Source organism: Podarcis liolepis (genome assembly GCF_965112155.1).
Source record: "Podarcis liolepis genome assembly, chromosome: 8".
Classification (NCBI taxonomy): domain Eukaryota; kingdom Metazoa; phylum Chordata; class Lepidosauria; order Squamata; family Lacertidae; genus Podarcis; species Podarcis liolepis.
In genome coordinates this window covers 86,029,896-86,318,253 of record NC_139560.1, presented here as the reverse complement: position 1 = coordinate 86,318,253, position 288,358 = coordinate 86,029,896, and the positions used below count along the sequence as shown (strand labels likewise).

General features: G+C 44.3%; 2 protein-coding genes and 2 long non-coding RNA genes across 9 annotated transcripts; 2 read left to right on the top strand and 2 right to left on the bottom strand.

Moving 5' to 3' along the window:
* Positions 1-86,101: 86,101 nt before the first annotated feature.
* PSD2 (pleckstrin and Sec7 domain containing 2) lies at positions 86,102-145,297 on the top strand. Its single transcript, XM_083519184.1, has 15 exons — positions 86,102-86,557; positions 102,300-102,879; positions 103,803-104,282; positions 108,286-108,480; positions 114,400-114,480; positions 117,724-117,836; positions 118,514-118,572; positions 122,453-122,542; positions 123,471-123,514; positions 130,042-130,232; positions 131,717-131,787; positions 137,280-137,437; positions 138,693-138,837; positions 141,747-141,890; positions 143,679-145,297. Exons 2-15 carry the CDS (start codon positions 102,341-102,343, stop codon positions 143,898-143,900), a joined length of 2,532 nt encoding a protein of 843 aa, XP_083375310.1. The 5' UTR covers positions 86,102-86,557; positions 102,300-102,340; the 3' UTR covers positions 143,901-145,297.
* LOC310714465 lies at positions 135,036-137,273 on the top strand. Its single transcript, XR_014529803.1, has 3 exons — positions 135,036-135,673; positions 135,765-135,841; positions 135,993-137,273. It is a non-coding gene; the product is annotated as an uncharacterized lncRNA (long non-coding RNA).
* Positions 145,298-150,805: 5,508 nt separating the features above from the next.
* On the bottom strand, positions 150,806-288,156 carry NRG2 (neuregulin 2). Of its 6 annotated transcripts, none has more exons than XM_083519312.1 (11): positions 287,701-288,156; positions 208,319-208,490; positions 200,907-201,025; positions 193,806-193,926; positions 182,740-182,798; positions 173,899-173,922; positions 159,757-159,859; positions 158,104-158,227; positions 156,440-156,567; positions 155,560-155,784; positions 150,806-153,157 (listed from the first exon to the last, which is right to left on the bottom strand). In XM_083519312.1, exons 1-11 carry the CDS (start codon positions 288,152-288,154, stop codon positions 152,506-152,508), a joined length of 2,181 nt encoding a protein of 726 aa, XP_083375438.1. In that variant the 5' UTR covers positions 288,155-288,156; the 3' UTR covers positions 150,806-152,505. The 6 variants fall into 6 exon arrangements, with proteins under 6 accessions (XP_083375438.1, XP_083375441.1, XP_083375443.1 ...); XM_083519315.1 differs by lacking the exon at positions 287,701-288,156 and adding an exon at positions 235,771-235,961; XM_083519317.1 differs by lacking the exon at positions 287,701-288,156 and adding an exon at positions 209,002-209,100.
* Positions 256,902-259,571, bottom strand: LOC310714464. Its single transcript, XR_014529802.1, has 3 exons — positions 258,333-259,571; positions 258,056-258,172; positions 256,902-257,965 (listed from the first exon to the last, which is right to left on the bottom strand). It is a non-coding gene; the product is annotated as an uncharacterized lncRNA (long non-coding RNA).
* Positions 288,157-288,358: the final 202 nt, after the last annotated feature.

Genomic DNA, 288,358 nt, shown 5'->3' with positions numbered 1-288,358 from the left:
TATCTTTATCTTTCATTTACTTGTTTCATCGACCTCCTCACACCTCCCTTTTTGTATTCTAATTTAATTAATTATTTCAGCAAATTCTTTCCATCTTTCTCAATTTTTGTTATATAATTTATCTTCTATATTCTGTCATTCAATTTACCTTAATTTATTTAACCTTATCTTACCATAAAAAAACATTAAAACTTAAAACTTAATACTTATTTGTACATGAATCCTTATATCATTTCTACTAAAGCCAAATAGTTTCATTCCAACATTTTCCCTAATACTCATTAATTTTAGGCTAATTCCCTAGAGGAAAAAAAATTCTTTATAAATTTCCAACATTTTTCCTAATACTCATTAATTTTACACTAATTCTCAAAATAAATTTTAAAAAACTTTCTTCCAATCTTCATCCAACGTCTCTTCTTCCTGGTCTCGGGTTTTGTCAGTTCTTCTTGTCCATTCCATCTAGTCCATCAGCCTGGTGATCTTATGTCCGAGGCTCTTAAGTCTTTTTTTTAAATAAAATATTTATTAAAGTTTCACAAATTATATAAACAAACACAACAATACAAACAAACACACATACGAGAAAAAACAAGTATAATTTCAAATCCTTATTTTCTTAAAGCTTACTTCCCCGACCTCCTCATACCTTCCCTTTCTGCATTCCAATTTCAAGAGGCTCTTAAGTCTTTTCCATGTCCCTTCTGCAGATCTTCTTCCTGTTTATACCTGCACTTTACTTTGTCTTTTGTTGATCTTTTTCTTGATTTCTTTCCTTTCTCATTGGGGGGTAGGTCTCGAGAGGACTCCAATCCAAAAATATCTCCATCTCCCCTCTGCAGATCAGCCCATTCCCCACAGTCCCATTCCCCACAGTCAACACTGTAATCCAGAAAGTATTTAAAAGCATGTTTCAAAGTCCTTCTAAAATTAAGAGCCCTCACAACTCCAGACCCCCCCTGGTCCACTCCAGATTCAAACTTCAAGAACAGCGGCTTATGCTCCTGCAAGGCCTCGAGTCTCTCCATTTGTGTAACTTGAGGTTCAACAGCAACCTCCTCCATTATCTTCTGCACTTGCACTTGCCCTGTCAAAACAGGTTCCTGGGTTGGTTCCTGAATGGTTTCTATATGGGTATTTGCCGTTTGTCCAAAGTTTTTAACTGCAACAGTCATCAAATCCAACTTCTTCTAAACACATTTTTATTCAAGGTCAGAGTCTGGTCTCACGATCCTAATCTTCACAGCTGTAAAATCCCCAGATCGACTCCAGCAACAATTTAACAAGCTCCCTCTAGAGGAGACAATTTCTATTTGTATCCATCTTTTGAAAGCAGGACCAACAAAAGAAAATTGCTTTCATTTTTCAAATATTTTGTTTCTTTTGAATGCAAAAGGCAACATTGGAATCATTTTGTTTCTCTTTTTTAACTATCTGTCAAAAGACATTCCATTCACAGTCAATGAACTTCCCCAAAAATTTCTGTCTCTGACACCCTGTTCCCAGGTTTGAGAAGGTGGAAATTTATCTTTCTTTACTCTCTCTCCTGCAGGCTTGAACAGTCAAAAATTCCCCCCCCCCCTTTCTCCTGCTTCCAAGAGGGGTTTTGGTGGTAATAACTGAAGGAAATTTAGACCTTTATATACGACTTTCCAGACTTTAGCTTGCAAAGTTTTTGCTTCAATCTATTTACAAAAACGGGAGGCGGACTTCCTGTTTAGAACCTTCCCGCTTCAGTGCCAAATTAAAATGTTTCTTAATCCAATTTTCCGTTCTACTCACGGGTACTTGTTTAGAGTCCAATTATCCACAGGAAAAAGTCAGCGCTCTCCGGCAACGGCTGTGTGGCTTCACTCCGTAAAAGTAGCGGTTGATTCAAAACACCGCGCCACTCACCCCACGTCGCTTCGGATCCCCGAAAAAGGGTTTCCCTGCGAGTAGGGGAGGCGCTCCTGGTGTCAGCCAAACCCCACATTCCCAGGCTTCCTCCGCCTGGGATTTTTAAAGGCTCTCCGCCTTTGCCGCGGCGGCAAGACCCGATTTTCACGGAGCGGGTTCCTCCCGGTCAGAGGAACTCCGCCATTGCCGATGGCGCTAACCCGGAAGTAGGCATGGAGTTTTGTTATGGCTGAGGGAGGACAGGTGATTTGTGTTTGATGGTTATCTGCACTGAGGTAAGGTTGTGGGGTATACAGCCAAATCAATCAATGTGCCCATCACTGTCTAGCTGTGCCATGACAGGCACCCGTAGACTTGCTGGGATGTGTAAAAATTGATAGTTGGAGCATCCTAATTTGTCTCCTCCAACGGATCACCAAGTGATCATTGCTGCAAAAGGCTGGAAATAATGCAGTTCCCAAAGTGGCGGCCATCTTGCAGCAAAACCAACAAAGAGTCATGTGGCTCTCTAAAGCTCACCAAATTTATGATGGCATGGATTTTTGGTGAGTCAGCATGGAGATGGTCCTGCAACATAGCATTTCTCCACTCCAAACACTAAAGAAGAAAGGAATGAGATATGTGTTGATGGAAGGTGCTATATAGGAATATGCACATAACTGGTATTTTTATTAATTTTTCCACGGAAGGAAGGCTCCTTTGGTGGAGTAATGCTTGGGATGGAGGACATGCTTGGCAAAGAAAACAGCCAGACAGCAGGAACGATTAATACTCGCTTCATGAGATGCTGCTCATTTTACCCTAAGACACTCAGAAGCAGAAGTCCAGCTGAACCCAGGCCACAGCCCACTCTGTGGCATTCATGGAGGCAACGCACCCTTACTTCTCCACTACCATTTAAGGCAATGTCACTCGGCAGAGTTTTTTCTGGTCAACAGAGGGCTTTATTCATTCAGTGGCCCATCATTTTTAAAAAATATTTATATTTTATTAAAACGTTTTCAGTGAAAAAAAGAATATGAAAGAAATATGAATAATGTGAATACAGTGGTACCTCAGGTTAAGAATTTAATTCTTTCTGGAGGTCTGTTCTTAACCTGAAACTGTTCTTAACCTGAAGCACCACTTTAGCTAATAGGGCCTCCTGCTGCTGCTGCGCCACCGCTGTTCTCATCCTGAAGGAAAGTTCTTAACCCGAGGTACTATTTCTGGGTTAGCGGAGTCTGTAACCTGAAGCGTCTGTAACCCGAGGTACCACTGTAATGTGAAAGGGGGGGGATAATAAAAAACCCCCACAATGCAATAGAGTATACAATAGCCTATAAGTACATCAGTGATACAATTAATCCAATAAATTAAAATTATTATTAAGAAGACATTTTGCTCTTTATGAATGGATTCCAAATATTGTTTATTTACCCATACACAATATGCGTCTAAAAGCAATTCATTCATCTGTTGCTAGAGTTGTCATATCTTCTATCCACTGATCGAAGGGAGCCATGGTATTATCTTCCCAATGAATTAATTGTAGTGGAATCCTCACTGCTGAGATCCCAGTGCCTACACTTGGGTGCAAGAGGCCCTTAGCCTTCGTCGCCCTGGGAGACAACCTTTCGCTGGAGGCAAAAAGTGGAATTATGGTTCCTTCCTGTTGATTCTCTTGTACCTTTCAGCAGCTATCAGCCCTGGAATACTTCTGTTCCACCTGCCAGATCTGGAGACTAAGAGAGTGGTTTTGGAATGAAAGAAAAAAAGGGGGAAAGAAAAGTGCAAGGTATCACGTTATAAAGAAATAAGCAGTCCCATTCTTTCCTGACCAAAAGATGGAATTGGGAAAGTTCTGCTCCCCTCCATTCCCCCCCCTTTATATCATATTTTTATTGCTTTTTCCATTTAAACATAATCTTAGAATTCACTTCACACACACACACACACACACACATATATATCTTTTCTTGTTCTCTTTCGATTTTTCCGCCTTTTCTTGTCTTTTCGATTATATTTGTTCTAGATATTATTTTATAATATTGTGCAAATTTAATAAAAACCCATTTGGGGAAAATATACATATGAAGTTGTCCTGTGGGATGTCATAGGTTCCCACCTGCTTCTCTGGGATGCGCTGGGATTATGGGAGAATTGACTGAGAGTAGCAGCAGCAACTACATTAAGAGCATCATTTGCAGCAATTGTACAGTTCCCCAAGATCCACAGATACCTTGCAGCGTGCATATGTGTGTGCGTGTGTGTGCGTGTGTGTGTGCGCGCACACACCCACACCCACACATTGCTTACATCCACACTATATGTTTAAAACAGAGCCAGTGTGGTGTAGTGGTTAAGAGCGGTAGTCTCGTAATCTGGTGAACCGGGTTCGCTTCCCCGCTCCTCCACCTGCAGCTGCTGAGTGACCTTGGGCCAGTCACACTTCTCTGAAGTCTCTCAGCCCCACTCACCTCACAGAGTGTTTGTTGTGGGGGAGGAAGGGAAAGGAGATTGTTAGCCGCTTTGAGACTCCTTAAAGGGAGTGAAAGGCGGGATATCAAATCCAAACTCTTCTTCTTCTTCTTCTTCTTGTACCACATTAACAGTCAAGGCTTCCCTAGAACCCCACAACAGTCACACTTTACGGACACTCTTGGGTCCCTGCGCTGCCTTAGTTTGGACATTTGGAACTAGCAATGTTGAATCTATACATATGTTGAGCTCAGTCTATGTGTGCATCTCTGTTGATCAGAGACAATCCTAATAAAAGGGAAGGGCTGCATGAGTTTGAGAAGGAAACGGCCTCATTTCTGTGCCTCCCAGCACCATTTTGCTGCTCTTCTTGTCAGTTCCTTGGCTCTGGAGCTTCGCCACTAAGCTGCCGAGTGGCTTCCTCCTCCTCCTCTTTCTCGCCTCAGATTCCAGGGACTCTCCAGGGTCACATGGTCAGCCGATTCTTCCAGCCCAGGAGTCTTGCGTCTGCCAAGAGAAGCTGAAGTGTCTGATGCAGTATGGCCTGCGGACAAAATCGCAGGCCTCTGGTTAACCCTTCTCTAGTCCTCGCTCTCTGCCTCACACAGAAACGGAAGGCTTTTGCGCACACCTTGGCAGGCTAATATCGCCTTGCTTTGGCAAGGCTAGGAAGGAATCTAAGCAAGTCCCTGAAAGCCCCACTGTTTCTGCCGCTCCTGGGGATCATTCGCACGAGCATCTCCTCTGAGATTTAAGCACTCATAGCAACCAAGAGGGCAGAAAGAGAGGGGTGGGTTGGTGGGTAGGTGGGATGGTTTGAGGACAGGATTTGTGCAAGAACATTTGGTGCTCTGTAAGGTTGGATTTTCGTTTCAAACGTGCTCTTCACCAGCCCCTTCCAGCCTCAGGCCCTGTTTTGATTTGATTCAAAGTGGGCTGCCGCTTAATTTCAAAGCCTCTTATTTGCATGGTGTAATCGTTAGAAAGGGAAAAAGGAAAAAGGACCTGGAAGCCACAGAGCAAGCTTTTCTGCTCACGGACTCCACAGGGGATAGAACGGCAGACAGCCTCGCTCTCTGTGAGGCTGCGTGCAAATGTGAAATGGTCTGTAAAGATTCCAGGATGCTGTGAGGTTGGTTGGAGAGCTAGTGGGGGATCTTTGGGTGATTGCCTAGCCTTGTACAGATAGGAGGAGTGTGTGCTTAGAAGGCTGCATTGTGACTAACCATCTTCAAGTGCCTCTACTTACCGTATTTTTCGCTCTATAACACGCACCAGACCATAACACGCACGTAGTTTTTAGAGGAGGAAAACAAGAAAAAAAACATTCTAAACGAAATAGTGGATATATGATTTTTGTGGTTCATGCTGTGGCCACAGACATGTGATCTGACAGTGAGTTTGGAGTAGCCCAATGCAAAAATCCTGAGGATCCATGTGGATCCATGCTTTGGAACCACGGAGGAGGGAAGGAAGGGGAACCATGGATCCTCTGCTCACGACTGCAGCAGATCCCCCCCGCCACCCGCAGGCATTTGCTCCATAACACACACAGACATTTCCCCTTACTTTCTAGGAGGAAAAAAGTGAGTGTTATGGTGCAAAAAATACAGTACCTAGCTGGAACTTACTGCAGATGCATCAGACTTCACGCAGCACCAAAAGAAGTTCCACAGACTGCAGCAAGTTCCCCTGTTGCCTCTTTTGTGTGTGTTTTTCTATATATGAGCAAGTGGGGGGGGTGGTGGTGGAAGGGGCTATTGTGTACACTGAGCCAAGTCCCTAGGAGGCTCTCCTTTGCCAGAGGTGCCACTTTCCATAGGGTTAGAAAAACTCAGGTCCTCCTGCCCCCTTGTGGTACTTCGATACCTTGCAACCTTTTTGTGGGCAAAGACCTGCTTTTTCATTACTGTATCTAGCTGAGCAAAACTCAGGTAGCTGCAACAGTAAACAAACATTGCATACTTTGCCTGTAGGTTCTCAAAATGATATTCCTGGTCAGAACGGGATGGAAGGTTGGGAATGATGAGGTGAAAATCTGTGCAGATGCAACTCTTCCCCACAGCAGCCTAAATCTATGGACTCAAGGCTGTGAGGTAGAAAGTGAGGTAGCAGTCATCACTATCAATGGATAGTCTGGCACTTTGTAGATAAGTGTATTTCCTTGTATTGTTAAAATATGCCGCTCTTTGATATATTCCCTTCTGCATTTCTCAGTCCGAAAACTGTAGAAAACTGTAGAAAACACAATTTTCTTGTAAAAAATGAACACTGTTCATTGATCTAGTGTGTAGTACATTTACAACTGTCTGTCTATTCCTTTAACTGGATTTATATCCCACCTCTCCTTCAAGGAGCCCAAGGGGGCAGACGTACCTTCTCTTCTTCTCCGTTATTTCCCCACAACAACCCTGAGAGGGAGGCTAGCCTGAGAGGCAGTGCTTGGCCCAAGGTCACCCAGTCAGCTTCATGGCTGAGTGGGGATTTGAACCCAGGTCTTCCAGGGTCTAGTCCAGCACTCTAACCACTGCACAACACTGCCCACATGTCTCTTTTTCCTATGTGCAGCTCAGATGACCCCTGCTCCCCACTTCTTGACTGCTATTGAATTCTGCTTGGCACCTATAGCTCGTGAACTTGCCATCCTAGTGGGACCGTAGACCTCTCCTAGTTTTTTAAGTGACGCATGTAACTCTGTGTGCATAATACGCAAAATGCATTTTAAAGATCTGAAATCCACTGCGACCTCTTGAATCACAGATTTGGAAGGGATCTCAGTCCACTGAGTGAGTCCAGCCTCATGTCAATGCAGGTGGTCCACTGCTGTGGCATCTCTGAGAGGAGGTGGCAGCCCAGTCTCTGCTTAAAACCATCTAACAAAAAGGAGGCCATTCCCTTACAATGCACCTGCTGCCTAATGTTCAGTAAAGATCCCCTGCAGTTTGACCCCGGTGGTTCCAGTTCCGCCCTCAGGAGCAACAGAAAAGATACAGGATTTTATTCTGGTGAGAGAGATTTGCTTTTTAAAATCACATTTCATCAAATAACTTGTCAGTTTCCTCCTTGCCTGCCTCAGTCTGGCTCAATGTCCTTTGCAGTCACTTGATTTCTGCCATCTGCTGATTTGACGTTATCAATTGCCTCTTTCTGAGAACCTGACAAAATAGCCTTGATCTCATCCTAAAACTGCTACCTGCTTTTTCCACCAAATGCTTCTACCAAACCCCTACAAAACCATGTTTTCTCCCCTGGTCTGGCAAGCCCTGAGATACTTGAGTCACTGGCGGATGAAGGTGGGGTGGACATTGCGGCCGCCCCTAGCATGTTCAGTGCTCGCTGCGCACCCCCAGGACACTCGCCGCTCACGCCATGGGATGCGCACCACTTGCCGTGCACTGCTCGACACAAGCCACGCCCCCTGGAACGTGCGCCAGCCACGCCCCCGGATGTACGTCACTCCCGCTGCTGGAGCAGGTGGCTTCACCACTGACTTGTGTGACTTGTGTACAGAACTTCTCTGCTTCCTGAAGTTCCTCAATGTTCTGTGAAGTGATAGGACAAAAAAACCAACAACAACTCTATGGTCACCCCTCCCATCTAAAAGACATTGCCCTTTAACCCTTTCAGCTTTCAGTGCTTTTTTTGTCGTACCAACACCTTTATTTCAAATGTTAAAAGTGTGGCACTTACTGTAACAACTTCATTGTGAGTACAAGAAAAAAAAAAAAAGCACTGCATCTGTGTCACATCTTTCTTTTTTCTCCTATTCCACACATCTTCTAGAATTGGACTATTTAATTCTAAAATAATGATGATCAAGTCTTGCTTCCCTGCATCCTTTGGCGGATCCCTTCTATGAAGCAAAGGGAGAGAGCTCATTAAGACAGGACCACAAGGAAAGTACTGAGGTTGCGATAAAGGCCATGATAGGAAACTGGTATACATGAAATCCAATACTCGCTAAGAATGAGTCATAAACACACACCCTCCCCTGGCTGCTACTTGGCAGTGACAGCCCCCTCTCTGCACCAAGAGCGGCATGCGTGCTCTAGCAGGCAGCCCCTGGCAATGCCCTACTTTCCAGGTGGCATTCAGTATTTAATGAAAGATCAGGCACAGAAGGCAGGCGCATGAGGATGCCACAATGTTCACACAGTAAGAAGAAACGCAGGAGAAAAGGGGAAGAGATACTGAGCGCATACAACAAAGAGTCTTATGGTAAAGACTAACAAATTTATGATTGCATAAGTTTTTGTGGGCCACTTCGTTGGATACCCTAATAAAAAATGTGCCAGTCTTTGAGGTCACAAGAATCTTTGTCGTTCTTGCTGCAACAACCTGTGCTCTTCTTTGTCTACCAGTGCTCTCCACATCCTACCTGAAGGCAGAGCACTGCTATTGTGCTGGGGGCGTTACATGGTATCTCCAAGCTCAGGGACCCAAAGGTCTGTTGAGAGGGCTGATCGATCTTTCCCAGCCAAACATTTCTCTGACTGGCTTGCAATGTCCGGCTACCTATCTCAACTCAACCCAATTCACCTCAGCAGTACAGTGGTACCTCGAGTTAAGTACTTAATTCGTTCCAGAGGTCCGTTCTTAACCTGAAATTGTTCTTAACCTGAAGCACCACTTTAGCTAATGGGGCCTCCCGCTGCTGCCGCGCCGCCGGAGCACGATTTCTGTTCTCATCCTGAAGCAAAGTTCTTAACCCAAGGTAATATTTCTGGGTTGGCGGAGTCTGTAACCTGAAGCATATGTAACATGAAGCGTATGTAATCTGAAGCGTTTGTAACCCGAAGTACCACTGTACATGGCTCCAAGTTACAAGATAGGAGATTTCGACTCAACATCAGGAAAAACTATCTGACAGTAAGTGCTGCTCGACAGTGGAAGGGACTCCCTCAGGACTCTTCTTCCGTGGAGGTTTTAAATCAGAGGTTGGATGGCCATCTGCCATGGATGCTTTAGCTGAGATTCCTGCACTGCAGGGGGGTGGGACTAGATGACCCTTGGGGTCCCTTCCAACTCTGATTCTAAGAGCCCTGCTGGATCTGACCAAATGCTTATCACGTCAGGCATTCTGTTCTCATGAGAGCAGACCACATGTCCATGGGAGGCCTACAAGGAGCATGTAAACCCTACAGCCTACTCACAATCTCCAGCAAGCGGTATCAGAGGTGTCTTGATGTCCTGATGTGACAGTTTTTGTGGCTGCATCAAGATATTTGTTGTGGGACATTGCACAGAAGCATACGTGAACACTGGTAAAACAATGTATAAACTGTCAAGACTGCTTATTTGCAATGAGGAGAGGAAAAGGATAGATGGAACTGAATGGATGGAACTCAAAGGTGCAGCAGCAAACTACACATGCTCAAGCACCAGAATTTTTAAAAAAGAAATTGCCTTGTTCAGTCAGAATTCAGGAAGAACAAAGGGCACTCCTTCCAATCCCAGCACCGATAAGAGGACTGGAGGTTCCTGCTACAAGCCCCTCTCACTTTTACTCCCATTGACTGGCCAGCGTCTGAGTGTCACTGGTGGCCAGAAGGCCCAGATCCTCTCGCACTCTCACACATGCCGTGCCCACAGAGTTTAGATCGTTTCAAAGGGATGATTTACCTACAAAAACCCACATGTTTATGGTCCTTGGAAAAAGGACCCTTTGATGTCACTCCTTCTCCTACCTATTAGCCTTCCACAGCAATGGCTGTGGCCTCTGTCCAACATGGTTGTCCCTCCAGCCCCAAGCTTCCTGCTGTACTGCGGCCACCCTTTGTCGAGTGGGGAGGAGTCTTGCAGGAGCCACTCTTTCTGAGGTGAAAATCCGAAAATCCTTCAAAACTAGGGTGTGGGCATTATCAAGACAACGCGTCAGGGAAGGAGGTCTGGACACATCAGACTCCAGATGAGAACAACTGCTGAGGGGAGGGAGACTTCAGATTGTAGCTTTGGGGATAAGAAACAAGAACCGCTGCTAAAGTGTTTGTAAATAAAATGTTCCAAAAATACATGGAACACCACCGGCATTATTAAATCCAGTGGCGTAGCGTGTGGGGTGCAGGGGGGCCGGCCGCACCGGGTGCAACATCTGGGGGGGCACGCTCGCACTCGCAGCTCTCTGCCCCTACCTGGCTCACCCACGGGTTAGGGGGCGCAAATTACTTGCCTTGCCCCGGGTGCTGACAACCCACGCTACGCCACTGATTAAATCATCCCATTTCAGTGCAGTTCTGAAATATTTCCTGAAGTGATCAAACGTTGCTGCAGGGAGGGGCAGCGCAGCAGCAGTCGCTTTGCTTCCTTGGAAAGGGCTGCTGGGCTTCCCTGCCTCTCGGTTTTCTGCAGGGTCTCTCCAGGCTCCCCCCCCCCCGCATTGTCACTTGACATGTTTTGCTTCTGCTGCAAGGAACACTTTGCACTTTCCCTTTGGATGGGGTTTCTCTGCGTGTTTTCAAAGACAGAGTCAGATCCTACCGGAATTCTTTTGGGCTTTCCTCAAATAGCCCATGAACGCTGAGCAGGGAAGGAAAGCTGGTTTCAAGCTGCACTTCAGGCAAAGTGCAGTGGCGACGGCAAGATGCGTTGTGAGCTGGTGTGGCGCTCAGAGTGTCAGACTAGGCCCTGGCCTAACCTACCTCACAGGGTTCTTGTGGAGATTAAATGAGGAAGGGAAAAGCCATGTAGACCCCTTGAGCTGCTTGGAGAAAAAAATGGGGTATAAATGCAACAAACAAACAAACAAACAAACAAACAAACAAACAAACAAACAAACAGTACATCATTTGTCATGACAGAAAGGGCTCACGCAGTCCAGGCATTCTCCTGCAGGATCTGAACCTTCACTGAATTAGCTCCCCATGAAGATGCCTACCCACTGTCTTTACATGGGGAATGATGTGGCTGAAGTGTCTTCTGAATCTCAGGTAGTAAAACACGGCAGACGCTGCAGGTTTGCCACTCTGGTTGCTAAATGGTTCACAAGTATCATGAGGAAAACTTTGGGCTCTCTCTCCCCCATTCGCTTTTTAAAAAAACTTCTTGACTTTTTGTTAATATTTCCTTTTTCAGGATGATGCACTTTCATAGCGGGGGGGGGGGGGACGGACGGACACCAAACCATGTTTGGAAAGTTCAAAATCCACCATTTGGCATGTTTCCCCCCCTAAGTTGTCCCTGTGTTGTTTTAGTATGGAAATGTATCTGTCAGTGTCATTATATATTATATGCAGAATAAAAGGCAGGGGTCTTAAATTGGTTTTGGTCAACCTAACTATTGAAGAGTTTCCATCCATCCATCTGTCCATCTGTCTGTCTTGTCTGTCTACTTACTTAGCTATCTATCCATCTCTTTAGAATGTTATAATTCCATTTTCAGTTCAATTAAAAACTCTCAGGGCAGTTTGTAATTGGGGGGAAAACAACGAAACAATAAACTACGATCAAATCACAATGCAGTCTAAAAGCAGTAGTAGAGTTTAAAAGGAGGGAGGGGAATGGCAACTACATTAAAAAGTTTTTTAAAACCCAGGTAAATAAAACATTTGCTGGATGCCAAAAAGGTCAAAGACTGAGTGCCAGGTGTCGCAATGGGTCATCAGTGTGTCTGAAAGTTGGTGGTTCGAACCCACCCAGGAATGGCTGTGGCAGGATTCCTGCACTGCAGGGGGTTGGACTAGATGACCCTCGAGGTCCCTTCCAACTCTACAATTCTGTGACTCAGAGGCAGCCCCACATGCAACCTATTGCAGTACTCTAGTCTGGAGGCCATGAGAACATGGCTAGCAAAGTACTGCCTGTCTCAGTTCAGGAGCGGGTGCACCAGTTACACCTGGTAGAAGGTACTTGGTGCCACTTGGCATCTAGCAATAAAATGAGATCTAACTGCGCCCAGATAAAGAATGGATTATTTAAGGTGTGTGCAAGTTCAACCCACTGAGGACTGAACACAGAAGAAGCACCTAGCATCAATATATTTGTCTTGCCTAGATGGAGCTTCAGTTCATTATCTCTCATTCCACTTAACTATGTTGACTGTTTCACCTCCAGAAGGACATTTCTCATATTTTGAGCCCCTCTTTTCCTGGCAAAGAGACAGCTTCTGTTTGGTGAAATGGGATCTGTATTTGTGGTGGGAGGTGAATAAAAACTGAATGCAAAGCACCTGGAAGTAAACTGTGGAAGAATTTACTGGGAATGCCTGCCTCACTCCAGCTTTCTCCAGTTCAAGATGTTCAGTTAAATTTCACATGGAATTCGCATGGCATATGAACCAGTCACTGCGACCCTGTGGATCAGTTCGTGTCAGTTTTATAACAGAAGAGAAACTACTAAACAAACACCATGATTAAAAAAAACACAGTTGAAGGGAGCATGAGGTAGCAGACGCGACAGTTAAACTTGGACCTCCACGTATTTACTCAGCGCTGTTCTCTCTGGGGCCAGTGGAAAGAATTCTCTTCGTTTTAAGGTCTCAGAGGAGATTTATGAGCAAAAATTAAAGGTTCATGGTTGTGGGGAACTGTTTGCAAGGAACTGAGAATCCACTTTCTTCCATGGCTGCCTGCCACTGTGAAACCATAATTCCCCAAGCAGGGTGAGACGGACGCCTAGCTACCATGACCTCCTCAGTTGGTTTCCATGGATACCGTGCACTATAAATAAAAAAAAGAGAGGAATTTCAAACCACTTTTCAGTCCCGCTTAGTGACAACAAGGAAACCTCTTTGAATTTAGTTTCCTATTTCACCTTTCAGGGGTTGTTTTGAAGACAAATAATTACCTCTTCAGCCAGGAAATTACCACCAGTCATACCTATTTACTTCTGTGCTGTGCACTAATTAGCAGGTTGAGGGGGGCTCCTTGTCTGAGATGTGAGCTTGAGCTCTGTGTTTGGGAAGACAGCGTGGCGGGCGGGTGGGGTGGGGTGGGTGGGTGGCTGGGCTGCAGACCTCTAAACACTGAAGGTGTGGCATGAATTTGAGGGCAGGAAGTCCAGCAAGAACCACAGAAGAGGAAGGGAAAAAGGCGGGGGATATTACATCTGCATCCTTTTGCAATGAATCAGATTCACACTGCAGATTTTGTCTGGCATCCTGGGTCTCTGGAGGATTGAAAATAATTTGGTTGCAGCAGTGGGAGGTGTGCGTGTGTGGAGAGAGGGGACTCGCTTTCTAACAGCCTGCTGGGGCGAGAACATGCCTGACACTTCATTCCTTTCCAGTTAATGCAGCGAGACCGGGGAAAACTTAACCCTCTAATTGCTAAATTGGGGAACTCTTTTTCATCCAAAATCCTGAAAGAATCCTTTCCCCCTGATCACAATTGAGCTGGTGCAAAGAAAGCTGGGTCTTGTTGATCTGGAACATGGAGAGGGAGGCCAGGTGATTTAAAACTTGGCTCATTCGGAAGTGTGCAGCGACACCCCGAGAAGAGGATGTGTGGGGAGCTAGGGGTCAGAGAAGGGGGGGGAAATTATTTCATTTACTGACCTAAAGAAATTAAGGTAAGGCTGGCAGTATCCGAGACCAGGGAGAAGAGTCGGTGAAAGAGGACTGGAAGAAATTTAAAGATTACTTAAAGAAATATTGTAAAATTAATGAATGCTAGAAAGATGTTGGATAGAAATTAAGTGGTTTCCAGCTGTAATGCTTTAGGAGATATGAAAAAAGGATTATAAATGGGTAAAAGTTCTATGGTAAGGATTTGCTGAACCAACAAACTGAACTGGAATACAAAGAAGGGAAGTATGAGGAGGTCGGAGGAAATAAGGATATGGAAGAGGTCGGAGGAAATAAGGATATGGAAGTTATGTTACTGAAAATTAATGTGTGTTTTTAACTGTTTATTATTTTGTATGTTTATTTTTCATTTTTTCTTATATTCAAATTTTTTTCCAATACATATCTTAAAAAAAAAGAAATTAAGGTAAGGCCAGACAAACAGAATCAGCTTCTGTTTCTAATGATCAGCTTTAGCACCCCACAGCATGAACACGGCCAAGATGGAGCTTCCACCCAGGGATTCAGTTCCTGCCAGTCATTATCTCCAAGGTGTCGCCAATCAATCCCTTTTCTTCCAAATTCACTCATCTCTTGACAGTGGCAGCCAAATAGTTATTTTATAACCCTCTGCCTGCACAAACACTAGAACCATATAAGCATAGTCCTCTTTCTCATGCACCTATGGTGTGTAGCAAATTCAAGCTTACTTGTGAGAAGAACCTTATTGGATCATGCCAAAGGCCCACCACATCCTGTACGTTTTTCTCAGAGTGGCAAAGACTTGTGGGAAGCCCACAAACAGGACATGAGGGCAATGGCCATCTCCCTACTTGTGATGCTCAGGAACGGGTTCATGCTGCCTCCAACTAGGGGGCTAAGCGCAGCTATCAGGGCAAGTAGCCATTGCTGGCCATCTCTGCCATGAACTTAGAGTAATCCAGGTAGGTAGGCACCACTGCTTCCTGAGATGCTGAATTCCACAGTTTAACCAAATGCAGTGTAGAAGTATATCCTATTGTGTTCCCTGAATCTTCCAACATGGAGCGTCAATGGATGGACCCAAGTGCTAGTATTATGAGAGAGGGAGAAAAGCTTCTCTCTGTCCCCCTTTGCCACAGCAGATATAATTTCATGCACCTCTAGCATTTTAGCCCTTACTCATTTCCGCCCCCCCAAACTAAAAATTCCCAAATGTTGTAATCTTTCCACAGAGGGGAGTTGCTCCAACCCTTTAATAATTTTAGTTGACGGTTTCTGAGACTTATCCTCCTTGCTGGTGACCAGAACTATACACAATATTGCAAGTGTGGTCGTGCCAGGAGAAGGTCAGTAATAACTCTCACAGTGTTAGTGAAGTTGACTCTTTATTCAAAGAAACAGGCAGCTCAGGAGATCAGGTCTAGTGAGCACAGCAACTCTTCCCAGTAGATCTTGCTTCAATGAGGCAGTTGTGTGGACAGAAAGTCCCCACCTTCCCACAGTTGCCTAAGTCTCCTCCTCCCCTGGTTCCTTCCCAAGCCATGCAATCTGAGACTCAGTTGACGCATCTGTCTCTGCTCCACCCTCTTCATACGCCTTCTGGTCCTGGGAGACTAGGGGAGAGGGGGGCTGGTTGCAGCAGGAGGGGGAGCCTCCACGGGGTCTTCAGCCACCTGTTTGATCTCTGCATCTTGCCCCCCTCCTTTCCAGCCTCTGCCTCTGCTTCTGGACTGTTCTCTGTCACAGTCTCCTGCTCACTAAACCCTTTTACCTCTTCATCTCCCGACACCTCCTCCTCCCAGTCTGCTCCCTCTTCTCCCTCTGACCACTCATTGTCATCCCACCACCACTCCCCAGGCTCTGAGCCTTTGTCCCTTGGGGGTAGCCCGGCTGGTGCCTCCCACCACTCTTCTGCGTCCAGCTAGTCCACAACACAGATTGGTATAATGGTATTATATGAACAGTTTATATTCAATCTTTTCCCCAACAACCCCTAACATGGAATCCACCCTTTTCACAGCTGCTGCACACTAAGTCTACATTTTCATTGACCCACAACCCCAAGATCTCTTTTCTGCTCAATCACTGCCGCTTCAGGGCACATCTCAAGTGGCCATTTTTTTGCACCGGTCTGCATTGCTGTATAGTTAAGAGATTAAAATTCCAACCATAGAAGTTCATGCAACTGCCACTCTTTATGCAAATACCTCCAACCTGTGGATGTGAGAAGAGCAAACTGTTGAGGGAAAACACGTGAGTTGTCTGTTAATTTACAAAGGGAATTACATGCTCAAACACCGAAAGAAAAAACTACTCCCAATTATGCTTTAGGCCTCAAATAGGAAGTTTGATTCCAATTCCTCTATTATATCTAATAGCCATGGTTAGACCTATCCTCTATGTAGCTGTTTAACATGTTTTTAAAGTCATCTATGATTGACGCGGGTGGCGCTGTGGGTTAAACCACAGAGCCTAGGACTTGCCGATCAGAAGGTCGGCGGTTCGAATCCCCGCGACGGGGTGAGCTCCCATTGCTCGGTCCCAGTTCCTGCCAACCTAGCAGTTCGAAAGCACACAGTACAAGTACATAAATAGGTAAAGGTAAGGTACCTTCTGGTGGGAAGGTAAGTGGCATTTCCGTGAGCTGCTCTGGTTCGCCAGAAGCGGCTTAGTCATGCTGGCCACATGACCCGGAAGCTGTATGCCGGCTCCCTCGGCCAATAAAGCGAGATGAGCACCGCAACCCCAGAGTTGGTCACGATTGGACCTAATGGTCAGGGGTCCCTTTACCTTTACTTTATGATTGTGGTCGGAGGGACACGGGTGGAGCTGTAGTCTAAACCACTGAGTTTAGAGCTTGCCGATTGGAAGGTCAGTGGTTTGAATCCCCGCGACGGGGAGAGCTCCCGTTGCTTGGTCCCTGCTCCTGCCCACCTAGCAGTTCGAAAGCACGTCAAAGTGCAAGTAGATAAATAGGTACCACTCTGGCGGGAAGGTAACGACGTTTCCGTGTGCTGCTCTGGTTTCGCCAGAAGCGGCTTAGTCATGCTGGCCACATGACCCGGAAAAACTGTCTGTGGAGAAATGCCAGCTCTCTTGGCCTGTAAAGCGAGATGAGTGCTGCAACCCCAGAGTCATTCACGACTGGACTTAACTGTCAGGGGTCCTTTACCTTTTATGATTGCGGTCACCTCAGTAGTATGTGCCAATTAATTCCATAAATGAGTTCCTCCTTACATATTCTTCCTGTTTCTCCTGAACAAGTGCAAGCTTCACTGGGTAACCCCAAATTATAGTGTTTGTAGAGCTAACGTTCCCCTTACCTACAGTGGATCTCACCTGTCATTCTGTTACCCATTCACCTAGTTTGGAGAGATCCTGTCTCTGTTCCATTTGGGATTTAACTATCCTGAATAATTCAGTGACATCTTCCAATCTGCTTCATTCTTCATCCCAGACTCCAGACGATTTATGAATAAGTCAAATAGCACCACTCCCAATACAGGAACCATGGACTTCCTTACATTTGTGAAGTTGTACATTTATTCCTAACCCCCAATCCCTACTTTTAAGTAGCACCAGAATTTCCTGTGCTCTATCTGGAATATATGAATATATATATGCAAAAATATTTAAACAAAATTGGTAGAAATTCCAAATGAACTTTCAAATGTCAGGATTCACATTTTGAATTTAACATTTTAATTCCACTTTTAAAAACTTTCCCATTTCAGCAATGTTCAAACACTAGAACAAAAAATGCTTTAAAAATATGTCAGAAAAACAGCTGAAGATTTGACCATCTCTTTTGACCCATTGAAATCCTTGTCTTATGCAGTCGTTTCACTCTGTGAAACTTCTCAAGAAATAAATTGCAATCTTCAAAGCGATTCACCCGCTTCATAATCACAATGGAAGTTAGATACATGTAAACATGTGTAAGACGGAGGTCATTTTAAGGGAGGAAATTCTGCTTAAGGGCAGAGAAAGTGCTTATGCGGGATGGGATTCCAGCAACAGGGTTCAGGATTTCTTGTGGCCATTTGCCACTGAGAAAATGCTTAGGTGGTCAAAGTCAGGAAGACATGCCTCCGTCCATGGTGCAAATCCGTGTTTTTACCATCTATAAACCACCAGCCCATTATATTATTTTCTTTGAACGCATTTCGCAGAGGCCATTGCCAGAAGCAGGATGTCAGCCTACATTGGACATTACTTTGTTCCACGACGACAATTCCTTTGTTCCTAGCAAGGGTAAAATTCTCTCCTGCTGAGAAAGACCAGTCGAAAACCAGGCACTGTGTCAATTCTACTAAAATCCGGATTGTTGAGAAGAGAATTTCACTCTGCAGATTCATCCTCAGCAAGGCTTGCCCTGTGTTTGTTTTCCCTTTTTAGCTTTAGAAATGTTTTGCATCCATTTTCCTGGGAGGGAAGTTAGAACAGAGTCCTCCTGGGTCCCTCAAATTAAATGGCGAGGAGACAAATTTTAATGACACAGCATATCTTTGATAACAGATCAGCAATTTCAGGTCTAAGACCTCTTGGGTGAATGACATCTGATTAATGATGGTGAGAACTCTCCCAAGCAAGCTCAGGATAAGGTGCAGGAAAATAAAACTAATCCCACAAAACAAGCTTGGCTTGTTTCAGTTGGCTGGTCTCCTTTTAAGTTTCCATGGTGCTACAGCAGTGGCTTTAGTTCTATTCTCTGTTATCTGCTGATCTCCCTAGGCCAGGCATAGGCAAACTCAGCCCTCCAGATGTTTTGGGACTACAACTCCCATCATCCCTGACCACTGGTCTGTTAGCTAGGGATGATGGGAGTTGTAGTTCCAAAACATCTGGAGGGCCGATTTTGCCTATGCCCGCCTTAGGCAAGTCACTAGCCTCTATTTTTGAGCTCATTCTCTGCAAAATGGGAACAAAGTGTTAGCAATCATTGATGTAGATAAGTACGTGCCTATGATGAGGAAAATTCTGGGGTTTTCAATAGCCCAGTTCATGGGGGTACAAGTCCCCCACGGGTCCATGCGGTCAGTAAAAGAAGGAAATTCCAGCCAAGTAATTTGGAGCAAAAACAGCGCTCAGTAGACCATGATCTTTATTGTTGTGCAACAGGTCCCCACAGGAGTAAGGAACCCTGAGCATGCGGTGACATTGGCTTTTAAAACAATATCCCAGAATAGTTCGTACAGCATCACTGATACATCATCTTTACATCACGGACATGTCACAAAAGGGGAGGGGTAGAGAGGGGTTACGCTAGTTCAACCTTGGCAAACATCTCCAGACAAGTCCTTGGTACAAGATTAGCATAGGCATAACATGTCCAGGCACCTCTCAAGTACCCACCATCAGAGGACAATAGAGCTCCCTTTGCATGTCCACATACTGGGGCAAGTCCGGTGATGGGCTTTGGGAAACTAACTGCTCAGCAATTGTCACCCCTGGGCACTTCCCCTGATGGGGTGGGTGTAAATGTCCTCAGGCTTGAGTGATTATGGCAGGGGGTGGCAGGGAAAAGAGTCAGTTTTCCAAGGGCAAAATGGCGTTGGAATGGAGGAAATTGGCAAAGGGGTTGATTTTATATGATTTATAAAGCTAGGTATCTTCCCTGAGCTGTCAAGTTGAAAGGATACATTCAGGCATAATATTTGTAACATTTAACAACTTTAGAGATGTGCCCTCCCCCCGTAATTTTCATAACACCTAAAATGCAACTTAACCTCTTTCAACCTGATATTTGGAATCTGAAATCACCCTTTCTGCAGACATACAGAAAGATAAGCTGTTGCACACAAGAGCCGTCCCACCCTGAAAGGATCTTTGTGTAGTAAAAATATGCGTACAGCATCATTTGTTTGACAATCTGTATATCCCCTTTCGCCAGAAGCGCATGTGCACACAAAATGCAGGAATGAGCAAGTTCCAAAGACATGTAATTACAGTTACATATTCTCATGTAATACCATTATCCTTGCTTATTTACCTGTGGAAAACTCAAAGCCAACAAAAGTGGATAACTGGCTGCAACAACTAAAAGCAATTTGGAAATCCCCATCTACTCCGCTTTTCCTTAGGATGTTTCTATTTACACTGGAGAAATGTTGGAGGGGACGCCTCTATTTTCATCAGGCAAATGTTAAAGGGTATGGAAAAGGAGGTCCCTATTTTCATCAGAGAAATGGTGAAGGGTATGCTAGCTTTTGCACAGTGAAAGAGTACAATTAATTTTAGCTGTCCCTTAAGTATTTTTCTTGGAGCATAAATTGTGGGTTGCATCTGGGGTTGTTAGAAACCCTGAAAGCATTGTTGTCCACAAACCATGTGGGCATGGGAGTAGGACCCTGAAGGTCGTCTCAAAATACTCTCTTCATCTTCTCCAACTCAGTCACTTTGTCCTGTTCTTTGAGAACCAGCTGTTAAGTGTCCAGAAGAAATGCTAACAAAATAATAAATTGCATGGAGAATCTCCCGCCCTGGCCAGGTCTGTTCAACAGGCAGATAAATGAATGGAGAGATGCAGAAAGTGGAGACCCCCAAGATTGGTGTTTGGTCCTGTGCTTTTTATTGTGCTCATCAGTGATCTAGTTAGAAGTAAGCCATGAAGGGGGCAAGTTTGCTGATGATACTAAGTTGTTCAGGGTCACTAGAACAACAACAACGGGCTCAAAACTGAGTGAACGGACACTGAAATTACAAATGCAATTCAATGTAAAGAAGTGTAAAACAATGGCGTAAAGTAAAGGTGGAATGGATATAAACACAATACTGATAAATTAAATTACTTTATGTTTTGCGTTTCTATCCTACCTTTTTCTCCAAGGAGCTCCCCCCTCCACACTTAATCCCCACAACAACCCTCTGAAGTAGGTTAGGCCGAGAGGCAGTGAGTGGCCCAGGTGAGCTTCATGGCTGAGTGAACCCCGAGCAACCTGGTCGCAGTGCAACACTCTAACCAGGATATGGCACTGGAACAAACAAAATAAAAAGTCTCTCTCCAGCCTGCCTGCTTCTCCTCCCCTCCCCCATTTTGAATAGGGAGAGTGGGGCAGGTCTGGAATCATGAAAAAAGGTACCATAAATACTCCTTTTTAGTTCCTGGAGAAGGCAATCTACTAGGGTGATCAAGAGGATTTCTCTCCCCCAAACAGGCTCAAAGCCCCACTGAAATGGGTCCTGATAATCAGTTGCTTCCAGGAATTCTTGAAGCTGGTTTACTGCTGTATCCTGCATCCTCAAGCACCTTCCTCTCAGGAGGTGAGAGGATTCATTGCAGCAAAAGTCGGAACTGGGAAGCAGGGATTTCTATAGCAGTGTAAAAACATGGCACCATGGAGGCTTTTCGAAGAATATCTGCTCCATCTGGCCTTTTGGTAGGCTGGCCATTGCCAAGGAAAAGAAAAGAAAAAGAGGGTTAGCGTCACTACAAAAGAGGATACAAAATTGCCTTTCACTTGCATATGGCAATTTTTCTGTATAGACACACACCCAGAAATTATTATTATAATGTGAATGGAACTACAATCCACCTCTCCACCCAGTGGGGCAGAGAGCAGGTGACTTGTGTGCTAACTATTGATGAGCCCTGCTTTTCCGTTTTAGAGTTTTCACCTTTAAACCAAATTTCAGCTGGATAGTCTTCCAACAGAGGAGACCTCCAAACAGAGGACTGTCCTCAGACCAGGGGTCTGCAACCCGCGGCTCCAGAGCTGCATGTGGCTCTTTTACACCTTTGTCGCGGCTCCGGGGCAGATAATAGCGAGGGGAGGAGGCGCATTGTGCGCCCCGACACTCCCCACTGTGGCGGGCGCAGTACTGGCTGTGACGTCGCATGGGGGCGGTGCGCGTGTTAGTCACGCACCGTCCCGACATCACCTTCCCGCCCGCTGTCAGATCGCGGCTCCGGAGATATATTTGTTTTAAATGTCGCAATGGTTTTGCGGCTCCCAGTTTTTTTCCCTTCGGAAACAGGTCCAAGTGGCTCTTTTTGTCTTAAAGGTTGCAGACCCCTGCCTCAGACAGACCTACAAAACAGAGAATTGCCCTCTGAAAAGTAGGATGTCTGGCAGCACTAGCTTTGGAGCTGATCTGGTTAAAGTAGAATTGCTACCTCTATTATTCCTCCACCCCTTAAAAAAAGGTAAGGTTTAAATCCAAGTCTTTTGGTTTGGGCATTTATTTCGAACAATATTGTTGAAGTTTACCAAAATGTCCTGATGGTAAATAGAGTCTGCTGCAATAGTAGCTCCCTTGGACCAGGACAGACCACTCACCCATTGAGTATGACTGCTCTCAATGAAAGGCCTGGGGCTGTGCTGTTTTTATGGACATTACCTGTACATTTTTAATAGATATTTATATATAGTTTTAATTCTATGAATGTTTAATTGGTTTTTAATGATTTGTTAAAAATGTTTTTAGCTCTTCCTGTTTTATCTGTAAGCTGCCTTGAGTCCCTGCCAGGAAAACAGGCAGAGTACAAATAAATATATTATAACAATAACCTATTGTCACCTCTGACCGGCCCCCAGCACATGCCTTTCCCATTGATCCTTTTAACGAGATGGAACCAGGGACATTTTGTACGCATAGCACATGTGCTGCCACTGAGCCATGAGGGAAACATTTTTAAAATGGGTTGTGGTCCTGATATGAGGTGCGTTTCCCTGCACAGGTAATCACCCTGCAGGGAGCAGACACTGGTTCCCTATTCTAAACTTTTCAACATTAAACCCAGCTAGAAATTTAATCCAGGAACTAGGATCTGGGTGTTCTGTGTGATGAGGGGAGCCAGCCAGCCCTCAGGCTCCAAAAGCAATGCTGCCCCCCCCCCCCGCATCTACCTGCACCTCCTTAGACTGAGCTAGTTTTGTGAGGAAGTTGCCTGGTTGCAATCCATATTCTTTGGCTGCTGCATTTTCCTGACCCTCGAGACCCCTTTTCACATCTACCCGACTTGGGGACTACGTACTTGGTTCTGACTTATTGCCTGTCTCTCGTACTCTGCCCCTGTGCTGCCTGCCAGACATCCTCTAGCGACCACTGACACTGCGAGAAGGAAGGCCCCGTGGAGCCTTGCAGTGAGATAAAGGGCAGGCACAGTCAGGGATACATGCAGCAGCCATAGACAAACCCATTATTTCTTATAGTACTCTGGTCATTGCTCACTGTAGTGATCTGCTGGGATTCTGGCAGCCATTTTATAGCTTGGCAGCCACTGTGACTTAAAACAAAGAGTTGTCGATGACACCAAATTGTTCCAGATCTTAACATCCTAAGCAGATGGCCAAGGATTTATCCAAAAGTAAAGGATAACCAACTGGCAGATGAATTCACTGTAATTTAGGAAATGATGTACTTTGCAACAAAAACATCTTAGTTTCACAATCATACCCCCAAATGACTTCTGAACCGGCTGTAAGGAGTGTTATCTTTCTAGAAAAAGAGGTACTAGAACTCGCCATGACCACCTCCCTCGTTCTCTTAGAATGGCAATGTTGCCTGCCTAAGAGGGGCCAGAAATGATTTCTGGTGAGTTCCGACTGAAAAAAAGCCCTAGCTATAATTACCATGGGAAGAGAACTGGAGGTCATAGTCCCCTGCAACGTGGGCTACCTCATGGTTCTCCCTCGACAGCACACCATTTGAGGGTCAGAGATGGCACAAGGAAACGTGCTTGGATGCATTTATGTTTGGGTGGAATTTTCAGATCTTCCAGTGGCTTCTGACACAGCGGGACTTTTAAGGTGAGTGTGTGAAGGGCCCGAGTGACTAAAAGATCTGCCTCTACCTGGTCCTGGTTGCCTGGAGCCCACTTCTGCAGCACCACCTGAAGCCTGGGTGAACTGCTGTTCCACATAATTGTCCCCCTGGAGCCTTCACCAATCGCTTCTCCCAGAGGGAAGAGTCAGGAGCTATAGGACGTCCAGCTCCCTAGAGGCCGAAATATCTGCACATTTCTTGAAGGGATACAGAAGGCGGGGAGAGGGGTTGTCTTCTGTGATCACTCTGGAACATTGGAAGGCCTTCACTTGAAACCGCCGTCATGGCAGCAACCACAACATCTGAGGCCAGGAGAGCGGACACCATGCTCACCACCACGGACATAAGTCTTCAGCAGTCACCACCACTTTTTAAATGGTCTTGTATTTATTATGAATTTTGTTTATTGTCAGTTGTGTTCTCAGGCAGAAATGACCACTCTAGGAGATGCCAGCTCAGCGCCTTGGCAGCTTGGATATGGGATTTCACAGAGATATGTTGTATCTCTGGTTATCTATTAGAGTTTCAACAGAAATTCCATGTAAAATGAAATTTGAAGCAAATTTGGGGACCCCACCTTAGGAAATACTTTGGGGTTTTTGTGAAGGAAAGCAACAGTTTCAATAAGGAAAACCAAATACAACAAAGGGTGGGTGACATGTTATTATTTGCCCTCTATATGCTCCTCCACTCTCACTTTCCACAGGTCTTCTTCGGCTTCAGGAGTGGCTGTCCTGCAGATTGATCCAATCTCAGAGAGGCTCTCTTGGACTGTTTTGAAGGCATGTAGGCTATTATCTGTTATGGGGAAAGGTCTCAGACCACATCAGGGCGAGTGGTTTGGGTTGTTGCAGATTTATTTGCCCTTTTATCACCCGGCCATTGTACCTGGCCAGCTGCCCACCAGGCATTGGTGACATTGGCATGGCCCTGAACTGCCACCTTGGCACAGGAATGAGAGCTACAGGAAGAGGCATTTTCCATATTTCTTTTATGACTATCACCATCTGGTCCTGCAGCTGGTCTATTGGCAAACGGGACACCACCTTCTTCCAGGCTGCTCTGGAAGCGAATCTGTGGCATCCAACCATCTAGAGAGCCCCAAGATTTTGGTTGTGGGAACTGTCTCCTTCCTATCCCAATGCTGCGTCTTTGCTGCTCATTCGGGTGGGTCACCAGCAGGTGGGTTCTCAAGCACTCAAATGTGGGGGTCCTGGGAGAAGCAGCTTCAGTATCACTATTGGAGCAGGAAAATTTGCTTCCACCTTCCCACACCGGTTGTTCTCCTGAAGGTCTCTTCCCAGAAATCTCTGCTCCTACTCACCCACCCTACTAACTGGGTTCCAGTCCTGTGTTTTCTTCATAGGTCTGGAGCCTGTAGTGGGGGGGGGGGGAGAAAAGTGTCTTTGGTGTAGTTTCAGAAGAAAAATGACTGTCAAGGGAAGGATGAAGGACACACCAGCCCTGCACTTGCCCTGTCCTAGGAGCATATTGCAGGAGGGGAGAAGCCACCAGGGTGAGAACTGCCTGCAACCACAGGGTAACATTTAGTTGAAGAAACGGGAGCATAAACACATTTGCTCCACTCTGACTTCACGGTCTCCGCTTGGTGCTGTAGCTCCATCAATCTGCCTTAGAGGAACACTGCCAAATTGCTCTTCCTCCTTCAATTAAAGAGGCTAAAATATGAATTATATCTAATCTGTCCATGGCTATAAAGCGAGGCAAGTAGATGGAGGAACACCAACCCCCCTGCCCGCCCGCCCCCACCCCCCTGCCGCTGCCTGCTTACACCCACAGTGAGAAAACAAGGAAGTGCTGGAGGACAGACAATGGCAACTTGAATTAAACGAGACACTCATCCAAAAAGGCACAATGGTCAGTCGCTCACTCCTCCTTTGTTCAAAGCAAAGGGGCAGAGAGAGAGAGAGAGAGAGAGAGAGAGAGAGAGAGAGAGAGAGAGAGAGAGAGAGAGAGAGACCACTTTGGGGAAGGGAAGGGCAAAACTGCTGTCTGGAAAATAGATTGTGCATCTATTTTTTTTTTTTTGGGGGGGGGCTTGTTTCCATCCCCAACCCCAGAGATACGATCATTCAAAAATCTACAAAATCTCCTTCCTTCCTTCCTTCCTTCCCTCCCTCCTGCCTGCCTTTCTTTGTTTCTGCTTCCTCTTCAGCTGCGCATCCAGCCTTCCAAGAGTTAAAACTTTCCAGCCTGTGCTGCAGATCCCTTGCCTGCAGCCCTGCTGCCCTGAGTCAAATTAATCATGTACTGGGAAGCACAGCAGGCATGTACTAGCTCTGGGCATGGTGTATCACGTACTTTCTGGAATCTGTCACATGGGGAGCTTTCTCCTCTAGGCTCAATTGATCCTTTCTCAGTTTGATGCTGTGCTTAATTGTGAGACGGGACTGCATTTTTGTTCTTCCGCTGAACTTAAAGGGCTACTCTTGCCAGCTTCATTGGAAGAAGTCTAGCACAACAGAATGGCCAAACAAAAAGGGCTTTCTGCCCCTGCCATCGTGTCCTTTCTGAGCTGTCGCTAGAGCAGCATGGAGATAAATAAATGTTTAGGTTCCCCTTCTTTCGTGTCCAACAGGGGAAGCTTCCCTGACCAAAACACAGCGCAGTCCCCTCTTCTGGCAGCGCATGTGAGAATCACCAGGAGCGGAAGAGGCAAGCAGGCGGTGGACAGGCTCAGCCACCCCTCATTCACACTGCGCACAACTCCAGCACAGACTGCTCCTCCTTGCGCTATCTGTGTTTAGCTGCACACGAGGCCCACATCCAATGTGTGTCAACATGCAAAATTGTATCAAGCTGTTGGTTGAAACGAATCACTTTTGAGGGACCTTTAAATCCTGAGTTTTGTTTCTTAAGTATGTTTCTTATGACAGCAGGGAAAGGTGACGTTCAGCCCCTCTCAGCATGGGTTTAATTTCATATTTATGTATTTGAAAGTATGGCATCTCCAGACCTGCTGCTCACCTGGGCTCCCCAATAATTCCAGGAGCCCAAGTTCGCCATCCAGGCCGGGCCAAGGCTCCCTCCCCATGCGCTGCCACTGGGAGGAGAAAGTCTTGGAACTCACCCACACTTACCAGGGAAAACCACTTTTTAACACTGAATTGGAACAAATGGCAATTTGGGTTTGCTGTGGAATTGTTTTACACAGTAAAGAGAGGGTTTTATGGGGGAAATGCTGGGGCAAAGTGCTCAGACACAGAGCTTTAAAGCATGGGCCTGGGCTTAGAAACGCGGCACAAAAAAAGTCTGAATGAGCGTTTGCTCTCCCTCAGGGGCAGCTCATGGTGGCAGTTGTAGGCCCCCGCCCCGGGAAATGCCCATGGGAAGGAGGCCTCCCATGCCAATACGCAGATGCGCCACTCGGTGGCGGTGGAGGCAGGAGGCAGCATCCTGCAGGCGCATGGCTGTGGGATGGCCAGAAGGAGGCCCTGTGCCGTCCTGGCTGAGATGTCTTGTGCAGCTGTGGCTTCTCACAACATAGAGCTGCAATTTCTCAGCTGCAGACTATAGCGCACACAAGTCCTGGGGAAACGTGATTTACTTTCAGCAGCACAGCCTCGAGGGAGGATGGCTGGGCTCTGTGTAATAAATGTGCCCAAACCTGAATTTGTTTTCTAAAAGCCGCAAAAGTTCAGTGTGAAAGACTCAGACATTCAATAGTGGTTTTTCGGCTTTGTTGTTACAACAGCTTTGAAAATTCCTTTAATTTGAGGGTCTTGTTTTGTGTAAACTGGATGCGGTACACATTGACAGCAAATGGTTTCTTAGTTTTACTTGCATATAAATGTACAAGATGAGAAAGATGTCCATTTATTTTAGTTAGAAATATTTATAGACTGCATAACCACAAAACTCTCTGAACAGTCAACATAATAAAATTATTGATGAAACACAGCTGAACCGCACAAAACTGTTAAAAAGCAAGCATGCATAAGATAATTATCAATAAACTACTGATAAGTAAAACTTTTAAAACAAGCGTAGGTTACTAAATGATACATCGGGTTGAGCTTGCTGAAATAAAAAGCTTTTTAACAAGTGTCTGAAACAATTTGTCAATAGGCATGGAGTTCCAGAGCACAGATGCTTCTCTCACTGGAAGAGGTTCACGAGGAAACTGAACTTCCACATTCCAGCAATTGTGACAGAATGTACTCCCTGCCTCCACAGCTAGAGTGAGCACAGGCCCTTGCACAGAACGACCTACTCCTTATTGCAGAAGTGGTCATGATATGTCTGCTCCAGGTTTGGCTCTTGACCCCATGTGGCTTTTAGCATGATCTCATCCTTGCCCTGCCATGAGCATGTTATCGTCCACTCCCCCCAAAAGGTCCCTCTGCATTGGGCCACTGGGCATGCTACAAAAAGCAAATTTGAAAGGCTTCTCTTAGGAAGTTTGCAGTTTTTACTGCCTCCTTGTGGTTATTCTTTGCACTGTATCTCCTCAGTGACATTGTTTTTACCACCACAGTAAATGGATTCTAGAGTATTTTTAGTATTTAGCCTATTCTGTCCATTTTGCAGTGTGGCTATTCTTTTTTCACAGATTTTGTCACACAAAAAAATTGTCTTTTGCAATAGTGCCTCTTGAAAACATCTACTTTCGCTTGTATTTTTCTCTGATGTTTTGATGCAACATCAAGGGGCTGTTAGGGTTGCCATATTTCAAAAAGTAAAATTCCTGACACCCGCAAAGTTGTTGATCTTGTTGATTTTAAGCTTTTGGAGCTGTTTCCACTGCTTTTTCCATCGCGTTGCCATATATCCAGGTTTTCCATGACAAAATTCCCCTGACACCATTTTTACACCTAAAAACAAGGGCATGCCAGGAATTTCCCTGACATATGGCAAGTCTAAGGCAGGCCAACACTTTCAAAGGAATCTTGGGCCATTGACTTGTTGGGACAAAACACTTTGGAATGCAGGCGAATGTTTACCTCTTGTCAAGCCCCCCCCCCCCCACATGAAAGGCTGGCCAAAAGAGGCAAGGCTAGGCTTCTTCTACTGCTACTCAGAAACGAGAAGAACCACCAGGCAGGAGACAGTTGGGCCCACCTTATCTCCAGAATGACCCTGCCTGGAAAAACCGCACACCATAGCAAGCTGTCAGTGTGGCTTAGAGAAGAAAATAAACAGTACATTTCACACACAAGCACACATGGCTGAGGGGATATTGGTTTTGTGGGAAAGGGATGTGGAGGGTGAACAAGTTTTTTTTCTTCTTATCCCCCCCCCTTTCCTTTCCTGCCTCCTGCACCTGCTGATTCATTTTCATATTTAATGCAGCACAAGCAACTTCAAACCCACATTAAACTCCCCTGTAGATGAGCCCAGAATTACTGAAGACTAAAGATTGGTTGTGCTTAAGATGACCCCACCTGGGAAGAAGTTCCTAATCTGAAACTCATCGGGGCTGATAAAGGACACTTCTGTACATCTAGAATGTCCTCCACACCACTGACGTAGCGCAGTGCCGTCGTGGAAAGAGACCTATGTGGACCTTTCTATATTACATTTGGAGCAGGATGGTATCCACCACCATGAAGTGGCTTCCACATCAGCTCCAGAAACATCTGAATGAGCCCTGAGTGTGAAGAACAGAACCAGATCAGTCCCTATGTCCATGTGCAGAACATCAGACACCTCCTCAGATAGCTTTGGGAGAGCTGTCCAGAAAACCTATTCCCCCACCACAGTGCTCAGTGCAAGTTCTTTTTAAAGATTGCTTCCTTTTAGCAACCTTAGTACCGGATCCTGTGTCACGGGGTTTGTTTTTAAAGTCAAGAAAAAGGATCCCGCCTCTTCCTTCCAGGCTTGATCATGACACATGCAGTTTCAAAAGCCCCACAGAAACCAGGAAAGCAGCTCCAAAGACAAAATGTCTGAAAAATGAAACATTTGCAAGCACAAAAAACATAAGCACACAGTTCCTGTTTGGTGAAGCTGGTGTAATGATTGCCAGGTTTTCTCTGTACAAAGATAGATAGATAGATAGATAGATAGATAGATAGATAGATAGACAGACAGACAGACAGATAGACAGATAGATGATAGATAGATAGATAGAAGATAGATAGATAGATAGATAGATAGATAGATATAGATAGATATAGATAGATGATAGATAGTTTAGGGTTGCCATAGTTCAAAAGTTATTGAGGTTTTTTTTTGCAATGTTGTTGACCTTTTTTTTAAAAAAAAAAAGTTTTGCCCATAACTAAAAAGGAAAGAAAAGAGTTTTTGAGCTATTTCGATTGAAATTCGCCAACATTTCCGTCATGGGTTGCCATAATTCATGACATGGCATGGTGAAGACTGGAGCACCAAAGAACCAAGGCAGGATCAGGAAATAAGCAGGGATCCTGTGGGAATGTCCCCCAGCTGGATGATATGGCCTTTTCTAGGGCTGTCATATTTTGAAGAGCAAAAAGGAAGACACCCAAGAGAAAAACTAAAAGCACGGGGGGCGTGGGGGGGTCAGGTGCAGAGGAGGGGTATCTTATAGAAACTCTTTCACACAGAACGATGGCAGGGAATAATATAGGAGTTCCGGATCACGTAAACTGGGCGATGGGGTGGAAAATAGGTTTATATATCTGAGGGGGGAGGAAGGAAAAGAAGGAAGGAGGGAGCAGGAGGGGGGAAATTGAGGGGGAGGGAGCCACTGCCTTAGTCCCGGGCCTCGCCTTGCTCCCCTCCCCTCCCCTTCCGGGTCTGCCCCTAGCACAGCACAGCCTAGGCCCGGCCACCACAGCCACCACCAGCCCCTCACTGCCCAGCAGGCAGCTCCTGCAGAGGGGGAATGTGATGGGAAGGAGGAGCCAGAAAGAGAGGCAAGGCTGGCAGGCCAGGCAAAGCGGGAAAAAATCCACCTAGACAGAATTTTTAAGCCTGAAAAAGAGGACATCACTGGGGAAATCTGGATGTATCTTTTCCCCACCTTCAGAATTGAAGGACAAACCCTTAACTGCACGTAAAAGCTTAAGAATGCAAAATCAGGCAAGGGGCCAGTCTGAGGAGTGAAGCGAACTCTCCCCAGAGGAGGGGGCTGACTTCAGGGCAGGCTGTGTAAGCCTTCTCAGGTGTGCTCACACCTACCCCATTTTCCTTAATAATGGAAGATGCCTAGCCTCACTCTCTGAGGTGCTCTGGTGGTATTTTGGAAATATTGTATGGCCCACTTCTTCAACTGGACAAACAATTGGACTGAAATTCTTGCAACCTGGATGTACCCCCATCCCTCGCTTATAATCCTAACAGCATTTAAGACTTAAAGATGGCACCATCACTCCTCTCCTCTCCTCCAGAAGTTTGGGGCAGATCTAGCAGAAGCAAATACAACAGAAAATTCTGCAGCAACTGCACTGTGAATTTTTTGGAGCTAATTTGCTGCTATCTGCCTTTATTTTACCAAACTTCCCAGTTAGGCAAGATGAAAGAACCCCAAAGATCAAAACCAAGGGGATCTGAGCTACCAGAGAAGACGAGTGAGGCTACTTTGGTGTTTCAAGCTGTGAAAAACACGACCCCACATCTGTTAGCAATTTGTGAGATGGTTCAACAGGGGCCAGAGCAATAGGGGACTAGGCTTCCTGCCCTCTCCCTGATATAACCATGGAAGATAGCTATGCAGTGTTAGACATCATCATATGGTGTACTGTCCCCATTTGAAGAAACCAAAATCAAAAGAAAAATGGCACCACAGCAGCAAAAAAATAGGGTGGTTTTTTGTTTAAAACAATATTTGCTTGTGGACATTTGCCATGCTCAAACTTATTATATTTCCTTCTTTTTCTTCTTCAAGTCCCTGTCCCCTTCTTGACCATGCGTCTCACTTCTTTGCTTTCCCAAGCTGGGAAGTTCAGAACAGCACCTTTCGGTTGCACATGGAAGAATTTTACCTGTAGCTCCTACTGTGAGTGAAATTACTAGGACCACCTGGCTTTAGCCAATTTCATTCACAGGAGGTGTCCAGAATAAAGAGCTTCAGTAGTAGGTCAAAAGCACTCCTCTCAATTCTCTGAGAAGATGGTGCTGAAATCAGTGGATGTTGCCCATCAAGGAATGACTTGAGGGAAGAAGATGGATGGTTTGTTAATGTCCCCCAGTGGTGCATCCCTGACTCCCACAATGGGTCTCCAAGCTCGTTTAAAAAGTTCCTCAGCCTTCTGGGAGAAAAACATGACCCTAAGAATAGCTGGGTTGGTTTTTTTTAAGTGCTTCTGAATCATTTGGTTTCATCTACTCTGGAAGGAGGTGGAACCCAGATGGCACAAGAAAGAAGTCAATCCACTACAGGCTCAAAAAGTAACCACTGCTATGTACAGAGACCGCTTTGTCAAGTTTCATTGTAGGCACCTTCTTGTCTGCCTTCGGATACTTTATGTACTTAGCACCAGTATTATGTATTTTAGGAGCAAAAGTAGGACCAGACCTGCTTTGTGCCTATGGCTATAGGCTGCTGAACAAGTGAGCCAGTCAGAACATCTGATTAGCTAAAGTACATCTACTCTGTTCGTCTTTACACAAGGCCTGATCTCCTTGGTAGAAGCAACAAACGTTAGAAACATTAAAATCACAGATCATGCCCCAGTAGAAGCTACCCTCAAAATAGAAAAGGAAACACAAACCACCCCCATCATGGTCCTTTAGCCCCCATCTTAACCACAAACCAATTAACTAGAAAGAGTCTCTTGAAAACTCTCCAAAATTACTTTAAGGACAATGGCGTGAGCAACATAAAAACCCCTTTCCTCTGGGACACAATGAAAACGATCTCCAGAGGAGCTTGCATAAAGGAGAGAGCATCCCTTAAAAAAAAATACTCTGTTCGTCTTGCTTAATCATATATATATATGAAAATTCATCTCACAAAAACCAGCCATCTTTGCAAGTACACCTGCATCCCTAAAACATGCTTCCACAGTCTGGAGCACTCTAGATGTTTTGGGTTAGCACCCTTGGCCATTGGCTGTGCTGGCCGCCGGGGCAGATGGGAGTTGTAGTCCAAAAGATATGTAGGGCAGCAGGCTGAGGAAGCCTAGCTACAGATTAAAGATGAAGGGTGATACCCAACACTGCATGAGCAGACATCTGCTCATACGACAGACCTTCCAAGGTCCTTTCCTCCCTTCCGGTCTGGAGTATTAACAAGAACTATACAAAAATTTATTTGTATGCTTCTTGTGTATGGACTTAGTCCTAGCAAATGCTGACTTTGCAGATGGTCAATAATATACCCAGTGCTTTTTTTCTGGGGGGACGCATTTTGTGAATCTAAGTTTGGCCTCATTGAGGGGCAACATTTCAATATAAGTAGGAATATGAGAGTACCCCTAAACATTTTTTTTTAAAGAAAACCTCCCACTGAATATAGCATTCCTTTTCAACTGGTTGAGAATCCTGCTGGACCACAGACTGCACTCTTTCCCTTAAAAAATAAAAGTTTGTCCAGTCTCTTGCTTTAGGATCCACTTGGTACCAGACTTTAACCTGCTTCTCAACCCAGTACACTGTGGAATCATTTCTTCAGATTTCCAAAATCCAGAAGGAAAACACCTTTGCAGTGTTCCCTTCAGTCAGACAAAGTCCTAGCATTTTTAAAGACCCTCACAAGTATATAAATTTTAGCTGGCATCTTCTGACCAATCTGCAGCTTCTGTCTATACAAGTCTCTCATCGAGCATGTAGCTGCAACTACAAGAGCATTCTGCATGTAGTGAGATGCAAGAAGGACCCTACCATTGTGTTTAAACAAGATCTCTTCTCATTCACACATCGCACAGTGAACCCATTTGTTCAGTCTGTACATATGCACAAAGTACAACTCATATATTCAGAACAAGTATAGCCTCCCCACCCTGTGTAGACTGTTGGGCAGAAAACCTTGTGCACGCACGGCATCGAGCTCTTTTCCCATCATGCAAGCATTTCTTCTTTTTCGTTCAGTCCCATAAAGCAAACAAATGCACGGAGCTGAAAAGCATTTCAAGGGCCTCGGATAGTAAACATTGGGAGGCTGCTTCATCAAATGAGGAAAGCAGAGCCCTCATTCAGAGATCGAGAGCTGCCTGCACGCACGACCACAGCCGTGGCTCAAGCAAGTGGCATTAATATGCCAGGAACGTAGTCCACACAGTCAGGACATTTATTCAAATGCTGCATCCTGTCAGCCCCTGGTTTGGTCCAATACCACTTTTTCTTTCTTTCTTTTTGCAACTAGCAATGATGCCTCCTTCTGTAATGACATGTTCACATGAGTGCTTTTTGCACAGGCCATTTCAACATCAGCTGCACACTGGTGCATATCTGAGCCACACAATGCCAATGATTTCTGGAATGGTTTTGGTGCTGAAGTGTCTATGCAGCCCAGTCCCCAGATTTCAAGACAAGAAGCCTTCTTCCTGCAGTGCTCCACTTGGGAGCACTGGCCAAACTTTCCAGCCCTAGGTCATTTCAGAGAAAGCAGGTGGAGAAGAAGAGGCACCACAGTTCAGGAACGCATCTGAGAACAATGGCAGGAATGACTCACCAAGGAGAAATGTTGCAGGAATGTTTTCAGGTGGGGAAGAAGGAGAGCCTTGTGTGAAAGCCAGAGAAAATATGTAAATGGTTAAAAATAGCAAGAAGCCATCGGAGGTGAAAGGGAGGGCAGGGAATAAATGGAATAAACCTTGAAGGAAAAGAAAGGGTTTCTGGAAAGGAGAGAACCTCCAGCCACTTGAGCTTCTCTTGATGGGCATTGCCATTCAAATGGTGTGCGTGCACTGCACAATGTGACTGATTATGGGGTGTGGGGCTTACCTCCCCCCACCCCCAATATTTTATTCAAGTTGGCACCAATGTCTTGGAGATTTATTATGAATTAGCAGAGGCAGACTTAGGGCTCCCTGTGCTCCTGGCAAGAAGCTGTACTGGCACCCCCCCTTGAAAAAAATCACTTTACTGCAACAGCCACATTATTTATCTAAAAATTACTGCTAAATTGCAATTAATTACTGTCGACTTGGTTGTGAATGCTTTAATTTCATGGATTAAATGTTCCATGTAATTTAATGGTCTAAATAATAAATAATATTAATATTAAGAATAAACAAATAATAAACAAACAAATAAACAAATTTGATGTCCCTGCTAGAATTCGTTGTTTAGGGACATGGGGTGGGGCCTCCTCTGTGGTGGCACCCTGACTACAGAACCCCTTCCCTTGAAAAACCATTTGTGGTTTTCAACACTCAGGCACCATTTGAAGGCCTATTTGTTTACTGAAGCTTTTGTGGGATGATGGTGTTTAGTGCCCAACAGAAAGGTTGATTCTGACACGGCATTATAGCTGGTTGGGGATTTTAAAAAATGCATTCTTATGTATGTATTTTAGTTGCCTGAGTGTATATTTTTCCTATGGGATGCCATACCTAAACTATAGGTAAAGGTAAAGGACCCCTGACGGTTCAGTCGTGAATAGCTCTAGGGTTGCGGCGCTCATTTCGCTTTATTGGCCGAGGGAGCCGGCGTACAGCTTCCGGGTCATGTGGCCAGCATGACTAAGCCACCTCTGGTGAACCAGAGCAGCGCATGGAAACGCCATTGACATTCCCATCGGAGTGGTACCTATTTATCTACTTGCACTTTGACATGCTTTCGAACGGCTAGGTTGGCAGGAGGTGGGACTGAACAACGGAAGCTCACCCTGTCGCGGGGATTTGAACCACCAACCTTCTGATCAGCAAGTCCTAGGCTCTGTGGTTCAGACCACTGTGCCACTGAGTACCAGAGATGCCTTCAGGATGAAGAGGTTCAGTGAAACAAACCAAATGAGACAGAGAAATGCCTTCTACCCCTCACTCCACTCACCAACTTATCTAACCTGAGAGAAGAGAGAGTAAAATCTACCAGTAATTTACCCTGAGAGTGCAGAGAAGGATCTTACTGTCTCATGCCTGACATACCCAATTTGACCATATCAGACAACCATATTAGTTTAATTCCTCTCAGATTTTCCCCAAATTGGGCTCAATTGTATTCACACTTACTTGGGAGTAAGCTTCATTGAAAACAACAAGACTTACTTCTGATTAGACATGTATATGGGATTCATCAAGTTTGCAAACATCATTCGCCATGCATGCCGTGCAATCATAGTGTTCAAAGCATTTCATAGCCGTTATTTTTAGCAATTCTAACAACACTCCTGTAAGGCCGGCCAGTGTTATGATCCTCAACTGCAGATGGCTGAGATGAGATTTGCGCCATGAGCTTCTCATTGTTCACAGTCTCAGCAACTCCACTACAACAGCCTCTGCGCACATCATATTTGTAGAGTATGTGTCTGTTTATGTGGATATGTGGAGAGAGAGAGAGTGCAAACTGCCAGCCTATGCATGCTTACTTGCAAGTAGGCCGCCCTGCGTCCAGTGGTGCTTCTTTACTCTTAGGTCAGGACATCCTTAGCTCTTCTGCATCAGAAGAAGAAGAGACAGAGAGAGGTTGATGAAGCTGGGGAGGGGGACCCTGAGAGAAAAATCTCAAGGAAGTGAACTACTAGGAGAGGCCATATAGCACAGTGGGCAGGGCATTGGTTTAGAAGGTCCCACGATCTCCCAGCAAAAGGATCTCTGCAGGGCTGGGAAGAGACCTCTGCTAATCAAAGCTGGCATGCAGGGCTGGAAGGACCAATGGTCTGACTCAGAAGAACACAGTGTCACAGGTTCAGAGAAAAAGAAAAGGGAGGGAGTTTCAAATCATGCAATCCAGAAAAGGGGCGCAGCAGAACTCACCAGTTTCAGCTTCAACGCCTTGATCTTCTCTTCCGGGCTGTGGCCCCCAGAGCTCCAGAGCAGATGAGCAGCAGGGTCTGCCATAGCTACCAGAATGGCTGGTGGCAGGTAAAGCACACACCGCCCCTCCTTCGACTCCTCCAATGAAAAGCCTCCAGCCCACGTGCAAGAGAGGCTGAGACTCTTCCGCCTCTGTTTCGCTTCATCCCAGAAAAACCCTTTCTGCCCAGGAACCAGCCCAAGGGGAGCCAAGAAGATACCCTCCGACATTTCTCTGGTGAAAATAGGGGTGTGTTGTTGTCGTCATTGTCGTCATCATCATCATCATCATCATCATCATCATCATCATCATCATCTGAATGTGTTATCACAGCCACTGTGGGTAGCTTCCAGCATATATAAAAACATATTAAAACGTTAAACTTTAAAAAAAGTTCCCTATTACAGGGCTGCCTTCAGAGATCTTCAAAAGTTTGTCTAGCTACTTATCTCCTTGGCTCAGACATTGCATAATTCCACGCTCTCCAATATTTCTCTGATGATAATAGGGACATCCTAAAGGAAAGTGGGATATTCCAGGATGAAATCAGAAACCAGGATGGCTTCTGTGACTCAGTCCAGAACTGCCCCTTGAAAACAGGGACACTTGAAGGCTCTGCAAGAAGCAGCGTGATTTTTGCACCCTGCTGGGCATGTGTCCTTGGAGGGAACCAACCTGTCCGACCCCCCAGGTACGCCCCTGTGAATTAGGCCAAGGCGTCTGTGGGTTCAGATGTGGAGTCCCTGGGACCTTTGGTTGCCTGAGGGCCACCTGCCCAGCAGGAGAAAGTGCTGAGTCTGGGTAGATACGCCTTCCCCCTTCAAATAAACAAACAAGCACTGCTTTGACTAGGAATGGCTGTCTGGTGACATAATATTAGGGCTTTCATATTAGCATTTTGAAAGGCCAAGCGTTTTTCACCAGCTGCTTGAAAAGTATATAAGTGGTTGCCATGAATCATTGTTTCCATGCTCTAATGACATTGCAATCTCCCCCCCCCCCACCATTATGAACATGTCTTACTCTTTTCTGCAATGCTGGTGTGTGTGTGTGTGGGGGGACACTCTTCCTTCTTGGTGATGAAACCACCTTGTGACCCCGTAGCAGACAGCTGGTGACTAATTCCCTCCTGTCGTTCTTCACAGTACTTGGGGAACAATTTTGTTCTTACTGCCATACTTTAGCTTTCCGTATTTGACTTCCTCATACTTCTTCCCCTTTGAACATCCAGTTGCCCTGTTCCTCTGAGCAATTTGTCAGTCTGGGGCGTCTGACAATGTTGGACAGAGAGAGATGCATTATCAACATTTTAAGGCTGGTCTTGGCAATAAAGAGACGTGTCTGTGTGGTAACACTCAGTAGCCACAGGGACTTAGCCAGTCACACGAGAGTTTCCTCATGTTTGTGAGGGCTTCTCTATCATTGTATAGAAACTCCCCACTTGATGGTAATATTCCTGGGGTAAGCCATATAGACTGGGGCTGGGTACACATTACCAGTGAAAAATTCTGCAAGGCTGTTATTTTCCTGAATTTAGATAGAAGCTGCTTTGGGAGGGAAAACACATCAAAACAAAGCATTGCATAAGAGACAACAGGATAGATATGAATTGTGATTCATGTCGTGTGTATACCACTTCTTTCCAAACTGGCTGTGGGAGCACGCCAGATGCAATGCAATTCAGCAGGGCAACAGTCAACACACAGCTAATTTGCAGTGGAGACAAGGGCATAAACACCACCCTTTATCAGAAATGGCAAGCATCTAGCTTGTGGGTGAGGACTACTCTGGTGTAAATAGCACTCAGATATGGACAAACCCTGAGTTGTCTCAAGACTTATTCCTTATTGCATGGAGAAAGAGAAACTCACTTGCTATTTGTGTAAAATGGCATGGCTGGTTCTTACACCTATATACAATTGCATCATGGTCATAATCCTGCAACTTGGTGCCTCCGGAGGAGCAGGGCTGTGCTATAGATCAACACAAGTACAGGAGGCACCAACTTCCCCTCTCATCTTAGGCATCGTGACAGGACTATTTGTGAGAGTGCATCATTCCCTTCCTCCAAATTGCCTCCAAGAACACCTTTCCAGCTTTAAAAATCTGGATGCAATGCTATCTGGCTGTTTCCAATGGCTCCTTTGTCATAGTTGCACAAGGAATCCTGCTCTCATTTCAAACCGTGCTTTTACTGCTCCCGTCCTCACCAGGCTTTTACCTCCAGGGATATCTGGAGAGCTGAGACAGCAGCGGAGCCTGGCGTTGCGGAAACCTCTGTCCTCTAATGAGATGATGTGTCAGTCTGTGGTTAATGGCTGCTTTTGCTGGCTGTTTGTGCAGAGTGATTGCAGTTGTTTTTCCTGCAGCCCAGAGAGGAAAGCTTTTCAGGTAGGCACTCCAGCTGCTGATGCTGCTGATGGTGGGGCCTTATTCTTTCGGCATCTCAGGGCCCAGTCGCCCTGCATTTTCTGTCCCATGTCCATTAGCTGCTTCAGCAGGGCCTGGGTTCTCCAGCAGTGGTTCCTGGTAGGTAAAGGTGGGGAGAGACAGGATCAAAACCTCTGATGAAGAGCATTGACTTTTAAGTTGGAAAGACGGGCCAACTTATTTCATAAGCACGGCTTTGGAAGATAATTGCTTTGGGGTTTCATATTCAAGCAGCACAGCCCGACAATCTCCAGATGTGAAAAGATAACCGCTCAACCTTTTAAGGAAATGTTCTCTGTTGTCCCTATCTAAAATCCAGTGGTGTAGCATGGGCAGAGTAACAGGGGCAGCTGCCCTGGGCACAAAATTATTAGGGGCACAAATTTTAAAAGTAAAAAAAAGAAAGTAGCAGTGTTGTTTTTTTCTAGAAAAAGAGGTGCCAAAACTCACCATGAACGCCTCCCTTGTTCTCTTATAATTGCAATGGCACCCACCTGAGAGGTGCCAGAACTGAGTTCTGGTGAGTTTTGCCTGGGAAAAAGCCCAACAAAGTAATAATAATAGTGCGCCCTTCCCCTCACACAGAAAATCTCCCCAAACGCATGAGTGGACTGAGGATCAGATTTGGGTGACGGGTGTTTGCTGGAGCACCTTCTGCATGCACTTCAGAAATATACCCAGTCCTGACCAATCCCCTGACCCAATCTCCATCGTGCTCAAAGCACGTGGGACACCACTCAGGTAGGTCGCCAAGCTATTGTCCCTTTGTTCCAGCCTATAAGTGGGTGGTTCCAAGGATATTTGCCTTGCCCCGGGCACTGGCAATCCACGGTACGCCACTGTTAAAACCAGAGGCTATGCTTCAGCCACTGCCCTGTTCACTAGTCTCTTAGATTAAAATGCAAAAATAGGTCTCCAGTGATGGGGGTGCTCACCACATCACTGACAATTTATAAATACTGAGATTGTTTCCTGCTGAAATTTCACACAAATACCTAGCAAGAACAGTGGGAATCTTGCAAGCAGGGTGGAGGGACAAGAGTCCTCTCTCACGGTGGCTTCCCAGTGATTGGCAATCAGAGGCCTCAGATCCTGCAGGCATTTTATAGCCATCATTGTCATGACTAAAGGCCTCTAATAGTTGCATCAACTGTTATTTTTCAAATGTCCTTTTAAAGCCATCTAAGTTGATGGTCATCACCACACCTTGTGGCAGCCATGCCTGTTCTTCAATTATGTACCTTGTGAAATGGTACCTGCTTTTCTCTATCCTGAATCTCTTATCATTCCGCTTTCCTGTATGACTCCGTTGGTTCCAACACCGTAGGGAGAAAAGCTCTCTGCCTGCTTTCTCCTCCCCATGCATATTTTACACACGACTCCCTTCACCTTTTGCCCCTAAACAAAATGGCCTCAGAGGTCACATAAAGGTGCAGAGACCAGAACTGGACCAGGATTCCAAAGGTTGTTGCAGTATAGATTTTTATAACAGCCTTATTGTATTGGCATTTTATTTTAAAACTATTTCCTAATGATCCTTAACATAGAACCTGCCTTTTTCACCCTACCCACCACAATCTGGTCACCTCACATGCGGATTACTGCTGTGCATGCTATGTGGAACTGCTCTTAATGAGGGTCAGGAAGCCACAGCCAGTGCAGAATGCTGCAACCTGGTGGGAGCCATAGAACACTGATGCTTTAGGAGCTGCTAATATGCCACTGAGCCAGATTTAGGCTGTATTTGTTGCTTTTAATTGGTGGTTTGAGAATTTATGTCCTCATAACTGCAATGCATTCTGTGTGGGGCTGTCCTTGACAACCTTTGGGAAGCTTCAGCTGATAACATAACTTTTTGCACACCTCTTTATGTGTGCAAGAAGACACAAACATGCTCGTCATGTGCCTAGAAACGTAACTACACAGGCTGCCAGTTAGCTTCCAGGCACAATTCATGGTGCTGCATTTAATCAGAGCTGAATCTGCCCTCAAACATTCTCTTCCAAATTTTCTACAGCACATTTTGATGTTGAATTTTTCAAGATATTCTCTGAATCTGCCTTTCCCCAATCTGGTGGCATTAGATGTTTTGGACTGAAGCTCTTCACAGCCCCAGCCAGCATTGCCAATGGGAATGAAGAGAACCATTGGTCCAAAACATCTGGGGGGGGGGGGGAGCGACTGTAAATACTCATTTAGTTTCTTTGCTCCACTACCGTATTTTTTTGCTCTTTAAGACTCACTTTTTCCCTCCTAAAAAGTATGGGGAAATATGTGTGCGTCTTATGGAGCGAATGCAGGCTGCGCAGCTATCACAGAAGCCGGAACAGCAAGAGGGATTGCTGCTTTCACTGCGCAGCGATCCCTCTTGCTGTTCTGGCTTCTGAGATTCAGAATATTCCTTTTTCTTGTTTTCCTCCTCCAAAAACTAGGTGCGTCTTGTGATCTGGTGCGTCTTATAGAGCAAAAAATACTGTACTTTGTTTTAGCAGAAGTTCATATTAGAGACCAATCACTTGCAAATCCCATCTCAAGATCCCCCACCCCCATTTCAGCCACCTTTTCCAAGTAAACTCATAAACATTTATCAAAAGCTGCAAGTGTGCATGGGTGACATTGTGCAAAATTAGCACCCCCCCCAAGTTTATGGAAGGGGAAAGTATGCATGCACAGAAAGACCTGTGAGGAGCAGAGCCGAAATGACAGACACGCTGGCCAGGAGTTGAACACAGCCAAAGGTTCCTCATCATTTTGGCTTTCAGTAGCTCACAGTGAAAGAAAAATCTCAGCATATTAGTTAGTAGCCCATGGTTATTTTGTGACTGACTGTGATGTAGTTGCAAGCAGGCACATTGCAGAATACAAATCTCGGTCAGGATGGCTATAATATGTAACACAATAGTAAACATGTGGATCAGCTGTAGCTATTATGCCTTGCCAAAGTTTGGTCCCGTGTTTCTTCTTCTCCCTCAAATGAATGTGGTTTTAACATTCAAAAATGCAAATGAACACAGCTTAAACTCTGTCTCATTAGCAACCCTGCAGTGAAGATGTTTCAAAGCTTGACTCTTTCTTGGTGGAGGCAGTAGCCGTGCTTCCCTGATCAACTGCTTAAAATTCAAGGTCAGGTTGCGCTGGAGTCAGCAGACTTCCCTGGGCAGGGTAGCGAGAGTGGGCTGCTTTTCTGTGTGGAAATAGCAATGCTGTTGTACTGAAGGGAGAAAACATCCACCTGCCCTCAGAGGAAGACTGCAGGGAATAGATACTGGAAGCTGTTCCACCTGAGCAGATGGCTGAACAACTTTGGCTGCAGAATAAATTGGCTATGACGGTCCAAGGGCCAATCACAGATGGCTGAAATTCTAGCAGTGTCCCAAATCTCCTGAAGAGAGAAGATTTTCTGCTTTCCCTCGTTTGTGCTAAAACATGACCGGATTTTACATAGTGAAATCTTAAGGAAATAAGAAGCAGAGCATTTCTTCCCAGCCTTTTCACTAAGTTTAAAGTTGGTTGCACATTTGTTCTGTTTCCTCCACAAGGAGACCAAGGTGATGTAAAAGGGGACTTATTCCTGTTTTACCTTCACAACAATCCTTGATGGTTTGGCAAGAATCCAAGATGGCCCCGTGACATGTGTGGCTGATCAGGCTTTGAAATCTGAAGACCAGGACTTCATGAAACCACCAGGGCCTCAGTAGCCACAGTGGGTAGTTGAATCTATGGGATACATACCCTGCAAGTGTCCTGGAAAAAACAGGGACATCCTGTTTTTTTCTTGCAAGAAAATGACGGCCATTTTGGATGCCATGATCTCACATGATTCTGTACCACAATTCCCCCCAAAAGTGCTTGTTTTAGGGCCATGATCTTGCATGGCACCCAAAACTTGCATTTTTTGGCACCATGCCCAGAAAAAGCATTTTTCGGGGGGAATTGCAGCACAAAATCATGCAAGATCATGGCTTCAAAAATGGCTGCCATTGTTCTCACAAGAAAAAATGGGAAGATGGTGTCTGAAAAAATTGTGTCCCAAATTGTGTTGATGTGTTGGAGAATTTGGAAATATGGAGCCAGGGGGCCCCTGTATGAAAGCTCACTGAAGCCCAGAATCAGCAGACACCTTCACTGCAGTCATTCAAAGTCAAATACATGGACAGAAAAGCAGTATCCACCAGGAGCGTCCTCTCAAGCTGAGCTGGCTAGTAGACACACACTCCAGATGTATTTCACAACCCCTTGGGTCTATTTTCACAGTGTCATATATGAATCCCACCCTTATACTCTGAATTAAGTAGGTCAGGCAGAAAAGAAAGAGGAATGGAAGCAGGAGCACAAAAGAATCACACAGGACGTTAACAGGCAGAAAAGGAATAAACTGGGCAGAGGTTATTGGGGTCCACCTGGCTTAACTGAGTCAAGGACCAGTTTTTCCAGCAATGAGCAGAGAGCTCAACTACTGAGTATTCACCACCACATTTCACAAATCCGTGACTCAAGGGAAGGGCCTCCAGAGGCATCACTTCAGTGGAGCTTTGGACTCACAATCTCTTTCCCTCTCTCGTTCTAGAGTCCTGGTAGCAGCAAAAGAGCCACAGAGGGGTGTTAAAATTAGGTACTCAAGGCAATCTTGTTTCTACATCAAGAAAAGCTGGATATGCATACCTTGCATAAATTACACAGAGTCAAGAAATGAAATTTACATAATTTCTCTGATTTTGCATGAAGTATTTTTCAGTGGTTACTGTTTTGCATAATAGTTCATTGAAGCCTCACTCTTCAAACCACTGGAAATCTTAACCAGCTACCCCCCCCCCCCCGCTTTCAGAGGGTTCTGCCTTCCCCCCAGTGGGGCTGTGCCTGCAATGCTTTCATTCTACTGGCATCCAGCTGTGAAGCCAAAGTCATGCTGCAAGAAGCAGCTCAGCCAACACCTCATTCTTTGTGCCTTCTGCTTTTGCTACAACACTCTGCAACGGTTTCCACACCAACCCACCCCTCCTAGCACTGCAAATGAACTGCAGAAATGCAGCATTCTCCAGATCACAGTTTCTTCAGTGCCGTTCTCCTCCAAGGCTTGTCAAGGCTGTCTATACGTTTCTGACAATTTATGGGCCGGCATCATTCTAAGATGGTTCGCTTGCCAAATACTATTTGCAGCACAGTAGAAGAACTGGAGTTATTATTTGAGCAGCTTTTTCTCAACACAGGTCAGGTGCCATTTTTAATGTTGCCATTGCACTGTGAGGGTCTTCCCATTTCTGTCTTCCAAGAGAGGCCAAGCGCTTGCCTTATTGTGCCATGAAGTCCACCTTCAAAAGCAAGCAGTGTCTTTGAATTTGCAAATGTTTACAGAATGTTTCTGGTCAAAGTTATGTCAATAAATTGTATTCTGCAGGACAAAGATCTAGTGCACTCCCCATTCTGGATAGCAGATGGAGAAGAATTTAATCTCTCCTCTCTCGTCCATCCCCAACTCTTTCCATTGACTGCAGTCTTACACATGCCCATTTGCTGTCTTCGGACTGAACACCAGACACCACAACTCCCTAGTTCTGACAGTTTCACACACACACCCCTTCCAATAGCACTATGGCACTTATACACACAACAGAGAATTCTCGGGCATGAATAATTCACACAGAGAAGAAGGCCATGGGTGACTCCTAGAAAATAGCCCACATTTTCCAGATTGGCAGGACTAGATTGGCGAGTGCAAGCCAGATGTCTTTCAAGAAATTGTATGCCCAAGATCAATGATATTTTCATTGAGGAACCTCAGATAAGACACTAGGGAACCCCAGGATGTGATGTCTTTTCCATCCTGCTCACCTATCTAAGCTTCATATGTTATGTATTTTTGTGTTTTTATATCTAATTGTCATCCTCTAGACCAATAATTATGGTGGCTCTCGATCTCTCTGTGGAGCCATCTAGGAGGAGGGACAGAACTGCACACCCTTAGATTTTACATGGAGAGTATTTTCAAAAACAGCACCTCCAGCTGCAATCTGAAGCAGTGCGGTCCACTCCACCTCTTCTGCATTCTGCCATAACACTGTGTGTCTTGTACACTTAGGATCTGACTGCACCTGATCCTGGTGATGCACCTGATTTGTGGTGGAATTTTTGTTTGTTTGTGTGCTTGTTTTAGTCTGGGATTTTTAGAGGTAGTGCAGCAGCCAGTCCCCGTTATTTTTGATGTGGGAGAAACGAGGATGGTGTTCCTAGGGTGTGTTTTATTTACTTGCCTGCTCTTCATGGCCGTTAACAAACTCTGTTAGAGCAAAGGAGAGGGAAGAGGTGGAGGAAGAGGGAGAGAGGGGGCTCGTCCACACTTCTGCTTGTGCCTAGCAAGCAGTTTGCCCCACCACAAACCCACTCTTTACTGCGGAATCAGAGCAAATGTCAATCTGTAGAAAACCCCATCGACATTTAAAAGTGGCAGGACAACAGAAGTGTGGATGAGCGAGAGAGAAAGAGAGAAAGAGAGAAAGAGAGAAAGAGAGAAAGAGAGAAAGAGAGAGAGAGAGAGAGAGAGAGAGAGAGAAGAAATTGCAATTCCTTAGTTGGAATTGTAATGGGCTCAATGGGCCTTTGAAGAGAAGACAAGTATTTCATGTATTAAATAGAGAACAACTGGACTTGATATGCCTACAAGAAACTCACATAACCAGAGCCCACAGGAGATTACTTATAAATAAAAGGTTAGGACAAGAATTTATCTCATCAGACAAAGTTAAGAAGAGAGGAGTTGTAATATATGTGAAGGAGAAATGGGCTCCAAAAATGATATTCAAGGACGAACAAGGGAGATATCTGGCAGTGGAGATACAAATACAAGGAGAAAAATTTCTAGTGGTTGGAATTTATGCACCAAATGAAGGCAAATCTGACTTCTTTAAGAGACTCCATGAAACCCTCACTGACTATCTGGACTATAATATGATAATCATGGGAGACATGAATGGCGTGGTCTCCACTAATATGGACAAGGCACAAAGACTAACAGTTAGCAAGGAAGGGAGACTCCCTAAGACTTTTTTTGAAATGACAGAAAATATGGATCTGATAGACATATGGAGAACAAGGAACCCTCTGGAGAGAGAGGGAACTTTCTTCTCCCAAGCAATGATGACCTGGACCAGAATCGATCAAATCTGGGTTACTAGTGGAATGGCTCCAAAGATTAAGAAAGTGGAAATCTGCCCAAAAACTTGCTCCGACCATAACGCCGTGAAGATGGAGATGAAACTCACAATAACTGGTCAATTTAGATGGAAAATGAATGACACCCTCTTTCGAGACAAGGAGATTCTCACGAAGGCCCAAAAGACCCTAAAAGACTATTTTGAAATAAATCTGAGGACCGACGTGGAGAAAAGAGTGATCTGGGACGCAAGTAAAGCGGTTATGAGAGGATTTTTGATTCAACAAAATTCAATAAAGAGGAAAAAACAAAATGAGAAAAAAGAGAGGATTTTGGAAATGATAAAGGAAGGAGAGAGAAAATTAAGAACAAAACCAAAATCTCAGGACATTTTAAGAGAGATCAAGTTATATCAAACACAATACATGGAATTGATGAACCAAGAGATTGAATGGAAGATAAAGCAAATGAAGCAAAAGACTTTTGAATCAGCAAATAAATGTGGCAAACTTTTGGCATGGCAACTGAAGAAAAGACAGAAACTAAATACAGTTACAAGCCTAGAGGTGGATGGAAAGAATATATCTAAACCTAATGAAATTAGAAATTGCTTTTTAAGTTATTTTAAAAAACTCTATACTCAAGGCCCGCAAAATGAAGAAGATATAGACAAATTCCTTGGAAAATATGGATTACAAAATATCTCTCATCAAAGTAAGATGGACTTGAACCAGAGAATCTCAGAACAAGAGATAGAGGCTGCCATTCAGAATATGCAACTGGGCAAATCTCCGGGACCAGATGGACTGACTTCCAGATACTACAAATCGCTGAAGGAATGGTTGACTCAACCACTAAGAGAAGTTTGCAATGAGATCCTTGAGGGAAAAAGGGCACCTGAATCGTGGAAAGAGGCATATATTTCACTCATACCAAAGTCAGAGACTGAAAAGACCCAACTTAAGAACTACCGCCCAATATCACTCCTTAATGTGGATTACAAAATTTTTGCAGACATTTTGGCAAAAAGATTTAAAAGAGTTTTGATGGAGAAGATTCATAAGGACCAGGCAGGTTTTCTCCCTAAAAGACACCTGGCAGACAATGTAAGGAATGTAATAGACATTCTGGAAAAGCTAGAGGTGAATATAAACACTAAAGCAGTATTGATTTTTGTGGACGCGGAGAAAGCCTTTGACAATATTTCTTGGAGTTTTATGAGGAAGAATCTTCATGGGATGGGGGTAGGCCAGGGTTTTGAGAATGGTATGGCTGCTATATATTCTGAACAAAAAGCTAAACTGATTGTAAACAACGTTGTGACTGAGGAACTTAAGATAGAAAAAGGAACACGACAGGGGTGCCCGATTTCCCCATTACTTTTTATTTCAGTTCTGGAGGTGTTGCTGAACATGATAAGAAATGACCAGCAGGTCAAGGGTGTGCAGGTCGGAGCCAAACATTATAAGTTAAGAGCGTTTGCAGATGACCTAGTATTGACTTTGCAAGAGCCAAACACTAGTACGAAAAAGGTTTTAGAAATAATACAACAGTTTGGCCAGGTAGCTGGATTTAAGTTGAACAAGCAAAAAACCAAAGTTTTAGGGAAAAACTTAACAGATAGGGAAAAGGAGAAATTTCAAGAGGAAACAGGTTTGACTGTGGTAAAGAAGGTGAAGTACCTAGGGGTTTATTTAACATCTAAGAATCTGAATTTGTACAAGGACAACTATGAAAAATGTTGGTCAGAAATTAAAAAAGATCTAGAAATATGGTCAAATTTGAAATTGTCAATGTTAGGCCGAATTGCAGTAATCAAAATGAATGTATTGCCTAGAATGTTATTTTTGTTTCAGACCTTGCAGATTCTTGACAAGATGGAATGTTTTAAGAGGTGGCACAAAGACATTTCGAAATTTGTCTGGCAGGGCAAAAAGCCCCGAATTAAATTTAAGATATTGACAGATGCTAAAGAAAGAGGGGGTTTTGCCCTGCCGGACCTAAAATTGTACTATGAGGCAGCAGCTTTTTGCTGGCTGAAAGAATGGATGCTCCTCGAGAACACGGACATCTTGGATCTGGAAGGTTTTAATAATGCTTTTGGTTGGCATGCATATCTTTGGTATGATAAAGTTAACAGTGCCTTTAAAAATCACATTGTTAGAAAAGCATTGTTTAATGTTTGGATAAGATATAAAGATCTATTGGAAAACAAAACCCCTAGATGGGTCTCACCAGTGGAGGCGAAAGCAGTGAAGAAACTCAATATGGAGGTCGGATGGCCGAAGTATTGGGAAATTTTAGAACAAGATGGAGATAAGTTCAAACTACAAAGTCAGGAGAAATTGAAGCACAAAGTAGAAAATTGGTTCCAATATCGTCAAATAATGGAATTTTTTAAACAGGACAGGAAAATCGGTTTCCAGGTGGAAAAATCAAAATTAGAAACCGAACTGTTAGAACCCAATACTAAGAATTTATCTAGAATGTACAACTTGCTGTTGAAATGGAACACACAGGATGAAACAGTTAAATCGGCTATGATTAAGTGGGCTCAGGATGTTGGACACAACATTATGTCAGCTGACTGGGAATGGTTATGGAACACCGGTATTAAATTTACGGCATGTAATGCCTTAAAGGAAAACATTATGAAAATGGTATACAGGTGGTACATGACCCCAGTCAAGCTGGCAAAAATCTATCATTTGCCCGATAATAAATGTTGGAAGTGTAAAGAGACTGAAGGTTCCTTTTATCACCTTTGGTGGACATGCCCGAAGATTAAGGCCTTCTGGGAAATGATCTACAATGAAATGAAAAAGGTACTTAAATGTACCTTTCCTAAAAAACCAGAGGCCTTTCTCTTGGGCATTGTCGGCCAATTGGTGACAAAGAAAGATAGAATCTTTTTTATGTATGCCACAACAGCAGCAAGAATACTCATCGCAAAGTATTGGAAGACACAAGATTTACCCACTGTGGAAGAATGGCAGATGAAAGTGATGGACTATATGACACTGGCCGAGATGACAGGCAGAATCCGTGATCAACGAAAAGAGACGGTGGAAGAAGAATGGAGAAAATTTAAAAGCTATCTTAAGGACTACTATAAACTTAATGAATGCTAAAATGTTGTGGTTTCCAGAAGCAAAAGGGTACAGGGATACAAGGCTAGACTATAAAAGAGGACTAAGATGATAGAGATTGGAAAGTAACAATTGGGAGTTGCTAGTTGAATTATGGACATTGGGATGCAGAGAGGGGGGGTATGGGGAAGTCCAAGAAAAGAGGTTTATGAAAATATGTTTGAAACTATACGTGTATGTTTGTCATTTTTTGTGTTTGTTTGTTTTTTTTTAAAAAAAAAATGTTGTAAAATCAATAAAAATTTTATAAAAAAAAAAAAGAGAGAGAGAGAGAGAAGAGGACAGCAGCAGATAAAAACAGGAACAGCAGGAGCAACAGGAAGAACAGCAAGAACAGTACCCTATAGATCAATAAATAAGTATGCAGAGGGAGGTAATTCCACAGTTGGGTGCAATCACTGAGATAGCCCTCAACAGGGCCACCAGAAATCAGGTGAAGGTGCCAGAGACCTACCTACCTGTAGGTCACAGGTTAGTCACCCATTTTCCAGCAGCAAGGTGCTCTGAAGCAGACCTGAGTCTGGTGTAAACGAGAGACAGAAGTGGTGTTATCAGCATATGGGTGGACCCAACTCCCGACATGTCCTGCATGTTGAACAGCAGGGAGGACAATATAGATTCAGAATCTTTTGGGACATCCTAACATAGCTGACAGGGTGTCGAACTACAGTGTCCCTGCACCATGTTATTGTTCCACCTAGTAGGAGTGGAATTACTGTAAAAACCCAGAAGCGGGCAGGGGATCCAGAAAGACCTCGTGGCCCAATGGAATCAGATGCTACATAAATGTGCAGAAGGAGCAACTTGATGTGTGTCACCCCGTCACTCTCTCAACCCAAGCTGCTCTGTGACCAACATTCATTTCATCCCCAGACGGAAACATTGGCAAGAAACCCATTGGCTTGGAGCTGGGCAGCCTTGCCCTGAAAGAGGAGAGTAGCCACCAGCCAGATCACCAGCACCCAGTGGGTTGGGGTGGTTGCAGTGCCCCCAGCACCATGGGCGGGGCCAGCATTTATGTTGGGGGGGGGGCAGAACCGAGCTATCTGTGATGTGAATGGTCAGTTAGCTAAGTATTTTTTATTTATTTACTTGATGGGGGCAGCTGCCCCCCTGTCCCCTGTCTGCGCCCATGTGAAGCACCACTTTGGCAAGGATAAAAAATGCATGAGATCTTCTCAGCAGGAGCAGGAGCAAGCTGTGGTGGGAGTGCGCAAGTCCTCAGGTTTCAGAGAAGTGTTCGTCAGGCAGAAATGGGATCACCATGAAACCAGATTGTGTTACTTCAGAGCAAGGCTGTGGGCGCTGGAGAGAGGCTGGCTTGGCTGTTCTCCCAGCGGTGCGCCTGCTTGCTGCGCTCCAGCTGTCAGCCTCCGTCCTCCTTGCTTTATGGTCTCCCTCTGGAGATTTTCCTAAAGCCTAATCAGCCTTTGAAGATGCAGTCCAAGTTTCTAATATTCCTTCTTATGCAGCCAAGCTTCTAAAACACCAAGCTTCTCAGGATGCTAAATATTCAGAAACCAAGAGGGGAAATTAAGTCCCATTGATTTCAATGGGAGAGAATTAAGGTGCAATCCTATACCCACTTGCCTTGAAGTAAGCCCCATTGAATTTAGTGGGACTTAAATTCTGAGTAGGTGCATATCAGATTGCATTGCTAAATGCAGGCTTGCTTCTGCCATTGAAATCAATGGGACTCAAGATTTGTGTGACTCTAATTGTTTCATAAATGGGAATTGGCAGCATTTGTCTCATGAGACATTTGACACCCCTTTGACTGCCTTTTACCTTTTGATTGGCAGGTAGGTTGTGGCTGAGAAGTTCAGAGTTATTTGGAAAACCTTAAAGGTAAAGGTACCCCTGCCCGTACGGGCCAGTCGTGTCCGACTCTAGGGTTGTGTGCCCATCTCACTTAAGAGGCCGGGGGCCAGCACTGTCCGGAGACACTTCCGGGTCACATGGCCAGCGTGACGAAGCTGCTCTGGCGAGCCAGCACCAGCGCAGCACACAGAAACGCCGTTTACCTTCCCGCTATAAAGCGGTACCTATTTATCTACTTGCACTTAAGGGGGCTTTCGAACTGCTAGGTGGGCAGGAGCTGGGACCGAACGACGGGAGCTCACCCCGCCGCGGGGATTCGAACTGCCGACCATGCGATCGGCAAGTCCTAGGCACTGAGGTTTTACCCACAGCGCCACCCGCGTCCCTTGGAAAACCTTAGAGAAGTCTAAATGTTACATGATAGCAGGCATGGATTGGCATGAAAGCTACAGCACCAAAACCAGAAGCTCAAATTCTGGCTCCTAGTGGCTTCCAGACAGCCACCACAGAGAGCCAGACTCCACATAACATCCCTCCCCCAGCCCCCCCCCCAATAGGAGATGGGGCATAAGACTCAGGTCCCTGGTGCACAAGGATGGGGTCAAACTGTGAGAGCTTCTCTCCTGGTGGAGGGAGATTTTCACCAGGACTGTGGTGTGCAAGGAAATGGTTAAAGCTTTAAGCCCCCAGAGGCTGCAATGTGCAATGTTTCTTTTATTTACTGTAATAATAATGCTTGATGCCAGTGCAAAGAGTCTGACCCTTGAGAGCAGTTTCTGCGCACACTAGTAGGAGAGTTTGCAGGGCTGCACCATTTCAGATTGCAGGTGGGTGTGGGGCATACCATGCTTGAAGGCTGCATCTTCAATTCCTGGTCCCTACTCTGGTTCACCAGAAGCGGCTTAGTCCTGCTGGCCACATGACCTGGAAGCTGTACGCCGGCTCCCTCGGCCAATAAAGCGAGATGAGCGCCGCAACCCCAGAGTCGGTCACGACTGGACCTAATGGTCAGGGGTCCCTTTACCTTTACCGTTAGGGCTGCTGGGAAAGTCTCCCTGCCTGAAACCTTGGAGGACCTTTGCCAGTCGATGTAGACAAGACTGAGCTTGATGGTCCAGGATCAGAGGGGAACAAGTCAGCACCCGATATTTCTAATGCTTCTGCTTTAAAGCAAAGTTTTCACACAAAACAAAAACTGCCCAGGGAAAGAGGTTCTTCTGAACAGGTAACTTAGCCTTCTCCCCGATATGTCTGGAGAGTTTTCATGTGATTCAAGCATACGATTGTCTACTTCCAGCCCATCAAAAACTGTACCACACAACTGCCCCATAAGGGTTTCAGTAAGTAGCATTTGTCGGAGTCTTTATATGACCTCAGTGTATTCTGGGTTGCGATGTTTCTTCACCTTGAATTATCTTCAAAGGTGCATTTTGAAGAATTCTTGACTACTTGACTGTTCCTGTGATTAGCTATTAAAATGGAAAGTAATCACAACAAATGCTCTGCAACTGATAGCTTCCCCTTATACTTATCTTCAAGGAATCCAAGAGGTGGCTGCTGGCATTTCATTAAAAGGAAAACAGCACCTTTGCTCTGCTCTTTATTTCAGGGTACAATAAACAGTGGTTTTAACGAGTCAAGCGACCATTGCATGTTGTTCTCGTTACCAGAAGGATTATTCCTTCAGCATCAGCCTTTTAAATTTGATATGCTTTAGCATGTCTTAAAATTGCCTTAGATAGATATGCATACATAAACTAGTTTGCTAAGGACTGCACTGTGCATGCTGGGGCACTTTGTACTTAGCCTGCCCTCTTGCCAGCTGTTTTCCTCTCCAAACTCTCTCCCAGCTGCTTTTGCCCCTGCCAGGGGGCTCCATATTCTTGCTTATGAGGCTGCTCTATGGAAAATCGGCACAGTAGCAAAAGCCTCCCGCATCTCTGCCCCTTTCCAGGCAGCTTGTGCTGGATATGTGGGTGGCAAGGGAGCAGGGCTGAGGAGTTCTGGCAGAGAGGCAGCTACATGAACTGGAAGGCAACAGCTGTACTCCAACTTGACCACAGGCCACCCACCCTTTGGTACCCAAGACGCACTGGTGTCGGAAAACAGTGCATTTGGGCACCTGATAGTAGAAGCAAGGGGCATTAAATTTCCATTATAGGGATCAGCATCCCAGGACCAAGCCACACATAGGAGCCCAACCTGGGAGTTGGATTTGGCAAAAAGGGAGGGGCTTTCCAGTAGCAGCCAGGAACATGCATCTGCGCATGGAGAATGCAAGCTTCACGTGATTGAACTTGTGTGTATAACTCTTCTGAGTGTTACAGATAGGTAGCCGTGTTGGTCTGCCATAGTCAAAATAAAAAATTCCTTCCAGTAGCACCTTAAAGACCAACTAAGTTAGTTCTTGGTATGAGCTTTCGTGTGCACGAGGTATCTGAAGAAGTGTGCATGCACACGAAAGCTCATACCAAGAACTAACTTAGTTGGTCTTTAAGGTGCTACTGGAAGGAATTTTTTCTTTTGTGTGTGTGTGTGTGTGTGTGTGTGTGTGTGTGTGTGTGTGTGTGTGTATACCCCCCCCTCTCTCTCTGGCCTTGGTTCTAGCCCTCAGCATTTCGTATGTATGGGGACAAAGAGAGGGAAAGAAAAGCGAAAGCCTCATTTCTCCTGCTGCTGAAGACGAGGCATGGAAACAAAGAAGGGTGATTCCAGGCTGACAGGAGGCAGCAGTTGCTGCTGGGAGAACCCTCCTGCTGCCCAGGAGGAGAAGGGCCTGCGAACCTGTTGCCTTTCAGAAGCGCAGAGCGGGGAACCATCTGCTGGTGGGAGAGCTCAGGGGAGGTGGGGCGGGTGGGGGAGAGGTTATCAGGAGAGAAAAGTTCCTGGCAGGGAAGACTGAGCAGGCAGAGGGAGGCTGCTGTGGCAGAGTGCTGACTGTGGGACTTCTGGAGTGTTAGAGCATCAATTAACCTTTGTGGAGCCGGTGGCAGTGCCAATCAGGCGGAGCAGCTTTTCCCCAGGAAGGGCTGTGATAGGCTGCAAAGTGCCGCATGGCCAGCTGCAGAGTTGGGAGAGAGGCGGAGAGGAGGAAGAAGCAGGCACCTGAGCCAGAGGCACGGATGTCCCACGCTCAGGGCTTTCGTCTCCTCTGCTCATTAAGTTTATGAAGGCGACGCTTCTCTGCTGCGTCACACGGCAGCTGTTAGAATACTAATAGGGGAGAGATATTAGTTCCAGCCTTCGCCCAGAGCTGCTGTCAGGCGGTTTCATCAGCCCCGCAGTGACCTCTCTATTTTTAACTTTCCTCGGGTCAGGCCAAGCAGAGCAGCAGCCGGTGTCAGGCAGACACCGGTTTCAGCCCTGCTTCTTTGCCAGACTGCAGAGGCCGGAGCCGTTTCCCCAGCCAGCATTTCCGTGGCCCAAGCCCCCTGTTGGGCATGGAGGTGTTGGGTGGGGCCTTGCTCCAGAAGGGATCACAGGAGGAAATCCAGGGTGATGCTGTCCTGCAGAAAGCAAATTTGCGGTCCATCGTTGTGTGGCACTGCAAGGAAAAAAGAACCGTGCATTCTCCATTTTGTTTCATGATGAAAACAAAGAGCTCATTCTCTCTTCCGCTCTCAAAAAAATCCACAGCAACCCAGTAGCCTCATCAATAAATTGGTGGGCAACATGCTGAGTTTAAAAGACACTTTTTGGCAATTGTAATGGTGCAAAATATGCGAGGCATTGCTGGGTTTGTGGTGGTGTATTGAAACACAGTATTAATGAAAGCATCATTAAATACAAAGTAAAATAATTTCTGTTTAAGGTAAGGCTATCCAGACATGTAGATGCTGACATGTTTTGATTCCTTTTCAGTTTATTGCTGATTTACCTGTTTATATTGATATCTTTACTGTTTCATGCAAATAGCACAGAGGTTATGTTACAATGAAGCAGTATATAAACTTTATTTTTTTTAGCTTAGTGAAATAAAGCACTCTCGAGGCATGACAATGCATTGAAATATCTTGTCTTCCAGATCCCATTTGCCCTGCCTAACCTTGTTCTTGGATTTCCTAACTTTTCTGAGCCTGCCCTTAAAGCTGCTTCTGGTGGCACAGAGATATAAGGACCCATTGGTCAATTGGGCAAGGTGAAGAGTGTGAGAGGCTGTGCTTTGTTTCAGTTCTGCTGCACCCAACATTTGGGTTTCCGGGTGGTGTTTAAGGGTTACCTTTCCACCTTTCCCCATAACCTGGTAAACTCATGCAACAATAGTGGGAGGAACATTGGCTGCCCCAGCTCCCATGTTTCCAGTCCTATACTCCAGGATCCAGGAGGAGGATTAAAACTGTGCAGCCGAAAGGCACTTCAGGCAGCCAGTGGACAAATGAAGGGACACCTACCAATGTAAAAGTTTGATTAATTGCCTTAATTATGTCCCAAGGTATGGCTCATAAAAAAAGAGAACCACCGCTGCCATTTGGGCTAGGGAATTGATTATGTGACATGGATGAGACTGCAGTCTGAATGAGGGTGCTGTTTGATCTAGGACAGCTTGAAGAAATGGTACGTGAACGGATGCAAATTTAAGCAGGGAAGCTTCAGATCATAAGCAAGAGACCTGCCACCAGCAGCTTGCAGCCCTAGGAGGAAGGTGGAAAAGCTGCTGTCAGAAAAGGCTGCAGATTTAGTAGCAAAAGGTCCTGGCATCTTTGAAGCCCTGTGAAGAACCAGTATTATACCCAGGATATTCAAGAAAGGAAGTATTACCATGGTACATATGAAGAAGAATGGTACACAATGAAGAAGAGCTACCAATCACCTACAGTTTAAGGTGTGTGTGGGTGTGTGGGTGTGGGTGTGTGTGTGTGTGTGTGTGTGAGAGAGAGAGAGAGAGAGAGAGAGAGAGAGAGAGAGAGCAATTGTCACCAATGGGGGGAGCATTCCTTGGGGGGGGGGCTAATTTTTATATATTTCTTTAAGGTGTGTGTTTTTACCCTGCTCTTTAGCCAAAACCTCATTAGCAAGATCAATAAAATGGCTCATTTCTGCCCAAAGGCTTGCAGTCTAAAAGATGCCACACAGCAGGAAAGAGAGGCGAGGAAGGAAGAGGAAAACAAGGAAACTCTGGAGCCAATTCTGAAAGATCCATAGTACAGTGGTACCTCGGGTTATAGACACTTCAGGTTACAGACTCCACTAACCCAGAAATATTACCTCGAGTTAAGAACTTTGCTTCAGGATGAGAACAGAAATTGCACTGCCACACCGCGGCAACAGTGGGAGGCCCCATTAGCTAAAGTGGTGCTTCAGGTTAAGAACAGTTTCAGGTTAAGAACGGACCTCCGGAATGAATTAAGTTCTTAACCTGAGGTACCACTGTAGTGCTTATAATGAACAGTTGGGGGAAGGTTGCCTGATGGAACGGGTCTCTCAGTGCAGGTGATGGGGGGGGGCTGGAAGTGCTAGAGAAGCTCCCCCCCCCTAAAAATGGAGGCGTTTGTCACTGCTGCTCTTCCCCCAGGAACTCTCGCCATCCCGTTGGAAGTCTCCTAATTCTTTCCCCACCCCCTTGCCCTCCTCTTGTTCCTCCCCAGACCCTTTGAAATTCCACTAATCAGTTCACAGTGGAAACTTTAGCCCAGCTTTGGAGATATCAGGAAAATCTGCAGAATGTGACAGCCTGAACTTGTTGAGGAAGGCACAGAACAAATGTAGTAAACAGGTCCTACTATGCGACCTCCAAAGTATGGCAGGCAGGGTACAACTTTCCCCTCCCTCTGCTCTTTCCTCATGGGACAACTTCAAGTAGCGTTGCATACTTGGCAGCGTTGCATACTTGGCAGCAGTAGTTGAGTGGATGGGAGTTTGCAAAGTCAAAATTCAAGAATCCTAGCTTTTCCAGAAACTGAATGGCTGCCACTTAATTATTTAACTTAGAAAAATGTATAAACTGTTTAATACTCTACCCCAATGTGTGCTTTAAACAATATATGACAGTGATCCATGATGTAGAGATATAATCAGCAAATATTAAAAACAAGTATATTTAACCGCATAATGTGCCTGGGCAAGACTTGCTGGGAAAAACATTATTTTAGCAGCGGCCTAAGTATAGACGCTGCCACATGGAAAGAAACAGATGCAGAACAAACATTATGTGGCCCTTGGAGAAGTGCAAGTTCCACACATCCAAGCAGTCCAGTGTGGCCAGGGCGATCCTGCAAGCAAGCTGCTCCCAAACTGCTCAGAGCTTTCTGTATTAGTAAGTCCACAGTCAGGGACAAGGGCAGCTCCTGCAATCACAGGTTGCAGGCAGCAGCAGTGGCGTAGCGTGGGTTGTCAGCACCCGGGGCAAGGCAAGTAATTTGTGCCTCCTAACCCATGGATTTGCGCCCCCTAACCCGTGGCTTTGCGCCTCCTAACCCTAACCCCCAGATGTTGCGCCCGGTGCGGCCGGCCCCCCCTGCACCCCCCACGCTACGCCACTGGGCAGCAGTACCAAAAGGATAAAGAAGGACAGAAGCAGGAATGCACAGAGGCAGCCCCCCCCAGAGCAGGGCTGAGGGCAGCCATATTGGCTTCTCTTCTTTGGCAGATCTGACTTTCTGACAGCCAGAATGAAGAAGGCACAGTGCCAGGGGTGACTGGGTGGGAGAGGGTGGCAGGCCACAGACAGTTTTCACCGTGGTTTCCTTCAAGGATGTACTTAACAGAAAATGTGATGACCATGGGATAACTCAGTCCATAGAGCATGAAACTCTTCATCTCAGGGTTGTGGGTTCAAGGAAAAGGATTCCTGCATTGCAGAGAGTTGGACTAGATGACACTTCTGGGGCCTCCAAACTCTACAGTTCTGTGATTCTAATAGAGAATGATCTGGAGCACGGTGGACAATGACTCCATCTCACAGTGGCGTAGCGTGGGGGTGCAGGGGGGGCCGGCCGCACCGGGCGCAACATCTGGGGGTTAGGGTTAGGGGGCGCAAATCCATGGGTTAGGGGGCGCAAATTACTTGCCTTGCCCCGGGTGCTGACAACCCACACTACGCCACTGCCAGCTCATGTGTATTGAATTTTGCATATCACATTCAAATATGGGATTCTGAAATCCCAAACATGCTGTGTAGATCTCCAAGACTATATCTCCAGACCGGGTGGCAACAGAACTTTGGTGAGGTTGGCTTTACATATCCAGGACTATAACCAAACCCTGGATCATGGGGTTCTGGTGGGAAAGATCATTTGAATGTAGTGCAATAGTTGAAACAATCTGAACGTTAAAGCCAGTGTTAGGGATTATAAGGAAAGAACAAAACTGACAGTTTCATTATTTCTTTATCCAAATATATAACCTTGACAGACTTAGAGCACACTGAAGCTCCCTTTGAAAGAGCATATTGAAAGGCCAGACAAGAGCATGTGAAGAGGGAAACAGGGATCTATGTTTCCCCTACTAGAACAGCGTCACCCAACAAAACTGAGCCATCAGATATTTTATTATAAGTCCTTCCTCATACAATGAATTATTTTGTTCCTAAAATACAGCTGGAAACGCCGGTAGCCTAGCCAAGCTACTAGACCTTGTTACCAACGCAATTGCTCATCCGACCACAGCAGCTTTCAGTGGAATTGGTGATGAGAAGATTTCTGCAAATCCAGTGGTATTCCAGAGAACCGCTTTGGCAGAGAAATGATCAGTTGAAACAAAGCGCTGAGTTTTATTTTTCAGAGTAAAAGCAAGAAAAAGAATGTGAGCTACAGTAGCGATGGCATCACCACAAAGGGCCACATGATGGCAGCATATGACTCTGTAATGTTGTTTAGTCGTTTAGTCGTGTCCGACTCTTCGTGACCCCATGGACCAGAGCACGCCAGGCACTTCTGTCCTCCACTGCCTCCCGCAGTTTGATCAAACTCATGCTGGTAGCTTCAAGAACACCATCCAACCATCTCATTCTCTGTCGTCCCCTTCTCCTTGTGCCCTCCATCTTTCCCAACATCAGGGTCTTTTCCAGGGAGTCTTCTCTTCTCATGAGGTGGCCAAAGTATTGGAGCCTCAGCTTCACGATCTGTCCTTCCAGTGAGCGCTCAGGGCTGATTTCCTTCAGAATGGAGAGGTTTGATCTTCTTGCAGTCCATGGAACTCTCAAGAGTCTCCTCCAGCACCATAATTCAAAAGCATCAATTCTTCGGCGATCAGCCTTCTTTATGGTCCAGCTCTCACTTCCATACATCACTACTGGGAAAACCATGGCTTTTACTATACGGACCTTTGTTGGCAAGGTGATGTCTCTGCTTTTTAAGATGTTGTCTAGGTTTGCCATCGCCTTTCTCCCAAGGAGCAGGCGTCTTTTAATTTCGTGACTGCTGTCACCATCTGCACTGATCATGGAGCCCAAGAAAGTAAAATCTCTCACTGCCTCCATTTCTTCCCCTTCTATTTGCCAGGAGGTGATGGGCCCAGTGGCCATGATCTTCGTTTTTTTGATGTTGAGCTTCAGACCATATTTTGCGCTCTCCTCTTTCACCCTCATTAAAAGGTTCTTTAATTCCTCTTCACTTTCTGCCATCAAGGTTGTGTCATCTGCATATCTGAGGTTGTTGATATTTCTTCCGGCAATCTTAATTCCGGCTTGGGATTCATCCATCCCAGCCTTTCGCATGATGAGTTCTGCATATAAGTTAAATAAGCAGGGAGACAATATACAGCCTTGCCGTACTCCTTTCCCAATTTGGAACCAATCAGTTGTTCCATATCCAGTTCTAACTGTAGCTTCTTGTCCCACATAGAGATTTCGCAGGAGACAGATGAGGTGATCAGGCACTCCCATTTCTTTAAGAACTTGCCATAGTTTGCTGTGGTCAACACAGTCAAAGGCTTTTGCATAGTCAATGAAGCAGAAGTAGATGTCTTTCTGGAACTCTCTAGCTTTCTCCATAATCCAGCGCATGTTTGCAATTTGGTCTCTGGTTCCTCTGCCTCTTCTAAATCCAGCTTGCACTTCTGGGAGTTCTCGGTCCACATACTGCTTGAGCCTTCCTTGTAGAATTTTAAGCATAACCTTGCTAGCGTGTGAAATGAGTGCAATTGTGCGGTAGTTGGAGCATTCTTTGGCACTGCCTTTCTTTGGGATTGGGATGTAGACTGATCTTCTCCAATCCTCTGGCCACTGCTGAGTTTTCCAAACTTGCTGGCATATTGAGTGTAGCACCTTAACAGCATCATCTTTTAAAATTTTAAACAGTTCAGCTGGAATACCATCACTTCCACTGGCCTTGTTATTTGCAGTGCTTTCTAAGGCCCATTTGACTTCACTCTCCAGGATGTCTGGCTCAAGGTCAGCAACCACACTACCTGGGGTGTACGAGACATCCATATCTTTCTGGTATAATTCCTCTGTGTATTCTTGCCACCTCTTCTTGATGTCTTCTGCTTCAGTTAGGTCTTTACCACTTTTGTCCTTTATTATGGTAATCTTTGTACGAAATGTTCCTTTCATATTTCCGATTTTCTTGAACAGATCTCTGGTTCTTCCCATTCTGTTGCTTTCCTCTATTTCTTTGCATTGCTCGTTTAAGAAGGCCTTCTTGTCTCTCCTTGCTATTCTTTGGAAATCTGCATTCAATTTCTTGTATCTTTCATTATCTCCCTCGCATTTTGCTTGCCTTCTCTCCCCCGCTATTTGTAAGGCCTCGTTGGACAGCCACTTTGCTTTCTTGCATTTCTTTTTCATTGGGATGGTTTTAGTTGCTGCCTCCTGTATAATGTTGCGAGCCTCCACCCATAGTTCTTCAGGCACTCTGTCCAGCAAATCTAAATCCTTAAACCTGTTCCTCACTTCCACTGTGTATTCATAAGGGATTTGGTTTAGATTGTATCTTACCTGTCCAGTGGTTTTTCCTACTTTCTTCAGTTTAAGCTTGAATTTTGCTATAAGAAGCTGATGATCTGAGCCACAGTCAGCTCCAGGTCTTGTTTTTGCTGACTGTATAGAGCTTCTCCATCTTTGGCTGCAGAGAATATAATCAATCTGATTTCGATGTTGCCCATCTGGGGATGTCCATGTGTAGAGTCGTCTCTTGTGTTGTTGGAAAAGCGTGTTTGTGATGACCAACTTGTTCTCTTGGCAGAACTCTATTAGCCTTTGCCCTGCTTCATTTTGATCTCCAAGGCCAAACTTGCCAGTTGTTCCTTTTATCTCTTGACTCCCTACTTTAGCATTCCAATCACCTATAATGAGCAGAACATCCTTCTTTGGTGTCACTTCTATAAGGTCTTGTAAGTCTTCATAGAATTGGTCAATTTCAGTTTCTTCAGCACCGGTAGTTGGTGCATACACTTGGATTACTGTGATGTTAAAAGGTCTGCCTTGGATTCGTATCGAGATCATTCTATCATTTTTGAGACTGCATCCCAGTACAGCTTTCGCCACTCTTTTGTTGACTATGAGGGCCACTCCATTTCTTTTACGGGTTTCTTGCCCACAGTAGTAGATATGATAGTCATCCGAACTGAATTCGCCCATTCCCGTCCATTTTAGCTCACTGATGCCCAGGATGTCAATATTTATTCTCGCCATCTCATTTTTGACCACATCCAACTTACCCAGGTTCATGGTTCTTACATTCCAGGTTCCTATGCAATATTTTTCTTTACAGCATTGGACTTTCCTTTCGCTTCCATGCATATCTGCAACTGAGCGTCCTTTCGGCTTTGGCCCAGCCGCTTCATCAGCTCTGGATCTACTTGTACTTGTCCTCCGCTCTTCCCCAGTAGCATGTTGGACACCTTCCGACCTGAGGGGCTCATCTTCCAGTGTCATAACTTTTATATGCCTGTTGTCTTTGTCCATGGAGTTTTCTTGGCAGGGATACTGGAGTGGCTTGCCGGTTCCTACTCCAGGTGGATCACGTTTGGTCCAAACTCTCCACTATGACCTGTTCATCTTGGGTGCCCTGCTCGGCATCGTTCATAGCTTCTCTGAGTTCTTCAAGCCCCTTCGCCACGGCAAGGCAGTGATCCATGAAGGGGTGACTCTGTAATACCTGGATGTAAAGAGTAAAACCAAGTCTTCTACAATTCCACCTCAATGCCCCCCTCCAAGGCTCAGGTGCCCCCAGGTTGACTGCAGGTTCTACAAGGGCCCCACAAGACAAAGCATTCCACTTTGAAACCTAACAAGAATATTCCCTGTTAAACTGATTCTTGGTGACTTCAGTACTGCCTGCCTCCTGTTCAGGCCGCCCCCTAATGTTTCCATAGAAGCATAGAATTGTGGAGTTAGAAGGGACCCTACGGGTCATCTAGTCCAACCCCGCTGCAAGAATCTCAGCTAGATAATGATCCAGAGGTGGGCAGGTTGTCCCTGATCCGGGTGACGGGAGGTCATGCACATTTCCATTTGCACTACATATGGTCAATATTAATTAGATCCGCAAACCCGATTCAGCTCTCCTGCAGGCACGGCAGGGCAACGGAGACACAGCACTGGGTTTGTTGAAGACTGTGGACACCTCACTCAGTGCTGGGCTCTAGCATTACCTAAATCAGGGGTCAGCAAAAAAAATTAACCGCGGGCTGATCCATTGTCCCTCAGACCTTGTGGTGGGCCGGAGAAGCGGCACGGGGAGGGGGGGAGCTGGAAGAAGAGGCAAGGGGGGCAAGTAGTCCTCCCCTAGCCCCCAGCCCCAGCCGCTGCGCTTACCTTCCATGGGGCTGCCGCCACCACCGCTGCTGCCACTGCTGCTTCTCGTAGGTAGGCAGAGGGAGCTTGTCTGCTCCGCTCTCTGGCCCACAGGAGCACCAGGGCAGCAGCGGCGGTGGGAAGATGAGTGGCGCGAAAGGGCTGGCTCCGGAGAGGGGCTGCTTAAAATAGCGCTCAGCCAGCTCAGCCCAGCCCCCTTCCTCCTCTAGGCAGGGCGGGGAGAAGCCAAGAGGGAGGGAGGAGGCGCCGCCACAGTGTGTGTGTGTGTGTGGGGGGGATGGAATGGTGCAGGGGAAAAAATGGTGCAGCCCAAATGAGCAGAATCCCCACACCGATCCACAGACAGTCCGCAGGCCGGACCCTGAAGGCAACTGGGCCAGATTTGGCCCTGGGCCTTAGTTTGCCGACCCTTGACATAAATCCTCCCCCTCATTTTCCTGGGCACTCTCGTGGAAAGGATTCTTTGTGCTGGAATGGGAGCTGCTTAGAAATGGCCAAGAGATCCCTGTTGCTGCTGTGTCTTGCAGCCTGAGTGAGATCACCCTTTGCCTGCATCACAGTTGTATATATGCTGTGTGTCAATGCAAATTCCAGTCTCTGAGCGAATTAGATGCTGAGAGGTTGGTGTCTCACTTTGCTCCTGCATCTTGAAGCATCCTCAGCAACACAGAACAAAATGCAAAGGAAGAGGGGCAAAGGAGCAAGAGATCTGGGGCCCAGTGCAAAAGATAGGGAGCAGAACCCCCTGGCCACCCCCTAAGAACACATCACTTTCATGGGATGCGCAAGAACCCCCTGCTGAGTGCTGGACTGCTCAGTGCAATGTAAACTTTTCTGCAGAGGAGGGAGCTGGTAGGACTGGTGTCCAAGGGATCAAAGTCGAAATGAGTAGATCTAAGCCTAAGATGAAGACAGGAGTGCCTGGCGTGCTCTGGTCCATGGGGTCACAAAGAGTTGGACACGACTAAACAACAACAAACCTAAGATGTCTGTCTCGCTGAAGATGGCACTGTGCAGCCGCACAGCCTAAGCCAAGGGAAAGGGATATTTGTGAGTGGCCAGAGCCAAGGGGGGTTTTCTTCGGAGTGGCCTATACTGTATTATGCTGGGTGAGACTCCTTAGGTAGTTCCATACTACCTCTGCATAGAACCCCTCTGCAGCGCCACAAATCCAACTCAGTGGTGTAACGTTGGAAAATGTTGATCACTTCTCCTACCTGAGCAGTTATCTTTCCACAAGGGGCTACATGGATGCCGAAATCCAGCATCGCCTGAGCTGTGCAAGTGCGGCTTTCTCCCGATTGAAGTGCAGAGTGTTTGAGGACTGGGACATTTGCAGGGAAAACAAAATGCTTGTTTACAAAGCTATTGTACTACCAACCTTACTATATGCTTGTGAAACATGGACCACTTACAAACGCCATCTCCAACTCCTCAAAAGATTCTATCAACGCTGTCTCTAAAATTTTTTACCCATCACTTGGGAAGATAGGCGAACTAATACCAGTGTACTGGAAGAAGCAAAGATCACCAGTGTTGAAGTAATGATTCTTCAACATCAACTTCGTTGGACTGGTCATGTTGTGCGGATGCCTGATGATTGTCTTCCAAAGCAGCTACTCTATTCCGAACTTACAAATGGAAAGTGTAATGCTGGTGGTCAACAAAAGAGGTTTAAAGACGAATCTTAAAAAATGTTGTATAAACACTGACAACTGGGAAGCACTGGCCTGCGAGCGCTCCAGTTGGAGAACAGCCTTTACCAAAGGTGTCATGGGCTTTGAAGACTCTCGAACTCAGGACGCAAGGGAGAAACGTGATGAGAGGAAGGCTCACTTGTCAGATCCACACCATGTTCAAGTCCTGCCTGGGAACCAATGTCCCCACTGTGGAAGGACATATGGATCCAGAATTGGCCTCCACAGTCACTTACGGACTCATTGTTAAAACCATGTTTATGGAAGACAATCTTCCTCGGCTATGAGGGATCTCCAAAGAAGAAGAAGAAGTTGTTCCATACCCGAAGTGGAGACTTAAGTAGCTTCTTGGACCCAGCTGGCCATCCCTCTCCTCCTGGATCTCATGAGGCAAGGTGTGCAAAGGTCAAGGAAAGAAGTGGCAGACTGCTTTCCTCTGAGCACCTTCTCCAAAGGTTGCAGCAAGAGCAAATAGCAATATAAAAAGGAGAGGGGCGGGGAAAGGAGAGAGGAACTTGGTAATTACAGCCCCTTTCTTCTTTGTGGGATCACATTAAGGAGAATGAGGAAAGCCTGTTCTGCTATGACCTGTTTGCAAAAAGGAAAGGAAAAAGAAAAGAAAACCACTTGACTCCTTCCCAGCTTGGATGTCACAGTAATAGCAGAATCGGAGACAGATGCAGCTATAGCTCTGTCTGGTCAGGTTGCTATGGTTACCTTTCCGTTTGATCAGCCTGTGGACACGGACAGATTAGATGGAGGACTGAAATCTACTTAGGGTTCCAGATTTGGCTCTGGAACTAAATCACACTTGTTGCTCTAGTGGATGACCCACGGATGGGGTGGTTGGGGAGGGGCAGATGAGTCTCCTGATTCTGCTGACCTTCTCAGCAGATTTTGATATAATCAGTCATAGAATCCCCCTTGGTGGGATGAAGGCCTCTTTTTCAGGGGCTGTGCTCCGTTCTGGAGAGCTGCTCCCAGAAAGTGGTGCTCTCCCCTGTGGCAAGCCGTCTGCCATGAGGAAGCATCTTGCTTTCTGTGCTTTTTAACATGGACAAGAAACTGCTAGGAGAATTGCTCAGGAGGTCTCAGCTGAAGAGCCAGCAGGATTGCAGATGACACTCTGCATTGTATTTCTATCAAGGCAGCAGGTTGGGACTCAGCTTTGATAGACTGGGTGACAAAAACTGAAACTCAGTCGAGACAAGATGGAAAGACTGTTGGTTAGAGGTTCTGGCAATCCAGTCTAGATGGGTTTGCCCCCCTCCCGCCCCCCCCAAGGACCAAGACCACAGTTTGCTCTTTCTGTGGAGCTACTTTTAAAGACACCGTAATTCAGAAACTACAGCCGGTACAAACTGCAGAGGTTAGAAAGTTGTTTGCTGTGTGGCGATCAGAGAATACGTTGGTGATCCTCTATCAACTGCATTGGTTTTCTGTTTGTTTTGGGATTCACTTTAAATTTCTGGTGTTAACCTGTAAAACTTTAAGGGCTTGAAACCTGGTCACCTTGACAACCACTTTCACCCATATGAAGCAATCTGCTTCTGGGTGGGACTTTATAGTGGAATCGGCGCTGCTCAGGCATACATATTTTTTTTTGCATTCTCCACATGACACAGCAATCAAAATGCAGGTCCACATTTCTGCTACATTTAATGCAGGTTTTCCTCTACTGCAAAAGTAATCCATTATACAGTGGTGCCTCGCAAGACGAAAAGAATCCGTTCTGTGATTCTCTTCGTCTAGCGGTTTTTTTGTCTTGCGAAGCAAGCCCATTGAAGGATTTGCGGATTAGCGCTATTAGCGGCTTTTAGCGGCTTATCTGCTGATCGGATCAGCTGATAAACGGCTTAGCGGCTTAGAAAAAGGTGGGGAAAGGAAAAAAAACCCTGCAGGAACTCGCAAGGCATTGTCGTCTTGCGAAGCAAGCCCATAGGAAATTCGTTTTGCGAAGCACCTCCAAAACGGAAAACCCTTTCGTCTAGCGGGTTTTCCGTCTTGTGAGGCATTCGTCTTGCGGGGCACCACTGTACTTCCACACATCATGTGATATCACAAAGTCTTCCAACACTGTATTTGCCTGCGCGATGTCAGGAGACGCTACGCAGCCAGTGTGAGTAGGACATGCCAGTCCCTGCAGTGTCTCCTTCCGCTGATGCTGCCCTGCTCTGCTCAGCTCCTCTGCCCCCTCAATATTTGGGGGGCCGAGCCCCCTGCTAAGGAATATTGAGGGGGCTGACAACACCTCCACCCCCTATAGCTGCAGACCCTCCAAGTTTTCAGGGACAGTCCCGGATTTACAAAAGCCATCTTGGTTTCTGATTTGATCCAGGAGTGTCCTGCTTTTCCTTAGGACGTCCCTATTTTCATCAGAGAAATATTGGAGGCTGCAACATGGCCATCTGGGCAGTGGCATCCTGCATGGCTACACGGTCTGGCCGCAGACGCAGATATGTCTTGCCCCTCTCAATATCCTGCTTGGCAGGATCGTCTAAGTGGCCATATACAATCTTCTCTGACAGGGTAAGGGGACGGTCCAATCTTTTCCGGACAATGTTGATGTTTTTCTCAAGCTTTTCATAGTTCACAAATTCACTGGGTTCAAACTGACTCATGGCCACTTTGGCCCTCTGGCACAGGACACGAGAGGCATGGTACCTCCGAACACCTTTACTCAAGGCTTGCTGTAACCGACTGACTAGGACACAGTACGGCGCCATTTTGTTCACTGACAAAGATGAATATTGGAGGCTATGGAGTTATGTAAACCCCAAACCAAGGAGATAAGTAGCTATACAACCTTTAGAAGGCATCTAAAGGCAGCCTATTTTATATATGTTTGAAGCTGCCCAGAGTAACCTAGTCGGATGGGCGGGGTATAAATAATAAAATTGTTGTTGTTGTTGAGTCGGATATCCCTATTTTCATCAGAGAAATGCTGGAGGGTATGGAGTTGGCATGCTTGGTGTGGAAACTCACTAGCACATTTTTGGGTGGGGAGTCTGTCATGTGCCTGGTGATGTTTCCATGAGTGTTCACTGTTGCCGCGACAGCCCCTACTTCTGCTTCCCCCTCAGCTAGAAATGGAGGAGCAATTTGATTCAGTTCACACTCCAGATCAAAACCTCATTTTGCCGTTATGTGATTGAATCCCACCCCAAATTAGTGACAGCCTGGAAGTGCTCGAGACTGCAGTATTAAAAATATGGAAGGTTGGTGCGTGTACCAGCTCCCTCCCATGAAGAAGGGCAGCTGATCTTTGATCTATTGTCAAAATAAATGTCCATGCAAACAAATTGTCATGAACTGGCAGGACTTCAGGGAGGAGGAAGAGGAGGAAGAGGATCCTAGTGAGGGGTGCAACTGGGGGTCACATGGGACCAAGCTGGGGATGGGGAAGGAGAGGTTGGTGTACTCACGGGGTGACAGAGGATGATGGCTGAGCAGTGGGACCCCCTCACCAGCACTAAAGAGGCCCCCATCCCCACAAACACGGCGGGTCCCGAGACGAAGGGAACAGCGTGTGGGGCACTTCAAGAAGAAGAGGCAGGCCAGGGCCTGCAGCCTAGTTCACTAGCTGGACGGCTGGGGAAGGAGGCATGTAATTCCTCAGCTGGGGCAAGCTGAGAGCAGGTGAAGGTCATATGGCCCAGATTTTGCAGTCAGCAGACCCAGTGCCAGAAGGCAGCAGAGCTGAGGTGCTGTGTTTGATCAGCTGCCCACACTGAGGGACCTCACCTGGGATTCTCCTTAGACCTTCGTGGGTCTGTACTTCGGGATTGACTCTGGCCTGTATCCTGACTGCTGAGCTCCTATTTTGGCTTACTTGGACTGACCCTGGATTGCATTTCCTGCTCTCTGGACTTTGCTTGTGTGAATTGGCCTCTGGGCTTGGAACTTCATCTTGGCACATTGTCCGCCTGCCAGGTAGGTCAGGGGATCAGGACACAAATGAAACAACACACAGTGTGGAATGGGCGGTGTGGGCCAGGGGTGACTTCTTTAGCAGGAGCTCAAATGGAGGAGATTGTTTTGATGGAGGTTTGCAAAGGAGGAGGTGCAGGCAAGCAAGTAGGCTGTTTCCACAATTAGGGTATTCCTGCATATCTGGCTTGCTGTTTCGGTGAGTGCATTTCTGCACCTTTGTCCACAGATGAGTGCTTTCAATTTTATGCCTCCAAAATATCCCTTGATGTTTCCTGTCCACAGTAGTGGGTGGTGGTTGATGGGCCATATTCACCCTGCACGCTGTTGTCCCCTCAAGCATTACTTCCCTGCTCACCATATGTTCTGGAAAACTGAAGTCCATTGTGGGCAGCCATTTGTTTATCTGTGGTTGTGGCCATAAAAAAAAAAAGCACCTTTCCAGTATACTAGAGTTGCAAAACTGTGGGTTTGGCTGTGTGCCTGATCAGCCTGACCAGCATCCAGGGATGAGCATCTTCCCAACAGGAAGATGAGGTGATAAATGGCACCCAGCCAAAGGTCACCACGCACATTGAGAAAGCCCACCCTCACAATGTTCTTTGGCATGTTCACAGTTGGACCACATGGATTTGATGATGAATTGGGTTTGTGTGTGGATGAACTTGTACATAAGTATGCAAAGAAAAAATGGACCTGTGTGACCCACATGCACATTAACAACAACAAAAACGGAAAACTCAGATGTGGTCAAGAGGAAGCAATAAAAGGTCAGAATATGTAAGCAATGGCAGTCATGTGACCAGGCAAGCATTGCTGCACTCCTACAGGCAAAGAGCAACCTGGAGTTATGGCAAATGGTGAGGCTTGCCTGGTGACATTGCTGATGGAGCAGATAAATAGCTCCACATGGTCTTGCAGTTGCCCCATGGCGCAAATGAGACACAATATTGCAAGTCGTGTCCTGGCACAGTCCGCTTTTTGTAACAATGCAGCCTGTTCTTATCTGTATTGAGTGACTCCTGCCCACAGCCCACACATATGTCATTCATCTCTTTCTTTATTAAATTTATATCCACCTTTCCTCATGGAGGGACACTGGTGGCGCTGTGGGTTAAACCACAGAGCCTAGGACTTGCCGATCAGAAGGTCGGTGGTTCGAATCCCCGTGACGAGGTGAGCTCCCGTTGCTCTGTCCCTGCTCCTGCCAACCTAGCAGTTCAAAAGCACGTCAAAGTGCAAGTAGATAAATAGGTACCTCTCCAGTGGGAAGGTAAACAGTGTTTCCATGCGCTGCTCTGGTTTGCCAGAAGCGGCTCAGTCATGCTGGCCACATAACCCGGAAGCTGTATGCCGGCTCCCTCGGCCAATAAAGCGAGATGAGCGCCGCAACCCCAGAGTCAGTCACAACTGGACCTAATGGTCAGGGGTCCCTCTACCTTTTCCTCATGGAGCTCGAGGTGGTTTACATAGGTCCCTTCCTCCTCCTCACTGAATCTCCACAACAGCCTTGTGAGGTAGGCTAGACCAGGCACCCCCAACCTGTGGGCCTCCAGATGTTTTGGCCTACAACTCCCATGATCCCTAGCTAGCAGGACCAGTGGCCAGGGGTGATGGGAATTGTAGTCCAAAACATCTGGGGAGCCCGAAGGTTGGGGATGCCTGGGTTAGACCGAGAGTGTCAACCAGTGAGCTTCATGGCTGAGTGGGGATTTGAACCCAAGTCTCCCAGGTTCTAGTCAGACATTCTAACCACTTGTGTGTACTTACACACATGCGCTTTGCATTGCATGTGTGCATGCATGCTCTGTGCATTGCATTGCATTGCTATTGCTTCCTGGACATTATGGTGGGTTGTGTGGCTCTTGACTTTATTTGCACACAGTTGCTGTTGATCCTTTCTACTCAATGGTCTTGTGGGTGGGTCTTAGTCCATTCCTCCCTCCATCTCCTCACAAGACTCATTTGATTCCTCGTCCTCTTTCAGATCAGGGAAGCAGGGACCCCACAAGGCACTCCGAAGGATGGTCTTTGTCTCAGCACTGTGCCTCATGGCCCAAGCTGCTTCCCCTCCTCTCTGTCATCCTCCCTGGCATCTCTACCTAAAGCTGCAGGGTGGTTTTATCCCCTCTTGCTGACATAATGGGATCAGCACGCTGGCACCACCGACTCCCAAGGGATGCTGTCGCTTAGCAACTGCTCTTACCCAAAAGGAAAAGGCTAAGAATGTGTCTTGCCTATCAGATGTTTGCACTGCGCAGGAGGATCACAGTTGCCTGTTGGTGAGAGGAAAAACATCCTGTGGTGCTCTGTGCACAGATACCTACCCCCTTCATTTCCATCTCCAGAAAGAGGATCTCAGAAGAGGCCTTTGTAGCCCTGGACTAATAGGAATGTGAAGATCTTTGTTTAGCAACATCCTCCCAGCCCCAGCCATTAGCAAAATCGGAAGGTCGCCTGTCTGCTCAAGCAAGCAAGCAAAGACGAAAAAGAGGTGGAGCGAAAAACGCAGAGACTCAGGATACATCACAATCTGATTTTTTACATGATGCAAAATATCAATCCTGTAGTCAGATTTTATGACTGATTATTTTTCTATGATTTCCACATCACCTGATATTAACTGATTTGCTTATTTGTGCAGTATTCATTTTCATGCTAAATACATTTACAAGGCCCCTCTTCCCAGCTGATTCACGCAGAGGAGGGGGCTACTTCCTCTTCCCCATTCATCAAATGATCAGTCTGTTTAACAGGAAGGGGCAATCTGCAACCCCATCAGCAATGGTGCTGACTTGAGCCCCAGACTGTGGCTGCCCAGCTTGCACACTGTGACGTCGTGACGTCATGTGATATCGTGATGTTATGACTGCATGAGGTGGGGCATGTACTGTGGTGCCGCAGCACTGAATGGGCCAGGCCTGCACCTCCATTGCGCGTCTTCTGTTGGGTCCTGCTGTGGCCACAGATGCCCAGAAGAAGCATGTCCTTGGCCTCAGTGGGGCCCAACAGAGGCCCCATGGTGGAGGCCCATTCTGTGGCCCAGTTGCCAGCATGGTGCCAGAGTACCAGAGGTAAGGTGGCGGTGGGTGGCCTGCGATGGTGGGCCCCTGGGCCCTGTTGGGTTCAGTGCCAGTGTCCATCAGGGCCCTGGGCTGAGTGGAGAGGTTTTAACCGCTCTGCCCACCACAGGACAGTGGCTACTTTATTTATGCCATTTTAGCAGTCATTGCTTCATCATCATCATCATCATCATCATCATCATCATCATCATCCCTCAAATGAACCCTGGGAACTGTAGTTTACCCCTCACAGGGATACAATTACCAGCAGCCTTAACAAACTACATTTCCCAGGATTCTTTGGGGGAAGCCAAGAAGTAGCCCAAGTATGCTTTAAGGGTATCATGTGGATATGACCATGTCCTCTCTGATGTGCACCACCTACAGCATACCTGCGAAAAGTTCATAGATAGGACAGGATCTCTCTAGTTCTCTCCATTCCATCAGAGACTCAGCTAAACAGCTGCAAATAAATCCGTTAAGTGTGTTTTAAGTGCAACATACAATGTGACACTAGATGGTGAGCCATGGAAAAGTAAATGTATTTTTAAAAATGCTTTTAAAAAAAGCATTTTCAGAACATTTTTTATATGTGTGTAGATTCCACCCAGGTTTCTATTATGCCCACGGAGAGCTCATCCAGACTTCCTTTTGTGCCTTCCTTTTCTAGTCACAAGTTCAGGCTTTAAAGTGCCGTGTCCAAATCTCTTGTTGTTGTTGCCCTGGCACTTTCCCCGTGAAGATCTGCTTTTTGCTGTTGAACTGGAGTGACCATCAATCTACGGGAAACCTGAACTGCTGTTCCGATTCAGGGTTAAAGAGTGGGTTTTCTTGGGGAAAGAGGTGGGCAGGGCAAGGAGCGCTCACCTGTTTTGGTTTATTCATTAGCATATAAACAGACATATCCATCCTCTGTCTAAATGTTTTTGGTGCTTGTATCTTAACTCATGGTGCTTTGGTCTCTCTGAGTTGCTATCCTGCACTCTCAATGCCTCGTTCTACCTCTCCCCCATTTAAATGCTCATAATTTGTTCACCTTCACCTTTATTTTAGGGACAAGGTTTGTCCCAAACTCAACCCTCCTCAGTTCTCCCCAGCACAATCAACAGGCTACCTAGACAGCAGTCAACATCTGCAACCCTTGTGTCAGGCGGGCAATTCATAGAATCATAGAATCCTAGAGTTGGAAGAGACCACAAGGGCCATCGAGTCCAACCCCCTGCCAAGCAGGAAACACTATCAGAGCACTCCTGACATGGTTGTCAAGCCTCTGCTTAAAGACCTCCAAAGAAGGAGACTCCACCACACTCCTTGGCAGCAATTCACCCCAAGGCGAATTCACTCAGCCCTTCCCTTTGCCCAGGACAAAACGGTGAATGGTCTTCCCACTTTTCTGGACTATTCACAAGCTACCAATTGAGTTGATAACCATCCATTAACTCAGGCACTAGCACGGTTCTTGCCAATCCAGTTCCTATACTACTTTTAAAGCTGGGGGGGGGGCTATAAAAAGACACTGCAAGGTCATTCAGACCCACCCCCAAAACTTGCAGAGGATTTGTCCCGATAGAAGAATTTAGAAAGACTCAGGGTGGGAATCATTAGAAGCCCCCAAGCCTACGAAGACTGCTTGACCCGAGGCGACACTGAGATGCAGGTGGGGGAAGCATATGCATTTGTGGGCAACAAAAACACCAGTACTAAACAAACGACTCTAGACTGATCCCTGTTGCTGTCTCTTCTCCTAACTCCGCCACCTGTCGTGAAGATACGTGGATTTACACGGGGAATGATGTTTGGTCACCCTAGTTTCCCCATGCATGACCTTACTGCAGATGTGAGAAACCTGAAGATGGCATGCACATAGTTTCTTGTTTGTGGAAAGCAACCAGATCCCATTTGCCAAGCTAAGCAGGGTCTGGTCTGGATGGGGGGCAGTGTGTTAAGATTCTGCATCGAAGGGGTTGGACTAGATGACCCTCAGGGTTCCTTCCAACTCTACAGTTAGTTCTGAGTCGAAGCCGTGTTTCCATCCTGCCACACAGACAACCTGATGTGCCATGTTGTTGTGGTTCCTACTAGCCAGGCCCTCCCCAATATCAGTTACTCCTCCCCAATATTGTTCTGCCTGCTGTGCCTTGGAAGCGGAAGCTTCCTTGCTGTGAAATCAGGATCCTGTGGAAGTGCAGGAATAGTATTCCGAACCCCCAGCGTAGCCTGTGGTTTCCTTCAGGGAAAGACTTGCCTCAGATTTCCACAGGCCCCTGTTAGCTGCAGCGTGAGACAGCAGAAAGGTGTGAGATGCACCAGTTCGGAGTGTGGACACTAGATGGGGCCAAAGACCCTTCAAAGGACTAAAAGGGTCTAATCCACAAAGAACAGGCGAGAAAACAGCACCTTGCATCTGATGAAGCGAACTGTAATCCATGAAAACATATGCCATAATAGTATATACAGCCCTTAACAACCTGCGAGATCGCCTGTTTTGTTTCTTAATATGTTACGTATTTTTGTGTTTTTAAATTGTAAACGGCCCTGTAATCCTCTGATGAAGGATGGTACAGAAATTTAATAATACAATAGTAAATAAATATGCCCCTTTGACCACTTCAAACTGTGGAACTGGCATTGTTACACAGGTCACATGATAGCCATTCCACATTTGTAGGAAGCCTGGCTTTTAGTGTGGCAACAGCTGCCCTCTGGAACTCCCTGCCTGTTGACACCAGGCAGCTGCCTTCACCCTTCTCTTTTCAGTGCCTGCTAAAAGCATTTTTGTTTAGGCAAGCCTATCTAGACATGCAGAAAGTTGTCATGTTTTTAGTTTATCTTTGATTTTACTTATTCCCTGGATGTTTTAAGTAGCTGTTTGAAACTGCTCTAATTGATTATTTTATTCTTCTCTTTGTGACATTCAATAGATGTAATACAGGCTTCCTCAACCTTGGCCCTCCAGATGTTTTTGGCCTACAATTCCCATAATCCCTAGCTAGCAGGACCAGTGGTCAGGGATGATGGGAGTTGTAATCTCGAAACATCTGGAGGGCCAAGGTTGAGGAAGCATCATGAGCTGTAGGAATCCATATACATTCCAAACCAGCTGTTAACTGTAGCAATGCCACTTCTGTGATGAGTCTCATGACCTTTGTTGTTGTTGTTGTTGTTGTTGTTGTTGTTGTTGTTGTTGTTGTTGTTGTTGTTGTTTTTATTAAAGATTTTCTTGTTATACAGAAGTACCGTATGTGTAATGTCTCTCGTATTTTTTCCATGTAACATTTTTGCAAATCAGTTTCATTTGTTGAGACATTAGGAAGAAAAGGGGTGGAGGGGGGAAGATGGGTGGGGTCGGGTGGCGATATTTCTATTTTGCTTAATATATGTAGGGGTTTGGTGTCAGCGTTGCTTGTGCAGGTTCTCTGCCGTTCACTTGTGTTCCTTTGGTGGTGAGAGAGGTTGGGGTTGGCCTAGGGTGTGGTTGTTTGTGGTTGGCTGTGGTGGTCTTTGTTTTCATGTGTGAGTGGGGTGGGTGGGTGTTTTGGATCAGGTTAGCCATATTGATTTATATGCTGTTGGTGGGTTATTGTCATTGTCTTGTTGGGCTGTGTATGTGATAACGGTCTCATGAGCTTCTGAGACCTGCCTCTGCCTCTTTCAGTGAATGCTGGGAATCCTCACGTCCACATTGGCCTTTGCCACTACATTCTATACCAGCTGAGGGGAAAGTTCTTCTTCTGGCTATAAAAGACACTGGAGCTGAGGGCACCAGACAAAGCTTCTTGAAAGCTTCCTTGAAAGTAAGGCCTCATCTTCCTTTTTTGCCACATTTTAAGGCACAGCTTTGCTCTTTAAAGCTCCATGTTTGAGCACTTGTCTTGCCCTGGCTCTTTCCCCATTAAAACCTGCTCCTTGCTGCTGATTCAGAGCAAGCAACAATCCACAGAAAACCTAGATTACCATTTGTGGATTTTTCTGGGGGAAGTAGGTGGGGTGGGGGTGAGGAGCACTTGGACATTGAGCTTTTGGGCCTAGAAAAGTGGCACAAAAGGAAGTCTGGATGAGCCCTAGGCCTCTCTGGTCTCAGGTACTGGAGTTATCATCTTTCTTATGTCACACCTGGTGGTAGAGACTGGAGGCTGGGAAACGGTAAAGCTCTCTGCAATCCACTACAGTACATTATTTCCAATTGCTTAATTGAAAGGCCAAAGCTTAAATAGGAGTCTACATGAGTCCAAACTTGATGGCATTTAACATAAGGAATTCTGTGTCTGAACCAGAGAACTGAACCATTTTAATTCCTGGTTGAAATCCAGTTCTGATTCATCAGTATTTTTAACTCTCCCTGGAAGTCAGCAACTTTGAACTGGTTTTTAGCTAGTTTTGACAAGTGCATTTCATACAAGTAGGAGCACTGACTCCTAGGGGCTGAACCCTTTTGAGCCGCCCTCCAATATTTGTTGAGGGGCTGGGCCCCCTCAATATTCATCTGGGCATCGTGCGACACCTGGACATGAGGTTGCACATGGCACCCAAGCATTGCACAGTCGCTCTTTCGCTTCCTCCTTCTCCTGCCACGGAATCAGCCAGTCACATGAGAGCTACTGCTAAAGGAAAAACCCCATGTTAAAAGTGTATAACCTGAAAAAAATAGACAAGCCTTATTGATTAAAGAATCCAGGTAGGAACCGATATATCTGTAACAGTGGCATAGCATGGGTTGCCAGCACCGGGGGTCGTGTGGAGGGGCTGAGTGAGAGGGAAACGGATGGAGTACGCATGCGCATTCAACTGCCTAATGGTGTCCACGTCACCTAGGAGATTGCAGCCACAGAGAAAATGCGAGTTGTTCCATTGTCTGGAGAGGTCACTTCCTAGTCTGCATGGGAAAGCATTTTTCAACGGAACCCAGCAACAGAAGCTTGCAGCTGTATCTTGTGCCCCTAAAATTTTGCACCTGGTGCAAAAACCCCTGTACCCCACTGCCACAGTACTACGCCATTGACCTGTAGTCTTTTCATTGATCTCATGTTTCTTGCTTCTGAACATGGTGAGGAATAGCTCAAGGTCATCATCCGGACCACACAGACATTTTTGACTGGGAAAAAAGCAGACACCCTTCAAACAAATGGAGCAAGTATTTGAAATTGATGGAGTAGGGTAAAAGTGTGGCGGGGGGGGGGGCGGACATGACCAGTTAAGCCTATTTTGAGTTTGGTCCAGCTCTCCCTCAAGCTGAACCAAGCTGAAAATGGGACTTGTGCTCCCATCCTCCACACCTACCGTTCCCTCTCCATCCAACTCAAAATTTCCTATCTTTGGGAAAGGAGAGAAGGTGCCAGGCATAGGAAGCACAGGAGATGCCACATCTTCCCATTGGCCAACGGAGCCCTCTGTGCATAATTTCCTGTCAAGGACCCTGGCATTCTTGGTTCCGTTTTCTTTTATAGTGGAACGGAACCATGTTTGTGTGAAAAGAGGGAAGAAACCCAGACACCCACCACCACCCGTGGGAACTGGCATTTTGGAGAGGATTTTTCAGTGGGCAAAAGTGGGGCAATTCATCACATCAACTGCTATCAACAGGAAGCAATAACGTTTTAAAATTTTTATTTAACTTTATAGCAAAACTATTTACATAAAACAATACAAACAAACAAGAACAGTACCTCAACAACAACTACACATTAACTAACAACACATCATCTAACTCCACACATACTTTTGATTTCTGATTCACCTTTTTGTGCTTTCTATATATTCTTAGCCTATATGCACTTTCTGTTGTATCTGTTACATAGCAAGAAAGATATTTACATTTATAGTTTCCTTAATATTCAAACAATAACCTGAGCAGGACCTGCAAGCAGGAAATGTTTCATTAAAGACACAGGAGCCCTAAAAAGCTTCAACAGTTCTTTGCCTGTGCATACTAGACAGGTTGGTGTTCCTTTTCCCCGCTCTCCCCCAAAAGTCAAGACAAATTAGATCTGGGAAAACACAGGACAACAAAACAGAAAACACTGGACTGCAACAATTTCACAATCAAGTTTTGTTGGGGGTTTTGGGGGGCAGGGGCTGGACTCTCAGAATGTGGGTGAGCAAAGGGCAGCAATTCCAGAAGAAAGGGCTAGTGTGGAAGCAGCCTTAGATGCAAATTGAGTTGTGCATATTCTTCATTCTCTCTCCTACAAAGGGGACCTAAGGATAATGAATGCAGCCCATCTCCCATCATTAAACCATTCAGCTTGTCTTCTCAAATTAAAGGCCTGTGTGATCTGTTTGCTCCCTCAAGCCAACACTGTTTGCTCCACCTGAATAATTGTGCTTGTCATTCTCTGTCATGGAGAAGTTTCCAATGAGAAACACAAACATTATGGCAGTAGGGTAATCATCTGGCATTCAGAAACTGTGTCTTGATTCATTGCAAAAAGTGCATGCACTTTTTATTTCTAATAAACAGCACAGTAGGATATGGATTTCTAAAATAGATTTGATTGATTTTTTAATTCTAAATAATATAAATACATTTGCATAGACTTACATATTTGGTTGCATATGAACATATAACAATTAAATAAGATAAAAGAATGTAATATCATTTTAAACTTGCAGACAGAGTTATGAGAATGAATGCCAGAGCAATTATAATTATTGTACGGTGTACAATACCACATGATGTTTAGGTTGGTGAACACAGGCAAATAATACCAGTAAGAATTCAAAATTCTGTGCTTCAATGGCCATTATATTTTCATTGGTTACATATATAAAAATTAAACAGAGAAATAATAGGGAGCAAAGGAGGAGGGATAACCTATGTGCGCCAGACTATAAGGATCTGGATTTTACCTACATGGCCTTTAAGCAATGCTGTTTCTGTTTCTGCTGCTCTGTTCTCATATACTACCTTAACAGTGCAGTCCTAACCTTGTCTATTAAGGAGTAAGTGCTACTGAATTACTCCCAAGTAAGTGTGGTTAGGATTGCAGTCTAAGTGTACTGTCCAGGGGACATATTTCTAGCTAATATAAGCTGTGGGAACATCCTACTGAAAAAAACAGAACATATGCATCCCACCTAAATTAAGCCTCATTGCTTTCAGTGGAATTGAGTCCATCAGTCTACTTCTGAGTAAACCTGTTAGAGACTACTAGAGACAAGGGAGAAAATTGATTTGATTTGCATTTATAGTCAAAACTATCAAATTTCCCGAAACAGCGTGAGAAACACAGCTATTCTATGAAATTCACACTTTTCAAATTTTGCAGTGAGGTTCTCCAACCAACCAATGTTTACAAAAATGCATACATTAGGGAAAAGTTTGCATTAAAATGTACATGTTAGTGGAAATAAATAGTGCATTAGTCAAAACCGCATTCCAAAATGTCTTTATTAGGTGCACTAAAATGTTGAGGACTTGAAAATAAATAAATCACAAATTGCTGCAGAAATATGGAGAACTGCGTTTAAGACTGGGGGAAATGAGAAACTGAGAGCACCAAACTCGGCACATCCTTCCATCCCTAGTTACAACAGCAATACATGTTCAGTTGGAATGCGTGGCATGTTTTGCCCTCCCTTGCACTGACTTTGGAGCTTATTTGACCCCCTCAATCTTTTGAGTTCCCTGGAGTTTCTTCTTCTCCTTGAAAGTCCTTGGTACTGCAGACACCATATTTGCATGCACTATTATAGACTTGCTTATTATTTTAGGATTCATCTGAATCATTAATTATAGCTATTCTATACTCTCGGCATACCAAAGTCATTGGCCAACCAATCATGCTTATTTGTGGAAACCAGATCCTGTTGTGCACAAACCATTGATAATGCTGAACAGTTTTTTGTGACTGTTTCTCTCCAGGAGGTTTTCCCAGGCCCATCAGTCTGAGGTTAATTTTCTCACTCCTTCTTCTAAGTCACTTATACTGATCCTGCATTTAGAGGCTGTGGATAACAACCATAAAGTCATTCTTGTCATTATCTATTATCATCACACCAGTGGAATAAAACTAGAGACAGTAGTTCCTGAATATACATATATACGAAGGCATGGAGAGGGAATTGGACCCACTGGTCCCCTTTTCAATCTCTTCACATTTTCTGTTTCCATAGGCTTGTGCCTGCCTAGGCTCTTTTCACCTGATCAATACTCTTGTTTTGCAGAGCGGGAGCTTAACACCACCTGAATATACACATGTAAATGAGATAATGTATGAGTGAGATCAGGTGTGAAGCACAACCTTGCTGTTCCCCATTTGTTCATTTCTACTTTCAGAAAATTTGTATGCATCTACATCCTGAACCATACTGAAGTCCCATGTCAGGTATTCTAGTGATATGCTGCCTGCCTGGTGGTCACAACAGCTAAAAATGGAAAGAGTAAATGGGTGCTTTGAAACTGCTTTATTGGGCTACTGATAACCCCAAGAGATTGGTTCTGAAAGCAATATTTATGAAGGAGGTTAAAAATTACATATTTAAAATGAAACAAAGAAACCAGACCACTGGAGCAAAATTATAACAGATTTTTTGAAGAATTAATTTATTCAAGTTGAACTTCAACCGTTTACCCAAAGCCTGCTCCCCATTTCCCTTTCTGCGCAAACTCCTTTCAGTGTCTAGGCTGTTGTTCCCACAGAGGCCTCATATTCAGGACTTTATTTGTCATATTCTTTTAGTACAATGGCTTGACTTCAGCTGTGAACCCAGTTTAAGATGCAGCAATGAAGAGTCTTGTGTCATCTTAAAGACCAACTCATTTATTAGGGCATAAACTTTTGTTGACTGCAGCCCGCTTCATCAGACGCATGAAGTGTTATCGTCAGTTTACAGGAATATATGCACACACACACATAGGTCTAAAGAAAGCATTGTAAGCTGTGGGGTGAAATGGTAATGGAATGGAAAAGCAAGAGTATGTGACAATTCAATTAAAGTACAGTATAAAAGAAATATACAGGGCGATACATAATGAAGTATACAGTTTCCAGATGCTGTAAGACAGTAACAAGCGATAACTGCGAACTGTGAGGTAGGTGTACTTATAAAGTTTGTGTTCTGCTCAGCAGTGGGCAGGGCAAGCCACCCATAGGGGCAGGGCGCACTGCGGGGCCTCTGAGGAGTCCGCCTGCCTCCTCCCACTCAGCCGCCCTACAGCTGGGGGGAGGCAGCGGGTGGACCGTTTGGGCAGCGCGGAGCCTGTGAGCGCCCAAGCCACTGCGTCACTCCCAGGAGTGAGTGCCGCCCAGCATTTTGTCACTCCCCTCAGTGGTGACACCCAGGGTGAACTGCCCCCACTGCACCCCCTTCCTCCACCCCTGGTTCCTTTACTGAGGGAAGTGATATAATAATAATAATAATAATAATAATAATAATAATAATAATAATAATAATAATAATTTATTATTTGTACCCCTCCCATCTGGCTGGATTTCCCCAGCCACTCTGGGCGGCTTCCAACAAAGACCAAAAATACACTAAGATGTCACACATTAAAAACTTCCCTGAGATGTATTCAGGTAGTTGTTTATCTCTTTGACATTGGTGGGAGGGCGTTCCACAGGGCGGGTGCCACCACCGAGAAGGCCCTCTGCCTGGTTCCTTGTAGCTTTCCTTCTCGCAGGGAGGGAACTGCCAGAAGGCCCTTGGAGCTGGACCTCAGTGTCTGGGGGTGGGGATGGGGGTGGAGATGCTCCTTCAGATATACTGGACCAAGACCGTTTAGGGCTTTAAAGGTCAGCACCAACACTTTGAATTGTGCTCAGAAACGTTCTGGGAGCCAGTGTAGGTCTTTCAAGACTGGTGTTATGTGGTCTCGGCGGCCGCTCCCAGTCACCAGTCTAGCTGCTGCGTTATGGATTAGTTGTAGTTTCCGGGCGTAGGCGATAGCGCGCGTCATGTGACTAATCAGGCAAAATGGCTGCGTTCGCAGTGGAGAAGGAGTTTTGTGTTTTTGAATTGAGCAAAACGGAATCTGTAACTGTTGTGTGACGGCATTTTTGATCGTGATTCGGAAAAAAACATCCAAGCAGAAAATGTATCTACAATTGGCATCTGTGGCTGTTAAATTATATATATATATTAAATTATGTATGTGTGTGTAAATTTAATTTATATATATTATTTAATTTCTACACCACCTTTCATCCGAGGGTTGCAGGGCAATTTACAATAAAAATAAGCATAGTGATTATTCACAACATTAGTAAATGGTGAGAAGACATGTGCATTAATGCTTACAGTGGAGCAGGTGGTGTTGAGAGTGAGACACCAGCTTCATTCTCTGGCCTCAGCGTAAAGGGGCAGACAAGCCTAATTTCTACTCTACTCTCTTGAGAATATTTTATTCAAGAGAAAGACAACAACTTTATTATTTATACCTCACCCATCTGGCTGGGTTGCCCTAAAAAATATAAAAACACATATAAAAACATAATATAACATCAAACATTATAAAACTTCCCAATACAGGGCTGCATTCAGATGCCTTCTAAAAGCTGTATAATCCTTTATCTCCTTGTCATCTGATGGGAAGGCTTTCCACAGGGAGGGTGCCACTGCTGAGAAGGCCCCCTGCCTGGTTCCTGTAACTTCACTTCTTGCAGTGAGGGAACCACCAGAAGGCCCTTGGAACTGGACTTCATTGTTTAGGCAGAACAATGCGGGTGGAGACACTTATGTACAGGGCTTTAAAGGTTAGCAACAACACTTTGAATTGTGCTGGAAAACATACTGGGAGCCAGTGAAGATCCTTTAGGATTGGTGTTATATGGTCCCCGTGGCTGCTCCCAGTCACCAGCCTAGCTGCCACATTCTGGCTTAGTTGTAGTTTTTTGTTTTTGTTTAATGATATTTATTAAGGTTTCAAAGAAAAGAATTACATGAATTAAAAAAAGAGAAAAAGAAAGACAAAAGTAAAAATAAAAGAAAAATACAAATACAAAAAAAGATAAAAAACACTTAAAAAAATACATCAGTCTTTCCATACCTTACATTCATTTCCTTGTTTCCCTGACCTCCTCACGCCTCCCTTTTTTGTATTCCAATTCAGTTAGTTAATTCAGCAACTTCTTTCCCTCTTTGTTTTTATCTTAGTCCTTTAACATAATATATTATAACTTTGGATTCTCACCTGTTAACAATCCATTTTTACATACACCTTTATAACATTGCTGCTTAAACCACTTAACTTCATTCTGACATCATTCTAACATTCATTAATTTTGCAATATTTCTGTAAATAGTCTTTAAATTTCTTCCAGTCTTCTTCCACCGACTCTTCTCCCTGGTCTCGGATTCTGCCAGTCATTTCCGCCAATTCCATGTAGTCCATCACCTTCATCTGCCATTCTTCCAGAGTGGGTAGATCTTGTGTCTTCCAATACTTTGCAATGAGTATTCTTGCTGCTGTTGTGGCATACATAAAAAAAGTTCTGTCCTTGTTTGGCACCATTTGGCCGACCATGCCCAGGAGAAAGGCCTCTGGTTTCTTCAGAAAGGTATATTTAAATACCCTTTTCATTTCATTATAAATCATCTCCCAGAAAGCCTTAATCCTTGGGCACGTCCACCAAAGGTGAAAGAATGTACCTTCAGTTTCTTTACATTTCCAACATTTATTATCGGGCAAATGATAGATTTTTGCAAGCTTGACTGGGGTCATGTACCACCTGTATATCATTTTCATAATATTCTCTCTTAAGCCATTGCATGCCGTAAACTTCATACCTGTGGTCCATAACTGTTCCCAGTCAGCCATCATTATGTTATGTCCAACATCTTGTGCCCATTTAATCATAGCAGATTTCACCGTTTCATCCTGTGTATTCCATTTCAACAGCAAGTTATACATCTTTGACAAAATCTTAGTTTTGGGTTCTAACAGTTCTGTTTCTAATTTTGATTTTTCCACCTGGAAGCCAATTTTCTTGTCCAAATTGTATGCCTCCATTATCTGATAATAATGAAGCCACTCGCACTTTGTTTTTTAATTTCTCAAAACTCTGCAATTTCAGTCTATCTCCCTCTTGTTCCACAATTTCCCAATATTTCGGCCATTTGAACTCCATATTGAGCTTTTTCTGAGCCTTCGCTTCCATTGGTGACAGCCACCTTGGGGTTTTATTTTCCAATAGGTCCTTATATCTTATCCAAACATTAAACAATGCTTTCCTGACAATATGGTTTTTAAATGCTTTATGTGCTTTGACCTTATCGTACCACAAGTATGCATGCCATCCAAATACATTATTAAAACCTTCTAAATCCAAAATGTCTGCGTTTTCCAGAAGTAGCCATTCTTTCAACCAGCAAAAAGCTGCTGATTCATAATAGAGTTTAAGGTCTGGCAGGGCAAATCCACCTCTTTCTTTTACATCTTTTAGTATTTTAAATTTTATTCTATGCTTCTTGCCCTGCCAGAGAAATCTAGAGATATCTCTTTGCCACTTCTTAAAACAGTCCATTTTGTCCAAAATTTGCAATGTTTGAAACAAAAACAACATTCTAGGCAATACATTCATTTTTATTGCAGAAATACGGCCTAGCAGTGAAAGCTTTAAATTTGACCAGATTTCTAAGTCTTTTTTCACTTCAGTCCAACATTTTTCATAATTGTCTTTAAATAAATACCCATTTTTAGCTGTCATGTTAATCCCCAGGTATTTCAGTTTCTTAACCACTATTAAACCTGTCTCATTCTGAAACCTCTCTTTCTCCATCACAGTTAAATTTTTCTCTAAAACCTTTGTTTTTAACTTATTCAGTTTAAATCCTGCGACCTGACCAAAGATTAGTTGTAGTTTTTGAGTCACCATCCAAGGTAGCCCTGCACAGAGTACATTGCAGTAGTCCAAACAGGAGATAACCAGAGCATGCACCACTCTGGTAAGACTGTCTGCAGGCAGGTATGGTAGACAGCTGCCCTGGACACAGAACTGACCTGTGCCTCCATGAACAGCTGTCCAAAATGACTAACCAGGCTGCACACCTGGTTCTTCAGGGGCACGGTTACCTTGTTCAGGACCAGGGAGTCCCCCACACCCACCTGCCCCCTGTCCCCCCAAAGCATGACTCAGTTACTGACTGACTGACTGAATAAACAAACAAACAAACAAACAAACAAACAAACAAATAGTATTCTAGGGACAATGTTATGGATTTTATTATGAATGAATGAATGAATGAATGAATGAATGAATGAATAGATAAATGAATGAATGAATGAATGAATAAATAAGAGGATTTCCAAACTGATTCTTCAAAATTGGTTCTTGATAGCATCTCTTCACTGATCAGGTTTCTGGGTGTGAAATAAAGCCCATACAGACAATCTTTGACATGCCAATACTTCACATATGTATGCCATTCCCAATTCTTGGCCCCTGCCTCAGTGGTTTCCACAATGGGCCTTGGATAGATGTGCTGCCACATGATGCATTCGAGGTGCCCGCTGCCATCTGAGACCAAGGTTCTCTAGTGAGAAAAAAATATCCATTGAGCAGTTGTTATGCATTCTTTCCTCAAATATATGAGAATGATTTTAATATAAACAGAATGCATGCTGCAACTTGGAAACGAGGAAATGAGGAAGAGAAAGTGGCAAGGCTGGAAAGGAGGGCCAAAGGATGGGGGTGGGGTAGCTCACTGGGATGGATATAGGGAGGGTGACTCTCACTTCATGAAGTGGAAGGGGTTATTCATGCCTCCATTTGCCCCAAGAAAACCTGCAGTTAAGCACTGAATGGCTGTTGGGTTTTCTGCAGATTGCTGTTTGTTCCGATTAGCACTAAAGAGCAGGTGTTCTGGGGGAAAGTGGTGGGGCAAAGGCAAAGCCACTCATGCCTAGAAAGTGCATGACAAGTGGAAAACCACTCGGACCCATGCTTTTTAGGCATGGGACAAGCAGCAGTTTGCACAAGCCCAAAGTCCTGGGAGGTACAGATAGGGTGACTTGGAAGCCTCTAAGACCTCTGATAACTCAAAGGTCACTTCAGATGAAGAAGAAGAAGAAGAAGAAGAAGAAGAAGAAGAAGAAGAAGAAGAAGAAGAAGAAGAAGAAGAAACCATCTAAATGTTTTCACACATAACAAAATCTGCCCAAATTGACCCTATTCCTTAATATCACATCCAGCTGAGCCAATTGACTTTGAGGTGGAGATAAGACAAAATGGAGCCATTGATAAAGAAATACTTTGAAGAAGCAAAACTGTTCTGAAGTGTTTTGCTCCTCTGCTGTGCTCATGTTCAGGACTCTGTTCCTTTCTACCTCTTGGAAAAAGTCTTCTCCAGTCCAGTGTCACTCTCAGTGTGCACATTTCATGCATACTACAATGAACACACAATTCACACAGTCTGGATGCTTCTTGTGACCACCTTTTCTCTTCCCTGTACGCAAGGTGAGGCAAAATATTAGCATGCACAGCATCTTGTGCAGATGAAAATGCACCGGACATGAATGTTCTGTATTCAAAAACAGGTGAAAAGGTTCGCAGTTCAGCTCACAAAGACAACCTAACAGGAAACAGCAACACAAAGGGAAAACAAAGCCTTAAAAGCTAAATGAAAGCTTTCTTTTGTGGTTAGGGTGGGTAGGAAAGAGGATGGAAAGGCCATCTAAAGATATTCTTGGGAGTTTTATTGAGGTTGTTGGTTTGTATGCATCCCATTTTCTTAAAGACAGCCTGCCTGTTTGGCAGGGATTTCCAAGGTCCAGTTTCAATGTATCTGATTGGCTAGCAGAAGCAGAGCCAGCTCTCAGATCTTTGAGGAAAATGTTAAATATGCTTAGCAATTTGCTCACAGTGGCTGGAGCATCTTCTTTCTAAAGTGTTAGCTGGCCTTTCGGCACACATTCATCCAACGGCTTGAGCATCAGGTCTCTCCCCTGCTCTTTCGCTGAAGGCAGGCTCCATCATTCCTGCTCAGGCTCCTCTCTCGACCCCCTCCTCTTTCTCCCCTCCCTTCTTCCCTGCAACCTGCTTCCTAGCAATCTTTTGACACCTGAAGGAAAGCTGGGGAGGCGTAACCCATTGCAAGTGGCGAGGGGGGAGACAATAAAGGGAAGTCTGGGAAGGCATGGGGCTGGAATGTCTCCTTATATGTAGCTGCTGGCGATTTTGCATGGATTGTTGAGGGGAAAACAGGCTGCACTTGTGAGGGAAACCTTTTAGCTCTGGTAAGTAGAATCACAGTGTGTTCATTTTCATCCTATATCCATGCATCTCTGTGTCATCCTATGCAATATTGTTCTTGGAATGGCATTTTGTTAGTGTTATGGTCATTCATATGTGATGTATTAGCTTAAAGCTGCAATCACTAGGATTTGATTTATCTCTTGATGGATGTCTCTAGTGTGCATCCTTGGGTCCCGGAGGTAAGCATTTCCTGAGTGTGTTCCTAGAGAGAGAATGTGGAATGTGAAGATTATTGTCCTAATCAAGCACAATTGTATTTCATTCTAATTGATTTCACAATCCTTGAATCATCCAGGGATGAGATTAATTATTATTTATATATCTGAATTCTGGGAAGGAAGCCTGGAAATTATGTTCATGTAATTATGTGGCTGCTTAGCGCACTCTGTCCTCAAAGGCTCTGGGTGGGTAACAATTAGAAACACACAATCAAATCACTTTACCAGCTTTGTTTTTTTTTAAACACCCACACCCAATAAATCTTAAGTTACCAGCCATCATGAATAGGGCTGTCTTCCTTCACAAGAACTCTGATGCATTCTGTATTTTATAGCACAACTGTATTTCAGCATCAGTTCAGTAGTATAGCATCCAAATTACATGGTTGTCATGGAGATGTGCAGGGAAGGTGAAGCAATATGACTGCAGCTGGACCATGGAAGATTCTGATGCTGCGCCCTGATCTGTGGTAGTGGGGTGTGTGCGTGTGTGTGTGTGTGTGTGTGTGTGTGTGTTGTTTTAGTCTAGTGCATTAAAAAAGGCTCTGCTAAGTTACAGGTTCCCCCCACTTTAGAAAGATCCAGTGCAATTTTACAGGATTTAAAGGGTTATGACCTTAAATGGATGTGGCTGCTTTGACATCACATCATAATTTTAATTGCTACATTAACATTTACATCTGGCTGTTATTTTTTTGTCAGACTGGAAATGGAGATAACACAGGAAGGGCAGTTCTGCAGCTATAGGACTGGCATTCAAATACATCTTAAAGAGATGTCTCTACAAGCAGCAATGCAGATGTATTATTTTGTAACAAAAGAATATTTTAATTGCTTTAGCCATACTTGAGTCCAATTCCACCCATCCACCCACCCTTCTCTGAATTTTAACAGTACAGATTCAGTATCTGCTCGTTTCACCTTTACAAACCAGACGGTGACATTTTGCAAGTGGTAAAAGGAAATGTGTCAGCTACTGAAGGAAATGAATAATGTATACGGCAGAATTTCTCCTGCCTAAGGCAAAATACGCTACAAAGGATTTTTCCTGAAAACTGTATTCATGTTGTTCAAGAAATGCATTCAGTTTCATGTCACAGACATGTTATGCTTCTGTTGTAGCTGGAACTCCACCAGACTCCTCTTTATATAGGCACACAAATTTTGCCTATGATTTAATCTGGTCTCATTATGTGCTCATACAATGAATGTGTAATTTGAAGGCATCTGAGAAATGCAGTAGGAAGGCATCTCCATTGTCTCTGTAAAATACAATTTCAACCTTTATTTTTAATGTTCCTATCCTGTCAGCAGCATGTCAAATACAATGGAATGGCAAAAGGATTGTGTTAGGAAGGACATTTTAATGTAAGTAATATCTGCAAGACTAGGAAAAATAATTTGCTAGCAGACCCCTGAGTTGTGGCCAAGCAATCCACCTAAGATGGTGTTTTATGTTTTCATGATAGGTCAGGTGCCAATCTGCACTCTAGCTGGATACTAGTTGAGTATGTGAACAGGATTCATTCAGAGATGAGGCTGATCAGGTGTGTGCTTGACCCTTGTCCCTCCAAATTAATAAATTAAGATAACCTGGTTGGGCCTGTCTACATGGACAGCAATACCTTCAACTGTACTGAAACCAGCAGCAGTACACACTCTGTGGAAAAATTACCTTGGACCTTTCCATCTAGATCTCTTTCCGTGGTTTCTGGCCCAGTTGTGGGTCAACATTAGCCTTGGGGACAATTGCATCAGGAGACAGAGAGAGTGAGTGTGACTCCGCTCAGCCTTTTTTCAAATCATCCAGACAAAACCACTGAGTGAAATTACTCAGATATTTGGACTGATCAGCATGCAGCAACGCCAGCTTGCCCTCATGACCCTGGGTGCCCAGGGCCACACCCTGTGGGGACAAGTGTGGTGATGTCAGCACACCCGGCGGTGTGCAGGAGTGACGTCAGCACCCACCCACCCCATGCCACCAGGTGTGCTCATGTCAGACACGTGTGCCCTGGGCATCTACCGCCATAATTTGTGGGTGCCCAGCTCCCTCAGCAGGAATTTTGTGGGGTCTAGAACACCCAGGGCCCTTCGGGATCTGGCACTTATGTCAGCATGTTAGTGATAGTCAACTGTACCTCATATTTATAAGATTATAGGGAAGTGGTAGAAACTTGGAACAGTGAGGGACTGGATATGGGTGATCAAAGTGAAACTTAATCCAGTTAAGATAGAAACACTCTTGTTACGAGTTGGTCCAGGGATAGGTCTATAGCCTGCACTGTCCCTGAAGACGCAGGTTTGTAGCTTGGGTACTCTTGGATCTGACACTGCTTTTGGTTGATCAGCTTCAGCTAGCTGTATTATATTCTGGAGAAAACAGACCTGCCTATATCCATCTAAGTTTAAGTAACCTCTAGCCTGGAATACTGTAAAATATTCTCCCTAGTGTTGCGCTTGAGAAGTGTCTGGAAACTTCAACTGGTGCACAATGCCACTGGTAGATTTTCTGGTGTTGGCTAGATGGAGCGTATTACTCTGAGTATCTTTGATCAACATTGACTGCCCATCTGTTTCTGGCCTCAATTAAAGGTGCCAGTTCTTACCTTTGAAACCCTAAATAGCTTGGGATTTAGGTATCTGAAGGACTGCTTCTTCCCTAAGGCCCACCCTCCACTCCATGCACTCTGAGCAACAGAAGAGAGCCTGCTCCAGCTTCCACCATTGATTCAGGCGCAGTAGATGTGCAGAAGGAGCAGGGCCTTTTCAGTTATGGCCTTATCTCCAGTTTAATTTCTCTGCCAAGTCAAGACATTGCATTTTCAGACACTGACTGGTCTACATTTTCCACTTGCACCACTATGCTCACTATGTTGTTGATGCAATGGTTGTTTTGATTATTTAGGGCTGCCATATGTCTTGATTTTCCTGGACATTGCCAGGATTTCAAAGGCGGAATTGACGTCTTAAAAAAAGGTCAACAACGTTCACAGTGTCCTGGTTAATACTTTTAGAAATATGGCAACCATATTGTCATTTTATTGTTAGCTGTTTTTTATTTTAAAAAAGGAAAGAAAGTCGAGAAACATTTAAATGGATGTATAAATAAATGAGAAACAAAAGAATTAGGGCTACCATTGTGCCCCATCCTGTAGGGGCTGCCAGTAGCCCAGAAACAGAAAGAGAGGTGAAGGGAGACCTCAGCAGAGCCAGAGCTTTTCCTCTCACCTTGCCAGCATCCTTTTGCCCTGGTGCCCCTCGTTTCGCTCAAGGGGTGGAGGTGCCACTAACAGAGTGGGCGAGGCACAAAGACTCAGGGCCACCAGCTACAGCTCAGCTGCTCACATTCTGCAGTGAGAGGGAGTCTCCCTAGAGAGAATCTGGCTCAACGTGGTCCAGGGCTTGTTCCATCTTTCCCTCCTTCGTAGAGGATTTGGTTTTCATCTCTCCTAGGAATGGATTTGTTTCATTTCCCCTCTCACTGATCATATCAGGGCTTCTACCTCCAGACCCTAAATTGTAAAAATCCCATGGAAAGGGAGGCGTCACCGAAAGCACCCCTCCACCCTTATACTGTTGCATTGGTTGAAGGCTGGATTTCCCCCTCCTATGTGTCTTTAAAAGCAGGAGTGGCTAACCTTTTTTGGCTGAAGGCCACTGTTACCAATCCCCTGGGAGCCCTTAAGATTTAAAGGCACAGGAGCCCTCTCTGGGCATCTCTTCCGTGTCCATGGCATTCCTGCCCGAACCCTCCTCCTGCTTCCAGGCGTCATATGAAGTTTGCTGCCAGAGCAACCATTCTTTAACTTCCTGACATGACCCATCCCTTTCAGTGGATAATTATACTTGGAACTGCATTCCAAATTACATTTAATTTAGAAGAGCTCCACAAAGCTCAGTCATTTCCAGCCACTTTGTTTCTTGGCTTGGAATTAAGAGCCTCCATTGCTGGGAAGCCTTGACCACAAAATGCAACTTTGTTCATTCATCACCTTGCATAAATGGACATGTGACTTAGCTTGGCTTTGTGATTCCATGTAAGAATGATGTTCAATAAACTGCACCTCTCCTTTCTCTTTCTTAATTTTATCTCTATTCACACATCTCAGCTATTCACAACTAGACTTCCCGCATAACAAAGCTGCATAATAGCTAAGAATAGGCCTGAGCTTTTTCAGATATGTTGCATGAGGTGGGGCCAGCGCTGGCCCACTGGGGTCTTGTGGGCTCTGCACCCCCCCAGCAACATTCAGAGCAGGCCCCTCCCCAACTTCACAACAGCCTTTGATTCCCATTTCAACTGTTGAGTAAGGTTGATTTGATTCCCCACCTTGTTCCCAGTGTAGAGCTTCCCTTCTCCCTTGTTCCTGATGCAAAACTTTATCCCCTCCTTATTCCTATGTAGAGCTTCACTCATCACTTCTTCCTGTGGGGAGGGGCATCATTTTGTGGTTCACCTTTGTGGGCCAGTCCTGGATGGGGCACCCCTGCTGTGGTGAACCAGTGTTGGATATAACCCTGTCCCCATCTAACAGCATTCAGTCCAGCCTTACTTAAGAGTACAAGGTATGACCTGGAAAGTCTTGGGTTCAAACGTCACCTCAGCTGCAGTCCCGCCATAGGCGCCAACTCCATAGAGCTGAGGTGTCTTCACCCAACCCCCCCAATCTTGAGGGGCTGGGGTTGTACACATGGTGCCCCCCCAATGTTGGGTGGAACATGGTACCTCTGAGGCCTGCTAGGTAGCCATAGCCAAGCCATGACTCACTGACCTGTAGAAACGCCCTTCCTTACTTCAAATACTCTCATCATTGTATCTCTGCAGTCACAAGCCATTGCTTGCCTTTAAAGTTGTGCAGGAGACTATGGGCTTCTCTACATTTGAACATCATTTAGCTGTTAATCCACTTTCCCTCCATTTGAATTAGACCCAAGAAGTGTGCAAAAGATTTGCTTGTGCTGTTTTCTGGTTTTGTGCAAATCTGAGAGATTAAAGAAAACAGAAAAGCTTCAGCATTCTAGAGTGCACTGAAAATAGTTACAACCTGGAAAAGAAATGCAATCATTGAGGAAGTAGTGGGCATGGAAAGGGGACAATTGAGCCACCTGCCCAAAAACGTCAAAATGCCGTGTCTGCAACTCCATATGGAGCAGTTTGGAGCCTGATTTCCCCCAACTTATTTTATTTGGGACCCCTGCCTGAAACCCTGGAAAGCTTTTTGCTAGTCAGTGTAGATAAATAATACTGAGCTAAATGAGCCAATGGCCCAATTCAGTAGAAGTCAATACCTTTTATGAATGTGTTTCTAGAGCAGGGATGGGGAATTGTTGATCTCCTATATGTTGTTGGACTCCCAACTTCCATTGGCCCCCGCCAGTGTGTACAATGGTCAGGATGATGGGAGTTGCAGTCCAACATCTGGAAGGTCACAAGCTCCCCATCTTTGCTCTAAGGAGTATTTTGCAAAGGAGCCATGAGTGGTTTCTCTGCAACAGCAGTTCTTGAATGCTACAACTAACTGCACACTTTGCAGTGATAGCATGTTGATTAACAGTGCAGGTCCTGTAAAGGAACTGAAAATAGGGTTGCTGTATTTCAAACAGTGAAAAGTTGTTGAGCAGTGTTCCTTTTTTATTTTTAAAGATATTTATTAAAGTTTTACACATTATATCAAACAAAACAATACACACAAACACAAACAAAAAAAGAACAAGTATAATTTCATAACCTTATCTTCTTAAAACATATTTCACTGACCTTCTCATACCTCCCCTTTCTGCGTTCCCCTTTCAAAAATTTAGTTCAGCAAATCCTCTCCCTTAATTTTATCTAATTATCATCCTTACTTTCCTTTCACTTAATCTTTACAGCTGTACTCCATTTGAATTTAAAAGCCACATTGAATTTAAAAGCCACATTATTCTAAAGTTCATAAATTTTACAATATTTCTTAAGGTAGTTCTTAAATTTCTTCCAATCTTCTTCCGCTGTCTCTTTTCCCTGGTCTCGGATTCTGCCAGTCATTTCTGCTAGTCCCATATAGTCTATCACCTTCATCTGCCATTCTTCCAAGGTAGGTAAATCCTGTGTCTTCCAATACTTTGCAATGAGTATTCTTGCCGCTGTTGTAGCATACATAAAAAATATTCTATCTTTCTTTTGCACCGGCTGGCCGACAATGCCCAGGAGAAAGGCCTCTGGTTTTTTCAAGAAGGTATACTTAAATACCATTTTCAGTTCATTATATATCATTTCCCAGAAAGCCTTAATCTTTGGGCACGTCCACCAAAGGTGAAAGAATGTACCTTCCATTTCTTTACATTTCCAACATTTGTTATCGGGCAAATGATAGATTTTTGCAAGCTTGATTGGGGTCATGTACCACCTATATATCATTTTCATAATATTTTCCTTTAGGGCATTACATGCCGTAAATTTCATACCGGTGTTCCACAACTGTTCCCAGTCAGCAAACATAATGTTATGACCAATATCTTGTGCCCACTTTATCATGGCCGATTTCACTATTTCATCTTGTGTATTCCATTTCAACAGCAAGTTATACATTCTTGACAAATTCTTAGTATTGGGTTCTAACAGTTCTGTTTCTAATTTTGATTTTTCCACCTGGAAGCCAATTTTCCTGTCCAACCTGAAAACCTCCATTATTTGATAATAGTGGAGCCAATCTCGCACTTTGTCCTTTAACTTTTCAAAGAGCAGTGTTCCTGATATGTCCGGGAAATTCCAGATGTATGGCAACCCTAAACTGAAAAGTCTTTTTCTGATGGAAGTAGGCGTCTCAAACCAGGAAAATTTAGTTTTAAGTTACTAAGCACCACTGAATATCTTAGCTGTATGTGATCTAAGGGATGGAAGAGAAGAAGAGAAGAAGAAGAGTTTGGATTTGATATCCTGGTTTATCACTACCTGAAGGAGTCTCAAAGCGGCTAACATTCTCCTTTCCCTTCCTCCCCTACAACAAACACTCTGTGAGGTGAGTGGGGCTGAGAGACTTCAAAGAAGTGTGACTAGCCCAAGGTCACCCAGCAGCTGCATGTGGAGGAGCAGGGAATCGAACCCGGTTCACCAGATTACGAGTCCACCGCTCTTAACCACTACACCACACTGGCTCTCTCAGTAATAGGATCTGGGGGATAGGTAGTCACTGAATCCATGGAGTATGTACCCCTGGAACAGAGTGGTGGAAGAGTAGCTAGAAGACAACAAAACAAGGGAAGCAGACAGGGATTTGAAGATAGAAAGGGCTAAAGAGGAAGGATTCAAGAAGAGGAACCTCACAGAGCAACACAAAAAATGAAGGTGGATAAAAAGCTATGAATATCTCTGTAAGGCATGGCATGGAAGACTGTGAATATCTCACACCGCTTCTTCCTTTTACATCTGGGCCTACAAAGAGGGACGGGAAACAGCCCAATCTGTCTTAATAATTGCCTCTGATTGACAGAATGCAACAACTCAGCTAGCAAGTACAAAAAAAATCTCTTCGACATAGATGGGAAGACGAAGGACAGTCAGATGTCCAAGGTCAGACATAGCAATTTTATGACAAGAAATTGTTCTGAAACTGATGGCCTCTCCCCCCACCCTATAGGCATTGACTGGATTTTAAAATAAATATTTTGCCAATAGGGATCTTTGAAAATTGTAAGTTGGTATGTGTGAAAGTAGCTATCACACATAGCTTAACCTTCACCCACTTGCCTCTTCCAGACGTCCATGACTTATTAGTTAGCTCCATGGACCAGCAGGTGGGAATATTTACAGCAGGACAGCAGACCCTCCAAGTGTCCTATTTTCCAGGGACAGTCCTGGAATTACGAAAATCATCCCAGCTTCTGATTTGATCCTGGAATGTCCCCATTTCTCCCACCAGCACCACTGAGCTCAGGGAGGAGGAGAAGCTGGAGCTGGTCCTGAGTAGTGGCAGCAGTGGCAGCTGCGAGAGAGCATCCCATGGCCACCACTGCCAGCCTCCTCCCTTGGGCAGCTTGTAGCAGCGCTGGAGAATGGACAAGGAGATTGAGAGATATTGGAATTGGGGGCCACTAGGGGGCGCATCGGAAGATGGCTGACAATAACATCTCTCCGACCCACACGAGGTAATTTGGAGGCTATGATGGGGGTAATTAGCCTCCTTACCCCCCCCCAGGATGGTGGGGGGGACTGCCCTTGCCTGCTGTGCCCTACACCACCCCCGAATTTGTGGGGGTGGGGGCACTAGGCACAAAGCCCTTCTGTGGGATTTCGGCACTCCTCGACGCAGTCCCTGATCCGCACCACTAGCTGCAAGAACTTCAAAAGAAACAATTTGGATGAAGCTAATTGCACATATTTCAAGGAAGGAGGGGGAGTAAAGACTGCTAACAGAAGAGATCTCTGATAAAACAAGACAAGAATAAATCATGAGAAGATATGCCAAGATACAGTATGGCAAATGAGTGATGGGGGAGGGGAAAAAAACTTTCCTTTCTTTCCTTATGTGATTAAACAAGAATCCCCTCCCCTCACGAGTCAGAAATGTCGTTTTAAGGACTTAAGCTGTGGATTTAAGACTGTGTGGAGATAAACTTTTGAACCAAGGTATGTTTTGAGAAGAGCGTGGAATGTACAAGAGCTCTGGAATGACGCAGTTAAAAATGCCGTCGCCATATTGGGAAGTTCTGTCGGAGGTCTTGAGTCTGGGAGGAGAAATAGAGAAATAGAGCTGCTTTTATATTGTGGGTGAAACTCCTCAGAGGGACTTAAGAGCGACAGTTTTACGAGATAATGATGGAAAGAGCGATGTTATCTATGAAGGTGATGATATATGGAAACCATCTCGATTTGAGGATTGGAAGAACGGAGAAATTCACACAGGATTAATATTGGTGTTTATTGGCTTAAGGAGACTATCAGAAGAGATCATAAAGAAAAAAGAGAAAATATATGAACAAGATGTGATGTGGAAACAGCAAGATAAGACTGGATAGAATTATGAACTCTGTTTGGACTGATTTGGTCTGATTTGGACATTAATGCAGTAGCAAGAAGATGATCAGAATCCCCCTTCGGCTCTTGAAATATGAGTCCCCCCAACAAATTTAAAATTCGGCTTTGTAATTCGGAACTTATGTGATGTGATTTAATTTGATTTGATTGGCCGGTTAATATAAATTATTTTTTTTAAAAAAAGAGAGATATTGGAATTACGTGGTGAGGAGGAGGAAGAAGAAACTAAACAGGAGACCCAAGAGATAAGGCAAAAAATAGAACAAGTGGACTGTGAGATCATGAACTGGGAGTGGTTGTGGATGACTCGATGGAGGTGGCAGAAAGTTCTGTTGGGGGTGTGTGGGAACTTCCAGCAGAGAGGAATGGGCGGCCAACATGAGCAATGGAGCAAGAGAGAAATAGCTCTGTGGAAATGCTCAGTTTGGCTAAACTGGTGTGGGAGATCTTGGCATGGAAGAGTTTCCTGAAACTGTTGACGACACAAGTTATGTTTCCCTAGGAGGGTAACTTTGAGAAAAGTGAACTAAGGTGCCTCCCGCCCCGCCACAGTGGATTAAAGTGTTCAAATATTTTAGGGGGAAAGGAAAAAAAAAGGAGAAGGAGAAGGAGGAGGAGGAGGAGGAGGAGGAGGAGGAGGAGGAGGAGAAGAAGAAGAAGAAGAAGAAGAAGAAGAAGAAGAAGAAGAAGAAGAAGAAGAAGAAGCAGCAGCAGCAGCAGCAGCAGCAGCAGCAGCAGCAGCATGATTGGATGAACATTAAAATAGACAATAATTTTGGATCATGACTTGGCTGAGATTTGTTGGAACTGTTTTAAAGAGGCTTTATAAGAAATTAGATATAGAAACTGGAGGAATGCTAATTTGGATTATTAGAAAATTATTATAAGGGTCATATTGTGCTGTCTGAGTGGTTAAAATTTTAGGGCTCAACTTGGGAATCTAGGAAATTGGCAACTTGCTGAAGGGGAAACTGGCTGGATTTTATTCTGGAGTGCATATGTTTAATATTCAGAATAGTTGTTATAGATGACTGTCAGACAGCGAGGCGGGAATTCCTTTTTCTTTTTATATCTTTTGGTATCTTTTATATCAAGATTCCTTTATTACGAATCAAGAGGGCACACACAGGAAGGGGACATGTGGAGGTGGGAGGTACCTGCAAGAAAGACAGGGCAGGAAGGATCTCTCAGAGGGGGCGAAGAGGGAGGCACCCAGGTGAGAACTGGGGGATCTGCCTTGCTATATGTGGATACATGTATATGCACAACATGCATGTGATCAATTGTCTTTTAATTTAGTCTTTCTCTATTCTTTTTTCTTTTTCTTTCCCCTATACAATTGTGTTTCATATTTTCTTATAAATGACTTTTAGTTTTATTGTTTAATGTTTTTAAAAAACTTTCAATAAAATTGTTATTAAAAATAGCAAGTGTGTCATAGGGGAGCCAGCAGTGCATGTGGATGTTTAATTGTTTTTAAGTTATTGTTTTTCCCTAAGTTTTTAGCTTGTTGTTTAGTCGTTTAGTCGTGTCCGACTCTTCGTGACCCCATGGACCAGAGCACGCCAGGCACTTCTGTCTTCCACTGCCTCCCGCAGTTTGGTCAGACTCATGTTTGTAGCTTCGAGAACACTGTCCAACCATCTCATCCTCTGTCGTCCCCTTCTCCTTGTGCCCTCCATCTTTCCCAACATCAGGGTCTTTTCCAGGGAGTCTTCTCTTCTCATGAGGTGGCCAAAGTACTGGAGCCTCAGCTTCACGATCTGTCCTTCCAGTGAGCACCCAGGGCTTATTTCCTTAAGAATGGATATGTTTGATTTCTTGCAGTCCATGGGACTCTCAAGAGTCTCCTCCAGCACCAGAATTCAAAAGCATCAATTCTTCGGCGATCAGCCTTCTTTATGGTCCAGCTCTCGCTTCCATACATCACTACTGGGAAAACCAGAGCTTTAACTTTAAGCTTTAAGTTTTTAGCTACTCTTATTTTATCTGTAAGCTACCTTGAGTCCTGTCAGGGAAGGAAGGAAGGAAGGAATGTAATAGTAGTAGTAGTAGTAGTAGTAGTAGTAGTAATGATGATGATGATGATGATGATGATGATAATAAATCATCCCAAATTCAACTTGTAATCTTCAATAGGTAATTCTGTTCTCTGAGTAATCCCTATTGATTTTGTACCTATGGATTCTACTTTGCTGCTGTTGATGATGTTGTTCTTTCCAGCAAGGAACAAATGATATTCCATTGCCAGAAGAAGGAGAATTTAAGGGCTTGATGCAGAAGTCTTTGAAAGAAAGGCTTTTACTGTCCTTGCAGCCTCCTCCCATTTCACTGCTAACAAAATCAGAACCAGTTGCAGTGGCAATTCAAAGTCATCCCTGCCCCCTGCTCTAGTGCAACGTCCAGACCAGCAGTGGGAATCCTTCCAATAGCACAGCAATAAAATTACCAAGTAAATCCTTTTTGCTGCCTATTCAGTTTTAATGAAAAACTGGTCTGGTACCAAATCAGGCTCCTAAAGCAACTACAGTCTTGTTTCCAATTACAAGCAAAGCAAGGCCAAATTCGTGCTTCTTTGGTGGACGTTCTTGCCATGTCCTGATCACAATAATGAAAAAGTAGCAGAGCTGACCCAATTTGACCACAAGGCAAAATGGGGATGGGAAGAACTGGTAGAAATGTTCTGGAATACTTTCCTGTGGGAGGAGTTGCCATGTTATTGATGTGCAGCAATCTTTTACACAGGAGAAAAATAAGATACAGCAAAGAACATAGCAGCTAATAGATATAGATCAGCAGGTGATTTGTTGTGGATGAAGTGTATGCTAGACAAAAGTTGTGTTGGGCCAGTAAAGAAGAAAATGCAAGACCTTTTACTAGGGTTAACAAAAATACACAAATTAGTGAAAACGATTTATAATATTGTTCTTGAGAACTCTTGTTTAGATGTTCAAGTGTCTCTGTGTTTGAAAACTGGAGAGAAAGAAAAAGACCAAACTCTGTATTTTTTAACAGCACTGATAGAAAACCAATATATCATGTTCAGGTGACAAAATGTATGACAATCTTAGAAGATTTGGAGCATAATCAAAGTGAGGAAGACTTTGATGAAACACGAACAGTTCAGTTTCCAGCATGTTGAGGTTGAAATTCCTGCATTGGGCTAGATGACCCTCAGGGTCCCTTCCAACTCTACAATTATAGGGTTCTATGAGATGGGATGCTGGTGGCGCTGTGGGTTGAACCACAGAGCCTAGGACTTGCCAATCAGAAGGTCGGTGGTTCAAATCCCCACAACGGGGTGAGCTCCCGTTGCTCGGTCCCTGCTCCTGCCCACCTAGCAGTTCGAAAGCACGGCAAAGTGCAAGTAGATCAATAGGTACCGCTTTATAGCGGGAAGGTAAACGGCATTTCTATGCACTGCTCTGGTTTGCCAGAAGCGGCTTAGTCATGCTGGCCACATGACCCGGAAGCTGTACACCAGCTCCCTTGGCCAGTAAAGCGAGATGAGCGCCGCAACCCCAGGGTCGTCCGCGACTGGACCTAATGGTCAGGGGTACCTTTACCTTTACCTTATGAGATGGTGATAAACCCATCCTTCTCTTGAGGCAAGCTGAAAGTGAGGACATGAGGAGCAACTGTGTTCCATAAATTTGTAGGAAGAGATGTTGCTTTAAAATGAATGAATAGGTCTAACTACTGAACTAAACTACTCACTCCATTTCCATTTCCATCTCCTTGATGACATTGCCATCACCTATGACAGCCAGGCATAAAAGTAGGGATGTTATGTTCATTCAAACAGGGCACTCAAAAAAACCAGGGTCAAGGCAAGCACAGCTCTGTTCATGTAAATCTTGCCTCTACAGCTGCCACCCTCTTCACTGACCCCCAAACTCAAAATCTGGAGTGGTGGCAGATGTTTGCAAGCCCCAGCAGAGCATCTTTAGTCCTCTAAGCCCATCCCAGGGTCCTTGAAGTGCCCACTGCTACCTCTGCTGCCATCGCCCCTGCCCCAAAGGTAAGTTGTTAGATTGGGGGGGATGATTGGAAGAGAAGGTAAGAAAGGTGTCAGGTAAGTTGTAGCAGCTCAAACTGAGCACCTTCAAAAGATCAGCTTCTTTTGGAGCAAACTACAGAGTACTCATGAACCCCCAACATAAAGTCTTGGCTTTACCTCTTATTTCTCAGTTTGTGTTGTGCCCCATATTCTCTCTATGGTTGTCACACCAGTTCTTTCTTACAGGTAGTTCATATTCTTCAATTCCAACAGAAATCAGGCCTCACTCTGGCTGGATCTAGACACAGCAAAAATAACATGATTCTGTTAAACGTGTTGTAAACTTCTTAAAGGGAAATCCCATTGGCAAACGACGGGACTCCGCAGTGCCCTCTGGTGTCACAGTGTTGTAACTCATATAAAGCGCTTTTTCTTTTCTAGGGTAGCCGAGTCCTCTCTCTCTCAGCTGCCCAGCCTGCTTCCTGCTTCTAGTTCACACATCTCTACTCTAGCTTTGACAGTTGGGGGGGGGCTCCCCCATTTGTCCTCTGGCAGAGAGCCATTTCTTTTGGTATCTAATGACCCATGCTTAGGGGCCATTAGCAAGAAACTTGTATGCCTATTCCAGCAATTGGATCCTTGTTGGATATAAGACTCAGGCATACAGCCTACCCCCACCTCACCCCACCCCCCAAACACCTCAAAACAGTATGTATACCAAAGGTATGGTCCGTCTTTTGGTTCCAGCCAGTAAAAGCCCTCCTTGAATCTAAATGGAATTTCCTCATTACACACCAGTAAATTCACATTTCCAATCACCCTACTGGTGTGATACATCTCAGCAGTATTCATGGGAAGCAAAAGGTGTTACTCTTGCACTGAGAAAGATATTTATAACTAACTTGTCAGCAGGAACAAAACTGCAAATTTGCACATTTTTGCTGTAGTTTAAGGTGTTACGGAAATTACAAATATTCTCTCATATGCCAAGACTATAAACGCTGCCAGAGTGAAATTGCCATAATCTGCCTTGAGTCTTTAGGGCAGGAGGTGCTGTAAATAAAGAATTCCACTTTTAACTGCAAGGGAAGAAGAAGAGTTTGGATTTTGCCACATGTGATAGTAGTCCAGCAGAACGTAACAGTCTGCATGCTCTCTAGTTGTCAGCATTTCCCAGTTCATGGTTAAGAAGAGCCCACACAGCTCAGTTCAAAGCATAAGGTGTGGAGCAGCCTCCCATCAGATGTCAAGGAGATAAAAAACTTTTAGAAGACACCTGAAGTTGGGAAGTTTTTAATGTTTGACATTTTACTATGTTTTTATATGTGCTGTAAGCTGTCCAGAGTGGCTGGGGGAACCCAGCCAAAAGGGCGAGTATAAACACACTAACATAAGAGATGCTAGTGCATTATGAACAATTCTACTAAGTACAATTCTCTGGTCATAGAAGTAAAGCTGTTGTGATCCAAATATACAGAGTGATCCACTAGCACTTTAACATGCTAGCTCACCATGCTTTACCAACATCACATAAAGTGATACTTTCAGCTGAATTATTTATGTAGGACCACCAATGGACAAGGCACTTTACACAGTATGATGCTTTTGTTTAAAGGCTTAGGAGTTAGGGGAGCAATGGAATCAGGGGCAGGAAGGGAGAAAAAGGTGGACATGTGCCAACGCAGTGCTTGGTGCCTGGGTTTTCTTTTGGCTGGAGATGCCAGGTTTTAATAAGCCTTATCATCATTTAACTGTCATTTAATTTTAAAGATTAATCAGTTGAGATTCTGATGTTCTCTCTTTTTTTATAAATATTTATTAAAGTTTTCACAATATTACATAATGAAAAAGAAAAAAGAAAAAATAGGAAATAAAAAACAGTTAAAAATAATTCCATCTTTACATCACTTATCTTTCATTTACTTGTTTCCCGGACCTCCTCATACCTCCCTTTTTTGTGTTCCAGTTCAGTTTATTAGTTCAGCAATTCCTTTCCCTCCTTATTATCCTGATGTTTAATCTTAATATATTATAACATTAAATTTTTACCTATTAAAAATCCAGTTTTTCCATATTCTTTTAAACCATTACAGCTAGAAACCACTTAACTTCAATCCAACATCATTCTAACATTCCTTAATTTTGCAATATTTCTGTAAATAGTCTTTAAATTTCCTCCAATCTTCTTCCACCGACTCTTCTCCCTGGTCTCGGATTCTGCCAGTCATTTCCGCCAATTCCATGTAGTCCATCACTTTCATCTGCCATTCTTCCAGAGTGGGTAGTTCTTGTGTCTTCCAATACTTTGCAATAAGTATCCTTGCTGCTGTTGTTGCATACATAAAAAAAGTTCTATCCTTCTTTGGCACCGATTGGCCGACTATGCCCAGGAGAAAGGCCTCTGGTTTCTTCAGGAAGGTATATTTAAATACCTTTTTCAATTCATTTTGAGATTCTGATGTTCTCTCTCTCTCTCTTTCTCTTTGTAGGCAATATTCAAATCAACGAGTCAAGCAAGAACCAACAGAACATGAATGGAAATATTCCATTTTCACAATCACCGGCAGCATATAATGAGCCACATACCTCAAGCATGCAGCTAGCCACAGTCCTCTCGAAGGAGAGCAAGTGGCCGACAGAGCCAGCAGAAACCCCTGGCATCACATCCAGCATCCGGAACAATGCTGACGAGCCACCCAGATCAATGTACAAAGGCACAGATCAGGGTTCCTGTGCGGAAAATGCAATCCAACATCAGGGAGCAGCAGCAGACACAGGGAGGGAGAAGGCTCTGCAGCAGGGAAGGGGACAGTCAGGAAGTGCCAGGGACAGTATCAGCAGCCTGGTGCTGACAAATGGGTTACACACAGAGTCTGAGTCTGGAGAACAGAGAGATTTTGACAGCAAGGGGGAAGCTCTGACACAGACTCAAACCACTCCGAGGACTGGTGCTGCTGCTTTGGAAAAGAACACGGTGCTATTCAACGAGACACTCAGCAATGCAGGGTTGCATCTCCAGCAGGATGTTGCAGAGCTGTTTGATCCGGAGGATGGAGAAGAACAGATAAGGTAACAGAAATGTAGTCCATTCATTTGATACTCAGATTAGTGTGTATGCCTTTGAGTTTCTCCTGAAAGCTGCCTTAAGCTGGGACCTGGGTTTGGGAATGCCACTACCAAATAAACATTTTCAAGGCTGCCGCTGGCTCAGAGGTTGCCCTCCTTTGCTGCCCCTTTTGTTCCTCCTTTCCCCAGTGTGTCAGCTTTTTATTTAAAGGGCTGGTACTCCAACTTGGAGCCATCCCCTGGGGTTGTTCCCTCTGCCTTCTCCAACAGGAATTCCTAGGCAAGTAAACTTCCTTGGGTGGTGGGTGGGCTGATTCAGATTTCTCACCTGAATGGGCTGATTCAGATTTCTCACCTGAATAGCCTGAGCCAGCCCCGGGATTCTGTGACTGTGTTACCTCTTTGACACAAAATCCAGACACAAAGGAATTAATTATCAGAGGAGTTGTGCAGTATGTCTTGTATGTCAGAAGCTTCTTGCAGCCTTGCTCAAATGTTTCCCATTTTGGAGCCAGATTCTGTCTTCTTGGTTCTATTTATTATCCTTCTACATATCAAAGAATTTCTCATTCTTTGAAGTTCTCATTCCACCCCTTTCTCTGCTAAAGAAGCAAACTGCTTTTCTTGTTTTAAAAATTAACGCAAAAACATTTTGCCTCTTCAGCATGTCATGGAGGTGTCTAAGAAAAAACCAGGCTGTTAGATATTTTATGGTCTTAGAGAGTATCTTGTGCTACAGCAGTTGACTAGATTATTGCAAAAGTTATATTGTAGGATCAGGTATGTTTCACCGCAAAAGCTTTCCTATATTCTGTGATTTTCATCTCTACTCTTGAAAGCGAGTTCACAAATTATACTATCTCTGAAAAAAATGACATTCAGTGAGTGCAACTTCTTTATTGTTGAGTGGTATGATTTCATTTCAGCTTCACTGGTGCAGAATGCAAGCTAAGTTGCAGTGATGATGACAGGGAAGATTTTGCATTCAAAGACATCAGGGACGGATTCAGTTCTACCTTTGAAAAAATTGTTGAATCTGACCTCATGAAGGGTACATACTATAGCAGTCTGGATTCCTTGGATGTGCTCTCACTGACAGATGAGACAGACAGCTGTGTTAGCTTTGAAGCTCCACTCACACCTCTTATTCAGCAAAGAACTAAGGAAAGCTCTGAACTTTTAGAACAGAAACTCCTTGCTCACGGGAAGGAAGTCCTGGAGCCCACAAGAACAGACAAGCAGGAAGACACAATGGCCGGGGCGATAGATGGGAGCCCCCTGAAGCATTCCATCACCAGCAGCCGGTCCGAAAATGTGCTGAGCAGGGTATCTCTGAAAAACATCCCAAATGGGTACCACATGGAGAGACCAGAAGAAGATGCCACAAGGCTTATTAATTCAATCAGGTAAAATGATCCTCTTATACTAACAGCTGTCAATAAGTTGGATATTTGCAGTTGATTAACTGTGCTGTTTTAACCAATTATTCACTAATGTATCACTTGAAAACTCAGCTTTATTTCATATTCTTGATGTGGTTGCGATATTTATAGAGCTGCAGGCTTTATTAATTGTTGGATGCTAAATTTGATTGAAGATGCATAGATTTTGTTTATTCAATTGTTATCACATTTTCATAAGTATCTTCAGAAGGCACTTGTACTGAGATTCTGATGACATGCAGATATATTCCTAATTAATATAACCCTAGTTAATATATTAATTGGTTAAAGACTGATTATTAATTGTATTATTAATAATTAATTAATTAATTGCATTATTAATAAACTGAAGTGGCAATCCTATACCCACATACCTGGGAGCAAAGCCCACCCATTAAACTTAATGGTACTTATTTCTGAATATAGGTTTGCACTTTAAATTGCATTAATTGGTCAACAACCCTAATTATTTATATATTGCCTCAGTGCTTAAGAAAGCAGGGTCGGGAGGAAAAGGCAGCATGCAACTAAAGGAGTTTACAGTCTTGGTTTTTACTATAGGAGAGAGAAGGAGGGAAGAGATAAATGATGAAAATATATTATCAGCGTTTCTTTCTATAGACTCCACTTCTTGTTCATTTACCTTTAGAAAATGCTCTCTGCCTTCAGGAATTCTGCTAGATGTGATATCAAATGCCTTAATTTGCACCTGGTGTGCAAGTTTTTAGGGAGTTAATAATTATCTAGTTTACTGTGGGCACTGATAGTTGCCAAGATCGCTACAAGCAGGGAAGACAATTGTCATCGTTTTCTCCACTGTGAGATGAGCGCCGCACCCCATAATCGCCTTTGACTGGACTTAACCCTCCAGGGGTCCTTTCCCTTTTTACCTTACAGTGCTCAGGGAAGCGCCTTTTCTGAAGCTGCTTGTTTGCATTGGGAGGAAATCCCTCATCAGCCCCAGCCCACTTTGGCCAGGGGCTCCCTTTACGCCCCACAGAGGGCCTGTCTTCTTTCTGCCCTCCAGAAGCAAGGAAGTCCCCACAGTCTCCCACCAACCAATCCCCCCATTAGCACAATATCATTCCCTAGGTCAGTGTTTTTCAACCACTGTTCAGCGGCACACTAGTGTGCCGCGAGATGTTGCCTGGTGTGCCGTGGGAAAAATTAAAAAATTCGAAATATATATATATTTTTTTTAAAGTCAAATTTTCGATTGGGGCGCCGTCCCTGGAGGGAGGCGGGTGAGTCGGGTGGCGAGAGGCGGGGCGGCGGCGGCGAGGAGAGGCCGCCCAGCGCGGGGCTCTCGCCGTCTGCCTGCCTGGCTGCCTGCGAGCTCGGCGGGCAGCGCCTCCGTCCGCAGCGCCCGCCTCGCGGCTCTCATTCCCTGCCCCTGCCAAAGCTCACCCAGCCAAGCCGCGCTCTCCTTCCTGCCTCGCTTTGCTGCCTCCTCCCCCCCACCCCCAAAGCTTGGAGGTTCCCCGGCGCCGACCCGCAGGTTTGACCCCCTTCTCACACCTGTTCCCGCTCCTTGCACGGAATGGGGCGGATGGGGAGGAATGGGGCTCGCCGCTGCCTCCACTCGCCCTCCCCCCCTCCGCCGGCAGTCCCGCGATTCTTGGCTTTTTGGCGGTTGGCACAGAAGGAAGGCAAGGGGGAGGGGAAAAAATTGAAACTTACACTTTCGTGCGTCCCTCCCGGCGTGACGCTGCGCGCTGACGTCACGGGGCTGTAATGGTGGTGTGCCTCGATATTTTTTTCATGAAACAAGTGTGCCTTTGCCCAAAAAAGGTTGGGAAACACTGCCCTAGGTAATGTCGGGCTTGCTTTTATTAAGCCCTACTCCTTGATGCACTATGTACAAAAGAATTTTTTTAAGAGGCTTTCTTCTTGGTGACATAGGGACACCACTTCAGAATCAGGGACTATGGCATGGTATGGCCGATATATGTTTGGTCACGTAGCTCCTTGGCCAGTTCTATATAGAGGTGAGAAAGCTTGATGGGTGTGAAGTATATTGCAGATCTGGTGGGGTGGGAAGAGCAGGTCATGTCATGTTCCGTACAATTCATAGTCTAAAGTTGAAGAAATTACAACTGTAGCAGTGCTGAGAGGGCAGGTGGCTTGCAGTGGCAGAAATCAGATTTTTACACCCTGCGCTTCCATGATTTGATATTTGGGGTATTTGTAGCATTTGGGGGTCTTCGTATGATTCTGTTCAGGCACACCATTGGTTTTGAAGCCAGAGGAGTTGCATATTGTGTGGGGTTTGGGCTAAAGAATGGGTGCCTAAAATCAACATACGATGGCTATGATTCTAGTATTAAATGATAGTAGCTATTGAATGGCACCAAAAGTGTTAACTGCAAACATTTGTAACAACAGTTTGATTCCACTGGAAAAAAAGGAATATAAAATAAATTATATAAAATAGATAAAATATGGAATATTACCGTTCTATATAAGCTTATGAATTTATATAATGTAATCAAAATTACACAAGGAAAGAGAATTCTGGATACATCTTAAAAGGAAAGGTGTAGTTTTATTGCTACTGCAATAAGATATATTTTTTAAAATATAAGTTGTTATGGGATTTCATGTTTTTCTGCATTTTCTATTTAAAATGTTAATTGAAAATGTTAGTTTTCAGTAAACGATCATAAAAAGGCTACATCTTTATCTTATAGTAAAGTTATATTGAAGTTCTTTGGGATAGGTACATTTTTTTTATTTTTTCATTTGCAAAATGCCATATATTCTAAAGGTGCTATAAGGCCAGTGCACGGTCCCAAGACAGAAACCAGGTTAAATCCCAGATGTATGGAATAAATAAGATGTAAGGAAAGGAGGACATATCTATAAATGTGTCAAGATCAGAGCACAGGTTTCTAATCATGACAGCCTAAAAGGGCCTTAAACATTCGGGTCTAAAGGCTGCTTCTGAACATTGTCACACTAGAATCTGTGCTCAGGTAGACAAATGCAACATGTTGAGACGGTTGTGTTTCTGCTCTGCATGGAAGCGACAGCTCAGCCCATTGCTTCTCATCTCTTTCCATGTATTTTAAGCGATCGTTTATAAAAAATATACTTGAGTGTTCCATACTCATAGTGCGTATGTTTTGTACCTGAAGGCAACCTGTTATGAGGCCAAAGTAGTATGAATCCTAACATATGTTAACTCTCGACAGCTGTCTTCATAATAAAACTATCCTATCAACTCATTAATCTGGAAGTCTTAATTGATGATCTTTGGCTTCTTGAGAGACCACAGAAACAATGGTTACATATCATTTGAATTGTTTTGTACAGACTGAAGCTGTGCTCCTCACTTACCCCAAATCCTGGTATATTGTGAAGTGTGACCCCTGTATTCCAAACATCCTATATGTGGAATGCTGAGGTCCTCGTCAGACATTTTAAGACAGGGGTAGGCAGCCTAAGTCCTGGGGGCCGGATGCGGCCCATTCGCCTTCTCAATCTGGCCCATGGACGGTCCAGGAATCAGCGTGTTTTTACATGAGTAAAACGTGTCTTTTTATTTAAAATGCATCTCTGGGTTATTTGTGGGGCATAGGAATTCGTTCACACACACCCCAAATATAGTCTGGCCCCCCACATGGTCTGAGGGGGGTGTGGACCGGCCCATGGCTGAATAAGGTTGCTGACCCATGTTTTAAGATAAGGCAGAAAAATCCTGTTTTGATGATCCGAACATATAACATGTAAGAAATGTAAGAAAAAATACATTTAAACCAGTGTCTGCCAATGTGGTATCCGCTTGTGGAAAACTACTCTCATATCTATTTGAACAACTTATCAATGTAGATTTGGGGCAAAAATATAGTACTTTGTAAAAACAACATGGTTTAATTGATGGGGGTATTGTTATGCCTGATAGCTTCACTACCCTGTTAAACTTTTGCTTATTTAGCTGTGTGTTGTTGTTGTTTTGTCCTTGCAGTGATGCCAGCATAAAAGATGCCCTTTCTGACTCAGACTCTGATATGGGCAGCACAGAACAACTTGACCAGGGAAGCACAGACACCCTTGTCAATGGCTGCAAGGCAGACAACGCGGCCGCCAAGAGACTGGCCAAACGCCTGTATCACCTTGAAGGTTTCAAGCACTGTGACGTAGCCCGCCAGCTGGGAAAGAAGTAAGTGCCATCATCAAAAAACCAGGATAAGTGCAGAGCCAAAGGGGGAGGGGTGTTTTCTTTTCATGAAAGGGGTGCCCCCCCCTTTACCGTAATTTGCCACAGAATATGAAAACGTTTGCAAAGGTCTGGAAGTGAGGAGGAAGAGAGAAGATGCCCCTGCTTTTGTAGCAATTGGAGCAACTCTCAATTCCCTTACCCTGATCCAGTTGCACATAAAATGTGGATGGAGATGCTCACTGAAGGAAATGCAACAGGGGTAAAAAAGATCCCCATTTGATTGATCTGAATGTGCCTCCTTACCCACTTTGTCCCAACTAGTCATGCCTACTAAATAGCCAATGCAGTGTGGCCAGAGTGGGAGAGAGACAGTATACTCAGAGCAGACCCACTGAAATTAATGGACTTAACCGAGTCATGTTAGGAGAGCCAGTGTGGTGGGATGGTTAGAGTACTGGACGAGGATCTTGGAGAGCAGGGTTTGAATCTTGGAGAGCAGGGTTTGAATCTGCACTCAACCATGAAGTGCAGTAGGTGAGCTTGGGCCAGTCACCACCTCCTGTCCTAACCCACCTCACAGGGCTGTTGTGAGGATGAAATGGGGAGGAGAAGAAGCATGCAAACCACCTTGAGATCCTTGGAATATGAAGGTAGAAGAAGAAGAAGAGTTTGGATTTGATATCCCGCCTTTCACTCCCCTTCAGGAGTCTCAAAGCGGCTAACAATCTCCTTTCCCTTCCTCCCCCACAACAAACACTCTGTGAGGTAAGTGGGGCTGAGAGACTTCAAAGAAGTGTGACTGGCCCAAGGTCACCCAGCAGCTGCAGGTGGAGGAGCGGAGAGGCGAACCCGGTTCCCCAGATTACGAGACTACCGCTCTTAACCACTACACCACACTGGCTCACCAGTATACACAGGTAGTGTATACATGCAATAAATTAACTAAATAAATAAATAAATAAATAAATGTTCATTAGTTTCAGTGGATCTACTCTGTCGAAAAACATAGCCACCTCTGGTTGCAATGTGACATTGCCATGCTCTCTATGTGATTTCTGAGTGGCTTTAGAAAAACTTTTAAAAAAAAATCACCCAAGCAGCAGCAGATTGGAGAAACAGTGGTTGAAAAAGATATGGAGAAACTTTGTTGAATTTATAACATAAAAGGTTTCCCGCTAACATTTCTCCACCACCATTATTATCTAGACAATCTCCACAGTAAAAAAAAAAGTTTAAGTTTCCCCAAATTCAGTTCCTCCATGGAAAGCTTCACCCCTTTGCATAGGGTTTAATTGTGTCAGGGCTCATGCAAGGCTTTATCTTGGAATCTTTTCCATTTGAGGTCTTAGCCCTGGGACACATGCGTATGCACCTTTTCCCTGAGCACCTATAGAGTCAACTTCCACCAACAGTACACTGCGGTCAGAGATTAGAGACAGAGTGTGTCTTTCAGGGCTTGCTTCAAATCAGCACCACTCCCTCCCTCTCTCCCTCCCTCTCTCTAATATTTTATTATGTGGGGAAACTGAGCCCATGTTTCTTGTTGTACTTCTGCTCTTAAGGCTTGCTGTATGGCAAATCTCAATAGTTCTTGTCCCCATCCCACAATATTAGCATTCACATTTAAACATATTTTGCACTCAAATGTTATGTCTTGAAACTAAATGGGGCAGTTTCCCATCAGAACACTGAGAGAAGGGGCACCTACTAATTTTCTGAGAGAAAGGGGCACCTACTAATTTAAAGTCCCAAACAGCATGAAAATAGCTTTATTACAATGTCTCCCGAAGGGCACATTGACCTCATTTGCTGAAAAAAGAGGAACCTGATTTTCTAAGCGACAGCTTCTCCTGACATTGTGTTCCTGCTTTCCATTTTTGTTTCTAATTTAAAGTTTAAAGAGAGAAAGGAGAGAGATGATGGGGAAGAGGGCTGGAGAAGCATTCCCCAGAGACAAGCAAAGGATTGATGCTTAAAAAGGAATAGGCATATGGTAGAGATTTCAAATCTACTAGGGCCAGTTCAAGTCTTCAAATATAAACTCCACCTTTCCTTACAGCCCTTCTTCTGAGGCTCACAGGGTGGTTTACCATATAAAAATGCAAAAATACACAACAGAGCAACAGGCAAACCCAATAACCCCGATAGTTTAATAGATTGTTTAAAACCAGCAGTGTCTCTTGGGCCCAGACTTGGCAGCCCATACAGTTGCAGCAGAAGCAGTCTTCCCTGATGAGCACCCTGGCTGCTGATTCCTATACCCGCTGAAGTTTCTGAACCAGCGTCAGAGCCAGTCCCACATATAACGTGTTGCAGTCATTTAATCTAGAGAGGCTACCAGAGCACAGCCAACAGAAGTTAGGGTGTCCCTGTCCAGATAGGGGTGCAGCAAGGCCACCAGCTGAGGCTGATGGAAGGCAATCAGTGCCATGGAGACCACCTGAGGCTCAAGCAACAGCAAAGGATCCTGAAGGACCCCCCAAGCTGCATTCCCACTCCTTCAGGTCTAGGCAACTGCCCACTGATAGTGCCATAGTCTTATTTGGATTCAGCTTCGGTTTGTTGGCTCTCTTCCAGTCCATTACCAAAGCAAGGCAACAGTCTAGCTCATCCACTGACTCACCTGCAGATGTAAAGGAGAAGTATCATCACCAAGCCCAATACCCTGCAATGCAGGAATCTCATCTAAAGCATCCATGATAGATGGCCATCCAACCTCTCCTTAAACACCTCCCAGGAAGGAGAGCCCACCACCTCCCAAGGGAGACACTATCCACTGTCAAACAGCTCTTGCTGTCAGAAAGCTCTTCTTGATGTTTCATCAGAATCTCCTTTCTTGTAACTTGGAGCTGTTAGTTTGGCTTGCTCCTTTTTGATGTGACAGCCCTTGGTATATTAGAAGATGGCTACCTTATATCCTCTTGGTCTCCACTTCTCCAGGCTAAACATACCCAATTCCCTCAACCATTCCTCATAAGGCTTAGTTTCCAGACCCTTTATTATCTTGGTCACCCTCCTCAACACACTTTTCAACTTGCCAATATCCATCTTAAATTGTGGGGCCCGAACTGGACACAGCACTCCAGGTGTGGTATGATCAAGGCAGGATAAAGGTAAAGGGACCCCTGACTGTTAGGGCCAGTCGTGGCCGACTCTGGAGTTGCAGCGCTCATCTCGCTTTATTGGCCGAGGGAGCCGGCGTACATCTTCCGGGTCATGTGGCCAGCATGACTAAGCCGCTTCTGGCAAACCAGAACAGTGCACAGAAACGCCATTTACCTTCCCCTCCGGAGCGGTACCTATTTATCTACTTGCACTTTGACATGCTTTAGAACTGCTAGGTTGGCAGGATCAGGGACTGAGCAACAGGAGCTCGCCCCGTCGTGGGGATTCGAACTGCCGACCTTCTGATTGCCAAGCCCTAGGCTCTGTGGTTTAGACCACAGCACCACCCGCGTCCCTTAAGGCAGGATAGAGCAGTACTATACTTCTGTTGATGCAGCCTAGAATAGCATTATCTTTTTTGCAGTTGCACTAAAAAAAAAAAATCAATTAAATTTTCCTCATGGGTGTCCCCACCCACTGGGCCACCTGAGGTGAAACAGGAAGGTTCTGCCTCCTCACCCCAGCCTCGCTTACTGGGGTCACACAGATCTCAACAGAAGAAGCTGCAGCCACACAACCCCAGTAGACCCCAGAGCCAGTGTGGTGTAGTGGTTAAGAGCGGTGGACCTGTAATTTGGTGAACTGGGTTCATGTCTCCTCTCCTCCACATGCAGCTGCTGGGTGACCTTGGGCCAGTCACACTTCTCTGAAGTCTCTCAGCCCCACTCACCTCACAGAGTGTTTGTTGTGGGGGAGGAAGGGAAAGGAGAATGTTAGCCGCTTTGAGACTTCTTCAGGTAGTGATAAACCGGGATATCAAATCCAAACTCTTCTTCTTCCCAGTGGCAGCAGGGGCAGGTGGGGCACTCGTGGGGGCACTACCCTGTAGGATTCTGCCACCCAAGGTGGCTGTTTCAGCCTGCCTCAGGGGTTGGCCGGTCCTGATTTCCCTGCAGACATCGGTTCCCATCATGACTTTCTCTAGTTGCTCTCTGGAAAGGGAAATATAGCAACTGAGCTGCTCACGAGATGACCAAAAGATGCCAAATGACTAGATCAAGGAGAAAAGGATATCGCCTTGCTCTGCAGCGGAGACATCTCTGCTGTGCTTGTGCTTTCTGAGCCTAATTTCTTTCTGCTTTTACTGCTTGTCTTTAAACACTTCACAATATGACTGGTAAATGAGATGGCTTGATCCAGGGTTGGCTAATTCTGGCCCAAGAGCCTTCATCTGAGGGTCTCAGAAGAGCTGTGTGTCATCAGAATATTGCTGACGATACACTCCAAAACTCTGGCTGACCCCACTCAGCAGTTTGATGTAGAGAGAGAACCAGTGGGGTGCTTATGTCTGGAAACAAACTCTTTAGGAAGGACAGGCAAGGGTGTCACTCTGAACATCTAGGAGGTTGGGCAGACTGTTCCACGGGAAAAAGTACTGTGGCTGGAGATACCCGCCCCACCCTGCCTAGGAATGTACTGTTGTCCTCCTGACCATAATCCCCATGGCGGTCTTGAGAGAGCTGGCCTGGATAACCCATTATGCTATATGAATAAATATCCTAGGAGAATTATTGTTCCAGCATTTATGCTGTTTCAGAAAGGCAATATGAAAATTTAATAACTCAAAGGAATGGAAATGTTTTTTCTTTGGGAAGGTATGTTTTTTAAAAGACTTTTAGTTACTTTTATTCTTACTCCTTTTGGAATACTAGAGTTAACAAACATGATTTCAAGTATACATAACATGTGAATTGGAGTTTCATGTAAAAACACACTCCCATCAATCACAATGTTTTCTTTTTGTTCTTCTTGTTTGCTTGGCATAGCCTGGGGAACAGTGGTCAAGATGCTTTGATTATTCACAGGCATTTAGCATGGCAACAAATGACTCACTTTTACTCTCATCTCTATCACTTACTGGTAAATCCCACATTCACCAGCAATGCTGGGAAGTTGTGGAAATTAATGTGCTTTTGTTACATATATTGCTTCTCCATATGAATTGAATATATACTAATAAATGCATTTGTTAAAAGCAACAGTGATGGGACACCTTAAAAACTAAAACGTAAGCTTTCATAAGCTGTCATAGACGACAGTCTACCAGGTAGACAGAAAGACAACAGTCTATCAGGTGCCATAAGACTCTGTTCTTTTTGCTGCAAGACCTACCCATCTGAAAATTCATTTATTGCAACAAATCAGTGCCGGTAGATATGTGCAAAGAGCAATCTGGATGTGGCAGATTTCAACCTGCACCAGTGAGTGGCACCAGAAATGAGAACAAAATCTGGTAATTTACCCAGGCAAGCTTGTTGTGAGAGTTACCATTACTGCAACAAAATATTCCATATCCTTGCTTACCACATCAGCTCTGGTTCTTTGGTCTGTATAAAGCCTTCATTGCTAGCAGTTCTCCTGGCTAGCTCCCAAGTCCTGACAGTTCGTTTAATAACTGCTATTCACTGGTCATTGAGAATTCTAGTGTCTGCTTCATTAATGCAATAATGAAGCAAACATTAAAAGGGGGAAGGACGTCCAAGTCACACAATGAGTCAAAAATACATACATTTACATAGTGAACTTGGAGCATGGATATTTTTCAGTCCAGTGGGGTGGCTTGGCTCTACCGTTGAAAACCAATGGGGCTGGAAAGAGCTCATATTTGGCTGGATCCATTTCACTACAGATGGAGGATGTGCTGGGACAAGTATCTAATGTAGGAACACAAACCCATGTTCAGTGGATTGTGGAATTAGATTCTCTGGTGAAGAGTATGCAGAAGTACACTGACCGTGGCCTCTTTAATTACAGTAATGAATTTAGCAAACTGGTAGCAGAAGAATATCTCCGTTTCTTTGACTTCACTGGACTGACCTTGGATAAAGCACTCAGGTGAGCTGCAAGGGCAGGGATCTCGAATGCGTGAGTTAGAGGTAAGGCCCCACACTATCCATTTCTGTTGCCATCATTTAATTTCAGACATCTCAGGAGTCTAACAAAAATTAAGCACTTTCAACTCAACTGCATGTCTCTTATGTCTGGATTCCTCTTTGTTTACAAATATTGCCTTTAAATAGGTTAGTTTTATCAGCCGCATTTTGGGTCATCAGGTAAAGGGCAGGCGACTGTGTGGCAGGCCGAGTGCAGCAATAACCCAGTTTCATATTGTGATGCTTTCACTTCCCATCTACAGGCAGGGTGCTTTGAGTTTTGTATGAAGGCTGGGAAGTGGGAAAGGGCTGTTGGATCAACAAAAGTCCCAGCGCTGGCTCATATGTTGCCTCACTGAAATAACGATCAAAGCTGAAGAGTAGCATTTCCTTTTTGTTACCTTTCTGTTCCCTTTGAAAATCCTTAGGGCTTTATGAAACATTATGGGCAAATATGTGTGATGATAGCCTGATAGCTCTTTCAAAAGAGAAGTCACTTAAGGGTGATTTTTCACGGAAGTTCCAAATGTTTGTTTGCCAGTAGAGGGTAGTTCCAGCAGGAGAAGAGGGGTAGGAATACATTTCTCCATTGGGAAAAGCCCTTCACAAAGCAGCTCTCCCCCCCCCCTGCAAAAAGACATCTGGTTTCAGTATACATGATTCTCCACAACATTTAGTCAGACTCCATTTCAGACTTTGAGTCCTTTCATTTAGGACACCCAGCCTGTTTAGCCAGAGTACATTTCTTCTCAGTCTCTATTCCCATCTGTTTCTCTCTGCTGTGCTTCTCCCTTCCTCCTCCTGCTAGGTGCTGGGCTTGGTCCAAATGGTTACTTTCTGTATATTTGGATGTCATCTAATACAAGCATACATTTCCCCACTGAAATAGCAGGTCAGACTGTTTCTATATCTGGGAGAGCATTTCCCTGCTTAGCGTCTAAATATTTTCAAAATTGCTGTGTTGAACTGCCAAATGAGACTGCCTGGAAGCTTCAGCTACACTCAGTACAACCTCACTCCATCTGATGAATGAAAGCTGCTGGGAGCACATCACGCCTGTACTAGGATGTCCGCATTGGCTCCTTGTTCTCTTCCAGATACAGTTCCAGAAGGTGGCTTTAAACTACATGGCTCTGAAGAGCTTCAATGTACTTTGGAGACATCTCCACTCTCACATCCCTTTGCAACATCTGAGATTAGGAGCTTGTTTTTACAGTTTGTGCAACAGATGAAGACAGCAAGAACATGAGGAGAGACTTTCTCTCACTAGAGAGTCACATTTGGGAGTATAAACCTAACCATCTTCCAGATGTGTTGTAAGACTTTTTGGGTCATAGGGACATACGAAGCTGCCTTTTACCAGGTTGTTTGCCCATTTAGACCGTTCTCGTCCTGAGACCTGTGGGTATAGGGTGGGGGTACAAATTTAATAAATAATAATAAAAATAGTAAAACTCTGAGTGCTTGTCCACACTTCTGCTTGTTCAGCACCTCCCCCCATCCCCCCCCCAGAGAAACCCACACTTTCCAGCCGAATTGAGGCAAATGTCAATCAGGTTTTCCACAGATGGACGTTTGTTACAATTCAGCGTTAAAAGAGGGTTTTCCTGGGGAAAGCAGTGGGGCAAACAGAAGACCGCTTGGACAGAAAGCACAGGACAAGTGGAAAACCTCTTGGACCCGTGCTTTCTAGGCATGCAATAAGCAAGGTGTGGGCGAGCACTGACTGGCAGCCATAGTTCACCAAATCCTCAGCCTATGGTCTTTTCCATCATGTGCAGTCAGATCCTTTAAACTGTAGGTGCAGATTGAACTGGGCCTTCGGCACACAAAGCATGTGCTGTGGCCCCTCCCTGGGACTCAGGCTGGCAAAGACAGAAGGAATTTTAATTATATTCTTATAACATAGAAACATTTTTCCCTTGTTTTGCTGGAAACAAAGGCAGGAGCCTTTGGTGTCCATCTCAACTCCTCAGGGTTACACAGGCTATAAAACTAATTATTTAAGATTACGAAGGCACACAAAATGGGAAGCAGTGCGAAGAGTTTTGCTAGTTGTTATAAGAGGCATTCCAGGTTTAATCTGACAAGTATCCATGGCACTCACATAGCCAGAGCCCACAGTCCTTCTGGATTGCAATAGAAATGTTTAGGCAGAGGCAGAGATGGACAGACGGGTCTGGGTCTGGTTCTTCTCAATTTCACATTTGCTCATTCATAAATTTATTCTATTTCTGGATTAATCTGCATTTTAAAAATAAAATCTGCATAACATTTTGTACTTAAGTAATATTTTATTTATCAATGTACACATTTCTAAATTTATTTTATCTGAATATATGCATTTGTAATGCATTCTGTAAGGCATTCTTTAAAGGAACTGTATATTCAACTGTAAATATGAAGTTTCCCCCTTTCACATGTTAGTCCAGGAGTTGTGAATCAAGTCAGATTCATTCATTCATTCATTCCTTCACCTAACAAGATTTATATACTGTTTGATTGTAATAAAACCACCAGGTAGTCAACAAAAAGAATGAAACTTTTAAGGCATCAATAAAGGACCACTAAAAACATTCAAAAGATAATTCAAATCACTGGAAAGCTAAAACAAGATCAACGCATGTGAACTTTCTCCACGTCTGAGTAGTCAGACGCAGTCCCTAGGTGGGGGCAGACCCACTGTCGCCCTGTGCCCCAAATCCCCCTTGTGCAGAGCTGCTCCCAGAGGTCACCATGGTTAATGACGCCGAAAGCCTCAGTCCTGTGCCTTTTTCCATCCCAAACCAGGTATGGTGTTGGCATGCTCAGCTACATGGAGATTTAACATTTATAATGAATAGTATAATAATAAATACAATGGTACCTCGGGTTAAGTATTTAATTTGTTCTGGAGGTCTGTTCTTAACCTGAAACTATTCTTAACCTGAAGCACCACTTTAGCTAATGGGGCCTCCTGCTGCCACCGCGCCGCCAGAGCACAATTTCTGTTCTCATCCTGAAACAAAGTTCTTAACTCGAGGTACTATTTCTGGGTTAGCAGAGTCTGTAACCTGAAGCGTCTGTAACCCGAGGTACCACTGAAGTAAACTGTGACTTTGGAAGTCCCAGAGCCACATCCATTTTAGGTATCTCACGGCCTATGATCAGCAACTTTTGTCTCCTTTCAATTTATTTGCTAACTTTCTTACCTTTCCATGTCTAGAACATTCCTAAAAGCCTTCCCCTTGATGGGAGAGACACAGGAACGGGAACGGGTCCTCATCCATTTCTCACACCGATATTGCCAGTGCAATCCAGAAGAGAGCACATCAGAAGGTAACACCACCTTATGGTTCAGAAATGGGCCTTTTTGCCCCCACATAGCACCTTGCCATAACTAGCTTTTTGAGAGGCTTGCCAGTGAAATCTTCTTTAAAAGTTAACAGAAAACATGCAGAGTTTGGCAGAATGAGCAGAAGGGCTCCCAGAAACAGAATAACTTGGCTCCCCGCATTTTGAAATAACGCAGTGCATTAAATGCACATTACTATCTGAAGAGGAGTCGCCCCTCCATCAATAAGAGCCTAAAATTATCTAACTGCACCACAGGAGAATATTAATACTGGACTGGCCTATTTAGGATCTTTGTACATATTCCTGAGAGCAGCACTTTGAACCCTTGAAATGAGCTTTATAATGGTAAGTTTTGCTTTTTAAGCAAACTGAAAGGAAAGACTAGACGGTTTCCTGGAATAATGCCACCTGCTTAATAACCACATTTAGTTCAAATAGCTAAATAGTTATTAGGATTAAAAGTAAGTGGGAGTGAGGCTGTTGCGGAAGTAGAACAATATCTTAATTTGGAGCCAAATGAAGCTGGCCTTCTCAAATTTTGTTCTTGGCTTTTTGAATGTTCCCCTGCCTTGTGAGGGCAAGGACCACAATATGCTGAATATATCTAGTTGTTAGTGCAATTTAGAAAGAGGCTAAATTACCGTACTTGCTTCTTCCAGATGGAATCCACACACTCACTTGTGCCCTGATGCTGCTCAACACAGATCTGCATGGCCATGTAAGTATTTTCAGAAGAAGACATACCGTATTTTTTGCACCATAACACTCACTTTTTTCCTCCTAAAAAGTAAGGGGAAATGTCTGTGCGTGTTAGAGCGAATGCCTGTGGGTGGTGGTGGGGATCTGCTGCAGTCGTGAGCAGAGGATCCATGGTTCCCCTTCCTTCCCTCCTCCGTGGTTACAAAGCATGGATCCACATGGATCCTCAGGATTTTTGCATTGGGCTACTCCAAACTCACTGTCAGATCACATGTCTGTGGCCACAGCATGAACCACAAAAATCATATATCCACTATTTTGTTTAGAATATTTTTTTTCTTGTTTTCCTCCTCTAAAAACTATGTGTGTGTTATGGTCTGGTGCGTGTTATAGAGCGAAAAATACGGTACATTGTGCTCTTGCTCTCCAGGTAGCTTTGTTGCTATCTGGAAAATGCCTTTGAAAACTGATGTCATGGCAGTAGTAGACAATGGCAGGGAAGGGCATTCAATTCCGTGCTCTATATGCAGCAAAATTGCTGCCTCCAGCAACATACCCCTCAACTGTCCCACATCCCAGAATTACAGAAGCCATCCCTGCTTCTGACTGGATCCTGGGATGTCCCATTTTGGCTCCCCACAAGAAGGCGGACCCAACAGACAGTCATCCCGATTTTCCTCTGCGATATGTTGGAGAGTATGTAGCAATGGAAGCCTCTTCCTTCAAGTCTCATCTATCTGGGATTGTGTAGGGCAAACTAAGATAAGCGTGTATAAGAGTTTATTTTCAGAAGAAGTATTTATGTTTGTGATTTGCGTAATTAGATCAGTGTTTCCCAAACGTTTTTGGGCAACGGCACACCTGTTTACCGGGAAAAAATCTCGCGGCACACCACCATTAAAGCCCTGCCCCGTGACGTCAGCGCGCAGCGTCACGCCGGGAGGGACGCACAAAAGTTAAAGTTTTTTCCCTTCCCCTTGCCGGGGTGGGAGGAGGCAGCAGAGCGAGGGATTGAGGGACGGCGGCAGCGGCTGTTGTGGTGGTGGCGGCGATAGCGGGCGGAGGAGGAGCCGTCGCCGGGAGTTGCTGCTGCTGCTGCTGCTGCCCGGACATGCCGGCCTCCTCCTCCTCCGCTGTCTCGCGCGCATCCCTTTTGCGCGCGCTGCCCCGCCGCTCGGCACCAGCACCGCGGAGCCGCCCCCGGCTCGACGCGGATCCTCGCCGCCGCCCCGCCTCTCGCCGCCCGACTCGCCCGCCTCCCTCCCACGGCACACCAGCCGGTGTCTCACGGCACACTAGTGTGCCGCCGAACACCGGTTGGGAAACACTGAATTAGATAAATGTGCACCCCGCTGCTTTGTTCTGATTGCTGCATTGCTGATTGCTTAGAAAATAACACTGCAACTTACATTGATTCGGACAGTAGCCCTCATCCTTTTAGGTTGAAGTCCTGTAGCTCCATGGTAGACCACAAGCTTCGTTTGTCCAAGGTACAATCCCTAACAACTACTGAGAAAGACACTTGTCTGCAGCTGTGGAAAGGAGCTGCCAGTCTGCATAGTGAGTTAGGTACGCCAGTTAAGCATATTTAAAGTTAAAAAGATAAAGATAAAGGACCCCTGACAGTTAAGTCCAGTCGCAGACGACTCTGGGGTTGCAGTGCTCATCTCACTTTACAGGCTGAGGGAGCCGGTGTTTGTCCGCAGACAGTTTTTCTGGGTCATGTGCGCAATGCTTCTGGTGCAACGGAAACCCAGAACCAGAGCAGCGCACGGAAATGCCGTTTACCTTCCCGCCGGAACGGTACCTATTTATCTACTTGCACTGGCGTGCTTTTGAACTGCTAGGTTGGCAGGAGCTGGGACCAAGCAACGGGAGCTCACCCCGTCACGGGGATTCGAACCGCCAACCTTCTGATGGGCAAACCCAAGAGGCTCTGTGGTTTAGAGCACAGTGCCACCCACGTCCCCTTATTTAAAGTTAAGCACATTTAAAGGGAAAATTTACAGTGTTGTTTGACAAGACGAATAGGCTCCGGTTAACCCAAACCCAGTTGCATGCTTGTCTCTGTTTTCTGTCTCTAAGGCCCACTTTTTACAAGCAGCAGAGGCCTTTTGACACATCTTTCCATGAATACACTCACTGCATGGAGGAGAGTGAGGGGGGATTGTACCAAAGGAATGTATGAAAAGGACCTGGGTGGCATGGGGAACTGATTTCCCCCCCTGTTCCACTTCAGAAGTGAGCAAGGGGCTCAAGTAACAACATGCTTCCCTGCGCAACAATTTACCTGCAAATAGAAATGTCATGAAGAGCTGCTTCGTGGAACTTTCTTCTCTCTGACATGCCCATTTCCTGTGTGCAGATTTTATTTTCTGTCTGTGGAGGAACATTCAGCCGTGTAAATCTGCTACTCCAGTCAGAACTAAAATGGTTTAGTAGCCAAAGAGGTTTACCTGCTGCTTGTGAGAACCAGGCCTAAGTTACCACTGAGAAAGGAGGAGGAGAATTGGGCAGGAAATTAAATTTCAAAGTCCCAAATTCTTCTGTAGGTGAAATGGTGTGGTAAATACAGCAAGTTCAGTGAGGAGAAGTATTTGGAAGGCAGCATCTCAGAGCTGTAAACTCTCAATGGCTATGGTGACATTAATTTCTTCTTTCCTCTCTCCTCCTTTCTCTTTCTCTTCTGCTCCGGGATCCTCTTATTATTGCTCTTTAACCCTTTCTCAGGTGGTAAGTGCAGTCGTTACAATTTGCACCACATTTCTGTACATTTGGGGCACTTGGAATTGTAAAATATATGTGTTAATAAGGAAATCAACACCTACCAAAGTGGTGCACTTTTTAAAAAGAAAATGTGTGTAATGTGCATGTCTTCCCAACTTTGTGAAGAAAAAAATTGACTTGCTCTCTTGATGGTTCGGAGAAACAATCCACAAGCTCTAGTTTGCACATAAACCTAAGTCAGTCTTTCCTTTCCCCCCTTCCGGCTTGGAAAGGGAGGAGCCAGGTGGGCGCAATGGGAGCAGCATGTGCCAACACGCCCTCTCTTCCACAGCGGACCATAGTTTGGCTTACTGTGATGTGCGAACTGGGTCTCCAGGTCTCATGATTGTTCCCATGTCAGCAACACCCACTTCTTTGAATCCATTGATTAGGAAGTATTGCATCTTAATAGGCTAATTTTTTCATAACGATGCCCCTGCCCTAGCAAGAGGTGTGATATTAGTATTGTAGATAAATCGCACAACCATGCTCAACCAAAAAGCTATGGGACCAGGCACCGTGCAGGAGCAGCCATTGTGTCAGATGTGGCAAGGAGAGGAGAATCTGGCTTTGACAACCATTCATAATTCAGAATTGATAGGCTGAACCTGCGCAAGGCACCCTTTGACTCAGTGTGTGTGTATATATATATATATATATATATATATATATATATATATATATATATATATTCTGTTTTTCTTATCAGGTGCCCCACAATACAACTCCAGTGTCACACATTAACACACACATTTCAAACAGGTTTCCTGGAAAGAAAAAGCCAATGAGATGACAATGGGGAAACAATTCCCCAGCCCCCCCCCCGCAAAAAAAAGCCCTGCAGCAAGACTGGAGGCCATAGCCCGGCCTGGGTGTCCACAGCGGAGTGCCTTATTCATTTCATTTCACATTCCTAGGCAAACACTGATAACCTGGTTCAGTCAAAGCCTGGCAGTTTATGCAAGAAAAACATTCCATCTTCTTTCTTTGGCGCTGCTCTACTTTGGGCTACAAAGAAAGAGTACATTTGACATATGTTTACTTCATTTATCTCAATATGTATATATATATATATTGCCTGTAGCATTAAAAACTTATGGGGAAAATAAAGTATCTGTTCTTCTGCATTGCAGAATATTGGGAAAAAGATGTCCTGCCAACAGTTTACAGCAAATCTGGACAGGCTGAATGATGGGAAGGATTTTGCAAAGGATCTGTTGAAGGTAATCCTATATCTAGTAAAGGAAAGTGGGGGAGAAATAGAGTGTATTGTTATTGCAGGAAATTCCAAGTGTCTGTGGCTGAAGTTCCATTATGCTAAGGTGCTGAACATGCATGCAATAAGAATGAATGGGGGGGGGGGACGGACCCTAGCCACTGCTCCACTATCTATGCTGTGATTATTTTCACTTTCATTCTTAGAGCTGCTCTTCTATATGTCATGATCAGAAAATAAATACACGTGGTTCCACCTCCTTGAGGCCGCCCCACTTCAGATTGCAGCTGTGGAATGGCACAACTGAATGCCAAAACTCTCTGCCTTTGGAAAGCTAACATGAAAGGGGGAAAGATTAAAGCGCAGGCTTCTGCGTCTGATGCACTAATCGTCTTCAAAGATGAAGCGTTGCTTATATGAGAGAATTTGAACAGGCAGTTCCCTGGCCCTTCCAGATATTGCTGCACTCCAAATCCCATCATCCCTGACCACTAGCCATGCTGGCTGAGGCAGACAGGGCGGAAGGTAGCCCCAAAGCGGATGTACCCCTAGGGCTGTGAAAGGTTCCCTTGTTCTGTGATGGGTCCTGTTTGCAGGAGTCTGGCTGGCCAGTGCGGGAAGAGGATTCTGGACTAGCTTGGCCTTTGGTCTAATCCAGAAGCACTCTCTATTGCTATTACTTACAAGTTTTGCAAATGCCTCCAGGTGTGACCAAGCCAAGAAGAAACAACAACTATTCCTTTATTGTTCAAATAATTTGATTAAAAATGAAGATGGACAAGCTCATTTCCTATGATCAGTCAGGGATAGAATATAGCTATGACAACATTTCACCATTATACGCAGATTTAATCATGGTTGATGTGGGCACCGTCCACAGATGGGAATCATTTTATGAGAACCAACTAAGATCTGACATTGTGTTCTTGTTGCAGGCACTGTATAACTCAATAAAAAATGAAAAGCTAGAATGGGCTATGTAAGTATGTTTTTAAGTGTTTTATAATATGCCTTTGTAAAAATGATTAATGTATCTTAGAATTTGTCCAAGACAGAAAACAGTTTCAGTAATCGACATCTTGAACGGTATGAGGTAGACAGTAGGAGAGGTTGTCAGAGGCACTGCCACCTACTGGGAAAGTATACTAGAGCAAAGAGCTCATTTTTGGAGCAGCTTCCTTTGTTCTCTGCTGAATGGGAAGGACAGGGGGGTCCAAGAAGCAGGCTACTTTGGAAGGGGAGCTGAATCAGTTGGTTGAATCCAGTTTGCCTACAGAAGGACACCCTTGACTAAGGTTACCAGATTTTTTCAAAGAATCCAGGGACAATTTTTTTAAAAAGAGGGGGAAAAAGTTAATTATTTTTTTTAAAAAAAGAATTAATATATTCTCTTCTGTGGTCTCCTCTGTCGCGCTGCCTTAATCTGGGCACCGGCCTGTTCTCTTGGAGCGCTAGCTGCCATGCAGTAGGCTCGGATTGGGCCTGGGCTTGGCCACGTGCCCTTGCCCTCCTGGTACTCTCCTACCTCTCCTCTTCAGTGGCGTTTCCCAGGCCCCGGAGCACCGCCGGGCAGTTGGCTGGGTGGCCAGGCATTCTTGTGCCCGACTCAATTTGGGTGACGGGCTGTGTGTGTCAGCGGTTCCCCCAGTTGACACACTGGGTGTCCCTGGTTCCCCCTCGGCAGTGGTGGCATCAGCGGCAGCCTCAGCAGCCCGGAGCCAGCCTGGTAGCGCAGTTGTCTCTGGCTGGCTTCAGGAGCTGCTCGCTGCCATGGAGCCTGCCATTTTGCCACACTGGAAGTCCCCATGTGATGTGTCTTGTGCCATTGAACCAATCACGCGACATTCATTCCCTACTAATAAATCTACAACTCTTAAAATATAGGCCCGGGGACATTAAATGAAATCCAGGAACATTCCAGGGACGGATTTTGTCCGGGGACAGATTTGTAAATCCGGAGACTGTCCCCTTGACCATTTGTGACACGAGGAGCTTCAGGGCAAAGAGGAAGTTGGCCTTTCCATTGGCAGAACTGACACCCTGGATCCAGCCCCTTGTATTTTGGGCCACAGAAATCCACCCCACATGTCGGCTGTTAGCACAATGCAGATGCAAGGAACTGTACTTTTTAAAAATTCACTCACATAGAATATCATTTTAACCTGCTCTGATCTGCTATTATATTTAGTTACTTATTGCTTCATTTGTTGACATTTTTAATGATTCCGTGTCCCATTGGTCTTTCTGCAATGGGTTGCTGCTTGCTCTACACCAGCTGTTTTGGGTTCTGCATCCTCTTTACATCTCCCCACTAAAATCAGTTCACACTGTATTGTGCAGAAATTAAAGGGAGCATCTGAAGAAGCAGCTCATCTTATTTCTGAAACATTGCAGTGGAAGCCTAGCCATCACTTGCACAAGGGTAGCCAATGTGACGCCCTTCAGAGGTTGTGTACTACAGCTCCCATGATCCATGACCATTGACCATGCTGACTGGGGCTGATGGAGATTAGAGTCCAAAATATTTGAAGGGCACCATGTTAGCACCCCGCACTAGCAGAACTGAGTTGTTGTTTTTCGGGGGGGGGGGTTTTGCTAGCAATTTCCTCCCTGCACTCCTATTGACCTTTTCAGCTATGTTTTCAATGACGGTATCTCCAAGGACCACCCAAAGTGTCCTGCAGAGAGTCTACACTATGGGTACCACCATCTTCGATCACATGTAACTCTGTACTGAATGAAGAGTCGCAGGCCCACAAGCACGTAAGATGGTGGCTTCCATCGTGTGAGCATTCTAGGGAACAACGTGAATCTCCCTCCGGTTGTCCTTCTGCTATGGCAGCTGCTCTTGATGCCGTGCTGCAAAGGCAAGCAGTGGTTTTTTCCTGTATGCAAACTGCTGATCTCTCCGGGACAGCATCCTTTATAAGCACTCTTCTGGAGGTCATTGCTGAGGACAAAAGTCAAATGGAGTATTTGGGAAACGTTTGCACAAAACTAATAGAAAAACTTGTTTTGAGTAATCCGAGTACAATTTACTTAATCATTCTCCCTCAACCAAAATGAGTATTTCAAAACCAAAATAAAATTCCTGACTATTCAGTTCACATTCTCTGTTTGATGAGATTTAAATGCAAGGGTGAATTAATAGCGTCAGGCATGTAGAATGTATTTTTAAAACCTTAAAAGCCCACTTAAGAGCTGGATTTCCCCCTCCTGTCCAGCAATGCAATACATGGGATTGCGCCTTCCCTGCCTCAGAATCATTTCTATGCTGTGAGATGATTTGCTTCGCAGGCTGGCTATAGCTGCCCCCCCCCCCACATGGCACTATCACCACTTGAACCCCATTCTGTAGATGTACTGCAAAAATCAGGCAAATGTTGGGGAGAGAAGTCTTGCTGCAGGAATTTCAGCTTTGCATGCTGGGAACAAAAAGCAGGAGATGGGGGTTATTGTTTATGTTTGAGATGGGGTGGGGGGCAGAGAAAGGGGAGCAAATAATGAACAACATGTTGAAGAAATGCAGGTTGTTGGAACAATCTTGCTTGGTCACTATCCCACCCCCCACCCCCATCCCCGCCACCTCATTTTAAAGGACTACTTGAGTACAGTTGTGGAGAAGGATACTGTGAAGTGTTTTTTATTTCCTTCTGAAAGTGCCAAATATCGGGAAGATATGGCACTCACATTGTTTTGGAGGGGGAAGCACTGCATATCATATTTAGTTAGATGACAGTCATTATCTAATCGGCTGGTTGTAACAGCCACTCAAACGGCAGCAGGGACATTTGCCATAGGAAGAAAATGGGTCAATCAGCAATCTGACTAGAAAAAAGTCATCTATATATAGCCTTATTATTACATCACAGGGATTTGTGTGTGGCTTTTACATAATGATCTTTTAAGGCAAAATCAAGTTCTAGTCATTTTAATAGCATCGAAAGCAGGCCTGCACAATTTAGGACTAGGGTTGCCAACGCTTAAAATGAAACTATTCTGACAGATTGGTGGGGCCAGCAGTTGAGGGAATTTAGCACAACAACCTGAATTCACCAACTGTAAAAAAAGAAACATCAGCTGGCAGGGTGCATGGCTTTGCTCCTTGGTTTTAATGAGGCTGTCCCAAATTTCCGAACAAACTGGGCCACACCCCAACCCAATGGCCAGCATCCGTATTTCTGACCCATCAAACGAACAGCCATCCACCAGCCAGGTATGGCAGCCCACCAGGAGTTTAATAAACACATTATTGCCTGCGACTGTAAAATGGGGTATATGATCATTCTCCTTGCCAGCCTAATAGATGGCTCGGTAGGTCACAACAATTTGTACAGATTGCGTCTAAAAAAAGCTTAAATTTGCTTGTTGCCTGGTTTTCTGAGGAAATACATGACATTTTTCAGGAAGGTTTTGCAGGTTTTTGTAGTTTCAAGTATTCAGAGCACTAGAGAAAGGTGTTGTGTTTTTTTGGTGGGATCGTCAAAATATAGTCTTTTGCTAAAGTCAGTTTTACTGAGAGAGTGGCAGTACACATCTCACTGAAACATTAATTTAAAAGATCCACTGGAGGGAGCTAGCTGTCTATCTCCATTTGGCTGTGTGGAAAACCCTAGCATTTGGGGGGAAGTGTTATATAAGTGAGTTCAAAGAAAGTGCATCTGAGCATCTGGTTAAATAAATAAATGCATGCAGGAAGGAAGGAGGAGGAGGAGAAACACCATTCAAAAATACCCAAGGCAGGTGACGAAGTCATTAGCCTTGAAAGACAGGTATATGATTTCCAGAACTGACACCCTTTGGTGTAAACTGATGATAAAATAGGACACTATCTAGGACATTTCAACATCTAAGCAGAGAGATTTCCCAGCAGATGGTAGCGCTACCTTCATGCTCTGGTTATCTCTCTGCTGTCAGATATGCTTTTCTGCCAGATAGTACACAATATGTGCATTAGCCATAAGATATACTTCTGTTGCAGCGCTTTCTCTTGAGGAGGCTGCTGCTGTTCGTCTCAGCAGCTAAGGAGCACAGACATGGAAGAGGCCAGCAAACCCTCCTCCACACAACCTTAGTGTTCCTGCATCTTTGTAGAACTATAGTGTGAATGCACTTCCCACTTCTCCGAGTGATAAAAAGTTGCAGAGAGGAATTGAGTCAGACTGAGCACGACATTTTTAAATAGAGCTGTGCAAGCCCCCTCCAACTTACCTTGAAAATTAATTGGGATTTTTCAAAATCTTTCCTGTTTGCTTTATAATCCTTGTTAGATTTCTGTTTTGTTTTTAGTTTTGGATAGAAACACTCAAAATTACTCTCCCTTTCCCACCAGTCCCTCTGTCCCAAGGGCAAAAAAACCCCTCCCTCTCAAGGTAGGGGTGGGGGAGGGGGAGGATTAAGGAATGATGATAATAATAATAATAATAATAATAATAATAATAATAATAATAATAATAATAATGTTTTACAAAGCATTTCTTTATCTGACAAGACACCTGAAATGAGCTTTGATTGTTTTGCTCATCCTTTTAATTGAAACCCAAGTGAAACCCATGTTTGTCTAAAGAGAACCTGCACCTGTAGATCAAAGACACAGTCTAAGTATTTAGTAATCTTTTGATGGCTTCTTCTTCTTCTTCTTCTTATTATTATTATTATTATTATTATTATTATTATTACTACAGTTCGGTCTCCCTAGTGATTCCTGGTCACATCGGCTCAACAAGAAATGTGAAATTCGATAGAAACCACAGTTTCACTGAGAGATAGCTACTTTGAATACAACCCCCTGGTCATGTCCACACTGACATAGTGAGGGCTTACCAAGGGCTGCTTTCTGAGGTTGTGCCCAGAAAAGCAAAGCCATTGTTGGGGAGCAAAACCCCACCACCATGGGGCAGATTCTTGCCTCAAGGGACCCATGGAGATGGTTGGCTTTTGCCCCCTAGCAGTACTTTTTCTGGAGGGACGTGGGTGGCGCTGTGGGTTAAACCACAGAGCCTAGGGCTTGCCGATCAGAAGGTCGGCGGTTCGAATCCCCGCGGCAGGGTGAGCTCCCGTTGCTCGGTCCCTGCTCCTGCCAACCTAGCAGTTCAAAAGCACATCAAAGTGCAAGTAGATAAATAGGTACCGCTCCAGCGGGAAGGTAAACGCCGTTTCCGTGTGCTGCTCTGGTTCGCCAGAAGCGGCTTAGTCATGCTGGCCACATGACCAGGAAGCTGTACGCCGGCTCCCTTGGCCAATAAAGCAAGATGAGCGCCGCAACCCCAGAGTCAGTCACAACTGGACCTAATGGTCAGGGGTCTCTTTACCTTTACTAATACTTTTTCTGGGTGTAGTTTTGGATTGCAGCTGATGTGCAAACAGATGGAGAACATTTGTCCTGTCTCTTAAGAGACAGGAGTCATTTCCCAAGTTGTTGTTGTTGTTAATTTCCTGCCCATCTTAGGGTGCCCCAGCCACTCTGGGCAGCTTCCAACAAATTACAACAACAACAACAACAACTTATTTATAGCCCACCCATCTGGCTGGGTTTCCCCAGCCACTCTCGGTGGCTCGCAACAGAATATTAAAAATACCATATTGGCCCGAATATAAGACGCACCCACAAATAAGCCACACCTTTAAAATTCAAGGCTTATTCGCGGGTGCGGCCCCCTCCTGGCACTACTGCCCTGAACAGGGTGCAGGGGCGGGGTGGCTGGCGCTCGGTTCTGAGCACACTGTGCACCCGCCTCCCAACACTACTGCCTCCCGGCACTCCTGGCACTACCACCCCAAGCTGGCACCTGGGGATGACTGGGAGCGGCAGGCAGGCTGTGTGCCATTGCCCCGCACTCCTGGGCTGTTTTGCTGATGGCCTTCCCCCCTTCCCCCTTCCTTACGGCGGCTTGGGGGAGGGTTGGAGATGCGGTTGGGACAGGTGCCGTTGTCCCGCACCCCCAACAGCCCTCGTGGGCAGCTGTTTCAGCAGCCATACCATAAGGTTGCAAATATAAGCCGCACTTTAACTTTTCACAATTGGAATTTGGGGGGAAAGTGTGGCTTATATCCAGGCCAATATTGTACGATAAAAACATCAAACATTAAAAACTTCTCTAAACAGGGAACAACCGTAACACACCATGCTTCCCTCTCCACGGCTGCCTTCAGATGTCTTCTAAATGTCAAGATAGTTGATATTATTCCTTGACTTCTGATAGGAGGGTGTTCCACAGGGTCCTCTGCCTGGTTCCCTGTAACCTCACTTCTCACAATGAGGGAACCGCCAGAAGGCCATCAAATCTGGACCTCTGTGTCTGGGCTGAATGATGGGGGTAGAGACACTCCTTTAGACATAAGTGATGACTTCAGAGCAACAGCCATTAATGCCAATAGAGACTTCTCCCCCCCCCTTCCAAACACACACTGCTTCCTGCTCACCCACCCACCCATTTTCAAAGGGAACCCCCCCCCCACATCTCAGTCTTAGTTTGCTTAACTTCTCTATTTCGCTTTATTTCCAAGTGATGAAGATGAGCTCAGAAAGTCTTTGTCAGAACTGGTGGATGATAAATTTGGTGCCAGCACAAAGAAAATGGCAAGGATAGTTGATGGCAGCAATCCATTCCTGGATGTCCCCCAGGCCCAGAACGCTGTAACCTACAAGCATGGCATCCTCACTCGGAAAACCCATGCGGACATGGATGGGAAGAGAAGTACGTATTGAAGGGGGTCCAGCGACAGGGGCAAGAGATGCGCAGTAGAGTGGCAGAGACACTTGTTGAAATGGTTGTGCTCAAGGAGAGAGTCTGGCTTTTCACTGATGCACGCATGGGCTACAACAAGGAAGCATGGGATGCATCACCCTTCATATTTCCCAGGGCTGTTTTAGCTACTTGTGATAGCATGGGAGTCCCTTCTTCGTGGCTTCTCCTTACACCACACTGGTAACTTTGGAATTTGTTTGTATGGTTCCTTGCAATGTAAGTGCTGCTCTCTCTGGATGAGACAATGCTTTGGTGGAAGCAGTTACTGGAATTCCTCACCACCATTCCTGGAGTAGCATGAGAAGAAGCCATAGGAAAGTGACTCTCACACCATTGCTGGGTGTGAAATAAACAGGTCCTTATGCGCATAAACAGGCCACAAATGAACTAATGGGAAGACCTTTGCCAAGGCTGATGATGGCAGTTTTCCTTAAAATGCCTCATGTTTCTGCAGCGATTTGTGTGTGTGGGGTTTTTTTTTAAAAATCATGATATTTCTTCAGCATTTTAGCATGGATTTTTACTTTAACCAATGTATTTTTATGCAGTTTGACATTTTTGCAAGCAATTTCTCCTAATATAATGCATTTTTATGTTATTTACACTATGTTTGCTTTTATGCATACTTTTGCCTAATTTTCATTTTCCTTTTTTAAAAATAATATTTATTATTTTTCCAAAAACTTAAACACTAAAAAGAAAAAAAAACCAATACAATACAACACATCAAATCAACAAAACAAGACAAAGACAATAAGATAAATCAAACAATTTCATTATCCCATCTTTCATTTACTTATTTCCACGACCTCCTCACACCTCCCTTTTTGTATTCCACTTCTGTTAATTATTTCAGCAATTCCTTTCCATCTTCCTCTGTTTTCTATCCTACAATTATCTTAACTCATTCTAACCTTATTTTTTCCTTTAATGCTCTATTAACCTATCTGTACTTAATTCCTTATAATATTTCTACTAAAGCCATATAACTTCATTCCAACATTTTTCTAGCATTCATTAATTTTACAATATTTCTGTAGATAGTCTTTAAACTTTTTCCAATCTTCTTCCACCGACTCTTCTCCCTGGTCTCGGATTCTGCCAGTCATTTCTGCCAGTTCCATGTAGTCCATCAACTTCATCTGCCATAATTTTCATTTTCCTCAACACTGGTGGTTGGGAGAACTGCACCACAAAAGTCAGCTAAGTGTGTTTTGTTCTCTCACGTTGTTTCAGAAAGTGCAAATATATTAAAATCCGTTTTAAATGTGAACTAGATTAAGTTTCTCTCCCATTTCTATTGATAATCACTTCACTGTATTACCCCCCTACCCCATCATAATGGCAGTCTTTTGTGGATTAGTTCAAAAATTGTATTTCTGTGGATCTGCTGTGATGTCTCGTATTAACGCTGTAATCAATATGTTTTTCAGCTCCCAGAGGAAGAAGAGGGTGGAAGAAGTTTTATGCTGTTCTTAAAGGAACCATCTTGTATTTGCAAAAGGTATGTTTAACACTCTGAGAGTTCTGTAAGATCCCACCAAGTTAACTCTCTACAGAGCAAGGATTTTCACTTAAAACAAACACCATAAATAATGAATTCAGCATATATTGGAGTAGACTGAAGGCCCCGTCTAGTCCAGCATCCTGTTTCGCAAGATTATGAGCCAGATACTTGTGACAATAAAGGGTGGGTAATCACAGGTGGGCTGTGGCAAAAAACAAAGTGGGCACAGCTTGCTGTGAAGGGCTCCTCCACCTCAGTTCTGCTCATATTCCTGAGCTCTCTGATGCCTTCTGTTCCATTCCAAGAGAAAAAGTCTCCTTGGTGAAGGGGGAGACAGGCCAGGTCATGGGGAAGCCTCTGAGAAGATGGAGTAGCTTGCCAGGTCTGTCTTCCTTTCCAGAAGAAAGTTAAGCAAGTGGCGCTACCAGGCAGCAGCACTGGCAATATCTCTTGCCGTTGGGGATCCTGGGGAATTTGCATGGAGAGCGTCGCTCACTTCTCAAATGGAGGGGGGGCAGTAGGCCATTCCATCTTTGATGGGGCCCTATGGCACTTGCTACCTTGACCCTATTTTCTAAGGTAAGCCTTTTTCCCTTTGTGGGGGGATGAGATAGCAGATGTCATAGGAAAATGGACCCTTCCAAAAGTGTTTCTTTTGAATGTTTTTGTGCACTTAAAATGAAGAATTAAAGGACGCAACTGATTTTCAGGGAGGGCACCAGGCTGATCACTCATCTTCAGCAGAGCAGCCATTCTTTCTCTCCTTCTTTGCTCTCTACCACTTCCTTCCAGCAACCCGGCGGTTGCTGCTGTTTGCAAGCCTTCTCAGCCCCCTGTATCCCCCTGCCTGAGTGCTGCGAGGTATCTTTTCTGAAGGTTAGGCTGGAACCTTGCAAAACTGGTGCTTCATCACTGAAGAGGGAAAGCCCACATCCTTCAGAGAACTGAAAGTAATGTAAAGGAAAGCTCCCCCAAATGGGGAGAGGCTGTTGTCATTCATGTGTGTCGTGCTTGGTTTAAAAGATTAGACATATGCTTTCAGTCTTAAGTGTCACAATATTTAATTTAAACTCCCATCACAGCAGAGGAGAGACGACTTTTAAAAGAGATTAAAATAATCATTAGCAAAAAAGTTTTAATTGATGCAGGCATTTTGGGAAAACGACACTACTATTGATGCCTTCGGCACCATACAGTAGGTCCCCGTGAGACTTACACAATTATATTCCTCAGTTAGCAAATGCTGGCAAAATGCAACATTCCTGCAACAAAGTACTTCCTGAAGGAAAAATATCTGCCCTCCACACAACACGTCTAATTCCCATGAATCATGGGATTTGGATGATGAGTCGGACATGCTTTGCATGGTACACACAAAGAGGATGACTGCTGCCATAGGTGTATGAGGCAGCCTCTCCCCCCCCTGTACTGTGCAAGTCAGCACATCATTCCCCCATCTCACGATGACTCAGAGGCTCTTGGGACCAGAGTTTGAACATGGCTATCATATCACCCCTTAACCTCCTCTTCTCCAGGCTAAACATGCCCAGCTCCCTTAGCCGTTCCTCATAAGGCATCGTTTCCAGGCCTTTGACCATTTTGGTTGCCCTCCGCTGGACACGTTCCAGTTTGTCTGGAATGTGTCCAGAGGAGGGCAACCAAAATGGTCAAAGGCCTGGAAACGTTGCCTTATGAGGAACGGCTAAGGGAGCTGGGCATGTTTAGCCTGGAGAAGAGGAGGTTAAGGGGTGATATGATAGCCATGTTCAAATATATAAAAGGATGTCACATAGAGGAGGGAGAAAGGTTGTTTTCTGCTGCTCCAGACAAGCGGACACGGAGCAATGGATCCAAACTACAAGAAAGAAGATTCCACCTAAACATTAGGAAGAACTTCCTGACAGTAAGAGCTGTTCGACAGTGGAATTTGCTGCCAAGGAGTGTGGTGGAGTCTCCTCCTTTGGAGGTCTTTAAGCAGAGGCTTGACAACCATATGTCAGGAGTGCTCTGGACTCGATGGCCCTTGTGGTCTATTCCAACTCTATGATTCTATGAGTTTTCAAAGTGCACACATGCAATTCACACTTAGATGCTTCAAGGAGCTTTTATCTCTTTAAAGGATATTGGGGAGCAGGGGATAAAAGCACCACAGTTGTTGCTAATACACACACACACACACACACACACACACACAATTGCAGAAATGGGAGAGAACAAATTTCATCAGAGGCATTAAGAGGGAGACTATCCCCTGCTATCCCCCATTATCTCCAATTTGAGGGGGGCTTTGGAGAGCCCAGGGGAACGACTCTACAAGTTCACAGCTGGAAATGGAAACCCCAATATGTAAAATTAAAGGCTGTACAATTTCACAACAGCACATTTATGAACAACCTGAAAACAAAGATAGCTGGAAAAAAAACCAACTGAACACTTTTCACATATGTGTTAAATATGTTTTACAAATAGTACTGCAGATAAAAAGTAGATCCACTCTTTTAGAGGTTCGCATAAACATTAATCACTCATGGTAGATGGGATTTCTTTTAAAAACAGCCCAAATTGATATTACATTTATAGTTAATAAGAATTCTCTGCAGAAGCCAGCATACCTATTATATCTTAAGCTACATTATTAGCTATTGTAAATAATTACCGTATTTTTCGTCCCATAGGACGCACCTAGTTTTTTGGGGGAAAAATAAAGGTAGATTTTTTTCTCTTTATTTCCCCCCCAAAAGCAGGTCGGGGAAACCGAACCAGGTCGAGGAACAGCGGGATGGCGGCGCTGCGCCTCCCTGCTGTCCCCTGAGCTTGTGGGGCTGGCCGATGTCTGCCCCGCGTGAGGGGCCCTCTGCATCAGGGGCGGCAGGCTGCTATCCGCAGCGTGGGGAGCCCTGCGGAGAACTCCTGCAAGGCTCCCCACACTGTGGATGTCTGCCCGGCGCGGGGGGCGCTCTGCTTCAGGGTGCCCCGCCTGCCGGGCGGCAGGCTGCTATCTGCAGCATGGGGAGCCCTGCGGGGAACTCCTGCAAGGCTCCCCACGCTGCAGATGTCTTCCTGAAGCCTGGAGAGCGAGAGGGGTCGGTGTGCACCGACCCCTCTCGCTCTCCAAGCTTCAGCAAAAGCCTGCATTGGCCCCATAGGACGCACCCAGATTTCCCCTTCATTTTTGGAGGGGAAAAAGTGCATCCTATAGGGCGAAAAATACAGTATTATTAGAACATCGCAAAAACCATAACTCATATTTGCTATTAACCCATCTTTCATTATATTTAATAAATTTATTTGCAATCTAATCGAGCTATTGTCTTGTCTTTCTTCTCCTTCCCAAAATCCAAGGAAATGTGTTAACTTAGCCATTGCTGCAAAGTCCAACAATTTATCAACCTATTCTTTAATTTCAGGTGGTACTGATTATCTCTACGTTTTTGCAAGCATATAAAGGACTAAAATATAAGAGTCTAGTACTTTATTATTCTGCCCTACAGAATTTCATAGAATAGCTTAGAATCCTTATCAAGTGATTTAAAAAATCCTCCATTATTTCTTTGACACCATTACACATTTCCACCATGTGGAAAACATCACTTATGATTGGGAAATGCTTTCAAATGTTTCTGCTTTAATTTTGTCTGGACTCACGTTTTTCTCCCCATTTCTCAGAGATTACTGTGAAAGGGATCCTCTGGCTGGCCTTCAGAGAGGTCAGGTGTCAGTTTTCTCTAGCAATGCTTAACTACCATCTATTAATATGACAGTGTTTATTTCTACAAGTAATTCCATACTCTGTGCATGTACTACACTTTCTTTCCAGAAGCCTGGCAAAAACTTTGCAGTGGGAGTTCCTCTTAATGGCATAATGACAATTATTCATCTGATGGTTGGTTGGCTTTAATTGTTTTCTATTTAGCATAATTTCCTTGATCTATGTACTGAGTATTACAGATATATTTCTGTCATTCAATGCACAGATAAGACACCTCAAACTTTAGGCGTGACCACAAAGACTTCAAGGACTTCTCTGAAAGGACAGCCTGTTTGATGAAATGTAAGTTATCAGCACATTGTACCTGAGAATCACCATATAAGTGGGCTGTTTGTGTAGATGAATTTTGTAAGTGTATATGTATTTCAGAAAATGTATGGATGCCAGCTGGCTGTGTCATGTTTGATCTTTTCTATTATTCTTTCTGCCTTAGGTGTAATCACCAATAATAGGAGGACAAGAAATGTCTATGTGTCATCACCACCAGAAGCATCCCTTGCCATCCCTTGAGGCATACAGCATGCGCTGCCCACCTGCTGAAAGATGCCCAACACCACCCACATATCATTATGGATGTGTGGGCCCAGAAAAAGGCAGATTGAGAAGAACATTAGCATGATGAGGTCCATCTGCCAGGAGTTCACCAACTGCATCAAACAACCATACAAGTGCACAAGGCTATGTGGACTGGACTTCTGAATATTAGTGGATCTATGCACAATTGAGGACAGGAGCTGAGGGGTCTAAGGAAAACACCAGTTAACTTTTGTGGGGGAGAACCCATGTAAGAAACTGCCACATCCACCACGAGGGAAATGGCTGGCGTTGACGAAGAGTCCATGCAGAGTGAGAGAGGGTCATGGATCAGTGCACCAGGGGCTGGTACAGAACCTCCTGGACCGCCATGTGTCAGGGCCAGGCGAGAGTCCCCTGGAACACGAAAGAGGAGGAGAAGAGCAAGTGTGTGCGTGGACACAGGCACTGATGTCAATGGCACTAGGGGGGGTCAAACAGGAGAGCTGTGTCACAAAAGCTACTTCCACTTGTATAGAGCACAATTGTTCACTGGCCTGTAACAATAAAGTTTATTGAAGGAAAAGGATTTGTCCTGTGTGGTGCACATTTCAGTGAAGTCATACTCTAACTCTTGGCTAACAGAGAATTTGTGTATTTCTGGCACTGATGCAACTGGCTGCTCATGTGTCGGGCAAAACGTTGATCATCGTGTCTACTAAATCCGCAGTACACAGCCACCCGCGTTTTCTCTCTGCAACACCACATTGATTTTATATAACAACATGGGTCCCGATCCCAGCGCACTTCACTTGCCTAAATACACCACACCCTTAAACACTACAACCTGTATCATGATTCATGTTTCTAATAATATGATGCAACTCAAGATGCAACATAGCACAAACGTTATTCTAGAGCAATAATTCACAGAGCAGTGCTAACAAACTCATGCCCCTCATGGTTCTTTGAATCAAAGCCACTGTTCCTTCTACCCTTTCCTGTGAGACTAATATTGCCAACTAGTAGGTGTCATTTGATTAATCTCTTCTGTCTATTATTTTCTTCATTTGAGATGTGTATGTGTGTGTGTTTAAGGAGACACTGGATAAACACCTGCCTGGAACCATTTTGGAAAGCTAGTAAGTCCCTTCCAGCATGATTCTATCTGAGTTGCTATTACGGTTATCTCTCTTCTCCTTCACAGGATGAATACAAACCTGACAAAGATCTTTCTGAAGTAGATCTAAAGAATGCCATCCGCATTCACCATGCCTTAGCCACAAAAGCCTCCGATTATAGCAAAAAATCCAATGTGCTGAAGCTGAAGACTGCAGACTGGAGAGTGTTCCTCTTCCAAGCGCCGTAAGTGTTCCAACAGAACCCATGTCCTTTCACCTGGCCAAGTGGAGATTGCCCAGCCATTCTCCACATCATGGGGGACATTACGAAAGTCCTCATCTCAAGCGGGCTCATTCATAAGTACCTTGTCTCATTGTGTTTCTTATTAAAGACAGAATTAGAAAACAGGACATCACTGCTTAGTTGGCATTATAGCTCCTTATTACCTGAAGGAACATGTCTCTGTTTTACTGCAGAAGCTAAGCAGGTATGGCCTTGTAAGCTTCTGGGGAAACTGTGTAAGGTACTGAGTTCTTTGGAATAATAAGATATGGGTGTGATCTATCTCTTTCTCTTCCTTTCTCAAATATGTGTCTCCCACCTCACCCTCCAATAGTGAAAGATCTGACCACCTCCAAATAAGCCCCCCCCCCCCATGTACTATTGGCTGTGGAAGGGCTCTCTTGGTTTTGCCTCTGTATTCTAAGACCCATGGCCAACTATTTTGCATACAGCTATGGCAATTGCCTTCAGAAGACGCAAGCAGTCTATATCCCTATTCTGAGGCCTCCTGCAGATGTGGCTACTTAACTGGCACTAGCAACTGTCCACCAAGCATTCCACTAGCCACGTAAACCAAGAGATGATTGATTCTGGATGAAGGTTCTTGTCTGGTTTACATCTCTATGACATGGTTAGATGAAACGGGAAGGTTTAACCTAACCCCTTGGTGCAAAAACAGGGGTGACCAAGGGGAAAGCTTATGCCACTGTAAACATGTTAATCTTTAAGATACCACAAGACTTTTGTATGGCACCTTATTTCATGCTTTCCTTCTGGGGAGAAGGGGGGTCCCTATTTTGGAAACTGCACCTGAGCTTCCAACCCCCTTAATTTACCTTAAATTCACAAAGTGGATGCAGAGAAGACCCTCTTCCTGGTGGTCATGTAATGGATTCCCACAGGAAGCGGGATGACCAGAGAACCTCCCCTGCTACAATTAAAGTGGGTAGGCAGGTCTGTATTGAATCAGGCATTCTTTCAGATAATCTGGTCCCAGACTGTTTGGATCGCAAGTCATTAGCAAAGGCTTCAATACACACCCAGCAGTTCAGAAAGGCTGCTTAGCGGGAAGAAAAATGTATTGAGTCTCCCTTCACTTTTATCATATTGGCATGTGTGTTCTCTGTCTCTCTCCCTCCCCACTTCTGACACATCCTGCCTCTCCTGCTCTTGTGTGTAATGGTCCTCTTCCTTCAACCCTGCCTGGTCTCCACAGAAGCAAAGGAGAAATGCTGTCCTGGATTCTGAGAATAAACTTGGTGGCTGCCATTTTTTCTGCCCCTGCATTTCCAGCTGCTATTTGCTCCATGAAAAAATTCTGCCGTCCTCTCTTGCCATCTTCAACAACCAAGTTGTGTCAGGTAAAATGAAAAAGGAAAAAGTGTGTGTATGTACATATATGGCAGAAAGCCATGCAACTGAGTGCTGAATGTATGCATAAGTCTTCATCTTGGCCCATTTTTTCTTAATTTCTTCACGACATTAGCACAGTCATTGAGGATCACACACACTAATAGTGGTAGAATGAAGCAAGATTGCAATCTGGGATAAAACAAACTGCCTGCCCTCTGTCCTCACCCTTCCTGACCTGTCTGCCACATTTGTCCACTCTTGTTAAAGGGAAGAGGCATGTGGTGTCATTCTTGCTTCCTCTCCAAGTCCTCCAAAACGGCTCCCCCACAAGAGGGAGACGGGATCTTCCCACAGCTACTCTTTCACCCTTAGAATGATGCCCTTGTGGCAACTTTGACATTAGGGTCACCTTGCTAGTGGTGATAGACCACCCATTACATTCCACCATGTTTGTTTATGTTATTTCTTTATTTAAATATTCATTCTAAATCCATATCTAATATTTCCAAAAATATTTCTGCAGCATTAAGGTGGCATACAATCAACACAATTAAAAATACAACACAACACAATCTAAAACGAGCAGAAGAAAGAATCCAGTTTGAGAGATCACCCAGAAACCAGCTAAGCCCATGGGCTTTGTTGAAATAAAAGTTCTTGCCTCACAGAGCAGGCCAGGTAGAACCCCTGGGGCAGGGAGTCCAGAAACCACTGCAGAGAGGTCCATCTGATATGTACTCACTAATTGAACCCTTGCTGGTGGCAGGATATAGAAAAGCCTGAGGACCTGGGTGGGCGGGGAGCCTACAATGATCCCAAACCATTCAGGGCTTCAAAGGTAACAACGGTCACTTTGAATTGTGCTGGAAACGGACATATGAAGTCAATGTAATGATGTGGTCACATGATCCACTCAGTAGCACAGTAAAAGAATTCAGCTGGAGCAGTTTGCATCTGGTCACTCTTCAAAGACAGTTGAAGAGAGAATCCAATTGTAACTTTTTAACAAAGGCATGTGTGGCTCTGGCCAGGTCTGTTCCAACTATATGTACCCAGAAAAAGTGCAAAGTCTGAATCATAGAATCATAGAGTTGGAATAGACCACAAGGGCCATCGAGTCCAACCAAGCAGGAAACACGATCAGAGCACTCCTGACCAGTGGCGTAGCGTGGGTTCTCAGCACCCGGGGCAAGGCAACTAATTTGCGCCCCCTAACCCGGGGCAAGGCAAGTAATTTGCGCCCCCTAACCCGTGGATTTTAGCACTCGAGTCTTTTCCGCGCCCCCCCAGATGCTGTGCCAGGTGCAGCAGGCCCCCCTGCACCCCCCACGCTACGCCACTGCTCCCACCACAAGTCTTCAGGACAGCCATCCGAAGGCTGGCGCGGGGAGAAGGTCTCTCCGCCCCACCGCCAGGCTTCGGAGGAGGTCCGAGGACAGTGGGGTTCCTGCTTCCTCGAGGAGGGCCGGCCAAACGCGCCCCCCCAAATGTTGCGCCCGGTGCGGCCGGCACCCCTGGCACCCCCCACGCTACGCCACTGCTCCTGACATATGGTTGTCAAGCCTCTGCTTAAAGACCTCCAAAGAAGGAGACTCCACCACACTCCTTGGCAGCAAATTCCACTGTCAAACAGCTCTTACTGTCAGGAAGGTCTTCCTAATGTTTAGGTGGAATCTTCTTTCTTGTAGTTTGGATCCATTGCTCCGTGTCCACTTCTCTGGAGCAGCAGAAAACAACCTTTCTCCCTCCTCCATATGACATCCTTTTATATATTTGAACATGGCTATCATATCACCCCTTAACCTCCTCTTCTCCAGGCTAAACATGCCCAGCTCCCTTAGCCATTCCTCATAAGGCATCGTTTCCAGGCCTTTGACCATTTTGGTTGCCCTCCTCTGGACACGTTCCAGTTTGTCAGTGTCCTTCTTGAACTGTGGTGCCCAGAACTGGACACAGTACTCCAGGTGAGGTCTGACCAGAGCAGAATACAGTGGCACTATTACTTCCCTTGATCTAGATGCTATACTCCTATTGATGCAGCCCAGAATTGCATTGGCTTTTTTAGCTACCGCGTCACACTGTTGGCTCATGTCAAGTTCGTGGTCAACCAAGACTCCTAGATCCTTTTCACATTTACTGCTCTCAAGCCAGGTGTCACCCATCTTGTATTTGTGCCTCTCATTTTTTTTTTGCCCAAGTGCAATACTTTACATTTATCCCTGTTAAAGTTCATCTTGTTTGTTTTGGCCCAGTTCTCTAATCTGTCAAGGTCGTTTTGAAGTGTGATCCTGTCCTCTGGGGTGTTAGCCACCCCTCCCAGTTTGGTGTCATCTGCAAATTTGATCAGGATGCCCTTGAGTCCATCATCCAAGTCGTTGATAAAGATGTTGAATAAGACCGGGCCCAAGACAGAACCCTGTGGCACCCCACTAGTCACTCTTCTCCAGGATGAAGAGGAACCATTGATGAGCACCCTTTGGGTTCGGTCAGTCAGCCAGTTACAAATCCACTGAGTGGTAGCATAGTCAAGACCACATTTTACCAGCTTATTTACAATAATATCATGGGGCACCTTGTCAAATGCTTTGCTGAAATCAAGGTAGGCTACATCCACTGTGTTCCCTTCATCTACCAGGCTTGTAATTCTGTCAAAAAACGAGATCAGGTTAGTCTGACATGACTTATTTTCCTGAAATCCATGCTGACTATTGGTTTTCACAGCATTCCTTTCTAGGTGCTCACAGACTGTTTGCTTAATGATCTGCTCCAGAATCTTCCCTGGTATTGATGTCAGACTGACTGGGCGATAATTATTTGGGTCCTCTCTTTTCCCCTTTTTGAATTCTGAATTCTGGTAAATCCCTTTGTATTTGTATACAAGAACTTGACTCAGTCTCTCTTCCTCCTTGCCTTCCAGGAGGAGCAGCTGCAGTCTCATGAGAATAAAATGAGGCAAGTTGCAGATGAGTTAACGGAGCATAAACTACACCCGGTAGTGAAAGGCCTCAAGTCCAAAGAGGCTGAAGAATATCGCCTGAAAGAGCATTACTTAATATTTGAGGTGAGGCTTTCCAGGTGACAAATAATCTGTGGGACAAAGATAGGGTAAACCTGGAGAGAATGACTGGGGAAGCATGGGTGAGCTCATAATCTCTTTCTGTTTAAAGACTTTTAGGGAGCAGTCCAACCAGACAGCAGGAGGGAGAACTGGAGGCAAATGAGTCACCAGTTCCAGTGTCCTACAGGGCTCATGACACCAGGGCTGAAGTAGAATTGCAGGGTCACATATACATTCCTAGGGACTTTCCATCATTCTACCCACTGGAAACAATGGGTGAGAAATGCACCCTGTCGGCTTGCATAGTCTCCCCGCTGGTTTGGGGGCGTGTTGGAGGACTAGACAGGTCCCTGCCACACCCTTGTCAGGCTCTAAAAATGTCTGAGCTCCAGCATCAGTGAAGCAATGGGAACAGAAGGTTTTGCAGTGGTGGTGGTGGGGAACCCACTTGGGCCAGATCTTCCTCTCTAAGGTCTGACTTCCTCTTTCCGCCCTCAGATGGGGCATGAGCAATACCTGATGGTGCCTGGGATGCTCTCCCAGGGAACATATTTTTGTAGGGCCTTAAACATGGTTTCCTAGTGCAGAAATGTAGCACACAAAGCAAACCTCTAAGCATCTCTCTCTCTCTCTCTCAGGGCCTACAATATCTTCCCGGCAGTCAAAAGACTCAGTTCCCTGTGTAATTATCCTGATTAGACTTAATTGCACGTCTCCCAAGTAGCTTTATACCTGTAAAACACTATAAATAAGGTTCTTTGTTGATATGAGTATAGGATGTTTAGGAAGGTCCTCAAACTGTTGAGATAAACAAAGTTATTATCCACCTGAAGTGAGGCATTCAGGGCATAGCGCCTGGCCATGTGATTTCTGCACAATGCATGAGCTCAAGGTGTTATCCATTCTCAGTAGGTCTTCTGCTGAAGTTGTATTTTATTGGGTTTTCTGAACTTCTGCCATTCTTTGTTTTTGGCTTGTCCAAAAGAGGTACACCTTCTCTGTCCTCACAGAATTCATTGGCCAGGAGCCCAAGTGCATGTAATGATGCTTGAGGAATTAAGTATTTGTGCGTTCCAAGATGAAGGGATCTGATCCACCCTTCCTGGACTAATCCTGGCATGGATCCAGACTTTAAAAAGCTCAGTTCAAAAATGTACCAAAATGTATTTCAAAATGCATATTTTGATAGAAAATATGCACATAAGAGTAAGTCCACTTCTAAAGTACACTAATGGAAGCTCAAGCTGGAAGCCATTCCCCCCATCACTAGTCCTTCCATACCATCGAAGAAGCTTGCATGCTGCTCCTGCTGCAGCATGTGTTGGAAAACGCACTGCAATTCCTCCTGCGCATGATGGGACATGCTGTGCCCTTGCTCTCAGGGAGTTGCTGTGGCAGAAACCAGGGCTGGTAGGTGTAAAAAGGAAGAAGAAAGGGGAACATGGAAGAGAGAGAACTCTTAAACCACCTCCTTTAACTTTATGTGGATTTATGTGGATTTTTAAAGAATTTATGTGGATTTTTAAATTTATGTGGATTTTTAAAGAAGTTTCCCAAAAATTATTCAGATAAATGTGGGATGGAGCAGATTTATATGCCAATTCATGTGATGTGATGAACCAGATTAGGGTCCTGTAGTCGCTCCCTTACTGACAGCTTACCCATCCTTCAGGCAAACACATCCTCCTGGTCACAAACAGAAATCCCCAGCACTTGTCTCTCTATCTATTGTTCTGGTCCTTCCTGACTTTCTCTCTCAGGTTTTTTGGTCTGTTTCATTGTCCTTCACAGAAAAGCCGCTATGAGACATATATCAATCTTCTGTGTGCGAAGATAAAGGCCGGGACAGATGATCTGGAAAAAATAGAAGCCAACCTCTTCACAATGGAAGCTGAAGACATCTCCTTGAGGAAGACTTACTCCAGCCCTTCCATTAGCCAAGGGCAGTTGCCTGTGGTAAACAGCAAAGCAGAGAAAGACATGACAGACCAGAACACGTCAGGTAACCAATAGGTTAAAGTAACCAGAAAGTGGTATCTTGTCCTCCTCAACTGAAACTTATGAGCACAGTAGTTTCTTGGGTGTGCATTAAGTACATAATGCAAATACTACAGCAGAAAGAATTCAAAGAAGCTTCTCTTCTGGTGCTTACGTATTCCAGGATCATAGACTGTCTGCACTGGTTATCACTGTTGACATTTCCCTTTACTGTGCATGCAATAAATGGACAAGTTTTCCATACAAGGATTGGGATGTTCTTTTGCCAGCTGTGTTTCCTTGTAAACAGCTGGATTTTCCACTGAGCAACTGCTGCAGTGCTGTAGCAACATGGAGACACGACCAAATCTGTTCCTTTAACTACTTTAACTACTACCAGTGGTGCTGCAGCGCCACAGTCCTTACAATGTACAAGTCAATAAATACTAGGACAGCAGATAAACAGAATCAATGGGCAGCATTTCTACAGGTAACTGGGTGAACAGTGTACATGTAAAATCAAATGCTATCACCAGAACTCAATGAGTGGCCCATGTATTGCAATAACTACATTATCTGCTCTACTGCCAAAATGTACGTACAGTTTTAAAACTTGGTGTCCAATATATAACCTTGTAAAGGTAAGAGTGCCCAAAACACGGACAGGAAGAAAATAACTTTGCTATACAGGGATCTTAGCAGTGCTAAGTAACGTTTTGAACATTTAGTAGCTTAATGGACATTTCTTTTTCTCTTCTGTAACTGAATCCCAGCTGGCTGTGCTGCAGTGCAGGCTCTGCTCTTGCCGTGCTCTCAGCCACCCTAAATAGGGAATTCTCTCCTGCTTTTTCTCCTCTGCCCCTTCCCTTCTGCTTCTTCTTCATGGGCATCCAGGCAACTGCAAGCTAGGCGACATGCGTGGGGAGGGTGGGGGGCCGAGCTGCTCATCTCAGATAGCTGTACATACTCCATTTTGCTGTAAGCATAAATATACTCGCTCAATGGGATGTTGTGCTTCTCTTCCTTTCTTGCTGTGGTAGAAGTGACTCCGCTTCGTTTTCAAGGCCTTCAGCACTTTATTTACTGATTGACTCATTTTCATCTTCTTTTCTAGACATGCTCACAGTTAATCAAGTTCCAGTTTTAAAGGATCTTGTGGCTGCTAATTACAGTAATTTACAGTTTCTATTTTTGCAGCTTTTTAAGATGAAGATAATAAAGAGATTTGTTTGGATTCTCACAGCTTTTGAGAATTTATAAATTATTGAGTTTCCATGTTTCGTACCACTGGGGAAGCCACCATCCTGTTTTGCCACCCCCTTTTTAAATCTCTTTGTTTTTGTACAGTTTGATAGTTTTATTTGAAATGATGAACTAAGAATCATGTACAAATGATGATGAACCTGTTAATAAAATGGATTAATCCAAAGCTCTACCTGGTCCTCTTTCTGATGACTTTCAACAACTCAGCAGAAACGATACCCACACACACACAGAGAGAGAGATTATCCACAGTGGAGGAAACTGCACATTTCTTTCTTTCGGGTGGGCTGAGGAACCCCAGCCCAGAAAGAGTCACCTGGATCGTTCCTTTCCATTTAGCCTGCAAAGAGATGTGGATTGTTGAAACAGTTTTCCGGGTATTTCATCTCTACTTCAGAGTTTAGAAAGAACAACAGGCTGGTGCAAGTTACAAATATGTACAAGAACACTATCATATACCCTCCTCCCATAGCGGGTAATAAATGATTATTACTAATATTACTTAGGTTTAGGGTTGGGAAGACCCTCCAACTTTAGTTTTCTTACCCAAATTCTCAGGCTCCCAAGATAGCACAAACTCAGATTCCATGTGGTCATGACCTTGACCACTGAATTCCCACTGAATTCCCACTTTTCCCTGACTACCATCACATGAACATTTCTTCCTTCTTAGATTCTTTATTATTGTTGTTGTTGTTTAGTTGTTTAGTCATGTCTGACTCTTCGTGACCCCATGGACCAGAGCATGCCAGACACTCCTGTCCTCCACTGCCTTCCGCAGTTTGGTTGTAGTAGTAGTAGTAGTAATTATTAATTATTATTATTTATTTATACCCCGCCCATCTGGCTGGGCTTCCCCAGCCACTCTGGGCGGCTTCTAACAAAATATTAAAATACAGTAATGCATCAAGCATTAAAAGCTTCCCTAAACAGGGCTGCCTTCAGATGTCTTCTAAAAGTCTGGTAGTTGTTGTTCTCTTTGACATCTGGTGGGAGGGCGTTCCACAGGGCAGGTGCCACCACCGAGAAGGCCCTCTGCCTGGTTCCCTGTAACTTGGCTTCTCACAGTGAGGGAACCGCCAGAAGGCCCTCGGTGCTGGACCTCAGTGTCAGGGTAGAACGATGGGGGTGGAGATGCTCCTTCAGGTATACTGGGCCGAGGCCATTTAGGGCTTTAAAGGTCAGCACCAACACTTTGAATTGTGCTCAGATACGTACTGGGAGCCAATGTAGGTCTTTCAAGACTGGTGTTATGTGGTCTCGGCGGCCGCTCTCAGTCACCAGTCTAGCTGCCACATTCTGGATTAGCTGTAGTTTCCGGGTCACCTTCAAAGGTAGCCCCACATAGAGCGCATTGCAGTAGTCCAAGCGAGAGATAACCAGAGCATGTACCACTCTGGCAAGACAGTCCGCGGGCAGGGAGGGTCTCAGCCTGCGTACCAGGTGGAGCTGGTAAACAGCTGCCCTGGACACAGAATTGACCTGCGCCTCCATGGACAGCTGCGAGTCCAAAATGCACCCACTTTTCCTACCCTCTCTTCCATCCTGGGAAAAAGGTGTGCTTTCTTGGTCTTGGCTAGCTGCAGGGCCCTGGAAAGTCATCTTACTGCAAGCCCTTTTCCCCAGACTTCCTGGCACCAAGGAAACTGGAGCTCCTTACACACCCAGCTAGGCACCCACAAGTGTACACCGGCTGAGCCAGTGGGACAAGCCAATTACATTGCTCCCCCAGAGCACCCAAAGGGGAAAAACCCACAATTGCAGGAACAAACAATTATCTGGGCATCTCACACATCATGTCAGAGATGTGAAAAGAGATAGAATGAAAATGTCTGTTAGCCATTTAGGGGCTGTCTGGCTGAAACTACAACCATGTACAAGTTTGCCCAAGAACTCTGCTAAGCTATTCACCCCCTTCCCTTCCCTTTGTTCTGACGGAGGCTCTAGGCTTCCTGAGAAATGTGAGGATGGAGGGAGAGTGGCGGAGGAAAAACAAGGAGTGTGTGGGGGGGATTAACTGAATTGCCCACCCCCTCATTGCTCATGAGACTTGGTGAGCTGTTAGTTGTGTTCTCTCTATAAAAGGCAACTGCCATATCTAATGTGACTCCAAGAAACTCAGAATGGATGATGAGACTGAAAAGCTGGGACTATTCAGGCCTTCCTCCCACAATGGCTAATGTCACAAGTAACAACAACAACAAAACTTGGCAAACATTCATAAACTGCCCCCCCACAGGAAATACCGTATTTTTCTGTGTATAAGATGCCCCCATGTGTAAGACAGCCTCTTTTTTTGAGTCCCAAATTAAGAAATAAATATTTTAAACACCAAACAGAACAACTTTAATATTTTATTAAATATTCAAAACACCTGTATATTTAGTACCATATATTTAAACAGTGAGGCAAGCTGTGTAATGGCGGCTGCCCCTGTCAGTTCAGTGTAACTCCACATTAGCTGCAGCTCCATCTCTCCTGCCTGTGTGTTGCACTTTTGTCCCAGTATTTACGGTAAGTACCGTATTTATTCCACGAGCGCGGCAGATGCAAACGCTGATCAAGGAGCTATGACTGCCAGAGCTGCCTGAGTGAGTGCGCTTGGGGAATGGGGGGGTCTGGGTAGCCAGGGGGCGGCTGAGGGAACCGGGTGGAAGGAACAATGTCTGGAGTGGGGGCTGCTGGGGGGGGGAAGTACCAGACCAGGGTTTGTCGTGAGGCCAATAGTGAGGGGAGTCTGGGGAGGGGGGAGGATATGGATGATGGCATGTATTTATTTGTATATTTAATTGCAACATTCCGTGTATAAGACGACCCCCAATTTTAAACTTAAAAAATTTGGGGGAAAATATTTTCTTATACATGGAAAAATATGGTAGCTTACATAGTGTAAAGGGACCCCTGACCGTTAGGTCCAGTCGTGGCCGACTCTGGGGTTGCGGCGCTCATCTCGCTTTACATGTGGCCAGCATGACTAAACCGCTTCTGGCGATCCAGAGCAGCGCACGGAAATGCTGTTTACCTTCCCACCGGAGTGGTACCTATTTATCTGCTTGCACTTTGACGTGCTTTCAAACTGCTAGGTGGGCAGGAGCAGGGACCGAGCAACAGGAGCTCACCCCGTCGCAGGGATTCGAACCACCGACCTTCTGATCGGCAAGCCCTAGGCTCTGTGGTTTAACCCACAGCGCCATCCGTCTCCTAAATTCAGACTCCATTGCGTTCCATGTTCATACTGGAGACTGAGTCTCCTCTGCAGCCTGCAAATACTCAACTTCATCCCCCGCTAGCCACTGAAGTAATAGAATGTGTCCCAAACCCAGGTTCAAGGAGTCACATGTGACATCAGCAAAGGTTGCACTGCCTATTGGCAACTGCTCTCTGCCTCTCACCCACCCACCCTGTGAAAGCCCATGGAGTGAGATGGTGTTGTTGTGCAGCTCTTGGTAGACACGTAATCTCAGAGCCTTGACTTCAAGCTCTGTGTTGGCCAAGAGAGCCGGCACCTGGTCCAACTCTCTCTCCAACTCTGCAATTCTCTGACTCCATGAAATCCAAGCAGGTTTTTGGAGCAGCCTTCTTTCCTTCCAGGCTTCCCTTCGCCCTGTGCCGCAATGTAGCCTTCTTCTAAGGCTGTTTTAGGAGCCATGCTCACCTGCGCCATTTCCCCTCAGGAGTGTGAGAGAGATTACCGGAGCCTGGCTAGACTCTGTATGCAATCATTTTTATTTCTGTATGTAATAATTGCTGGCTTCTTATTGTTGTGGGCATTCCTAAGTGTTTATTTGGTTTAATTGCACAAGCCATCTGCAAGTGCTTGTTGTATCACAGCAAAGAAAAATGCTTACAAAGCTTTTGTGAAAACTAGACTCTTGGCAGTTATATAAAAAAAATAAGGCAATATGTTAAAGAAATCAGGCAGATGCAGATATGAAATCTGTTTTATTAGGTAGGTGTAATAAAACCTATGTAGAAATGCATGAAAACATTAAAATAACTTTATGGGCTCTTTGGTGAATGAATCTGCATATGATGTTTCACGCAAAGGAAAGCAGAAGTCACATAAAATCTCAATAAATCTAGAATAAACCCCAGTGTACCTCTCCATCTTTTTACAAAATGTCAAAAGGGGAATGGGATACAAAAAATGGCTATTAGGGCTGCACCTGCTGCTAAAGGCTGCACCACTTCCATGCTGTCCAACATTTCACAGATTTAAAAAAAGGCACTTTGTGCTCAGAGCAAGGAAGAGCAGACGCAAACAGACATTTTGCTGCTGGCGTATGCAGCACTAGTAAGCTACTCAAAACAAAACTCAACTTTCAAACGTTTAATTTCATGATGGATCTGGTTGTAGTTATGACAAAATAGCTGCCATTTCAACACACTCAGCAGTTTACTGTCTGGATAGGTATCACCCACTTCTACCCATTAGGTCCCGAGCCTTGTACTCCAACCTGCAAAACGCATGATTTTCAGCACAGCATCATCTGAGGTCAGTGCCGGCTCCTGTGTCTTTTACCCAGTGTGAGCAACAAGGCTCCCTGTTGATGAAACTCAATGGAGCTTCAATACCTTATTGGAGTCTAGACAGAACTGCATTTTATTGCAAAATCAGGATTCAGGGTGTGATTTGAGAATAGATTTTTGTAAGTTTTCTCCTGTTCAAAGGCTGAACCTACACCAGAAAAGGAAATATGGACTTCCTGAGGCTCATGACATCTCAGCTATCCAGACATCAATATACTTACCTGTGTGACGTGGGCATTTGAACAATGACTTTCCATGTTTGAAGGTTGGAGGGAGTAGGGGTACTTATTTTCTTTTGTAGTTTAAGCTTATTATTTGTAAAATATACAAAGTGAGGCTATTCATTTTGCAAAACCCATTTTTTTTAAAAAAGAACTGGCTGAACAAACAATAAAATGGCAGGTGCATTCAAATCCTATTCTATTTTTTTCAGAGGAAATTTGCACAGGATTGCAGCATTAATGCAATTGCAACTTTATGCCAATTTGGGACAAATTATTGGTGTGTCAGAACCAGGAGTGGAGGGGAGATTCAATTTGGAACATGTCGGAAGCCTAAACCCTCAAATTCACACTTTCTGGAACAATATGTGAACTGAAATCCTTTGAAATTTGCACTTATCTGAATTTTGCAATGCAATTCTCCAACCAACTAATTTTTTTTATGATATATTACAGGAAAGTGTACACAGAATTACTATTGTTGTTGTTAACATTAATGTTTTCACTAACAAAATGCATTTTATTAAGGGGAATTGCTTGCAAAAATGTGTACAACAGTCAAAATTGTGTATAAAATGTGTTTATTAGGAGAAATTCTCACTAAAATGAAAATGTGTTTTTTTAAAAAAAAAATTCACACATTCCTGCAAATTGTGGAGAACTGAATTCAGGATTGGAAACATGAAAAACTGAGAGATCTGAAATTGATAGATCCTTCCATCCCTAGTCAGAATTGGCTTTGACAGCCCAGGTCAGAGCAATTTCACTGAAGGAACGGAATGGTGATTAGGCCAGGTCTGCTATTGCAAATCAGAGAACTTTAGTCTAGATCCAATTGAGACCTCCTATAATGGCTCCCAGTCTTTCATTTTCTCTCTCACCACTGACTGTGAAATTGATTTTAGAATCTTGGTAGTCATTTCTTACTTTTATTTATAATATTAAAAAAGTTCAAGTGTTAAACAGTCAAGAGTTCTGACATTCAGACAATCCAGAGCAATTTTTTTGTTTTGTTTTTTACAATCATCTTTATGACAAATTAGCAGCGTTTCTATTGGACCCTGTTGTGGATGAGGAACAAAGGGTTTAAAGTACTTTATTGCTAAAAGTTAAAAGAAATACACTGGCAATTGTATTTTAATCTTCTCAGTCACAGCTTCTCCATGCATCCAATCTACAGTATCTGAAATGCAAAGGACATGCAGAAGTCAAAAGAGAAAAAGAAAAGAGGCAGGCTAGGATGTAAACCGGAGGGCCCCACGAGGAACGGAAAGGAAAGAAGGGATCTCTCTCTGTCATGGGAGTTTTCTTGCCAGCTGTACAAAGAAGTTGTCCCAGAGCTGCTAGTGACACGATGGGATGCCGTGCGGCTTGCTAAAATATATAGATAGATAGATATTTTTAAGAAAGTCATTATGAAACGCTAGAACGTTACAATAACAACTGTCTTTACAAAACAGGGCACACTGATAGTGGCATTTATTGTGTTTCTTTCTGGGGGGTGGGGGGGATGTAGCGGCAAGAGCCAGCATGCTGGTGACGCTACTTGTGACAAGGAGGAGGAGGAGACAGCTAGTGCTCGGGCAATGAACTTCAAGAGATTCTTAGCTTTTAAAATAGGTGTGCACACATCATCAACAGCCCCTTCCTCGTTTGTTTTATGACCAAGCTAGCATCAGAATCTGGGCTGCACCTTTTTGGCTCTGAAGAACAGGCAGCAGATGGTCAGAGTCACCGATGAAGAGCTAGCGCTTGTGCTCAGTAGCAGGGCTGAAGCAGATCTCAGAATCAGCATTTCTTGAAGTAGTCCTATTTAACCACACTGCTTTGAAGTATTTAATTTGTTTGATTATCTGGTTTCCCCTTGCTCATGGATCTGTTTAGACTAAGTGATATATTGTAAGGGCTGTTGCTACTGTGTGCTTTATTCACTTCCTACTTATCTTGTATTAAAAAACGTAATTACCAGTACATATTATTTCCCCTGAAAGGGAAAGGGACTTATGGAAACATTGACACATATGGTGTGTGTGTGTGTGTGTGTGTGTGTGTGTGTGCGCGCGCGCGCGTGTATGTGTGTGTGTGAGAGAGAGAGAGAGCACAAAAGAGAAAGTGTATGTGTGCGCAACACTTTAAAAGCACTAGATTACCAACATCCAGATATCAAGCAATTTAAAAGGGTGTTTGTGTTCAAATGGAAAAGTGCTTATTAAAATATTCCATAACAAGTTGTCCTAAACATAAAGCTTATGATCTCAAGAATGCTTAAACGTAATTTTCATTGTGGACTCTGGCATTAGCGTACAGCAAAAGGCACCACGAATTTTGTTTTTTTTAATGATTTGTAAGTAGTCAAAAATTGGCCCATCTCTTTAATTTTTTTTTGTTGATTTCTTCTTTTCTCAGAAGCTGTAAATCAAGATGTTACGTATAAATAGAGATTCCTTATAAAAAGGTCTTTGCCATTAGCTATTATAAGACATCATTGCTAAAATGAAAATAAAACATTTCATATTTTTTTCTTTTTTATATATAAAATAAAAATTTGTCTTTTCTGTTATTCCTCCCCGCTTCCCCAGTCCTGGTGTGTTCATGGGAGTGGGCATGAGGGAGAGTCGGAGTGGCCTCTAAGGTGGTGCTGAATCTTGGCGGGATCTGCTGTTATGTGTCACTTGGTTCCCTCCCTGCGTGTTGCATCTGTCGAAGGAATAGTAAGTCCTGCTATCGGCCAGGCGATAGAGAGGGGGTGAATCGGGGTCCATTGCCTCCGTGTTTCTCATACTTAGGAAAGGCGTGCTCTCGGCCACCAGCTCCTCATCAGATTCACTGTACGAGGCGCTGCTCACTGAAAAGGAGTCTCTCAGCATTTTGCCCCTGTGTGACAGGTGCCCATTCAGTTTCGATTTTCTCCACCGCCTGTTGTTGCTGCCCGCTCTCTTTGGCTGATCTAGCACAGAGATGTACTCGTGTGTCGTCTCATATTCGTCGTCCTCCGTGATGCGGAAGGGGCTGGAGGGCAAGCTCCCCGTGCTCTCGTTCAGGTAGCTCCTTCTTTGGTAGTAACTCTCATACCTTTGCATATCTTGAGAAGGGATCTGGTACCTGCGGAGCAATGGCTGCTCTTCCTCCACCTGGAAGCTAATGGATGCTGCAGGAGGCAGAGAGACTGCATGAGCTGAATTAGGAGAAGTGATCTCAAAGGTGGGCATGTGGGCGGATACGGAGCAATGGAAGTCAACCGGCGACAGGCGTGCTGGGGTGGTCAAGGCAGATACGTACCTGGAAGAAGAAACAACGGCATTGGGATCAAGCCGAAGGGTCACAATGAAGAGCTCCCCCCCCCCTTTAGCACACAACTTTAAATCCAGGCTGAGTTAATGCTTTCTAATAGCCCAACTTGCACAGAAATATTTTTTTCTGTTTGTGTGTTTTGTTTACAATGAGATAGAAAGAGGTGGCAAGGAGACAGTCATCGTCCCGGGGCCTGGGAAGAATTACCACACCCACAGGAGCAAGGTGGGAATTGTCATGGGGTTCAGAACAATAAGGGGTGCATTTTTTCAGTTAGAGGCTCAGACCTTAACTTAGGAGCACAGATAAAACCCACAGGAAACAAATGGGATCACTTCTTTACATGTGAAAAGAACAATTATGAGCAAAACAGTTCAGTGAATTTTAAATTTTACAGTGGGAGGCAGATTAAGGTTGAAAACCTAACCCCACTTGTGTATGCAAGGTAAAATCCAAAGTCAAGGTGAACAAGCAACAAGTAACAATCGTATAATTCAGTGGTTTTTTCCCTGAGGGGACACAGGGGTATGCATACCCCTAAACATTTTGTGAATCTTTGTACTTTTGTCCATTTATTGTATTTATTTCCCCCAATTTGAACTATAAAATGGTGGTTTTCTTGAGTTAAAATGAGAGTACTCCTAAACATGTATCTGAAACAATGCAAGATGACCCTCCTAACAAGGAACATTTCAAAATCATGAGGACAAAACACTACATAACAAGCTCTGGGGGGAAATGATAGTAAAATTATGTTATTTATTTCCTCGAAGCATCTGCTGCCGCCTATTGTCGGAGATCAGACCCTTGCGATAACTTTTCCCAAGCAACTTGTACTTATGCTCAGACCAAGAAAATCAACCATTTCTACTTTCTCAGGTGAATTGTGTTATTCTGCTGACCACTCTCTGGTGCATTTAAAGCCCGAACATGCCTCTCTCCTCTACTTAAATGTCCTTCCTATTATCGTAGCCTCTTTATCCCATGGGGTGGGTTGCTATGCATGTTTATTGAAAGTACAGTAGGTTCTCTAGGTTTTACTCAAGTGTGCACATCACTGCAGTTTAATCCTCAACATTGTTTCTGTCGGATGTGGATTAACCACAACGTAGTTCGTTACAGCAGTATGTTCTCTAGCATTTTCGAGGACACAGCTGAAGAAAGTAATGGTGCCTGGCTGTTGCTGTCATTTGAAGAAGAAGAAGAAGAGTTTGGATTTGATATCCCGCCTTTCACTCCCTTTAAGGAGTCTCAAAGCGGCTCACATTCTTCTTTCCCTTCCTCCCTCACAACAAACACTCTGTGAGGTGAGTGGGGCTGAGAGACTTCAGAGAAGTGGGACTAGCCCAAGGTCACCCAGCAGCTGCATGTGGAGGAGCAGGGAAGCGAACCCGGTTCCCCAGATTACGAGACTACCGCTCTTAACCACTACACCACATTGGCTCACACTGTTCAGTTTCCAGTTCTGTGTGAGCCTAAGATGGAAGTCGCATGGCAGCACTGGAGGAAATGGGAAAGAGATCAGTGAGGAAGATTTGTTAAGAGTCAAAGAACTAAGCACATGGCAAGCTCCTGGCTTGGGGCAAGCTTTGATCACAGTGGTGCTTTACAGCATGCAAACCACTCCACCTAGATTATATTGTTGTGATTCTGCAACAGCAGCAGACCTGCAGAGCAAGTCAGTGCTGTTTCCCCCAGGTTGCATATGGTGAGGCTGGAACAGATTACAGCTATCAAGTGGATTTATGGCAAATTTTAACCCTGGGCCTCCTAATCCAGACTCTTGGGGCTCATTCACATTTACCTTTTGCGCCACACTTTCTAGGCACAGGTCTTCACTTTCCCGGTCTATGTCCAAGTGTAGTTGTCCTTGTCATCCCACTGCTTTTCCCAGGAAAACCTGCTCTTTATTGCTGAATCAGAGCAAATGGCAATTCAAGTTTTCCGCAGAATGCCATTTACTCCAATTCAGCATTAAGAAGCAAGGTTTTTGCAGGGAAAGCAGTGGGGCAAACAAACAAAACTGTCGGACACAGACCTGGAAAGCCCAGACCTAGAAATGCAGAGCAAAAGTAAGTGTGGACGAGCCCTTAGCCATTATGCCACATGGCCTTTTAGTGTGTGTGTGTGTGTGTGTGTGTGTGTGTGTGTGTGTGTGTGTGTGTTGCAAAACAAAAACAGAAAAACCCTTTAACTCAGCTTATTCATCTTGACTCTGGAATTGATGCTCAAAGCTCTCACCATCCCCCTCCTTCTCGCTCACTGTTTCATGAGGGAGACTGGACATTGTGTGAGGGGGGACTTTTCTCTGCTTTTCAGGTCTGTGAAACACCATCCATACTGACAAGCAAGTGGGAACAGCAAGCGAGAATAACAGCAGAAAACGAGACCTCTCACTATGTGGCGAGTCTCGAAGGGAATCCACGGAGTCTCTGTATTGCATCATGGGCCTCCTTTGCTCCTCGCTGGCATAGGCAGCCTCCCTCCGAGCGCGAGCCTCCACGCAGGCAGGGCTGTTGCATTTGCTGGTCCCCACTGAAGACAGCAGAATCCCAGACTGACAGTCCGAAGACAGGCTTTCTGTCTGCTCCAAGCTCCAAGTGTGGCTTCCATGTCTGCGGATCAAACAGAGCAAGTGACTTTGGATCCCTCCCAGCAGCCTCATACTGCATGGATCCACACAAATTACTTAGCAGGCTTGACTTGTGAGAGAATAAAATGGTCTAACCCCAGGTATGCAGCTCTAAGCTTCTTGGAGAAAGAGGATGGGCTAGAAAGGAGGCTGGTAATGAATGCAGCCGCAGCTGTTCCCTGTGTTTCTACTTATACCTGGGCATGCAGGGGTTAAGAGCACAGAGTTCCATGTGGAGCATTTTCTTTGGGACCCATCTCACCCCTTTCACCACTCCTTCTTACTGCTCAAACCCACTCAGAGCTGGACAGAAACACTCAAAGGGGCACAACTGATTTTGAGAGAGAGAGCCAGGCTGCTCACCCCTTTCTTTCTTCCTTCCTGACTGACTCTAGAAAGATAAGAGGACCCTGCTAGCATGAGGGAGGTGAGATCTGAAAGCAAAATGTCAGAGGCACAAGCAAAAGTCAATTACTGAAACTAAACTGTTGCAAATGAGGCCACAGGCCCGCAAGGAACATTTCCATCATGCCATTAACTGAAGGGCTTTTCTGCACTCCCAGATGTCTGCAGATGCACAGATCACTATGCAGGTAAGTTGAGGCAAAACTGAGTTTTGAAGCTGGGGTGTGAAGTACCTTTGCCTTGAATTCGGAGTCCCTGTGGAGCACGGGTGGGATGGTGAGCAGGAATGGCTCCCTGAAAAAGTGGTCTCCGTTTCCCTTCGTATGACATGCTCAGTAGCAGGAACGTTTTTCGACATATACTGGGCGGAAAGTCACAAATTATCTGTCATCAATTTTAAGCTGAAAACATTGTTTTATTTATAGGCTTGTTATAAACCATACTACATTATGCTTCCATTTACAGAGGGTAAGAATTAGGCCAGCCAATTCAGACCGCCCTAAATATGCTTGACTTTTGTTCTTCAATTTCAGAACCTCCAAAACAATTAGCCTGCCTGGAAGTGCTGCTTATGATTGCTTTTAAAAGCTTATGACCTTGTGATGCTAATCTCTGGGCTGGCATCTCCCCAGCAGCAAAGCACAGAACACGAAAGATGCAGAGCAACACATACCACCGGAGGAGACAACCTGCATATAACAGCAATAGTTGCATCACCCGAGCAGAAAAACAATCTCTTTAGAGACGTTTAAGTCTTGCCAAAATACTAAGCCAGTGAGGAATGAAACCCCTTTCCACACACCAAATAGCACCAGCTGAAATGCTCATCTCAGACTACCCAAATGAAGCTAACACTTATTATCATGTTTAATTCCTACCCAGCCTTTAAGCCCAGGACAGGGCTGCATATGACAAAATGCAGTAAGATTAACTTGCAATCTTTAAAAGAAACAACTATAATAGCAAACCGGAATCCTCCAATTAATTGAGCCGAAGGGTGGGGGCTGCTTCATGACGAAGGCCCTCCCCCGTTATCCTTACTGGAAGGCATTGCAAGGCAGCGGTGGGGGCAGCCGGAAGCCACACCGTGGCTGTCAAAGTGGGCAGCACAAAGGATGGAAGGATCTGCAAATTTCAGTGATCTCCGTATCTCATTTTTCCAATCTTAAATTCAGTTCTCCACATTTCCACAGCAATGAAAATTATTCGGCATTTTTGGGTGAGTTTCTCCAAACCGACTTTTAAAAATGCGGTTTTACATAATGCGCACACTTTTGCAAGCGCTTTGTCCTAATACGATGCATTTTTATGTTATTTCCACTAACAGACTCCTTTTTAATGCAAACCTTACTGTGAATATATGCATATTTGTAAACACTGTTTGATTGGAGACATACATCACAACACTCAGTTAATTGCCAATTTTGAAGGAAGGTTCTGTGTTTTGGTTCTCAGATTGTTCTAGAAAGTGTGAATTTGATGGATCCGCCTCTAAATGCAATGAAAGTTCTCCCCCATCCCTGGGAAAGACACCAGGTGTGTTCGTAGAGGTATGAGGAGGTCGGTGAAATAAGTTTTAAGAAAATAAGGTTTTGAAATTATACTTGTTCTTTTTCGTTTGTGTTTGTGTGTATTGTTTTGTCTGATATAATTTGTAAAATTTCAATAAATATTTTTTTTAAAAAAAATAAGCTACTACATGAACTGCCTCTGGAAAAGCCAAGGGAGGGAAAAGAGGGAGAAAGTGAAGAAGGGAAATAGAAATAGAATGGGGGGGGGGAGCAGCAGCAGGAGGAAATGACCATTTCCCTCTCTGTCCTTGATCTATCCCCTCCCCCCATTGCCATTTCAGAGGTTCCCACACCCTGATTTTTTTTTAAAAAAAAACGCTACTTACATCAGCCATCTGAATTTCCTCAGGGTCCAGCCGGGGGTGACTAGGGCCATTTGCAAGGTTTCTGTTCTGATGGGCTGGACACATATTTTGCCGCAAATGGTTATGCATTTGATTTCTCTGTTTTCTAAAGAGTTAAACAGATTAATACATTTTACTGATGCTTGCACTCATCCTGAAAAGATATTCAGTTACGAATGGGGGAATAAAATGACGAAATGTTCTTTGAGGATTGGAAACCTTTTGTAGAATATCAAAAGGACTATTGTAATTGCATGAAAATGCCAGTAGGATTTGAAATATGAGCAACAGTAGAAAGACATTAATGCCAGTAACTTAGGATGTATATATGGAGTGTCATAAGTTAAACGATACAGCATTAAAAGATAAACATAGAACATCATGGTAGGAGAGATGGGAAGTCAATGGAAAAATTAAACGTATTGTTGATGGCAAAGTATGTAAACCTTTGAAAATGAAATCAACATTAAAAATAAATAAATAGGGAAATACAAAGCTTGACAATGGTCAGCTCTTTTTACTGCATCCTCGTGCCAAGGAAGGCAGGGTCCCCCTTTGGACAAAAGGATGGAATGAGAGAATTTTGGCTTGTGTTCAATCTTTGCAGTTTGCACATGGGAACTTTATCAGGTTAGATAAGACACTGGAGATGCATGAAGAGAACAGTAGTACAATTACTTCAGCTGGGAATTGTTCTTAGCACTACTCTCCTGCCTTGTTGTTCTCGTTAGACTAAGGCATGGTTTTCAGTGTGTGCATTGATGTATTGAGAGAGGGAGCCTATTGGCTTACATATGGTTTCAATGTCAGTCTGTGGGGTTTTTTGTTTGGTTGTAAATGACTTTGGGTTGCCTTGAGCGAGATAAAGCAGCTGAAAAAATAGTAATAATTAGTAAATTAATAATAATAATAATAATAATAATAATAATAATAATAATAATAATATCTACACTTCAGTAAACTTTCACTATTACTGTTCTGGTTTGCACCACTTTATCAGTTTTTGTGTTTTGTTTTCTTTAAAGATTTTCTAATTCACACTTCAACAGCTTTTTGCCTATATTTCTAAAATTGTGAACAATGTAAATTACCATGGGCTCCTGAGGGTATCAGGTAGCAGCACTGGTGTTGATCCCTGAGGAATGGAAGTGGGGCAAGGTGGCCATGAGGTGGGGAGAGCTCCCAGAGGGTGGAAGCATTCACCCACTTGTGGGACCAACAAGAACCCAGAGCTCCCATGACCTCACTTCTGCCTCACTCGGCCCCATGCCTTTCCTGGCGAGTGGACACTGCTCTAGCCTCCTCCCATGTAGCTATGCTGCAGGGTGACACTAGCAGCTGTCCGTCTGAAGGCACTCTGGAACTGCATGTTACATCAGTTGCTGAAAACAGTAGACCCACTCCCTTCCTTTTCCTCCCTAAAGCTTAGTAAGGTTGCATATAGGTGTAAATAAAACCCTATGTGTCCAGTGAAACTGACCCTTGGGTAAGTGCTGGAATCCCTGCAGTGACGCCACTCAGAGCTCAGGTTACACACAACAGTATTTTAGGCTGGTAACAATTGGAACTTTAAGAACGGCATAAACTGCCCATGCATTATAAAAGCTCTCTTCACTATTAAGAAATGTCACTCACTTGGTTTTACAGTAGGCTACCACACACACTATTCCCACAACAAGCAATGCAACACAAATCCCAGTTATGGTCAGAACTCTCTTCTGATATAGCTCCTCAGCTTCTGCAAATGACATAAAAACAATGAGCAGTTAAAAACATATCAGTTTAAAAATGTGAATTCTGAATATACCAACCCTCTCACTAGGAGATTGGAACCCAATGGGCTCTTTTCCTGATTTATACACTAAAATCTGTACTCCTAACCCAACATTAGGTGTAGATATTCTACTTCTCTCCAAACCTTTGCTTTTACTATTTCCTGTCTATGTGAATCAAATCCAATAAAAAACAATTCACACTGGGTTCCTTTTTCTTTCCAAGACATCTCTTCCATGTTTTCTAATAATCCCACAAACCTACGGTACTTCATTTTTGAACAACTATTTGTAGAATACCCAATGTATGACAGCATTCAAGCAAGAACATGGCAGTTCTTCCATCTCACAGAGGTCTCATGTGTCCTACTTTACAGAGAGCGGTCTTGCATTTGAAGAACCTCTCTATTTGAAGGGCTATCTGGTCCAAGTCTGGTTTAAAGATAAACAACCCTGAGAAGAGAAAGGAGGGGCCTTGAAGTTGCCCATCAATGCTTAGCACCTGAACAGCGCAGTAAGCCGGCATTCAGATCACACGGTCATCCTTCCCCACTGATGAAATGTATTGCAGTTGTTTAAATTATGTAATTATGTCTACATAAAATAATAAATATAACACATAAAACAATATGCACATTGTATATATATTGATCTACTTTGTTTCTTTTCTCTTTTTTGGCACTATGTCAGTGGTGTCTTTTCATACTCACAAATGTCCTTCAATACTGCAGAAAATTCATGTTGACCCACAGTGGAAACACTTGCTGAGTTTCATTTTTTGTTGGTAAAGTGGCCAAAGGAAATATATATCTACATACACTTCGCTCTGAGCCCCGTATTATAGTCCATCATCTCTTAACTCTGGTAGCATTTAGAACAGTGTTTCCCAACCGGTGTTCCGCGGCACACTAGTGTGCCGTGAGACACCGGCTGGTGTGCCGTGGGAGGGAGGCGGGCGAGTCGGGCGGCGAGAGGCGGCGGCGGCGGCGAGGATCCGCGTCGAGCCGGGGGCGGCTCCGCGGTGCTGGTGCCGAGCGGCGGGGCAGCGCGCGCAAAAGGGAGGAGCGCGAGACAGCGGAGGAGGAGGAGGCCGGCATGTCCGGGCAGCAGCAGCAACAGCAGCAGCAGCAACTCCCGGCGACGGCTCCTCCTCCGCCCGCTATCGCCGCCACCACCACAACAGCCGCCGCCGCCTCAGCTGCCGCCGTCCCTCAATCCCTCGCTCTGCTGCCTCCTCCCACCCCGGCAAGGGGAAGGGAAAAAACTTTCACTTTTGTGCGTCCCTCCCGGCGTGACGCTGCGCGCTGACGTCACGGGGCGGGGCTTTAATGGTGGTGTGCCGCGAGATTTTTTCCCGGTAAACAGGTGTGCCGTTGCCCAAAAACGTTTGGGAAACACTGATTTAGAAGTCACAGAACACACACAACTAACCAGAAGACAGTGGAAGAGAAACTGAACCACTGTGTATCTTTTGGCTACTGGAGCCTCTAAGAACAGCAGAGGAGTAGGGGAGCATCCAGGACTCAGCTACATTGGTAAAGAAGAAGCAATTTATATGCGTTGTATATGCAATATAACATTGTGGAGTCCCGTTTTTCTCTACCAGATTTCCCTATTTAAATTTACAACGCGTTTAACTGAAATGCTTCTTTGATGTGTCTAGACCCAGCTTCTGTGCTATCAGAAGCTGTGCAGATGAACCAATGGTTGGAAGTGATTACTTGCTGGGGGGAAATGGGTTGCCTGCATGGGTGTCTGCAGGGAAGACAGGGAGGGCAATTGCCCACACTCCCCTGAATAAGCCACAATCTCCAGTTTCTCAGCTTTCTTTTCCTTTTTTTAAATTTTGTCTCTAGCACTTGAGGGACACGAGATATGAGACACCATTTGCAGGCACCATGCTCGCCCATTGGTTTTTATGACAGACTAGCCTGCTCCCGCGTTTCAGTACTTTTGGTCAATGAATGAAGTGTCAGCAATAACTGACTTTTAGGAAAGAAGATCTAGCCAATAAGGCAAAGAGAAGGTTTGAATTAAACATGAATTATATAGTCTTCAAAACAGGAACATCTTGGTTTGTTCTTAAGACTTTTCTGAAAGTCTTTAATGGTGGAGAAGCAATTGCTGCCCCACAGAAAGCAATTCTGCTATCCAGAATTGTAGTGTTGCTGTGGTTGAGGTGTAGTAGCTCAAAGACAAAGGCAGCAGCAAAGATCTTTCTGACTCATATCTTATTTCATACACAAATTATTTTTCTGAGTTAGTAAACACTAAAAAAATTACTGGGCTAATGCCAATGCAAAAAAGGCCACCATTATTATGCTCATATTGCAGAGGGTAGGACTGATGCCGAGAAAGCATGGGTTATGTTGACCCTGCAAAGTAACTCAGTGTTAGTATACACATTTTGCTGGGCGGAGGCAGGCTTAGAGTAGCATATGGCCACCATGAAGGTGTAGCCCAGTGTTGTGAGCCTGTCAGGTCAACTGGAGCAGAAGCACACCTGGTTAAAGGCTGGGAGAGGGAAGGAAACCAGGGAAAGACTGGGGGGCTACAACTGTGAGTGAACAGGTGGCGTTTAGATGCAGGTTCGCCCACTGAGAAACAACAGAGAAGCAAACCTGGAATATAATTTTCTTAGAGGCCAGGTCTAACAATGTCTCACATCCACTCAGTCACCAAATTTCCTAGAAATGGTAGATCTGGTCTCTAATGCCAGTCATGTTTGTTTGTTTGTTTGTTTGTTTGTTTGTTTGTTTGGTGTATCTCCCTCCATGTTGTCTGAAATGAGGTTCTTCAACAACTGTGTCTCTCTCATTGGGGCATTTTATACGAGAGTAGAGTGCCAATGGCTTGCTTGTTGCAGCTCCTCCACCAGCTGAAGTGTTGGCTTAGCATCTCTCATACCTATTTGTCTCCCATCCTTTCCCACCCTTCCACAAAATAACCAGTTGTTTTCCCCGCTACCCCAAATTTTGGCCCTAGTTTTTAAGGTTAGGTTTGCATTTTATTTACAGCTGTGTTCTGTTTTCTGTATTAATACTTAGTCTTCTGTGTTTGTGTCTAAGTCTTGTGACTTCGTTGTACACAGTCCAATACATTGTACACAGTCAGTGAGCAAGCAGCACACCTACAGGGTAATATTACATACATCAGTGCAGTACAGTCTTAATAAAATTAGTTTCTTTTTTTGTGGGGGGGGGGGATACAAACTTAAACACAAGCAGAAAATGACTGTCTGAAATTTGGCAAGGCTAATGTTGGGAGGCTACCATGTGGAAAAAACAAAAAAGTAATGGCCATTTTGATTTCGGAGTTTAAGTGAACATGAACACAAGGTTTTGATTTCCAGTCCCAGATCAGGTTGCACTGGGCTCAGATTGATCCAAAATTAATGAGGGCTGGATCCAGATCACCAAATCAGGCCCTGAATTGGATGGGGTGAGAGACTGAGTAGTCTCCCTGGGAATGGAGTCTGAGTAAGGAATGACTGCAGATAAGGCAATATAAATCATAAAAATCCAAAATTCGTAGTCTGCGCCAAATAATTCTCAAGTTACACTTGTTGGGTACACATGCATAATATTAAGTTACAATTTCATAAAAGAGAGAAGGTTATGACCTTGAAAATGATCCCCTCCCAAACCGAAGTTTTGTAATGAAGTACCGTATTTTTCGCTCTATAACACGCAGATTTTTTCTCCTAAAAAGGAAGGGGAAATGTCTGTGCGTGTTATGCAGCGAATGTGTGGTCCCTGGAGCCGAAAAATAAGGCAAAAATCAAACCGCGCTTCAGGGAGAAGGGAAGCCTGAAGAGAGGAAGTGGCAGCTTCCCTGCATTCTGCCTCAGGGTCTTACTGCCCACCCTGCTCTGTTTCGTTGCTGTGTTTGCTCAAACGGAACAAAGAGCAGGGAAAGCCCCTCCCCTCCAGGCAAGTAGAGAGGAGAGCAGAGCGTCCGAACAAAGAGCAGGGAAAGCCCCTCCCCTCCAGGCAAGTAGAGAGGAGAGCAGAGCGTCGCTCTATCCTGTCCCTGCTCCGGAGGGAACAATGTTTGTGAAGGGAAGAGAGATTACAGGTTCGGCTTAAAATTCTGATTTGACTTCCTGCTTTTTGTTTTTGGAGACACACAGCATTCAAATATGCTTTCTTCCATTTAAAAGGATGAAATCCTTAAACAGTGGCTGGCTTGTGTGGGTGGGTGGGGGGAAACTTTTGCCTTCCTTTCCTCACGTTATAGCCCTCTCCTGCATTCTTAGCCTTCTGTGTTTTTCCTTCCCTCCCCACTTAAAATGTGGTTACAAAGCATGGATCCACATGGATCCTCAGGATCTTTGCATTGGGTCAGCCAAAATTCACCATCAGAGCACATAGCATGTCCATGGCTACAGCCTGTCCCCCCCCAAAAAAATCACACACCCATTGTTGCCTGGGGCTGCAATGGTGCAAAAACGTGGTTAAAAAGTATGGGTCCACATGGATCCTCAGGATCTTTGCATTGGGTCAGCCAAAATTCACCATCAGAGCACATAGCATGTCCATGGCTACAGCCTGCCCCCCCCCAATCACGCACCCACTGTTGCCTGGGGCTGCAATGGTGCAAAAACGTGGTTACAAAGCATGGATCCACAGGGATTCTCAGGATTTTTGCATTGGGTCACCCCAAATTCACCATCAGATCACATGTCTGTGGCCACAGCATGAAGCACAAAAATGATACGTCCACTGTTTCATTCAGAATATTTTTTCCCTTGTTTTCCTCCTCTAAAAACGATGTGCGTGTTATGGTCAGGTGCGTGTTATAGAGCGAAAAATACGGTACATTAGCACTTCACTATAGGCAGTAATCAGATATTTTAGGTATATGGAATATTTTGGTTTATATAGAACTAGAAACAGATACACACACACAAACTTTTTTGTCTTTTTGTATATGCATACATACTTTATAATTTAAGGCAGTTCCCTTGTTTGGCATGAAAAGCTCTGTCTGAAGGCCTAATCAAATCTTAGGGGCAAACAAGTGTCACAAAACTCTCCTGGCTGCTTTTGTTGCAGAAAAGCTGCTTTAGGAAGTGACAGCTTAGAGTACAGAAGCAGGAAGAGGGAGAACTGCTTAACCCTTTCATCGCCCACTGAAAATGATCCCTTTGGATGTGTGGGGGTTTGTTTTGGGTGTTTTTTTGCAACCAAACCAGCAGCTGAAGTTTGTTGCAAATACCTGTGCACAAATTTTAACCAGGCCCTTATTTTAGAGTCTTACAAATCAATTCATTTCTTTCACATCCTTAGAGTAACTTTTCAGCCCATATGAATTCTACTTCACTTTTAAAGATATTTCACAAAAAAGTGGTATGAACTAACAAGGAGGCTAATTTGGGGGGGGGGGGGTCACTGCCCATGAACTTCTGATTTATTCCACAATAAGAGTCTGAGCTCCTCTATTTGAACACAGCTATAGAAATAAAGGAGTAATGCACTTTAAAGCATGAAAGGTAAGCTTTTGCTGTGCTGTGAAATTTGAACCAATAAATGAAATAACATGCCCTAAAAGCATAGCTGTCAACTTTCAGATTTGAAAATAAGGGATCAGCAGCCTCACCTGTCCCGGAGACAGTCTACAGGATACTAACAATCCGGGATAGCAGCGGGAAACGGCGATGGAATAAGGGAATTTCCCGCAAAAAAGGGAAGGTTGACAGCTATGCCTAAAAGGTATGCTCCAATGCAATCAGGGAGCAATCCAAACACACCCTGTTTACCTCGGTAGGTTTACTTTGGAGTAGGCATGCATAGGATTGCAGTCTAAATGTTCAGGCAGCAAGAATGGAGCAGTTATACCTATTTGCACCTTTTACTTACTCATGTTCACTTGTTTCACTTCTTTCACCATTCATTTAAGAATAGCAATCAAACGTATTATGAGTTCTGTGCCTTCTGTGGCGGTGCATATAGCAAATGCTCAGATGCATTCATTCTTTTCATTTTTCATTTTGTCCTACTTTTAACATTTGTGATGCAATATGAATTTGCTGGTGCAGCGCTGGCTGTGCTCTGTGTCGTTCTGTTAATGCTTGCCATCCAACATATTTTGCAAGCCAACACATGTCTTAAGAAGGGGCTATCAGTAATCCTACGAGGGATTAAGAAGCTTAAAATGCAGCATTATCACCAATGCAGGGATCTTGTGTAGAAGAGATTGTTCTCTGTGAAGTGGTGGTTTCATTTTACTTTTAGGCTTGTTGGCATCTGAAAACTGACCGGGTGTTCTTTAGGATTTAGCAAAACAAAAACAAAAAAAACAACAGTTCCCTCTTTTACTTCCCAGAGTCCTCTGTGTGTCATCCAACCAAGTAGAGGTGCTGGAAGGATCAGGACCTGGCCTTTACTCAGAAAGGAAGGCACCAAAACCAGAGATTCTTATCATCTGTCACTGCTGGCATCTACTGCCTGACAAATGGTGAAAGAAAAACTCATTCCCACTTTAGGACCAGGAAGGAAATTTCAATAATGACCTATGTGACGATCAAGATTTCTTAGATGTCCTAAGCAATTTACAGCTTAAATTCCATTCCAAAAAGTGGGTATCAAACCTAGCCTTAAAAAGAGTGTTTTCAAATATCAGGCTTAAAGCGCCTTTTAGCCTCTCGCCTGCTATTCATTCTGATGCCAGAGAACTGAAGGGCACTGTAGACTTCACTTTCAGCCTCAGGTGTGACTATACCTGAGGATTCTATGGCTTGGCTACTGTGTTACCTTTCCAGTATATAAGCACTCAGGAGGTTTATACTTTGGCTGTCAGAATTTGCAGGCACACATTAGGCCCCTCACACCCATACCTTGCTTTTCAAAATGGGAATGTGCTATTATAACTCTAGCTCAAAGCGGCTTAAATGGGCAAATCCCACTGACTATCAGTAAGATGAGAAGCCTTTTTCTCACTTGAGATGTTAGAGTATCTCTCTATACTCAGGACATGCAAAGCTGGAAACAGGGAAAGCAAGTGCCAGTTTTCACCAGTTTGTACATGCCAGTCCCCAAACCCTTCCTCTCTGCCTGGTTTGTGATCGGAAAAGATCTATGCTACAAAGATGAGCTGTAGGTGGAATAATTATGAGCCATATAGTATCATCAGAGTTTCCTTTTGAATGTTGGGGGGGGGGGCTGTGTCACCGCAACTGACCTCTCGCCAGCTGAGAACCAGGGTGGGAAGGGGCAAGGTGGCAAAGAGCTTGGTGCCAATCCATTGCTCCTGTCATGGTGTTTGTACCACGTTGGCCTCACCCTGCCCGCTTGCCATCCCTGAATACAGCAGCGACTCAGCCAGAGAGAGGTCAGGTGAGTAGTGCCGCCTTCAGCTACTGATTTCTTATACCAATACAGTGGCACCTTGGTTTAAGAACAGCTTAGTCTATGAACAACTTGGATTCAGAACGCTGCAAACCTGGAAGTAGGTGTTTTGGTTTGTGAACTTTGCCTTGGAAGCAGAACATGTTCCGCTTCCTGTTGAGTGTGTACCATTTGTAAATTGAGTCCCCCACTGCTATGGGAAAGCACACCTTGGTTTAAGAATGCTTTGGTTTAAGAACGGACTTCCGGAACGGATTAAGTTCATAAACCAAGGTACCACTGTACCCCTTTTTTGTGATACGTGAACTGCTTAGAGATTTCTGCTGAAATATGAAGTGGTCTATAAATTAACTAGCTAACTAAATATATTTGGGGGGGGTCCAATTCTCTTGAAGAGTATACAGGCCACTCCCACATTTTAATTTGAAATCTCAGCAAGGGCCCTGGCAGCTGAGCCGCATCTAAATTTTCAGCACTTTGCAATATTAGACAGGCATACTGCAGACGATGGTTTTAGAATGCAGAGCATCTCCTTTGACTTTATATCATAGATTAGACACCAGAAATCTGAACTGGTATCAGGCTGCCCCAACCTTGGCATCTACCAATTTAAAGAAGACCCAAGATTCACATTGCTTTCATCAGAAACTAGAGGATTTGAACCAGCCTTGAACATGTTTTGGGGCAAGAAACAGAAAGGCTGCCCATCAGGAAATTTTTCAGTCTGTTACTAATGCTGCACATTTAAACACCCCTTCCCTGAACAACCCTATGCTGAGACTGCCTAGATGGAAGAAGTTTCACATATATAGAGAAAGGGCACACTGAAGACTTTTATATTGGTACACGGTTCACTGTATTTAGTGTAATTTCTAAAAGTTTGAAAATTTGTTCTTCACAGCTACAACAAATAGCTAACAAGTCTTACTATGATAGAGTGTTGTTATTGAGTGCTGTACCCATGAATCTTGGTACTCTGCAAAAGTAGCCAGATTTAATACAATAATTTATCTGTGAGTTTATTTCTTTAGTGATCTTGGTCTTTTAACTTTGCTTCAAAATAAAATAAATTCCATGACCACAACCTCAGATCTGCTCCAACTGGGATTACCCCCCTCTGATCTCACCACCACAAGGCTTTTCTACCAGCTGCCTGGTGGGAAGGATCCTGATAGCTTTTAATAGTTTTATATTGTTTCTTGGTTGTGAGGTTTATAAAAAACAGCAGCAACAACAACATAGGTTGATGTTTATTGTGAACTGCCGTGGGGGGATCTGTTTGTTTCCTATAAGGCAGGATGTGAAAGAAAGAAAGAAAGAAAGAAAGAAAGAAAGAAAGAAAGAAAGAAAGAAAGAGAAAAAACCTCAAATGTCGATTCTCAGATTGGTGAATATAATTCTTCCTAGTGATAAAATTAAGTCCTCACCAAGATTTATTAGGAATTTTCTTGAATTCAGCAGTGAATTGTTAACTATCTGGAGGAGCAAAACTATCAAGGTAATAATTTTCTTCATAATCTTATTTCTCTCACATGAAATCCTAATCTCTGACATGAAATGTGGCTGCAAGTATGAGCCGATCAATCCACCATTTGAGACCTGCATAAAAATTCTGTCTTCATCCATTTGCAACATCAAACATTTGATGGCAGCACCCGCAATCCTATACAAATCACGGAGGAGTAAGTCTCCTTCAACTCAGTGGAGCTTACTTCTGAGTAGACATGTCTAGGCCTGTGCTGCAAATCTCATTTGTTGTTATATCTATTACTGTGTAGTGACAATACTTTGGAATCACAAAGTTTCATTTGAAATTAGAGACCTTAATGTTCAGCAAAAATAATTAGCTATGAAACAATTTATAACATGTAAACTTATACAGGTTTGTACAGTGAGAATATGAGGCAATGTAAACAGCAACTTGAAATTCCACTTAAATTGTAAGAAATTTGAGCCAGGGTCCAGTAACTCTTTCATGCATGTGCTAGAATGTGATTTTTAAAAAATAACAAATTATCTTGTGTGATAATTTGTTAAGAGGAAATCACGTGCATGTGAAGAAATGTCATCCACGAAGCGTTACAGGTACACACATGGCTGGGGGGGGGGCTGAAAAGAAGAGGCAGGATGGCAAAAGATATTTCTTGCATAACAGTGAGCCTAGAAAGAAATACATTTTTTTAAAAAGCAACACAAGTTTAAGCTAAGTAGGGATGTCAAAAATCCTCAATTCCAAATGTCATTTCAAAGTGTTTTTGATTCAGGAGCACTGTCAATTCAAGGCCACTTTCTACATAAGGTTTGTTCGTTCACAGAAGTGGATCTCCTGATAATTGACAATTATGGTCTGATACATAAGTAGGCACATTTCCCCTTCAATTACAACATTCTTGTCAGCAGATGGTATGGGGTGGGAGCTATGAACTATTATTATTACTATTCCCACCACAAAGAAGAACCTGATGAGAATGTACTGTGGTTAATCAATTCACACAGGTCCATTTGGTGCTATCATTATGAAATTTTGCAAGATTCAGTAGTAATTTGGAAACATGGACAAACACTCCACACAGGAATAGGCTTGGGGGGGGGGGTTCCAAGGCTCACTAGTGTTATATATACCCTCCTTCTGGAAAGCACTTGCCTCTCTTTCCTAGATAGGCTGTCCTGCAAACTGATTGTGTGGGTAAATGTGGACTAAGTTCACCAAGCACTGTGGACTAAGTTCCATGTTCCATACAAGTGAAAGTATTATTATAAGCTTTCTCTGAACACAAGCATTTGGTTTTCACTGTCATTGAGGCTTGAAAGACATGTGCTTTTCCTAAGACACCTGATGTTATAGTAAGTCCCTTTCTATATTCTTCTGCTTTTATAGTTTTTCACTGGCTTCATTCGTGTGTCAGTGCTACATAGCCAAGAGGAGGAGGAAATATGTGAAAACCTGTGGAGCAGGGATTTAGAACAGTTGCAAGGCAGAAGGAAGGGGACTTGAGGGTGCTTCCTATAACCGCCAGGTCCATTAAGCACAGGTATGACTCAGCTGCCTATCAAGGTCTCTTGGCCAACACCACCCAAGCACCTGATAGCCAGGTGGCTTGCTGGGTGTTTGGGTATCGCTGCTTCGCCCTGCCTTGTCCTCACCTCTTCCCAAGGCCAAGCGAGCCAGGGATGCCATCTGTGCAACTGAGGTCCCCATGGGAAAAGACATCAGATATGAGGCCAGAGGGTATCATTTGGGGGGAAACAGCCTCATGCGCCAAACTGGGAGGTTCTCCACCCTGACATATGTGGAAGGATTTGTTTGTCTGTTTTTAAACCAGCCTCATAAACCTCACTTGAAGCTAGTAGAACATAGGAAACAAGGAGGGAGATGTTTGGGATACGATAGCTAGCTTTGAATACGTGTGAGCACGTTTTTCTGTTTGTTAAGTTTAAGCGTGGGGAATTGTTTCTTCTTGGAAATTACTACAGCAGTGTGGCAACACAACAAGCTGTTTTGCTATTATATTGAGTGAATGGGGAAAGAAGCAGGAAGCAGATCATTGGTTAGACTACAGGGCTGATAATAATCAGGGATGGCTTTATAGCCTCCTACAGAAACTGCTGATATGCTCCAAGTTTAGCTTTTTATACATTCAGACCCCAGCGCAGTCCCTCTGGCAATGGGATCGTGTACTTCTTCCCAAGAGTCTTTCTACACCTGATGCAGAATAAGCGGAGGGGAAGGGTGGGTGGGTTTCAAACTAGCCCCTCTTGCATTCAATGAATGCCACCACACATAGGCAAAACACACCCAGCAGTAACAAGCCAGCATCAAGCATTAGTGAGAAAGGGTCTCTATGCATGTACAGCTGGGAATCCTGATTTTCCAGTTGAATGTGCAGTTCTCATTAACATGGAACACTCAATCTTTAAAGGGCAGGTCCAGTAAATGCTTTCACACTATTCCATCATGCGCTCTGTGAAGGCCACTCCTATGGTGGGCAGGGGTGATAGAATTCTGGCCTGTACCACTTGGAGATGAGGGAGATTTTTGGACGTTTCCCCATACAAAATTCTCCTTCCACATAGGAAACTAGCATACTGGAGAGAAAGGTTCAGCATCACTTTCTGTCTAAGGTGTTAAGACCCAAAGTGTATTCTATCTGTATTTTCCACTCAGCAAAGAGGACCTGGCAGCAATTTAGATGACAAAAACTGTTCAGAGAAAAAAAAGGTTGGCTATTCTCTTCCCCAGTGCCACTGTTTGGACCCAGTCCTCCTTGGCCTGCTACTAAACTCAACCAGCAGAAAATGTATGTTAGAAGAGCCCTTCATAAATCTCTCTTAAACGTGTAAGGTAAAGCTAAAGGGACCCCTGGCCATTAGGTCCAGTTGTGACCAACTCTGGGGTTGCGGCGTACAGCTTCCGGGTCATGTGGCCAGCATGACTAAGCCGCTTCTGGCGAACCGGAGCAGCGCACGGAAACGCCATTTACCTTCCCGCCGGAGCGGTACCTATTTATCTACTTGTACTTTGACGTGCTTTCGAACTGCTAGGTTGGCAGGAGCAGGGACCGAGCAATGGGAGCTCACCCCGTTGTGGGGATTCGAAATGCCGACCTTCTGATCGGCAAGTCCTAGGCTCTGTGGTTTAACCCAGTGTTTCCCAACCTTTTTTGGGCAAAGGCACACTTGTTTGATGAAAAAAATCTCGCGGCACACCACCATTACAGCCCCGTGACGTCAGCGCGCAGCGTCACGCCAGGAGGGACGCACGAAAGTGAAAGTTTTCAATTTTTTTCCCTCCCCCTTGCCGGGGAACCTCCAAGCTTTGGGGGTGGGGGGGGAGGAGGCAGCAAAGCGAGGGACTGAGGGACGGCGGTAGCTGAGGCGGCGGCGGCTGTTGTGGTGGTGGCGGCGATAGCGGGCGGAGGAGGGGGCGGCGGTGGGGCCGAGGTGGCTGGCGGCGGCGGGGGAGGCGGCGGCGGGTGGAGCAGGAGGGCGGCCGAGGCCGGTGAGGGAGTAGGGTTGCCCGGGGCTTGAGGAGCCGTCGCCGGGAGTTGCTGCTGCTGTTGTTGCTGCTGCTGCCCGGACATGCCAGCCTCCTCCTCGTCCGCTGTCTCGCGCTCCTCCCTTTTGCACGTGCTGCCCCGCCGCCGCCCCATTGGCTGGGTCCTGTCAGCTGATCCTGTGTTATTTCCTGTGTGTATGTGTGAGGGGAGAATGGAGAGAGAAACCTCGGCACCACCACCGCGGAGCCGCCCCCGGCTCGACGCGGATCCTCGCCGCCGCTGCCTCTCACCGCCCAACTCGCCCGCCTCCCTCCCACGGCACACCAGCCAACGTCTCACGGCACACTAGTGTGCCGCGGAACACCGGTTGGGAAACACTGGTTTAACCCACAGCACCACCCGTGTCCCTTCTTAAACATGTAGTTTGGCCTTAAATCCAGTATATGCAGTGAATTGTGTATTTTTTTTTAAGGCTAAATATACCCAGTGCCATAGGAAGGCACTGGACATAGTAAAAGATCCATCGCATCCTGGTCACTGTCTCTTCGAGCTCTTGCCGTCGGGATGGAGATACAGGACAATGAAGACAAGAACGACCCGTCTTAAGAACAGCTTCTTCTCCAGAGCGATCTTGGCCCTGAATGGGAAGCCCGGACTTTGAAAGTCATCTAATCTCCCTTGCTGTATTATACTGTATTGTTTAATTAGTGTTTTTATGGAGCAGTCAAGTAATTTCGTTGTCCCCGAAGGGGGCAATGACAATAAAGATATTATTATTATTATTATTATTATTATTATTATTTGAAATTGGAAGTGGTACAGCCCAGAAACCTACCACCTCAGGGTTTTACTTTATTTTGTGTCATGTTCAGAACAGCTGTTGGGGAACTCATCTAAACCTAGCGCTAGTGTTGGTGAAATAGGACCGGGCTGCTATGGGCCTTACATTTCAACATATGCCTCCGTCAGAGATGGGGTCCTTTAGTCCTCCAGATGTTGTTGAACTACAACTTCCATAATCCCTGGCCACTGGCCATCTTCGGTGGGAATTGTAGTTCAGCCACATCGGGAAAGTCAAAGAGTTCCTCCTGACCTACCTAGCTCTATCATTTTAAATTGATTCCTTCCAAATGAACAAGGAGTATAATGGGGTGAGGCAGAGGGGGAAATAAAAGCAGACTTTTCCATGTTTATTTTTTCAGAGCCAGGGTAGCTTTGTAGAATTGCTGCAACTTCCTAATTTCTTTTACACCAGCCTTTTCCTTACTGGAATGTTTGTCCACTGCTCCCACTATAATACAAGCTGATGGTTTTCCAGAATGACACGATCAATTTTTCAGTTTACATCCAAACATAATGCAGCACGGAAGAGAAAAGTGACAAAGACCAGTCTCCGCAGCCCACTAATGTCACCTGAGGTAGACACGTTTCCCACTAAGGCGAGTGGGGAAAGTGCTGCAATAAACCCATGCAGATTATTTAGGATTTAATTCCTTTAGTGTAATTTTAGGTATTATGTTTGGCCCCATTTGTGCCAGAACAAGGAACAGAACAGCTGATTTTTAAAACCATCCCACTGAAGCTATCAAAATACAATATGAAGGACTGTCAGCAGCTGGTAATGGTATCTGGTTAACGAATGAATGGTTGAGTCCATACCCTTTAATTCTAATCCAAGGTGCTCTGCCAGTGCAGAAGGAGAACAGAGAAGGAAAGGAGAAAAGAGAAACAGGTTGGTAGGAGAGGTTACCAAGTATTTATACATCAGCTTTCAAAATCACAAGAGAAGCATCAAAGCATACAGAACTGTCACCACCAGTTTACTTTTAAAACATTCCATATAAAAGAATGCCTAGATAGATCTGCAGTGGTAAGGACTTTTTCAAAAGCAAGCATGTCTATTGGCACCTGGAATTTGATTTTAGAATAGGCATTTATCACATATACTTTTATTTAAGTATAGGTGTATTCTTGCTAAAGAGATCTTGCCTTCTCAGTATTGCTGCAACATTGAGGTAGTAGATTTGCACATGTATACAACCCTTTTTTACTGCCATACATGCCAATGACAATATATAGCAGTAACAATACAATCCTATGCATGTCTACTCAAAAGTAAGTCCCATTGAGTTCAATGTGACTTCCGCTCAGGTAAGCATGTACAGGACTGCAGCTTAAATGGACAACTTCTGAAGGACTGAAGCATAACAGGACATACCGTTACATCTGCAACGAAATGAAATTTATGCAAGACATTTTCAGCTGAATCTTAAATGCATTTACTTCAAATAAAGTCCTCTTGAAATCAATTTACTTCCAAGTGAATGTGGTTAAGATCAAGCTGTAAGGCATTTTCCACAGTCTGCACTAAATTAAGAAATCATTTATGAACACCAAGAATCATTAAAGAAATAGTGTTATCTCTTATAAACATTAATGGTTTGGGATAGCAGTTTGCATTATCCACACAACAGGAGAAACGAAAAAGGGCAATTAATTATGCCCAGAAATATAATTATTGCCTAAAGGAAAGAATAAAAAGTATGGTCTAATATTATTTGTGCATAATAACTCAACCTATACAGAAAATGGAGAAAGGAAAAGAAAGTAGAGGATATGAAAGTACAGATTCAATGTTCCCGACTAGGGATGGAAGAATCTATCAATCTCAGTTCTCTCAATTTTTCATTTTTTCAATCTTAAATTCATATTTCCACATTTCTGCTGCAATTTGTGATTTTATTTTAGGTTTGAAAATTCTTCAGCATTTTAGTGCAACCCCCCCATAAACACATTTTAACATGCAGTTTTGACTAATGTACAATTTTTTGCAAGCAATTTTATCTAACTTGATGCACCTTTTGTATGTTATTTTCGCAAATATAACGTTTATGTGCACTTTGTTCAAATATGTACACATATTTGTGAATGTTGTTTGGTTGGAGATCTGCCTAGCATATTTCATATAAATGAGAATTTTGATGGATGGCTGTGTTTCGGTTCCTACAATGTTTTGGAAAGGGCAAATTTGATAAACACTTTAACTGCAAACTGAATCCATTTTATTCCCTGTCCTATTCCTGACTGAAGGCTTGTTTTTTAAAACTTAAATTCTGTTAGTGGCCAATAAGACTGCATTGACTCCCCAGCACACAGGAAACATAAAAATCATATACAGTGGTACCTCGGGTTACATACGCTTCAGGTTACAGACTCCGCTAACCCAGAAATAGTACCTCAGGTTAAGAACTTTGCTTCAGGATGAGAACAGAAATCGTGCTCTGGTGGCGCAGCAGTAGCTGGAGGCCCCATTAGCTAAAGTGGTGCTTCAGGTTAAGAACAGTTTCAGGTTAAGACGGACCTCCGGAACGAATTAAGTACTTAACCCGAGGTACCACTGTACAGTAATGTCAGCTGATTAGCAAATCCAATAATCACAGTGGGCAAACTTTTGACTTCTCCAGAACTCTTCTTCAGTTTGAATGTTAAGGAAAACCTGGGGCAGGGGGACATAGAGAGTAAATGCTGGCCATTTTGTTGAAGCCCCAAGGTTTACACTTGGTAATCATATCAATTAAGATGGGGCCACCACAAGCAAGCTCCTGCCTTTAGGTAAGCTAAAATCTCAGCAGCATCTTGAGCACCAGCCATCTCCCTTCAGGCTTCTACAGATTGTGACCCAGGCTATTTGCATATAACTCCTGGGATGCTTATTGATATCTGATGTTTTCCTCTTCTTTTTGGCTGATCAGGGTCTTTTAACCATTCCATGTCTTCTCTGATAACTGGCCATAGGGAACTTCCCAAGTTTTAAAGTACAGGGAGATGAAGAATGATGTTGTTGTTTTTTTTAACAACGTTAAAAGCAAACACAAAAGTCTAAGTATCAAACCAGAAGTGATAGTGATGTTAAGCAAATATTTGAGTCCCATACTGGGTGTTCTCCTTCTTTTAAAAATTAACAACAGTCATGGGGTTGGGTGGGTAATGGAGGAATAATGATTTGAACTATTGGCATGTGCAGGAGTGGTTAGCAGTTCCAGGCTTCCTCAAGCTCTGCCCCCCAGATGCTTTTGGCCTACAACTCCCATGATCCCTAGCTAGCAGGACCAGTGGTCAGGGATGATAGGAACTGTAGTCTCAAAACATCTGGAGGACCGAGGTTGAGGAAGCCTAGACCCTCTTCACAAAACTGCTGCTGTTTGGGGTTTTTTAAAAGAGAAAAAGAATCCCAATGATTCAAGAAGGTTTGACTCCGACTCAAAGTTTGAAAAACACAGTCTGAGGATACATTCAGACTGCAGAAAAACCAAAGAAGTGAGTTACACAATTCTTCAATAGGGAGCCAATACCACAAGGCACTGGGATACAGCCTGAGGAAAGAGGAAACCTCTCTAGTAGGGCATCCTCATAGGAAGAGCACCACAGCTCCATCCCTGTCTGGAACATTTCCATTATAATGACATTATAATGACATACACTGGAAACTTCAGAGGATCCTTTAGAGCCTAGAGTTCCTTTTTATTTTTGCCTGTGAAACAATGTGCTTGGCACTTTACAAAATGGATCTGTATTAATGTATAATAATATAATAGTAATGTTATAAGAATCAGTGAGCCAGCTGCCTATGAGAAGAACGGTGTGGAAGGGAAACCCTTGACCCACCTACCAGGACACAGTCAAGATAGGGGAGGAGGGAGGGGCGGCTGCTGCTGCTGCTACTTCATAGTGGAGAGGGGGGGAAGATGCTATGTGCATGTGAGAGCAAGATTACATTACTCAAGTCATATATGTCTCCATTTCCTATCTTTAAGATTTGTCATTGCTTTTGATGCGCTAAATTCTTGCAAAGAAATCCATATGGTGACTTGGTTCCCTTCCTCAAGTAATTTCTGCTGGTTTTTGTTTTCAAATCTCTGCCACAGATTCACTCCATTTTCCATCTACGATAAAAGCCAGGACTGCTGCAAGCTGTTCTTCCTCGGCTTTAAGACCCTCCCCTTCATTTTAACAATAACAGACTGGATGGTATGCCTGGCACACTTCCTGGCCTATTTGACAACTCTGAAGTCAATAATAAAAGAAGGATCATACAGGACTAATAATAAAATGGCCTACCATATATAGGTTTGATGTAAAAATTACTCAGGCAATGTGTGTGAAATGCTTTCAACAAATTACAGCTATTACTGAAGTTAAATTTTGTCACCTTCCTTCAGAGGGCTTACATAATTCTGTGAACTTTTTTCAAAATATAAATAAATTATGGAATCAACCCCTACTCAGATTAAAAGAAAATTTAAACTGCTAACAAATTCACCCATACGCTGGAAAGTTGTCTGTGCCACATAACTATTGAATGTATTGTACAAACTCAGTTATTCTGCTCACTAAAAACTTATCCTTCACATGATCTTCTTTTCTCAGCCCCAGTCATCTTTCTTAGCACTTAACAGATGACACTCATGTGGAAGACCTCCATTCTCAGGGTGCAGTTACCCAGGAGCATCTTGCTATTTGTATAGGAGCTTCACTCATGAAGAGTAAGGTGTTTGCTTTTGCGTGTTCAGACCCAGATACCTCCCCCCTAAATAAAGACACATTTGACTCAAATTTTAGTTTTGGTTTTGGCAGAATTTAGGCCACAACTTTATTGATTACAGAAAGTGAGTGGTTGCATAGGCTCCGATTCAACTAGCTCCCTGTACTCTTGCAAGCAGCGCTGACCCAGGGCACCAGCATAGGTCAGCCTAGGGTGAACACCTCGGTAGGCAAAAAGCCAGGAACAGACTATGTTCACCCTCCAGATGCTCCCCTGGACTCAGGTACAGGCACAACCCCCCCCCTCGGGGGTTGACCAAACCAGTTGAGTCTTTGGATTCCTTTAACAGAATACCCTTCACATAGGGATGGCGAGACCGTTCTCCCATCCCTATCACCTGAATCAGTGCCTGTCCGCAACTTTACAAGTTGTGATGATTTGCTATGCGGCAGGTGAAACCCAAATGGCAACAGCCAATCAGCCAAGTGGGGAAAATTCCTGCTGTGCCCCTGTCCCAATGACAGACGACACACGACGGCATAGCAAGGTCAATCGCAAAAAATGCCCTAAAAGTAGGGAGAGGTGGGCTGGTGTTCCAAATGCACAAGCTGAAAGAGGAAACTCTGGGTCACGTGTATGGATATATATAGGTCCCTCGATCCGTTTGGTCTGCCCCCCATTGGCCAGATTAAACCCAACATCAAGGGACCTACCAATGAGGTCTTGTGGCTATCCGATCTTACCCACCTACAACACAGGAGATCGGTCTCCAGGTCTCACCGCAACACGTGCCCCCATTTAGGGAGGACACGATCTACCTGAAGATAACTACCACTTCCACTGCTGCTTAGCTGATCGCTGCCCAATTTGCCTACAAACACACTGCAGGGGAACTGGTTAGACCAGCAGTGGGAAAATCATTTACAGATTCTATTGGCTTCTTTGGAGATTTTGCTGCTGGAGTTAATTTCTAGTCTGCTCTTCCTGTTTTCTGATTAAATATGCTTTAAAGGTATGGAGGCTGGTCATTTGCTTCTTATGTCCTTATTTGACTTTAAACTCTGAATCTATCAAGGTTTGGGCCCTACCTCTATGGGTTAGATAATTTCTTAGGAATGTCTTCTTGTATTTTATATTGTTAACTGATCTTTCCAACAAAGAGCCCTGTTTTTAATCTACTGTACTAATTGGCCTCTGTATTTGACACCTTTTAACCTAACAAACACCCTGCAGTGCTAGAGAAACAGCTGTTTGGGGGCTTAATATGAGAAACTGAGGCAACCATAAGGAAATTGTGATTTTTGAATTTTAACAAGGAAGCATTTGGAGGTACATGGCTGGAATGCAATTGCCCTCTTTTGAGCCCAGGTTTCCCACAATATGATTTTAAAGAACCCAGCACCCTCTCTAGACCATGCCATGCCTAAAGACAGCATCTTCTGGCTCTTCTCTGCACTATGTGGACCATGATAAAAATAAAGGCTTGGTCACTGTTACAGAGAAGATATGTGATAGCTAAATGCATACCCTCCAACATTTCTCTGATGAAAACAGGGGTGTCCTAAAATGAACTGTTTTATGGAATGCAGTCCTAGCCTTCTCCAGGTAGGTGTGTAAACTAGTCAGACTGTGGTCTAAGGAAACTCAAATATGGCCCTCCTTTTCTTCATAAGATTCTCCACCCCCAGGTCTATTAAACCTACCTGAGGCCTCTGGCTTCATGATAGTCTATGTTAACTGATATGTGAAGGAAGGAGGCTTTTTATTTTACCTGCTTGCTCCTTTTATTTCGTTCTGATTTACATTTCTACTGAACACTTCAAGAAAGATGTTGCACTAGATCACCTCTTAAAAATATTTTGAAGTAACTGTTAACTAATGCTTTCCTTGAGCTACAGTTCCGTAAACCGAGGCTTCGTGTTGAAACAAAGATTGCAAAGCAGTTTCATAAAACAACCATTAAATGAAATGGTTGTCCAAGGTTTAGAGAACAATCAAGGTTCATTCTTGCCCCCCTTCAAGTAATATTTTGGATTTATGCAGTGGCGTAGCATGGGGGGTGCAGGGGGGGCCGGCCGCACCGGGCGCAACATCTGGGGGTTAGGATTAGGGGGCGCAAATCCACAGGTTAGGGGGCACAAATTACTTGCCTTGCCCCGGGTGCTGACAACCCACGCTACGCCACTGGATTTATGTTTCCCCTCACATAATCCACAAATTTTATTTTCCTGCATCCTGTATAATATTAGAAAACCTCTAACAGTGTTCTAGAAATTGCTGTATGAAAGAAACTGCTATGGAAATGTTACTTTTACCGTTGCGCCTGCATTTCAGCAAACTCCTCTTTAGCTTTGCATTACAAAACAAATAAATAAATGGAATGCTACTCCTGTCTGTAACTTGAAAGGGGACAAAATCTTAATCCCCGCCCCTCAGTTTCACTCACAACTGAGAGTCTAAGTTTTTTCTGGTGAGGACAATTGTTCATTTACCGTATTTTTTGCTCTATAAGACGCAACAGACCACAAGGCGCACCTAGTTTTTGGAGGAGGAAAACAAGAAAAAAAATATTCTGAATCCCAGAAGCCAGAACAGAAAGAGGGATCGCTGCACAGTGAAAGCAGCAATCCCTCTTGCTGTTCTAGCTTCTGGGATAGCTGCACAGCCTGCATTCGCTCCATAAGACGCACATACATTCCCCCTTACTTTTTAGGAGGGAAAAGGTGAGTCTTATAGAGCCAAAAATACGGTAAATAGGGCTCCCTCTCATTTAGGGATCTTTCATTTTCCTCTTATAAAAAGTTGATTTTTCCAAAGCTTCCGCTTTTCCTTCTGGGCTGGCCAAGTAAGAGAAAAATTATTCTCCTGATTTTTCATTTAAAACCTTCCCAGTCTTCCCGGACTGAGATTGTGCACAGTGTTAGACCCTGGATCCATCAGGTTTGTCTGCCGTGACTGGCAGTAGCAGGGCCCCCAGGGTTTCCAGAGGGGAGTCTTTCCCAGCCCTACCTAGGAAAGCCAAAGACTGAACCTGGAACATTCTCCATGCAAAGCAGATGCTCCCCCATTGAACTAAACTGCCGCGGAATTTAGGAAAAAATAGTCCTGCATATGACTTCTGTACCAGCTAAACATGCATATGTTTAGACTCGTGTTTACTTGCACGAGTGGAAGTATTCTGTTGGAACTTTAAAACTATTTTATTGGGTTTTGTGTTTGGTTTGTTTTAGTTTATAGTTTACAAAACCTCGTAAGGCTCAGATTACTGAATACTCTTTATGACAGAGTGTAGGACTTATATGGCCAGAATTCCTATCCTAAGCTCTTAAAAGCAAGAGAATCACTGTTCTTAAGCACCATTTGTTCAAAGAAGGTTGTATTGCAATGAAATTAGCCATGTATGCAGAAAATATCATTTATTTAAACATTTATATCCCCTCAAACCACCAGTAGTGAAAATGGGGGGAGGGCAGAGGCCACATCCTGAAACCCGATACCAATATTCCAAAGTGCACTTCCTCGTGTAGAAGCCAATACACAAGCTTGTGCAGCAGGCAGTGTGCTCACCAGCCATCCTCCCTTTATAGCCATTGCTACCCTTCCACCTAGTCCTCATTTTACCATGCAAGGCAGATTGTGATAGGCTGCAGTGCCATTTAAGGCGTTGAGCAGCAAATCCAGCAGAGGTGAAACTGGAAGGTCCAAAACATGCTTTTTTCAAAATTTGTTTTTGTTGTTACCTACATTTCCCCAGCTTTTTGGTATCAACTATAATATCAAATTTGGGTCTGAAAGCAAAGACTTCCAATTTTTTTTCAAACTTGTGTAAAAAAGCAGCCACCCACCCTTATTTCATAGTGAACAACACTTCTGGAAAATCAAATAACAGGATGTCCTGGTTCTGTGGATCACTGCTCAGTGGTACTGAGCTGCAGGGTCCCCATGCTGGCACAAGGGATTTACGCTAGCTGCCAGGCATTTGGGAACAGATGGGTCAACACAGGTATGGCTACAGGTGTCATTGTCTTGATACAAAATGGCATCATATAGTCCTCAGATCGGCAACGCTGACACATTATAGGGTCATTTGATGGCAGCAGAGAACATTGGTTCTCTCCATGTCTTTTTAGCTGCAGTCACTTCCTCTGTTGCCATCATAGAGTGCCCTTAGAATAAAACTGGACTTGTTTTTAAAGTTCAGACTTAGGTGCAATCTTCATCTAATTGCCAACTTGTTATAGCTCTGAGGACAAGAAGAACGATCCCCTTGCCTTATGCTTTGTGACATAATGAACTAATGACCTCCTTGCAGGCTGAACACTTTCAGGGCAGCTCACAGATTAACTGGACTCAGGCTATGTACGCATTAGCAGCTTAAAACGTGCTGCAGTTGCTTCCTTCCTACTGTGTTTCAAGTTGCTTTTGCATTTTGTTGCACACATGAGAGGCGAGGTAGGGATGTATTCACTCATTGCTCATTAACCTGTTTTGTTTTCCCAGCCCCGGTAAATTTCCCCCAAATGACTATTCATGAAGCACACACATGCGCAACTGCTCTCACAAACACAGACCCCTCAGCTGAAATGCGAAGTGAATGTGGCTTAAGTTTTGCTTTCAGATTTAAGCTGTGTTGAGACCAAATGCATCAAACAGCATTATTTCTCAACCAGCTACAGGATAGCTCTACATTGTGGGTAATATCGCCTGTGCACAGATTCAGGAGCACACTGGAGCCAGAATAAATGACAATGCGTACACAGCCTCATTCCTTGCTGCATTTAGATTTTGCCTGAACTATACATCAGTGGTGAGTTCTGTTCAGATTAGAATCAGGAGCAATAACAACTGAAGCACAAAGCAGGAAAGTGAAGGTTCCTATTCAGAAAAGAGCTGCTTTAAAGGTGTCACACAGTGTGCTATGATAAAACAGAGAAAGAGAGAAGTGGAAAGAGACATACTGGAAAAGCTGGCCATTGCGAAGTTCTGACACTGGTCCCCTGTGAATTCGTTCGGACACCTAACAAAAGAAAGAAAACCAGAAAGAGAGAGAAACAAGATAGCATGACATCCAAACAGACTGAAAGGAGGCTCTTTCTGCTGCCAAATCCGCTCCCTTTCGAGATTTCTCCTCTGGTGCGCCTGGGGTTGGTCCCTTACCTGCAACCCTAAACCTTAACCCAGATCTTAACTCAAAAGAACACCCTCACTATGCCATTCTAAATCCAGCGCTGTACCCAGGAGATTATAAGTAGTATGGTGCAATTTTTTTCTTCAAACATACTTTGCTTAGGATCTGGCATGTACAATCGCAAAGGCTGTTTCTCCAAACATCTCTGTCCGAAGAATCCATTTGGACATCTGGAGGAGGAAAAGGGGACAAATCACAGAACAAGGCTGGCATCATCCTTGAGGCTAGGGTTAGAAATAAAAGCGCACAGCGATGAATTAAAAAAATGAAAGCATCTAATGTAAGGCACCTTGATCTAATCTTTGCAGTGTCAAATGGGGGCTACCTAGCTCCTTTTCCCTCCCCGTGCTTTCTGAAGGCTTTATTCTTCTAATTTATATGCAAGCTAGAGGGCAGGTCCAGGCAGAGCTGGTCTGAAGCCCAAGGCGGGACAGAGTAAGCCTGGCAGGCCCCGGGTGGGAGAGTCCGGACAGTTCAGCCCTCCGAAGCCTGGGGCAAGTGTACCTAGCTACCCCCAGCCCTGCACAGGCCTCCTTCGGGGCAACTGGTTTCAGCCCTGAGAAAAAAAGAGAAGGCCCACTAGTCCATGCCTAGGGATTTTAATACCCCCCCCCCATTTCTAAATGTGTTGTATTGGGGCAAGAAGTGGTGTTGGTGTGCTGTTCCCAATTTTTCATCATTCTTCCTTATGTGTGAAGAGTCATGATCTCTGGGACTGTCAGTATCTTGTTCAGATTGTTTGATGCTAATTTCAACCTGTCAATATAATTAGCTGGCTATGGAAAGCATAAGTAAGTGAAAATAAGTTATGCCACTAGGAAAACAAATCTAAAGGCATCTCTTCAAAAAGACACCATCTAGCAAAACAAAAGGCCATCTTCTTTAACCCAAATGGGGAGGAGAATGCTCTTACAACATGGTCGGAGGGGAATACCCGTGTTTTGACTATACACATCTTCTAACCACAAGGCTGCAGTCCTGTGCATTCTGTCTAGGGAACTGTCCCATTGAAATTAGGAAGATTTACTTCTAAGTAAATATGCACAGGACTGCAATGCATAGCTCTGGAATAACTTAAAAGGCAATCCTTGGACAAGCACTGGAAAGAAACGAAGCTAACATCACCCGTTCACCTAGTGGGCAAAGCTGCATGTACCCAGTTCTTTTAAACCCAGAATGCCCGGAAAAATCATGCTGGATTTACTTCTAAGGCTCCATCTTCACTGTACATTTAAAGCAAAATCATACCACTTTAAACAGTCACAGCTTCCCCCAGAGAATCCTGGAAAGTGTAGTGTGTTAAGGCTGCTGAGAGTTGTAAAGAGACCCCCTTTCCACTCACAATTCACAGAATTCCCTGGGAAGAGGGATTGACCATTGGAATTGTAGTTCCATGAGGGGGAAAAGGGACTGAAGTCACTTTCTATGCAATAGTTGTCATTTCTGTACTGTTTGGATAGCACACAGGATAATTGTTTGTCTTTCTCTGCCTTTCAGAGAGTGTTTACACTGTAGTAAGCCATCCCATATTTCTTTTTATTTAGAATACTGTACAAGCTGTCTGCTTTATTAAAGAATCCTCAAGTGGTATACCATCGAAGAGAACAAAACAATTATCAATATAAAAATAAAAATCAGCAAAACTTTAAAACAGGTATTCATAGCTCATTTACATGTCCAAATAGACTTGCCAAAACAAAATGGGTTTTAGCAGCTGTCTACAACAGCATAATGAAGGTGGGAAGGTCCAGAGGACCAAACTGAAAGCTGACCTTCCTACAGATGTGGAGTGAACATTGTATGGTGCAGTCCTTGCAAAAGTCCAAGTTCCATAGATCTGCGTGAGGCACACAGGGCGCAAAGCCATGCTTCAGGTAAACTGGTCCCAAGCTATTAAGGGATTTATATACTACATGTAAGACCTTGAGTTTTGGCTCCTAGCAAATCAGCAGCCAGTGCAGATCTTTGAGCACAGATGTAATCTCCTGGCCAGGGGCAAACAAAGGCATTGTGACACCCGGGGCAGGCGTCGCTACATACGATGCATGCACCATACGTAGCAATGCCACACATGCACTGTACATAGTGGTTTGCCGGTGGCGCCGCTGCAGTGCCATACGGATGGTGCTGGGATCCTCTACATGCGGCTGTAGCGATGATGGAGGGATCCCACCACTGTCCGTACGGCGTTCGAGCGGCGCCGGTGGCAAACCGCGATGTACATCACATGTGTGGCATTGCTACATACAGTGCATGAATACGACACTGCACATGAGCTGTACATAGCAGTTTGCTGACTGCGCTGGGATCCTCTACTTGCAGCTGCAGCCACGAACAGAGGATCCTCCACATGCGGCTGCAGCGGCGCAATGGCTGCTCACGCCGCCGCCGCGGGACAAGCCCCCATGGGGTGCCTTCTTGTCACCCCCCCCCAGACATGGCACCCGGGGCGAAGCACACGCACACACACCACCCCCTGTTGCAGCACCACTGCTCCTGGCCAGATCTTACTCCTTTCAGTAATCGAGCTACAGCATTCTGCAGAAACTGCAGCTTCCGTATCGACCACAAGAGATGCCCCACACATAGTGCATCATAATAATTCAATCTTGAAATTACCAGTGCTTGAACTACTGTGATCAAGCCATCCCATCAGAAGAACAGTCACTGCTTCTGCACTTCTAGTGGAAGGTGTTCCGAACAACAGAGTTGGATCCAGGAGCGATGCCCAATTACACAGCTGCTCCTTCAGAGGAATACAACCCCATCCAGGGCAGGCAGCTGGCCTATATCTGAGGCACGGTAGCCACTCACCCTCAGAGGCTCTGCCTTGCCAGGAGTCAAACTCAACTTATTTTCCCTCATGCAACCCACCACTGTATCTGGGCATCAGTCTGGGTCTCGCATGGACTTTCCTGATTCAGATGCTGCTCCCTCATATTGTTTTCCCCAGGTTCATATTGGCAAAGTCAACTCCAATCAGTGACAAACAAACTCTAGCTATGAATTTATTTCCACCTGGAGAAATCAAGCTATAGTCCCCATTAGCACAATCTGGGGAAGAAGCAGCAATGGGGGAAGCAATTATTTTATAAAGGCATTGGCATCACATTTAGAAAAACATCTCTGCAAACTTTTCCTTCATCAAGTGAGGAATTATGTTGTTAGCCATTATGCTTTTGGTCCAAATTAATTTATCCTTTCTTAAACCAATTAGTATATAAAGTCAAATATTGCCGAAGATTCCTGAATAATTTTCTCATATTCCCATTTGTTTTGATCATTTGTGTACAAACTAGTTTTTTAAAGGTTATTATTTAGATTGTATAGGAAATACAGAAGTCTCTGATCTGCATAATACAGAATCTGGGCAAAAGATAACCTGGAAGGAGCAAAACACTATTTTTTATTTAATAGCATTCAAAATTTAGTGCATATTCAAGTTCCAGTCACAAACCATTCTGGCAGAGAATCCCTGTGCTGTCACTCCAGTGAAACAATAGAATTTGGCTTTGAAAAACTGATCTTTGATTACTGTTATAAGGAAGGGGGTTCTCTTATATTATTCTAGCTCTAAGACATCTCAAATGCACGTTAAGGGCTCCCTGAACTAAATTAACAGCTTCATTTTCAAGATATGAAGTTCATCTTGCATCCCTAGACAAAGCAACTGTGACAGTAAGTGAGAAATGGGAAGTGAGAACCTATTCACCAGAATCAGTGCAGGCATATAATCCCAGATGTTATATACCTGCAGTCCATTCCCCAATGTCCTGGCGACTGATCAGAGCAATTTGGAGAGCAAGACCAAGGGAGAAAAGGGTGCTGTAAAGCCAACAGTTGAAACTTGACTATACACGTGATCAGGAGGACAAGACTCTTGGGGATCAGAGGAATCACAAGATTTTTTAATCATCCCTCCTTCTGATTCTTCTTAAAAAATCCACATCTTCTTTGAAGCACGTAGTTTACTGCCTCAGTCCTCATCCTCCAATGAAACAAAGCCAAAACAGATATCACTTGCTCATGTGCATCTCATTTATTCACTTCTTCCATTTATCACTATTCTTGGTCATTTGGTTACTTCTCACTCATCCCCATAACATTTGTTTTTCCTATAAGCCCCTTGGGACACAACCTCTCTTTCCATACCCTCCAACATCCCGCTGAGAAAAATCAGGACACTTGTTTTTTGGTCCCAAGCTCTTGTGGGAGACAGGTGAATCACGCGAGAGTGTGGAACCTAAAAATGAGCATCTTTTGGTCCGGCACTAGTGCGAACCAGCAGACTCACCCCAGAGAGCAGGACCAAAAAAACAAGACATTCCAGGTTCCTATCAGAAGCTGGGGTGGCTTCCTTAATTCCAGGATGGTTGCGGAGTGTGTCTTTCTCTCTTCCCTTTGCTTTTTTTGCTTTGTTGTTGTTCTGTAAATTATCTACAGCAATTTTGCCCTGTTTCTGATTATGGTTGTATCAGATCCTGATTGGGGGAATCAGATTATGAAATAATGCTGCGTCTGCATTGCTGCAACTGAGTGCCTTTGTTTTTAATTCCTTGGCTGTTTTGTCTCTTTAGGGGAAATCCAGACAAGAGAGATATATGGAACCTGCTAAGAGACATTTGAAATCTGAAATTATTTTTGTTCAAAAAAAGTTAATGAAATTAATTTTGAATTTTGTTTTAGAAGGAAGTTTGATGGCAATTTTACTTTAAGAGTACGTATCCCAGGTCGTTCAAAATCCAAGATGTTGCCTGTGGCCTACAAGGAAATCCATGGCAGCATGATGTGAGGCTACTGACAACTCATCAGTGACCCCCCCACCCCCAGGCAGCCAACTGCTCCATAGCGGCCAATTAGCATAACGGAAGGTGGGCATTCAGATAGTTGGTAAGTCTAATTAACAACAACAACAACAATAAAGATACTTGGATGGATGGAATGTTAGTTTTTATAAAGCCAGTCATGTTTTATGCCTTTCCCACAAATCTAGTAATATTTCCCACAAATCTAGTGGAGTAATATTATTCCTTAATTTTAGAGAAACAGCAAATGGAATATTTGGGTGTTTCCAAGTTTCTTTCTCCAACTGGTGGGGAGTTTGAGTTTTAGAAAGCCACTTAGGCTGCAATCTTATACCCACTTACCTTGGAGTTAGCCCCATTGAACCCAGTGGGACCAACAGTTAGAGTAGGCATGTATACAATTGCATTGGTAGCTTACTTTGGGTAATACAGCAATAGAGACTTGTGGTATTTTTGTAACAGTTGTCTATTTTATGTAAGTTAAGCAGCTAACAGGCAGGGATCTCAACCCCAAAGCTGTCTCAGCCTCTAAGGAACAGCAGCTATCCCCAAACTCTCTCTTCTACGATCCAGTTCCAAACCTTCTAATATTTCATTTCTCTTACATCATAAACGGAAAATATTGAATTTATTATTTTTCAGGATTTTTCCAAATGTTATAATAGATACTATAGCAATAGCTATGGACAGGAAGCAAGAAAGGGAAGGATGTAGTAGGGGGAGGGGCAAGGAAAGAGATCAACATTCATTCCTCAAACAGTGGCCAAGAACCGTCCCTGAAAGATGAGCTGCAGTTATTCAGTGAAAGCCAACCAAGTAATGGGATCCATGCCCATTCAGTGTCACAGAACTCTTCTCTTTCTTCATATATTCTTGTCTCAGGGAGAAAGCCACCTCCATACCTCAATCCTATCTTGTATTTCAGGTGCCCAGTTAGTATGAAGAAAGCTACTTTGCCATCAGTCAGCACGTCTGCCACAATTGTTTCACCAAACAGCTGATACACATTGGAAGAAAGTCAAACGTATTTCAGCAAGAAGTCTGTTTGGCTAAAATATCCTGTCAGAATTTCTCTCTTTTGGCGATCTCTGCTAAAAATCCATGGGTATATGGAGTAAAATTGTGATAAATATTATTCTGTTTCAAATTTTAGGCCAGAAATATGGGTTCTGGAGGACAGGGATAGAAGTATCCTCCCCCCCAATGCTGATTGTGAAAATATTCTCCTTTTCTTCCAGTCCTAGTCAGTGTCTTGTTTTCTACCAGATACTTTTGCTTTGACATCACTTATCCCTTCTGATTATACAACCTTCCTGGATCACATGGTGAATCCCAGCCAATCAGGAATCATGCAATGATTAGGGTGACATCACAACACAGTCAGCTTCACGATGATATCACCGAAAACAAAAAGTCAAAGTGAGGACAATATCCCCTGATTTATTTATGTTTCTTGATTCCTGATTTATTCAGTGCTCCCAACTAAACTGGGATCATTCAGTGACTGCTGCTGCATCTTCCCATTTCACTTCAGGCAGCGAAACAGACTAGGCCACTCCTACTAGGTAATAATGTCTATATATCCAAATTAAGTTGTGAAGAAATGTTAGACTATTATTAAAAATGAGGTTTAATATATAACAATAATATAAGTATAATGTCAGAAATGTGGAAGAAGTAAAATTATGAAGGAGTCTCAGACAGGTTGAGGGAAGTCAAAAAAGAGAAATGGGATGTAATTAAGATGTATGAATTGTATAATTTTGTATTGGAAAATGAATAAAAATATTATTTTAAAAAAATCCAAATTAAGTTGAGAGAGAGGGAGAGAGAGCGCAAGAAAATGTAATGTTAATGAAAAGGCCAAGGGTGGGAAATTGGATCTGGCTAGTGAGCTGGACCCTGATCTCCCACAATCACTGTGAGCCACGTTGACAGGTGGGTGGTTGACATCAGGTGAAACGTCATCCTCTGCCTACTCCATGGTGTGAAATCAAACCATGCAGGTAAAGACCCGGGGCTCTGCAGGAGCTGTATGGGCCCTCATTGTGACTGCCCGAGTATAGGAAACACTTCTATTATCTTTTTAATGATAGGCTGGTGGATACACCACAGTAGGGATGATGTGGAAGTACTCTGTGTCTTTGGGGATCATTTTCTGCAGAGGCAAAAAGGACTTTCAGTTTTTTAATGCCTACAATGATGTTTGTTCATTTGATCGGTGGTGAACCTCAACCTGAAGGCCAAAGTAGAGACCCTACTTTGACCCATGAGGCCATTTCCCCCAAGTCATGCCCAACTGTGCTGCAAGCCTTGGACCACTTTCAGTTGGGCCTCAGTACCACATCCTGTCCAGTACCTCCTTCCATGCCTACTCGACTCTCTAGCAGCCTTTTGGTTGGACCAATGCCAGCACCACCAACTTCTGACATGCTGAGCAAAGGTGACTAGGAGGCAGGGAAATTGGGGGAAGGAGGTCTCCCTCATCGGAAGGGAAAGGGCTAGGGAGAGGAAGTGTTGAAGGAAAGGGAGATAGAAGGATGGTGGTGGTGGTGGTGGTGGTGGTGATGATAGAGGAAGAAAGTATTAGGAAGGATGAAAGAAACTGGCAAGTGGGATAAGAGGAGTGGGATAGAGTAATGTAGAACTTAAGTGTGAAAGGAGAATAGAGGAAGTTGCAGGAAATGCATAAAGTTACGTTGAGAGCTGAATGAGAGCAGAAAGAGGAAAATATATAAGAAAAACCTTCTCTGCTTAGCCTTAGCACATCTACAGAAAATTCTTCCTAAAATGGGGACACTGAGTCACACTACTTGCAGAGCAAGTGTCTGTATTTAGCTTGAGTAAATCTGAGTTATAGCTCTTCCTGCCATGAGATGAACATTGTGGCAAAGAATTTAGCAATTTGCAAAGATTGGTTAGTGAATGTGCCCAGAGCTGGCTTTGAAGAAATAACTTTGTTTCAGATCAATAGGGAGAGCAAACATCATCATCTCTGTTACTATGTCACCTGCCTCCTCTTCCCAAAGGACTAGGAATGGGAAGAGACCAAGGTTCAAATCTCAGCCATGAAGCTTATTTGTCCCCCAGCCTAACCTAATTCCTACAGCTTCTGCGAACATAAAATGGGGAAAGGGGAAGAACCTTGTAAGCTGCACTGAGCTCCTTGGAGGAAAGATGAGATAAAAATGTGTAATAAAAATAATAGTAATTCCACAAGCAGGTAGTCAAATGGAGTTGAAAATGTTATCAGAGCCAAGGATAATCTTCTTCCAGAGCTGAGCTGACCTGAGCACAGCTACCTAGTACCAACTGCAAATAACAAAAAGGAACACAAAACTAAAGTAAAGAGACTGAATCCCAAAATTTCTGAACTGTGTACTTAGGGAAAACCCCCAAATTACTAATTCCCAGGAAGAAATGTATCTTAAGATACAATAATAATAAAAATACCTAGCATTTCTTTGCCTTCTGTAAGATATATAAACGGAGTAAGACAGCAGGATTCCAAAAATAGACATCTGATTAAAAATGCAGTAGTGTTACAAGTTTTCTCTCTCCTGCACACACTACACACGTTCATTTCTGGTCCCCAAAATATTTTGTTCTACCTTATTTTGTTTTACTACTTCAGCCTTCCCCACATACACCAGCACAGAAATTAATCCAGCTTCCTTCAGATTCTCTCTCTGTCTTTTGACTGGATCACAAATGAGCACAGTCTCCCCAAATTGAGAGGAACCCCAAAAGACTCTCAGACAAACCAGGAAGCAAACAGGAGGATGATAGAACAGTGATGCAGTTAATAGGGTTGCCATATTTCAGTAAGTGAAAAGTTGTTGAGCTTTCTGAACTGTTTTTTAGGAATATTGGCAAAAACGACACTGCTGACATGGCTTGCCATACGTCCAGATTTTACCAGACATTTTTGCCAATTTCTGCCTGGACACTGCTTCCGGTTATGCCCAGGAAATTCCAGACGTATGGCAACCCTAGTTACCTGCCTGTTTTTCTTCCTCTCTCCTCCAGCAACTGCTCAGACCCTTCTTCCTCTTCTCCCTCCAAACCAATAGGCAAGGAAGGACTGTGCAGGCTTAGTTTTTCAAGGTGGTGAGGAAGCTATAGCAAGCTGACTAGTCAACTAAATATTTGCACCTGTTTAGAATCATAGAATTGTAGTGTTGGAAGGGACGACAAGGGTCTTCTAGTCCAACCCCTGCAAAGCAGGAATCTTTTGGCCATAACAGGGTTCAAAGCCACAATCCTGAGATTAAGAGTCTCACGCTGTACCAATTTAGTTATACCTCATGATAGCACCAGCTCCGCCACAAAGCAATGGATTTCAGGTCTATACAGAATATTACCAGCACCCAGTTCCGCAGTTTGCATGGGCTGAAATACACAGCCAGTTGTGGCATCTAGATTTTGCATACTGTAATTACATATATTTATACTTAAAGCTGGCAGAACTGCCTACAACTGCATCGGCACTGCTTCATGGTAGTGAGATGGAATGGGCTTAGATAACCAAAAAAAAAAAAGGATTTCTTGACATGTTGAAAAGGCATGTGGAATTGTCTTGTCTGCTATGGAAATGGAGAAGGCCACAAACATGAATGGAGGCAAAGTTTGGAGGTGACCATCCCAGTAACTGAGGGGAAACTGTCCATCCCGGTACAACAAGCAGAAACAGCCATCCTGAGTAACGTCCTGCCAAAAGATTGCAACCTGTCAGCTTTTCCAGGTGGCTCACAGGGCAATTCTATGCATGTTTGCTTGGAAGTACAGTCACACTGTATTCTGTGAGGCTTATACCTGGGAAAGTGTGCATAGGATTGCAACCGCAATCTCCACAGTCCTTTCCCTCAACAAACCTTCTCTTCAGAATACCCATGATGTTGGTTGTGTATTATAGACCCATCACCATTGGAAACTAGCAATGAAAAAAACATTCCTTTCCTGTGATAAGGTCTATATTAGGCAACCTTTAGAAGCCACACAAAATTCCCGGTTTTCAATTCCTACTTGCCTTATAGCAAGTAGTCATTTATAGGCAAATACTGTATCTATAATTTCTTCTCATATAGCCCTCCAAATTATGTGATTTTCACTCTCTGCACCCAGAAAATGAAGCTCTGGTTTTACTAAATGATTATTTATTTCACTTTGGACCACTAGAAATGGAAAAGTATGAAATGCATCCCTTTTTGCTGACTGATGGCATATTTGGCATAATGGTAGAGACTGGCCTATTACTGATAATATCCAGGCTTTTTACCCTGGAAGAGATGACAGGGGAGGTGTTGGGGCAGAATTCCAGGGCCCCAGGCGGCAGCATGAGCAGGAGGGCCCCCAAACCCAGTAGGGGTTGCTTATCCCATTTTAAAGTAAATATACCCATCTAAAGGGGGGGATGCTGGGTTAAAGCAGTTAAGTTCACACACTAAAATTGCCAAACTGCACCATGAAATATTGATTCTAAATTGTGAAGAAAAGTGGAATGGGTGATCCTTCCCTGCGATTGGAAGAAACTGGAAGACAGCAGTCGAAATAAAAAAATAATAAATTGTCCAGTAGCACCTTATAGACCAACTAAGTTTGTTCTGGTATAAGCATGCACATGAAAGCTTATACCAGAACAAACTTAGTTGGTCTAAAAGGTGCTATTGGACAATTTTTAAATTTTATTTTATTTCAACTGCGTCAGATCAACATGGCTACCTACCTGAATCTGGAAGAGAGCAGACAGAGAAAGAAGGGAGTGGGGAGAGAGAGAGAGAGAGAGATGCTGCTTTTACATCCAGCCTAGGTGCACTTTCGTTATAGTGCTGATGGTGCATAAGACACTGAGGATAATGGGGGAAATGGCCTGGCGCCACAGACACAGCCTTTAGCTAAGCCTGCTTCTCTTCTTAGTCATTGCCAAGGCACCATCAGGCAATGTCACACCTTGTCCTCTTGCACAGAGCACTTACCCTCTTGGATTCCAAGGGTTCTTTTGTGTAGGAAAAAAAGAAATCTGTTCACTTACCTGCAGGACAGCTGATTTATGCCCTCAATGTAGTAGCACACGCCACCGTTGACGCAATAGGACTTGACTGTTTCATTGCATTGTCTAGTGTGTCCAGGCCCAGAGGAGAGAGTTGTAGTGACTGGGGGAAGAAAAAACACACACATTAAATGCTCGTTTTGCCATTTGTACTTCTTGGGCTAAGTTGCTGTGAGAATGAAATGTTTTAAAAGAGCCACACATGGCCTGTGGCCACACAGTTATTACTTTATTTGTTATGGAGATTTCTACTCCACCTTTAAAGCACATTGTAACAGCAACCGATAACACAGTTCAAACATACAAACAGAAGATTAAAACCAGCAAAATCTAAAAGAGCAGAATAAAATAATATCACAATGGAGGCTGTTCATCTGGTGACAAAATGGAATCAAAGTAGGAACTTGTTGAGCCTCTCTGTGGAGAGTATTCCACAGTGAGAATGCCAACACTAAGAAGGCTCTGTCCCTGTGATGGCACCATCTGACACTAGCATACTCTCCCCAGCGAGTCTCAAGAAGGGTTATATTGCCCTGGGTAGGTGCCGTCCCGGACCAATGGCCATGTTGGTTGGGGATGATGGGAGCTGGTATCCAGCAACATCTGGAGAGCCCTGGAGACAGACCACTGCTGTCCATTGCTTTTTGTGAATGTTTTGATCAGGCATGTCTAATTCCCTCATCTCTGCAACTACTTTGCTTGTAGGGTATTCAAGAAACTGAGTGATAAATACAAAGGGGTGCAACATGTATCACACAGCAGCCACAGACTCACACTCTTAAAAATATATGGGTTGGGAGGCAGTAGTTGTTGTGTGGAGGTGGAAGAACACAATGCAAGAATTTGACCACTAAGCCCCAACAGTAACATCCACCCATTGCAGACAATTATACTATCTTGTCACACTGTTCATTTTACCCCATTCCAAGAGAGCGAATAAACTAACAAACATATTCCAGATAACACTACAATAATGATAGTGTACATAAGTTGCATTGTCGCCCATGACAGGCTAAAGTCAAAGTGTCACTTAGTCACTCAGGTGTGCTCTGTGTGAAGTCCTTTCAGACCCACCATGACACCTGGGTGCAATTATACAAAGTCATGAAGTGCCTTCCAGGAGTTTCAAAAGACTCCAGCTTCTGACTTCAGATTCAGAGTTGGCAATAATTCCTGTCACTTCAAAACTTCATTTTGTAGACAAAAATCATGTACTCTGTATAGGTATGTATGTATGAATGATATTTGTTTGGAGGCACCATCTGATGCAGGACACAAGAAGAAATATGCAAGCAGGGCAGGATTAAGAGGTGTGATTTTTTAATGGTTCAATTCCTTTATTGCTCTTCTGTACCACATGCAGTTTGCCTCAACTTCCATTTTCTTAGTTAATTCACAACTTTTTCATCTTTACATTACTGACATGCATATGCATTCATTAAAAAATGGCAAAAAGCTTGATATCCAACTTCATTTTGCACTGTTTTTACAAACACTCCTGGAAAACAATACAACATCTAAAACAATCTTTATGAAAGCATATGTATAATTACATCATTTTTTTCTATTTTAAAGAAAGAAAATACTAAATAGAAGCACTATTAAATGAAATATGTTTCCCTCTCCTTACAGAATTTATTCAATGTATAGGAGTTTTGCATCTTGATTTTATGTTATCTTTACATTTTCACCATAAAACATTATAAAACCAAAAATAAATGTATTGTCACAAACCATAAGTAAATGCTACATTTAAATAAGTCCACTTGGGTTTAGGGGTTTGGGGAAATTTCATGATGAAAATGTGTTGAAACAATTATACAATTATAATTTTTTTATTATTATTTTATATATATGAAGGGATTTTTCTTTAAATTTTCCTTCTTTGAATTACTGTGTCGGCTCTGTTTCCTTGTTCCCTGCTATGGTGCAGAGGAGAGGATATCTTTAAAAATGCAAGGAAGGGATAAAACAGATTTTACTTCCATAAATAAAAATGTTTTTGCTGAAAAAGAACTTAAAAGTGCAGTCCTCAAATCGTCCCTTTAGAGAAGTACCATAAATGCCAACAGACTACTCTTGTGCAGGCAGTTTAAATAATGTTCATTATTTAGTCACTGTGTGCTACAGCATCTAAAGACCATTTGCCAAGTAAAGTAACTGCCTCTGATTCTTTACAGCTTGGGTGTCAAGAGATATAAATAGTAAATACCCCTGTGTGGACACTTAACTAATGATCAAATCCTTTTGGGGGGAAGCTGCAAAGAACAGGCCCGGAGAGATGTAAAAGCAAAATAAATATAAAATATTTAAAAGAAAGCATCTGGGGAGAGGGGTACTTACACTTTTCTTCTACTACAACTAATTTAGATTCTGAAGTAGATAAGATTTGGGGTGCATTCATTGTTCCTAGGGAAATTAAGGTCAGAAAGCAGTAAAAAAAAAAGAAGCAAGTTACCCCATTAGCAGAGTGGAAGATAATGGTAAAGTTAGCTACATATGTTAGAACTGGAGAAGAATCCTTGCCAGGCATGTGATATCTGAAGCAGTTTTGTGAGTGTTAAGCCATTTCTGTGATTGAGTAGAAGAAACATTTAAGGAGTGGTTGAGAAATGGAGATCCCAGTACTATCCTTGTAGCTTAAAACTATTTCTAAAAAAGGATACATCTTCTGGATAGCATCAGGAAAAATAGACAACAGAACCACCCATTTCTTATTCAAATAAGGAGATAAAGATGGATAATTAGAATTTTTAACATTCCAATGAAATGTTGAGGAGTCAACCAGAATGCATGTTTTAGTGTATGAAGTTATAAATGGAGATACATCTGGCATGGTTGAGGTTAAAAGTAGTCCCATATGATGTACTCTCTGGCAGGCAATAAGCCATAAAAGACTTAAAGGTGACTGAGGAAAAATGATGGACTGTATATTTCAATATACACTGAACATAAATAAGATGATGGAAGTTGCCAAAGGAAGTAGGTTAAAGAATGCATGGCAAAGCTAAAACCAGAGATCTGTGGTAAAATCCAGCTTCACCAAAACTACTGAGATGCAGTTAAGACAGTAAAAGGGGCTTAGAAAGGCAAATAGTTTTTCCTACCCCCCCCCCAGCCTGTGACCCAAAGCACACTTGCTAAGGGGAAACATCAATTGGCTTTACTTCCAACGCTAGGAAAGATTTAAAACGTAAGGCTTGCCGGGAGTGTTTGTGTGAGGGGGTGAACCATTCCAAGGCAGTTTCTTTGCTCTTCTCTCTGTGTGTGTGTCTTATGGTTCTCTTTTGTAGGCTATCTTGAAAATCTAAATTAATAAAATGATTTAAATTTTTTAAAAATGAGATGAATAAAATTGGGCAGGAGCGCTGATGAAAAACTAACACCCGTCCACTTTTCTCACAGACTTCTTAATACAGTGGTACCTCGGGTTAAGTACTTAATTCGTTCCGGAGGTCCGTTCTTAACCTGAAACTGTTCTTAACCTGAAGCACCACTTTAGCTAATGGGGCCTCCTGCTGCTGCCGCGCTGCTGGAGAACGATTTCTGTCCTCATCCTGAAACAAAGTTCTTAACCTGAGGTAATATTTCTAGGTTAGCGGAGTCTAACCTGAAGCGTATGTAACCTGAAGCGTATGTAACCCGAGGTACCACAGTATTATAATTATTAGGCTCCATTCTCTGATGCTGTCTCCGTTCCTAATCACACTTACTAGGGAGTAAGCCTCATTTGGATCTCATTTGGCGATCCTTCACCAAAGGATTAGGCTGGATCTCCAAATGTATGGCAGAGCTATTAAATCTTATATGTACTGCAAGGAAGTGCCCTGGACTCAAATCTTTGCTAATTATCTCAAACAGCATGAAGTAGAACTGAACAAGCTGAGAGGCTTGCTCTTAAGATTGTATTCATCTTGAAGATCTCGTAATATATATCCACACGGGGTGTGTGCTCAAAGGGGGCTGCAGAAAAGGGAAGAGAGAGCAATACTGGACTTGTGCATGCTGGTGCTGCCACAGCTAGATCTCGGACTCATAGACTCATGGAACTGTAGAGTTGGAAGGGACGCAATGGTCATCTAGTCCAAACTCCTGCAAGGCAGGAATCCTGTCCACAGCTGTCCCTGGGTGGACTCGAACTATCAACTTTCTGGTTAACAGTCAGACATACTAACCCACCGCGCCCCAGGATAAGGGCTGGGGGTCATGAGGTCTGAGAAACGTTTGATGCCTTCATGAAGAGGATGATGGCGCTTGGCCCACAACCTAAGTTCAACTTATACAATCACTGTATAGCCCAAAATGTTTTGGAATTTCACTAGCGCAAAATGTAAATATGAATCTTCCTTTCTTATTTGCTTGTGTCTTCTTTTTACTATGAAAAGCACGTCTTGCTGAAACAAGAGCCCCTCCCCTCAGCTTCCTGTTTTATAACTGATTCAGGCTTCATTTTAATGTAATCTTAAGTCTCCACTTGAGAGTCCTTAAACAACTCAAATGTTAAATTGCTGGTCTTCTTAAAAAAAACACATAACTTGACCCTAAAAGATCAGCTGAGGACTTGAAAGTGACCAATGTAACAACAACTTTTAAAGAAGGATCTGGGGGCAGGAACCTGAAAAGTTCGAGTTTTGATGTCTGTTCCTGGAAAACTGATAGAAAACCTTGTTAAAGATACACCCAGACCGTATATTTAAAGCACTCTTATATCACTTTAACAGTCATGGCTTCTCCCAAAGAATCATGGAACTGTGCTAATAGATGTTAAGAGACCCCTACAATTCCATTAGTAACCTACAGTTCTGAGGATTATTTGGGAGAAGTCATAACTGTTAAAGCGGTATAAGATGCTTTTAATGTAGTATCTTTGGACACCTGTGAGAGTGCCAACAAGCATATAGACAGAGGTGATCCAGTTGACATTGTGTATTTAGATTTTCAAAAGTCTTATGACTAAGTACCCCACAAAAGACTCCTGTATAAGCTTAGCAGTTATGGTGTCATAGATTTGGGGGGACCCCCCTAAAAAGTAATAAATGGTAGGATATTGATTATTTGGAGTATTGAAGGGAAGATTGCAGGCCAGTGGAAAAATGCAGGCTAAGCTTCCTTCCCAAGCCAGGACCTCACCTTGGATAGAGGCATTAAGATGGCAAAAAGCGTTGATGAACCATCTGAGGGGAATCTTGGGAAGGCAGAAATTGCTAAGGTGATGGGGTATGTGAGAGATGACAGGAAAAGAGAATCTTTAGCAAGGTGTGCTGGGAAGAAGAAGGAGAGAACAAAGGAAGAGATCCATCTTGGGCAAGCTGGCTGAAGGCTGGCTGGGAGAGATTACTTTGGCTCCTGGGGGAGCAAGCCCTGCTTGAGAAGACCATGCTGTAAGATCTGGACTTCCTCCATGCAGACTGAAGGTGTAAATAGGTGGAAAAAACATATTGCTTAAAGCTATGACAGTCCCCACAGCATCTTCAACTCTCCAAAAGAGCACAAACTCTGGGTGAACACCTGGAACCCCCCAGAATCTTGCTACCACTCAGCAGAGAGTGGGGGTGACACCCAATCTTTGTGACAGTGGAGTAAGAGGAGAGGTCCTCTTGTAGATCAGTAACTGGCTAAGAAATGTGATGCACAGAATAAGAGGAATAAGAGGACAGTTCTCCCAATGGAAGGGCGTAGAGACCTCCCACAGTTGATACTGGAACCTGGTTTTTTTTAGCTTGCTCATAAGTGATCTAGAGACAGCGATAAGCTAAGTTTAGGGTATCTAAGTTTACTGATGATACCAAATTCTTCAGGGAGGTTAAAGCAAAAAGTTATTTTGAATGGACAATAAAATGTGAAATGCAATTCAATATAAGCTTGCAATATAAGCAAGTGTAAAGTGATGCACATTAAGGAGGGGAGAAACCCCTCATGGGGTCTGCACTGGCAGTGGCTGACCAGGAACAGGACTTGGGGGTCGTAGTGAAGACTTTGACCCAGTGTGTGGCAGTTGAGAAAAAGGTGAATTCCATACTAGAAATCAATGACTAAAAGATAAAGCTGGCAACATCATTATGCTGTTATTCAAATCTTTGATGCAACCACATTTGGAATGCTGTGTCCAGTTCTGGTCAGCTCACCCCCAAAAGATTTATAAAATGCAACCGAAAAGATGAAGGGGATGGGGGAACTTCCCTGTGAGGCAGTGGCGTAGCGTGGGGGGTGCAGGGGGGGCCGCACCAGGCGCAACATCTGGGGGTTAGGGTTAGGGGGCGCAAATCCACGGGTTAGGGGGCGCAAATTACTTGCCTTGCCCCGGGTGCTGACAACCCACGCTACGCCACTGCTGTGAGGAAAGCACTTCTTCATGCAGAGCACATTTAGACTGCACAATTCATTCTCAGAATAGGCAATGGTGGTCACCAACTTGGATGACTTTGAAGAGGACTGGACAAATTCATGGCAGATCAGGTTATCCATGGCTACTGCCTCAAGGGCTGTGTTCTACCTCCACTGTCAAAGGCAGCATGTCTCTGAATGCCAGCGGCTGGGAATCACAAGTGAGGCAAGTCCAGTTGCACCCAGGCTCTGCTGGTGGCCCCCCATGGGCATCTGGCTGGCCAGGGTGAGAGCAGGAGGCTCAAGCAGTTGGGCCTGATCCAGCAGCCAGGATCTTCTTATGTCCCCCTCTATATGAAGAAGGAATTAAAGGCAACAACCACCAAGCAGGTGCAAAGAAACAGGAACCTTAGAACTAGGGCTGAGCAGAACTTCTTTCAGTTTGGATTTTCAAGTCAATAGCTGCATCAAACAGCTAATAAAAATCAAATGGAGATCAAAAGTGTTTATTGGTTTTTATCCAAGTCCAGGCCACTATGTGTGACTATATCCAGGTCTAGTTAGCTCAGTTAGGCTGTGAAGCTTCACAGAACTGGTCAGGCTCAGAGATGTTCAGAGAGAGTGCTTCTCTCTTGTTCCCAGGTCTCATGAGCTTCACGGAATAAAATACCACGAGGAATTTCAAATGTTTCCCCTTCAACAATAGCAACAGCAAAACTTAAACTAAATAGATCATTTTGGCTCAACTCTGCAACTTACCACTTTTCACATTCAGACTGCCCCGGACGGTGTCTCTGCCCAGCACATTCTCGGCTTCACAAGTGTATTCACCTGCATCTTCTACTTTCACTTTATTGAATTGCAATCTGGAATTTTTTCTGCCAAGTAAACAAACAAACAAATAGGAGTGAGACACAGAGAGGAGAAAGGCATTAAGCTGTGACCAGAGACATCAGGGCGCTTCAAATTCTGGAATCAGAATTCTACATAACATACCTGTTGGTGGTGTCCTTAAGGTCTATTTGCATTCAAAGAATGGGTCATATATACCGCTCCCACCTGCCATCATTCCCAGTGTTGATGGCTGCACTGCCAGCCTTCATGCACTCAGCATGCAGGTTTGAAGGGGGTTTTAAGCATGCAACTAAACACAAAATCCCACTTGAGAATGCTGAGTGCACAAAGGTCAGAAGTGGAGCCAGCATCTGAAAGCAAGTAAACCTAATGCTTGACTAGGGCTCTGGGATTTGATGCATTTACAAACTTGTGAATGTAGGACCAAATTTGGAAAACTTCACAACAGCAGCTTCTAGAGGGCAGGAATTTCTATTCACTGCTCTGGACCTTGACTCTTAGCTGACCTGAGTATATTGTTGCCTCTGGCCTCTCTGGTTGGCCCTCAACTTTCTGGTCCTTGACTTTGGCTCTACCTGAGCTACAAACTCATCTCTGACTTCTGGTCTTCCAACTGACTGACTGCAGGTCTGGTACCACAGGTCCTGGTGTAAACTGAACCTGCTATACAGAACCAGTTCCCAGAAAGACCCTTGGTGAGCTCCACTGCTTATTTCCCTCTATTACGAATATGATCAGTTTAAAACAAAAATAAGAGCTATCCGAACAATTCATCAGAACTTTTAAAAGGAAATAAATGGTCAAAACATGTATATAGTTAAGTATATAATGTCTGTCAAATTGTGTTCACTCCAAGCATTCAAAAACATTGGTGAGTCAAGACTCCTCTTTGCAGAAACCATGCTGATTTTTCACAAGTCCTGCTGTTCTACATGCTTGACATTTCTATTCCTAATAATGCTTTACAGCAATTTGCCTATGATTTCAGAAGGTTTCTGTTTCATTTGTGCATAAAATAAATATGACTTCTGTTCTGGTTTTGTTGTTGTTTTTTGTCTGACTTTTAACACCCGGTGAATTTTATATAACAGAAGGAAGGGAACGGTCACTGTGTCCCTCATCCCAATGGTCCAAATGTCACTGTGACTCAACAGGGCAACAGGGAAAGTTAGCAGATTTTACAACCTCTTTAATGCTAGTGCCATAAGGAAGGGAAAACCATTGCCAGTCAACAGCAAACAACCAAAAGAACATGAGGAGGAAATGAATGGGATAAGGGGTATGAGAGAAAGAGACTGACCAAAGTGGGGGTCAGCTAGGTAGTGGGGTCAGCTAGGTAGGAAGGGAAATTGGAATAATCTGGAACACAACCATGAAGAGATTTGCCATGCCCTGAGACAATGCATCCATCCAAACTCAATGCCCCTTCTTTGATTAGCTGCAGTTCTATAATAGCAATTTGGGTGGAAAACACCCAAGGAGACTGGCTGGGTATCCCATTGGAGTCAATGGAAAAACAAAAAGGAATGAACTAAATATGGATGAAAAATTCACCTCTGAAAAAATGACAGTTAAAATGAAAACAATCAGATTTGTTAACTGTGTACAGAACAAATCTCTAATAATTAGTCTGGTTAAGAGGGAGTCCTGGTTCAACTGGCTTGAGGTTTCTAGGGAGGGCATACAGTGAATGTATATAACTCAAATTTGCTATAGTAAGTATTCCTTTCTCGCTGTACTAATCATTAAAACTATGCTGGTACTCAAGGACAGAGGAGTTATTAAGTTATTGCATTATTGCTCAACTCTTTTGCTACCTTATTCACATTGTATTCTGCTAATTACAATGTGAATAAAATTGGCAAAAGATTTGAACAATAATGTAATAACATAATAATTCCTGCTAAACTGAGCAGAAGAAAATATCTTCCTCCCCAAATCTCCTTCTGTTCTGAGCAAGACAGGCTTGCCTCTGCCTGCTGCTAATTAGTGACAGAACATGCAGCTCACAAGTAAGGAGTTTTCCCCTCTACTCCGGCAAACATTCATTGAAAAGGACAACTCCCCTGCCCAGTGGCGCCAGGAAGCTGTGCAAGTGGTAAATTGATGGGAAAGGAGAAGATTTGACAAACAGGTAATTGCTACTTTCTGAAGAACACTGTACTCAGTTCCATTACGGCACATCATTACTGGAGGGGATGTTAAACTCATTTGGCTTGAGGAATGGGAAACAGAGAAGGCTGCTCAATATGAAAGCACACGGGTCTTAAATAACATGTGGCATTCGCCACAAACTGGCCTTAAAATGTCACTAATACTGGCCTTAAAAACCACTATTTTAAGTTTTTAGTTAACGGAACTTCAGGCAAGCATTTGTAATAGGCAACGGTCAAAATTTCACGACTGCCACTATTCTAGTTAGTACATAATTATGGTTGACAAAAACTGTGTTGTTTTTAAAGACTCTGCTAGACTAGAAATATCCACCCAGTTCAACATTCTGTCTGCAGAATGCCTTTGGAAGCCACACAGTCAGGACATGATGGTGGCAGACAACTCCTGTTGCTTGATCTCAGCAAGTGATATTCAAGGTATAGAATCATAGAATCATAGAGTTGGAAGAGACCACAAGGGCCATCGAGTCCAACCCCCTGCCAAGCAGGAAACACCATCAGAGCACTCCTGACATATGGTTGTCAAGCCTCTGCTTAAAGACCTCCAAAGTAGGAGACTCCACCACACTCCTTGGCAGCAAATTCCACTGTCGAACAGCTCTTACTGTCAGGAAGTTCTTCCTAATGTTTAGGTGGAATCTTCTTTCTTGTAGTTTGGATCCATTGCTCCGTGTCCGCTTCTCTGGAGCAGCGGAAAACAACCTTTCTCCCTCCTCTATGTGACATCCTTTTATATATTTGAACATGGCTATCATATCACCCCTTAACCTCCTCTTCTCCAGGCTAAACATGCCCAGCTCCCTTAGCCGTTCCTCATAAGGCATCGTTTCCAGGCCTTTGACCATTTTGGTATGGTATGGTGAGACATTATGGAAGGACAACACTGTGAGACAGCAACCAAAGCACAGGCTGCCGTTTTTCATGATGGGGGTATGTGTAAGGAAAGAAAGCAGGAGAGCAGCTGATATCACAAACATATTGGCATTGGTAATCCAATTAGCAGAGCATGTGTGGGGCTGCTTCATATTTCCAGTCCCAATTTCACTTTGAGTGGGAAGGTGGAACAGTGTGTTAAGCAAAAGCCAGATTTCATAAAGCCCAAGAAACTTCAAGATACTTTGTACGAATGTCTGACAGCCCACATCTTCTTCTTGTAGCCAAGAAGGCGATCATTTGTAGCCAAATAAGATTGTCTTCCATGAACACCGTCTTAACGGTGTGTCCATAAGTGACTATGGAGCCCAATTCTGGATCCACACGTCCTTCCACAGTTGGGACATAAGTTTCCAGGCAGGAGTTGATCACAGGGAGGGTTTGCCAAACATGCCTTCCTCTTAGCTCATTTCTCCCTTTCGTCCTGAGTTCCTTTCTTCTTCAAAGTCCATGATGCCTTTGGTAGAGGCTATTCTCCAACTGGAGTGCTCATAGGCCAGTGTTTCCCAGTTGTCGGTGTTTATAGTACAGTGGTGCCTCGCAAGACGAAAATAATCCGTTCTGTGAGTCTCTTCGTCTAGCGGTTTTTTCGTCTTGCGAAGCAACCCTATTAGCGGCTTAGCGGATTAGCGCTATTAGTGGTTTAGTGGATTAGCGACTATTAAAGGCTTAGCGGCTTAGCGGCTAAAAGGCTATTAGCGGCTTAGAAAAAGGGGGGAGAAGCGGGGGGAAAATTGGAACACTCGCAAGACGTTTTCGTCTTGCGAAGCAAGCCCATAGGGAAATTTGTCTTGCGAAGCAGCTCAAAAACGGAAAACCCTTTCGTCTAGCGGGTTTTCCGTCTTGCGAGGCATTTGTCTTGCGGGGCACCACTGTACTTCTTTTTAGATTTGCCTTGAGAGCACCTTTAAACTTCTTTTGTTGTCCACTGGCATTACGCTTTCCATTCTTAAGTTGGGAATAAAGTAGTTGCTTTGGAAGACGATACTGACATTAGTTTGCCTGTCTTCCCAAGTATATGCAAAAATTTTCAGAGACACTGTTGATGGAATCTTTCGAGGAGTTGGAGATGGAGTTTATAAGTGATCCATGTTTCACAAGCACACAGTTAAGTTGGTAGTACAATAGCTTTGTAAACAAGCAGTTTGGTTTCCCTGAAAATGTTTTATCTGCAACGATTTGGAACAAATTCCAAGACAATAGCTAACCATATTAACTGTCTGAATTAATTAAGGTATTGGATGTAGAATTATTATTGATAGTTTCAGGGTCACATCCAATTACCTATCTTGTTTTCTTCAACTGAATAAATGTAGATATCAAGTGCAGGATGAAATCTACAATCCAGAATATATTATAAACAACAAAGAGACTTGTGACACCTTAAAGCCTGACAAATTTATTGTGGTATAAGCTTTTACAGTGCTACTTTACTGGATTTATGGAATGCTGGGTAGAGAGAGAGAGAGAGAGAGAGAGCGCCATGAGATCAAAGTGAAACGAAATGCAAAAGTGTAAATGTAAAAATAATGACAATTACCATTCACAGTGTGATATTAGCAAAAGTATCTTTGGAGTAGCCTTGGTCAGCTAATTAGCCCCTGTGGTGTGATCCCTATTAAGGACACAGATAATAGAACTGAATTTCTTGATAAGCTTTAATACTCTAGTTTCCTTTGAAGTTCTTTTGTTCAAGAATCACAGCCTTAAGGCCAGTTCCAGAGTGTCCTGATAGGTTTAAATGTTTTCCTTTTTTGTTTCTGAGTATTGCCGCTTTCTATGTGAAATCTGTGTTTATTTATTATTTTATGCTTAACGTGTTTGTCCTATGCAGAATGCAGAAAGACAGGTGAAGATGAGCAGATGAATGAATCTCAAGGCTGACATGATTAGGTCTTGTAATAGTGTGCTTGTGGGTGGAATAGTGGGTGGAAATGATGATCTCTGGTTTTCCTGTAGGAGGACCTTTCGTGTCTCCATTATGAAGCCTGTTGTTGCTGGAGGTTGTGGGAGGTGGCTGTAGGTAAGATCAGGCCTGTCACTCAAAGTCTGTGAGAACGAAGCACCACTTTCTAGAACAGGCTGTAGGTCACTAATGATACTTTAGCTGGGAGCTATAGGTGACAAGTGGTGTTTTGTAACTTTCTCTTCTTTCTAGTAGTAGGTCATTGCTGGGCCATCAATCCTGCTTCCGCACTTCATTTGCTGGGTCTAAGAAATGCCTGGTGTAAATCCATAGGTTGTGAGTCTCCCTTTGACAAGTCATAACAGATTTGACTGTATTTTAGGGCTTGGCTGTAGACTAAGGATTTTGTGGTATGTGGAAGAAAGAAATATATGTCTAGTGGGCAATAGGTTTCAGACATAAGGTGGTGCACACATATCCATTGAACAGCACTGCCCAAAAGGCAGTGCGCAGTATTTTAGGCTCAGTCAGGCTAAACTCCTGATGGAACTTCTCAAGTGCTTCCCATTCATGGGTCCATGTATTAAAGATATTGTCAGTGTAACTCAAGCAGAAGAGAGGCTTTTGAGGACAGGAGTTGAGAACTCATTGTTCTAAGCATAGCTGTCAAGCGTCCCTTATTTGAAGGGACAGTACCTTATTCCAGCGCCATGTCCCACTGCTGTCCCTTATTGATGAATGTCCCTTAAATGTCCCTTAAATGATGTCCCTTAAATTTCAAAGGAAGCAGCTCCTCTCCCTCCCTCCCCGCTGGCCAGGAAGAACCAACTGCACATTATAAGATGGGGAACACCTGGCTTACTAGCAGTACATGTGAAAAACGTCTAGGAGTCTTGGTGGACCACAAGGTTAACATGAGTCAACAGTGTGATGCAGCAGCAAAAAAAGTTAACGCTATTCTAGGCTACATCAACAGAAGTATAGTGTACAGATCAAGGGATGTAACAGTACTACTCTATTCTGCCTTGGTCAGACCCATGGGCGTAGCCAAAGGGGGGCAGGGAGGCACGGCTGCCCCCCAATCAATAAGAAGACATAGCAAACTGAGGTTCTGCCCCACCCCTGAACAAAAGGCCTCTCCCCCAACAAAAATCCTGGCTACGCCCATGGTCAGGCCACACCTGGAGTACTGTGTTCAGTTCTGGGCACCACAATTTAAGAAGAATATTGACAAGCTCCAATGTATGCAGAGGAGGGCAACCAAGGTGATCAAGGGTCTGGAAAAGAGGAGACTGAGAGGAGACATGATAGCCATCTTAAAATATCTCACATGGTGGATGGAGCAAGCTTGTTTTCTCCTGCTCTGGAGGATAGGACTCAAACCAAGGGCTTCAAGTTACAAGAAAGGAGATTCCGACTAAACATCTGGGAAAATCCCCCCCCTTTTTTTTTTCTTCTTTTATAGAAAAAACTTTCTGACATTAAGAACTGCTCAACAGTGGAATGGTCTCCCTTGGGAGGCAGTGGACTCTCCTTCCTGGGAGGTTTTTAAGCAGAGGTGGGATGGTCATCTGCCACGGATGCTTTCATTGAGATTCCTGCTTTGCAGGGAGTTGAACCCAGTGACCATCAGGGTCCCTTCAAACTCTCCTGTTCTGATTCTATAATTAGTCAAGGGCCAGACACATCAAAAACAATATCAAGGAAGATGTGTTTGTATGTATGGAGCTGGCTCCTCTTCCCTATTTTTGTCCCCAAACTGACACACCACACAAAGTTTTGCCAATATCAGATGGCTTTACCATGCTTTGAGAAGGCTATTGTTAAACACCAGGAGCAAATGTCAGACTTACAGTTCAGTTTTGTTCTAATGAACAATTTATGCCATCTTCCTTGCAGCTTAATCACCACTTCTAAGGGATGTGATTAAAAATATTTCCTTAGTTGACCTTTCTTGCTCTAGAACTTCCATAATGTAGCAAACTGTAGGAAAACGGGTATTTCTCAATATGTAGCAACAGGTTCAGCTTGGATAAACTTCTTTCTCTGAGCTCTAGAATGCTACAAATGCTGAATCTGAGCCCTAAAACACTGGCATTAATAAGAACAAGCATGTCTGAGCATGTTATGACTGCATTTCTTTCACCAAAGTAACAGACTTCAGCCTGATCACTACTATTTAGAAATCATCTAGCTAACCCAGGTTTTTTTTCGAAATAATGGAGGTGTAAGATGACATTTATATGAACAACACATTAAATCTTTTTCATTTTTAGGGTGAAAAGAAGCAGTTATGTACTTACTTTCCATTCCCATATTTTATGCGGATATCTTTGCTTTTCTTCAGTTCTCTGCCATCTTTGAACCATTTGTAGGATGGCTGGGGATTTCCAGCACTTGCCTCGCATTTCATAGAAACTTTTGCTCCCACTTCCACATTCAAGCTCTTCAACTTCTTGAGCTTTGGACGGACAGCTGCAAAGAGAGAGAGAAAGCAGCCCTATTAAGATCGCCACTGGATCTCTCCAGCCACATATGGTGTTAGAAACCAACAAGAGAAGTCTTGCTCTTGACCACTAAGTCTTTGGATTTATTAAAGGCTTCATTTCATGAGCAGCTGATCCTTTATCGAACTACAAGTCATCATTAACAATGGGAGGGTCTCCCCACCCCAAATGTCAAAGCACAGAAGGACAGCTGCATTTCATACTTTTTGCATTTGGCATAAAAAGATGCTTGAGTTTCAGCTCTACAGCACTCCCCATCCCTGACTCCTGCTGCACATTTTCATTCCGGTTCCTCCCCACTCTCCTTAAGCATGGATGACAGCACTCATTCCTCCCCAAATGCGCAAAAGACACAAATGCACATCACATCCAACTGGGAAGCAGCATCAACTCAGGCAGGGATTTCTCCGAGAAGGATTCCTGCCCTCGTTCTGGCGTTGCTGCTGCCACAATCTCCTGCGCTGCGTTCTCTCTCTTACCTCTGCTGCTGTTGGCAGACATGCTGTTGATTACACAGCCTGTGCAGATCTGAATGGTAGCATTTGGCTACAGGAAAGGGAGAGATGGGGAGGAGGACTCTCTTCCTCTCAGTTCAGCTACAATCACTGCAGGGTTTTTTTTAATGCTCATGTGCCTGCCTATTCATTCTGGGAACGTACCATATAGTAGCTTTGCTGCTGCCAAGTGGGAAAATGCTAAAGCACATCTCCGTAGAGAAAGTAACTGGGAATGGAGAAGAAGGTCATTCGGCTTTTCCAAATGACAATTTTCCATACTGAACAATAGCAGAAAGGAGCCCAAAAGGAAAGTCAGCCTGCGAAAGAGGATAAACAAGGAGGGCTCTGGGTCGCAAGAGTGCAGAAATCCAGCAATTAGGTAATTAGATGCCTCTTTACAGCATCACCCGAGAAACAGTCCAGACCATCAGGTATCAGCGGCGGCTGCTGTGCCTATGACCTTTACTGGGTGCTTTTGTAGCAATTTAGCTAACTATGAACCAGGAAAGGACGCACAAATTCAAATGTTCCTCAACCAACCTGCCACTGCCACATAATGAAAGGGTGCTTATAGCAAGCTTCCTGATAATTACTCTTCGCTAATAAAACTTCACTAATAAAACTTCTTTTGAAATAATGGAGACCTCATTTGTCTTAATGCCGAAGAGCATGTCAAAAGTCAATAATCGTGCTATTGATGTCAGTTATCTTAGCATGACCTTCCTCTTATTTATTCTGCATTGCCTAAGATATATTCTTACAAAACATACTGCTTAGCCTGCTCTTTTTTTTTAGAAGGAGCAGCAACAGTGAGACCAAATGAGGGAAATTTTGTTCATGCATTCTCTCTCCCCTGTGTCTTGCCAAATTCAGTATTTAAGCTTCAAGATATTACCAGTCTTAAAGGCCACCGTACACCAAAATATTTTCGGAGTGGCAATCACAGTGTCAGATTCTTAGAATTCGCATTGTGCCTTGCTTGTCTCACCCTCCCTAAGATAGTTAAAAATCACTACAAAATAATTTCAAAATGATAAAAATACATACAGGAAGTATTTAAAAGATCCAAAATGTACCATAGATAAAAATGGTAGAAATGTCAGACTGCAGAACTCCTGGGAGGGTATCTTGAGAATGGGTTTTTAAAAAGGATAAGAGCATAAGAGGTTGCTGGATCAGGCCCACCTAGTCCACATCCTGTTCTCACAGGAGCCACGCAGAGGCCTCCGTGGGGAACTTGAAAGCAGACTGGAGCACACCAGTTCTCATCCCACCTGTGACTCCCAGCAACTGACATTCAGAGGCAAATTCCTCCAAGAATTTGTCCACTTCTCTTTTAAAGGCCCCCAAGTCTGTGGCCACCATTTATCCCATAGTTTAGCTGTTTGCTAAACTATTGAGATGCCTGAGGGCTCTCCTGGAGGAGAGGAAGGAGCACCAGGGTGCATATAGTACATCTATATAGTGATGGACGGGGAAAAATTTGTTTTGATACTTTACATGGTTCTGTAAGTGAATTGCTCCACTGTCTCCTGGTGTTTTGCAGCATATTTTAGAGTGGAGTGGAGGAACTGGTTGGTGATAGATAGTGGTCTGGTGACAGAGCACAAGATATTGGAGAGAGAATGAATATTGGAGTGATTAAATAGATGGAGTGTTTACGGATGTGTATGAGGTACAGGGAGATATGGAATTAGTGATATTAGAAAGGGGTAGGCACAGTATGATTTGTGTAGATGTAAGACATAATTTCTGTGTATTGTGTATCTCTCAGTGGTAGGGATGGATGAATCTGACAATTTTGGTTTCTCTGTTAATCATTCTGCCAATCTTAAATTCAGTTCTCCACAATTCCACATCAATTTTCAATTTATTTATCTTTAAAAGTTCTCCTCAGCATATCAGTGTGAATTTCTCCTTAATACACACATTTTATCCATTCTTGCCAAACATGCAAGCTTTCCAAGCAATTCTCCCTAATACATTTTTGTTTCTTATTTTCACTAATGTATGCGTTTTTCTGAATGCTTTATAATCTTTCTTCATTTTATAAACGACTTAGGGACTCTTTTAGTATAAAAACATATATAAATATAGGAATTAAATTAAACATATTTTTGCTACGACACATTGAACTGTATCAAGGATGGAAATCATCTTATATTTATCAGCAGCAGCAAACTTCAGGCAGGGTCCACATAATGCTTTTTTTAAAAAAAAATGTTTTAGGTATTATTATTTTTATTTATTTTTTGCTTTGTTCAATGTCCTGAAGAAGAATCTGTGAAACCCAAAAGCTCAGTGCAGGCAAAAGCCGGCTCAGTCTGTCTGAAAACAACTATCCTGGGGAGTACGAAATCTTATGTAAGTTCCTGTTTGAGCAGCGCAGATTCAGAAGCCTACCAAATAATCAATACAAACACAGATATTTTAGCAACAGCCCTGAGCACGTCCGCAAAGCTCAAAAAATAATGTACAATACCCAAGGGATAGCAGCCCAGCAGAAAGAATGCAGAGTTATCAAGAATGTGCATTTTCTTTTTCAGGACAAAAAAAGGTATGCGGTCCAAGGAAGAGGCATGATCCAGATGATTTGCATTTGCTTTCATAATGAACAACCAAAGAGGCTGCTTCCGTGTATCTATACACATTCATTTTGATATGCAGAGAGAGTTGAGGTCCCTCTTCAGCTATCCTCACTTAGAACCACTGATAAGCCTAGAAACAACCACCCGAGCTTGTGGAGTGAGTGTTGTAAATTAATTAGGCACTGTGTGAAGATGTGCTTCCTCTCATCTGCCAGTAAATTTCACTGGGTGCCCTAGTCAAAAATGATGATAACTTTTCCTTTAACCCTACACAATTCATTAAATGTGAATAGTGCTATAGATGACTATGGTGTTGCCTTCCTCTTAATTGTTGCCTTCTTCTGAAACTAAAACCAAACCAGAGTTGTATCCACCTTGCTGCTCAGAGTAGACCCATTGGGCAGGATTCACCCAAGGAGCCCCATCAGCAGAAGTCCTGCACAAGGCTCTGCGCAACAGGGCTTCCCCCCTGCCTGGGGACATTGGGAGAACCTGCAGAACAGCATGCAAGGGGAATTGTTCCACCTGGCAAACGGAAATGCTTGGGCAGACAGAACGTTTGTAACAGAGCAACATTGAATTTCAACTGACCAACCCATGAGGCAAGGTGAGGCGACCACCTTGGGAGGCTGGATTCACAGGGGCAACAGACAGCGGCGGAGCATATGCCCACACTGCCCAGGGCGGGTGCTGCCCAGGGCGGGCGTGCTCCTGAGGGGGGCATGGCACTCGGGTGTCTGGAGCGGTGCATGTGCTCTACGGCTGGGGGAGAAGCGAGCCACCCATGGAAGTCATCCGGCACGCTGCCCACCCACGACTCCCAAGCCTTCCCCAAGCTGTCAAAATGAAAGGGGAAGGGAGGAATGCCAACGGCTTGGGGTAGGCTTGGGAGTCGCGGATGGGCAGCGCACTGAATGTCAGCCCCCTCAGTGAGGGCACCCAGGGCGGTCCACCTCCCCGCCCGCCCCTTCCTACACTCCTGGCAAACTCCAGGGAATGCCTTGCCTGCTGCTGCTGCTGCTGCCACAGAAGCCACAGCAACTGCAGCATGCTTCTTGGAGGCTGGATCTGCCTTATCCTTAGCAGCCCCCCTTCCCATCTCCACACACCATCTCTACAGCGGCCTCTTGATGAACAGGAGGTGCTGCTGGTCTCCTCCCACCCCTTGGGAGGAAATGATGGGGGCTACTCTCTGGGGTCTCCTGGGCCCTGCACCTGCCCAGCATAATTCAGACAAGACCCCTTTCCCCTCTGACAGCCTTTGATTCCCACTTCAACCACCAGCTACAGTTGATTAGACTTTTACACACACACACACACACACCGTTTCCATTGTATGTCAGTGTGGTGCAGTGGTTAAGAGCGGTAGACTCATAATCTGGTGAACCAGGTTCGCTTCCCCGCTCCTCCACATGCAGCTGCTGGGTGACCTTGGGCTACTCATACTTCTCTGAAGTCTCTCAGCCCCACACACCTCACAGAGGGTTTGTTGTGGGTGAGGAAGGGAAAGGAGATTGTTAGCCACTTTGAGACTACTTAGGGTAGTGATCAAGCGGGTTATCAAATCCAAACTCCTCTTCTTCTTCTTCACTCAGCCCTTCTTCCCTGGTGGTGCCGGGGGAACCATTTAGTGCTTTGCCTCATGTGCCAAAATGTCTTGGGCAGGCCCTGAATTCCAGCCACTAATATTAATGGACCTAAGTTAGTAATATGACTAGCACGGGATACAACCCACAGACCTTTAACATTTGTGTCAAAGGAATTTGTCCCTCTATCCTCCTGATTATTTTGCAGCCTATTCCCCTGTGCATGTTAGTTTCACTGAATTCCATGACACATTCACAGGACTGCAACCTGAACTGCCAAATGGTATCTTCTGAAACAGCCCTAAATTTGCAATGAGGCAAACCAGAGTATTCTAGATATTAGGGGACTCTGGTCAATTGACAGGTCAAATATTGTCAACTGTTCCATGAAGCCATGATGCTGATAATGTGTGATGATTAAGCCTGCTTTGAACAACTGCCTTTAAGAATGTTCCCTTTATAAAGGCCTTAGTTTCATTTTTTTAAAAAAAGTGTGCAATTCTTGGCTGACCCTAATATTCCAGGTTAAAAGCTTGTTCAGGGAATAATTTACATGTAAATTTATTACAATTTGAAAGTTAAGTTCATACTTTCAAAATAAGTTACCTAATTGTTTTTGTAAGTGGCAAAAGTACCAAACCACCAATGACTAAAAAGTCCTCCTCCTGCCAAAAAAACCCAACATTAATTATTTCTTTGAAAGTAACTATGTGACAGATGGTAAAACTGTCAAATGAACAAATATTTTTGAGCTGGTCTACAGCACACTAACCTGACATTTCAGTAAACTTCCCACCGTTTTGACCTGTTTCCTAGACAGTCCATTCACTGTGCAATCCTATGTCTACTTAGAAGTAAGTAACACCGAGTTCAGTGAGACTTTCTCTAAGAATCACAGAATCAACAGAATCATAGAATTGTAGAATTGGAAGTGACCTTGAGCCCCCCTGAAATGCAGGAATCTCAACTAGACCATACATGACAGGTGCCCATGCAACCTCTGCTTGAAAACCTCCACGGAAGGAGAATCCACCACTTCCTGAGGGAGTCTGTTCTACTGTCTAAAAGCTCTGTCAGAAAGTTATTCCTGCTGTTTATTCAGAATCTCTTTTCTTGTAACTTGAATCCATTGGTTCAGGTCCTAGCCTCTGAACCAGGAGAAAACAAGCTTGTTCCATCTTCCATGTGACAGCCCTTTAGCTATCTGAAGATGGCTGTCCTATCTTCTCTCAGTCTCCTCTTCTCTAAGCTAAACATCCCCAGCTCCCTCAAACATCCCTCACAAGGCTTGGTTTCCAGACCCTTGGTCATCTTGGTCTCATCTGCACACATTCCTGCTTGTCAATATCCTTCTTAAATTGTGGTGCCCAGAACTGGACACAGTACCCCAGGTGGGGTATGTATAGGATTCCAGTCCCAATTCCCATATATGGGAATCCTGTGAATGAAAACTGCTATGACCTAGAATCATAGAATCATAGAATAGAATCATAGAATCCTAGAGTTGGAAGAGACCACAAGGGCCATCGAGTCCAACCCCCTGCCAAGCAGGAAACACCACCAGAGCACTCCTGACATATGGTTGTCAAGCCTCTGCTTAAAGACCTCCAAAGGAGGAGACTCCACCACACTCCTTGGCAGCAAATTCCACTGTCGAACAGCTCTTACTGTCAGGAAGGTCTTCCTAATGTTTAGGTGGAATCTTCTTTCTTGTAGTTTGGATCCATTGCTCCGTGTCCGCTTCTCTGGAGCAGCAGAAAACAACTTTTCTCCCTCCTCTATGTGATATCCTTTTATATATTTGAACATGGCTATCATATCACCCCTTAACCTCCTCTTCTCCAGGCTAAACATGCCCAGCTCCCTTAGCCGTTCCTCATAAGGCATCGTTTCCAGGCCTTTGACCATTTTGGTTGCCCTCCTCTGGACACGTTCCAGTTTGTCAGTGTCCTTCTTGAACTGTGGTGCCCAGAACTGGACACAGCACTCCAGGTGAGGTCTGACCAGAGCAGAATACAGTGGCACTATTACTTCCCTTGACCTATACAATTATAGAGTCATCTCAGTTAAATATGTTGCAACAATGAGTCGCCATTCAAGTTTCCTGTTCCAGCTAACCTAAAGATCCTAATAATGCCTGGAGAATGCACACAATCCTGTTGAGATAAGCAGATTTCCCCTGTCCTGTTGGAGATTATGTATCGTGAATGTGCAAAATGATGTACAGATATGCATTTTCCCCAAGGCTTGTTGGAGAGTTATGTATATTGACCGGGAAGGCTGCACAATTCCCTCTTCATGGGCAGATTATGTGTACATTCTCCATGAGGCACAGAAAAATGCACAATGGATGGTTGTTATGCACATTAGCCAGTCACTTCATCACTCCTGTACAGTGGTACCTCAGTTTACGAACTTAATCTGTTCCGGAAGTCCATTCTTAAACCGAAAACGTTCTTAAACTGAGGCGCGCTTTCCATAATGAGGCCTCCCTCCGCCGGTGCCCTTCCACCATTCAGATTCCATTCTTACACCAAGGTAAAGTTCGCAAACCGGGACACTACTTCTGGTTTTAAGGAGTTCGTAAACTGAATCGTTTGTAAACAGGACTGTTCTTAAACTGAGGTACCACTGTACATACATATAAATTGGATATTAGTATATTGTCAGGGGTCCTTTACCTTTACCTTTTTTATATGTAGATTACATTTATCAGTAATAGTAGCAATATTCATTGTATACAGTTACATATAAATGTACATATTGAAAGAAGGAAAGAGAAGATCTCTCAAACCTAAATCACCATTCCATCTAAACTGATAGGAATGAGTTATTGGTCCTTGGTTACAAAGTTTCTAACTAAATTTTTCATATGAAGGCTGCTGCAAAAGACCTCAATCTGAGTTTATTATTTACTTACTTGTTACTTTACATCAGTATACCACTTTTTTCTCCAAAGCGCTCAAGGATGCATATTCTCACTCCTTTACCCTCATGAGATAGTTACAGATAGGTAGCCGTGTTGGTCTGCCATAGTCAAAATAAAAAAATTCCTTCCAGTAGCACCTTAAAGACCAACTAAGTTAGTTCTTGGTATGAGCTTTCGTGTGCATGCACACTTCTTCAGATACACTGAAACAGAAGTTGCCAGATCCTTCTATATAGTGATGGATATACCCCTCCCCACCTTCTCACTATATAGAAGGATCTGGCAACTTCTGTTTCAGTGTATCTGAAGAAGTGTGCATGCACACGAAAGCTCATACCAAGAACTAACTTAGTTGGTCTTTAAGGTGCTACTGGAAGGAATTTTTCTCATGAGATAGGTTACACGGAGTGTGAGAGACCCAGCTTAATGGCTCAAATCAGAACTGAACCCTGGCATCCCATAATATGGGCATTCCTTACATAATATGGGCAACTGTAGTGTCAATAGGAGGGGAGATACTTGTGTAAAAACACCAGGATAGAAAAGGAAATAAGCTGCCTTCAGCTCCTTCCATGGACACACACACATGCACACACAGACATGCAGAGAGAGAGAGAGAGAGAGAGAGAGAGAGAGAGGAATGTTCTCCCAGTGTTTATATATTTTCTACCTTGTACATAATTAAGAAAAACAAGGTTTGAATATTCTACAATGTCCCTTCTGCAAACTGCTTTGCACATTATCTGGAAGTGCTAAAAATGATGCATGTGTGATTCATCCTCCTTCTACACTTCTGTGTCACATCCAAAGTGATGACTGGGACAACACTCCTGCAGACAGCTGCACATACGCTTTGAAGAATGTGTTTAGAAGAATGATTTTCAGAACTACTTTTCTCCAGTGGATTTGTGCAGTAAGCAAGTCCATTTTTCATACCAACCAAGTATGAAGATTAGTTGGGTCTTTAAATCCACTATGCCCCCCCCCCTTACAAAATGAAGGAAACCTTGGGGGGGGTGAATAGTGGCAAGTTCCTCAGCTTCCAAGGACTTCTATGGCTTCTGCTCTCACACACGCACTCTCTCTCTCACACACACACACTCACTCTCACACACACAAAGAAGTTGCTTTTTCCTAAGAAAACCAAACTGATTGGGGGAATGACCAGAGGCTGAGACAAAAGTAGTGGAGACAGACAGGTCTAGATTTTAATCATAGGGAATTATTTCCCAATGCACTCCAATCACAGTGATCTGGAGAAAGTATTAAAGCCTATGTCTTTTTGTCATGTGGTCCTGTGTGTGTTAATAGAGAGCTCCTCTTTGTATCCCCAAGAATCTGTGGGGAGAGGGGCAGAAGCCCACTCTGTAACAAGGTCCTGGGCTGAGGGGTACTTGTATCTCCATAAAAAACATGGGGGGCAGAAGCCTGTCCACCCCACCAACTACACTTGGGTAACAGAGTAACATTTCCCCCCATCCCAGTGTTTCTTTGGGATTTTTGCACCATCCCTTCCCTATGCAAGTCAATATTTAAAGATAGAATCATAGAATCATAGAGTTGGAAGAGACCACAAGGGCCATCGAGTCCAACCCCCTGCCAAGCAGGAAACACCATCAGAGCACTCCTGACATCTCTCTCACAATATATCCCCAAATCAGTGAAGAGGCCACCACCAATAGTCTTTGGGGTAGCAAAGTCATTGATGGGATGTGTGTGACTTTTTCCCAATTCCAGTATTTCCATGGGATCCCTGCTCTTTCCCCCACCCCCTGCAATTCCTATTGTTTGTTCCTACCCCAAAATGGTAAAGTCTGACATTGCGGGAGAATCACAATGCCTGTCATTCTGAAAATAATTCTGGCAGAAAATGAAAATGGTATATAGACCTCTGGGCCTGTAAAGTTAACCCACTTTGGTCAAAAGTGTGGAAAGTAATAGTTGTTTTTAAAATTCCCTGTTATAGTGAAAGAGCAACAGAGAGCTTCATTTTATAGAGAGCGGCTCAGAACCCAGAACAAAGAACAAGGTGGAAAAAGAACAAAGCAATTCATAAACAGATAAGATTTTTTAAAAATAAAATAAAATGCACAAGTACTCAGCAAAATGTGAGACCAATACACACTCCTATAACACCCAGCTCTATTTTTTCTTATCATCAGCATTGCTGTGAAAGTGCTAAGCTATAAGCTGCTGTCTGGAGTCAGGAATGCATTGAGAAAGGGTTACTAAACTGAAGCTGAGTCCTGATGAGATGGGTGCACTGTGAGTTTGTGGTTCCACAGTAAGATAGTTGGTGTATTGACTGTTCTGAATGGAGCAGGTACACAGCTTAGGGATGCTCCTTGATCCACTCTTTCACTTCAGATACAAGTGGTCTCAAGGACATGGGGTACCGAAGGAACCCCATGTCATTGAGACCAGAGTTGGATCAAGGTGTAGTCGGATCAGCTGCAGTTTCCCCCCCAAATAATAATAATAATAATAATAATAATAATAATAATAATAATTTATTTATACCCCGCCCATCTGGCTGGGCCTCCACAGCCACTCTGGGCGGCTTCCATAGAACCCAAAAATACAGTAAAATATCACACGTTAAAAACTTCCCTGAACAGGGCTGCCTTAAGATGTCTTCTGAATGTCAGGTAGTTGTTTATCGCTTTGACATCTGCTGGAAGGGCGTTCCACAGGGCGGGCGCCACTACCGAGAAGGCCCTCTGCCTAGTTCCCTGTAGCTTTGCTTCTCGCAATGAGGGAACCGCCAGAAGCCCCTCGGCACTGGACCTCAGCGTCCGGGCAGAATGATGGGGGTGGAGACGCTCCTTCAGGTATACTGGGCCGAGGCCGTTTAGGGCTTTAAAGGTCAGCACCAACACTTTGAATTGTGCTCGTACTGGGAGCCAATGTAGGTCTTTCAAGACCGGTGTTATATGGTCTCGGCGGCCACTCCCAGTCACCAGTCTAGCTGCCGCATTCTGGATTAGTTGTAGTTTCCGAGTCACCTTCAAAGGTAGCCCCACGTAGAGCGCATTGCAGTAGTCCAAGCGGGAGATAACCAGAGCATGCACCACTCTGGCGAGACAGTCCGCAGGCAGATAGGGTCTCAGCCTACGTACCAGATGGAGCTGGTAAACAGCTGCCCTGGACACAGATTTGACCTGTGCCTCCATGGACAGCTGTGAGTCCAAAATGACTCCCAGGTTGCGCACCTGCTCCTTCAGGGGCACAGTTACCCCATTCAGGACCAGGGAATCCTCCACACCTGCCCGCCTCTTGCTAGCCTAGAGATAGGCTGATCTCCATTATTCATGCTCTGGTAACCTCCAGGTTGAACTAATAAGAAAATGCTTGAGGCTGCCCTTGAAAATGGTTTAGAAGCCAGAACTCTGGCATCTTAAAAAAAATTCTTTGTATACTACCCTCAAATCCATTTTTTAAAAATTATGGCTAGTTTATAAATGTTCAAAATAAATAAATAAAGCCTAAATATGTGTAAGCGCCTGGTCTTGATCTCCTTGCCTCCCTCTTCCCTCTGCTGGGTACCCCTCCCTCAGCTGCCTCCCTTCTGCTGAAATTTAGATTGGAAACTGCTCAGGGCAGGAAAGAGACTTTAAAATGTCACAATGTAAAGCATTGTGCTATATTAGTAATAGATGGATTGAAAGTCATTCCTAGACAATGCCATAAAATAACAGAAAAAAATGAATCTCACCTGATGGCCTATTGGGGAAGAAGCACGAGGCACCACTTTAGACATTATGTGGAACTGTGGAAAGAGGAAGCACAAGTCACGCATGCGCCCTCTTTTCCATCTCCAGAGCCAACCCAAGGGGCCTGATCCTCTGCCTCTTTGCTCAGCAGCGACTCCCCTTCAGCTAAATGGTCTCACTCCCAAGTAAGTAAGGACACGATTATTATCAAACTGAGCGGAAGGTTTATGTCAATAGCCTTTATAATTTCTCACCAATTACTAGTCACATGCTATTTGATACAATGAGATATATCCTTTATTTGAATCTATAACACACATTGAAATGGAGACCCAGGTATTTCTTGCTTGAAGGCACTCAAAAAGCCTAGCAGAAAAGGCTTATAGAAAATAAATTATTATTATTATGCCTCATAACAACAGTTCTGAGCATCTGCAACTCCAAATCCACTACCATAAACCAGAACTAAGTTTTCTAAAGCTTCTAAGTTTGTTCATATATCACATGCATTTCAACCACAAGACCACAATGCTTCTAATTACACAATAAATTGAAAACTTTTAAAATTAAGAGGGGCAAACACACATATGTACCCAGTCAAAAATAAATAAATAGGGAGGTCCCGTCGGACATTCGGGTTTCAAAGGACGTTCGCAAACCGGAACACTCACTTCCGGGTTTGTGGCATTCAGGAGCCAAAAGGTCCAAGTACCAAGGTGTTTGGGATCCAAGGTATGACTGTATAGCCTGCCCAAAAGAGCTGACTCACTGGCTTATGGGGAAGATTAGTAGAGAGGCTACATAAGGACAGTGAGGAGAATTGAGCACAGAATTTTCTGCAGCTGAACAGAGTGATAGCAGCCTGCAAGTCTCTGCTCATAGGGCAGCCAGCAAAAGTCCTGGCTGATATAGAGGGAATAAGGATAATTGCCCTATGAATTAAATAGATTTAGGAACTGAGCTTCTAAATCAGACCTATGTTGATCTGAAAACAAACTGCCATTTAAAATAGCAACCACCTTTTGTTTTGTTTTATTTATTTTATAAAATGTATACACTGCTTGATGTGTTATATCCACCTCAAAGCAGTTTATAAAAAGATACAACAATAAAATCAAGAAAAAATAACAATCCTTTAAAACATAGAGAAAGTTAAAACACCAAAACATATTAAAAATCATTTCAGCATTTATAAGCATCTGGGTGGGCTTGCCTAAATAAGAAAGTTTTCAGCAAGCCCTGAAAAGATCCCAAGGTAGTTCACAACAGAAAAATACAAAAACAAGCCAATAACCCCCTCCACAAACACATTTGTCCAGAGGAGGGCAACCAAAATGGTCAAAGGCCTGGAAACGATGCCTTATGAGGAACGGCTAAGGGAGCTGGGCATGTTTAGCCTGGAGAAGAGGAGGTTAAGGGGTGTTATGATAGCCATGTTCAAATATATAAAAGGATGTCATATAGAGGAGGGAGAAAGGTTGTTTTCTGCTGCTCCAGAGAAGCGGACACGGAGCAATGGATCCAAACTACAAGAAAGAAGATTCCACCTAAAGATTAGGAAGAACTTCCTGACAGTAAGAGCTGTTTGACAGTGGAATCTGCTGCCAAGGAGTGTGGTGGAGTCTCCTACTTTGGAGGTCTTTAAGCAGAGGCTTGACAACCATATGTCAGGAGTGCTCTGATGGTGTTTCCTGCTTGGCAGGGGGTTGGACTCGATGGCCCTTGGGGTCTCTTCCAACTCTATGAATCTATGATCTATGATTCTATGATATAAAAGGCTATGTGTTCCATCAGCCAGAGGCTTGCTGATAAACACTTTTGCCTGGTCCCCAAATATCTGTAAGGGAGGTCCCAGACAAACCCCCTTGGCTTTCCACAAATGGGGAGCCACTGTAGAAAAGGCCCATTCTTGTGTTGACACCCTCTGGGCTTCTTGCGGAGGAGACACACAAAGAAGGTCCTTTGATGATGCTCTCAGTGACAGGATCAGTTTATATGAGGAGAGGCGGTCCTTGAGGTATTGAGCTCTGAGCTCTGTAAGGCTTCATAGATTAAAACCAGCACTTTGAATTGGGCCCAGAAACTAATTGACCAGGATCGTTGTAAACTGCTCAAACCGTCTAGCTCCAATGAGCAAGCTGGCTGCCAAATTCTGCCAAATTTCTGAACCATCTTTGGAGGCAGCCCTATGTGTTGCAGTAATGTAACCTGGAGGTTACCAGAGCATAGACAACAACAGTAAGGCTATCCCTATCCAGATGGGGCACAGCTGGGCCACCAGCTGAAACTGATGGAAGGCACTCCACACCACCTGAGTCTCAAGCGACAGCAAAAAATACAGAGAAGGCACCTGCATGATATCAATAGGCAGGGAGTTCCAAAGTTTAAGTACTGCCACACTAAACAAACAAGTTCTTACTAATGCAGAATGGGTATTCTGTGGCACCTGCAGTAGTGCCCATTCCACTGACCAAAGTACAAGCTTTTAAAGAGACAGTAGATAATTCAAGTAGAATGTTTATCTTATTTTACCTTTATAAATTAATATAAACAAATATTGTTACTTTTATTTAATTATAAAGTATGTCTGGCTGGTTTACTATATCTAAATTAATGCTACTGGGATATAGCTATAAGGCATTCGTAAGCAATATAGTACAGATATTTGGTGGCAGTGGCTGGGTGAATCAACAGTGGTAAATAAAAGCTGATACTGCAATCCACTTATAAAGAAATGAAGAGGAGAAGGTGGTTGTCTCCTCTCTCTCTCTCTCTCTCTCTCTCTCCATAGTAACAATATTAGCATTGTTCCCCATTAACAACACATGATACCTAGAACTGAGCATAGTTCCCAACTGAAATGAACTGAAACCATTTGGAAGCCTATTGCTACATCCAGAACACTCATGTGCAGCTGCAAGCATGAAAGATTTGATCCATAATGAAGATCAGCTATCAAACGTCACTTTTCTCTGCTAATGATAAGCAGTTTATTATTTTAATCTCTTTCTCAGTCAATAGATTTTGCCTATGAATTATTGCCTGTTAAAAATGTATTGAGCAGTGCTTTATCTCTATGAACAAAGGTGCTGGCATGCACCACGCCCACCCATCGCACTGCCATTTGCCTGGTCGCACCCACCCACCCCCCACTCCCCACTGCCACTGCTCTGGCGCGATCTTTTTATGATTGGCAGCCCCTTCCTGGAAGGTGCTTTGGCTATTGTAAAAGAGTCGCGCCAAAGTGTCTCATGGGAAGCGGCCGTGGCAGCAGGCAAGGAAAAAAGAGCTGGTGTTATGGCATACTGGAACATGCCACCTCAAAAGAAGCCCTGGCTATGAGCATATCCAAAAGGGGCCCCCAATACGGTGCCCACAAAACGTCCAAGTAAGTATCTCCTCAAAAATTCAGTGTGCATGAGAGTGTTTTCTCTCCCTGCTCAGTTTCTGTTTCCACTGCCTCAACCTCTCCTACATTGAACATCCCCTTTGGAAACACGCCCAGATTTCACTAGACGCCAGGATCAGACACTTACCCCTCCATCTGTCCCCAACAGAGGAGAGGCAGAAAGTGCTCTCTGTGGTTGAGCATTGATGGAGAGACATGCCTGCACCATTTGGTGCTTGTGTGTCTGTTTCTGCTTTTAGATGTGGCAGCATTTTGTGTTATGTCATGTCTCCTTGGCAGTCATCTTGTGACTGGCACCAATTGTACTTCCTCAAAATGTGTCCACTGGCCCATATAGGTTGGTGGCCCCTACCATGACGTGTTTTACAATCGGCAGGCTCCCATCGTAACATATCCTACAAGGAAACACATCTTCAACAAGGTAACACATCTCAACGATGGCTGTGTGCCAATGGAGAATTTTATCCTTCGGTCGCAAAGTTGCCTTCTCTTTTGATATGTAAACTACAAATGGGAGGTAATTCATGTGTCAACAGAAATTTCACAAAACTTGTAAACCTGTAGTGAAGTGAAAAAGGTGGGATTTTACACAGACACACACATGCTGTTTAGGGGAGTTCACATTTTGGCTTATACCTTTTCATCTAGAACGCAAAGGAAATAATAATAATAATAATAATAATAATAATAATAATAATAATAATACATTGAGATAGATTGCTGTGTAGATTTAAGCGAGAGGGCCAATAAAACTTTACTTGGAAATTTTTGGAACAGGGTTTCCTTCACACTGGGTCTAACTTAATCAGTATCATTTGGCTCCAGAAACTAGTGTTTCTGCAGATAAGACTGTCGGTGGAGGAATGGATAGCTACCTTCTCTATTTGTCTGAGTGAAGGAAGTGAGTACATCATGTGTGGGATGAATGCCACCTCCTTCCATTCCCATTAACATATGCGCCAAAACATCCAATCTAAGTTCACAGGGGAGAATAGCTAGATATTAAACTTACCCAGACATATCCCAGTCCTGCTGGAACCCATTAGCAGGTAATTATGGACTCTGAATTCCCATAAAATACATAACGTAATATGGAGTCTAATATGCTTCGTGCTTTAGGCAACTTATATTCCATTTTGTGTGAAGATGCCCAGACTTTCTCACAAGTGCCTTGGAAAACAGCACTGGCTCACTCTAATCTCTGCTGGCAGAGGCCAAGGAAACCACGAGACCCATTTTTTTCATTTCCTAAGGCAAGCACTTGATGACTACTGGCAGACATTTCCACTCTCCTCATTAGGTCTTTGAATAAACTAAACTGCTTTTGCTAAGTATACCTGCTAGGCTAGCAATTCCAAAGCGTCATCTTACAATCTTGGAATCCCAGCATGAGCCCAGGGCCATGTGAGGGGTCACCCGGAGATGGGTGGGCAGCCGCTAGCAGTGCTAGTCATGGAAATGGCCGTGGCACCAAGGGGCTCTGACATAAGGCCAGGAAGGGAGAGGGCTCTTTTGCTCATGTGCTGCTTGCTGGTTTCCCACAATCCTCTGGTCGGCCACTGTGAGAGCAGGATGCTGGCCTAGAGGGGTCAGCAGGCTCCACTTATGCTCTTATGTTTATGTTCTTACCTTAAGAGAAAACTCCCAGCAAAACCTGACTATGCTGCCTGGAAAGGTGGCAATGGCATGAAACTGAAGAAGGAAAAGTATTGTAAACAAGAATCAGCAGAGGGAGCTAGAGGAAAAAGTGAGGGAAAGAAGTCCTTTAAAATGAATGAAAGTTGCTTCCAGATAACCTGCTTATTGCATATTCACTCTAATTTGTTTGTTTGCATAGATGATTTATGATGTTGCATCAAGCACACTTTCTAGTACATTTCCCTGTCACTTTTCTTATTTCAAAAGTCCAATTTTGTGGAGAATTGGGTTGCCTGTTCAAGAGCTCCAAATCAACTTTGATTGCAGAAACTGAATTTGCCAGTATGTGATTTGAGTCCCACCCCCAAATAGCAACAGTCTGGAAGCACCCAACATTTATCCTCCGCTCCAGCCCCCCCCCCCAAAAATATCCTTTGTCTCTGAATCCTACCACTCCAAAAGCCAAAACATTGCAACTATAAAGTAACCATTATATATGAAAACATCAGCAGACAAGAATTTTCCACTCTCCTATTTTCCACCTCCTGAGCTTGGCGCACTTTGGATATGGTGACTGGTCCAGTGACGTCACAGGGGTTTATCTCTGGCCCTGTTGCGATGGTAGTACACAAAGCCCGCAGCTTACACAGGGTTTACATTCCAGGGATCCTGCCTAAAGGCAAAATTGCGTCAAGTCAAAACCCATTGGGTTCAATGGCAGGGAGGATTGCCAAAGCCATTATTCCTCGATGCCCCACTCCCTTCGATTTATTTATTTGCTGCCACATGCATAAAGCTCAGTGCACACGTAAGTTGCGTAAGTTGCAGGCTTACTGTATAAGATTGCTATGTCAGTTAGGAAATGCTTTTTTTAAAAAACCTGACTGATCCTATTTCTCATTTCTATCCAAACAGTTGCACCCACGTTCTCAACATGCTCCTATTCCGGACCTGCCTTTGTTTCTCAGGGCCCGAGGCAAAGCATACCATGGCTGACTCATTTCTTTTGAACAGCACCCATCTGCTTTATCCCAACCCATGCTTTCCTTTTTAGGTTAGTTTCCCTATTATGTAAAAAAAGAGGAACTCAGAGCTTTTCATTTCATGTTTCTTCACTGCTTTTCCAAAAGGAAGCCCAAAGCCGTGAGCAATAACATAACAAAGCAAACGTCAAAAACAAACCAAAGAATATGAAAAATTATCTAATAAATTATCTAACAACTTTTGAAGGTGATCAGGTTGAAACATGCCCCTACCACTAGCTGCTACTGATCTGGTTGCAGCAACGCCAAACCAACTGTTCACCATCTTCTGTAACTATTTGTTTCCAAACTCCGTCAGCCTGCACATGGATGACCAGGACTAGAAACTTGTGTGAAAGCTATGCAAGGAAAGATCTCTGCCAATGACAAAGCTCCCTATTCCTCTTGGGAAAATAACAAGGGGACATGTAGACTTCGCACATTCTTCCAGTGCTTCTCCCAAAATAAAAAAGGTTGCTACACAATGGCCAGTGGATTTTGAACAGGGAGGCATAAGCATCTCTCCAATGAAGCGAAAAGAGTCTTGATCCTTTGGTACGCTCCAGCCATATACACCTTCACCTGCCAGCTCCTTCCCCAGCCCCTACATGATACCAGTGAGATGGGTCACTGAAGCACCCAAACACAAGAGAAGGAACAGGCACTACACATCCTAGCTCAGGCTTCCTCATACTCGACCCTCCAGATGTTTTGAGACTACAATTCCCATCATCCTTGACCACTGGTTCAGCTGGCTAGGGATCATGGGAGTTGTAGGCAAAAAACATCTGGAGGGCTGAGTTTGAGGAAGCCTGGTCTATGTTATTACCATACTTTTCATGTAATAATTTTTAGCCCAAATGACTACTCCTGGATTTTGAGCAGGTTCCCCATATTGTTCTGAATCCATGATTGGTATCTGATGCAGAATTTCTACTAGAAGCAACCTGAAATTTTATTTTAGAGATTAAATTTGCTTGTCAGGGAAACTCTAGTCTAAGCACATGTACAGAATCGTAAAAACTTGACAGTAAAATATCATTTCCGCTTCACAGTAAAATGTAGCTACATTCCTCATATTCAGCCTGCAGGCAAAAGAAATCCATAATGCAGGTATCAGAAGATCAACAAAAGTGTAGATCATCTTAAAGCTCCTTTAACCTTCTGAATCCTGTCATCAATACCCTGAGGAATCTTCAAGCCTAATCTGGCATTGTCATTCCAGCCTCACTTAAGTCAAATTCAAGATTCTAGAGAGCTAAGTTGCACAGTAGCTAAGAAAGAAAGTGAATCATGCCTCTGCCTTGAAGTGAGTCCTAAGGCAGCCAATTCTGCCTCATCCTGCCTCTTCTATCTGCATTATGGAAATAATAATTCCGACCTACTTTCCACAGCAGTTGAAATGGATGCAACAAGGAAATGAATATGAAGCAATCTGGGCATTCTGAAGTTCTATGTAAATAAATGCTGTGAAATTAAAGAAACAAATGGGAGCGAAGAGCCATTTGAGCAACAACCAGAAAATCAGGATGGATCTAGGCATGATAGATGTGGACATGTTTGCTTATTCACATTTCTGCTCCATTCTCATGGTATTCCCATCACCTGTATCCTGCTTTTGTTTGTTTTCATTAGAAACTCCCTTACCCCCTTGCTTTATACAGGAACAGAGCAGACATGTGGGCACAACAAATGCAACTGCCTCGGGGCCACATCTAGAATGGTTCTCCAACAGGCGCTGGTCTCCTTTGACCCACAAAGTCCCCACCAGACATTAGGCACACAACCACAAGAGCCTTTACAAGTCTCCTGTAGTTTCTCACACTTTCAAGGATCACACTAGAATGAATCCATATTATTCATTCTTTTAAACAACCTTGCAGGGAAGGTTAAGCTGAGTGTCTTGCTCAAAATGGTGAGCAAGGTATGTGTAAGACGTGTTCTTTTGTTTACACAAAGGATGCCTAAACCATTTTATTCAGAACAAACTCTAATTCACATTAGGCATGAGAAAAGCCCACCAGAAATCCAAGTGCCTCAGGCACTAGTCCACAAAACTCCAAAACTGTGTATGAAGCCTAGACTGGGATTACTGTACTTCAGACTCTGGTGAAATGCAGTAGATAAAACACAGACTGCCTTCCCTTAGTGTTACGGTGAGCTTCAGCCCCGGACAGCTTTTTAAACCTGGTCCGCTTCCCACAGACTTTATCCACTATGGGCTCTTCATTATTACACTCTAAAACAGTGGTGTCCAAACTTTTTTCAAAGAGGGCCAGACAACACTCTAAAGGGTGGAAGATGGGGAGGAGAAACAGCTCAATGAAAACTTAGAAAAAGGTCTCCCGGAGACAAATAGAGTATCCTGGGAAAGGGCATGGTTCAACTGCTAGGGCCATTCCTTCAAGACTGGATACTGCAAGGCGCTCTATCTGAGGCTTCCCTTGCGCTTGATCCGGAAGCTGCAGTTAGTGCAGAATGCTGCAGCGCCACTGCTGGCAGGAGCGAGGCCTGGCTAGCATATAAAACCCGGGCTCAGAGATCTGCACTGGTTGCTAGTTCTTTCACCAAGGAACTTACAGTCTAAATTATGAGAAGGGTAGAAAGGAAAAGGAGGTGCAAGCGTAAGCCTAATCTACCTCGCAGGGTTGTTAGGATTAATTGAGATGGGGAGAACCATGTACACCACTTTCAGCTCCTTGGAGAAAAAGGTGGAGTAAAAATGATGGTGATGGTGATTTTAACAGCAAAGGATGGATGTGAGCAAAGGTAGCAATGTCCACTCATCCTAAAACAGCTGTGCCCAACCTTTTCAGTTGCACCTTTAGCCCCTCTCTCTCTCTCTCTCTCTCTCTCTCTCTCTCTCTCACACACACACACACACTACTACTACTACTGCTATTATTGTTGTTGTTATTATTATTACAGTGGTACCTCAGGTTAAGTACTTCCAGAGGTCAGTTCTTAACCTGAAACTGTTCTTAACCTGAAGCACCACTTTAGCTAATGGGACCTCCTGCTGCCGCCACGCCGCCAGAGCACAATTTCTGTTCTCATCCTGAAGCAAAGTTCTTAACCCGAGGTACTATTTCTGGGTTAGCGGAGTCTGTAACCTGAAGTGTATATAACCTGAAGTGTCTGTAATCTGAGGTACCACTGTAGTTATATTTGTTACCTGTCCTTCATAAGCCATAGAAAAAGAAAATACAATACAAATAGATAGAGAAAATCAAAAGCCCCACTCCAAAATACAACTCATATCAACAAAGCCATAGGGAGGCCCTGGCAGCAATAGTTTAACTGCCCAAGGCCCAGGAAAAGAGGCGTGTCTTCAGTAACTGCCCGAAGCTGTAAAGATGTGGCACCTGGTGCGTCTCCACAGGAAGGGAGTTCTCCCGCTGAGGAGGATCATGACAGCGGTTCTCTCCTGGGCACCTCCCAGCACCTCCAAGGCAGTTGGCACAATAACAGGAGCCTTTCCTGCAGATCATAACATCCTGACTGGCAAGGGAGGGGAGGAGGCAGTCTTGCAGATATTTTCTCTTGCTTTTTTAAAAAAACAAAAATGGTAGCATTGAAAGCACATTGAGCATGATGGCCCACCAGTCTGGCGTTTTCTTAGAATCTAGGAGGACTGTAATTTACAAGCATTGTCCATTAAAATAAACCTCACCATTTCATGACACAAAATGCAAAAGATCTATTTAAACAAAAATACAATGACCTCAACAATATGGGAGCTAGAGCACTCTAAGTACAGGCAATTTGCTTAGATTAGCAAATGCCACTTCTAACACATTTCACTTTTTCCTTCCTTCAAAAGTATTTGAGTGATTATTATCAGCTCTTGTCTCTCTAGAAGGTTGGCTCATTTCCTTAGTAGTTGCACCCTTCAGATACCGATTTATTCATTTTTTAATTTGCCTGTGTGTGCACAGGCAGACACCCCTTTTTTGCTTGCTCAAAAAATGCACCAGTGCCTTCAACTTCCCCAAGCATGATGGTTTCCCTGGAAAATATTTAAAGGTAAATAGGTAAAGGACCCCTGGGCAGTGAAGTCCAGTCAAACTTGACTATGGGGTGCGGCGCTCATCTGGCTTCAGGCGAGGAAGCCGGCGTTTGTCAATAGACTGCTTTCCGGGTCATGTGGCCAGCAGGCCTAAACCGCTTCTGGCACAACAGGACACCGTGATGGAAGCCAGAGCACACGGAAACGCCACATAACACCACATAAGATAGATCACCACCCACAGTCTTGTTTAAACAAGGCTGTATTCTTACATTCCCACAGGCTGTGGATTTAACATACACATTCCTACAAATGTTAAATTCACACCAGAGTGAAGATGAAAAATCTGTCTGGATGAGGGTAAATAAGATATTGATCTTGCTAACAACGCCAGGCAATGTTCTTTGCTTTTGGTTCTGTTTTACTAGAGTACTCTGGATGAGGTTTAGAGGTGGACATGCTTGGGGACTAGTTTGGTGGTGACTGTTTAGAAAAGAGATTTTGCAGTCATCGTGGAAAGCTCACTTCGAAAATCAGTGTTCTGTGGCAGTGAAAATAGTTCAGATTTAGGAAGTTGTTTGAAAACGATGCAGCCATTGTCACAATGCCATTATATAATCACATGGGGAAATATTGTTGCCCAATCTCTGAGTGGTGTGAGATTCCAGGGGTTCCAGGCATTTACTCAGAGTCTGTGGCAAAGTGGATGCTGTGGTGTCTGTATGCTATATGGTTTATTTACACGTATCTACAACGTGAGCCTGTGATGGAGGGGTTCACAGCATTAAAACCCCCGAACGGTTTTTTTCTTCCACAGCCACAGCCTTGGATTCAAGCCAAAGGCAAACATCGCTCTCAGCTTTTACTCTCTTTTTCCAACTTGCTGCTTTACATCTAGGTCACCTCACTGGCCAAACTCAACTCTGCTTTTTTCACTTGAGGGAGGGGACCCAACCCAATTGCCGTCTCGCACCAGGCCCCTTAATCCCTCATCCCCTCACCAGGAAGCTAGTATGGCTAGTTCCCAGAATTAGAAGGCTTGGTGAGCTTTTAACACTTGATGGATCCAGGGTTCAGAGGGGTCTCTGCCTACTCCCCACTCCCATACTCATAACACTATGTACAGTTTTGCTCTCAAAAAGGGTATAATAGAGCTGGAAAACAATACAAAGAAGTACTAAAATGACCAAAACTCCAGAATCCCCAGTTATAATAATAGAATTGTACAGTTGGAAGGGTTAGGAAACACCTTTATTAGGGGCAGCCAAAATGTTCCAAAATGAGGCACATGAAAAGTTCTGGCAAACTTGAAAGCAACAGGCATTTGGGAGTTTATTATTCTTAAGGACCAAAAAGAGTTGGTGGAATCAATGGAGGAAAGGTCTATCAGTAACTGTTAAGTTGTGGGTGAACATATCAGACGACACAGCAATTCTTCAAACAGCTCTTCTTTATTCAGATGCCAGAACAGAACTGAACTGAGGAGCTCAGTCAGCCTGCTTCTATAGAGCTCCAGAACAACGTAACTGTTGCAACTTTCTAAAACTATCCAATCACTGAACGTCACTTTCGATCCTTCATTTGCATAACTATCTACAGTATCCCCCTGCTGGCCCAGGGTGAGAACTTCAGTACATAACAGTAACTATGGAACACCTTTGCTCCTAGGCACTAAACATCTAGCATTCAAATTAAAGCCAGCAGTTATTAGGCTACACCAGCATTTCCAAGAAATAACATGATGATGAAACAATGTATGCACCACTTAAAAAAAAAAGGAAGCTGCAGAGCAGGAGGATGTAATTTTTAAGTTTTGTTTCAGGCATAAAAAGATCAAAAGCCTGCTTTGCTCAGGGAAGAGTACACGATTGCCTGTCAGCCAGAGGGGAAAGCGGGCCCTGCTCCAAGTGACAGAATAAAAGATGGGAACTAAACATGTTACCTGTATAAACCACATTGGTTAATCTAGCAACATAACGCAAAGGCCAGAGCTGAAGGATATTCTCCCTGAAAAGGACCAGAGAGATCTTCTGCAAACAAAAGCAATAACGGAGCTTGTGGTGCCTTAAAGACGAACACATTTATGTGGCAAGTTTTCATGGACTGCATACATTTCTCTGGCGAAAATAGGGGCGTCCCTTTCCATACCGATAATTTTACTATTTATGCCTGACATATCTTACTGTGTTGCCCCAGCCACTCTGGGCAGCTTCCAGCATATATAAAAACATAATAAAACATTAAACCTTAAAAAAAGGCCTTCCCTACACAGGACAGCCTTCAGATGGCTCAGGGGTTACATAATTCCATACCTTCCAACATTTCTCCAATGAAAATTTGGAGAAATCCTAAGGAAAAGTAGGACATTCTGGGATGATATCTGGGATGATATCAGAAACTGAGATGGCTTCCCTAAATCAAGGATGTCCCTGGAAAACAGGGACACTTGGGGGGTGGGGGTGGGCCTGGAGTCCATTTCATCAGAAGTGCTATCCTAAGTTACCAGATAGATAACATACATATACATAGATACATACATATGGTTGGTGTTTGGGTGTGTGTTTAATCACTGAGATTAGAAGCAAATGAAGCGGGGGAAAAAGGGTAGTGACCATTATTTTAAAACTTAAATAAATGTAAAATTGTTGCAGTGATTCTACCCGATCCTCAGGGCTCTGCTCAGCACACCCACACCTTCTCGCCAGGCCGCTGGCCCTGTTTCACATCCTGCTGGAATGTGCCCTTGATTGGCACAAGCTTAAAATAGAGGATAGATAGATAGATAGATAGATAGATAGATAGATAGATAGATAGATAGATAGATGTATTACGGTCAGAGACCAGCTTATAAAACACACTTGGGGGTACAATCCCAGAAGGAAAGCAAACATTTAAAACAATAAAAAAATTCCTTCCAGTAGCACCTTAAAGACCAACTAAGTTAGTTCTTGGTATGAGCTTTCGTGTGCATGCACACTTCTTCGTGCATGCACACGAAAGCTCATACCAAGAACTATCTTAGTTGGTCTTTAAGGTGCTACTGGAAGGAATTTTTTTATTTTGACTATGGCAGACCAACACGGCTACCTATCTGTAATTTAAAACAATGTACAACAATAAATTTAAAATTTATAAATGCGATAAGCGTATAGTCACTTAAAACTTTAAGATAAGCTACCACAGAGAGATGACCCAGAGTCACCCATGGAACAGAGTTTGGGGATTTTCTTAATGAACTAGTTTGGGTTGCAGGGTGGTCTGTGCCTACAGATCTGAACATAGAATCTGGCAATCATCCGGGTCGTCTTATGATCTTTGCCTAACAGGAAAAGGTCATTTTTTTGTTTTTCCGGGAGGTCAGCGAGCCTCACCAGCAGGGGATCAATAGGAATAGAGAAATGTGTGTCAAATGCAATTGCTCCACCCACTTTTCCAACTGGCCCCACCCACTTTCCCCACAAGCGCTACCCTCCACTGGCATGCGGCTCCCAGAAGAAGCACCTTGTGGCCTCTTTGAATGTTCATAGAATCATAAAATCATAAGATGGTGAAGTTGAAAGTAAATGAAAAAACAGTCCTATTTAAGAGCTGGATGTTGTGACTGACATGAATAGGTCCCGGGACAGCATGGCCTAAGCAGAGATGCAGACGACAGGGCCTGGCATGTGACCAGCTAATCAGTAGCTTTCTTTAGGGGGCTGTCTGCAAGCAAGGCCTGTGAGTGGGGGGAGTTTCAGTGTCCATAGTGGACTATAGATCATTGATCATGGTTGGAGTGGCTTTAGTTGGGGGCTAGAGGTGGCAATATTCTGTGAATATCTGATCAGGGATGCTTGGCGTTTTGTGCCTATTGCACTCCTGTATATGCATCCTTCAAACTCTCCTCTCCTCCAGGTGTTCACTCTTTGGCAAGGAAAAGAAATATTTTCATGCTGGGGAGAGGGAAATAAATGCAGATAATCTGTTTTTTACCAAATGATCCACATGCAAAGGGACTTTGATCAAACAACAGCACACTCCAGGGGACTGAGAATTCTAAAAATGCAAAACAAGGTAGTTCTCCTTAAAAGAAGAAGAAGAAGAAGGCGCTCCCCACCTTTAAAATATCTAGTTTACTCAGAGTTAGATGTTTCGTTGTCTCTTCCTTCTAATCACGCTCTTGATGCCTGCAGAGAACAAGGAAGGCACAGCTCCTTTGGAGACAAGGAATGCCAAGCTGCCCTTCATCTAATCCAGTCACCTCTGCAGCTGATAAATGTCTGCTCCCTGCCTCCACTTTAGGCATTAGCACAGCTGCTGATCCTCTTTTTTAAAAATAAAAACCACCTCCCTTTGCTAAAGGGCATTTAGATTATTCATAATATTCTCACTCCCAGAATTCTGAAGTGCATGACACAAAATCTAGTGCTCTGGAAGTTTGATGTTTTATGAACACCATGTGGGGGCGGGAGGCTGAGAACTGGAAGGAGGTTTCACATATTTCACACTCACAGCTGCTGTGGTGTGTCTATTATTCTCCTACAGCACATGCCATTTGGCTACTATTACTGCCCTTACACTTCTCCAGCCTCAGTGAAACAAGAGCAGGAACGTGGACGTGAGCAACCATCTAAAGGCATCTATGCACTGGGGAGAACTGCATAGGGAGTTAAAGCAAAAGGGCTCATACAGAGTCTCACTAAGACATGATCTGATGAGAGCTTAGAAATATAAAACATCCAACTTCATACAGAGGTGGATTTGGGGAGCGCAACCAGTTTAGTCACACTGAGCCTGGAGCCTGGGGGGGGGGATACAGGGGGTGCCACAACCAGTACTTTACTTCTAGAAAAAAGGGGGTTCATCGCACAAGGTGCTGTTGAAATTTGAGACCCCAAGGAGCATGACTGCTTCATGGCCCCAGCTCAGTCATGAAGCCTACTCAGTAATCCCGGGACAGTTACTCTCTCTCAGCCAAGCCCACCATAGAGATGTTGTGATACAATAGGGAGGACCATGTGTGCTTGCAAATGCAACTATTTGTAAGAATGGAAAGTTAAAAATATAGCAACAACGGAGATTAATAAACTATTTCACCATTCCAATATAATATTGTTGTTTTCTGTGTGTGTAGACAGATGATTAGATTGATAGATGAGCAGACAGATACATTGCTTCAAGAAATCATCCCTCAAGTGTGTGGCGAGAGATGGAGAGAGGCTTGTTGCTGCATCTTTACTAATTTAAATTTTCCTTCTAAATAAACTGGCATTGTTGAACCATACAACCTGTTGCTCTGCTTTTTTGTGGCAAAAAAGGAAGCATTAAAACTGCACAACTGTTCTCTCTGCATCACTGGAAACGTTCAGTGAACGCACAACTTCTTGCCGCTTTAGCCCACTAATTGACAGTCAACATCTGATAGCAGCACCAGTAAATTACCAGATCAGAACAATCTGGAGTTATAATGATTACACCAAAGCATTTAGAATTATAGTAAGCACATCATTTGTGAAAACAATTGCATTGACAACAGTAGTTACTTGGGTCATGTTTGGTCTGTTACTGCGTCTGTCTCTCAAAAACACTCTCTTTTTCTTTGGCTGCTACACCAGGGAATTTCTGGATGTTACACAAGAAAAAGCCTATTTGCATGAAACGTTCTAATCAGCACATCAGCACTTTATGAGTCGTGACCATGGATATTTCCAGAAAACACCCTGCCTTGATTCCTGCTGAGATTAGTTTTTTGTTGCTATTTTTAAATAGTTCAGGAATGTATTTCTGAAGGAGACAGAAACCGTATCTTGGTACATTTGCATTAGCTCAGAAGCTCTCTTGTTCAGATGCAGTAAAATGTGCTAAAAATGGAAAGTACCTTCTGTGGGGCCTGCTTCTTTTTCCTCTGTCCCCCCTTCTTTGTTCTTTCTGCCCCTTCCTCTGCCCTTTCTCTTCTTCTCAGACATCCTGCACAGGCAGTATATTTACAGTCCCAAGGAAAAGGCAATTCCTGCCAGATGCAAATGCCCCAGCAGTGCTGCTTCAAGGTTTTTCTCACCAGCTGAAACTTCCTACTGTTCTTATACTGTTTTCTCACACAGGCAACACCCACTTCTGGGTGGAGAAGTGCGGTTTTTAACTATTTCCATTCATATCCCCCAGCTGTCTGCCAGAAGTGCCAGGGACCGCAGGCAGGCAGGCAGGCAGGGCTGGGTGTGAAGGAATTGAAAAGGAACGAAGGTCTGCAGAGAGAAGAACTGACAATGGAGTAATGAAGCAAGCCTAAGTGGCCGCAGGATCCCATGGGGATGGGGCCTGGGCTCTGTGGCCTGGGAGGCCTGGGAAATGCACAAACCCAGATGCATGGAGAAATTAGGTGGCCAGCACTGTCGGAACTCTTCCTGTGTCGTGAGCGGCTCACTTTAAATACTGCAGGTGTGATAGGGGAAGCGGCGAGAACTCAAGGCTCCCCTCTATGCTCTGCTCCTTCTATGGCCTGTGTGCCACAGGATGATATACACAAGACCCACAGGTGATATAGGAAGTGCACTGAAGCAATTACATTTCTGAATGGCCTCTCCCAAAATGGGGGCCCTCGGTGCAGGAAGACCTGTCCCACAGCAGCCTTTCCTTTTAACGCATTCTTGGTTCTTCTCCCAGGCATTTTCCCTCAAGTGATCAACTTTTCTCTGCGTAATCTAAGAGTGTCTCATTTACTGGCCCCTAAAATAAAGAGGCCACTTACACATAGTGAAAAAGTACACAGATTTGGAGGTGCAAATGTGTATGTATAGGTATAATTTATTATAATTAATTAAGATTCTGAATACAGTAATTTCAATGCATACATGTCACTGTAGTGGGAAGGCTATGGCAAAGTGGCCTTTGCCCCTTCTCAGTCCTCTGGAGAGGGGCTAACTGTGGAAAGGAACCTTCGAGCCCAGCCCAGGCTTCTTTCGCTTCAAACCAGACCTGGAGCAGGCAGCCCTACAAACAGGGGTCTTTTTCTCTGACAGCCTTTCAAGTAGCGCATATGGTCTCCCTAGCCCAAAGCAAACCAGGAAATGGTGCCAAACTGGAAAAAGAAAATGGCACTATTTCACAGCCACTCTCCACAGCACCAGATGCAAAACTTTGCCCCTCCTTATCGATACTGTACTAAGGGTTGCCTTGCAGAAAATACAGGCACTTGATATTCCAGTTTGTCATTTATAATTAAAATAATTTGAAAAAGGCAAAATGAATGAAACAGATACCCAAAAAATAATAATTTAAAAACAGCGCTGAAAAGGCAAACTATCCAGCTGACCTGAATGCCCCAAAGAAGGGATGTGTTTTGCACCCCACCTGGAAGGTCTGTAGTGATGGGAAATTGTGAAGCTCTGTGGGCCCTTCACCCCACAGCCTGGGGAAGTTGACTCAAAGGCAGTGTACCCCTTACCAGCTTAAAATGCAGGAAAGTCATTCACCCCACCCTGCTCTGCGTCTCAAATCACATTTGCACATTGCTGTACACGCCAATACAGCCGGATGTGTTTCTGAGTTGCCCACAGTCTGTCCATACCAGAGAGGGGGCATGGATGTCTTCCTATGGCTTACGTTTTCAAATCAGATCAAAACTGGTTGGAGGAAATTGGCATCAAAACAGAGTATTTCTTAAGAAACTACATTGCAGGATTGCGACTCACCTGTGGTGGGAGTGCACTGGGTGCAGAGTAAACAGGACCATGTGCACAGCCCCAAAGCCTGCATCTCACTGAGTAAAGCTGGCATTCAAAGCAGGGCCTGGGGAAGGAGGGATTGACAGGGGAACAATCTAGAGGCATCACCCAGAGATAGGTGAGCATCAGCACCTTGAATCAAATCCGATTTGTATGCAGTAAGTGCTGTTGGAACACAACCAGCTGAATGTGTTTGTGATGGCTCTCATCCATAAGGTGTGCAGCAGCATTTGCACGAAGGGAAGCTTCAAGGACAGCCGGCTGTAGAGTGCATTATAATAATCAAGCCTGGAGGTTATGAAAGCATGCGGTGGCATTGTAAGGTCCTCTGTGTTCAGGAAGGGGCAGGTCCTGCACAGCAAGTGAAACTGACAGAAAGCTCCCAGTGCAGCAACATGATTGTAAAAAACAAAACAAAACAAAAAACCCAGGGCTGGGTCAAAACTAATTCCCAGACTCCAAACGTTATAATTATGCGCTTTGTGGAGCATTTTGGGGGCAGCTCCTGCTAAGTCATGTCCCTGCCAGCAGAGCTCATGCTCTTACTGGCTGACGGGGCTGGCTAAGTACATTGCTCACCCTCCCCTCCAAAGAAGGAAGCTTCCCAAACTCACCATACTTCGTAAGCAAGGTCAACCAACACAGCTTTCCCTGCCTCAGGGCAAACTGGGGGGAGACATTTTGGAACAGTCCTTGAGGTGGGAGAAGAGGGCACCATCAAATGATCCCCTCAATTACCCTAGTCCTCCTCCTGTTCCAAGCCACCACTAGAGCAGCGACAGAGCTGTTGCCTTGATCTTCTACAAAACCCACTAACGAGTTCTGGAAACCATGTGGATCTATCCATCTCCAGGGATGGGTGGTCCATCGCGGAGGAGAGTGGTGAACTGTATACATTTCCTGCGTTACAATATTATCAACATTTTGATCTTACTAGTTCCCCGAAGTATTAAATATGGAGCGACACTGCTGTATCTGGCTAGTGGATCTCCAGGTGGGGGTAGGGTGTTCAATTTAGGGGTGTGCACATAGGTAATTTCCTGCAGATATATTAAGCTGCACATAGTGTTAAGCATTAGAAGACATTCTAGAAAACATTGACCTCCCATCCATCCATCCACCACCCATCACACCTCTCCACATGTCCCATACACCCTTAATGACCTGCAGTGGCTTCTGATGCTGACAGCTGCCACCACTGCTCTAAGAGGGCCTTCTGCCTGGGACTGGGCTGCTGCTGCTGTCAATGCTGCCCTGAGCAGCCCCACCAACTTGAAGCTTCCACCTCCACCACCACTACCAGCCAGTCCTTTGGGTCCAGTAACATGTCCCAAAGCAAGGCTGCCCTCAGCTAGTAATGACCTCACCTGGCAGGCAGGTTCCTTTGGGAGAAAGTCATCCTTAAGGTACCTGGTGCCCAAACCATATGAATTTGCCTTCTGCTACAAAATCCGTCAGCACATGTCAGTGTAAATTCTGGCTAGACATGATAGCTAGTAATTGTTGGAATAGGGCCCCTTTGCCAAAACCACTGCGCCTATTTAAAAAAACCCAAACCTGCCCTGTCTATGTGGGTTTTCTCCTTGGATTAATAAGGCAAGTATAAGCATTCTGAACCTGCCGTAGTAAATGCACTGTACACTATCTTTCCTCAACATCAACTGAAATTAGTATCGCCTATTCTATACTTTTGCTTATAACCAAGTAGAAGCTTTCCTTCCAGGCATCTGACTCAGTATCCATGGCAATATTTGCTGATGGTGTGAATAATGCTCAACCAGCCCATCCCTCCCTGACCCCCCTCCGGGTTAAGCAGCAAATTAACTTAATTCATTGTTAGAACTGGAATTTCAAAAGATTGATCTTTCACCAAGATAGGGTTGTGACACCTTTCTACTTCAAAGAACCTTTCCCCCTCGACAAAGGGTGGGTTTCCTCAACATATTCTGTTAGTCAGGTTTGTCTCCTCTCACCTTATGTATCCAAGCTGCACCTTTGCCAGGTGAGATAAAGTATGCCTCTACTGTATGTGCTTTTCTGAGTTCTGAAAAAGCCTGAATAGCTCCTGACCACCTTTCCATCGACTTCCAGGTCTGTATTAGGGGAGTAGGAATTCTAAAATTCTAGGTAGGAATTTAGTGTCTGTTGCTGATCACTTGAGACTCTGCAGTGCTAGGAGATGTGAACAAGCTTTCAGCTGTTGCAGTGGACTCTTAGCCACTCCTGCCTCTCACACAGTTTGCCTTGGCAAGGATAATCTTCTGAAGGGATGCCATCTCAAGCCCACAGTGGGCCTTGTTGAGCCCTCCTGCGGCTGCAATGGGCCCTGTCAGGTGGGAGCAGATACCTGAAGGATGCTGTAAACCACCCTGTGATGCTCAGATGAAGGGCAGTAAAGAAATTTAATAAATAAATAAACAATACCTGAGTCTCAAACTATGCAGGGCTTTGAAGGCGAACACCAGCAATTTAAAATTTTCTCAGAAATGGCACAGCAGCCAACATAGCTGTTGAAGAACTAGTATAATATATTCCTGTTGATCAGTCCCACTTAATCACAGCTGAATTTGGGGTGAAACTGCAGTTTCCTGGCAATTTTAGAGGCAGTCCCACATACAATGCACCGCAGTTGTCCAATCTGGACCTTCACAGCATGGATACCTACGAGAAGGCTACCTATCCGGAAGAGGTTTGCAGGTGACACATCAGTCTCAGCAAGTGAAAGGTACACCATGCCACAGATGCTGCTTCTCTCCTACTGCAGCCTCTAGCCAAAATGGTTTTGTACATTTGCATGTGGCTGCATGCTGTATCTTGAAAATGCAAAAACAGTCTCCCAGTAGCTTACATATGTTGGAGTAAAGTAAATGCATTTCTTTCATCTGAGTTTGTAGTTCATGCATGAATTAATTTAAACCGCAAGAGGACACTGCTTATCTAGCAATCTAGCCAGCACTTGCTTGTAGTCTTTGCTTTGTCTAACTTAACTCCACCCCTAAAAGCGGAGCCATTTTTTCAGTGTTCTTTCCAGACAAGATACTGGCAATATCTTTCTCTCATCTCCACTCATTCTATAAACAGTTCCTGCATGAATAAAGCCTTTGAACTCCAGAAACTTATTCTTTCAATCTAATTCACCCAAGCTGCAATATGTATACAACACACACGTGCATTCTACTGTGCAGGTTATACACATTTACAGCATCCCTGACTCCCTTTGCATTTTAATGCAAATCTGGTGAAGAATTTGTTCACCAGTATCATGAGTCATGTAATAATAATAACTGTATTATTTATACCCTGCCTATCTGGCTGGGTTTCCCCAGCCACTCTGGGCAGCTTATAGCATATTAAAAAAACATAATAAAAACACCAAGCATTATTGACCTCTGTTATGTACTAAGCTTGGATCCTAGAACAATAGGCAAGTAGGATCGTAGAATGCAACAGCTGATTGGCCTGCAGGAAAAGACCAATCAGGCTCCAAGAGGGAAGCAGAATCAGCCAACCAGACAGGACTCATTGTGTAAATAATGTATATAAAAGCCTGAGGTTGGGGGAGGGGGGCAATTCATTCACTGTTTTACAAGCTGCAATAAAGAGCATGAAATCACTACAGGACTCCGAGAATATTTTAACCTCCCAATGAAGGCCTGCCTTCAGATGTCTTCTAAAAGTCTGGGAGCCAGTGAGGATCCTTTAGGATCGATGTTATATGGTCCCAGTGGCCACTCCCAGTCACCAGTCTAGCTACCACATTCTGAATTAGCTGTAGTTTCTGAGTCACCTTCAAAGGTAGCCCCACGCAGATGACATTGCAGTAGTCCAAGCGGGAGATAACCAGAGCATGCACCATTCTGGTGACAGGCAGGTAGGGTCTCAGCCACATAGCAGATGGAGTTGGTAGACAGCTGCCCTGGACACAGAATTGACCTGCGCCTCCATGGACAGCTGTGGGTCCAAAATGACTCCCAGGCTGTGCACCTGGTCCTTCAGGGGCACAGTTACCCCATTTAGAACCAGGGAGTCCTCCACACCCACCTGTCCCCCCAAAACAGTACTTCTGTCTAGTCAGGATTTGACCTCAATCTGTTAGTCTCCATCCATCCTCCAAACACTCACACAGGACCTTCACTGCCCTCATTGGTTCTGATTTGAAGGAGATGTAGAACTGGGAATTATCCGCATACTGTTGAACGCTCAGCCCAAACCCCCTGATGATCTCTCCCAGTGGCTTCATGTAGATGTTGAAAAGCATTGGGGAAAGGACGGAACCCTGAGGCACCCCACAGGTGAGAGCCCAGGGGTCTGAACACTCATCCCCCACACCACTTTCTGGGCACAGCCCAGGATGAAGGAACGGAGTCACTGCATAACAGTGCCCCCAGCTCCCAGCCCCTCTAGATGGTCCAGAAGGATGTCATGGTCAATGGTATCAAAGGCCAGTGAGAGATCCAGCAGAACTAGGAAACAACTCTCACCTCTGTTCCTAGCCCACCAGAGATCATCCACCAGCGCGACCAAGGCACTCTCAGTCCATGATGAGGCCTGGATCCCGAATGGAAAGGATCCAAATGGTCTGCATTGTCCAGGTGTGCCTGAAGTTGTTTAGCAACCACCCGCTCAATCATCTTGTCCAAGAATGGAAGATTTGGGACTGGGCAATAGCTGGCCATATTGGCCGGGTCCAAAGATGGGTTTTTTTAAGAAGCAGTTTAATAACCACTTCTTTAAGTGGGTCTGGGAAGACTCCCGCACAGAGAGAAACATTCACCACCCTGCAGAGCCCATTGCCCAGCCTTTCCTAGCTCCCTTTTATGAGCCAGGATGGGTAAGGATCAAGGAGACAAGTGGTCGGTTTCACTCGTCCAATCAGCCTGTCCACATCCTCGGAGGTAACAGATTGGAATTGATCCCGTGCAACTTGACCAGACAGGACTCTAGCACTCTTCCACCCCAGCCTTGCTTCCAAAGTGGAGTCTTTCTGAATCTGAGTGACTTTATCTGCAAAAAACTTTTACAGCCATGCGCCATGAGACCATGTTATTTTACATAAATTTGACTCTGTTGCTTTCTCTTGTACATACTGGAAAGGCTAAGGACTATTGCCCATGTGCCCCTTGGGATCTTTCAAGTAGTTTCATTATTTAGCACCAACACCTAATTAATGATCCTGTACCATTCAATTACATGCAGTTCATTCATAACAAAACTCTCACTGCTGGGGAATCAGACAAGTTGCAGCTTGCAAAACTCTTGGTTGCTTTGTCTCCTATTCAGTGCAGACTAAAATCAGTAACAGGGTGCTGCAGATATCAATGAAATTCCAGTCTTGAAGTGAAAGTCACAGATTATAAATTGCAGATAGGCATCTCAAAGTAGGTCTGTGAAGATTATCAATGGCATAGAAAGAAATAGGAGTGACTCAAGTGTGCAAGCTGCACAGTTGCACAGTTAAGCAAACTGTGAGTGTAATAAGGAACAATGGTTCGGATCTGTGCAGCTGTTTTCAATCATTGGGATCCACTTTGCAAAAAACTGCATACACATTTTTACAGATAAAGGTCCCAAGCGTGCAGGAAGATGAGAACAGCTCTAGTGCCAGCATTTGATTTAGGATTTTGTGCTCAAACTTCACCATCCATTTGCATTGAAACTTGAATAAAATAGGGGGGCAGGTAAGCCCTGCCCCGCCTAATTGATCATGAGATGCAGCACATGCAATTTGAGTGGCAATGCCCAACAACCTTGGGGGGGGCAGCCCTCTCAAATATTTCATTGGGGGGCTGAACCTCAGGACCTAGGAGTTGGCTCCTATGCATAGAACCTTTACTATTTTAGCAGTTAGTTTTTCTTTTTGCACTGCTGTTTGTATTTGCCATCCCTCTTTATTTGAGTGTGAATCTGTCAGAAAGAGGTGCTTTCTTAAGTTCGGTCTCCTCTGCCTTCTCTGTATCTCTGTCTTCACTATGGATGCTCCACATAATGGACAGTTGGCAGGGCTTAGAGTAGAAGTACAGGGCAGACTTTAGCAGCAGCAGCAGCAGGAAAACAAAGGTGATTCTCATCGCTTGTTGCCTAATTTCCTCATGCAAATTCTTCTGCATGTTCCTACATGAGAACTGGCCTTTGCAAACCTAGTGGTTATGTGACCAAATGCTCCTTGGAGCTATTTATGTGTGGGTGGCAGAGGAACGTAACAGGCAGGCCCTTTTACACCTTAATTGTGCTTCACTTGGACCTGAAAGTGCTTTTAGGGCTCTGTTTTCCCTTTCTAAATACCATGCCGTTTGGGCAGGATGTGTCAAGCATGTTTTAAGGCAGGGCTAAGTCACCTCGCACAGGGCCCTGCAGAAATTTAGACTGGTGTGATGCGAGTTTGAGAACAGGGATTCAAACAGACTTCAATCTATCAAAGCTCTCAATTTCCCCATCAGGCTTTGATTACTTTATTTCATCCTATTGACAGAAGGCCCTTACGGCTGTAAGAACACATCCTCCCTGCCCTGTTGTGGTCCCAGCACCTTCACTGTAGGTCTTGGAGAAATAAGGTAGCCTGCAAACGAATCTATAAGGCATGGAAGACTTGTATTGGTGCTAGTGATCATGATTCTGTTAGCACACACAAAACAGAATGAGTTTTCATTCTTGCATTTATATGCAGATTTTCAAAAGTTGCAGGATGCCTAACAGGTTCTGTGTTCTCCACAGGCGCCAGGTGCCACCCAACCTGGGGGGGGGCAGCATGCATGTGTGTGCTCTCACATGGCTGGAGGACGCCATGAGGCCCACCACAGCTGTGGGGAGGCTAGACAGGGCCCATCATGACCATGGGAAAGCCCAGTGGGGACTGCCATTGCCACAGGTTGGCCCAATGGGGCAGTGGGAAGGCCTGCCACAGGCTGCAGGATATTAGGGGTCCTTGCCCCACCCTTGAAAAAATGGGGGGGGTTGGCCCCTCAGCTGCCCCCCCCCGATGGTGCACCTAGTGTTATCTTAGTGCTTAGTCATGCTTGTAGGTTTTCATCAACAGCCATACCACCAGTTTGAATGCAGGATGCTAGAAGATAACAGGAGTGCCAGGTGCTGTTGAAACCATTATTTTCTACAGAGATGCCAAATTTTGGATCTGCTTAGAATACTCTTGAAAGCTCATGTTATGAAACCACAGAAGCCACTATTGATTTCAAATCCAATCTAGAGCTATACAAAGCATCATCCAGTTGAAACTGCATGCATGAGTTTCAGTTGATGTTTATTTTTAAGGACCTAAAAATTCAAGAGGTGTGTACTTTCCTCTTCTAGACAGTTTCACTCCCCACTCCCACTCCAGAGGGATCAGGTTTGCAGCATGTGAGTTCACCTGAACTCAACTGTGCTCTTGCACCTGCTACAGTGTGGCAACCGGTGTCGTGACTCAGACATCTAGCAATGACTTCAACACCAACCTGGAGAGCAGGAGGACAGTGGAACCAAGAGCAAATAGCACAGATCTGGACCAGGTCACCACTGAAACTGGGTACAACCACCACAGTCCTCCTGCGCTCAAGACCTCCAGATCAATACCCCCAGTGACTGCACTTCCTGAGCTGGACCTCACCAATGGGGCAGGATCCTCACCCTCAAATGACCTTCAGTCAAGCAGTTTAGCTTAAACAGTTGTTTAGCAGAGTTCACTTTTACTTGGCACACACAAACATATACTACTACGGTATATACTATACACACTTGTTGTGAGTAAGCATCTCTCTCTGATCCCAGAGAAGGTTCTTTGCTTCAAAGTTCTTCCTGTTCCAAAGGCCACACGAGGCATATACAGCCTTTCTTCTAGCTTCTAGTTTTACTTTTAGCATTGAGAACTGACAACTCTAAGGGTGCTGCAAATGCCAAACAACCGTGGAGACAGCAGTGGAGATTCCTTGACATGAACATGCCTGGCACGATACCTTGGGCTGCAGTCTTCTATGCAAATGTATGAACATATTTTCATTACTGAGTTTTTATAAAGCAGCACTCCCCACCCTGGCAGCCCCCAGATGTTGTGGGCTACAGCCTCCATCAACTCCCCCTAGTATAGCTATGGTAGCTTTGGCTGGTAGGAGCTCCAGTCAAAAGGATCCAGGGAGTTGGGGAAAGCTGTCATAAAATTACTGGTGTGACGAACATGAAACATTCTGGACACTAAAATAGCAATGTATGAGCATGATTAGCATCACCACTAGGATGAAACATGTGGTCTTTATCAAGCATTCTTTGCTGGTGGCTGTTTTAGTATGCAGTTACTGGGATTCAAATCAGATCTTCTGCCAGGTTTTGATCGCCTTGCTCTTACACAGTTAATTACTTGGTGGAACCTAGACATGACTTCTTTTTCAAATTTCCATTTATTTTTAGGCCTTGTTGTCAGCAGGGACAGTGCTGAATTTAGATCTTGGGGACCATGCGTGTAGCCAGGATTTATCGGGGGGGGGGCAGAACACCCACCTGTCATCATCCTCTGTCTGGTTCTGTCTAGCAGATTCAGAATGAAATGTCTCAACAACAGTTGTTTTAGATTATTTTCTTTTGACCCCAAGGGCTCAGAAAAATCTGTCAAAACATTTCAAATATTCTGATTATTTCTACTTATAGTTAAGTATTTTAATTTATTTACTTGATTTAGGGGGGCAGCTGCCCCTGCCGCCACCCCCCTCCCCGGCTACACCCATGTTGAGGACCTGAGTTCGTATGTACAAAGAGAACTGCCTTATATCGAGTCAAACAATTATTTCGTCTAGCTGGGTATTGTCTGTACTGTCCAGCAGCAGCTATCCAGCATTTCCCCTCTACCCTGATATCTGAGACCATTTTAGCTAGAGACGCTAGGGACCTGGCCATGTCATAGAGTCAGAACTGTAGAGTTGCCATTCCCCCGAATTTCAAAAACATAGGACTTATAGGTGATAACTGGTTACTCATCTACACAAGGAGAGATTCCAATGTCCCATCCATTGTTGTGAAGATAAATATTAATATCCCCTTTTAAAAGGCTAGGTTACAAATACAGTATTAAAAAGTGATTCCTTGTCTATGTGCTGCACCCAAATTACATTTGCTTTAAAGAGCACAATTGTACTGATGAGGCAGGACACTGAGGTGCTGTGTATCTTTCAGAAAAATAATCCCAGATTAATTTTATGTAAGCCTGGAGGTCCCTGTAAGTACCCTTTGCAATGCAGATGTACCCATCCATATTCTATATACATACACACCCACACAACACAAACTTCCTGCCTCCTTGCGTAGAAAATAAGCCTCTATGTTTATTGACTCAGAGTGGGATTTTCTCATGAAACTGCAGGAGAAACAACAAAAAAATTCCTCTTTCAAAATATGGGTCATGCCTAAACTTGCTGCTGTGCAACCCATTTTTACAAAAGAAGAAGGGAGTTGTTAACCAAGACCTGTCAGCCGCTGAAAGCACAAGTCCTGCTACTCCAATGAGCTGCAGACACAAAGCAGCTGTTTGGCAACGCCAGCCAGCTTACTTTGAAAGAACCCAGCCCACCGTGGACATCTTCACCCAGCATCATCCAGAGCAAAACATGGGGGGGGGGCATGGAAAAGGATGTTTATAATACTCCTGACATGAAGGCATGTACGGCTACGCAAGCATACGGGTGCCATCCGTGAGTGATCCCTTCCCAGAACGAGTCCCGAGCCTCAGATCTGAGCCAAGTTCCAGCACCTCACCCCACCCCTTTACTTGGTTCTTTTCCAAGAAGAGTAGCTTGATCTGGGGCTTTTCAACCTTCCTTGGGCTATTCCTCCCCAGGTCAGGGAAGCATCTGCCTGGGTCTGCCCTGACTCAAGCAAGATATATGGCTCTTGGAGCAAGGCTGAGTCTTGTCCTTGGCACAAGGACAGGTAGGTCAAAATGGGGCACAGGAGTGGGTGGGGGAAGAATATAGAAGTTTCTAGGAGGAAGAACAGGGGAGCAAATGTTTACACACACACACAAACAAAGAGAAAAAGCTGCGATTGGCATAAGTTGTTAAATAACTTCTTTGATGGTGGCGGAAGGACTCAGCCAGTCATAACACATTGAGTGAAATTGTTTCTGGCAATGTTTAATACTTTTCAAGAAAAAGGGATCATGGACTCTGTGCCCTCCCCACATGCCCCATAGTCAACAAGTCTTGTCAATGCCAGCACTTAACTTATCCAAGTAGGAAAGAAGAGGACAAGCTAAAGGCGTCTTTCAGCTCATCTCCCTTGTGGCTTCATGGCTAGAATGGCTGAGCTGTGGACAGGGAGATTTGGGGTCAGAAACTAGGACTGTGGTGTATTTTGGTACATGTTTTGTACTTCCATTCCTTACAACAGTTCATTACAAAATAATCTTTGGAAAAATGTATTCTGAGGCTGGGGAAACAATCAATTATAGATAGCAGTTTTCTTGCCACTAATGGCATATTAGGAAGGAAGGAAGGAAGGCAAGAGAAGTGAGTTGTAGCATCTGTGATCATCACACTGGAGTCCAGTACCCCTTCTCTAAAGCAGTATCATAGCACTTTGAATAGCCTTGGCTTCCCTCTAAGAATCCTGGGAGCTGTGGTTTGTTAAGGGTTCTGAGAGTTGTTAGGAGACCCCTACTGCCCTCACAGAGCTCTTTCCAGAGAACTCTGGAAAATGTATGGTTTGATACGGAAGATTATGACTGCAGTCCAGGGGGGATTTCTGAAAGGCGGTGCATTGTCATGGATCATTGACAAATCAATCAAAAAATTGCATGTGGTGTGTGTGTGTGTGTTTTTTAAAAAAAGCTCAGCAACGTTCAGCGTGCCCTGGTTTTTAATTTTTGAAATATGGCAGCCCTACTGCAGATGGACCTAGCTCACAGTCGCAACAGAGTCTTTCGAACAACACGGCAACAAGAGGAAAGGCTGTATATGCCTTGTGCAGTACCTTGGGCCCCAGCCCACAAAAAACAGCAAAACAGGCTCCTAAAGAACAATTTATCGCTAAATGCGGATGAAAAAGGAAAAGCCCTGGATAAATAATAAAGTATGTGACACAAGCAAATTTTAAAAAAACACTTGGTCCCATCTCTGAGGAGAGAGTTCCAGAAGCAAAACACCATTTAATGCTATGTAATTAAACAGCACATAATGCTATGCCTAAATACATATGCTCCATAACTGTGAAGGCCTGACAGCTAAGTAACATCAACTTTATTACGGAGCATGACAACTCACGGTGGTACCAATTTGAGTGTCAAAATATTCTTCAAGCCTTTCAATCATTGCAGAGTGTCCCTCCACACAAGAGCTCAGATGTTGGCTACCCAAATCTAAGCTGTGTACACCTGTGTACACCTTTAAAGCGCATTCAAAGCACATTTTTTGCATTGAAGAATTCTGGTCACTGCTGTTTGTTAAGGGTTGACGGGCATTGTAACTCTGCGAGGGGTAAACTGCAGTGCCCAGGATTGTTTAACTGTGGAACTGGCACTGCTAAAAGTGCTACACAATCCTACATATTTGTAATAAATGGATCTTTTAGTCTGGTAGCCCATACACATAGGAACTGACATCAGGAAGGTGCCTTTGCTGTTCTGTTTCTGCTGCCTGCTTAAAACATTTTTATTTAAGCAAGCCTATCCAGACACATATATGTTGGTGTGTTTTATTCTCTTTTACTGATAATTTTAAGTATTTTAAAAAGTTTTTAACTTTTTTATTTATAATCTTAATACTTCTCTGATGCAATTCTCTTCCTCCCCTGCGTGCCTGCTAAATCTGTTCTAGAAGTTCCCCCAACACAACACAAGCCGATTTGGGGAAGACACAGAACGCTAGAGAGAATGAAAAGGTGGGAGGGTGCTCTGTTGCACAAGCATAAATACTTGCACTGACACAACGTGTTAGTTGGATACTGCCCAAAATGCATAACTACATAAATGTAAAAGAACTACTCTAAGTAGGAAATAGAGGGATGTGTGTTGAGTTGCCTTCAGATGTCTTCTAAATGTTGTGTAGTTGCTTATCTCCTTGACTTGAGGGTCACATAACTTCTCCTATCCCATCCCACATCTCCTATGAAAATATGGACATCCTACCATACCCTCCAACATTTCTCCAATGAAAATAAGGACACCCTAAGGAAAAGCAGGACATTCCAGGACCAAATCAGAAACTGGGACGGCTTCTGTAAATACAGGACTGTCCCTGGAAAATAGGGACACTTGGAGGGTCTGCTATTGCCAGGGGAGGAGCTGGGATGACATTCTGCTCAGACGTGCATTTCTTTGTCCCCTAGATACAAGATGTGTCCTAGATTTCAACTCATCTTTGTTTAAATGAGTGCAAATGGAGAAGGCAAACTGAAATAAATGAAGCCTTCATCGTTTTCAGGAAGATTATGACATGTCCGAAAGGGTTTGGAGTGGGAGATACTGCATAAATTTTGCAGAACTGCACAGAACACAGTTTTATTTTAAGGATGCCACCTAGAAGTCAGGGGTCCTCTGAGTAAGGAGACGTGCAACTCATAAAAAGGAGTGTATGTTTCATGGATACAGTGTTTTGCACTTAATGCTTGACAGCCAGAGAGACGTCAAGGGAGACAGAAAACTGTTCCCACCCCTGGAGTGCACGCAGAAAGGCACAACAAGCATTTTCGCTCCATCTTCCCCAGGTTTATCCTCCCTTCTTTTCTGCAGCAGAGCCTCCCACATAGAGCGGCCCCGCCTCCCCAAGCAAGAGTGCTACAGAGTCCCTTGGGCATTTCATTATGCTCCATGTCTTGCCAAGCTGGGTTCCTTCAGGAATCATCTAAGCCTAGCGGAACAGGGACAGCCTGGCGCCAGCAAAGGAACATCAATAAAAATTACACAGGAAGAGTTAACACAAGGCTTGGCTGATCTACAGGTGCAATTAGAAATTTAAGCATAAATTTGGAGCAGCTCCCAAGAGCAGGTATGTCAGTGTTGCCAAAAAGTTGTTAAGATTCAGTTGTGCTTCCTGCAACGATGCTTGCTGCTGAGCCTGGCCATGTTAGCTTGGTCAAAAGACCTCAATTATAACCTCAATTATAACCCCTACCCCAGAGTCCATGGAGTTTTCTTGGCAGGGATACTGGAGTGGCTTGCCGGTTCCTGCTCCAGGTGGATTATGGTGCTGGAGGAGACTCTTGAGAGTCCCATGGACTGCAAGAAGATCAAAACATCCTGAAGCTGAGGCTCCAATACCTTGGCCACCTCATGAGAAGAGAAGACTCCCTGGAAAAGACTCTGATGTTGGGAAAGATGGAGGGCACAAGGAGAAGGGGACGACAGAGGACGAGGTGGTTGGACAGTGTTCTCGAAGCTACCAGCATGAGTTTCACCAAACTGCGGGAGGCAGGGGAAGACAGGAGTGCCTGGCGTGTTCTGGTCCATGGGGTCACGAAGAGTCGGACACGACTAAACAATAACCCCAGAATCCAAGAGGGGTTCCCAAGATACTATTACATGCAACATACAGTGACAAATGATTCACTCAAAGTGTTTTTGTGGCTTCAAAAATATCAGTCTGAAATTAAAGTAAATGGTATATTTTTCAGAAGCCTCCCCCCCCACCGGCCACTTCTCCTGACCCACCCACCAGCTCCTCCTTTTGCAGCCCTCCCTGCCTTCTCTGCCAGTCTTTGTTTAAAAGTGCTGTCCTCTTTGCCCCAGGGCTCTCCCTGCTTTACCTAACCTTTCCTAACCATTTCACAACACTGGGCTCCCTGATACTCACCTCCCCTTTGCTCTTCAGCCTGTCTGTGACATCCGGGCTGCTCAGCCAAGTCCACCAGCCGAGGAGCCAAGCCTCTGCCCCCCTCTTGTATTACATCACAGCTGCCCCATTAGAATGGCAAGAGACTTTACACACAACAACACCACAAACATCTGTTGTGCGCTGTTATTTAGGTAATTAAACCAAAGAGAACTACAGGGAACCTCATCAGGTCTCTGTGCTTAAGTCTGCCCGGCAGGCAAGGCGGCGAAACACTTATCATTGATCCGCTGCCAAGGTGGGTCGTTTGAACAGTTGATGTAGTTTCATCATTTCATTCCAGACTGTGATGCTCAGTTCCTAAAACTGGTTGTCTTGGTGACATCACTCAGAAACACAACAGCAGCCTTCCTTAGTAATTATATGCATACCACTGGAAGTAGGTTTTATTGAACTCTGTGGAAGTTACTTCCAAGTAAGCCTGCATAATGGTACTACTGTATTGCTGCCTGTTGTTTAGCAAATCACCTTCAAACCTGTCTCCAAGCGAAGCCACGACTTCGCTCTAGGCAGTAGGGTGGCAGCAGGACTGGCTGAGGAATACTGCACTCTCACCTTCAGCCTGGAACCCGCACATTTGCTTATTCAAGATAAACCATGGTTTGGCTTAGCATTACGTGCGAACCATGTGACTGTCTCTTCCATGTCCCGAGACACGGTGCATTTGCAGCAACCTGTACACCACCACACACCTAATAACTCAAGAAATCATCCTGTTCCAAGTCAATTCAGGAAACAGCGGAGCAGGTGAGAGGTTCTCTCCTCCATGAAGAAGAGGAGAAAGAAGAAGAGAACGTCATAGTGCTGGGCTGGGCAGAGAGTTTTCAACATCTCAGCACCATTATAGTAAGGGAAAAGATGCCCTCTTTAGAGGCATCATCTGAACAGTGGAGTGGAAGTGATTTTCCTCCCCATGGCACTCAGTGAGGCTTGATGTGATATGACCGTTCCAGGAAAACAAAGTTAAGTGCAGCCAGAAGGAACCTTTAGCAGCTTTAAAGGAGCAGTGGAGGTAGCCTGGGTCAGGCAGGATGGCCAGGCAAAATGCTTAGGACCAAGACTTTTGCCCTTTTAAAATGAAAGGGAAAGAGGACTGAAGGGGCACTGCTGCAAGCACACCACAGTGGCCCTGGGGAGCATGGAAGGGCTGTGTTGCCTCTCCACATGCGCTAGAATGTGAGTTGGCCAGGCCTACCATGCAGCCCTCAGACTGAAAAGGGCTAGGCACTTCTGGGAGAAAGGGAAGGCTGACAGAGAGTACATATGAAATATATTTGTATAAAATGTAAGTCACTTAGGGGTCAGTCAGTTTGAGGGCTGCACGTCTCCCTTTCCTCTGGTGCTCTGGAGTTTTATGGAGCCTATAAAAGTTCACACTTGGTGACGACAAAGGAGGTTTGCTTAGCTCTGCCTGAACTCTGATTAGTTTCCAGGATGGATTTGTTTTATTTCATTTAGGAACAATTTAATATTATGTAATGAAAGGATGCCATCAACATGGCAACTCTGGTTACAAGTCACAGATATTTCAACATTCTGGGTGCCAAGCCAATTTCAGACTGAGCCAAGGGGAGTTTATCCATCATTACATGGAGTCCTCCTCACCATATTTTGTAGCCATAAAGTGGTATTCACTGCTACAGAATGTGATGTAAAGGAGAATGGCATCCACAAAGGTTTTGCTGTATCAGCAACGTTTGGTACTGTAGTAGCAAGAATCTCTTCCAGTGTCTTTACTAAAATGATGCAGTTTTGAAATTGAGTCAGTATGTGATTGGGAGGTGAAAATATTTACTCTCCAATAGGTATTTTCCACACTAAATATAGAACTCAAGCCTCAAATGGGGTGTGGAGAGTGTTGATATTTTCACCCCCTCCCATTGCAAGAATCTCCTGATCTGATGTTTTGAGAAAGGAGAGGGCGGAAACTACTCTTCTACTCTTCTGCTCCTGACTGCCTGCCTGACTCTGTGTGTGGAGAGAGTCTTATCTATGTAGTGACGAGATGGCTGAGTGGGAGATGTAACACTCATGCAAGCCGGTAGTTCTTTAGTTTGTAGTAGCTATTAGAAATAGTAGAGACATCACCTTGCCAACAAAGGTCCGTATAGTAAAAGCTATGGTTTTCCCAGTAGTGATGTATGGAAGTGAGAGCTGGACCATAAAGAAGGCTGATCGCCGAAGAATTGATGCTTTTGAATTATGGTGCTGGAGGAGACTCTGGAGAGTCCCATGGACTGCAAGAAGATCAAACCTATCCATTCTTAAGGAAATCAGCCCTGAGTGCTCACTGGAAGGACAGATCCTGAAGCTGAGGCTCCAAGACTTTGGCCACCTCATGAGAAGAGAAGACTCCCTGGAAAAGACCCTGATGTTGGGAAAGATGGAGGGCACAAGGAGAAGGGGACGACAGAGGACGAGATGGTTGGACAGTGTTCTCGAAGCTACCAGCATGAGTTTGACCAAACTGTGGGAGGCAGTGGAAGACAGGAGTGCCTGGCGTGCTCTGGTCCAGGGGGTCACGAAGAGTCGGACACGACTAAACGACTAAACAACAACAACAAATTAGAAATAAAAAGAGTTATGCTTCACAGCTAGCTTCCGCGTTATTTATACTCTGCTGAGTCTGGGGCTCACAATGCACAGTTGTGAGTCCAGTGCACTGAGACCTGTTTTCCAGGATTGGAAGGTCTCTGAATGAGCTCCAGTCGCCTAGCCCAGTCGGGGCAGAACCAGTTATTGAGCCCAGTCGTTGACATTGGTTGAAAGGCGTACTGACAGAGTCCTCAAGCAGTTTCAGGGGCATATTTACCATTTATCTCCCCCTCAAAACCCTTTGGGACTATGTTGCTGTGCCTTGAAGTAACCTCATTCTGGGGGCATTGTGGGAGAGAACAATGACGCTCAGCAGAAAAGAAGAAGAAAATTGTCCAGCTACCAGCTGCAAGCATGTACCCCAAAACAGTTTGCCCATTTTTACTCTCCCACAGTGTAGAACTTAAAAAAAACAAACCCAAAAAGGTAGAAATAATTCTAACTTCTCTACTCTGCAGTGTTAGTAGTTTGTTGAATTGGACTTAAAGGCTTTTAAAAATGCCAGGCTGAGAATAGCATCTAAATGCTGCTGGATTAGAGTCATGACAGATAGGACTTCACCCAGGAGGAATGAATACCGACCCTGCCCAAAAACACATTTTTCCTTGCTTTGGACAAGGAAAACTAAAGCTTCCTTTTTTGTAAGCTGCTTTGAGACATGTGGTGAAAAGCATGGTGTATATTCTAAAAAATTAAATAAATAAAAGCTGAAGTTTTGTGTCATTTACAAATTTGGGACCAGCCAACAACAGGAAAGTTTTGAAGCTTGCTTGTTCCTGTGTGCTGTTAATTAATCAAGACAAATGAGAAATAAATGTGTCCATCAAGACAGCAATGTTCCTTAGCTATCAGCATTTGACCTGGCATGTCCCATGTGGGTAAGATCTTCACTGTGTTTGAAGATGGAAGTGGTGAGAGACCAGCCTGGAAGGGCAAGTTGGCTGTATCCTGGAAGGCAACTCATCCTCCTGCTCTCTCATTGATATCTCAGGGCCACTATTACTTTGCAGTTAGCTGAGGTCTCAAAACATATCTGGCATTTCCCTATCACAAGGCAGAAATTAGAAACATAAATAACTGAGCCCAAAACAATAAATACTGGTATATAAATATATATTTGTAGAAATTGAGTGTCTTCTTCCATTCTTCTTCTTCTTCTTCTTCTTCTTCTTCTTCTTCTTCTTCTGTGATCACTTGAAGCCGAGTAAGATTGTCTTCCATAAACACGGTTTTAACAATGAGTCCGTAAGTGACTGTGGGGGCCAATTCTGGATCCACACGTCCTTCCACAGTGGGGACATTGGTTTCCGGGTGGGAGTTGATCACAGTGTGGATTTGCCAAGTGTGCCTTCCTCTTAGCATGTTTCTCCCTTGCGCCCTGAGTTTGAATGTCTTCAAAGCCCATGAGACCTTTGGTAAAGGCTGTTCTCCAATTGGAGCACTCGCAGGCCAGTGTTTCCCAATTTTTTGTGTTTATACTACGTTTTTTTAAAATTTGCCTTGAGACAGTCTTTAAACCTCTTATGTTGACCATTACGCTTTCCATTTTTAAGTTCAAAATAGAGTAGTTGCTTTGGAAGACGATAATCAGGCATCTACACAACATGACCAGTCCAACGAAGTTGATGTCGAAGAATCATTGCTTCAACACTGGTGATCTTTGCTTCTTCCAGCATACTGGTATTAGTTCGCCTGTTTTCCCAAGTGATGTGTAAAAATTTTCGGAGACACCATTGATGGAATCTTTCAAGGAGTTGGAGATGGCGTTTATAATCTTGAAGACATGAGGTCTTCCTAGTAGTACATGTGAAAAGGATCTTGTGGTCTTAGAAGACCACAAGCTTAACATGAGTCAACAGTGTGGTGATGATGTTGATGTAAATTTAAATTTGTGTACCTCCCTATACCCAGAGGTCTCAGGGCAGTTCACAAGATAAAAATCACAATCGCTAATGCTATTCTAGGCTGCATCAACAGAAGTATAGTGTCCAGAAGTAATAGTCCCGCTCTATTCTACCTTGCTTGGGGACGCGGGTGGCGCTGTGGGTTAAAGCCTCAGCGCCTAGGGCTTGCCGATCGAAAGGTCGGCGGTTCGAATCCCCGCGGCGGGGTGCGCTCCCGCTGCTCGGTCCCAGCGCCTGCCAACCTAGCAGTTCGAAAGCACCCCTGGGTGCAAGTAGATAAATAGGTACCGCTTACCAGCGGGAAGGTAAACGGCGTTCCGTGTGCTGCGCTGGCTCGCCAGATGCAGCTTTGTCACGCTGGCCACGTGACCCGGAAGTGTCTCCGGACAGCGCTGGCCCCCGGCCTATAGATGTGAGATGGGCGCACAAACCCCAGAGTCTGTCAAGACTGGCCCGTTCGGGCAGGGGTACCTTTACCTTTACCTTATTCTACCTTGCTTAGACCACACTTGGAATACAGTGTCCAATTCTGGGCACCACAATTTAAGGATGTTGACAAGATGGAACATGTGCAGAGGAGGGCAGCCAAGATCATCAAGGGTCTGGAAACTAAGCCTTATGAGGAATGGTTGAGGGAGTTAGGTATGTTTAGCCTGGAAGAGAGGAGACTGAGAGGAGATATGATAGCTATTTTCAAATATAAAGGGCTAAAGGGCTGTCTAAAGGGCTGTCTAAAGGGCTGTCTAAAGGGCTGCCACATGGAGGAGGGAGCAATCTTGTTTCCTTTTAATTTCAGGTCTGCACTCAATGTGTAAACTTGCAATAATAAAACCTGAGATTTTTGAAAATTCAAATGTTTCTTTTATTTTTTGTTTCTAGTTTCATAGAAAACAAAAAGTAAACTTTGATCATAATCAACTTTGTACATATTATTAACTTCCATAGGAGTTAAGCTTCCCTTTCTAAAATAAATATTTCTGTTTAAGCACAGAAAAGTTTACATTAAAAATCAAGAAAAGGGAAGAAAAATAAACAGGGGATTTCTGTTTGCTGTTGTTTTCCAGTCTGAATGGCGGAACATTGCTCAATCCTCTAAATGGTGCCATGTTAGCTAATTGGTACAAGACAGTTTGGCAAGTTGCTTTGCTGGAAAAATTAACAAATGACCTACATCTGATTAATGCTGTTTACGTAAGCAAAGATGAAATACAAATGCATATACCAGGAGCATACAAAACTTTCTGGCTGCTATGAACCTTGCGGACTTGAATTTTGATACAGTCGTGCCTTGGATCCTGAAAAACTTGTGACTCGAACGTTTTGACTCCCAAATGCTGCAAACCTGGAAGTGAGCGTTCCAGTTGGCAAACATTCTTTGGAACCCAAATGTCTGATGAGGCTTCCGATTGTTTTTGAACGGTTCCAGGAGTCGAACCGACTTCCAGAATAGATTCCGTTTGACAACCAAGGTACAACTGTACTTCCTAATGGGTTTTGATGACAGATTAATGTTTTGGTTTGTTTTTTATTTTACTTTTGACTCCCCATGTGTCCTCTAAGAGATGTAGAGGGGTTTGCTTTGTACTATTAAAATTATGTTAATAAACAATTAGACATTAGTGCCAGGGAGAACATTGTGGAATCCATTTTATGCCGCAGCAATAGATAGCATTTCAGCAATGTTTTTTAGAAATGTGTTCAATGCATATCAAAAAGTAGGGTTCAAATAAAAAAATCCCTCAAATGTTGACTATTTTTAATGACTGCTACATTAACAGTAAGACAGCACTTACAATTTTTGTAAATAAAACCTGCTGTTATTTGGCACACCTGTGGAACACGTGATGTCAAAGAGTCACACTTTGATGTAGAAAGCAGCAGCATTAAAACTGCACTGTGGGACACTGTGTAGTACGCAAGTTGGAACAAAATAGAATTGCAACAGCCGTCTATTGCTCTTGAACTCCATATTGACTCTTCAAAATGCTCAGATCTTCGCACAGCTCCAAGATATCCTTACGCAGAGTCCATGACATCAAAAACCTTCATCACTATAATACAATGAAAAATATCAGTTAATAAGCATATTTTGTAGGTGCAACGGAGCGTGTAATGGTGCATCTCTGATGATTCTCACATACATTTCAGTCATGTTTCTCTCCATGACAACCGCAGTTGCCAGAACTCCTTCTAGTGCGCCTGTTAGAGGCTCTGTCTGCACAGCTCCATTCAGTTCTGTAGCCCATGCTCTTGATAACCTAAAAATAAGTCAAGATATTTACTGCCGAATAGTGCTTGTATTTCATATCGTTGTTTTGCACTATGATGTACTTGTGAAGGACCAGTGTACAGTACAGAACTTCCCTTTACAAAAGGTATGATCTTCATCTACCTGTCCAAAGGCAGCTACATACAAACCTCCATTTCCATTCACATGAATATCATTTTCACTCAGGTGGGAATTGTTGGCCTCCTCTTCCTCTTCCTCTTCCTCTTCGTCTTCCTCCTCACTTGCTGGCTCTGCCACTTTCATCTGAAGCTTCACCAGCAACTTCGCTTTGGGAATGGTGGCAAAGTCTGAAAAACGTGGGGTGGGGTTGCCCAGGTCAAGCAGCCGAGCAATAATTCACACTGGCCAGTGGACAGAACAGAAAAGCATCTTGAGTAAGAACTTGATATCGTATGTTATTTTTAAATCTTCAAAAGGTATCTAAGTGTGGGGGTGGGAGGTGGACTTTGAAGGACTCCTGGCTTTAGCCATAAGAAAACAAATTAACCTACCTTGTGGCCCGTGTGGTCTCCGGTTCATCCAGCTGGGGTTCCCTCCCATGACCCATGGCCGGCACAAGTGCTTGAAATTTGGAGGCTTTCTTTTACATGGCACTCAGTCATTCCATCAGTACATTGCTAAAAAAAAAACCTCATGCTTTGCATGCTTTAATTGAGATTCTGCAATGCTCTTCTCACCACAGAACATGAGTTAAGTGTCTGAAAACAGTGGTGATGGGCAGAGGAGAGCTGTCTCTTATCCAACCCACTGTTTCATTCTTCAGCAGGACTCTAACCCAAAGGTGAACTTCCTCTCCACACCAATACACTTCCTTGCCATGGTGGTTCTGACATGGTGGAATGGTGCCTACTGAACACAGGAGTGCAGTGTTTAGGAAGCATGGCCCTCTGTTGGAAGGCTGATCTACCAGTTTTCCAGAAGAAGCAGAAATCCAGGAATACACACAAAGAGAAGTCACAGAACCACAGAATTGTTGAGTTGGGAGGTACCAAGAGCGCCATCCAGTCCAACCCCCTGCAGCGCAGGAATCTGTTGCCCAATGTGGGGCTTGAACCCGCAACCCTAAGATTAACTCGCATGCTCTAATGACTGAGCTATCCTAGCTCAATAATCATTGTTTCAGTAAACGTTTTACTTGATGAGGATTTTAACTGGAATGGCTTCAGTACAGTGGTACCTCAGGTTAAGAACTTAATTCGTTCTGGAGGTCCGTTCTTAACCTGGAACTGTTCTTAATCTGAAGCACCACTTTAGCTAATGGGGCATCCCACTGCTGTGCAATTTCTGTTCTCATCCTGAAGCAAAGTTCTTAACCCAAGGTACTATTTCTGGGTTAGCGGAGTCTGTAACCTGAAGCGTCTGTAACCAGAGGTACCACTGTACTCTCAAAACTACAGCAACATGTTAACAACTCTTAACTAAACAGTTTCAATGCATACAATTATGACATCAAACAAGCTTAAAACCACAGAAATTAGGAAGCTGCTGCTGATGGTTCTCCAGCATAAACTGAGAAATTGTACCACACCATTTCCCCCTTCTCCTGAGAGCTGGTTATTATGTGCTCTGGAATCCTCTTCGTTTGGCAGGAACGCTATTTCATGGTCTGCACCTGCTTTCTCCTCAAGGCCGTGGCAGGCAGTGAGACACCTTCAGCAAGCTTGAAGATGCCCAAAAGATCTTACCATGACATTCCTACATGTGTTAAAGATGCAGTTAGAAGCGGCTGCTTTCTATCCAGGTGGTTTGCCACCTGTGCAATGGATAGGCACTTCTGCCAGTAACATTTTAAAATTAATTTATTTGTTAAATTTGTATACTACCCTTCATCCTGGCACCTCGAACAGGATCACTATTGAAGTAGAAAATACATTTGTCACAGAGACTTATTTTTTATTATTTTCAGTTTTTATACATTTCAATAATTTTACAATCATTTTAACATTTCAAACCTCGACTTCCTTCCCCTTCTTTCTGCAGTTCCTTAAATTTATTTTTTATATTTTCTGCATATTCCAAATTAACTTAACTTACTCATTCATCTACTTTAAATCTATAAAACTGCAGGTTATTGCAACAATCCTGCCAATGTTCTTATCTGTTTCCAGTTTGTTTGTTAATACTCAATAAACCATTTCAATTATTTTATAAAAGGTTTGTGCATCATGAAGACTTCTTGGCAGGGCTGGTTAGAGGCTGGGGAGGATTGGGGCCAGATCATGGAGCCTGCTGGTCTGGAAGGCACTCACCTGGATGCTCACCTGGGGATGGGCCAAGTGGGCTTTTCTGGAGGGCTCCCACCTCATTGCCACTGAATGCTCCTACTGTGGTGGAAGAGCTGCCTGAGCACAGCCTCCTGTCAGCGATGCGCTCCCTGGGGAGGCACCTGAGACCAAATCGGGCAATGAGTGGGCCACGTTGTCTCTTCCTCCATCACAGTGTTGACTGTGATGGCAGCAGCAGACCCAGCCTATGCTCAGGAGCACCTGCCGCTTGGGACAATCACCATGCGAGTGGCTGTGCCCATGCCGCTCTTCATTAATCCCTAGTCATGTACCTTAGAGCACTATATGTACCTCTGAACCTGATCTATGCAATCTGCAGCCTGGTGTATGTTCGGGCGGTGTGGTGAATTTTGGAATAAAGCTTTTGGCAAAAACCAAGCTGAGAGTCTGAGTACTGTCCATGAGTGGAAGCCAGGAAAGGCTAGAAACAATCCTATGGGATGGCTGCCTCTCCCTGCCCCTCAATGACTCAATTTGGATAATAATTAAAATAGTTCCTTTCATGGACAAATACATGAAATGACTTCCACTCGGTTGGGAGACTGATGAAGCTTCGCATTGCCTGGGCTGGGGGCTCTGCTGAAGCTCTGACCAACTCTAGGGTAGAGGAATGACCTGGCTGGTTGGCAGGATCACTCCTAAATGCTCTCCTGCCTACTCAAGTTCAGTCAGGGCATTCCATGGGCGTAGCCAAGGAGGGACAGGGAAGGGCAGCTGTCCCCCTAAATTAATAAAAATCAATAAAAATACATTGCAAACTGTGGTTCTGCTCCCCCACAACAAGAAGCCTGCCCCCCGCCCAACAAAAATCCTGGCCATGCCCATGGTCAGTTCCATGGTTCTTTGGGGAGCTGAAAGTGACGCAGTTGCAAGGAAGGCAGCCGGAGCGTTGGTGTGGCAAGACCATCCTCTGGTCCTTTTCTGTTTTGCCATCGCTGCTTCTGCGCAATATCTCTTCTGCGAATTACTTCAACTGGTGAGGAGGCTTGTTACATTCTTCCCGCTAAGGAGTTCAGTACGCAGTATGAGCAGTTTGCATGACATTTCGCAGATCAATTGCTTACGCTCATCCTGTCTCGGACTCCAGGGTGAATTGCTTCTGGATGTTACTCTGGGTCATTTTTATCAAGATTTCATGAATGCATCTCACTTTGTACAACTTGACTATGTGGACAGAATTCTTGGAGATCCTGTGTAAACACATGTGCTTAACCCCTGCCCTTTCTGAGCTAATTGGCATGCTTGGGAGATTAACTGAGCCAGAGGTTCTCAATGCCTCTTAATGTGAAGGTTTTATTCTCTCACTTCTGAAATAGGTCATTAGGAGACAGTAGCAGCTGCCTGAAGTAAACAATATGGCAGGCTGTGAGGGAATGTTTCAAGGGGGAGTCACTTCACTGAGTACTGTAAGAGAAACAGCTTTGGAATGACTGGGAAAGAATTCTGACAAGGACATGTCCCTTCCCAGCTCTAGCTGGGGCTGGAGGTTGTGAAGGGGGACCCAGCGCATTCAATTCTGAGGCCACCTTCACCATCCTGGCCACCTGCCCCCACAAATGTGTGGCGGAAAATGCTTCTTACAGGCATGTTGCAGCTACCCCAAGGAAATCACTGTGCAAGAGCCACCAGGAGTACACCATACTGGTGTGGAAACTCCCCATCAATGTAAGAATTATTCCTTAGAAAATCAAAATTAAAGAACAATCAGCATGTGCATGTCTTATTGTACCTAACACCACATTTTTGTCCAAACTGAGTTTGCTTTGTTTCTACTGAGTGCACAGATTAGGGAAGAATAATATTAAAATCCTAAGTTCTGTTCCCTTCATCAAGGCAGTTACATCTTGCTTTATTGAGCAATCTAACACCCGCCTATAGCATAGGAAGAGAAAAATTACAGGAGAGTTCAGAGGTATGTCAGAGGTTCATGAAAAACCTTGAAGGCTCTGATCCTAATTCTTACTCAAGCAAAATTCCTTGTACAGTTGACAACCGTAGGTCCAGGCATCTGCAGAATGCCGTCCAATATAAACACTTGCTATGATCTGCATAACTTCAGCACTTTGATTCAATTTAATAAATGACAAAAACAAATTGCCATTTGTTTATGGAAATGTTGTCCATTGCAGAAAGGAGAATACTCTACTGACCCCTCCAGATCTATGCTGACTGCTTGTCCAAACCATTAATGAGCACCAGACGTCCACATTTATCAAACATGCTGATTGGTAGGCACCATAAGAGCTTTCAGAGCAGTTCCCTTATTGCAGAAGTTCTAGAAGCCAAATCTGAAAGGCTCCTTTAGCCCCATTTCTTATTCCTGTTGCTTAGACTAGATGGTCTTCAGACACTAGGCTATGATCCAACCATACCTACATTTCTGTCATCTGAATTTAGCTTTAATTAATTTATGTGCCTCAAGCAGATTATGGGTGTTTCTGCTTTGCCTTGACAACCCCAAAGAGAAAAGTCTCCATAACCCTCACATTGAGGTGCACTGAGGGTTTGTGATTTCCCAGTTATGGAAGTGGCTATCCAAAATGAAGCATGGAACTGAATCAAGAGTCCCAGGCTGGTTAGCAAATGGCACTCGACCAGTTTCCCTGCTCTTTGCCCTCCCTCAGTCAACAGGCTTAATTTCAGTTCTAACTACCCTCCATTTTTTCTTTTTCTGCCTGCTTCCTGGTCAAACCGAGCCAGAGGGAATTTCTATAATAACAAACCATGCATATATAGTGGAAAATGAAAATTCTGAAGTCAGTAGTATGACATGCAAAATTCTTTCAGTGGCCCTTTCCATTTGAAACACTTCCCTCCAGCAGAAAAGGGGGCTTGATTTAAAAAAAATTAAAGTGTCTGCAGAATGAAGGAGGCCAGAGCTAAAGTTGTGTCACTAGAGCTTCACATTCCAAAGGGTAGCAAAGACCTTGCACTCCATACAAGCTTGAACTCGCTGATAGGCTCATGGCACCCAGTGGGGAAACCCCCAAATCTGTCTGAGGAGAGGTGCAAAGGAAAACCAAGTGCCAATAAACATTAACAGGGCCTGTTATCAGCCATTCTGTATTTTAACGCAGCTATAAGGACCTGGCTATGGAGGACGGAATCAGTTCCCAGTCAAATGGTTTGTGTCAGCCTGACACCAGACGCCTCTTCGTCTTCCTAAAAGAAAGAGGTTTATGGCCCCTGCCAAATTTAGTTTACAACCTGTGTCTGATACCAGCCATCTCAGCACACGTCTGAGAGAAACTTTCCTGAATTCCAAGGCTAGGATGACTGTTACTTATAGGTGAGACAGTAAGGAAAGCTATGTATTACTATGAGGATTGCTTCACATTTAGAAAGCCCTGTGAATTGAAGAAGATCTCTTGGAAATCTTGAGCCATGAAGATCTAACATGCAGCCACAGAAAATGCTGTGTTCCAGGACCTTTCCTACACAGAACTGTTTTCTGGATCAAAGTCAGGCCCACTGGCTCTCCTTGCCCTCACATATCCGAAAGAGTTGCATGTTTGGTTACCAGACGTCCCCATTTCTCGGGGAGAATCCCCGGATTTACAAATCTGTCCCCAGACAAAATCCGTCCCCAGAATTTCATCGGATTTCATTTAATGTCCCTGGATTTATATTTTAAGTGTTGTAGATTTACTAGTAGGGAATGAATGTTGCGTGATTGGTTCAACGGCACAAGACACATCATACATGTGGGGACTTCCAGTGAGGCAAAATGGCGGGCGCCACAGCAGCGAGCAGCTCATGAAGCCAGCCAGAGCCAACTGCGCTACCAGGCTGGTTCCGGGCTGCTGAGACTGGCACTGCCGAGGGGGGACCACTGGACCCCCTCCCCCACAACCCAAATTGAGCCAGAAGTGAGAGCGACCGGCCAGCCAGCTGACTACCCAGTGGTGCTCCGGGGCCAGGAAAACCCCGGAGCCAACACAGGGAGAAGGAGGAGAGGAGAAGGAAGAGAGAGAAAGAGGAAGGAGAAAAAAGAGGGGAACCCTGACCTTGCCGCAGTGAGAGGTAAGGAGATGTGGCCGAGCCCAGGCCCTGCCCAAGCCTAGCGCTCCAAGAGAGGAAGGATATTACTTTAAAAAAAAACCACCTTTTTCTCTTTTTTTTTTAAAAAAGTGTCCCCGGATTCTTTTAAAAAGATCTGGTAACCTTATGTTAAATGTCTGAATTTGGTGTGGGGGGTGGAATCCACTGAGGGCTACATTCCCTTGAGCATACTCTGTTGGGGTCACATCCTGGCAGTGAGCAGAGACAAAGTCAATTGTGGGGACCTGTCACCCCCTTTCCCCTCTCTGATACGCCTCCTCTCTCTCCCACCCCCACTGGAGAGGGGCGGGTGTCTATTTCCAGAGGGCTTTCCCCCCCCCCCCATCCTGCACATTCACACACATTCTTCCATCACTGTTTGGGCTCCCCCCCCCCATTCCCCCTACTTCTGTCCTCTGGGCTCCCCCACCTGAATGGAATCAGGCCAAGATCTAAATGTTGCTCATTCCTGGTCTGAAGTAGGGAGATTAGAAATTGGTTAATAAAATTTTAGTCTACAAAGATATCCTTAACAATTTTAGTGATGGTTTTCGGAGATCTGATGAATCCAATGTGCAAAAACATAGCAAAACTGTGTTTGGTGTATGTCAATGTGCAATTTAAGCAAATGATGGCATATTTAAAATAAAACAAAATCATAAAAGTATCTTATATTTACATAAAAGGTAGTAGAGACAGAAGTTAAAAGTAAGCATTGTGCATTGATGAAAAATGAATAAAGTAACTGAGGAAGAAATAGAACACTATTGGCATTCACTATTGCTGCCTGCTTTCCAGAATGCCAACAGGAATGGTGCCCAGTTTCTGACTAAAAACAAAAGACAATAATCTCTCCAAAGATCAGAAGGCAGATAAAATGAGAAATCTTGCGGGTTCACACCAAATGAGTGAGTGGAAGAAATTCATGCAAAAGCAAGCATTTCAGTATTTGAGGAGACTGGATATCTCCTTTATAAAGTGTCATGATATATATTGCTATATGGACACACACACATAGCAACTTCTCTAAGAAAAATAATAATTGACTAATCACCAGATGAATCTGTCAATTAATAAATTACAGATTTCTAATTATTTTTTAAGGCATACTGTCGTGTTTTTCCAGAACAGAGCTGAAGACTTATAAACAAAAGTAAAGTACTATAGCATCTGAGCCAGCCTTAAGCAGCAGAGCCTGCTACTTTGAGGGTTTTAAAAATTATTATTTGCAGGACCTACCGGCAATGCCAAACACTAAGGAGGGGATCTGGCCAACTGCCAGAGGAACTTGGCATTTCTCGGGCGAGAGGGAAAACAAATGACAGCCTCCCATTCTTGAGGATTTGAAGATACTGTAGACTCCCTATAGAGAACTGAGCTGCACTGCAGATGTGGCAGACACAAAACCACATGGCCGGGTACAGGAGTTGGTGGGGCACCTGAACTCTGCATGCTGGATGATATCTTCTGCTTTGTGAAATGGGACTTCGCCTGCCCCCCACTCCACCCAAAACTGGTTCTGGATTTTCTGACAAGGCGAGTGGGGAGTTCTATTGCACAAGTGGAAGTCATTCCACTTGTACAATTACCACATTTTTTGCTCTATAAGACTCACTTTTCCTCCTAAAAAGTAAGGGGAAATATGTGTGCGTCTTATGGAGCGAATGCAGGCTGCACAGCTATCCCAGAAGGCAGAACAGCAAGAGGGATTGCTGCTTTCACTGTGCAACGACCCCTCTTGCTGTTCTGGCTTCTGAGATTCAGAATATTTTTTTTCTTGTTTTCCTCCTCCAAAAACTAGGTGCATCTTGTGGTCTGGTGTGTCTTATAGAGCGAAAAATACGGTATTTGGTTGAATACAGCCCATAGTCTGCACAATGACAAATGTCTTGTCTCATTTTTATTTGGGTACAAATCGGTGACATCCCTACATTCTGACTCCAGAAGAAGCCCAACTGACTCAGCTAAGAAACAAAACACCTCAAAAGTTGAGGGACTGTTCTTCAGTAATTGCAGGGGTCTATTTTTTTATTTTTTTTAAAGAGAGATCTCTACTGAATATCAAGAGAATAACACATAGAAAACAAACAGAACAAGAATGCAGCCCCCAAAATAAAAGAAAAAAGGGCAGCCCCCTCCCTCCCTCTAACTCAGATACAGGTGTAAAAGAACAATAATGAGGAAACAAAATAATATAGTTGGGGAGTGGATGACCAGAAGCAGCCTGAAAATGATTATTCAAGATACTATGGTTTGAAACTATCAAGAGTTTCATATGTCTGCATAGTATGAAGACCTGCCCTCTTATTTCTAGTAGTGTTAACACAGAATCACAGAATCAGTCATACCACGCTGATACAGAGAGGTCTTTTTTAAAAAGTTGAGGAGTCTATTTTTAATAGAACCACAGAACTTGAACTGATCCATTGGTTTGAGGCTGCATGTATGTTATGACACGAGAAGCAGCTACATATGTGCTAATAAGGAACCACTGAAGTGACAGATGTTGGCGTCTCAGACTTCAGCAGCCCCCTGTGCGACGCCAACATTGCCCCCCGCTCCTCTCATGCTCCGTTCTAAAGTATACTTGTTGGACCCTCGGCAACACCCCCAAGACTCTGTGCCCCTCAATCTGTCTCTGACCACTTCCCTCTGCAGACAAGATGTCAGGGCACAGCATCTACAGGAGTGGTCAGCAAGCTTACTGCACCTCGGGCCGGTGTCTCCAGCGCTGATTGCGCAGTGGGCCGGAGGGCGGGGAGGGCGTGCCCATATGCGTGCGCACACACTATTTCTGGCGCACTTCCGAGTCAAAGGAGCACCGGAAATAGCTTGTGCACATGTGCACGGACCTCCTCCGACCTGGATGTGCACCGGAAATAACACTTGCGCATGCGCACAAGCTATTTCTGGTGCACCTCCGACCCGGAAGTGGGCAGCTGCACAGCGCAGCGCCAGTAAGAGCGGGCGGCAGGGGTCGCCTCAGGCCAGACAAACGAGTCCCTCGGGCCTTATCTGGCTCACAGGCCTTAGTTTGGGGACCCCTGATCTACAGGTAGCAATGGATGCCCTATCTGTGAAAAGAGCCACAGCTCCCCGCAGCATATCCAGTGCTTGGGAAATGTGGCCTTCCTTCTAGAGAAGCCGCCCGGCCACAACGAGGGAGGCTATCTGGGCTGGCATGATAATCTGGGAAAGTTTCAGTGCAAGCACCCCTCAGGGCCAGGCTGAGGATGTCTGCAATGAAAAACATTGCGCGCCCTCCTTGCCTTGCGCCTGACTTCTGCCATCAAGAGCCACAGCCCTGGGCAAGAGGAACACAACAGGCTTCTCTACTTCCACCTGAGCGCAATGAGGCAGCGGGGGGGGGGGAGAGCGCAGCAGAAGCAACAAGACATGGGAATGGGGGGTGCCAGCTTCTCAGCTCATCGCAGGTCGGGAAAGTTCAGCTTTAGTTTCAGAGACAGAAAAATTAAATAGGCTTTGTAGTGTTTATTAAATTCCCTTTAATTATAGGACTGGGCTAACTGAAGACAGTTTAATTAAAATAGCTGTTGACTGATGGTATCTCCATGTTGTAAGTGAACTGGGGCACTTCAAAAAAGGAGGGGGAAGACACAGAAACTCTGCAGTGTGGCAAACCTGTTCCCATTTATTTCAGAGAGAGCAGATGGGAGAGCCAGTGGCTTCGCCCTGCTGACACTTGTTGGAGGATAACCAGCTTTGTCAAAATGGGTGAGCGCAACACTGCCACCTAGTGCTGATACGTGATCAGAACAGCCATTTTGTTGTGTTATAATTCAAGTATTATTTTTATGATGACAAGCCACTTCAGAGCATTTTATTTAGAAATATATTTATATAAGCTGCTTATAGACTGCCTTAAAAAAAAAAAAAGCTCCCACGGAAGTTTTACAACGCAGATAAAGATGTAATAATACCACTGTTGAAAATGTAAAACAACAACAATAAAAGGTTAAACCAGTAGATGGCAGAGCAGGATATAAAATCCTATAATAAGAAGAAATTGAAGTTCACAATTAAAAGGCCTGGGAGAATAAAAAGGCTTTGGCATGACAACAAAACTACATCAAGCTAGGCACCAGGCAAGGCTTCCTGCGGAGAGTATTTTATAAGCACCAATGCAGTTTTGAAAACATTTTTGAAGGCAAGAGACCCTTGTCTCCCAACCCATACCCACCAACATTTCTCTGATGAAAATAGGGACATTGTATTCTACATCAGGAAGCTTCTCCCACGTTTGATCTGCCACGCACATAGACACCATGTACCCACATACATTGCTCACCTTGAGCCAATTGCCCCCTGCCTGCCTAACCCACCTCACAGGGTTGTTGTAAAGGAAAAATATCTGAGGGGAGAGATCATGTACAACACTATCAACAGATCGATGGAATGAAATAAAATTTTACCTGTAAGCTTCCTTGAGTCCTTGTCAGGGAAAAAGACGGGTTAACGATATGAATGATCAGGAACATACCAGAGAGTTAATCCTATTGAACTCAGTAGGACTTAGTTCTGCATAAAAATGCTTAGGATTACAGTGTAAGGCTGTGCAGTCTTTACCCAGTTACCTGGGAGTAAGCTCCATTGAATACAGTGGGACTTACTTCTGAGTAGATAGGTAAAGGCTTGTAGTGTAAGGCTCCAGTTATAATAAGGAAATAAACACTCCACCTATTTCCTTTAAAATGTCTGGCTGCTGAAGAATTTAAAGTGAATTGGTTACATTTTCCTTCAAAATCATAGGAAGGGCTTCGTATGGCAGTTTCACCGTTTCCTTCATTTGGTGCAGGTATTTTATTTTTGTATAAACAGGACTCAGTTTGTGCACCTACACGCAGCAAAGTCTCCTGTTTCCAAAAAGGACAGGAGCTGGAGTGTCTCATCTCTCCACCTCTTTTAATCAAGATGAGGAGGGGAGGAAAAGGGAAAACCAGGAGATTCCAGGATTAGATCAGAAACTGGGATGGCTTTTGTAATTCTAGGACTGTCCCTGGAGAATCAGGACACTTGGGGGGTATGCCCCCACCCCAGTATGATGTATCACTATAGACAAACCTGAAAGTTGCCGGAGCAGAGTTCTCTAAAGTGTGCTTTGTTTTTCTGTGGTTAGCCCAGCAAAATCTTGCAGAAATGGAACAAGACTCTTGCCTGCTCTGAGGCAAGAATTGAGCCAGAAGGCACGAATGGCCAAGCTCAGTTGCCTAAAAAATCAAAAGAACATTGAGCAGATTGCTCCATACAGCAAGCAATTTGATTGTCAGGTGTTGCTTTTTAACACCTTGTCCGAGCAACTCCTTGTCCTCTGAATACCACTCCAGCCATCCCATGCCAAGTTCCTTCAATGGCTTATTTTTTACCTAGCACAAGGAGAGATCTATGAAAGCAGGGAGGAATGGAAGCAGCAAGAGCTGGGGCCTGCCAGCCTAGGTTGGACATCAGTGCTGAAGGGCAGAGGCTCTTTCCCTTGCCCTGCTGGTAAACGCAGGACCAGGTGTGCCCTTGCAGACCCTGACAGGTGGGCCTCAGAGCAGTCACTTCATCCCTTCATATTAGGAGCAGGAAGGAAAGCGCATACCAAATCTGAAAAAGCGGCTGCAGAATCATCAGACCCACATCAGACCCAACAATCTGCCAGGAAGGGAACATATTAGAAGAACTCTCCTACGTAAGGCACTAATTCCTGGGCTAAGGAGGTGGCATGTCTGTCATGCAGCCAGGTCGCTGAACGCAAATGGGCTGCAGGGGGGGGGGGAGCCTTGGTTTGGTTCTTGCTCTGGGCATGTTACACAATAAAGCTGCTCCAGAAGGCTATTTTCATTTTGCATGTTTTGCCCTTTGTAGAAGAAACCCTCAAAGAGCAGGCATGTGTTCAGTCTACAAAATGAGGGACATGCTGTGCACATTCCCACCTATTCAGGAATCCCAGGGTAGAAAACACAGGATGTGGGAACCATAACATCACATGTGTACAAAGGAAAGATAAGGAGAAGCCATAAACTGAATAAGGGAAACTTTGGTGCTGTGTGACAGTGCTGGTGTGGGAAGAGGGCCTTTCCTATTCACTGGGGAGCCAGTAACCTTGGGGTGTCCAAAGAGAAGCTTCAGCTGAAATATTCCATCAGCAGGAAACTAACCTCCCCTCCATTCCTTACCTGTGAAATGCACTTGCACACATGTATGATCTGAAAGTGTGCAACAAAAACACTTTGCACTTCCTCTAGGGACAGAGTGTGTACCATTCAGTCATATTTCCTTCTTTTCTGGGGAATGGAAGAGAATGAGCCGTGTTACCCAAACAACCTTCTGTTGAGTACAGTACCCAAGACTGCTTGGGGTTTTGTCAGCTACATCATGGAAGCAAATGGAGGAGCAGACAATTGAGAATGGGAGAACAAGGCCCCCAAGAAAACAACCAGGGGATTTTTTCACCTCCCTCAGTTTGTAGCTACTGGTTACTCTTAGCGTTCTGTATTAGTTATTTACTTCAGAATGTTTCTGAAGCCTTTATTCTGGGTTCCTCCTGAATAAGACAGCTCAGCCTGAACTAGCAGTTCTCTAAGGAAATTAGAAGCTAAGCTGCCATACTTGTAACAAAAAAAAGCTAATGCTATCCTAGGCTGCATCAACAGAAGTACAGTGTCCAGATCAAGTTAAGTAATAGTCCCACTCTATTCTGCCTTGGTCAGACCACACCTGGAATACTGTGTCCAGTTTTGGGCACCACAATTTAAGAAGGATGTTGACAAGCTGGAACATGTGCAGAGGAGGGCAGCCAAGATGATCCAGGGTCTGGAAACCAAGCCTTACGGGGACTGCTTGAAGGAGCTGTGTATGTTTAGCCTGGAAAAGAGGAGATATGATAGTCATCTACAAATACCTTAAGGGCTGTCACATGGAAGATGGAGCCAGCTTGTTTTCTCCTGCTCTGGAAGGTAGGGCTGGAGCCAGTGGGTCCATGTTACAAGAAAAGAGGTTCTGACTAAACATCAGGAAGAATTTCCTGACAGTCAGAGCTTTTCAACAGTGGAACTGTCTCCCTCAGTAGGGACAGATTTAGGGCTGTGTGAACAGTGTGCATGTATTGGGTGCTGAGAGGGCCTGGTAAGCAAAGTGCAAGGAAGGTGTGAGGGCTCTGACAGGGTCCTAGAGTCCTCCTTCATTCTTCCCAAAGCCTAGTTAGCACTTTCCCAGCTTTGGGAAGGAAGTGGAGGGCTTTAGGACCCTGCCAGAGCCCTTACGCTTCCTTACCAAAGCTGGATGCCTCCTTACCTGTATTTGAGAAGGCAACATGAGGGCTGGAGGGGCGTGACAAATTTTGGGCTTGCACAGGGCACTATGGTACTCATATTCACCGCTGCCCTCGGAAGGTGGTGGATTCGCCTTCTTTGGTTTTTAAGCAGTGGTTGGATGGCCATCTGTCATTGATACTTTAGTTGAGAATCTTGCACTGCAGGGGGTTGGACTAGATGACTCTCGAGGTCCCTTCCAACTCTACAATTCCATGGTTCCATGATCTTCAATAAGAGGAGGAAGAGGAAGAAGGAGGTTATGGCTGTTGCCTGTATTTGTATTACCTGCCTTTCCCCAGCTGTCCCAGGCAGTGGCATAGCATGGGTTGCCAGCACTCGGGCCCACACAATGGGGGTGGGAGGGAGGGAGACGGATGGAGTACACATGCACATTTACTGCCTAATGGTGTTCACATCACCCAGGAGATTGCAGTTGCAGAGATAAGAAAAGAAGAGTCATTCTGTTGTCTGAAGAGGTCACTTCCTAATTTGCATGTAGAAGCTGTTTTCAACGGAGCCCAGCAAAGGAGGTGGGCAGCTATACTGAGGCAGTTCCGAGTGTTGAAATTCTGTGCCCACTCTACACCAGCAGAATTGAACATTAGAAACAGGAATAGGGTGGGTCCTGAAAATATCTCTCTCAGGTATCAAAACTATTCCAAAGAGGTAAGTCTTCAGCATATTACAAAAGCTGCACCGTAAGGGCGCCTTCCCCCAAGTTGTGGAAGTGAGAAAAACGTCCACAACTTGGGGACTGCCACACAGAATGTCCTCTCCTGGGCTGCTGCCACCCCAAACTTCATAGGAACTACTGAGAAGGCCCCCTCTGCTGACCTTAACATGGAACCTCATGTTACGTACCATCCCCCTTGCGAACGATGCGGGTTACAAGCTCCACTCACCCGGAAGTAGATGCTCCCAGTTGCGGCCTTTGCCCCAGGATGCAAACGGAAGTCATGCGCCGGCAGCACAGCAGCAACAGGAGGTGCCATTAGCAAAATGCGCCTCATGTTATGAGTGGTTTCGGGTTGAGAATGGACCTCCAGAACGAATTAAGTTCGTAACTGGAGGTACCACTGTATTGTAAGGAGTGCTCTAAGAATGGACTGTGATCCATTGTTCTACAAACTTTTAAGAAGTTGAGTTTTGGTGTGGAGAAATGAAACCGTGTGACAACCCAGACAAGGCTTCTGTATTGAAAAAGCTGCTATCATGTAAGCCTCCACCCTCCATGGCACAGGTTGCCATGACAACATTTAGCACAGCTGAGATACCGTCTCAGTATCACTTCCCTGTCACTTCAGAGTTCTCTCCCTTCTACACGCGGCATCTGAACATCCAGTGTTAGGGCTCAGCCTGAGTGCAAAGGCCCAGCTTCTTCCACCATCCCGACTTACATGCCCCCTCATTCCTTTAGTTCAGGCACTTCCGTTCCACAAGCTCCTTTCTTTTCCATGTGGGTCGGTGCTGGGAGGGTATCCAGCTGGAATGAACAGTAGGGTGGAAGCTGGAACCAGGGTCAAGCTGGGTCATGGAACTGGCAGCTAGCCAAACCCATTCCCACAGTGTGCCCCCCAAATAGAGTCAATCTGTGGCACTGTGACCCTTGCCAGCACAGCAACATCAGCAGCCATGTGCATTAAGCTTGCTGCCTTATTTATTTATTTATTTATTTATTTATTTATTTATTTAAGTTGTATACCGCTGCATCGTTTTTTTAAAAAAAATCAAAGCAGTTTACAGCAATAAAATAAAACCATACACTAAAACCCATTGAAAAAGTTAAATACAGACATCAATGAACCATTGTGGAAAGATGTACTCTTAATTGCCTGTCTAGGCCTGGCAGAGTAGAAATGTTTCCAGCAGGTGTTTAAAAGTTGGCACAGAAGGCGCCTGCTGAATCTCTGCTGGCAGAGGATTGCACAGCCTGCGCTGATGACACAACAGGCTTGGTTTCTTGTTGCTGTCAAATGAGCCTGGCCAACTCAGGGAACCACCAGTGATGCTCCTGCGGATGGTCTCAGTGATCAAGCTGGGACATAAGGGCTGTTTGAACCCTGAGGTTGTTTTCAGGCGCTCTTAAAACAAAAGGCCACTGCCAATCAGGATGTGATTTGACAGGGGGGAAATAAACACACAAAGACTGACATAAGGAAATGCAAAAGTAGATAACAGGGGACTAAAGAAATGAAAAGGATAGAAAACCTAGGATAGAATAAATAACATTAAAGCCAAAATATGCTATAATATGGCAGTGAACAATGGATGAGAAACAGAAGTAAGGAGTAGATGGGAAGTCAGCTTTTTATAGGAAAAAGTCATTTTTATGTTAAATGTATTGTGAGCAATATTCAATGGATTGGTGTTGTTGTTGTTTTTTATTTTCATTTTCTTCTTTCTTTCTTAGCTGTTAGGAGGTGATGGATATTTTTGTATTTTTATATTTTCTTTTTGTATGTGGTGTATTAAAATGAAATAAAAACTTTTTTTAAAATGAAAACAAAAAAAATTAAAGAAATGGAAAGTGGAGAAAGGAGAAGAAAAGGAGACATGTAGCTGATAGGAAAATTGAAACTGTACAGAGAAGGTTCTCCATGGCACCAATTGATGTGTGAAATGCCAGCCTGCCTCTTTACCAGAAGCAAAACTTGCCAGAGCAGCTCTGCACATTAGAGGAACAGAATGCAGGTCCTGTGAGTGGGAAGAACCAACTGACTCAAGATTGAGCACAAACACGAAGGCCCAACTAGATGCAACACTGAACTGCAAGTCCCACGAGTCTTTTCTTCTTCTTATGTCCATCACATACTGTAAAGTTTGTTCTGCATTGCGCAGCACCATGTTGAATCCATTTTCTGTGCATGAAAAAGAAATTGCCTCAAGCTTTCATATTTTGAGTTGCATTATATATTATTATACTAACCTGTGGTGATGGCTTTTAATTATGGACTTGTATTTTATTACTTGTTTTTTGCTATTGTGTTTTAATGTTTTAAACATTTTCTCTGGGCCTCCTCACAAGGGCAGAATTCCCTGAAAAATATGTATAAATGCATTGAATAAATACGAGTGAATAAAAAATATGGGGTGGAGGAAGGATCCTACAACTGATTGTAATGTACACCTTGAGCAGGAGTCAGCTCATATTTCTTCAGCGTTTTTATTTCCCTCTGTCTCTTTTGATAGTTCCTGTCAGTGGCTTAAGATGTGTGTGGCTTAACAAGTGGCGTTCCGCCTGTGACTCTAAACCTGACTACATCTCCATGGCCTTCTAGACATGCTTCTCATTTGCCTGGGTGTCAAAGATGGGTGTCTGAATGTCCTGAGAATATGTCCTGATAGGAAAACTGTGGACAGCGTATTTAAATCAAAATGACACCGACAACCAAGTCAAAAACATCAGCGAATATCGCTTATGATTGCCCATGGTTGTATCCCGGGTATATGACGTCAAAATTAACTAATTAATGATTTTGTATTTTAGCTCCATGACAAAACAGACCACCACAGCAAAAGGACTTCCAGAATCCTCCATTGTCAAGGACTGCTGATCTTGGTCCCATGTGGTGAATGACATAGGCACAGTCCCACAGCCAAGAACCTTCTGTGAAGAACTGCTAACCACTGCTCCACATGACAAAATGCAGACCAGCAGCTCCTCAGAGAAGAACCTTCCAGATCCAGCCTGGTCCTCACCACGTTTGCTGTTAGCTCCTCCTAGTCAAGAAGGAATATAAGAGGGCCTGTAATGCCGCTACTTAATCTATTAATGGCACTGCTCTGATTCCAAAATTAAAGCTAGATACAGAAAGTCACACTTCCATCATCTCCACAGAAAGGCAAGAAGTTGATGCAGGACAGTATCAATATAATGTAAAGGGTAAAGGACCCCTGACCGTTAAGTCCAGTCATGGACGACTCGAGGGTTGCGGTGCTCATCTCGCTTTACTGGCTGAGGGAGCTGGCATTTGTCCACAGACAGTTTTTCCAGGTCATGTGGCCAGCATGACTAAGCCGCTTCTGGCGAAACCAGAGCAGCGCACGGAAACACCGTTTACCTTCCCGCCAGAGTGGTACCTATTTATTTACTTGCACTTTGTGCTTTTGAACTGCTAGGTTGGCAGGAGCTCACCCCGTCGCGGGGATTCGAACCGCCAACCTTCTGATCGGCAAGCCCTAGGCTCTGTAGTTCAACCCACAGCGCCACTCGCGTCCCTTTTCAATATAATGTACTACATTTTAAAGTCTGCATAGTGACCGGAGGAGGAGATTGTTCAAACCAGATCCACTTCTTTGCCATGCTCCCCCCCAGGCATGCCCTATCTTTTAGCAAGTCATAGTCAGCTCCTTTCGATATAGCAATGAATTTACAGGGGGGCGGGGGGAGAAAGAAAAACACCAGCATCAATACTGCTGATTCAGCTGCCAAAGGACAAGAACCGCATGCTAAGGTGAACTGGCATTCAGGTTTTGAGTTTGCTTTTGCCAAAATAGAAGGGGAGGGGCTTGCCTCCTTGCGCCAAACCTCCCTGAAACTCCAGTTCTGTTTCCCAGACTTCTGTTGCTGCAGCCATGGCTTTCGCTCATTTTGGAACCAAGAGCAGTTACAGGTGACAGTGCAAAAGTAGTCACCCCATTTTTGTGACTGCAAGGCAACCATCACCATAACCAGACAGAACCACTGAAGATCTTCACTCCTGCAACAGGCAAGTGAAGAAAATGGACTGCATAGATGTACAAACATAACTTGGGGATTAATGTCTGCCATTCATGAACAATTATCCAATCTGATCAGAAGAAGTAGGAAATGAGATGCAATCCTGGAGACTGAATCAATTATTATCTGCAGTGTTGAAGAACTTATTTGTTTTGTTATATAGCAGCTACACCTTGGAAAATTTTGTATTTGTGTTTTGTAATGCTTTAATTTATACACATATATCCACATGTGCTTTCATTTTTAGCTGTCTATGTGTATTGTAATTATCCATTATTTTCTATTTTGTTCCACTTGGGTTCCTGTCACTTTGTGTCTTTCAAAAGCTGTTATTCAGTTGTCTATATTCCACATTCTGAAAAAGGTCAAGAAGACTTTTCCAATTCTTTTCAAAGCAACATTTATATTTCAGAAGTTTTTTTTCTTTTGGTCTTTCCTATCTCTCTCACCTGTAGCTGATGTGAAGGTTTCTGGAAACTCAACTCGGTCATTTTTCTCTAACAAAGCATGTTTTCTAGTTCTAATAAAAGCAAATAATATACAATGAAAATACAGTTTTTGCAAAGCAATATAGATAATATGCAGTACTACAAAAGGCCTTCCACTTCTCAATTTACGGGGCATCATCCATCTGCAACATGGACTGCATTTGCTAGGAAAGTTAAATTTAGTCTCAGCAGAAATCCTGGCTACAAACTCTCATGAGGCAGAAACTACAGCCACATGTCACAGAAGTACAGGGAATCCAAGAGGCTAGAGCAACAGAGAGGAAAGCTGTGCTGCCAAACCAATAATCTCCAACTGACCAACCTACAGTATTTCTGCTTGAAACAGCCAATCAGATTGGAAGCTATTTTTCCTTGCAATTATGATTTGAAGTGGACTAAGTTGCTTCATCCACCCTGACTGAAGCTAAGCCTACATCCCTGGCACAGGATTATATGTAAAAAGAAAGAAATACAACTTTCCACCAAATTAGAAACAGGCAACCCCATCAAGAGGGGAGAAGCCTGCTCCTCCCCCCGTGACGAGTGAGACACCAAGGCACTGCCTGGCCCCTGCTTGCTGCTGCTTCATCAAATGCTGCAATGCAGTGCCATCACAATGCACTGTGTGAGCAGAGCAATGCCTGCTGGAGGGGGTGGGGTGGGAAGGGAAGGCTGCTTACTCAGCAAGGGGCATTGCCCGCTTTTTTCTATGACAGGCAAGGCAACCAAACAGCCCAGGCAAGCAACAAGTAAGAACGGCTAGAGGGCTCAGAAGGAGCCGCCTGGGAGATGGCTACCACTGCCCTCAGCATCTGCTGCCTGAGGCAGTCCGTTTATTCTGCCCTAAGAGAAGGCTCTCTCTCAGCAGAGTGCTACTGGGTGCCCATTTGTGTGTTCCCTGCTCCTCTTCCAGCACAACCACAAGATTGGAAGCATCAGCTTCCATCTTCAACTACCTGCAGTTTGTGGTTTTGCTTGAATGAGGACAAACCGTCACTGCAGTTAATTTAAACCAAGGTTATCTGAACAAAGATCAAACTACAGTTCCTGACCCTGGTTTGTCCAGATAAAGCACAGTTTAAACTAGTGCTATTTTTCTAGAAAAAGAGGTGCCGGAACTCACCATGAACGCCTCCCTTGCTCTCTCATAATGGCAATAGCATCTACCTGGGTTCTGGCTGGAAAAAAAGCCCTGGTTTATATGAAAAATGGATTATTAATAGGTAAAAATTTAACGTTACAATAGCTTAAGATTAAAGACTAGGATAAACAAAGAGGGTAAGGATTTGCTGAACCAACAAACTGAACTGGAATACAAAAAAGGGAGGCGTGAGGAGGTCCGGGAAATAAGCTAATGAAAAATAAGTAATGGAAAGAATGAGCTGTTTTTAACTATTTTTATTTTGTATTTTCTTACTTTTTTATTTTTATTTTGTAATACTTTGAAAATTTTAATAAATATCTTATTAAAAAAAGGAAAAAAAGCCCTGGTTTATTCTAATCACATTTCCCAGTTCAGTTAAAATGTCATGTTGTGGCTCAGAACTTTCCAAACTGTATGTTGCAACACGTTAGTGTGTCGGCTGCAGTGCGCAGGTGTGTCACATAAACATTCCCTGCTCTCCTAACCTCTGGTTTGCTAGTAAAACTGAATTACTGTGTTGCGAAATGATGCGTGTCCATAAACTGTGTCACCAACCTGAAAAGTTTGGAAATTTCTGTTGTGGCTCGTTGAGAACAGAAATGAATGCTTACAGCCACCTCCTTGCAGCTGCTCTAGGGGCTCACATACATAACACTAAACTATGGTTTAGCATTATATATAAACAAGATCACTGTCACTTTAGACATGCTCTAAAGAGGAAAAATATCTGCAGGTCAAGATAAAAGGGCCAGATCTAATTTTAACACTTAGGGAGCATGTCAGAAGAAGGACCTAGTTATTCACCTGTCAGCTTGGGAATCAGAAGTTGCTTGTGTAACTGTCTTTTAATTTTTGATGTAAGCATCTACTCAGAGAAATTAAATATTTTTAAAAGGAAAATCCAACCCGTGTTGGGCATTTCTCCTTTGTCTTTGGAAACACACATAGAAAGTTTTAATGAAAGGGCTAGTGCTGTGCTGTTTTTATTGTAATTACCCTTGTGTTTTTAACACTTTATATAGTTTTAATTCAATCAATGTTTAATTAATAGTTTTAAATGACTGTTTATTTCCCCAATGTTTTTAGTTGCTGATATTTTTGTCTGTAAGCCGCCTTGAGTCCCTGTCAGGGAAAAAGGTGGGGTAATAGTAAATATATATTAAAAAGTGGCACAGTCATTGCCTCTTCTCCTACACTAGAACCCAAATGGGGATGCAAAAACTCCTTAGGCATCTGATCAATCATTTGCTCAAGTGATCATCTGAGGAGGGGTGGCTGTGTGCCCAGCACATGTTGTCTATGCGCATGGGAAAGTATGGTCTGGCCACACTGGCAAAAGGCCCCTGGAGCATTGCCCAAGGGGGAATTTGGAGCACAGGCCAGAAATGGCCAGGCCACCTCTGTCCTAAAGGATGGCTGCATGAGGTGCCTGTGAAATATTGGGCAAGATCCAACATCACACCAGTAGATGTGACAGAGCTTCTTCCTCTCCTCCCCCTGTACCCTCCACCCCCCAGTCTTCTCCAGAGGGTTGCCCCCTACAACAAATAAATATTCCCAGATAATGATATTTCTGGTACCAGTGGGAACAATAATCTTTTGGGAGAACATGAATCCAGGGAGGAGCTTCCAGTCAAAAACAGGCTCTAGAGGCATTACTTAAAAACATAAAGGATTTGGGTAATTGTTGTGGAGGGAAGTAAAGGACTGTAACCTTAATTGATTAACTGGCTAGAGGATTTGTTAAAGATTGCTGATGACTGGACAGGTGGCATCATCAGGCTACAGATTTCTACACAGAATTAGTCACAACTCCTAAAAGGTCTAATATTTAATACATTTCACAATTCTTCCTAAACTTTAACCTTTCTAAACTTTCCCTCTCATATAGTATGAAGTATCCTGGGCATGTAGGCTTTTGTAAATTTATTCTGATATGTTAGCTCCTGATCTGTTTCAAACTATCCATGAGGCAAACACAGCTGGTTGCAGGGCCAGCAAAAGACATTTTGGCACCTGAGGCAAACCACAAAATGGCACACACACCTTTCCCCACCAGGGAAGAAGGGGGGGGTGAATATCAATATCAGGAACAAAGGAAAAGGAAAGATCAACACTCCCCTGTGGATCCTGCCACAAAGCAGTCCCCTCAGCTTGCCTCTTGGGTGGGCCGGCCCTGGCTGGCTGCCACCGCAGCTTTTATGGCCTCGTTTCATGTTGCCAGCTCTCCAAGGCTCCTCCTGTCAACTAAAGGGAGAGCCCAAGGGTTGCTGCTGAGGGCACAGGTTCAACAACCCTGTGAACTTGTCACTTTGGGGGCGACATTAAATCCCTATGCTGGCCCCCAAATGCACAGTGATCAAGCTGTCCCACACCTTGCCTGCAGAAAATAAATGTTTTCAATGTTGGCAGAACACAATTAAAGAAGAAGACAATCCCTTGTGTGTTTTGTCATCTGCCTTTCCCTTAGAAGGCAATGGGACACGCAAGGTATACATGTAAACCCCCCCCTTTTTTTTAATTGTCCAGGGTGACTTTATCACATCACTTCTCTGAATATTTCCATTGCTCTCAGTATCTGGCTTGAAGATGACACAAATAATTCCCCCCTATTTCTAGCAGAAATGGAGAGAGCTGCGGCCCAGCAGGAACATGAGTTGTTGGATTTGACGAATGAACCTGGAAAAAGTCAGATTTGGAGAGATGGAGTTCTGGTTGGCTTGGAGATGGGGGGCTGGATGGACCCCCCTATGCAGGGATGTTTTGACCTTTCAAGTCTGGCTTTGGGCCGGGGGGAGTTCGGAGTTGTGGGAGCCCTTAACTTTGGAGGGACTTTGAAACATGCCTTTAAATACTACATGGATTTCAGTGTTGACTATGGAAAAGGGGCTGACCTGTCGAGAAGGGACAAAGATATTGTCAAGTTGGAGTCTCCCCGAGTGAAAGGAAGGAAATTAAGAATAAGATCAGCAGAAGACAAAGTAAAGTACAGATATAAACATGAAGAAGACCTGCGGAAGGGACATGGAAAAGACTTAAGAGCCTCGGATACAAGGTCACCAGGTTGATGGACTAGATGGATGGGATAGAAAGGACTGACAAAACCAGAGACCAGGAAGAAGAGACGATGGATGAAGATTGGAAGAAAGTTTTAAAAAAATATTTAGAAAATTATCGTAAAATTAATGAGTATTAGAAAAATGTTGGAATGAAATTATTTGGCTTTAGCAGAAATGTTAAAAAGAATTATGTAAGAATATGCTATGGTTAAAAGAATTTGGTATAAATAAGATTTAAGTTTTAAGCTTTAGGGTTTTTTATGGTAAGATAAGGTTAAAATAGATTAAGGTAATTTAATGACAGAATATTGTGAAAGATGGAAAGGATTTGCTGAGATAATTAACAACTAGAATACAAAAAAGGGAGGTGTGAGGAGGTCGATGAAATAAGATAATGAAAGTTAAGGATTTGGGAATATTGGATTTGTTTTTAAATATTTTGTTTATTTTTGCTTTTTGATTTTGATGTATTGTGTGTTTTGTTTTCTCTTTTTGACTTTGGTTTTTATTGATTTGTATTGTTTAATTGTTATTTTTATCTACCTTTTTCTTTCTTTTTCTCTTTCTCTTGTTTTTTCCTTCTTTTTTCTTTGTAATTTTAAAATTCTCAATAAATATCATTAAAAACAAACAAACAAATAATTCCCCCCTAGAGTGGTAGGGAGGGGGAGTTTGGAGAGTATCTGTAGGGTTTCTTTGGATACCTGTGAGAGCCAGTGTGGTGTAGTGGTTAGAGTGTTGGACTCGGACTGGGGGGACCCAGCTTCAAATCCCCCTCAGCCAGGAAGCTCCCTGGGTGACTTTGGGCCAGTCAAGCTCTCTTGGCGCATCCCCCTCACAGGTTGTCATGAGGATGAACCAGGGAAGGGGGGGTTCTGTAGAGCACCTTCAGTGATTTGAATGAAAGGTGCATTATATTTCTAACTCTTTTATCCCCCGGGGAAAGTTTTAAAGACACATGTGTGATTGTCTTCTGAATGTCCACTCCCCCTCATCACTGAAGGAAATAAAAAGGTAAAATGTGAAAGAATTCAGGCAGCTCCTTGCAAACCTCTCTCTCCTTCACCCAAAATTTAAAATTGGAAAACGGGTGTGTTTGTGAAATGCTTCACAGAGCCCTCCCCATCCGTTCACAGCTCCACCCACATATACATGCCCCAGCAGCAGCAATAATCTCAAAAATACATGGGTAACAATATATTGTTTCTCTGGATTGCTTCAAAAGCATCTTAAATCAAAAGGCTGCTGGGTGGGTGAGGGAGGAGGGAAGAGGTGCCACAAAACCATAAGAGCAAAACCAAGCCAAGCAAAAAGAGACCCTGCAGCCAGGGCACACAGCTGGCTGCAAACAGATAATCTGCAAGTGTATCATCCACCCCAAGCCCCACTCTTCTACCAGTGCAAACACAGGCAGAGAAAGCAGCACTAGCAGGCCTGGCTTGTCCGTGAGGCAGACTGAGGCAGGCGGCAAGGGGCGACTCTACAGGCACACCCACCCACCCGTGCAAAGGCATGCATGACCAAAAAAAAATTCAATGAAGGGGCCGGGCCACCTCAAAGTTCTGTGGTGGCTGTACACACATGCCATGGGGCATGCGCATATCTCGCACGCAAGCCACAGGACATCTGCATGACACACCAACATGCCCTGCCATGCACACATGGTGCAAGCATGTTGCAGGGCATGCTGATGTCATGCACGCATGCCACAGGGCGTGTGCACATGGCGTGTTGACATCGCACGGCCCCCTCAATTATGGGGACAAAGTGGCATGTGTCAATGCCACCCACTGGCATCCTTGCAGCCTGAGAAGTAAGGGGAAGTGGCTACAGCGGCTTCTGGGTTCCAGCAAGATCTTCTGACGCCTTCCCGTGGGGCTGTTGTCAAACCTGGTGCACAAAATGCAGAAGCACATAGCATCACCTCTATGTACCTCAAATACACATGCCTTCCCTCTGCATATCACCATGACAGACAAGAAGCAGAATGGCAGAATGTAACATACTATAGTTTAGGACCTGAAATGAAGCCAGACCATAAAAGGTGACTTAGCCCTGGATCAAAACTATACTACCCGCCCCCAATTCTCTCTAGGAATACATGCTCTTCCATGGGGTCTGCTCAACATTGCTTTGTAACATTTTACAAGAAAAATCCCAGGCAATAAAGATTCTTGTGAGTTTGCTTGAGAACTACTCAACACTTTGGACACAAAGGCTGCACATAGCAGAGTTCATGACGCTATGGCCCAGGAGTTGGAACAGAGGAAGGTCCTGGAAAGTTCCCTAGAAGACCCTAAGCCTCCTAGCAACTCCCAGGAGAGAGAAAATCCCAGAAGCTAGCAATGACTTCACCTGCCTAGCCATAGCAAGCAGTCTGTACCTTTCTCCTCCAACTCTTTCCCAGGGGCAGCTCCCTATCACACTACCTTCAGGGGCAATGACCTGCCCAGCTCTGTAAGAGGCAGCACCTGAGGAACAGGGAACAGCTATTTTAAGCACCAACAATTCCCCCAGCGTGGGGAAGGGGGGCTTCATAGAATTATAGAATCATAGAGTTGGAAGAGACCACAAGGGCCATTGAGTCCAACCCCCTGCCAAGCAGGAAACACCATCAGAGCACTCCTGACATATGGTTGTCAAGCTCTGCTTAAAGACCTCCAAAGAAGGAGACTCCACCACACTCCTTGGCAGCAAATTCCACCAATCTGACAGCAAAATTCAAACACCAATCTGACAGCAAAACTACTTGAGACAGTCTTCTCCCAACCAGGTGTTCTCCACATGTTTTAGCTACCACTCCCATCATCTCTGACCATGGGCAGAAAACATCTGGAGAGCAGAGACTGAGGAAAGCTCTCCACTGACTCTAGATGATTGCTTGAGGAACACTAGCTCTTGAGTGCCAGGACTCTGAGCTCCACACTGAGCTGACCATGGTCCTGCTATGCTTGCAGCCAGCCTGGCTGGCCCTACCCCATCCCATAGTGAGCTGACCATGGTCCTGCATTGAGTGCTACCTGTGCAGCCTCAGGCCCCAGCCAAGAAAGGAGACCATAAATGTTGACAGCACAGTAAATAGGTTAACCCTATAAGCAGAGCTGTGGGCATTCAATACATCCAAATACACCAAGTATTTTATAATGGCATCATTTAATATAATAGCAGAACATGTCTTCGTCCTGGCACAAGAAGATTGTGGGATCCAGAACAATGTTCAAACGAGCAATGCATCCTACATCCCATGGCTTCTGAGGAGGTCCAGTCCTGAGCAGGACAGAATTATAGGCATCTGTGAACATCACTCCACTGGTTCAAGGGTAGAGAAGAAGCCCATTACAGCAATTCACCTTATAATGAAGTGCAAGGGGATGTTGCAATCTGCACCGTGGCTGTGCTGAGAAAGTGCTCCTGATAACCCCACAGAGTGTTTTAGCTAGAAGGCATTCCTTCAAACTGTTAAAGTGCAGAAATAAACTTCTTTTTACACTGAGCCCTTTTCACAGAATTAACTTGTGATTTCTCAGTTTAAAAATGCATAGGATGAGGCCTTTTCCTAATATAAGAGAAAAAAATGTGTTAGCTGGTGGTGCGTTCCCCAATTTTTAGTCCTCTTAAATTAATCTATCACTGGCTTTCTTAATTTTATCTGCTGCATTTTTGTGAATGAGCAGAGGGATATGCCAAACTTTCAGCTAATCAGAAGCATGGAAAAAGAGGAGTGATGATTATTCTCAGGGTACCTGCTGTAGTTCAACCATTTCCAGTTACAAAAGCTTGCCACAGATCCCAATGGGAAATGTTGGACTTCAACATTCCTCCTCTATCACAGAGAACAAAATTGATCAATCAGATACTCAGAGCCAAAACTTATATCTGGGAACCGAAACTTTCACATATATGACTTCTGTCTCTAATGGACAATTCATCAGCTTCAGAGTATTAATATTCACCTTCATTCCTTGCTGGCAACTGAAACTCCAAAGGAACTTTTAAAAATAATTATTAAGTGAAGAACCATCTTAATTGCAATTATCAGTTCTCTTGTACGGCAAAGTACTAACTCTGGAAGTATATAGGTGAAAAAGGGTGAGAAGAACTTCTTTACATACATCTGTATGACTGGCATGCTACAATGCTCTTAATGAATAAATGATCCAATTAACCCAATGAATGCCCATGTGCTGTCAATTAGAGCAGCTTGCTCATACATTCTTTATCTTATAAAGATTGTCCCCGGGGAATTCTGTATTATTCATGAGAGTGTATGTTGAAATTTCATAATAGCAAAGATATTCAGGGGAGAGAAATTATGGCGACTGTGGGTGTTAATCACTTTGAACAATATTAGCTATATGTACTGAAAAGTCATACTTAAATATCAGGAAGCAGCAATAATCATAAACAGTCCAGCCCGTTACTTTAATGCAATTATGCTCAACACTGATTAATTTTGATTTGATTGTGCCCTTCAAACTATTATACACTTTCTAAGCAAAGTATTTGCATAAGGAAGATCACAATGAAACATCAATAAAACCAACTCAAAAGAAACCACCCAAGACTGCCTTGCCCCCCTCCCAAAAACCCAAGGCAGAAAGAGAAGAGAATGGGAGCAGCTGGGGCAGAGAACACCCCCAGGCCTGGCCAGCATGAAGCCATTTTCACCTGACATATACGGTAAACATCTGTGCAGAAAGGCCTCTTCCCAGAAAAGGCAGTCCTAAAGCTGAGTGGAAACTACCCTATTATCACTTTTATCAAAGTCACTTTGAGGTTCTACTAAATCAAGGGGTATCTAAATTTTTTTACAGTACTGTATATAAATAAATGGCACCTAAGCCACCAAAGCCTGTGGCTTGAATTGGGCAAGTTTGAAGAGGAGAACCAGAAATTCTCTATTACATGGTTAAAAAAACTGTTCATTTCATCACGGCTTCCTTAGGTTAAAAGAGAATGAAGCTAAATCAGCCATCCAATCCAAACTAGCCAATGCATGTTTATGTGGAAGTAAGACACACTTTGTTCAGTAGAGCTTACCGTCTCAACTAAGTATGCGTAGACTTATAGCTTTAGAATATGTCAGTTCCCTTTTAAGCTACAGTCCCTTGCTTCCAGGTCAACACGTGTGCAACCAAGTTGTACAATCCATTACTTAGGAGCTTCTGTTATTTCAACTGCCTTGAGCTTCTCGGGTTAGATAGTCCAGAAAAATCTGCCAACCTATGGCCAGTCACATCACAATCATTACTGGAACCACACAGTAAAACAGGCCACCCAAAAATACAAATATGAACCACTGCTTCATTTTCCAGATGATCATTTTAAATATACACTTTTTAGCTTGAAAAAAGAAAAAACCCCTAAAGGGAAGCACAAAAAAAATAATTAGGATGAAAAGGAGGCTATGGAAAGCACAGAGGGCTTTTACTTGGGAAGAATGTTCTAATGTTCTGCAGTTTATAAATTATCTGCATTAGGAAATGTTTCTGTCTGCCACAGGCATGCAATGCATCAGCTAGAGGACATCATTTCAGAGTTAGAGAAGGAAAAGCAAGGAGTGAAAGGGGTTAAAGCCCCACTCCACCGGTGCTGATGTTCTATCTAACCAAATTTGGAAGTCCACAATGCCTGGTTGCTTAAAAAAAACCCCATCAGGCTGGATCTAAGCATCTGCTGTGGCCCTAACTCCGGCGCTTCCTTGACCCTAAGGGGGTGGGGTGCAACAACACCTTAGCTGTATCCCCTTAATCGCCCGCACCCAGCAGAGAGACCTCTTCGCTCTTCAGTGAGAGGAGCCAGCATCTGCCCTGCCAGCCTCACAAGCAAATGAAACGTGGTTCCTGACAAAATGCAAACTTTCCTGTGAAATGCAGCATAAAATCTGCAAAACCCGGGGCCACACAAACTCCAGAGCGGCAAGCCAGCATCTGCAGCAGAAGCACGCACCCCAAGAAGCGCCCTTTTCCGCTCAGAAAGAAAGACGGCACAAAGGTTTTCCCCGCACAAGACGTGGCCACGGGCTGCCCCAGACCAGCTGTTTTCTCTGGAGAAATGAGAAGCGGCTCAAAGCAACAAATGGAGCCATTTAACACCCAGGGATGGGGGAGCAGAGGGGGGGGCGTTGTTTACATAAGAAAGTTGCTGCTGGCGATGCCTTACACAACGGAGCGCAGCCTGCGCCAAGAGGGGCGCCCGGGGCAAGGCGGGCAGCAGCGCCCCCGGCCTCCTTCTCCATCCCGACCCGCCCCCTCAAGGACAGCAGCGGGGTCCGGGGCGCCCGCCCAGAAGGCCGAGGCCCCGACAGGCGCCCGGGCGCCCTCCCCGCCTGCGCCCCGCTCGCCAATGCAGCACTGCAGAGCCGGCCTTGCGCAGGGAGCCTCCCGGGCCGTCGGGCCCCTGCCGCCCCCTCCCTGGCCCACACGCCCCCCTCGAGGGCTCACCGCAGTCGGCGCACAGGATGCGGCCCACGTCCTTCTTGAGGTTCTTGCCGCTGGTGTCGAGCGGGGCGAAGGAGGTCTTGAAGACCAGCGGCTGCTCGGTGGGCTCCAGGAAGAAGATGTAGCGGTGGTTGCGCTTGACTTTGGAGCAGGGCGCGGGCGCGGAGCCCACGCGGATGAGCTGCTCCCGCTGCAGGCCGCCGCTGTTGAGGGGCCACAGGTCCAGCACCTTCACCAGGATGCCCGTCGGGGGCCCGTCGGCGCCCTCCTCGGCCCGGCTCCCGTTGCCCGTCGGGGCGGAGGCGGCGGGCAGCGCCTGCACCTTGCCCTCCAGCACCACGGCCGCCGAGTACGCCTGGTCCTGCACCGAGCGCAGGCTGGGCGAGTAGCAGGCCAGCGACACGCCGACGAGCAGCACGCACAAGCCGGGCGCCGACGCCGCCGCAGCCCGCCGCATGCCGAGGCAGCCCCGGAGCCGCCGCCCGCGCACCAGGCCGCTCCTCCTCCTCCTCCTCCTCGCCCGCCGCCGCCGCCGCGCCGCGCCCAGCTGCTCCTGCGCCCGCCGCCGCTGCTGCCGCACTGAGCCGTCCGTCGCCGCCGACGCCGCCGCCCAGGCGCCGCACCGCGAGGCAGCAGCAGCAGACCTGCCGCATCTGGCCAG

Coding starts and splice junctions, on each gene's coding strand:
- NRG2 (XM_083519312.1), bottom strand. CDS start 288,154: ATGCGGCGGGCTGCGGCGGCGTCGGCGCCCGGCTTGTGCGTGCTGCTC. Junction 158,228..159,756: donor GTAGCCTACTGTAAAACCAA/GTGAGTGACATT, acceptor TTAACTCTTTAG/AAAACAGAGAAATCAAATGC. Junction 156,568..158,103: donor AGGAAATTCAGATGGCTGAT/GTAAGTAGCGTT, acceptor CTTTCCGCCCAG/TATATGTCGAAAAACGTTCC.
- PSD2 (XM_083519184.1), top strand. CDS start 102,341: ATGAATGGAAATATTCCATTTTCACAATCACCGGCAGCATATAATGAG. Junction 102,880..103,802: donor GATGGAGAAGAACAGATAAG/GTAACAGAAATG, acceptor ATTTCATTTCAG/CTTCACTGGTGCAGAATGCA. Junction 130,233..131,716: donor GGACATGGATGGGAAGAGAA/GTACGTATTGAA, acceptor TATGTTTTTCAG/CTCCCAGAGGAAGAAGAGGG.